Source organism: Columba livia, chromosome 1 (genome assembly GCF_036013475.1).
Source record: "Columba livia isolate bColLiv1 breed racing homer chromosome 1, bColLiv1.pat.W.v2, whole genome shotgun sequence".
Taxonomy (NCBI): domain Eukaryota; kingdom Metazoa; phylum Chordata; class Aves; order Columbiformes; family Columbidae; genus Columba; species Columba livia.
Genome location: NC_088602.1, coordinates 187015099 through 187303456, shown reverse-complemented (window position 1 = coordinate 187303456; position 288358 = coordinate 187015099). Strand labels below are relative to the sequence as shown.

Below are 288358 nucleotides of genomic sequence, written 5' to 3'. Positions count from 1 at the left end.
GGCAGTGAGGAAATTAAAAAAAAAAAAAAAAGAAAACACTTTTAATTATGAGAATGGGAGAAGGAAAAGGGAGAAAAAAGAGATGGAAACATGGAAGAGAATGAAAAAAGAGAGAATGTATTGTCTGAGGTGAGTGTGGAAAGGAATATATTAATATTTAAGGGAGGTGAAGGCCCAAGGTCTTCTCTGCTTTTATCACTTCATCTTTTTTTTTTTGTCTTTTCATGCCTATTTCCTACTGCAATCTGCTGCAAATCCCTCCTTACAGCTCCTTAAATCCTGCTGTAAACACAGAAGAAAGAAAAGTCCTACACACATTTTGGTATGAAAAAGATTGGCGTCATTTTTCCACTTAACAAGAAAGTGCCAGCCAATTAGTAGGTTATAAAGTTCACTATGTCTCTGGCCCTTTTTGGTCTTTGAGGCTACATCTGTACTGGTAAAGCAAAGAGGAGAAGGGCAGGGCCACCAGCAGTGACATGGGAGCGCCCATCTCATGCAGTCACCAGCACGCCCCCAGGAACAGTTTGGGGTTTTGCTGGCTGCAAAAAAAAAAGGGAAGACTCCCTTTTTACAAAGAGTCACATGGAAAAGAGGAGGGGTAATGGGTACAAGTTACTGCTGGGGAAATTCCAATTGGACACAAGAAGGAAATTTTTCACAATGAGAACAATCAGCTGTTGCTACAATCTCCCTAGGGAAGTGGTGGATTCTCCAACATACTGGACACTTTTAAGATTCATCTGGGCCATCTTGTCTAGACTGCACTTTTGCCAAGAAAGGTGGGACCAGATGATCCTTGAGATCCGTTCCAAGCTGGTATTCTATGATTCCATGATTCTGTGATTCAAATGGAAAGATGAATGCATCACACTGTGTCCTAGGAAGGTTTTTATTCACCTAGCAGTAAGCAACCATTTACACTGCTCACATGCAGTAAAAACCTTGTATTTTGTCTCTGCATGGGAGCTAAATGAGAGCTTTAATCCTCTTCTGCTTAAGTGCAATGGTGGTAGTTATTTATAGAACTGCTCTGGCGATGGGTGGGCATTGCAGATGGTTGTCTCACCACAGAGCTAAATTAAGTAATTTGTTTCTGAAGGGGAGGTTTATTTATGGGCCTCAATAAAGTTAATCTTGCTTTTGCCCAGAGCTCAACACACAAGTATTATCCAGCGGGTGCATTTCAGTCACCCTATGATTTTTCTTTCTTTAAATGCCCAGGTTTGTTTCTCTTCACAAGCTTTATGTTTTAATGTACCTCTCATTTCAGACCTCATCACTTTAGGCACATACTGTGGTGTCATTTTCTGTGAGTGTTTCTATTTAGCCAGCTGCTTGGGGGCCCACACTCAGCCATAAATACGGTATGAAGTCAAAAACCTGTTAAAGTCATGGAAACAGCCTCATGGATGGGCTTCTCTCACAAGGTGGCCTGTTGCAGTAAAACACCACCTCCGGCAGTTCCCTCTGCTACCGACCACTTTGCTGGCTCCTGCCCTCACAGTGGCATTGGGATGGCCAAAACACCGAAGTATCCCCTTGTCCCCTGGCCTAGGAATATGTGATGGTGTGCCAGAAGAGACGCATTATGCCAGGCCTCCCTGCAGAGATCAAACCCTGTGCTTTTGTGTTGCTGTTGCTAACAGAGGCTGTGTGCGTTTGGGTGTTGCTGCCCAGCTGAATCACAGCCACTTTTGTGACTTTAATGTTTTTGTATCAAATGTCAGGAAAGTCCATACAACAGCATTTCAGGAAAAGTGAGTATACCATGATGAAACAGCAGGGTCTTGCTGATGGCAGGTGTTTGTACAGTCCTGATGTGACCACAAAAGGTTCACAAACCAAAATAATGTTATTTGCAATCAACTGCTTCTAGAGTAAATATAAAAGTGCATTTTGTAGCTCAACAGAACTACCAGAAGTAATGCTTTCTTCAAGAAAACAAATTTCACTAAGTCATTTCAGACTAATCTGAAGCTGTGAGATGTATCCATACCAGGGAGACACTTTAGCCTGGATCTAGTCTGCTAAACACATAATGCAGTTATTGTCTGAAGCAATTAATTTCTATAGGCAATCTTCCAGTCATATCTACATATATATATTTAGGATTTCTCTGCTTTTTTTCCCCTCTTTTTTCTTTTGGGGTACTATTTGTACCAAATACGCTGAATTCTATGATCTTACCTTACATATTGAACTCTCTATTTCTGTAATACTTTGTGAGGTCTTTTGGTCACTCTAAGAATTAATTATTGGCCCAATTTAATATTTAAAGTTGTGCTAAGGAAAATGGATAGTTTCTTTAACCAATGCTGTGATTCCTGAACCTAGTCCTTATCTCCTGTGGAAATGAATCTAGTATTCTCATGGCACCCAACAGCTTTCACAAGAAAGTGCATTTTGTCTTATTTTTATATTTAATTTGTAAAATTGCAGCATTATATGGAAAAGGAGCTATTTTTTACAAACACTTTTAAAAATTTGTGGTAATTCTGTAACACACTGGGCAAAAGTGGGACTAGACAAATTTCCACCCAGGAATTCTCTGTGTGGTCAGTAAGCTCCTTATGTCCGCACAGAACAGGTAGGACGTAGAATAAGATTTATCGGCCCATTGCAGGAAGAGAAAAGTTAATTTATGAAGGTGCCTGTTTCTTTCCATTGGCTATGAAAGGAACCTTTAGTGCCTTGCTCAGTCTTAAACACCTAAGTTCTAGAAGACTAAACTAAAGCAGCAAACTCTGTTCCTAAGAGTAGAAGGGCTCAGCTCTTCCCTGTACCAAGAGGAACTCCATATGTGTGCTCACAAAGAAACACATGGCTTTTGTATTTTTCTACATTTTAGTTCGATATTTTACCTACCGCCCGATGCACTCCACAAAACAAACTGGAAAATATTTTTTAGTTGTTAGAAATAAATATTCTCAGTCTTTGGACTGTTAAAATGGCAATAGCAGTACTACACATAGTACTTTATATAAGAAATAACTATACCTGTTTTTTTTTCAAATTTTAAAATAACTGAATGGTGCATCGTTATGGAAGACACCTGTGTGATTGCATGTGCTTTGGGTGACATACAGCAAACAATCTCCATTGCATCTGTTGTCTAAGGTTACTCACTACTTCAAGTGAATTCCAGACAATCTTCATACCTTCACTTAGTTTCTAATGAAAGCATGTTATACATTATTTGGTTATAAAATTGTACTATAGTTTAGATATTATAATTCTTTGAATGTTTTGCTGTATTAGTGGCTTGATACTACCATACTACAGTGATGTACTCCTAGAATTTTGTGCTACAATAATAAATTATAATTGCAGATCAGTTTGTCTTAAAAATTCTTTCTATTTGTTCTATAGCAAGGACCATAATTTTTCCAGGCACACAGGAACAGGTAGTTCCTACCAAGTATGCAGGAAGTTCTTTATATGCCAGAAATGCAATGTGGCCAATGAAAACAAAGAGAGGGTTCCTGAATCTACATATTTTATTATATTAAACATGATTTTTTCAGTTCTGAAGATCACATTTGCTCAAGATGCAGACCACCTTGACCTCTTACACAATAGCATAAAGACTTTTTTGGTCAGGGGAAAAATTAATCAATGCTCTGTATCACATATTAATTTTAGTCATACTCATGCTGCCGTATGAAACAGTGACAATCAACGTCACTTATGTTAATGATTGTTTAAGTAGAATCTACTTAACACTGCCAGTGATTTTAGTAATGGTCTAGCTACTGTAGTAAAAATACCCTGAAAAGTGAAATGTTGTCTTGATCATGTGTAATCAGCATATTTTTTTTGTTATAAATTTTAGATACCAATGGAAGTCTACTTGAGCAGAATATTTATATGTTTGAAGATGTTTTTAGGCTTTGTGGATTAATTAGTTACAGGAATACATTGGAAGATGACAAGTAAAGTACTTCAGAAAAAAATTTAAATACTAGCATTGGCAATCAGCCACATATGCATTTCAGCTGCTTTTCTTAATGACTTTCACTACTCAAAACTAACATTAAATACATCTGTAGTCTGCAAAATGAGGTAATCCTAATCCCTGTCTTCTAAAAGTCAGTGTGAGGTTTGTCATTGGTTTTAGTGGCAATAAGCAAGAGTCCAGGGAGAGCAGCATTTGCTTGGAGCTTTGGCCACAGAAGTGAGGTCTGACACTTGGAGATTTGTTGTCCTCAACTTTTGGCAGTAAATTAAATCCATGGGCAGAGTATAATGAAAGGGTGCATCTACCTCACAGGAATTACCCAATCCTTCACCAGTCTGGTCTCTAAGGGTTTTGATGGTCCTGCAAAATTCCAGAGAGGCCATGCTTTGCTCACCGTAAAACGTGTTGTGTTTCAAAAGTCAGAAGTACTGCAGCTCAGACATGGAGTCTTGAGTGGCACCTTGCTCAGGACATTGAGATGCTCTGTCACTATCTGTTCATTACAATTTGTTCTGATCCTCATGAGAAGGATTTTTCTGCTGAAAAGGAAAAGAAGGAAGCCAGGCTGTCAGGTAACAGATGTGATTCCCACATTTTCTGAGTACCAAAATACAGGTAAGTAGATTGTGTCTAAGAGGCGTTAATTAAATTCCTGTGGTAGGTGCCACAGTTTTATCAAGTGCTTTGTTCTCTATTTCTTTATTTATTTGTTCTAGAGTTCCTAGTTAAGCCTCAAACACTTTTCCTACAATCCTCCTGTGTATACTTACATACTAATAGATAATTCCAGAGCAAAATCCTAGTCCTGTGGATTTCACTTGCAAAAATTAAGTCAATTGCCTTTATTGCCAGAGAGGCAAGTTAAAACAGCCTGAGCCCTGAGCTTCTGGTCTGCCTTTAGATATGCTTTTACATCTCAATACATACACTACTTTCTGTCTTCACCAGCATTGAATAATAACTGAAGGTAAGCCAAGTTTTGCTATCCAGATGTGAGACCCAAAGGGGCACCGAGCAATCCAGTATGAACTCAGATCTGCAGATCAGGGCTGCCAGAGCCCCCTGTCAAATGGATGCTTATGGAAAGAAACTCAAGAACGTGGAGGCAAGAGATAAATTGCGGGTTTTTCAATGGTATTTGCACCTTCTTATACTGGATTTGATATCTAATACTTTGTATTCCCACAATAAAAACTTGTTCACACAAGCTTTAGAGGATAAATGAGTTCCCAGAAGTGAAGGACAGTAACCACGCTGGTTATTTAAATGCACTTCTGTTCAATTTTTCTTTAAAGACTAGAAAATATGAAACATTAACAGGCTATTCACATATTCATCAAGTTTCTTACTTATGATAATTGCAATGCCTGAATTTAAAAATGAGGAAAAAGATACTCAGCATGATTTTTTAATATTTTTTTTTTCTTCACAGGCATTACAGAATTACTTTAAAATATGGCTGACTGGTAGAAAGTCTACATCAATAAGTTATTAGATAAAGCATTGTAGCAGTCTTGATTGTTTCCATGTCTGTTATTTACAGCTGTGATATTTGTACCTGTATCACACTCCATCTATAAAAAGCATTGTGAAGTGGAACCATCCTTCTCAATGATAATTAAATCAAAATCATATTAGGTTGTTATGGAAACTCACATACACAGCCCCTCTCCCCCTAAAGATTAATATGCTCTTTATCTATCTTTCCTCTAAAATCAACGTTTATTGTGAACATTAGAAGATTATGTCCCCATAATCCATAGCAAACAATTTTCCTGCAAGCCCCCTCTACTGTCAGATGCACTGTAATCCTTCTTTCACCCTATCAAATATAATCCTACTTCTATATCAGATACCAAAACACAGCTGCTGCTGTTGCTACTGTGAGGACAGAGTTTCCTTCCCCCACTCGTTCCACGTCTAACACAAAGAAACCTCCCTCAGCTGTGGCACAGGTCAACTCTGCAGCCCACGCTGTGTACCTATCAGTTGGAACAGCTCCAAGCAAAACAGAAAAGGTACTAATGTGTTTATTTTCATTATAATGAACTAGAGGTAGATTTCTCTGTTATTACCATCCCAAACTACCTGATTTGTCCTTGTGCAGAGGAGTCCATGTCTTACAGTATTATTTGTGTGTTGGATTTTCTTTTCTTGCTCTAAATTACAATAAAGATTGTATGAATGAAACATATCCTCTACTGTAACTTAGTATGAGGAGTTTGTTGTCATTCACAAACCACTTAAGTTCAGTTCACTGTATTAGCAGGTCATCAAAACTCCCTACATTGCATTACCATCCATTATTCAATTTTCTATCTTGAGTTATTCTTTATTAAAATATGAAGTGAATCACTGCCCAGCAGGCACCTTGCCAGGAAAAAAAGTTATTAAATCAAATGCAGGAGACATAGGTTTGGCTGAAACACAGTATCAGTGGTTGCCTTGTTTCTGCCCTGATTTGTGGCAAGATTTGTCAGAACTCCCGCCTTACCTTCTCCTGTGACTTACAGCCCAAAATATACTCAGCTGCTCAGTAAGGATTTAGAAAGACATCTGCCTTTGTTTTCCTTTTTTTTCTTGAGACCACCTGCAAGAGTCCTGTGCTGCATTAAATTTTTTGTACAGAAATGGCAGCCACCTTCAGTCCTGTCAAAAAGAATCAATTAAAAATTCCAAATCTGACTCAATATGTGGCTCAAGGCATTTCTTATTATTTAACTACCAGGAATTTCAGATGAAGACCACATTCAGTGCTTTGCCTGCCAGATTTCCTGCTGCAAAAGAAAAAGGGCATGGGGTGTTTTTATTTCTCAGGAAAATTTTATTACATTATCCAGGACTTGACATCTTTGAAACAATCTGCTCTGATCAGAACAACCACTTCTGTCCTTATATTGTATCTGTTCCTCTTGACTTTAGACATTGCAGCCTGGAAAGTGCCTCCTGCTTTCCTAGTGGGCCTTGTGAATACTGAAACCATCATTCAGCATTGCTGGCGTGTATCATGTATAAAAGGCGCTCTTAAGAGGGAAAACATGGCCTGGGCAACAGCAGACTGACAGATGCAACCTGACAGCAGTAGGAGGATCTCTTTCTGTCCCTTAAAGTCAAAGGAGGTCCATCAGTGAAAAATCCTTGTTAGGAAAGGGAGCAGAAAGACACCAGAGGGATTTGTGAGACTGAGAGATGCAGCCAGGTTGTGAAACCCTCTGCATCAAGTAGACATGGGAAAACTGCTGTGAAGAGGAGTGAATGCAGCCAAGACTCAGAGGCCATGGAAATTGAAATGATACAGGTTTTGATCACGGCTGGACAGAGGTCTGTTCAGTGATGAATAGCATGAGAAGAGGACTAGGAATTGATTGTTCATACTCTCTTCCAGTATAGCAGCTAGGTGATGTCAAGAAAACTGAAGAGGCAAGCTCAAAACCAATAAAAGGAGATTCTTTTTGTCTCATGTTATGTAGTTAAGCTGTAAATCTCCTTATTTAAGGATGTGGATGTTAAAAGTTTGCATTGATTCATGGGAAGGCTTGATAGGTTTCTGGAGAACAAACCATCTGTGTTAAAAAGAATATAGAGAACAGAGTTTAGACAGTATCTGAGTTGGGTTAGAGATCAGAGAGTGTTTGGGGGACATATTGAAAAGCTTCTTCTGCTCCTATAGACTTTCTTAGGCATCCACTTTTAGCCAGTAACAGGATACTGGATTTATAGGAACTTTTCCAACAAAGCCATTGTCATCTTCTGAATAGGAACATCAATAGACTAATGACATTCAATTAATCTCAAACAACAGACTCCCAAAAGGTTTGTTTTGTTGACATAATGGTCATTTCAGAAAGCAATCAAACTCAATATGGTTGAGTTTAATGAGTTGCACTTCTGAAATACTGACTTCTTCATGAACCATTGAAAAAATCTACATTGTGCTAGTACTAGGAGGCTTATCTTGGTGGCTGTGATTGGCTATGACAGGTTAAAAGTTAATTAGAAAGCTTAACTGGATTTGGTAAATTTCTGAGCTTCATCAGATGTTAATCCTGATGAAACATTGATATGTAAACCAAGTCTAGTGCCAAGTCACAGAGATTAAAGGAAAATTACACCTCACCACTGTATGTGCATTCTCAGCAACCACCTCTATTCTACAATCTAATTTCAGGCTCTTCTCTCAGGTGCTCACGGGTGCTCAGGAGCACTGCAGATTAAACGAGGCTGCCGTCAGTGCTTGTTCCCATCCTCCTCAGGGACCATCACCTGTGACAGGAGAATGAGACACATTTGCATTCCTGACTAGCGTGACACTCTTGTTTAAAGCTGATTCCCATCTCACACTGCACAGGGCCCACCCTGAAGACACAGAAAGGCAACCCAGAGATGCTGCTGTGCTATCACAGTGCTAAACCACTACCAGACAACACCGGGGAACCTGGCCACTGAAGCTACCATGATATTATGGTCCCCATAATTACCTTTGTGACATGTTTTTCGTGGTCAATTCTGCACTTTTCAGTGGCTTTCTCTATCCAAAAGTGCAGTGCAGAGTTGTCATGAATGAGCTATGGGCAGAGTGCCTTGGGTCACAGTGAGGTAGGGAGGGAGGAGAGCCTCCCTTGCCAAAGAAGGCTGGAGGAGAAGCAGTCCCAACACCTTCCTCTGCATCAGGAGATGAAGTTCCCCTGAGGGACCTTGCAGCAGCAGGGAGGTTAGCAGGTGTCCCCATTCACGGCCCCTACAAATCCCACTGGGTCCTTTCTCCACAAACATTAACAGTTCTGTTGCACTTGGCAGTAAGCGTGATCCTCTTTGGTATCATGTGCTGTGACAGAGACTGATGATGCCATCTGTCACAATTGCAGGTACATTTTGTCACTGATCAGGTTTTAGGAAAGAAGCTATAGCAGTATCCTTCCCCACCCCTTTCCCCTCCTCCTGAATCAGAGATTGCACTTGTTTCAAAGGCCATGAAAGAAGAGTCAGCTTTTCTGAAAGCTTGACCTAGATTTTGCTAGCTTTAAAGGTCAAGACAGACCCTTTGATGACGATACGGGAGTGGAGCCATCTGATGTCCATACTGCTGCTGGGCTGCACTGCCTTGAGGCTGTGCAACTCAGGCACTAAATTTTATTTCTTCAAGATCAGCTGGGAATTGCAAAAATCTAGTACATGTTGGAATGAGAAGGACCACATTTTAGAGGAAGGAATACAATTCTTTCACATCAGAGACAAAAGAAGCTCTTTTTAGTCGCAGTTGTTGTCTTGGTAGCTAGAAATAGAAAGTCATCAGGGTTTTTCTTCCTTATTCTTCTGTCATAGGGGAGATTTGTTGAATGACTTGAAATGCTTCTCCTGTATGCTTTGGGACTATGAGCCTCAATTCATCTAATACTGAGCTTGTCTCAGCATGCAATGCTGTGGATGAAATTTAGGTCTACGACATGAATAATTATTGTAAATTGTAAAACACATCCCTCTTGAAGGCAATCTTTCCAATGGCAAAATGGGAGGGATGATGTTATGCAAATTTTTACAAAAAACCTCAATACAACTTGCTTTGTGTTGATGTTGAGCACTGATTCAGGCTGTGGCTCTGCTTCTCTTGTGAGTTCATCTGGCAGATGAAAGATGCAGAAGCATTCCTCTTCACTGAGACATTTAAGCAGATTTAGCTGAAATACAGTTTAAATATAATGGTGGAAGTAAATGCTTGCTTGCATATTTCCTTCCCCCTCCCATCCCCCCCGATGCAAAACTTACAGTTTGCACAGATTGTATAGAGCATGTCTCTAGACAAAGGTGTTCAGACACCACCAAATGCCTCTCCTGCCCTGCAGAAGTCAGATATTCAAGCAGCTACAGCGTGGTGTTGGGGCAGGTCAGCTCATCTCAGCTCCCAGGCATTCAGGCAAGAGTTCCACCATTTCTCTGCAGGGGCAGAGAAAACCTGCACCCACCATCCAACATTTTACCATTTTTCATCACTCTTCCAAAACCCAGTTTTTCCATTTCCTTAGTACATCCACTTGAGTGCAGTCGCACTCTAGATTTGGACTGTGTGCACTGTTGACACAAGAATTCGTACTTCATATGTGCTTTATTCTCAGTCAGTAAAGGATTATTTGCATCTAAATAAGTCCTGAAGACTGTAATACTATTAATATTTCAGAAATGATCTGGTTTAAATTCAGATGCCATAGCATTACAGTTCAAAATGGTCAATGGAGAGCTTTCATACTTTTTTTTTTTTTTCCCAATACTAAAATTAAAGATTTTCAACAATTCACAAAAAAAAATCAGAGGAAGAGAGAGAAGTTTTTTTTTATTTCTATTTTTATTTATAGCCATTATATGTTTTAAAGTTAGGTCTTGAACACAACATTTGAATGTGACCAATAAAGGCTGTAACCTCAGAGTTATTCTGGGATTGAATGTGGAAGTTAAATTCCTTACTTGCGGTTTGGACCTTAAAAGTTTTTCTAATGACTTTTTCTTCAGTTAGTTTTTTTTTAAAAAAACAAACTTTGTCAAGGTATGTGTGGAGGTAAAGCAATACATAGATGCTACAGGGCAGAGAAAGGAGGTTGGGAAATCAAGAACCCAGCAAAGATGCAGGGCCAGAACTGTGGGACACAGAGTTAGCAGGTGTCTGCTGTCTCCTGCTTTATCAGGTCACCAAGCATATCAATCACTAGCTTGCATTTTAGATAGCTCAAGTATGGCCGGTTCAGTAACTTTGATTGATTTTTGCATTTAATTTAAATTGGATTCACCTTTTCTTTTCCTTTCTTTTAGAAAGACTGCTGTAATTACTGCCTCATTTTCCCATCAGAAGTGTCTGCATTTCAGAGTTTGATACGTTGCAGTCTAGAAGCTAATCTGACCAACATCTATGTGATTTCTGATATTATCTATGCACAATAGAATTTAAAAAGTTATTTATATGAAGAAAATTATAGCATTGCTAATCTAGGGAAGTTTTTTATCATAGGATATCTTCATAACGTGTATGCAACGCTATGAAATAGCTACATTTCAATTCCACACAAACATCACTAGATGGCACTAAGAGCCCCAGCAATTTTTGGTCACAGGATGCAGTTATTAAACCAAACGCCTTAGGCTTCATCGTGTCAATGTTTCATTGAGATTTATAAGAATTTTTACTAAAAGCAAACCAGTTTCAAAGACTCGTTTATCATACCATGTCACATTTGCACTTCTGATGGATACTGATTTCTAATTTTCTCAAACATCAATATAGTAAATGAATAATTCATATGTTGAAAGGATATGTATCATCCTTGCATTTACTGAAAGCTTGCTCTAGATTTCAAGTGCAGCCCTCAGATTCTTTGTTTTTATGTTTGTTTTATAATTGTGGTATGTAGTAACATGGTAGTTTGATTAATAGAATAGTTTAACAGAGATGGAATCGAACTTAAAGAGAAGCAAAGAAAAGGCTGAGCACAGATCTAAATGGCATCTACCAAATGTGTCCCCGTATTCAGTGTGCCAAAGGTCCAGGAAGTGGATTCTAATCAGAACCCAGGTCCAGTACTTGTATTTCCAATCCATCCACATGCTGTCACCAAGGGAGATAATATGACCTTGGGAGCTTTTATCTGAATGTCTCCATAGCTGCAGAGTTCAAATAAGCTGAAACTAAGATACAGGCTCCTTTTTATAGTATTTTGATTTTCTGAAGCTAGAAGTTCACTCATTTTTCACTCACCTCTAGCAAACTACTCCCTAGAATTGTTGTGACTTGATCTAAGCAACTCATTTTGATTTTTTGTCCATTAAATAGTAAGAAACACCAGCTATTTTAGGAAAGTTTCACAAAACATCTAGGGGTTAGGGTAAATAAAGGGTGATGGGATACATTTGTCAATACTCAGTTTTAAATTATTTTTTGAAAGATCAACTACGGTGCAGAGAAATGTGTGAGTAGCTAATAGGTGTGCCTGGGGAATATTGTTTTAACAGTCATGGGATTTCAGACCAGGAAAAAGAATTCCCTTAAACCAGATCACATGAGGAATGTTTGTTCCTCCACATGGTGAAAACATGAAGCATTTCTTAAGATCCTGACAAACTCCCTGATGTTCTCGTGGTCTTGGTCCCTCCTTCTCTTTTCCTGTGTACTTTTTTATGCTTCTGGCTTGTTATATGCAAATATTTGAAATTTGCTTGTTGTAGGAAGTGTTGTGCAGTTTCTTGTGCACTGCAGGTGTGTTAGTCAGGTTGTTCTGGCCTTTCTGAATCTACTGTAATTGTTTGGGGACCTTTGTGATTGCTGTCATTGAATGATTACCTGCAATTTCAAGGCACAAAGCTTTGAAGGTTCCTTTTAATCCTCTGCCCCCACTTTCACTCACTATAGATAATAATGTAAAATCATTATTCTGTAACACTCGGAGTTGGTGTTGATGATAACAATAATTATAATAATAATTTCTCCCTCGCAAACTACACAGAACCCTCTTTTGCTAAAAGCTCACTATCCCCACACCTGCCAAACTGAGATGACTAAAATATGACTCAAAGATCAGCAGAACTTCTTGACCATGATGAGAAGAGGGATATAAAATTCATAATAGGACTTCTTCAAAAAGAAGTGACTTTATTTTAAGAGCAGCATCTCTATCATTTTTTTTGAAACTCTTAGCTTTATTCCCAGTGGGTGTAAAATGTGAAAGAGTGCATCATTTGATGATCCAGTGGTGTAACTGAGCTCAACGTCACCTTTCCCTATGGGCAGAATTGGACCCATCCAGTCACTGGTGCTGAACAGCCTCAGAAATCTCAGTTGTAGACTCCTGAGGGGACAAGAAGGGGTTATGAGCAGAAGTGAGATGACAATACACATTAGTAAGGATTTCAACATATACCCTCCAAAAAAGATATTATCTATGAAAAAAACTCTGATTCCAATGTAGAGTTTTTGGTGGAAAAGTTAACTTAATCCAAACCTCCTACCAGGTAACTAGTAGAAGCTATACCAAATTATTTATGTTTATTATATTGAAGTAGTTAGCATTAGTGAAGTGAGAAAGTGACTAGGTGCTGGAAGTCGCTGCTGAATATTATAGACCTACTACAGCAAATCTCACACTAAGCTGTGAATGTGAGAGTGTCCATGAAGCTTTTAGTCTCTCTGAATCATGACAGGTATGTTTTGGAGTGTGGAGTGCAAAGGAGAGAATTCTCAGCACTTTGGATAAATGACACTTCCCTCTAGCCATGGAGGATGAATTAATCAGCCCTTTCTCTGCTGTGTCTTTCCTGCAGAGGGGATTACAGAGAAAGCCTTTAAGCTTAAATTCAGTTCGTGATAAGTAGAGCTACATTATGAACTACACACAGAGCCATGTACATAATTACAAGTATCACATTATTGGTGACAAGCAAAGCATTCATAAAATGAGAATGACCCATTTACACGTAGCTCTCACATGACTGTAACATCTGCAAGAAGAAAAAGAAGAAAGAAAATTTAGACTTCCCACGAGGCAAAGTAATTACAAGGAAAAGTCCTAAAATGTAATTTCACTACTTGCCCTGTACATGCCAAACACCTGCCAGCTCCGCAATGCTGACTCCTGCCGAGCCCAGTCTATTTGGCATTCTGAAGTGTTCAGCACGTTTTAGGAGAGCACCTTGCTTAGCCTGATACTCCATATGAATAGACAAAATCACCGGTGACTGCCATCTCTGAAGGGAAACATTGCCTTCCATTGTATCTAGATCTTATCACCTAAGGTGGGTGTAATTTGAAAAGATGCAAGTGGATGTAATCAGCTTGGAATGTTCATTGCACAATTCTTGAACCCAACTTGTCAGGACCAACCTTTAGTTAAATTACACCACAGAAGCCTTAAGAACTGTCTGAATGAAAAGAAAATGATATGTACAATCATATGAAAATCTGGAATCTTAAGGTTTCTTTTGGAAAAGCTTTTCCTTGTCAGCCTTCCTCTCCCACAATTAAACTTTTGTGCAAACATGCAAAGCAACTTCTATTAGTGAGCTTATATTAATAACCAAAAAGCACCACAGACACAAACCAGACATGAAACAAAAAGATTTTCTCAGATACCATGAGCTACTGTTTCTATTCCTCTTCTTGTTACAATTCTATGTCCTTCTCATAGCTTTTCTCGGAAGTGGAGATTCTACTCGAACCCTCAAAGATGGCAGGTCCTGCTTTTATCAGGAAAAGATTAGCTAATGCTTACCAGTTTTATTAGAAGCCATGAATATTGCACACACAGGCAAAGTCAATCAGCGTAGTCTGAGGACTTTAGTGGCCCAGTCAGAGGTCAGCTAACGAAACTCCAGGAAATTTCTCCTTTTCTGTGGATCCCTACTCCCAGCCTCCATATATGATTCAACTAATCCCTAGGACCCAGGTACTGTTTTTAACTATACTTCATTTTGTTACTGAACGATGTGGGTTGTCTGAATTTAGAGTTGACAAGTTAGTTTTCTGTATTTGGAGTTAATAGGCTAGTTTGCTGTATGAATAAAGTTAAGTGTTGCGGTAGTTGTGAGGCGACTTGGAGGCGGGGAGAGCTTGTGGTCGGTGGGGGTGCCTGCGCCCTGGAGCGGGGGACAGCTTGTGACTACGAGATAACGATCTTGTTACCATGTGAACACTGCCTGACTAAGATTCCCGCCTTAGCTAGCTTAATGTCTGTTAAAGTGATTAGCCAATCAGCATGAAACATGTGTGCCTTAGACTATATAAATGTATGTTTGCCATACAATAAAGCGGACACCTTGCTTGCATCAAGCTGCGTCCCCGTCTCTCAATCGCGGCAAATTGGTGACCTCCGACGTGATCGTCAGCGATGAAACCGCCGAGGATTGAAAAACCGCCTACCTGGTGGCATGTCGCGAGTCCCGCAGAACGTGGAATGAGCTGCTGAAAGGAAGCAGGATAAGCCGGCCGGCCAAACAATCCCTCCGTCTGGAGCGAGAGGTGAGCTGCGGGAAACTAGCAAAATGGGGAATCAGGAGTCTTCCCCTGAGAGAGACGTTTATGAACTAATGAAAGCTTTACTTAAGAAGCATGGGGGAAAAACCCTTTCGGGTCAGGACCTCAAGCTGATCCTTAAATGGGTCCAGGTTAAGATCCCTACAGTTACTGCTTCTTCGATTTTTACCCGGGAACTTTGGGACGATGTGGGGGTGAAATTATGGGATGCAGCTACCTCTGGAGATGAGGAAGCGCAACATATGCTCCCACGCTGGAGAAAAATTTTTGAGACTGTGAAAGCGCAAGAGCAGAGCCAACGAGGTTCAGAAGGGGAGACAAAGCCCTCTGCACCATCATTACCGTCACCACCCCCATTGGCCTGTGCAGCGGGGTATCCCCCGGAGGATGATCCCTTTGATCCCGGACCTGTTGATCCCGAAAAAGAACCCGATCTTTTCCCTCCTGATCCTCATAATGCCTGGGGAGAGATCAAACGCCAAGCATTAAAGGAGGGGGAGCTAGAGATAGCAAGAACTATAGTAGCGCCTGTTATATATCAAGGAAGGGGGGGGGCGGCTCGATGGGAAGCATTGTCCTTTTCAGTGATTAAGGAGTTGCGTCGTACGGTTACTGAGCACGGGTTGTCTTTTCCTTATTTTGCAAGCCTTTTATCTTCTGTATTCGATACATATGTCATGACCCCACATGATTTAAAATCTCTCGCGCGATTGTTATTAACCCCAACACAATATACAATGTGGGAGTCTCAATGGAGAACAGGATTGCAGACAGTTTTGCTGGGTTATGCAGGACATGCTAATGCCGCCTTAGCTGCATTGACTATAGAGCACCTCACAGGAACAGGGCAGTTTTCGGATCCCGCGGCCCAAGCTAGGGACATTCCTCGGGAGGCTTTGGAAGCAGGCAGAGAAGAAGCGAAAAGGGCCTTGTTGAGAGTTCCTGACTCTGGCAGACCCCAAAAAGCATTCACTAGTATCACTCAGGAACCCCGTGAGCCGTATATGCAGTTTATGGATAGATTAAAACAAGCCTTAGAGCGGCAAGTTGATAACGTACAGGCTCGGGAGATTTTACTCCTTAAACTGGCTGTGGAAAACGCTAACGCCGATTGTAAAAAGCTCTTGAAGTCTCTCCCAAATCAAAACCCTACCTTAATTGAAATGGTGGAAGCCTGTAATAGAATTGGCACTATGGATCATAAATATGAGGCCATGGCTGCTGCTTTTGCGGCCATGCACGGCCCGATGGGCGCCGACCCACAGCGAAACTGCTATGGGTGTGGAAAACCGGGACACCTTAAAAAAGATTGCTTTAGTGCCAATGCTGGGAAACGACCCCAAATACCCCGAGTTTGTCCTAAGTGCCAAAAAGGGCGCCACTATGCTAACCAATGTCGATCTAAATACGACTCTCAAGGGCGCCCCATACAGGGAAACCGATCGCAGAGCGCGGGACCGCGGCGCGCACAGACACAAGTTCCGCGACCGGCGCCCCCACAAACGCCGGGGGGGGAAACAGGAGTGTTTCCAGTCTCCGCCCAGCAACAGCAGGGAGCGCCGGCCTGGACCTGGCAACCGCCCACACAGTAACGCTACTTGACTCCTCTGTTCACTTACTGCCTACCAAAGTTGCAGGTCCTTTCCCCCCCCGCCGCCTCCACTGACTGGCAAGTGGCGCTTGCTCCATGACCTCAGAAAAATTAATGACGCTATGGAAGACATGGGGGCCCTGCAGCCTGGGCTTCCATCACCTACCATGATCCCTCGAGATTGGCATTTAACCATCATAGACCTCAAAGATTGTTTTTTCAACATTCCATTGCATCCAGACGATGCCCCTAAATTTGCCTTTTCTGTACCAAGCGTCAACATGCAAGCTCCTTTGCAAAGATATCAGTGGGTTGTGCTACCGCAGGGAATGAAAAATAGCCCTACAATATGCCAATGGTATGTAGCAAAAATACTTAGTCCTGTCAGAACTGTAGTACCTGCTGCATTGTTATATCATTATATGGATGACATTCTAGTGGCAGCACAGCACCATGAAGTCATGGAGGAAGCTGTAGCCCTTGGAGTGGCTGCTGTAAAGTCAGCAGACCTCTGTATTGCACCAGAAAAAATTCAAAAAATGCCACCTTGGAAATACTTAGGATGGCGTATAAGGGCTCAGACTGTTACCCCGCAACCCTTACAGATACAGGCGAATGTAAAGAATTTACATGACGTGCAAAAACTGCTGGGTACAATCAATTGGGTCAGACCATTGTTAGGAATCACTAGTGCGGACCTTCGTCCCCTATTCGAAATGCTTAAAGGAAGCTCGGACTTAAACGCTCCGCGAACTCTTACTCCTGAAGCCATAGCTTCCTTGCATAAAGCTGCGGCAGCGATCGCCTCCAGACAAGCGCATCGATGGGAACCAGAATTGCCTTTTCAATTAATCATCCTTAATCCTGCTAGACAGCCTCATGCACTTATTTTCCAATGGGACTGCCAGAAAACTGACCCTTTACTGATCATTGAATGGATTTTTTTACCTAACCAAGCCACAAAGACGATTTCTACCCAACATGAAATGTTTGCATCTTTAATCATCAGGGCTCGACAGCGATTACTTACCCTGGCGGGCACGGACTTCACCCTTATATGTATGCCGGTAACAAGTGTTTACTTGCAATGGTTACAACAACAATCAGATGCACTAGGCATAGCTCTAACTGGCTATGCAGGCCAACTCACTTCTCATCCGCCTTCTCACAAACTGTTAAGCATTGATTTTCACCTTTTACCTATTCCAAAGCGGAGTGACCAGCCTTTACAAGCCCTCACTGTATTCACGGATGGGTCTGGCAAATCTCACAAGTCTGTTATCCTTTGGGATGACCATCGGGAACGGTGGAGCTCAGATGTAGAGACTGTGCAGGGTTCTCCTCAAATAGTAGAATTGTCTGCAGTTGTTCGAGTGTTTCGAAAATGGTCTATTCCTCTCAATATAATCACTGATTCTGCTTATGTTGCAGGAATTGTTAGCCGAGCAGAAGCTTCTGTGCTACGAGATGTTTCTCATACGGCACTGTTTAATTTGTTACAAGAACTCATCTTTCTGTTAAATTCCCGTCTTCACCCTTATTTTATTATGCATGTTCGATCTCACACTTCTCTACCTGGTTTTATTGCAGAAGGGAACCGACAAGCGGATTTGCTTACGCTACCGGTGCAGGTGTTACCAGATCGATTAGCGCAAGCTAGACTCAGCCACTCCTTTTTTCATCAAAACGCTGCAGGCCTTAAGCGTCAATTTGACCTCACTATACAACAAGCCCATAATATCATTGCGGTGTGTCCTGATTGTCAAAGGCACTCTTTCCCTTCTATAGCAGAAGGAGTCAACCCCAGAGGGCTACAGAGCCTTCAACTCTGGCAAACAGATGTCACTCATTTTGCTGAATTTGGTCGTTTAAAGTTTGTTCATTGCTCTATTGATACATTTTCAGGAATGTTATTTGCTTCCTGTCATATAGGAGAAAAAGCACGTGATGTGCAAAAACATCTAATGCGCGCTTTTGCTACTTTAGGGGTACCCTCTCAAATTAAAACTGACAATGGCCCCGCATATGTATCTAAAACCTTAACTACCTTTTTTGCCTCTTGGGGTATATCACATGTTACAGGTATCCCTCACTCTCCTACGGGACAAGCTTTAATAGAACGTTCCCACCAAACCTTAAAACGTCTGTTATTAAAACAAAAAGGGGGAATAGGAGCCGCTACGCCAGAGGAGCGAATACAGAAAGCCTTGTATGTTTTTAACTTTTTGAATTGTTCCCAATTAGACAGCAATCCTCCAGTAGTTCGCCATTTTAGCACAAACACCCTTTTTGAACCCAAGATTAAGCCGCCAGTATTGATCCGGGACCCCGAAACAGGTAAGATAATGGGACCCTATCCCCTTGTCACGTGGGGAAGAGGCTATGCTTGTGTTTCCACAGAAAGAGGTCCCCGCTGGATCCCAGCTAAAAACGTGAGACCTTTTCGAGAGACATTGCAGCAGCCTCCTGAAGACATTCCTGGTCCTGATCCTGCGACTGACATAGAAGACACTACCGATCAATAATTGAATGAACTCTGTTCCAGAGGTTAACAAATGGGAGCTTAAGTGTCCCCAATGTGAAAAATGTAATCCGTGGATTTGTAGAATTTGTGCTAATTGTGGAAAATCACAGTGGCTAAATCGCCATACAGTAGGACACTGGTGTGATAACTGCCTAACAATTGAGTGGAATACAGTTCAGGTGTTATTGATAACAGGTAGAGAGACAGAATATTCTCCCCGGTATGATTATTATTCTGACGATTGGGGGAAAATTGTAGCACAAAGGTCTGTGGACATTTTATATTCTAAGATTGAATGCGCCAAAGACATTCAAATGAGCATTATTAATAGTAATCCCATGTGTGTTACAATGCTTCCAAAATCAATAACTGCTTCAATGAACAAGATTTTCCTCGTGCAGCAAGGAGCGGACCAAGATCAGAAAGAAATTACGAAAACCCCCAGTACGGAGCTGTTAGTAAGATGTCCTCGAGTTGGTCGTTTGCCGACCTTGGGAGGGTCAGTTAATTAAAACAAAAAGGGGGAGATGTGGGTTGTCTGAATTTAGAGTTGATGAGTTAGTTTTCTGTATTTGGAGTTAATAGGCTAGTTTGTTGTGTGAATAAAGTTAAGTGTTGCGGTAGTTGTGAGGCGACTTGGAGGCGGGGAGCTTGTGGTCGGTGGGGGTGCCTGCGCCCTGGAGCCCTGGAGCGGGGGACAGCTTGTGACTACGAGATAACGATCTTGTTACCATGCGAACACTGCCTGACTAAGATTCCCGCCTTAGCTAGCTTAATGTCTGTTAAAGTGATTAGCCAATCAGCATGAAACATGTGTGCCTTAGACTATATAAATGTATGTTTGCCATACAATAAAGCGGACACCTTGCTTGCATCAAGTTGCGTCCCCGTCTCTCAGTCGCGGCATTATCTCCTGTGGAAATGAATCTAGTATTCTCATGGCACCCAACAGCTTTCACAAGAAAGTGCATTTTGTCTTATTTTTATATTTAATTTGTAAAATTGCAGCATTATATGGAAAAGGAGCTATTTTTTACAAACACTTTTAAAAATTTGTGGTAATTCTGTAACACACTGGGCAAAAGTGGGACTAGACAAATTTCCACCCAGGAATTCTCTGTGTGGTCAGTAAACTCCTTATGTCCGCACAGAACAGATAGGACGTAGAATAAGATTTATCGGCCCATTGCAGGAAGAGAAAAGTTAATTTATGAAGGTGCCTGTTTCTTTCCATTGGCTATGAAAGGAACCTTTAGTGCCTTGCTCAGTCTTAAACACCTAAGTTCTAGAAGACTAAACTAAAGCAGCAAACTCTGTTCCTAAGAGTAGAACGGCTCAGCTCTTCCCTGTACCAAGAGGAACTCCATATGCGTGCTCACAAAGAAACACATGGCTTTTGTATTTTTCTACATTTTAGTTCGATATTTTACCTACCGCCCGATGCACTCCACAAAACAAACTGGAAAATATTTTTTAGTTGTTAGAAATAAATATTCTCAGTCTTTGGACTGTTAATGGTAATAGCAGTACTACACATAGTACTTTATATAAGAAATAACTATACCTGTGTTTTTTTCAAATTTTAAATTAACTGAATGGTGCATCGTTGTGGAAGACACCTGTGTGATTGCATGTGCTTTGGGTGACATACAGCAAACAATCTCCATTGCATCTGTTGTCTAAGGTTACTCACTACTTCAAGTGAATTCCAGACAATCTTCATACCTTCACTTAGTTTCTAATGAAAGCATGTTATACATTATTTGGTTATAAAATTGTACTATAGTTTAGATATTATAATTCTTTGAATGTTTTGCTGTATTAGTGGCTTGATACTACCATACTACAGTGATGTACTCCTAGAATTTTGTGCTACAATAATAAATTATAATTGCAGATCAGTTTGTCTTAAAAATTCTTTCTATTTGTTCTATAGCAAGGACCATAATTTTTCCAGGCACACAGGAACAGGTAGTTCCTACCAAGTATGCAGGAAGTTCTTTATATGCCAGAAATGCAATGTGGCCAATGAAAACAAAGAGAGGGTTCCTGAATCTACATATTTTATTATATTAAACATGATTTTTTCAGTTCTGAAGATCACATTTGCTCAAGATGCAGACCACCTTGACCTCTTACACAATAGCATAAAGACTTTTTTGGTCAGGGGAAAAATTAATCAATGCTCTGTATCACATATTAATTTTAGTCATACTCATGCTGCCGTATGAAACAGTGACAATCAACGTCACTTATGTTAATGATTGTTTAAGTAGAATCTACTTAACACTGCCAGTGATTTTAGTAATGGTCTAGCTACTGTAGTAAAAATACCCTGAAAAGTGAAATGTTGTCTTGATCATGTGTAATCAGCATATTTTTTTTGTTATAAATTTTAGATACCAATGGAAGTCTACTTGAGCAGAATATTTATATGTTTGAAGATGTTTTTAGGCTTTGTGGATTAATTAGTTACAGGAATACATTGGAAGATGACAAGTAAAGTACTTCAGAAAAAAATTTAAATACTAGCATTGGCAATCAGCCACATATGCATTTCAGCTGCTTTTCTTAATGACTTTCACTACTCAAAACTAACATTAAATACATCTGTAGTCTGCAAAATGAGGTAATCCTAATCCCTGTCTTCTAAAAGTCAGTGTGAGGTTTGCCATTGGTTTTAGTGGCAATGAGCAAGAGCCCAGGGAGAGCAGCATTTGCTTGGAGCTTTGGCCACAGAAGTGAGGTCTGACACTTGAAGATTTGTTGTCCTCAACTTTTGGCAGTAAATTAAATCCATGGGCAGAGTATAATGAAAGGGTGCATCTACCTCACAGGAATTACCCAATCCTTCACCAGTCTGGTCTCTAAGGGTTTTGATGGTCCTGCAAAATTCCAGAGAGGCCATGCTTTGCTCACCGTAAAACGTGTTGTGTTTCAAAAGTCAGAAGTACTGCAGCTCAGACATGGAGTCTTGAGTGGCACCTTGCTCAGGACATTGAGATGCTCTGTCACTATCTGTTCATTACAATTTGTTCTGATCCTCATGAGAAGGATTTTTCTGCTGAAAAGGAAAAGAAGGAAGCCAGGCTGTCAGGTAACAGATGTGATTCCCACATTTTCTGAGTACCAAAATACAGGTAAGTAGATTGTGTCTAAGAGGCGTTAATTAAATTCCTGTGGTAGGTGCCACAGTTTTATCAAGTGCTTTGTTCTCTATTTCTTTATTTATTTGTTCTAGAGTTCCTAGTTAAGCCTCAAACACTTTTCCTACAATCCTCCTGTGTATACTTACATACTAATAGATAATTCCAGAGCAAAATCCTAGTCCTGTGGATTTCACTTGCAAAAATTAAGTCAATTGCCTTTATTGCCAGAGAGGCAAGTTAAAACAGCCTGAGCCCTGAGCTTCTGGTCTGCCTTTAGATATGCTTTTACATCTCAATACATACACTACTTTCAGTCTTCACCAGCATTGAATAATAACTGAAGGTAAGCCAAGTTTTGCTATCCAGATGTGAGACCCAAAGGGGCACCGAGCAATCCAGTATGAACTCAGATCTGCAGATCAGGGCTGCCAGAGCCCCCTGTCAAATGGATGCTTGTGGAAAGAAACTCAAGAACGTGGAGGCAAGAGATAAATTGCGGGTTTTTCAATGGTATTTGCACCTTCTTATACTGGATTTGATATCTAATACTTTGTATTCCCACAATAAAAACTTGTTCACACAAGCTTTAGAGGATAAATGAGTTCCCAGAAGTGAAGGACAGTAACCACGCTGGTTATTTAAATGCACTTCTGTTCAATTTTTCTTTAAAGACTAGAAAATATGAAACATTAACAGGCTATTCACATATTCATCAAGTTTCTTACTTATGATAATTGCAATGCCTGAATTTAAAAATGAGGAAAAAGATACTCAGCATGATTTTTTAATTTTTTTTTTTTCTTCACAGGCATTACAGAATTACTTTAAAATATGGCTGACTGGTAGAAAGTCTACATCAATAAGTTATTAGATAAAGCATTGTAGCAGTCTTGATTGTTTCCATGTCTGTTATTTACAGCTGTGATATTTGTACCTGTATCACACTCCATCTATAAAAAGCATTGTGAAGTGGAACCATCCTTCTCAATGATAATTAAATCAAAATCATATTAGGTTGTTATGGAAACTCACATACACAGCCCCTCTCCCCCTAAAGATTAATATGCTCTTTATCTATCTTTCCTCTAAAATCAACGTTTATTGTGAACATTAGAAGATTATGTCCCCATAATCCATAGCAAACAATTTTCCTGCAAGCCCCCTCTACTGTCAGATGCACTGTAATCCTTCTTTCACCCTATCAAATATAATCCTACTTCTATATCAGATACCAAAACACAGCTGCTGCTGTTGCTACTGTGAGGACAGAGTTTCCTTCCCCTACTCGTTCCACGTCTAACACAAAGAAACCTCCCTCAGCTGTGGCACAGGTCAACTCTGCAGCCCACGCTGTGTACCTATCAGTTGGAACAGCTCCAAGCAAAACAGAAAAGGTACTAATGTGTTTATTTTCATTATAATGAACTAGAGGTAGATTTCTCTGTTATTACCATCCCAAACTACCTGATTTGTCCTTGTGCAGAGGAGTCCATGTCTTACAGTATTATTTGTGTGTTGGATTTTCTTTTCTTGCTCTAAATTACAATAAAGATTGTATGAATGAAACATATCCTCTACTGTAACTTAGTATGAGGAGTTTGTTGTCATTCACAAACCACTTAAGTTCAGTTCACTGTATTAGCAGGTCATCAAAACTCCCTACATTGCATTACCATCCATTATTCAATTTTCTATCTTGAGTTATTCTTTATTAAAATATGAAGTGAATCACTGCCCAGCAGGCACCTTGCCAGGAAAAAAAGTTATTAAATCAAATGCAGGAGACATAGGTTTGGCTGAAACACAGTATCAGTGGTTGCCTTGTTTCTGCCCTGATTTGTGGCAAGATTTGTCAGAACTCCCGCCTTACCTTCTCCTGTGACTTACAGCCCAAAATATACTCAGCTGCTCAGTAAGGATTTAGAAAGACATCTGCCTTTGTTTTCCTTTTTTTTCTTGAGACCACCTGCAAGAGTCCTGTGCTGCATTAAATTTTTTGTACAGAAATGGCAGCCACCTTCAGTCCTGTCAAAAAGAATCAATTAAAAATTCCAAATCTGACTCAATATGTGGCTCAAGGCATTTCTTATTATTTAACTACCAGGAATTTCAGATGAAGACCACATTCAGTGCTTTGCCTGCCAGATTTCCTGCTGCAAAAGAAAAAGGGCATGGGGTGTTTTTATTTCTCAGGAAAATTTTATTACATTATCCAGGACTTGACATCTTTGAAACAATCTGCTCTGATCAGAACAACCACTTCTGTCCTTATATTGTATCTGTTCCTCTTGACTTTAGACATTGCAGCCTGGAAAGTGCCTCCTGCTTTCCTAGTGGGCCTTGTGAATACTGAAACCATCATTCAGCATTGCTGGCGTGTATCATGTATAAAAGGCGCTCTTAAGAGGGAAAACATGGCCTGGGCAACAGCAGACTGACAGATGCAACCTGACAGCAGTAGGAGGATCTCTTTCTGTCCCTTAAAGTCAAAGGAGGTCCATCAGTGAAAAATCCTTGTTAGGAAAGGGAGCAGAAAGACACCAGAGGGATTTGTGAGACTGAGAGATGCAGCCAGGTTGTGAAACCCTCTGCATCAAGTAGACATGGGAAAACTGCTGTGAAGAGGAGTGAATGCAGCCAAGACTCAGAGGCCATGGAAATTGAAATGATACAGGTTTTGATCACGGCTGGACAGACGTCTGTTCAGTGATGAATAGCATGAGAAGAGGACTAGGAATTGATTGTTCATACTCTCTTCCAGTATAGCAGCTAGGTGATGTCAAGAAAACTGAAGAGGCAAGCTCAAAACCAATAAAAGGAGATTCTTTTTGTCTCATGTTATGTAGTTAAGCTGTAAATCTCCTTATTTAAGGATGTGGATGTTAAAAGTTTGCATTGATTCATGGGAAGGCTTGATAGGTTTCTGGAGAACAAACCATCTGTGTTAAAAAGAATATAGAGAACAGAGTTTAGACAGTATCTGAGTTGGGTTAGAGATCAGAGAGTGTTTGGGGGACATATTGAAAAGCTTCTTCTGCTCCTATAGACTTTCTTAGGCATGCACTTTTAGCCAGTAACAGGATACTGGATTTATAGGAACTTTTCCAACAAAGCCATTGTCATCTTCTGAATAGGAACATCAATAGACTAATGACATTCAATTAATCTCAAACAACAGACTCCCAAAAGGTTTGTTTTGTTGACATAATGGTCATTTCAGAAAGCAATCAAACTCAATATGGTTGAGTTTAATGAGTTGCACTTCTGAAATACTGACTTCTTCATGAACCATTGAAAAAATCTACATTGTGCTAGTACTAGGAGGCTTATCTTGGTGGCTGTGATTGGCTATGACAGGTTAAAAGTTAATTAGAAAGCTTAACTGGATTTGGTAAATTTCTGAGCTTCATCAGATGTTAATCCTGATGAAACATTGATATGTAAACCAAGTCTAGTGCCAAGTCACAGAGATTAAAGGAAAATTACACCTCACCACTGTATGTGCATTCTCAGCAACCACCTCTATTCTACAATCTAATTTCAGGCTCTTCTCTCAGGTGCTCACGGGTGCTCAGGAGCACTGCAGATTAAACGAGGCTGCCTTCAGTGCTTGTTCCCATCCTCCTCAGGGACCATCACCTGTGACAGGAGAATGAGACACATTTGCATTCCTGACTAGCGTGACACTCTTGTTTAAAGCTGATTCCCATCTCACACTGCACAGGGCCCACCCTGAAGACACAGAAAGGCAACCCAGAGATGCTGCTGTGCTATCACAGTGCTAAACCACTACCAGACAACATCGGGGAACCTGGCCACTGAAGCTACCATGATATTATGGTCCCCATAATTACCTTTGTGACATGTTTTTCGTGGTCAATTCTGCACTTTTCAGTGGCTTTCTCTATCCAAAAGTGCAGTGCAGAGTTGTCATGAATGAGCTATGGGCAGAGTGCCTTGGGTCACAGTGAGGTAGGGAGGGAGGAGAGCCTCCCTTGCCAAAGAAGGCTGGAGGAGAAGCAGTCCCAACACCTTCCTCTGCATCAGGAGATGAAGTTCCCCTGAGGGACCTTGCAGCAGCAGGGAGGTTAGCAGGTGTCCCCATTCACGGCCCCTACAAATCCCACTGGGTCCTTTCTCCACAAACATTAACAGTTCTGTTGCACTTGGCAGTAAGCGTGATCCTCTTTGGTATCATGTGCTGTGACAGAGACTGATGATGCCATCTGTCACAATTGCAGGTACATTTTGTCACTGATCAGGTTTTAGGAAAGAAGCTATAGCAGTATCCTTCCCCACCCCTTTCCCCTCCTCCTGAATCAGAGATTGCACTTGTTTCAAAGGCCATGAAAGAAGAGTCAGCTTTTCTGAAAGCTTGACCTAGATTTTGCTAGCTTTAAAGGTCAAGACAGACCCTTTGATGACGATACGGGAGTGGAGCCATCTGATGTCCATACTGCTGCTGGGCTGCACTGCCTTGAGGCTGTGCAACTCAGGCACTAAATTTTATTTCTTCAAGATCAGCTGGGAATTGCAAAAATCTAGTACATGTTGGAATGAGAAGGACCACATTTTAGAGGAAGGAATACAATTCTTTCACATCAGAGACAAAAGAAGCTCTTTTTAGTCGCAGTTGTTGTCTTGGTAGCTAGAAATAGAAAGTCATCAGGGTTTTTCTTCCTTATTCTTCTGTCATAGGGGAGATTTGTTGAATGACTTGAAATGCTTCTCCTGTATGCTTTGGGACTATGAGCCTCAATTCATCTAATACTGAGCTTGTCTCAGCATGCAATGCTGTGGATGAAATTTAGGTCTACGACATGAATAATTATTGTAAATTGTAAAACACATCCCTCTTGAAGGCAATCTCTCCAATGGCAAAATGGGAGGGATGATGTTATGCAAATTTTTACAAAAAACCTCAATACAACTTGCTTTGTGTTGATGTTGCGCACTGATTCAGGCTGTGGCTCTGCTTCTCTTGTGAGTTCATCTGGCAGATGAAAGATGCAGAAGCATTCCTCTTCACTGAGACATTTAAGCAGATTTAGCTGAAATACAGTTTAAATATAATGGTGGAAGTAAATGCTTGCTTGCATATTTCCTTCCCCCTCCCATCCCCCCCGATGCAAAACTTACAGTTTGCACAGATTGTATAGAGCATGTCTCTAGACAAAGGTGTTCAGACACCACCAAATGCCTCTCCCGCCCTGCAGAAGTCAGATATTCAAGCAGCTACAGCGTGGTGTTGGGGCAGGTCAGCTCATCTCAGCTCCCAGGCATTCAGGCAAGAGTTCCACCATTTCTCTGCAGGGGCAGAGAAAACCTGCACCCACCATCCAACATTTTACCATTTTTCATCACTCTTCCAAAACCCAGTTTTTCCATTTCCTTAGTACATCCACTTGAGTGCAGTCGCACTCTAGATTTGGACTGTGTGCACTGTTGACACAAGAATTCGTACTTCATATGTGCTTTATTCTCAGTCAGTAAAGGATTATTTGCATCTAAATAAGTCCTGAAGACTGTAATACTATTAATATTTCAGAAATGATCTGGTTTAAATTCAGACGCCATAGCATTACAGTTCAAAATGGTCAATGGAGAGCTTTCATACTTTTTTTTTTTTTCCCAATACTAAAATTAAAGATTTTCAACAATTCACAAAAAAAAATCAGAGGAAGAGAGAGAAGTTTTTTTTTATTTCTATTTTTATTTATAGCCATTATATGTTTTAAAGTTAGGTCTTGAACACAACATTTGAATGTGACCAATAAAGGCTGTAACCTCAGAGTTATTCTGGGATTGAATGTGGAAGTTAAATTCCTTACTTGCGGTTTGGACCTTAAAAGTTTTTCTAATGACTTTTTCTTCAGTTAGTTTTTTTTTAAAAAAACAAACTTTGTCAAGGTATGTGTGGAGGTAAAGCAATACATAGATGCTACAGGGCAGAGAAAGGAGGTTGGGAAATCAAGAACCCAGCAAAGATGCAGGGCCAGAACTGTGGGACACAGAGTTAGCAGGTGTCTGCTGTCTCCTGCTTTATCAGGTCACCAAGCATATCAATCACTAGCTTGCATTTTAGATAGCTCAAGTATGGCAGGTTCAGTAACTTTGATTGATTTTTGCATTTAATTTAAATTGGATTCACCTTTTCTTTTCCTTTCTTTTAGAAAGACTGCTGTAATTACTGCCTCATTTTCCCATCAGAAGTGTCTGCATTTCAGAGTTTGATACGTTGCAGTCTAGAAGCTAATCTGACCAACATCTATGTGATTTCTGATATTATCTATGCACAATAGAATTTAAAAAGTTATTTATATGAAGAAAATTATAGCATTGCTAATCTAGGGAAGTTTTTTATCATAGGATATCTTCATAACGTGTATGCAACGCTATGAAATAGCTACATTTCAATTCCACACAAACATCACTAGATGGCACTAAGAGCCCCAGCAATTTTTGGTCACAGGATGCAGTTATTAAACCAAACGCCTTAGGCTTCATCGTGTCAATGTTTCATTGAGATTTATAAGAATTTTTACTAAAAGCAAAGCAGTTTCAAAGACTCGTTTATCATACCATGTCACATTTGCACTTCTGATGGATACTGATTTCTAATTTTCTCAAACATCAATATAGTAAATGAATAATTCATATGTTGAAAGGATATGTATCATCCTTGCATTTACTGAAAGCTTGCTCTAGATTTCAAGTGCAGCCCTCAGATTCTTTGTTTTTCTGTTTGTTTTATAATTGTGGTATGTAGTAACATGGTAGTTTGATTAATAGAATAGTTTAACAGAGATGGAATCGAACTTAAAGAGAAGCAAAGAAAAGGCTGAGCACAGATCTAAATGGCATCTACCAAATGTGTCCCCGTATTCAGTGTGCCAAAGGTCCAGGAAGTGGATTCTAATCAGAACCCAGGTCCAGTACTTGTATTTCCAATCCATCCACATGCTGTCACCAAGGTAGATAATATGACCTTGGGAGCTTTTATCTGAATGTCTCCATAGCTGCAGAGTTCAAATAAGCTGAAACTAAGATACAGGCTCCTTTTTATAGTATTTTGATTTTCCGAAGCTAGAAGTTCACTCATTTTCCACTCACCTCTAGCAAACTACTCCCTAGAATTTTTGTGACTTGATCTAAGCAACTCATTTTGATTTTTTGTCCATTAAATAGTAAGAAACACCAGATACTTTGGGAAAGTTTCACAAAACATGTAGGGGTTAGGGTAAATAAAGGGTGATGGGATACATTTGTCAATACTCAGTTTTAAATTATTTTTTGAAAGATCAACTACAGTGCAGAGAAATGTGTGAGTAGCTAATAGGTGTGCCTGGGGAATATTGTTTTAACAGTCATGGGACTTCAGACGAGGAAAAAGAATTCCCTTAAACCAGATCACATGAGGAATGTTTATTCCTCCACATGGTGAAAACATGAAGCATTTCTTAAGATCCTGACAAACTCCCTGATGTTCTCGTGGTCTTGGTCCCTCCTTCTCTTTTCCTGTGTACTTTTTTATGCTTCTGGCTTGTTATATGCAAATATTTGAAATTTGCTTGTTGTAGGAAGTGTTGTGCAGTTTCTTGTGCACTGCAGGTGTGTTAGTCAGGTTGTTCTGGCCTTTCTGAATCTACTGTAATTGTTTGGGGACCTTTGTGATTGCTGTCATTGAATGATTACCTGCAATTTCAAGGCACAAAGCTTTGAAGGTTCCTTTTAATCCTCTGCCCCCACTTTCACTCACTATAGATAATAATGTAAAATCATTATTCTGTAACAGTAGGAGCTGGTGTTGATGATAACAATAATTATAATAATAATTTCTCCCTCGCAAACTACACAGAACCCTCTTTTGCTAAAAGCTCACTATCCCCACACCTGCCAAACTGAGATGACTAAAATATGACTCAAAGATCAGCAGAACTTCTTGACCATGATGAGAGGAGGGATATAAAATTCATAATAGGACTTCTTCAAAAAGAAGTGACTTTATTTTAAGAGCAGCATCTCTATCATTTTTTTTGAAACTCTTAGCTTTATTCCCAGTGGGTGTAAAATGTGAAAGAGTGCATCATTTGATGATCCAGTGGTGTAACTGAGCTCAACGTCACCTTTCCCTATGGGCAGAATTGGACCCATCCAGTCACTGGTGCTGAACAGCCTCAGAAATCTCAGTTGTAGACTCCTGAGGGGACAAGAAGGGGTTATGAGCAGAAGTGAGATGACAATACACATTAGTAAGGATTTCAACATATACCCTCCAAAAAAGATATTATCTATGAAAAAAACTCTGATTCCAATGTAGAGTTTTTGGTGGAAAAGTTAACTTAATCCAAACCTCCTACCAGGTAACTAGTAGAAGCTATACCAAATTATTTATGTTTATTATATTGAAGTAGTTAGCATTAGTGAAGTGAGAAAGTGACTAGGTGCTGGAAGTCGCTGCTGAATATTATAGACCTACTACAGCAAATCTCACACTAAGCTGTGAATGTGAGAGTGTCCATGAAGCTTTTAGTCTCTCTGAATCATGACAGGTATGTTTTGGAGTGTGGAGTGCAAAGGAGAGAATTCTCAGCACTTTGGATAAATGACACTTCCCTCTAGCCATGGAGGATGAATTAATCAGCCCTTTCTCTGCTGTGTCTTTCCTGCAGAGGGGATTACAGAGAAAGCCTTTAAGCTTAAATTCAGTTCGTGATAAGTAGAGCTACATTATGAACTACACACAGAGCCATGTACATAATTACAAGTATCACATTATTGGTGACAAGCAAAGCATTCATAAAATGAGAATGACCCATTTACACGTAGCTCTCACATGACTGTAACATCTGCAAGAAGAAAAAGAAGAAAGAAAATTTAGACTTCCCACGAGGCAAAGTAATTACAAGGAAAAGTCCTAAAATGTAATTTCAGTACTTGCCCTGTGCATGCCAAACACCTGCCAGCTCCGCAATGCTGACTCCTGCCGAGCCCAGTCAATTTGGCATTCTGAAGTGTTCAGCACGTTTTAGGAGAGCACCTTGCTTAGCCTGATACTCCATATGAATAGACAAAATCACCGGTGACTGCCATCTCTAAAGGGAAACATTGCTTTCCATTGTATCTAGACCTTATCACCTAAGGTGGGTGTAATTTGAAAAGATGCAAGTGGATGTAATCAGCTTGGAATGTTCATTGCACAATTCTTGAACCCAACTTGGCAGGACCAACCTTTAGTTAAATTACACCACAGAAGCCTTAAGAACTGTCTGAATGAAAAGAAAATGATATGTACAATCATATGAAAATCTGGAATCTTAAGGTTTCTTTTGGAAAAGCTTTTCCTTGTCAGCCTTCCTCTCCCACAATTAAACTTTTGTGCAAACATTCAAAGCAACTTCTATTAGTGAGCTTATATTAATAACCAAAAAGCACCACAGACACAAACCAGACATGAAACAAAAAGATTTTCCCAGATACCATGAGCCACTGTTTCTTTTCCTCTTCTTGTTACAATTCTATGTCCTTCTCATAGCTTTTCTCGGAAGTGGAGATTCTACTCTTACCCTCAAAGATGGCAGGTCCTGCTTTTATCAGGAAAAGATTAGCTAATGCTTACCAGTTTTATTAGAAGCCATGAATATTGCACACACAGGCAAAGTCAATCAGCGTAGTCTGAGGACTTTAGTGGCCCAGTCAGAGGTCAGCTAACGAAACTCCAGGAAATTTCTCCTTTTCTGTGGATCCCTACTCCCAGCCTCCATATATGATTCAACTAATCCCTAGGACCCAGGTACTGTTTTTAACTATACTTCATTTTGTTACTGAACGAAACACAATACCATTAACTCCATGCTAAGGACTAGCAGCTACTCTAAATAGTATTTTTCTCTGTACTTTTCTATAACAAAGGTTTGTTCTGTTCATTAAGAAATACTTCTCTGATAGAATTTGGTGGAACTTTTCCCACAAACTTCAGCCAGACCAAGATACTACCCAGTACATTTTGTTTCCCTGAATATTTTGACAACATTTTGGTGAATTCATTGTGTCACTGAAGTGATAAAATTCCATGTGATTTCTTTGGGGGACAGGACATTGGCACATGTTTTTGTCTATTTTGCATATAGTAGGCTTTTTGCCCCAGACTTTCATAGATGAGAGCAGCCAATAAACACAGGCATCTGTTTCTTTATTAATGATGAGTTTTCTTCTTTTTTATCTGCCCATATCTTTGTATTTGGACATTTGTATCAGTTGGAATGCTATTTACAGTCCTGAGAAACAGTAGTTTCTACTTCTGCACCATCCAGTTCTCCCACTCAAAAAGTGAGCAGCATATGTGGCCCTCTCTTGTTTTTACATGACTACACAAGTCTGAACTATTCATAATAAAGAGAAGCATTTAGAAATAATATAATAACATTGTGTATTATTATGTGAGCCAAGCTGTGGGAGCTTCCTTCAGGCTGAATCTATTGCCTCAATGTAAGGGAGCAGTCTGGAGAAATGAGCTCAGTGAATAAGCAGCCATCTAGGCTAACCCTTCAAAAAACCCAAAACCTATCCTTCTGAAATTTATATGCCTCATTCAGGGCACCACTAAAAGCCTCAACCTGTCCTAGTTCCATAGCCTTTTTCTGGAGTCGTGACTGGAAAGGAGATGCTGGTATCTTTGTTATTCTCCTCTGTGAAGGGATTCATATTTCTCCTGAATCCTCAAATTCACAGCTCATGGTTTGGATTCCACCTGAGAGATGCTGCCAGATCCAGTAGCTCATTTCAGGCAAGGCTGCCACAACTTCATGGGCCCAGGCAGCAGTGAGTCTGAGCACGTACACCCAACAGGCACACACACACGCACAGAATACATATGCACATATATGCATATATACATAGATGTATCTACATATGTACATGGCTGACCACACAGACAGAAAACACAGCACTTACGCAAGCACAGCTCAAGAGACCTGATCCTGTTCCCCTCTCTGGCTGATTGGGATGAGAGCCCATTAGAGGAAAATATGTAAATATATATGTGCATATGACCCATAGCTGCCCCTGGATCCCAGTCTCTCTTGCTGTTGGCACTGGGACTCAGGCACCCCCAGGCTGCCACCCCAGTTCAGTTGCTGGTACTCTGACCTGCCCACACACACACACTCCCAGTACACACACCCACTGTGGGGATCAGGCACAAGGCACTGCCAGACACAGCAATCTGTTTACATATTTTATCCCCTTCCCTCTACAATTTTCCACACACCTCCCTCCTTCAGTAACCTTGATGCATCCCTTTGCCCTACCTTTAGTTCCTCCCATAAACATCCCACAAGTCTCGTACATGCCCAAAATGCTCTTCCCAGCACACCATTATGGATCCCATACCCTCAGAGGCAGGAACTCCCCCCTCTCAGTCAGTAAGGGATCCAGGGAGAGCCCCCAGGCAGCAGGGCTGATAGCTCTTAAGTGAGTCTTGCTGTCACCAAGAGAAACCTGGGTCTTCCAACAGCCCTATTGATGCCAGATGAAACATCCACCTAACAACAGGGAGCCCGGGTTTAACTCCTGTGTTGCCATCAGACCTCTACAGGTAAACGGGAGCATCTCTGCTCTCATTAATGCTCAGTGTATGGGTTAAAACACAAAGCAGAGGCCAGGTTTTCTTCCAGGTGCCTGAAACATCAGGTCACTGACTCATTCTCAAAATTCCCACCTGTCACACCCACCACCTTGATGAACGCAGGACTTCTAGCAAAACATGCACTGCTGAATATACACAACAAGTCTGGATGCTCTTCTGAAAGTTGGATGCTTGCAGCTTCCAACACGCTGCAGCAGAAGAGGCAGAACCCAGATTCTTTCCTTTTGAATGCTAATCTTTGAACATCTGCACAAAAAGAAAAGTAGCGCTGCTAGTACACTCTCCAGCCATGTATCTAGCAGAGATCTGTCTAGCCATTATACTATAAATGCATACTGGGCTGGGTGTTTGTCTGAGAAACATCACTTTACAAGTCATTATGCTGGTAAATGTGGAATAGTTGCTGAGCTTTTGCAGATGGCAAAATTTACAAGGAAAACAACTGGGCAATACTTTATGTTGGAAACATTAATACCTATGGACTTTGAGCATTCTGAGTGTTAAATGGCAATTTTTGAAGAGCTGGATTTTGAGTGCCTACTCACAATGGAGATTTGGAACAAAGTGACTGAGACAGCCTACCCTTCTGTACCTGTAAAGCCTATCTGATATTTACATTTATTGCGAGTGTACCTTGCAGTCTGATAGGTTGTCTGGACCTTATCTTCACAGTCTAAATATAGGCACACAAGAACGTACAGAAATACCCTACTCCGAGCTGCCAGGCTTGTGAGCTTTCACAGCCTCATCCAGCACATGTGTGGACACGTCTCCAAAGAGAGCAGATCAAAGCATGTGCAGCTGGTATCTGTTCCAAGAGACAACCACAGCTTCAGGCAGTGAGTCATGCAGTGAGTCACCACCTGAACAGAGACATCACCCGTGTTTCTAGAACTTCAGCATAAGAAAAGTGGATATTTCTTGCTTTAATTTACTACAAGAGAAATCCATGCAACACTTACAACTATAATGTTCCCACCTTGTCTTCTTTGTTTTTGCAATCTCACGTAATAGCCGGCCCTAAATTGTATATTGTTTCCTTAGAAAAAATATAAGAAGAATATTATTTTCTTACCTGGTTAAATTACAAATGTGCTTTTTTTGGTTGTTGAGTTAAGGAGCTCACGAAGAAAATTTTATTTTGAAGAGCAAATCAATGTCTATCACCAAAAGAAACTCTCTGGGAAGAATGAATGATCCTGGAATTTCTACTCCAATAGCCTGATAATAAAAAAATCCCTAACATTAAAAAAATCCCTAACTAATGTGCGCACACTATCAGTTCATAATATTTCTTCTAGCAAAGGTTCCCAGGGCTTTTTTATCATTATTCAATGAAAGCTTCCTCACAGCCTTGTGCGAAAGACAAGCATTCTTTTCCCCACTTTCTGTGTAAATAAATAAGCTCAAGCAAGGTTAAATGACACCAGGTAACACAGGAAAGCTTCAGTCTTAAATTACTGCAGTATCTGCTCTACTGGAAGAAAAGGCTGATATCAGAAAATCCCAATGCTATCTCATAGTAAAAATGTATGAAATGACCTGTCTGTGGGTTCATCATTAACATACAGAACTATCTTTAGTCTTACAGACAGCAAACCTATGTCATTAACCTGAGGCTCATTTATCATGCATTTTTAAGAAACAGAAGGCAGAGAGGATGAACTTTCCTCTTTCCCATTAACCAAGCTGTCCTGAGGAAGATCCAACGGGCAGAGTCACAGCTGTGCCTTAGCACTCCACACTAAGAGACAAGATTATTTCACCTGCAGTTTAACAAGCTACTGGTAATTGATTGGAGGTTCTAACTGCAAAGGAGATGTACAATGTGTCAGCTCAGACTTCAGACTAGGTTAATATGAGAAAAAATGTTCTCCCTGGCATTTGCCAGAGGAGGAGCAAGCACCTTGGCAGTCACCTGCCCTGGCTGACATGTAGTAACTTATTAAGGTTCAGAAACCCACTGGTGTGCCTGAACTATTAGAGACAAAACAACATATCACCCCAATTAAAATGCAGCTCTGGAAGCTGCCCTTCAGGAATAATGGTATGTGCAATGCTGGCCTGATTCTGCCTCATGCAGGAGGGAGAGTGATTATGCAGAGTCATGAGTTCACTTTATAGATGAAGGAATAATATTAATGATGGAGCTCTTGGAAACAGAGAAGCGTGTACAAAGCTTTCCTTGTAGGACAGGAGATAATACTGTCAGTGCTGAATAAAAGCTTGTTATTACTAAAAGGTTTTATTTTTAGTGGGTATTTTTATGTCTTTTTTTCTGCATTAAGATGTACCTACTATAAAGTATTACAGGAACTAACATCACTTTTATTTTGTAATTGTGTTTTTCTTAAGAAAATAAGCACTGGCATTGGGTTGGCAGCAGATGGGTCACCTCTGTGCCAATCTGTTTTGCAACTGCTCTGAGGCAGAAGTGAGCAGGCAGCTGGAGAGAGTGCAGGACTGCTGGGGAAAAAGGGGAGAGGGAAAGAGAGTCACATTGTACATTGTATGGGCAAGAGCATGGCAAGTCAGGCCACCTACTGCTGTGGCTGCTGTCAGGGGGAGGGCGGGAGGTGGCTGCAGGACAAGTGGCTCTGACACATGCTGTAATCACCCCTCTGTCCCTCCATACCCCACAGATCATAGAACAGAATCATAGAATAGTTTGGGTTGGAAGGGTGGTCATCTAGTCCAACCCTCTTGCAACAATCAGGGACATCTGCAACTAGATCAGGTTGCTCAGAGCCCTGTCCAGCCTGGACTGGAATGTCTCCAGGGATGGGGCATCTACCACATCTCTGGGCAACCTGTGCCAGTGTTTTACCACCTTCACTGTAAAAACTCTGTTCCTCATGTCTAACCTGAATCTCCCCTCTTTTAGTTCAAAGCCATTACCCTTGTCCTATTGCAACAGGCTCTGTTAAAAAGCCTGTCCCCGTCTTTCTTATAAGCCCCTTTAAAGTGCTGAAAGGCAGCAATAAGGTCTCCCCAGAGCCTTCTCTTCTCCAGACTGAACAACCCCAACTCTCTCAGCCTGTAATCCTGGGAGAGGTGTTCCATCCCTCTGATTATTTTCGTGACCCTCCTCTGGACCCTCTCCAAAAAGATTCGTGCCTTTCCTGTACTGACAGCTCCAAAACTGGATGCAGGATGCAGGTTGAATGTGCATGATTCTCCATGCACTGATCTTTCTTAGCTGCTGTGACTGTGTTCTCCTGGTTCACAAACATTTCCACGCCAAACCAGTCATCAAGATGACAGAGGGCTTCAGTCCCCCCTGCATTTAGCTTTGATTTCTAGAAAGTGAAAGAAACTTTATTTTAGGGCATGCTATAAACAACTACCTAATAAATCAGATGGCAAACATTGTAGTGAAGGAAAAATAATGGCTCCATTTCATGTCCTTTCTCCTATATAAATCTACAGAAATTGTCCTGTGTAAGCAGGAGGGGATCAGGCAATTTTGTGGAAGCACAACGTGTTGAGGAATTGCAGCCTTACAACTGAAAGCCAATCCTGAAGTTGCCTTGTACTGCGCAGCACCACTCCTTTGCTTTCTATGTGAGCAGGATGGGTGCTGGAGAGGGAAGTGCAAGCAGGCTGCTTCCCAGGGTGATCCTCGGGAAGTTAAACAAACCACAGTGGACAGGGGCTCAAGAAATTCATCACAAGCACTTTGCAAAACATCTTTGTTCAACTTACAATTTTTCTTCTTTTGGGGGATTTGTTACCCCTGGAAGTGACGATTTGTTACCACTGGAAGTGATGATTTGCTCTATGGTAGTGGTTTGTTTTTTGGTTTGGTTTGTTTTTTGTTTTTTTTTTTTTTTTTAAGTAGAGTATTACTGCAAACTTCAATAATCATTAATCCAAAGGTTTCTGACAGCAATCTGCTTAATTCAGTGTTTGGGTTCCGACTGATAAACGTGATATAAAAACCCAAAAAAAGACTAAACCAAACAGTTGGTGGAACTCCATTCTCTGGAGGCAAAAACTAACACTAACTTGTTCCATTCGTCTTTTTCCCTGTTGAATAATACAGTACTGAGAATTTATATCATTAGCACTCACAAGCAAAATGCAAGAAGGTGAACATCCTGTAATGGATTTCAGAAGCATCCATGAACCAAAAGCATGAAGAAGCGGATAAGACAGTGAAGTACACTCTGAATTTAAAGGGACACCTTTAAAATCATCTCTATTCATGGCTAATATTGTGTGGAGAACGCACTAAGAGGAAAACAACCCCAAAAAAAGCAAGCCACAGAAACAAGGAAAGAATAGTTCCATGAAGGCAATTACCTTCCATTTTGAAAACTCTGCTTCTCCCAGGAGTTCCTGCATTGCCACTGAATATAATGGCAGTACAGCTGTGCCTGCTTTTTCTTGCATAAGGAGTTATTTTTAATTCAGACTGAGGGCAGCAAAAACAGTGGCAGCCTAAGAATTTTTCATAATGAAAGGGGAAGATTAGACATCAAATACTACAGCATTTGACTTAAACAAATTCAGAGATTCCCTTGACAATAATCTAGACCTTTTCAATGAGGTTGCACTGCCTAAAATGGGAGAATGTCGTGGTACTCTTTGCAGATTTTTTGGGGGTTTGTCTCTCTGTGAATGATCTGTGATATGAATTTCACCCTGGTAGTTGCAGTGGTGCCAACCATAATTATTCCTTGTCCATATCTGCAGCTAGTTTTTTGTCCAGCACCCACTTGCACACTATGAACTTCAGCAAAGAATACTTTGTGTGTGTAGATCAGGCTGTGTGCAGGCCAGGCTCTTCTGGGTGGTGCATAGATCTTGTCAACAGTTTTCAAAAGGACATTCAGTCAGAGAAAGCAATTGCCAAAAATAGGGAATAACTAGCATGTCAGCCAGACCACTCTGGAAAAGCAGGTTTCCAAAACAAATTTGTCCTGATCTGCAGCATTAGGACATAGCTTTGCCCTAAGCAACATTTGGAGCAGTCAGCCTGTTCCTTCTGGAAAATACACTAGCCAGTGTATTCCCTGAGAAGAGACAAAAAAGGTGATGCCACACTCAGGTCTTACTCCCTTCAAAGCAGCCACATTCACAGGTCTCTGCCTACAAGACACAGATGTTTTGTCTGGGAAGTATCACCATAAAGAACCAAATAGATGAGCTCATATTTTTGCCACCACTAATCTCATGGCAGCTGGCAGAGACTATAATTTCTTTCTATCTTAGAAACAGGCATTTAGAAAGATGTCTTCTTGCCTTTGCACACCCACTGACATAAACACACTGAGAAGGCAATTGCTCAGATGTTCAGGTGTTTCCAGCTGGGCACTCCATGCATGTTCCTCTGCTCTCTGCCCAGGAAGAACTGACTGAGGCATCCAATCTGTATTAACTGGTTAAATGAGTTTGCAACGTATTGCAACAGTGGGTTCGTTTTGCTCTGACTTTTGCCACAACTCCTCCATGATGAAATCGAGCCTGTCTGTCCTAGAGACAGTTTTGTCTGCATACCACCCCATATTGCCCTCCAACTCACGCCCTTTGACGCAATACAGATATTTATTACTGTGAAAATATATTTTCGGAAATTGAATCTCTTAGAGTACAGAGAGCCAAATTTTGCAAAGGGAAGGCAAATGAGAACATTTTAGCAGGTAATAAATGGATGACCAAGCTCATGTTTTTTCTCAGAAGGGATCCTTGGCTTGTGGTTGAATGATTTTGGATACTAATCTGCTAAAAATAATGTGGTGTGCATTCCAGTGACAGGATTGTTATTGTACAGATAATACTTCAGGCTGCATGACAGAATGTGGTTTAGTAGGTCATACCCTTGAGGGATTTTTTTAAAGGGAAATAACTTTTATAAAACCAAGAATGTAAGTAAGATACTAATTCCTCACACTCTTCTGCAGTGAAAACACTCAAAGGCACACTGACATCGATTGGTAATTTTTTACTCCAGGAGCATGATTTTGCATCATGCTTAAGCCTAAATTAGTTCACTGCATCTTCTTACACTTCATATCTTTGTAGGCATTAATAACTGTGTGATTTACTCTGGTGTTCCGTGGGAGATAATGTGTCTCATGCTGCAGGTTTCCATTGCAGTATCTAGACTCTGTAGGAGTATCCTGATGACCACTGACATGCTCTGCTTATAGGTGTGTGAATCAACTGGTTCCACTGCAGAAAAGAGCAGGTTTGTGACAACTGTAAAAGTGCCACACATGAGAGTTACCCAAGACTGAAAATGACAAAAGCATCATTAGCCCTGAAGGCTAAAGCTCACAGATGGAGAGATGCTATCTACAGAGGCCACACAGGAGGGAATGAAATGAGTAGGCAGCTTCTGTATAATTTCAGGCCAGACCAAGCAGCATGGGGTTTGGTCAGAAATCCTTTAAATTTCTGGTGTGAGGCTAGTGAGCCTTCTTTGTCTGACCCACTGTGTTTCCGCTGGCAACCTGTAGTCAAATCTGGCATACAGGACACTTCCATCTGGTCTCTTCCCTGGAGTACATGGGATAGCTATTTGAGTACGAACTACACTTGAAGAGACAAATGCCTCCTTCATAGGCTATGGAAGAGCTGCCACAGTGCTGCTGCCTCTGGCAGGTGGGGCAGGAGACAGACCTTCCCACCATTGCTGCCCACTCCCGCTCCCCCTCACTGCCTGCAGCAGCAGGGGGTGCAGCTGATACTGCTCTTGATGCTAAGAAGGTGAGGAAGAAACAGCTTCCAGAGGTGAGAGTGGCCACTGGGAAAAGAAGAGAAGGATGTCAAAAAACAGCACATCTTTAAAACGCCTGAGTGAACACACCACCTTATCCAACACTCAGTTCAGGGATGCAGGCCAGGGCAAGGTTTGAGATGTCTTGACAAGCAGAAGGTTATCCCTGATGCTCAGACATTTCTCAAGTGTTCTCACAGAGCTGAAATTCAGCCTTTGGTCTGAGGACTTGCTTTCTTCTTTGTCTGAACTCCACTGACCAGAAACCACCCTGGCTGTGGAGCACCACCCTGGCTGTGGAGCACCATCCTGCCTCAGTCATGCATTGCCTGGAGAAATGGATGGAAGACCACCACCCCTAGAGCTGGTGGGATAGGTAGGAGTAAGCTGAGCAGACCAAGCACAGAGCCATATGACATGGATGGGTAAATGATAAGGCAGAAACACTGTGACTGCTGCTGGCAATACTGCAGCTACAGGGGACAGGACCAAGCCAGGAGCATCTCTAAGGCTTCTTCGCAGAAAGCAGGCAGCTGGAAATGGGTCTTCTTGAAAAACCCCTGGGCACAGAAACTTCACTAACCACCGACAGCCATCCAAGGGCACAAGGAAATAAAACTCAAGGGTCAAAGGAGCCCTCATTGGCAGGACTGTTTAATTCACTATTCACATCTGCCAACTGTTTGATTCTTCCTAAGCTTTCCTGTCTTCATCTCCTTAGCAAAGCATTCAGTGCTTGTCAGTGATAATGTGCTTTCCATTAAACCTGTTAGGAAGGCATTTGGCTTTCTCAGGTTTCAGGGTGAAGCTTGGCTCAGTTTTGGTTTATAAGTTTACTGAGGCTTTGAATCCTGACCCTTATTTCTGGGTTTCAAAGTCCAAGACTGCTTCAGAATAACATGAGACAATGACATTTACTGGCAAGAAAAGTTGCTCAGATCCCTAAGCCCTTGTGTTCTTCTCCACACTCCTGGGTTTAGTTTAGCAGATTAGCCAGTGGGTCATAAACTGAGGGACAGAATGGCTCCTGTTTATACACTCCCCCAAAATAAGCAAACCTATCCTTCTCTAGGTAATTCCTATAAGGGTGTTTCATTTGACTTATTGACAGCACAGGGACATGGGAAATATGAAAGACTCACTTTCTGTGTTTCTCAGGATTATGGCTGAAGAACAGTTATGGCTGCAGAGCTGTTTTTTCTAGCATTATGTGTGGTCAATGCATCTGGCTGCTTCACAAATGCTTTTAGAGAACATTCCAGCATTTGTGGAAATAAGTATTGGGTTAGAGTGTTTATTTTCCAAAGAGATCATGTACTGGTATTCTTTCATAATGACTATTTCTATTGTACCAGATGACTGATGGAGCATTAGTCAGCTTATCTGATGGTCTCTGTGTGATAGAGTGACATTTTCTCATGCTATTGCTATTGATCCATTACCATCCCATTAGCTTACAGAATTGACTTATGGAGCACTTTAGACACAGGAAAAACAGTTACTGCACGAAAGTGTCCTCTATTTTTCCTAATACACTAGAGCTAAATTCTCAAGGGTTGGCTTGGCACCACTGATGCACAAGAAATTGTAACCTGTCCGCCGGTTAGCCTTGTAGGTACATGATAAGTCTGTGTCTCCCTGTGGAGTTAGTACTGACCTGAAATGGGATGTCCATTGCTCATAATAATGTCTTTCTGCTGAATAGTAACGGATCAACTTTCTATAGGATTATGAAAAGATAACATGGAATCTAAGTACAGAATACTCAATATTTACAGTTCTCAGCAAGGCACTTTCATTACTGATGTCAAGTGCCGCTGTCCACTGTCAGTTCCTGCTTCAGCAATCACAAGGTTAAAGATGGTCTAGTGAAGAATTTTTTTTACACAGTCTATTTTGGACAAAAAATGTGGGAAGGAAAACAAGAAATGTAGAGCCTCAGAATTTTTCCAAATGTTACTTTTGGTTTCAGCAGACACATAGCTCAGCTTCTTTTTCACTCTCATATCTGGAATCTAAATATACTCTCACTGAAGTCAGAAGAAAAAATGCCCCAGGAGGATGATCAGTCCCCATAGGTCAAGTTTAGACAACAAGAACCTAAATAAATACCAGGTCTTTCATAGGCAGAACTGGCTTTGGGAGGAGGCAAAGCAGGCTGCCCCTGCTGAGAAGGATTTTTGCTTCGCCTCTGCACTCCAAGCTGGTCACGGAAGATGACACTTTAGTGAACAGCTTTGCTGCTGCCATTAAATTGATATTTTTATGACCCAATATGACGATAAAATAATATACTTAATCTCCTTTAACTGGGGAGCAGAAAAATGCATTTGCCGGCTTTGCTGAGGTGATTGAGCCTATCTTGCTGACTGGGGCGGGAGTGAATGAAACAGCTTTGTGCAGCACAGTGTGATGAACTGCCAAAGAGGTCCCTCTGACACGGCCATGAGGAAGGCAGCTCTGTCATGTCTGCCCGAGTCACATGCAGCACATTTGAATCACCCTTTTTCTGCATCTTAGGCAGTCATCTATACCAACACGATTAGCTGCTAGCAGGCCAATTTACATTCATTTCAGACATGAGAAAAATAACCAGTGTATAGTGCACAGCAGTGGATCCAACCCAAAAAAGAAAACCTGTGATGACTGACACCTCTGTTAACAAGTTGAAGGAAACAGATAGACCTTACTTAAACTCCACAATTTCTCTGTCGGCCAGATATGCATATCACAGAGTATATCTTAGGAAAAGATTAGAGTTTAATTCTTAATTTAGACACAAGCTGACAATATAAAATTTACCAGAACCTTACTGAGTGCGGTCTGTATTTCAGGAGTCACTGGTCCTTTATGAGCTTCGGAGTTAAGTCTCAGTGCCAACAAACAGGCTTTATTCTTAACTGTCTCCTAGATCTTGAATCAGTTACTGACAGTTCTGAATGCAACCCTCTTTTACAGTAAAAATGACTGCAGATGGTTCCCAGAAATGGACTCTCAGAGGCATGGGGAATGCACCTCCTCCTGTTTTTACTGTGTAGGTATAGCCCAGATTTGCAAAACTGCTGCAAAAACGAGTCTAAAAAGAGACAGTCTGAAAAAATAGGCCTGGGACAAATCTGAATGAAATGAATAATAATACCATGACTTTGGGGAACAGATAAAGAAAATAAATGAATTTTGTGAAGTTATTATGCTTTGTCCTTAGCTTTAGCAGTGTCTTTCCATAATCTGTTTAATTCCTTGCACTCCTGAAGAAATATCTTTTCCTCTATGGAGAGCATTTATATTTAATGAATAGTTGGCTTGTTCTGTTACTCCAGTTTTTATTTAAAACATAATTCATAGGCAAATTTTGTATTCCCTCTAGATTTTTTGAACTACAAACCATACATTAAATCTATTTTACTTAAACCAACAAATTTTCTCTTTCAAAAGCTAGGAGCTCTTCAGTGCTATAAGAAGTCAACAATATCTAAGCAGACAGATGATAATTACCCTGTTTCTTTATCAAGCCTGTGAATCTAATGCACATTAATTGGAGCTTGATGTGCAACTCTGAGTAAGACCTCATTCTTCAAGGTGATGAACAGCTTGCCTAACACCTGGAGATGGTAAGCACCACTTCAAGGTCCCAACCTCTTGTGAGACCTGGAGGCCTCTGTTATAACCCAAGGCTTCTCCAGCTGCTTAACAGGGTTAGATGCATCCATTATAAACTCTGTCTCAAAGTGATAAATCCCTTTATATTTATCTCTCTAATCTACTCTTTGCTATCCAGACTTAACAGAGAACTCTGAGTGTTGTCAGACTTCTATGACAGCTGAGTTTGTAATCATCTTCCTAATTTCTATTTTAAAATTAAGATATCTAACTGTATTAATGTAATCTAATGTAATCTAATGCAATGTGATAATAAGCATGTATATAGTAACTGTATGTCATATTGCAAAGTGTTAGACCAAAATCTCACACTCTAAATTCTTTATCTAGCTCAGCTCTTTTATGACTTGGCTGAAAGTGGAAGTAGGGTTTATTTTTTATTTTGAACAGTAGTTCTCTGTACTCCTGTATTTGCAGTTGCTATTCTGCATCCTGATGCAATGGCTATCCAGGAACATACAAGAATTATCTGATATACGATTTCATTACTGTAATGGTAGCACCCAGGACTCAGTGACTTGTTTTTCAGTGGTTATTTCCCTCTTTTCTTGTCTTTCTGGCAAATGCACAGAAAACATAGTTGTCTAAAGGTTGTATGCCCAGATAATCAAAACTTTAGCTAACTTTTTAACTCTGGTAGTGTTAATGTAGGCCTCTTGTCTTTAAAATACTACCAGTTGGGTCCATTGCACGGTATCCCTGACCAAGGGCCTTCTGCTGCAGCATTTTAATTTCCTAATTTTCCTAAGGATGCCACTACACATCACCTGCATTTCTCCTTCCACAGGAGTTCAATATCCTAATTGCATACTATTGTATTCTTTAGGTACATCACTCAAGACTGAAGTTCTCAAGATAGGATCCAGGACACTTGGGCTAGTTTTTGCATTATTACAAGAGAAGACCTAAGTTTCACAGCTATTTTAATGGTGAAGTTTTTTGAAGTAGCATTCTGTTTATTTTTATTATTGTATAGTACTCAAACTGGAAGAAGCCAGAAGTTGTAGATTCTTCTATTCAAAAAAGAAACTAAATGAGTTTTGAAGCCTCCTCTCAAAAATTAGGTGCTAGAGAGTACAATCCATTAATTAATTCTATTGTGATTTTCTGGTCATATCAGTGTCGTGCACCACAGTGTCTCTCTTAGAGCCATATCTGCTCTGAACCTTTATGAAAAAAACAAAAAAGAATGAGAAATGGCCTAGTAGAGATCCTTAAAATATTAAGATATTTATGCAATATTAATAAAGATATTTTTCTGTAAATTATCCCCTTCTAAGCTGACTTACCTTTCTATCTCAGTGCTTAAATGTATTGGAGTATTTAAAATAAAAGGTTAACATCTGCTTACATACCATGCAACCATTTAAACTTTATAATGAATAAAAAGGATAATAAATTATAACAAAATGGAACACAAATCTCTAATTGTTATAAAAAGCTGATCTCAACATTAATTTACAAAACTATTACATAATTGTGCTTTCTTTCTAGAGCAATATGATACCTCCAGTGAAGACATTTATTGCTATGACTCTCTTTAAGCAATCTATTAGGTGAAACCTCTAAAGCTCTATGACTAACTGCTCATCCAATTCAGTGGCAGAATGTAAACCTTTCAAAAAAGTGCAATTTAGCAACTTACCTAAGCTAGAATACAGTCTTGCCTTTTTTTTTTTTTTAATTTTTTATTCAAAAGGATGAATTATTAGTTTTAGAGCAAATGACATGCCTAGTATGAGAAGTTGCATTCCGAGGCCCTGCTGAGGCTGAAGAAATCAAGGCTGGGTGTAGTTTCAGTTCCACTTGACAGAGACCTTTGGTGAGGGCGTTCCCCAGGGCTGAGGGTGGCCTGAGTGCAAAGTGCCACTCTGCTAAAGGACAACTGAACAAACACCACCCAGAGGAGTGCTCCGAATCTTCTGAGTGCGGGGACTGTGGGACTTTGATGTTCCAGTCACTTGCCCTTACCCAGTTCAACTCAACGTGTATAACACAGAATATTCACCAGGGACAAAGGCTCTTTGTGTCTCATTTGCACTGTGTTTGTCTGCTGGGTGTGCTTGTGGAGTATTGCTGCATCCCCACTCAGGACAGGTGATGTGGGCAACAGGCAACACCAAGCAACATCTCAGCTTCCAGGGCAGCTCAAAGTGAGCTGAATGACCAGGACTTTAGGTGCAGGTGCAGGATACATGTGGGAAGCTGTAACTAACCATTCAACTAAGGTAACAGGATGAATGAGCCCTGAATAGATGAGGATTACAGGAGGATAAGAAACTGTAAAGATTCCTAAAGGTAATGAAACAACTAAAAATAACTGTGTCATCTTGTTGGGGTTAATATAAAGACAGCAGGTAAAGCAGGATAAGTAACACAGCACAGGAAGAAAGAAAAGGTTTGACTTGCTTTGTTTTACGGGTACCAGAAGGAAATAATGCAGTATTCCTTTCTCTTTGGTTATGAATGAGAGAGGGAATCGAGAAGACAAGTTTCAAGCCTGTTCAACAGAATGAGAAGTCAGGAAAGAAACTCCTGTTTTGTTTTTTATCTGTTCTGGTGGGAGGAAGGGAGCTGGTGAGGGAGGAGAGCAGATTTTATTTGCATGTCGGTTAGAGGAGCGGTGAGCAGGGTGGGAGGACAGTGAAAGCTTTTGTAGGTTTCTGAGATGAAAAGACCTGTGAAAATTTGAAATCAAGTCTCATTTCATTTGACCACTAGTGTGAGTGGCACAAAATAAAACGAAAATCTTCTATTTGATTGGCCAAGAGGCTTTCAGAAAGAAATGTAGTATTTATTACTGTTGCCATGTGTTTATTGTACTTACTGTATTTTTGTATTAGTATTCAATAGGAGTGTATTGCATAACTTGTATTGTGGTTAATGTTTAATAAACTGATTCTAAAGGAAGGAATGGAAATACGATGTTTTAATGAGGGGGAGGAAGAAATCAGTAAAAGGAAATTCCTTTTTTCCTCTCTCTCTTTTTTTTTTTTAAGCAGTGGCTTCTGTATGTGTTCGCTATGAGGAGAGAAATTTCTACTTACACCTCATTTAGTGCAGCCCATTTAGTCTGTGGGTAAGAATACAGGAAACATCCTATTGCAGGACCAGAGAGTCAAACCATCAGTGCCAGTATTGTCTCTTGACAGTGGCAATACACACTGCTATTGGGAGAAAGTAGACAAGACCACTATCTGGAGTCTATTCCCCTGATAGTTCCCCAGCATCCACAAGTCTTGGTTAAAAGATGTCAGAAGGTAAACAAACATCGCTGCCTGTTCCCTTTAAAGAAATTGTCTACTCCCTTTCAAGCCTCTGATAGTATCTCCCTTTTGTCTATTTTAAACCAGCTTCACCAAGCGCTCTCTAGCCCTAGCATTGCAAGATGTAGTGAATTTCACTTCTGCATTGACCTTTTTCCAGCACCTTCATAATTTTTTAAACCTTACTCCCTTTTTCTTTCAGCCTTCTCATTTCCCTATTGAATAGCTTCAGCCTTTTTAATCTTTCATAATAAAACTGCCATGACACTCCCTCAGTTATTTCAGTTGCCTTTCTCTATACCTTGTCTAACTCCACTGTGCTTTTCTTGAGGACCCAGAAATTTTAAGTTACTAGGTTAGAGTTTTACATGGTGGCAAAATGACATTCCATGTCTTATTCTCTACACCCTTCCTGATGATAATCTACATGTTGCTGGCTTTTTTGGGCTGATGATGAACATCAGGGCAATGATTTTGGCAAACTGACCATGATGCTTCCCAGATCACTTTCTGGAACTGAAACCACCAATTCTCAATCCTGCATGTAAGCTTACATTGGACTATTTTCCTCTAGATGTGTTGCTTTTCATTTAGAGAACATGAAACTATTTTGGTGCCTTTTTGTCCACTCAGTTTTGTAAACTTCTCCTGGAGTTCCTCAATGCCTATTAGAACAGCTTACTATCATCCTCAAACTTGAGGATTTTTCTGCATTTCCCTTTCCAGATCACTGGAGAAAAAAGTTCTGAATAAATCTGGTCCCAACACCAGTCCCTACAGGACTCCACTGCCGATGATTCTCCACCTTGGAAAACAGCAGTCTTTTATTTTCCATCCTTTATCCATCCTCCAGTCAATCCTGTGGCACTTGCCGTAGATGGCCAACAATTCTGCAATTTTGTCTTACATCTTCTGAACTCTCGGGTGAATGCCATCTGATCCTGGCAACTTATTAATATTTAAATCTTCTGTTAAGTCTAAATATTTAGGTATGCCTACTTCAATATATCTCATCTGATCTCTCTGCTATAAAGGATGTATATCTCATGGGAGCCCCCCAAAAGCAAAGCAAAGAATCTACTGAGTTTCTCTGCTGTGGCTCTTTTGTTCCCAGTTGCTCCTTATTTCTAGTCCTCAGGCAGTCCCACCATTTTCTACCTAGGGTTTCTGCTTGTCTGGATAAGGCTGCTCGACCTCTAGGAGTAGGAAATATGCAGCACCTTCTGGCGTGCTCTCTCCTCCTCCCTCCTGTAAAGGTTCAAGTTGTGGAAAACATTGGTATTATCACCTTGGCTGGGGTCAAATATAATGTTCATGTTTACCTGCAGTGCTTGAAGAGGACACACATAACAAAAAGGATCCTAGCATAGTAATTAATGATAATTTTTCAAATGTTCACGAAATAATACTATTTCTCTATATCTCTTGCTCAACTTAAACTATAGGCTGTCATTAAGAATGTGTTTGTGCTGCTTTAGATTAAATGTCCATCCAGCCTAGCACCCTGACACCGACAGACAAGTGTAGCAACCAGATGTACTACCCCAGCCTCATGTGCTGGGGCACCCACCCTGCGGCAGAGCTGGGAAGGGTTCCCCGGGGAGATCCAAGAATGGGCTGGCAAGTTCATAGGGTCTGAGTGCCCCAGTTACACATGGGAGCCCTGGGATACAATGTACCTGTGTCACCACACACTAATGCAAGCCTCCCTCTGCGTGCGTGCGGCAGAGAGACACAGCCCATGTGGCGCTGATAGCACAGAGTAGGAATGTTTGAGAGAGAAGTGGTTTTTTGGACCTTACAGAGTTGTTTATTCAAGTGATAACTTTATTTTTATATAGATTGCAGAAGTCTTAGACTCAGTCCAAGTCACACTTGTTATTTTTCCAGCAGGAGGGATCACTGTTGTACTTTTACCTTCATTGTAGTCATGGGTAGGGTAGGGGCTTTCTACTTACAAGCCTTTGACATTTTCTTTTCTTCCTAGCTTTCTGTTTGCGCAGCTGTAATCAGAGCACTAACGAGCTTGAAAAGCTGCCGTTAGGGAGTGACATTCTCGTCACGATTCTACAGAGTTTGTTCTCGGGTTCAGCTACTACAGGGCATGCATTCAAAAATACATGGCAATGCAACTACCACAAAGCATCATTCCAAATAGACAAATTGAAGAATGTTTAAGCTCTGTGAAACCACTGTGTTTAGGAGAAAAGAGCTGACATCAGCAATACAAAATTGCAGGTGCTGAATCTGCATAGCTCAGGTCAAATGCCAAAAAACCTTAGAGCTACCCAGAGATGTTGACATGCTTGCTGAAGTCAATGGAAAGATCCTCACACATTACAGGATGAGCTGGATCAGACTCAGCCATCTCAAAGATGACAGGCAATTAACACACAGTGCAAAAGAATTAATTTGTAGGATAATGTCCTGTACCATTTAGAAAAAAATGCACTATGCTTTGAAATTTGTAATTATTCCTTCTCTTTTTATTCAATTGTGCGGCTGAGTACACAATAGTCACTGTAATTTTATTAGGATGGCTGATTGCTTTATTGCTAACATTGAAGGTCAGTACAAGTCCAGAATTCTGATAAACATGCCCTCTGGAAACATGTTTGAAATCAGCTTCATCCCTCCTAATACAAACATTTAAAAAATAAATAAATAAATAAATAAGATGCCAGTAAAGCAAAGGATTCACAAGCCTGTAAGATGTCCCAGTTAGGGCTCTTCATGCAATCTCAGTTTGTTCTTCCTTGTGCATGAGTGTTATGATATCACTGGGACAAATTTGGAGCCTGTAAGGATAGAGAAAGTGGTCTGCTTCTTTTAAAGACATGAGTAGATGTGCAGAGGGTAAGCCAGGGAAAAGCAGGAAAAGCAAGTGAAGACCTTAAGACTAGATACTTGAGTGCTTTTCTGGGGGATTGAATCCCAGCCCTCCCTTGGTTATGGACTGCTTCTGTGATTCTAGACCTTTTTTTTATGTTTTACCTGCTGTTTTACTGATAAGTCAGCCTCATGCTTTGAATATTTAGGGCCTTGATTTTTTCTTTTTTTTTTTTTTGAGCAGTAGAAATTGGCCTATATTATGTATTGATAATTTTGGCTTTTATTCCTCTGCCTATAGAATGAGAATCGTGATATCACATAATATAATAGTAGCATTGTGAAGATAACCATAATAATGGTTTTTAATTACTCAGCTTATTCTATTAACAGCACTTCTGAAACCTCTGTAAAGAAAATGAAATTTCTTTTTAATCGAAATCACTGGATGAGGTGGGAAACTACTGAAAAGTGGCAGCACAGTTTCATGTTATTAAAGACAATCACAGTGTTTGTGCATCAAAGGAGCAAATTAAAATTGCATAGAGATCCTCAATTCTGTCATTCGTTAGGTTCTAAACATGTGAATTTAAAATATTTTCTCTATTTTTGTGCACCAATTTTGAACCTATTTTTTAACATTTAACTTTCATTCCCAGTGCTCACTTAATCACTTGAACTTCTGGAAAAGCAGACAGTGGTAATAAGATGCCATGTTAGGAAGAGAAGAGTCACTACTTTGGAAAATGTTTTTTTGATACCAATACATACATCTTAGTTATTATAGCCTCTGTCTTTTGTTTGCTGCTCTTCTTTCATTCAGATTATTAATCCTCTCCCTCCCTAATTCCTTTCTAGCTTTCAAAGGCCCTCAATGAATTTACACACAGCAGTATTCTGTTTTGCTGCATTACAAAAGAGTCATTCTTCACTTCTAGAGCTGAGAATATTTGAAGATTTAAAATGCACTCAAGCTCTGGTGAGCACAGTAAATGGTGCTTTCCCAACTCTAATGAACTTCTGTTTCAGATTCTGCCATTTAGCCGTGTTTCTCAACAAATTCAACCGTAATGGGCTCTGAGCATCTAAAATGAAAAAAAATAAGATACTGAAAAACAAGTATGATGATTTAAAGTACTGTATAATCTTAACAGCTAATACCAGCAGCCATGCATGAAGTCACAAGAGAAGCTGAAGGAGCTGCTCCTGTCAGGATCCACAGTGGGAGAGGATGCAGGGTCCTGCTGAACTTCTGTCCCCACAACATGCTGCAAGGGAGAACCCCTGCCTGCACCTGCACAATTATCGACCTGCTGACATGCTTGCATCTATCTTCCCACCTGTTGTGTTGCACCAAAAAACATCTGAAAGGCTTAACTCTGTAGCAGACAGGTAGTAAAATTTTACACAAGCAACCTTTGCTTAGGACTTCCTTTGGGACTGGTAACTCATTAAACCATAACATTGCTTTAAAACAACGGGAGTTCAAATGTTCTTGACAAAGCAGCATTTTTGTATAATATTGCCATTCCCTTCATTCTGAGCAGCTAGCCATAAACAGTGAGTTGTTGGTTACCCTATCTAGAGGCAAAAGTGGTTGGCAGTTCGTTTCTTTGTTAATGTTCTCTTTATTTTCAAACATGTAGTAAGCTCCGTATCTTTGCACTGATGAAAAAGAAAGAAATAAAAATATTATTCATTCATTTTGAGTTTTCTTTTAGTCTACACAGATCCCTAGAAGCCGATTCATTTGTCACTAAATGAGGTCATGTCCCAGAGCCAGGGTCAACCTTTGGTGTCTGTCAGCTTCACTGTTCCACCATACTCTTCCTTTTCTTGAATGACCTCAGCTCCACCTGTCTGTCTTCGATTAATAGCAGACAGATGAAGCCCTTCTGCTTTATGCAGTCAAATCTTTGCATTCCAGTAACTAAAACTGATGACAAGCATCCTGGTTTTGACTGAGAGCTGACAGAGAAGAATCTGGCACATCATATAAATTAGCATAAGCTATCTAAAAAGTTTCAAAATCTGATATGCCAAGTTTGCATTTATCTAACAGTAAATGTAGAAACCACAGCACTAAAAATAAACTTTGCTAGCACAGAGATTTCACTTTTCTCATAGTCATTAGATCACAAAGACACCTCAGCTCCCAAATAACTAATTACCCTTAAGTTGCAGTATCACAGAAGTAATCATTTTTAAAAGCCAGTCAAGTAAATAAAATTAATTTTCCAGAGTAATTAGCCAAGCAGCTATGACTGAGATCAGCGATTCACTTAGAAACAGAATTATGCAGAGCTTGTTTATGCTGATACGAAAAAAAGAAAAAAGAAAAAAATTAGTCCATCCTTGGAAGCCTGGGGCTTTTGTTGACATTCCTGTCAACACAACTTCAACCATAAAGGCTTCCTCTCAGGCAAACAAAAAAAACTATTTCTAAGTAATTACTATCACACTTCAGGTAGTGAATGTTGTAAGTAATTATGCTTGAAAACATCACATCAACCTTGGTGTGAAACAAGAGCAGGCCACAAGCTAAAACTTTCTGTGGTGTCTACAAATGGAGGAATATAAAGAGAACACATAGGCTCATCCAAAGAGCAATGGGGAGGTGGACAATTAAGCAGTGACTCACACAGGGATGCTCTGTGGCTGTGGCTGATATCAATGAACATGCTGGAAGGGCAAGAACAAACCAGAATTGATTGCCTTGTCCTACCCAGCACATTGATGGACGTGAGCGTGTCTAATAAAAGCATATCATCTGCCATCCAGTTTTGTGTCTTTTCTTGGGAAATCAAATTAGACAACAAGCTGTCAAAAATCACTATGGCTCAGAAAGAGTGCTAAGAAAATATGACTACATACAGAAACAGGAATAGATATGGTAATGCCATTTCAAAAGTGCAGTTTAACTCCTCTTCATTTCCTGAATCTGTTGCTTATCTGAATCGAGTCAGGCTCATGGTGACTGAAAGAGGTTGTAATACGGTCTGCTGAAATAAATTCTGAAAAATAAGTCAGGTGGATTTCATCCAGCTCCCAGGAGACACACATCTTCATCACAAAATCATCACTGCTCCTGCCGCTAACCGGCATCTGTGCTGGCAATCTCATAGAAGAGCTGAAAGCACTGCCAGAGGACAGAGAATGAAACCTTTACTGCTCCTCAGGGATTGTCATGGAGCAGAGAGCAGTGAGTGTCTGCGGGTGCTGCCTCAGAGCCTGCAGCTGCCCCCAAGTCCAACTGGTGCCCACTTACCCATCCTTACATGGCTCTCATCACTCCGTTACTTGAGCAGTCTGTCTACCTGTATCATATTTTGTGAAATACCAAAGTGTCCTTTCCCTTTTTCTTTCAAATGGATAAAGAACTGAGGTGAACGTGCTATATGACTTACCTTCATATATAAAAAGCTTATTCTTACTCCCACCACAGTCACTGGGCACACAGCCAGATTCTTGAGGCTTGTTTCAGGAATGGTTGACTCTCACCTGGGATGAGCAGACGACCTTCAACTTCCAGGCCTGTTGATGTGATATGTTTTATAGTTTTTATATTTTGCGTGTGATATTTTTAAAGAAAGAATAAGACAGAATATAAATTGCTTAGTATATTATAGGTATGTAGGCAGGAACCCAATTCTATTGCTTAAATATTATAATACCAAGTATGTAATAGTGTCATTGCTTGTGATCAGTGTTTTGTTCATTCACTTTTTATTATTTTGAGATTTCATTCAAGCCAACTATAGCCAGTTTCATTGGCCATTATATTGGTATTTCTGCTCTTACTAGGAAGATTAAACTGATCACTAATTCAAGTGGTCAAATATGCTGAAGAGAAAATAATAAATTGCTGTCCACAAGTAGAGATGGAGTTATATAGGCCATCTCTAAGAAGGAGACTTTGCTAAGGTTACTCCTCAGCAGCTTAGAGTATTCCTTGTTCAGACTAGGTGTTACTCGGCCTTACATACAATCAAAATGTAAATGCTTCCATATGATGCAGCAATATATGGATAGAGAAGTGTAGTGTCTAACAAATACAAAATAAAAAAAGCTCTGTTTTTTTTACTAGATTTACCATATTTCCCATTATTCCTGTGAGGGGAAAAATAGTACTTCAATGCAAGAATTAGAGAAATAACTCTTAATTTGCCAGTTTTCATCTATTTGTCAGGGTAAAATTCCTGCAGATACTTAGATCAGAACCAACCTTGAGACCTCAAAAGCAAAATGACTCAGATGTTCCCTATTGTAAAAGTATCACTGCAACAGAAATTATACTGACGTTGGGTACAAAGGTGCACAGTGTCGCTATCTTTGTGAAGTTCTCCACCTTTTACATGTTTGCTTTACTTTGACCACCATGTTTCAAAAATAGTCTGCTTCGAAAAGGAGTGTTTTACATACAATCTTGAATAAAAGTTTGTGAATTAAATGCACTTATTCAGTGAGTTGACACACTTTTGTTTCCACAGAAAAAAAATGTTATGCATTCAAGTAACTATGAAAAATGTCTCAAGTCTAGTCCTGGAGCTAACAAATCATGTGGCTAATTTATAATATTTATTTTTATCCACATCCTCATCTTTATGAGTATCACTTTTGTGTTCTCAAAAAGAGGTTTCGTTTTCACAGGTGCTTGTGAAGTATAGTTGCCAGCAGTTAAAGTCAAGGATACAGTATTATTAATAAATGTTCTAACCTGTTAACACCATATTAATATTACTTTCTTCAATAAACAATTAAAAAACTTAATTAACTATCTTTCTTTTCTCAAGTACTTAGCTTGGAAATCTTAAAGCTAAAGTACCATTTGAACTAATTCATTTTTTAATCTGTAGTTTAAAGTGAAAATTTTGGTAGTTATCTCACATAAGGTCTCCGTTTACATCACAAAAATCATCTGAGCTGACAGCTACAGTTCAGCCCAGATTTAGGATCAGAACAGCCTACAAGCTTTACATCGTGGCTAAAGCACTTTGGCAAAACAAAGTGGAAAAACCTGTGCCTGTACAGACTTTCATACCTCAAGTCACTGCAGTTAGGGTCAAATCAATATTGCATCACATTTTGCTTTTTGAGCTAACAGGGAAAATAATATGGTATTTACCAATGTTGCAACAGCGGTGTCTTGCAACAGAAAGTGTTATCTCTGAGTATAGGTGTGGTTGTGAGCACCCCTACTGAACTCACAGATCTGTGGCAGTAAAAAGGGAGAAGAAAGAAGTAGTAAGCATATTAATTTGTGATAAGAACCTCTGCTATTGCTCAGCTTATTCAAAACTAGCCCCTCTACACAATGGAAATGACTACAGTGCAAATACACTGTACCATACATACACGTGTGCAGCCTGCTTAGACTCAGGAAGCTCTGTGGGCAAGTTTGGCAGCTTTCTTGTATATGAATAAAAATTACTTTTAGTTTCTAGCAGCTACTGCATTACTAGCTGTCTGCCTTCTTTCAGCAAAGAACTCTAATTTTTTTGTTTGGTTTATTGAGTTGATACCTGATTTACAGGTTTACATTTTGTTCCTTGCAGTGTGCTGCGTGACAGAACTGCTCTCAAAGCACTGGGGTGATAGGCCAGCACCGTGTCTTTATGGGAAGTACAGTTCCACTTCTGAGAAAGTTTCCTAAACACTTGCCATTTAAGTATGTAGGGCAGTTATCCACAGCAGCATCTCTTCATGCACCATACCTTTTTCACTCCGATCACGTGGCAGATGTCTGTCTTGGCCAGCCAGTTTGAGGGGGAGGTCACACTATACTACCACAGGCTTCCATTAAATAATAATTCATGCATAGCCATTAATTCTGAATCAATTAATTGTGAAGTTTTACATAGGCTTTACCAAGGTACGAGGCTGAGATGAGAATACTTCTTGTTTTCTTCCTTAGCTGTGAGCAGCCTGGCCCTCTGATTTTGAACTATCTTGCAGCCTTGGGGAAAGGATATATATTGCCTGAAACCAGTGATGCTACAGGCATGTGTTGGGCAGCATCTCATTCTGCTACTGAGTCCAACAAAGCCAGAAAAAGACCATCATATTTTCAACTTTGCCTCCCCTACCCCTCTAATCTTATTTTAGGCTATCACAGCTCATACATATTTGCGTGTGCATGGAGACTGATGTATCCCAGATGCATCAGAGCTATTGTGCACATGCAGATTGAACTTTGACGCATGTGCTGCAAAATCAGTGTTCAGAATGTCTTACCTCAATGCACGTGCAAATCAGTTGTGCAGTGGGCCCCATATGCTATAAACCTCTCATGCTGTGCCTGTGCGCTACAGCACAAGCAAGCACTTGAGAAGTTGCTGCATGTCCTGGATTTGTGGACGTGCACACTCTTAGGAATCCTTGACAAGTGGCAAAAAAGTGGTAGTTCGGAATGTGATTCATAAAAGCACCAGCCTACCACTAAAATGGGTAAAGTAAGAGTGTGCACACCTAGCAGAGCAGTTCTGCAGACTACTTTTCCACTGTGGTCGTGATGCCAGTTCAGTCATAATGCCAGACTGCAATAAGACTTTGGTATAATGACCATTTACATTACAAATGAAATTATTTAGGTTCTTAGATCATTTCAGAGAACTTGGAAACTATTTAGACAGTGTATAAGCTAAACTGTGAATAGAAAGTCTGTGGGAATATATTGGACTGGAAACCCCTGTCGAAATGGTGAGCATAGATGCAATTAGTCTTACACTGGTATCTCTGACGTCTCTGGGTAGGGTTCTCCACTTTGTGCCAAATTGATCTGTACTTAACTTTACATGTATAAAATGCCTTTTCAGCTGTTTTTTTCTGACTGTATGAGTACTCAGTGGAAAAAAAGACTCAAGAAAATGAACTAATTGTCTCTCTCTTGCATACAATATTACTTTTTTGTCTCCTGGAGGAGTGTTAGGTTATAAGACTGAAAAATCGTATCCAAGAGCAAGAATAGTTACCAATGGAGCTCCCAAGCACTGCAATGCACGGAGAAATGAGAACCATCAAAGTTAGCCAAGACAAATAGTAGTAGGAGTCCAAAGATACATACATTTCAGATTGAGTCAAAACCACCCAGAGGTTTTGTATAACTAAAATTTTGTGATTTCAATTAAAAATAGCCCATAAAATACAAAACATTGCAATGGAATAGATGAAAGTGTATCCATAGAGAGAGTGAATACACTCACTTTGAGGTCGATGAGAGTAAAATTGGGGGCCCAGTATTCTGGAAAGAAAATCAAGGAATAAAAGAGACTTGAGTGTAGGTTAGCCAAAGAATGCTGTAATAGACAGAAAGAAGAGCCTGAGCTTTGAGATAGGCTCAGACACCAGCCTTTCATCTGCTGCCCAGTCGCTCTGTGTTTTCCATCTATGGCACAGTAGCTGCTATCCCATAGTATGGCTGGATGTTTGACTAAGCAGGAATTAAATTTAAATCACTATATAACATATAATTTGGTCTTAGATACAACTCTGCCAGCAACTCCTGCTCGCATTTGTTAAAATTTCATTTCATGTACCTCACACAATCACATCCATACAAGGTGTTGGCCAATAAAACAATGGGAAGTTTGCCATGACTTCAGAGGAGTCAAGATTTTCCCCATATTCATAACATGGCAGTATATTTGGCACGATGGAAAAAACAAAGATATTTTAAAACTCATTTGTTATATGCAACACATATTTGTCCTTATATAAGGCACACCCTTTTGCTTAGTTTACTTTCAAAACCACATACTTGTTAATTTTAGTCAAGTAATGGTAAGTTACCACTGTCTTACAGTCTTATAAGTGGGCAGATTAAGACTATCTGCTTGAAATCCTGCTCCACTGAAAACATTAAGAAAATTTTCACAGATGTTGCGTAGTGCCAGGATTTCACTCTCCCTCAGAGGCAGTATCTGAACATACTGTACTGGCTGTGACGTTGACTGGAAGACAGTTAGACTTTTTCTACCTTCAGCAAATGTTTACACTCTACAAATGCAGAAAGAGCCATTATACTTTTCTTTAGGAATCCGGAACCGGTATTTTCCTTACCGGATACGTCAATCTAACAGTCCCTTTAGCTCTGTATTTGACAATGGCTAGTACTACATAGTTGTGGAAAAAAGGTTAGGAAAAGTCATGAATACAACATAGCAGGGTTTTTTCATGGTATGTCCTATCCTAATACCCTGTTTATTTGCAAAAACGAAACTTCCAGAGGTCTTGATTTCAGCCAGACAATTGTGTTTAATATTAATCAAATAGAATTTTAGAAAATAGAATTCTAATGGAATCATATAAATGTTGGTTAGAAGGGACTTATGGAAGTTGACTGATCCACCTCCTCCTCAAAGCAAGACTGCAGGAAACATTAAATCAGGTCAGCTAGATTTTATCTAGTCAGGACTGGCAAACCTGCAAGAACAAAGATTCCAGAATCTCTCTGGGTGACCAGTGTCTCTGCTGAGCCATTCTCCTAGAGATAAATTTATTTCTACTGTCCAGATAGAACCTCCCAATTGGCATTTTGTGGCTGTCACTCTTTATAAAGCTATCTGTCACTACTGTGAAAAGTTCAGATTGATTGTGTTTGTAACTGTCCTTCAAGCAGTTGTAGGCTGCTATCAGATCACCCCTGAGATTCCTCTTCTCCAGAGTGAACAAGCTTAAATCCCATGAGCTTGCAGGATAAACAAAGCCTAACCATCTATCAGATAAGCTATGGCTTATCAGTCAAGTGTCTCAAGCCCTTGACAGTGTTGTGGGTCCTATCCAGCTCTTGACATCCTTCTTCAGTTGGTGATCCTTAACCTGCACATAGCATCCCAGAGATAGCCTCACCAGTGCTGAATAACAGGGATAAGATCTCCCACTGATCTACTGACCAGTGTCCTCCTCATAGAGCCCAGCATGCAATTTCTCTTATTCACTGTGAGATCACAGTTACAAAAGCATGGAATAATTTAGGTCAGAAAGGTCTGCTCTAGATCACCTGGTCTAACCTAATGCACAAAGCATTTGAAGTTATACAGCTTTAAAGTTATATTAAGATGCTCAGGGCTTTCCCCAACTAAGCTTAGAGTATTTTCAAGGATAGAGATTCCACAGTCTCTGTTGGCAATCTTTCCCACTGTGCTTAATCTCTGCCACTGTGGGCTTTGTGTCTGTCTATCTGGTTGAAATCTTCCTTGCTGCAGGTTTTGAATGTGGACACTTGTCTACTTGCTGTGCAATTCTGAGGAGACACTGTTTTATCTTTAAAACCTTCCTCCATCATTAGGCAGTTTAAAACAGCTTGGCTTTCTCTCCAGACTGTACAAACTCTCTCGGGCTTTGTACATCAAATGCTCCTACTCCCTCACCATGTTAGTTAGTCATATTTGACTTGGCATCCACTGTGACCCCCACCACCAGGCCTTTTCATCATTGCTGCTACTCATCCAGTTAATTCTCAGTGCATGGGGTGATCCTGCTCCAGGTGCAGAACTTTCACACCTCCCCTCTTACAACTTTATGAGGTTTCTGTTGGTCCACTCATCAAGTTTTCAAAAGTCTTCCTGGACTAAAGATCTACTATTTGGCAGGCTAAGCATTACCTCAGTTTAGCTGATTGTTACTAGTTTTCACTACATTTCATAATTCTAATAGTATATTTTTCTATATTTGACATAGACATCAAGAAAGGGATATTTTAGTGTGGGAATGTCAAGCAACCATGAATAACATGAACAGCAGGTCATCTTTTTGGAAAAAATCTGATATGGCTTTTAAGTCACTACCATGTCTACAGCTGTTTTCTACTGTCCTTTTCCTGTAGATCCCCAAGTCAACAGCAGAATCAGTACATGGGTCATGGTGCCATGTTAGGCTAAGTATGAGACAGAGGCAACACCATCACATGGAAGTGGATAAGAAACAGTGACATACTCTCTCTATGAGCTGAGCTGTAAGGGCTTAAGTCCCTTGATTGTAAGACTAGAATGTAAAAAGTGAGATGTGAAAAGATCAGCAGGGAAGGTGTTGTTTTGATTGGCTGAAGACAGAACTGGATGATCATCTAAGGCACAGCAAATATTTTATGTTAACTAAGACTCCTAACAAAATATGCTGGACTGTACAACAGTAAACCTAATGATATTGATATGTTTTGTGGTTCTGAGCAAACCAGTGACATTTCCATGTGAATATTTTGCCTCTAAAATGGAATATTGTGTATTGGTATTTCAAGGATATATTGGAAGAACTAATCAGTTGTCAAATACCGTGAAGAAAAGCATTAGTAATACAGTGGTATGTAACCACATCACCATGGGAACTACTCCTTTGTCTTATGTTCAGGTGTGATCTTTATCGTCTATAAGCCTATGTGCAGCCAGCCTGCCAGAGCCCCATTAATGTCTGTGTAATTTTATACAACAGCTTGTGAAAATAGATATGAACTCTCTTGCAGTATTAGGCTCTGATTAGGAGTACAGGCTCATTAGAGCAGAGTGAAGAAATACAGATTTTTATTTTCCCGTAGAAGATTTTAATATTTCAAAATTTGGAATAAAACCAGGAGTGTTGAGTCTTTTCATGGCATGATGCCTCAGCTCTGGGGCAGCCTGTCGGCCTCAGCCCCTGCATGTCTGGGGAATTGGGATTGCCAAGAAGCCACAAACTGGAGGGTCCCTCCTTTCCAGCTCTCAGCACACTGCCAGCCCCCAAGCAAAGGAGTCTGTAAGCCCAAGATTCCCTAGAACCAGCCAGAAGGGCTGTTGAGAAGACAGACAGGCAAACTGGCAGGCTCAGTTGTCCTGGAAACCTGCCTGGATTCCACTGGAAATTGGTCAAAAATGGAAATTCTCTTGTGGAACAGTTTGATTTAAATGAATGGCATATCCTGATGAGAAAATGTTTCATCAGAAGTTTTCTAGTCAGATTGTTCTCTGCTGGAAGTAGATAAAGCTGTTTTATAGATTTTGATTTTTCATTCCCACATGGTTTAGTAGGATCAGATTAATGAGCAAAGCACTCTGAACATTCAGTGGCATTTGGTTCTGAGGCTTTACTCCAGGAACCCCTCCCTCTGGCTGAAATCTAAGATCCAGCTCCATCATTCAGGCCTCAGTTAGAGAAATTATATCAACTGAAGCATGCTGCTACCAACAGATAATCAATTGCTGCATTTCTTACATGCCCATAAGTGCTCTTAACTTCAGAACAGCCCTTACACAATTAATTGAACTAGAAGTCTGCCTCTGATTAAAGATACACATTAATACCAGATTAGTCTTAAATACATGAAGGCAAGATATCCTATGGAAATCCTGGTATATGTTTCTGTAAGCAGTTTCTTTTCACTTAGACATCTTGTAATAGTCCTACAAGAAATAAAGTCTAATTCTGCAAAAGCAGCTTCAAAAAGTGTAGTATTTTCTAGTGGTATGTAAATAACAAACACTCTGTGACTATAAATGTGTTTGTGGTTAGGTGGACAGATATCGCCTAATTGCTGTGAAATCAACGAAAATTCTATTAATGAAGGAGAAATGTTATTCCAAATACCATGAAGACCAGATGTCTTTCCTCAGGTAATCATCAGAGGCTCTATCATGCTAAAGAAGAATAAAATTATTTAGGTGGAGTCCTAATCAAGGTAACAGGCCACATAGATAAGAGAAATGAGGTGGATGTCATATACCTTGACAGTAGTGAGGTTGTGGACTCTGCCTTTCGTAAGACTTTCAGGAGCAATCTTGGCATAGAGGTTTTTGAGAAAATTTCTGTGGCATGGGTGCAACACTGATAGAAAAAAAAAAACTTGCCCTCAGCTGTATAATGCCAAAATTCCTTTGTCCTATGCTATCCTCAGTGGTCTGTCCTGGTTCTGGTAAAGAATACTGCTCCCATTAACACTCCAGATAATGGACTATCTGATTGTTAAATAGGCAGATGCAACTAGTCTGCAAAAGCCCGTGAGGAGTTTAGAGAATGGGATTAACTTCAAGAAGATCTTGACACACAGCAGAAATAGTATAAAAAGGTTTGCAATTTCGAGTTTGAAAAATCAGCTGTATAAATGTAGGACTGGAAACTCTCAGCTGGGTAGCGTTTCCACAGATGAGGATGTAGGGGTCACACACAGCCACAGCCAAACATAAGTCAACAACATTGCTGTGGCAAAAATGGAATAATGTAAAAGCAGAGTGTGCCATAGATCATGTTGTGTTGGTAACACCTAAATAGAAGACTTTTGCTGAGGTTTGGCCATCAAGTTTCAAAGAAATTATAATCCAGAGAAGACGAATGAGAGTCTGGAAAACATGAACTTTGAGCAAGATTTAGAGAAAGTGTGACTGTTTTATTTAAAGAAGGCTGAGAGAAAATGGGGGGGGGGGGGGGGGGGGGCATGGAGGGGAAACGTTTAAAAAAGTCTTCAAACATCAAGAAGACTAATAGCAAAGGCAAAGGAAATACATACTTCTCTGTCATCACTGTAGATGAACGCAAAAAATGAGCTTGCATTACGACAGTGAATATTTAGGTTAGACATTAGGATCATAAGCATAGGTAGGTAATGGTATCATCACTTATGGAAACTAGGTTCTTCATCACCAGATGAAGGTAGCATACATATAAAGCAACAGTTGTAAGGAAAGCTTCATGATTCTGAGGGGAAGAAGACAGATGGATTTGGTGACTGCTATAGGTCCCTTTCAACTTCTTCCTAATATTCTATGGAAACTACGTGTGACTATCTGATCAACTAGTAACAGTTTTGGTGTATTCTAAAAGAAAAGGATTTAGGGATAATTTAAACCAGTGTACTGGGAGAAGCATCTTCAGTGAATTTTTGACAGAAATACAGTACTTCAAGGGGGAAAGTACATCAAAAGGATGCTTTGTAACACAAATCTGTTACAGTAACACTTCTGTCTAGTGTAAATCAAGTGATTTTAGCTTCCATATGTCCTGTCTAGAAACTATCTCTATGTATTACATAGATTTTCCTTTTGACAAGCAATTTTGTTAAAATTAAAAGGGAAAAAAAGGACAAACAAAAAATTGATGTCTTATGTTTGGGGAGTATTGCTAGAAAGGGCTTTATTTAAGAAGTGCAAGCCTTTTTGTACACTTACACAGGCAGGCACATATACAATCTCACATCCTCACATCCTCTCACATCCTGCGACCTCACTTAGGCGTTCCTGCTCCAGCAGGGGGATTGGACTAGATGATCTTTTGAGGTCCCTTCCAATCCCAAACATACTGTGATACTGTGATACTGTGATCCTGCATAACTTGTGACATTTCCTTCAGAGACATAGGCTCAAAAGACATGGCATGGCCTGCTGTGCAGACCTGATGGAGGAAGAAGTTCATGTTTGTTTGAAGAAGCTGGCTCTTCTCAGGAAGGTGGAGCCCTCTGCATTTTTAGGAGGGGAAATGGGAGATTTTGCTGTCTGGATAATCCACAAGCTAGCATTTGAGACTTGAACATAAGCCTAACAAACTGGGTGAACAGACCAAGCAAAAGCAGAGTAGGAAACACCCCAGAACCAAAAGGTGCCTTTCTTGAATTACTTACCAGCTGCATCTTCCTGTTCCTCATGAGCTCTTTCTTTCCTATGCTGCTTGTACAGTACATGTTGCTATGAAACAGTAAGCATTCTCCCATTGTCATCATTTGAAGCAAAATTTAAGCTACCTGTAGTTGTATCATATGGAAATACGTATCTTAAAAAATTCACTGAAAGGCATATTGTTCTTTTGTCAGAAAATCTCTGGCGTCAGGCTGGTACAGTATTGAATGCGGCAGCATGAGAAACAGGTAAAAGTGCCAATGTATAAGGAGTGAGTGTCCTGCTGCAAACACAAGGTGTCAGTTCTGACAAGGTATCTTGCTTAAAGTGACTGTTTTGAAATTGGCTGCTTCTCATATCATACTACTTTGACTATTGAGGTAAGCCTCCTTCAAAGATATCTGAGCTTCTGTGGCCATGTCAGCTCTGTGGCAGGAGGAAGTAATCAGTGAGAAATATTTTTTTCCTCCTGAAGTACCGAGGTCAGAAAACACCATGCTTGTGACCAGATGAACAGAAATTCCCTGCTGCATTTGTTTTATCGCTCAGCAAGAGCGAACCTCTGCCCCGGCTGGACTGTGAAGAGCTTTTCAGACAGGAGCTGGTCAGCTGCAGGCAGAGCAGGAGCCTGCCTGCATTTCACCACGAATGTTGTTGTGCTCTCAGCAATAGCAGTGAGATCCATAGAGGCTTAATACTGATGAGAAGATGGAAAGTGAACAGTATCAGAGGGCATACGGTTAAACAAGGAGCCAACATCTTCCAAGTCATTCCAGAGGTTCTCACAGTTCTGGTTCTTTGCTCCACAGCTGCAAAGTAGTGCTATATAACCTCAGTGTCCAAACTGCCACAGCTCAGTATTTTAGTCCCAGAGTACTGAATCTCCTGGTCCTTGAAGAGATTGTTTTTACAATGTGATCTTATGGCTGGTGAGCCATAAGTTCTGCTGCATCACCAGGTGTCTACTCCTGGAGTTTTTACAGTTGCCAGGGATCCTTTCATTAGAGCTGAGCTGCTTGTCCTAGATGGACAACGATGCAGCCTAGTGTGGCCGGTAGATAAATCCCTTTGGCCTAAAAACAGCTGCATTTGGATCTGCTTCACAAAAAGTGTGTTTGCTGTCCAAGTTCTATTTTTCACTTTCAAAGTTAGTCAGATGCCCCTGTTACCAGTTCTGTAACACTGTGATTGGAGCTAGAATCCCCTCTTCTGGGATGTGCCTATCAATGTACAGCTACGGATGCAATTTCTTGTGTGGTCTGGCCAAGTACAACAGTAGGGATGGGGTGATCACCAGTGTCTCTGCACTTTTTATCTTACTCATCACTTGAGGCTTAGAAGGATGGAATCCAGTCATTCTATGCTGGTGACAACTGTGTGAGCTGGCAGAATATGTAATTATATAGGCTGCTTTCTATCTCTGGATACATACAATTTAATGGTTTTTATCATAGCAGCACTCAAGGGCCCAACTGAGTATGGGCTCTACTCTCCAGATATTTGCTGAGCTTCCCTGGTTTTTGCCCCATCACCCTGAGAGTTTCCTCATAAGATGGGATTCTTTCATTTTCACTAGAAAAACACAGGCATGACAGCTACTGACACTGGTTTATATGCTGGTAAGACAGGAAGAGTTGTTATCTTGATTAAACATTAAGCTGTGGGTGGACATGGAGAGACTGTCCATCAATTCCTTTCTCATCCTTTGAGTTGTGTTGTGAAAAAGAGAGCACATTGCTCATGCAGTTACACAGGTGGGAGGAAAGAAATTATTATGAAGGCTGAAGGCTTGTGGTTTCTAGCAAGAGGAGGAAAGCTCCTGCTCCATCTGCAGATCTGCACTTACACAATAGACTAAGTGCCTTGGTTGCAGCTGAGGGACTAGGAGCTTGGTCCGGCAAAGCAGTGGCACCAGCTGAGTATGACCCCACAGGTTTTTCCCCTTGAAAACTAGCAGAGAAGGAAAAGAAAGGGCTTGAGGAGGAGTGGACAGATACTGCAGATCACCAGCCAGCATCATGCAGCTGGCATCAGTAACAGGGGTTTGTTTTTTATTATTATAGGACCCTATCTTAGGGTCAACAACTGCAAGAAAGAAAAAGGATCCACCCAGCAAAGGGATGCAAAAGCAGCTCCACCAAATGGGTGGCCAGTGTGGTGAGGAAAGCTTCAAACTAGGAATGACAAGGGAGGGAGATGATGACCTATAATCAGGTAAGGAAGTGGTGGACCAGTTTGTCAAGGAAGTGGTGGAAGGTGATGTGTAATCAACAGAACAAGGTAAAAGAGGTTGACTTAAGCACATCATAAAAAAATACATTCAGTATGACATGGGGAAAGCTCTCATACCTTTTCTGGAAAATCAGCACAACTGGTTGCCCATCTGAAGTGCCTGTACGTAATGCATGCAGCACAGAAAACCAACAGGAGGAATTAGAGGTCTGAGTGTGGTTACAGGACTATGATATCTCATTGAGACCCCAGTGATGTCATGGCACAACTCATACAACAGGAGTGGTGCAATGGGTGGATACAGATGATTTGCCCTTTTTGTGAGAGAGCAGCAGGGATGCATGGAGCTCTGCCTTGGAAAAGGTGTGAGCTGATGGGTCAGGAAAAATATCTTGCTGAAATGAACCATTAATAAACTTGGAAGCAAGCTTTATATGCTTCCTATGAGGAAAAGTTGTAGTTGGAGGAGCTTCATTGTGTGAAAGAGCTTCCATGCCGAGGCAAGATGTTCAGAGTGGTGCTTGTGGCCTTTCACAGTGTGACTCAGGAACAATAAACACCATATGCAGCGTCTGTCTCAGGGCATCCACAGTTTCCAGCCGGTGACGCATGTTCTTGATCTGAATGGGTACAATCTTGGTCAGAAGTGTCCCTCAGATGCTCCTCAACTAGAACTGGAGCGCTGACTTTTAGGACTTATAAAGGTCTTTGGGAGGCTGCTTAGATTCAATAATGTCATATACGGGAACCATAAGGTCTCCACATCCAGAAACAGGAGGTTTTGCAAAAGATCGCCATTTTGCATGCAGGCTTCATGTGGGTCTCCAGCTCATTACACATTGCTTATGAGACCTTAAGCCAGCAATATCTCACTGCATCTGCACTAATACCTGTGTACCAGATGTTAAGACAAATATTTATGAGTCCAAGATGGCAAAAGAAAATTACTAGCTTCCACTTCTTTTGTCTAAATGACAGAACATCCTGTTCTCGTTGACACCAAATTGTCTGATTTCACAAAAAAAAAAATAAAAAAATTCACAATTAATTAATAGGATATCATACATAAGGAATAGCCCTTGTAACATTTAAGGTACTTTAACAAACAAGTTAAGAAAGCTTATGTCCTGCATATATAATTATATATCTTGCATATGTAATTTACAGAAGACTTTGGTCTCTACTGTTGTCAGTCTATAAGACTTAAACAACACTAGATGCACTCACAGGGCAGAAAATGAAACAAGAAATCCCGCGGTTGAAATGTGACATTATTTTAGCAATTGCAATTATACTGACTCCAGTGGAATTTTTCTCACTTACAAATTCCCTTTTATAATCACATGCACTTAACATGAACTAAAAATACACATAAATAAAGGGAAAAAAAATCTGAAAGTTTGGGAATGCTTGGACCTGGAGTTTATTTTGACATTACAGAAAAACGAGATATCTGTGAAATATTGATCAGAATCAGTGAATCAGTGACAATAAAGGTTTGGAACTGTTCCAATCCATCCTGTGGACTCAGTTTTTCAAATTACTTTTATTTCTGTCCTTTCTATCTATTTTGGCTGCTTGAAAATTAACTTCTGATAGCAACACAGAAGTCACAAAAAGGAGAAGCTATCTATTTTAAATACCTACCACATCACAGGGCAAATGCTAAATAATAAGATATCCATATAATTTATATAAAGCTTGATAACACCAGCCAGAAAACTAACAAAATGTCATTTTAAGGAACATGTTTTTCATATATATTCTTGTGTGTTTTGAAGAGGCAGGAGAGAGGAGTGGGCTTCATGTCATGCTTAATACATTTTAGTTTCTCTTTATAGTCAAGCGACTCACAACTTGGTGAAAATCACATTTTCCAATTGCTTCAAGGCAAACTGCCTGCAGCATTCTCCAAGTAACTTTCTTCTCTTTTCTTCATTTTTTTTTTCCCTTCTGTATAATACTGAAGAGATGGCCTAGGATTTGCATCTTATTTAACACAGGACTGTAATACTGGACCTACCAAATGCAAAGATAAGTATTTTATATGATTGTCATCCTGTGTTGAGAAAAGTAACTTTTATGCCACAGATATTCCAAGTTTTGGAGACCTGGGTCTTTGCCAGCAGTCTGAGGCCATGGAAAGATCTGCTAAGGCAGGAGTATTAATGTATATCATACAAACATGAAGTTCAGGCTTGCAGGAAAAAAAGTACTTTTAAAAGCCACCAGGATACCAGAACTGAGAATCAAGACTGATGACTGATTAGCAGAACATCTATTACCAGAGGCAATAATCAATAGCCTAAAGATAAAACACCCAAAAGGGTTAGCTTCTGTATTTTACTGTGTTTACATTTATCCCTGTTAGCCCCAGGATGCTAAATAAGGCATGCCTCACATCCAGCATTCTGGTAATTACACAAAGGGAATGTTTTCATTTTCAATAAAAAAATAAACATCATGCAGTGTTATAGTTTCACTTAGTAAAAATTAGTAATCATGAGAGAGACAAGAAAGAAAGTTCCGTTCAAATGAGAGACACCAGCAAAGCAACTTGTCAAAGATGCAAGTAAGGCCAACGTGGTCATCTCTGCTCAGGCCCAATGTATCTGAATTTGAAGACACTTTGGTTTCTGATGTTTGCAAGATAAGTAGTTATATGTTTTTCTTAGAGTTTAACAGTGTAATGATAAAAACAAGCTATCTTGTTGTTTTATTGTTTTAAATAGATATGAGCATTTTGGATTTTAAAAGTGTAAGTTCAGAACACATTATGTTGTGATGAAGCATTTAGAACGTATGTGGCTATGAAACACATTCTGTTTCATACTGAATTTCCTAATTTACAAAAACGGTCAGTTCATCACAGACAATAATACAAAGAAATATAAACTCCTGTAGGTATAGATATTATTTGGACTTCTTATGGAAGACCCCTACTTAACAGCCACAGCCATTTCATTATAAGGCACATGACCAACAAAAACAAAGAAACAAACAAACACAAAAAAAACCCACAAAAAAACCCCAAAGAAAATTATAAGGCAAATTAGAAAAAAAGGGAAAAAAGAACTCAGAGACTGTGTGAGACACAGTGGGGCTGGCACACCACCTCTTCTTTGGGCTCCGGCCAGCTGCCACATGTCCTGGGAACTGTGACTCTCCACCCTGCGTGTGCTGTGGCAGCGTCTCAGCCAAGTAAATAATCAAAGGGGTTTAATCACAGCCATACTCATACCTTATTTATTTATTTGACTTTGATACAGATGTATTCTGAGGTGCTGGTTATTGTGCAGATAATATTATTTCTTCTTTTAATAATTTGATACTGCTGCTTATGTAATCTTTTTAAAATGTTTGATTCTATTGCAAACATTTGCTTATCAAAGGAGCCAGCCTCCTTAGCATACTGACCTTATTAGTCTATTATGTAGGCAGTGTCACCTAATAAGTAATCAAGGGAACATGGTGAAATTTCATATATTAAGCAATTAAATAACTGTGAAACTAAGATATATCTATATCATCATTTAGAATTAAAAGCTACAAAGACTTTCTTTTCTTGAGCAATGCTCCCACTGGGTATTTCTTTGCTCATTGTGAGATTACAGCATGTCTGAAACTTCAACGTCTTGTGAGAATTTGCTAAAAAAATTACTCGATTGATGTACAAATAACTATCCCATACCACAGAACAGTCGGTAGCAAAGTATTTTAATTTAAATCCATTAAAAGAAAGATCTGTAGACCAGATGTGGCTAAAATAAGACATGGAAACTTCCTTTTGTCTATCTGACTGATGATATGCAATATGTCCTATATTTTAGCTGTGGCTTTGCTCTCTGCTAAGAGAAGTGCCACACTGATGTTATAAAGAAGTTATCTTTGTGGTTTGGCAATAGTGGAATTGACTGAATCTGTCCGTGTGCTGCCCCAGGGCCCTCCATGCCCACCCAGCAACAGCCCAGCTGAGGGAGTCAGGCCAACAGAAATCTTCTTCCACATGATACAACAGTGCCCTTCCAGTTTATCTCCCTATCTATGCCAGGTCATGGTGGGGTTAGAGGAACACCAGCGGGAAACAAAAATTTAAAAAGGAAAGGAAAAAGAAACAGCAGATGCAGCACAGCTAAGGATAATGAAGAGAAAGGAAGTACCTTTTCTTCTAATGGTTCATCAGGTCTTCCCTACTGATCAAAATGTGGGGTGTTTGTTTGTTTTTAAATTAGAGAATGTATTTTCTGTTCAGTAACAGAAGATAACTTCTGGCGTGTTTGTGAAAAAATAATTCAAAATAGAGAACAAGCGTAAGTATTTCCGTCGGTCTCCCAGTCCCTCCCGTCCCAGGGCACCGCACTGACTTTTGGGCACACCAACCACCCTCAGCCATTCCCTTGTGGATGAGGGACTGCAGATGTTCATGCGTAAGTGATTTTTTTAATTCCAGCCTTCACCGAACAGCTGTGGTCCAACACAGCTCTTCCCGTGTGAGGCGCCAGCGCTGGGCCAGCCAGGGCTGATCCGTACCGGCCTCTTCCCGGCCTCGAGAGCACGCCCGGGGAGGCTCCGCTGCCCCCGGACCGAGCCACCAGCTCTGGCCGCCCGGACTACGGCGGGACCACACTCCGCGCCTGTCGCCCACCGCGTGTGACCGGGGCAGGCGCTCCGGCCGCTGCAGGCGGGGGCGAGGGGGCGAGGGGGCGAGGCTGCGGGGCGGTGCCGCCGCGGGCCCGGTCCGCCACCGGCAGGGGGCGGGCGCGCCGCCTCCGCGCCTCCCGCTGCCTCCGCTCGGCTTCCTGCTCCGTCGCCGGCGGGCGGGCCGGGGCTGCGTGCGCGGCGCGGCCGCTGAGGGGACGCGGGGACGTTGCGCGACGTGCCGGTGGCCGCACAGCCCAGGTAGGGGCTCGTCTTCTCCGCGGGGCTTTGCGGGGCGGCGGGCAGCCCCTGCCCTTCCCGCCGGGGATCCTGCCACCGGCTCTGCCTCCCGGGCGCGCATCGCTCTGCCCGGCGCGGGGCAGCACGCTGGCGCCGGCCGCCCGCCCGCCCCCACCGCCGGCTTCCTTGGAGCCGCCCGGCCCTGTCCTGTCCTCTTTGGGGTACCTGCGGCTCTCGGGCCCCGGCCCGCCCGGGAACTGCCGCTGGGGTGCGTGAGGCGGGCAGGAGCCCCGCGTGTGGGGCAGAGCTGAGCTGGGCGCACCCCTGTCCCCCGGGGCTCCTCGGAGTGGCGAGGGGGCAGCGGGTCTCTCCTCCCCTCGCCCCCGTTCCCCTGGGCGGCGGTCTCCTCTCTCCGCCCTTCCTCACCGTCGGCCCGGCCGGCACGGGGAGGGGGCCGAGGGCCGGCCCGGCGGTTGCGGGGCGGTGCGGCCGGAGCTGCGGGTCTGCGAGCGGCCGGTGCGCTGGGCGCGGCGGAGGCCGGGCCAGGGGAGGCACCGCGGGGTGGCGGCGCTCGGCGGAGCCCCGGGCCGGTGAAGTAAGTGAAGTGTGAGCGGTGTAGGCAGCTCTTGCTGCTGAAACAAGAGCTTAGCGCAGCGAAACCGAGACGGTGCTGCTGCCCAGTGTTTGTGGTCTGTTCTTCGCTGCTCAGTAGCAGATCCCGGCCGTTGGCAGATGCGGTTTAAGGCTCAAGTGCTGTTTAACACACTAAATACACCGTTACAGAGAACAGTCGTGAACCGATACGGAAAGAGAATGTGCTTTGCATTCAGGTTTGCAGCGAGATACTTGTCGAAGCAGCCTGTGTTCCTTTGGTTTCTAGCCTCTGAGTTGCTGAAGCAGGAAAAAATACAGTAATTCTAGACTTTTTTGGGGGGTGGGTAAGTGCTGCCGTGTCTTAAGTTACATTTTTTGCCAGAGCTGCTCTGAGGGGCTGTGTAACTCGCCCGATTATATTTCCTTTTTCTCACATTTAAAAGTGGTTAAATTATACCATAGTAACTCCAGACTTTTGTAGAGATCTCTACCTATACCAGGTATTCTTTGTAATAATGTGTGGACAGGCTTAGAGCCTGTGGTGGTTCTTTGCTGGTGAACCTAGCTGACAGGTCCTCTTCTCTTAACAAAGTATTTATTTAATACTAATAGGAGGAGTATTATTTTGGAAAAGAAACAAACAAATCTCAACCAAACAAAACCCAAATAGAAGTGGACGGTTAATGACTGTTCACAACAGTCTTTTTTTTTTTTTTTTAAAGCTTTCGAAACTAATCAAGGTATGAATGTCCTCACTAGCACATATCCCCCGCAGGGATTCTTTTAAGTATGAAGAAATCTCTTTCATCTGTTGGTTTGCCTAGTTGTCTGTGTGGCAAAACAAGTTCTGTAACTTGCTTTAAGCCTGCAGGTAGGCTCTTCACAAGCTGATAGCTGGTTTGTTGCAGGCCATTGCTTCCTTCTCCTTCCCAGCAGTCCTGACCATTTCACCCAGTTAGAGTGCAGAGTGCATAGTTACAAGTCAGCTCACAGTACCCACAAGTTACTGCCTAGTTTCTTCAGGTGCAGTGCGAGTGCTTCAGGGCGTATGTGCTCTACATTTAATGAGAATTCTCAGTGCTTTAAGAAGAGAGTGATAATACAGACAGGTTTTGAGAATTTAATGGAACTCTGGCAAGCTAATACTTAAAAAGTGCACTCCTGAATGTGTAGTTTCCAGTTTTGTTTGGAATATTAACAAGCTATATGGGGAAGGGATTTTCTTTCTGTAAGATCACAAAATTAATTGGTACTATGTAAGCTGCAAAAATACCAGTTTGCTTATAGGTTGTTTTGTAGCCTAAAGATGAGGTCTACATAAGATGAATCTGCAGCAGACACAGAGAACTTGTTCCTTAAGATTTAAATTGTTCGAAGAGAAGTTCTTATTCATATAGAACTTAGGTTCTGTTTTTTTAAACCTGAAGTCCCAGCGAAGTCAGAGAGTTAACATATTAGTATAAATCTTACCGCTTATATCAGGAATCAGTATCTCTATGAGCCGTAATATAAGTGATAGATATGTTCAGTTTTGAGCTTTTCACTAAAATATACTGGGAAAGTTTAGAATTTAAGGCATAATTATTGTTAACCTGCATGTTTTTTGTGCCAGCGCCTAGCTATGCCATCCTGTGACAACCATTTTGCTGTCAACAGCACTGGAATTATTGTAATTGGTTCACAGTTTAGAAGGATCCCTCTGGGAGTTCTCACATTGATCTGGAACTAAGACTGTCCATAAATTCTCAAGATTACTTTGGCAAAAATGTTATCTGCAACCGTGTCAGAAATCTTAGTCTTACAATGAGGCTTCATGAGACTTCTGAGCAAATCTAACAGCCTGATGCTGCTGTGCTTTACATCCCGGCCCTCATAAAAAGTCTGCTAGTCTGGCAGAAATTTTATCAGCTCTCTTTTGCTGGGTTAGCTTTCCTTAGCGAGTGAAGTTGTGTGGCTGGGGCTGGAGAAATGGTCAGTGGGGCTGGAGCAACATGGCAGGTGAGCTCAGCTATCTCATAAATATTCATGCTTCTGAGTGTTGTCTAGACCTGAGGCGCAGTGATGTGGGAACACCAAAAAGCAGTGATGAGGAAATAACTTGAAACTGGCGTTGCTGCTAGAAACCTCATTTTTTAGCACCAGAATTTTCAACTCTGATGGATGTTAAAGCATCTGTGACCTGGCTTCCTGCTTCATCATCTAACATGTTGTGTTTGACCATGAATCCAAGCATAGCATCCTCATGCTTTTCTTAATGGTATATGCATCCTTTAGAGGGCTTTAGGATTTTTTTTTCTTAAAATATTTTTTTTAATATAATTTGCATTTCCGATTCTGCCCTCTAATTTTTTTTTTGCATCTGCCTGCATCTTGACATTAGCCACAAATTTTAAAAAGCTTATTCCTATTCAGTAGTCCAAGTCATTGATGGCAAGATTGAATTTTATTTTACCAAGACTATCTGAAGTGTGGTCACACTTAAGTTTTCATGGGGAGTTGTCAATACTTACTCTTTTGGAATTGTTCTTCAACTATTTTTGCTCCCTGTATACAGTACCATATACCTGTGATACAAAAATTGTTTACATTTGTTTGCAAACAAAACTGCAACTTGGCTTTTCTCAGCTTTTACTGGAGCTCAGTGCCAAGAGGATATGGAAGAGACTCTGTGGGAGAAGGGAGAAGTCTCTGATGACTATCAGGACAGAGGGAGCTGCCATAGTAAATTCTGTTCTGCATTTAATCTGCACTGCTGTTGAGTCAGTTTTAATGGCAGAAAGTTGCAGAGTGTGTTTATGTGTACAAAAGCATGGTAGCTCTCATGAGAGTCCAGTTAAAATCTTAATTAACTTTAAAATAGATGACACTTAGCAGTCTTTCCTCTCTTCGTATGACTTGCATTCTTCTTGTGACTGGTTGACCCCTTCTCCCACTCTCTCTCTGGTGTTCTTTTATCTGAGGAGAAAGTAGCCATCTTCTAGTAGAAAAGAGGTTTTTTTTCCTCTGTTTTGGTATCATCAGTTAGTTGAGTCATCATTTCACAAACATTTAAGCTGGTATAAGCTTGTACTACCACTGCCAGAAAGCTGCTGACCTGCTCCCAGGCACTTATTTCTGCTTTTGGATCTGCCCAGATGTTCTTGTGAGCACCAGGTGAGGTGGTTGAGGGAGCTGCCATCACTTTTTGTTTGTTTGCTGGTCAGCTGAACATCACTGACCACTGACGCCTGGATGGTTTTGGAACTGCATTTGAGTTGATTCAGGCAGAAGTTTAGGACAGAAATTTCTGTAATAGTTAGTGAATTTCTTTTACAACAGCATGATCCAGAGAGGTGTAACATCAGGAGCTGTTACAGCATACAGCGACTGCATGTCAGTGCCTTTCTGTCAGCTGTGTATGGGGTCTCAGTGGTAGGCTCACAGTGGTAAGCACCCTTTTGTCATTGAGGGATATCATTCCTCAAAGTATTTTACATGCACTTAATGTGGAAAAATTCTCCATAGCTGATTACATACAGTACCTTGCTATCCCACATAACTTTTGATTTTTACCACTTATGATGAGCCTTAGATTTTAGAATTTCAAAGGAAAAAAGATAGCTGTGGTGGGTTTTAGTGTGCTGTGTACCAATTGTTAACTAAAATTTAAGTATGCAGAGTATATACATATACACATAAAAATATAATTCATTGCTTCTGGAATTATTTTTTTGCTGTGAAATTTATTCTTCTCGGATATGGCTTATGTGTTTGGTACTGGTTGCTGGAAGATTGTGCCCAGCCAGGAGGTATGTTATGAATCTTTATTCTAATCCCTTCATGCTCAGAAACCAGTCTAGAGATTGCAGTTTTTGTTGCTGTCTCTTTGCTGTAACAAGGAAGAAGTGAGTCACTCTAGAGCTGTTAAGGATCATGTGACTGACGTGTCTGAGCATCTTCCACCTTATCACACAAACGATGGCCTGTCCAGTGCTAGTATGGACCTGTAGCAATGTCTGGCCTGTACCCCAGGAGCACTGCGATGCTGGGTGCACCAGGCAGCATGGAGGTTATGAGCCGCTGGCAGCGTATCTGCAATGCGATCCCACTCTGCAGTGTCCTGTCAGCACACCGTGGCCCTTCTGCGGGCTGGGTCTGATGTGCTGCTGCTCCCCAGAGCTGATGGGCAACACTTTCTGTGCTGGGCGTTCCACTCAGTCAGCGGCACACTCTTTTTATCCTGCAAAGGGCCAGGGTCCTGCCGAAGTGCTGCCTCGTGTGGGAGATGAGGGAAGGATAAAGGGCTCTGGTGGAGCAGGGGTTTCTGTATCCCTTAGAACTAGAGGAGGGAGGTATGCCAGCGGTGCTCTGAGCAGTGGTGGTCATCATGGAGGACTTTCCCCAGAGGTACATCCTGGCTTCCTGCTGAGATCAGCTTACTACTGAGCTACTCCTCTCCAATACGCAGCCTCAGATCATGCTGAACTCTTGTTAAAGAAGCTTAAATGCTTGGTAGTGTCGAGTTTTTCTGGCAGCAGCGTTGTGATGATGTCCCCTGCTGCTGTGGGTATCCTTGATCCTCTCTGCTTTGCAAAGTGCGTAGGAGTTCTGTGCCTGGCTATGTCTGTGGTCTCGACGTGCAGCTCTGTGATGAGGTTGATGTGGTGGTCTGTGCAGTAAGTGAATATCACTTCTAAGAAGATAATCTCATTCTGACATCTTAAAGCTACTGTCTAGAATCTGGTTGTGATTGGGGAGAAGAATAGTGTGAGGGAGCAGATTAGTTTTCCTGCAGTGAACTTGGACCTATAGAGACAGTATTTGTAATGCTTCTTGCCTACTCTGCTTGCTTGATAACTTTAGATAAAATGGATCCCAGTGTGCAGTGAGATGCTGTAACCATAGCCTCAAATAAATTTCTGCAGTGGTCCTGTGTGATTATATGAAGTCATAGTAATTGTATGTACATTCTTCAGACCCATAAATTTTTGTATGGTATTTCTATTGCTGTATAGGGCAGGATAAGATGTATAGTGCTGATACATTCTGACAACAGGCTTGGTGGTTTTTTTATTGATACAAATACATGAAAGCTGTTGTGCATTTGGAACTGGATTCTGGCAACATCTTGTCACGAGTGAGACCTGGTGATCTTGCAGATAAATGCATTGCAAAGCTTTATTTACTCCTTCCTGTCGTGGAAAGACTTAACAGACTCTCTTATGAAATCAAGGTCGTAATTTGTTTCTTAAAAAAAATTATGGAAAACAAATTGGTGGTTTTGAACATTTGAACAGGTAGTAATTGCCACAGTGCTTCAATTACCAAATAGTTTGTTCATCATTTGTCAGAAGAAAATGTTAAAGTTCTCTCTCTTAAATCTCTACTGTGAGATTTATGAACTTCTTTGTGATTAAGTTGGAAAGCAAGTGAGAGTATGAGGATCAGCAATGCATCCTTGAGGATTTTATCTAGGTGAATTTCTCTAGGTGATTTTATCCAACTCCATGAAATACCAGGACTAAGATTCTCTTTAATAGGTACATCAGCAGCAGTGGTACAGTTAACTTCATGACATACGAATAGTATGGATTTTAGGGACTGTAAATTAAATTCAATTTTTAAATATATGGACTAGTAAACTTTGTGTAATATTTGGGAAGAGTATCCAAAGTATGGGTTGGCTGATTATGAAGTTTAGTAGTGAGGGATTTTTTTATTCTTGTTTTAATTGCAAAAGGAATGTGGATTGAGTTTCATTCTCACTGGGAAGAATGCTTTAGTGCTTTTATCTTGGGCTTCCCAGGATTCAGGAGAATTTTCCTGTTTGTGAGACAGACTAGTCTGTGTGTTGCCTAAGGTGAAAGTACTGGATGGATGCCACTAGCAAGAGCCTGCATGGTCAGTAACTCGACACATCATTTGGGAAACGTTTGTTTTGCGCATCAAGTATCAAAACACCCTGGCAGAGTAATGCTGCTTCTCATTCCTCTCTTAGAAGTGAAACCACATAGCAGTATTGGCAACACAGGACATGCAACAGTAGCTGAATTACCTATTTTTAATTTTGAAATGAGTTTTGGTTTCACTTGCAGTTCGTAGAAGTAAAATAACACTTCAGTGTTGTCAGAATACCAAGGTGAATCTTACATGTATATGGAAGAGTACAATTTGGGTGGTATCGTTTTTGTAAGAGGTTAATAATTACGCTTCATGGTAGTATTTGTTTCAAAGGAGAAAAAAATATATATCAGCAAATTTGTAAGTTGTTCTGTGTGGACAAACCTTTTGCATGTGTAGAGTACTGCCATAACCGCAAGGAATTCATATAGATATAGGAGTGCCCATAGGGAACAACTACTTGCGTCATAGCCTGTCTTATCAGAAGACCTAAATGGTGTACGATTATACAATAAAACTGAACTACAGTATTTATCTTTATAAAAATGTAATTCTTTAGTATGTCTGCCATTCAGCAGTTTCAAATTAAATGGATTTTGTAAATGTAGTGGAAAGACTGTATGTAGTCTAGCAAGGAATAAACAGTTGTCTGGGTAAGGAAATGTATATTGTGTTTGAATAAAATAATTATATTAGAAGGCTAGATTCCTTCTCTGGTTTAGAACTGGAATGATTTTGGCTGTCTCGGCTGTTTGGCCCATAACATGTAATTCAGCTTGGCACAACCACTGGTTTAAAACCAGAGGTTGCATAAGAATAACTAATGCTGTCCCTGACATATCTGATTCACTGTGTAATTTTGAGGAGAAAACCACCACTCTGAACTGCTTGAAAACAACAGACTGAAATATCTCTTAACAGAGGCTGGATTAAACAAAATGTTGTTTCACTGATTGTATTTTATCAGTTATGAAAAGGTCAAATGACTTTTTAAAGTTGTTCTCTGACAGGAAAAAGAATGCATCTGCTAATCATTGAGGAAGATGGTTTGTGCTGCAAAAATCAAACACTGTCCTAATCTACTTGTGGCTCGGAAATAAAAATAAAAGCTCAAGCCTTTTTTTCCCCCCCCCCCCCGTTGGTACTAAGTAGTTTTGAGTGCTTATCTAATTCTAATACAGTGTGCTTGGTAATGCTGTGGATAGCATTGGTATATACTTGGTAATGTTGTGCATATTAACAGATAGTAAATACAGTTAAAACCACATGTAATGTTCGTTGACCATTTTGAAGTTATACAAACTTTTAAATCCTGTTTGGGGAGGAAAAAAATTCCCACTGTGAATTTAGTTCAAAGCATCTTAGGCTGATGCTGATTTAGTATTACATATCTGGGTATAGAGTTGCATATAATAGTTTAGAAATACGGGGTTAATATTGAAGGAGGCACTAACTCACACCTCGTAAACTACCTAGGTTAAAAAAACTGGTCTCTTGTATTTTTCCAGAGTTTTAAGATGATTTACAGCCACCTTTTGTGTTTCCTTTATCCTTGTAGCTGAAAAATTACCTACAAATAGATAGGTAGCAACCAGCAGATATTGAGAACAGTCCATCTTAGCATCTTTAAAAATAATTTTTAAATATGCCTTGGAGGTAAGAGACAAAGAGTGTCCATTCCTTATTGCTCTCTTTGCTTTCACAGTTCCTCGCAAAGCAAACCTGATTCTTTTAGCCCTTAGTTGTTTTATTTAGGTCATATAGTTGTTATCTAGATGCTTCCATTTGTAGATTATGATTTAAGATAGACTTAGGGAAAAACTACATATGGGTCTCAGTTAAAAGTCTTGATAGCACATAGAGCAGAGTGTTGTTTGTTTAGACAGAGCACAATAATTGCTTTTTGTTTCACACGTGCAGTCCCCTTGGTGCAGTTCACAAGGAGCAGTCACACTTCTGCAGCAGTATCACATTGTTGACACTGATACTAGAGAGCTGCTATAATCTCTTGGATTCTTTTCTTCATTACTGCTGCCTGTTTTGCCACGCTTGATGTCTGTTTTGACGTGTATTACTTTCTGGTTTATTAAATATTGTTGCTGATTTTTTGGACCTTTTTCTAATCAACTCAGGTCAGAATTCAAAATTGCCTTGACCTTTTAAAGTCTTGCCTCTCGTCTCTGCTTGTTTTTGTGTGCCCATTTCGTAAGTATAATCTCCTCACGCAATCAAATTGCTAATGGAAATACTGTTATCTTGGGAGTGATGTAGACTAATCTACACATTCTGTTATTATTCATAAAAACATTTATGATTGTATTTGAAAAACCCTTCTAAACAGAAGTATTAATACATTGCAAGTGACCAAAGCTTTCAGGCACGGTGTGTGGGGCAGAGGCTGTGCCCATGTCATGTGTCCCACAGCACCATCTCTGGGCAAGAGCGTTGAGCAAAGCTGATGAAGAATTGACCGAATTGAATTGCATTCAGTTCAGAACTGAACTGTTTGTGTGTTACTTTATCCACTACCTCACCTCAATACAGTTTCCTCTTGCACCTTGATTCTAGCAAGAAAACTTGGTCAATGACCTTCATATCTAATATATGAACATGGAAAGAACTCAGTCTTGGCATGCTGGAAACTTTATATCATTAATAAAATGTGGTTATTATTTGCTTGGCAGGATTATAGGCTCATAGTTTGTCTAAACTATAAGCTCCCTGTGTGAAGTACTTGGCAGGGTTCCATTAAGAGACACAGGCCACTTTTAAAAGTAAGTGTCTTCTGCTCTGCTGATTGAAGCTAGTTCTAGTATGTATCAGAATACATGTAGTAGCTATGTGGACATACGTACTAAATTTGTCAGCTCTATGCTGTGTCTGTCATCCCCACAGAAGTTAATCAACAAGTGGAGCAGCAAACCAGAAATCCACCGAAGACTGAAAGTGAGCGGTAAAGAAGTGGATAAAAGCCCTTTTCTCCCTTTTAAAAATTATTTTCATTGTAAACTGCTGGTTTTTTTTCTTCTACTTTTCTTGTGTTGCCCCATGTATAGCATTTTGGGCTATCATGGGAGTTGCTACGTGGAGAGGCTTTAGTACTGGAAATCGCAACATCTGGAAATTGCCCCTGCCTTGGGACAAAATACAGTGCACAAGGATGGGTGGAGCAGAAAAAAGCAACCAGTAACCGCAGCTCCCAGCTGTCTTTCCACAAATCTACACCCTAGTAGTTTGCATCCAGAATAAATAACTCTTTTCTGCATGGATAGATGTGCAACTCCACGAGGGAACTGAACAATGGCATGCTGGCATTCAAAAAGGATTTTTAACCTGCAACTCCTTCCCCTTCCCTCATGAGCTGTCTAGCTTTTCCTTCCTATCCTTGAGGGGCTGCATGACCCATGCACTGGGCTGTGCTGAAAGAGCAACCTCTCAGCTCTCTAGTACAGCAGCACCAGCTCTCTGCCTGTCTCCTGGTTTTCCATTACTTTTGTCAGTGAGGCCATCAGTTTCTGCCAGCTCAGAGGAAACTTTTTGCCTCAGTTTAACAAAAAAAGCATTCCTTTCTTTGTTTTCTGCTACTCAGTATTTCACAGCTCTATGTACTGGATTTGTACGATCTCGCTGGACCAGCGTGGCTGGTTGGCTGAGCTAGGCTGCAGGTTCACATCAGCCAGGCCTTACAAGAACAATATCAGCCAGCTGTTGACAGGAGGACTGACAATACCAACCTGTAGACCACCACCTCCTGGTGTTCCTGTGCTCGTTATTCAGGGTGTGAATACAGCTTGCTGTGCTTGTGAGGTCACTGGTCTGATCATCTTGTCATTGCTTGTTCTCCAGAGTGCTGGCTGGTGTGAGTTGGTGATGATGGGCAGCGGGGTTCAGAAAGCTCTCTGACATGTGTGGTTGTTGCTGAGAGAAGACGTGTCCAGACCTTTAGCACTGAGTGAGATAACAGGACCAGCAGGGCACGTTCCTTCACCCTTATGACAAGTTGCACAAGATTGCTTTGATGACATAGGAATATCAGAAGTTTAATAGAAGAGCTGAAATTAATGGTGATATTAATCTAGTGAATGAATGCATGTGCCATGTGCAGATATTTGACTAAGCTGATTGTAGCTAGAATTTGGTCTGACTTAAAACACCTTTACTGCTGTCCATGATAGATATAAACCTGCAATTTGACATGTCTCTCCTTCTGTTAGACTGTCCTGGGGGGTAATAACTTCCTTTTTTCTTGACATAGAGGAAAACCGGCACCTGAAGGCACTTGGTTTGTGTTCTTCTGTGGATAGCTTCTTGTTTAAAGGCACTTGATGCTGCATGTGAAGGATTTGTTTTGTTGCTTTCCGTTGTCCAAAATTTAGACCTTGACCGATAAACCTGTTAAGTTCTGCACCAAAAAAACCATTTGCAGAAAAAGAAACTCCATGTTTCACAATTGTACAATATAATGCTTCCCAAAACCAGCTGTTTTACTTTGAGACTTGTTGATCACTTCTGTTGTCTGTTCCATGATGCTCTCCTTGGCCTTTTTGTCTGTATAGGGTTCTGCTCTGCCCATCAGGGGCTGCCTGTAGATCATGCTATAGGCTGTACTTCCTGCCTCAGTCTCAGACTAGTAAGTGCTAAATGTCAGCTGTGTTGTGCTACCTGACAGATTAATTATGTTAATGTAGTAATAATATTACTGGATGTTGGTAAGGCAAGAAGATACTTGGGTTGTAATTCTGCTGTCTCTGATTCATGGCATGTTAGATCAAAGAGGAGAGAAACAGTGTATGTTTTCTTTAGCCTATTCCTAAAGTAATCAAAATAATGTTGTTGATATTGTTTTTGTACATCTGAGTCTGTGCAAGCTCAGTTGTGAACCTGTGCTTGTTCGTTGTTTTTAAATGATCCTAAACTAAGGACTATTGGAAATCCCAGATCCATTTTTATATCACTTTTGTAATTCTAATAATGAGGTCTAAGACTAAAGATGTGGAGTAACGGTCTATAAGCATTCATAAGGGCTCATGGGCTGTCATATTTGATTTACTGTTCTGTCTTTAATTAAAAAAAATAAGATAATACTGTACAGGAAAAGGACTTGGCATTTATAAATAAAAGTCTCTTGCACCTGGAAAATGCTGTACAATATTCATCTGTACTGTAGCATTTCTATATTTATTCTCTAGATCAAAGCCCACCATTTTTTGGTATGCTGTAATTCAGAAAAAGAATCTCTATGTAACTTTTAAAATTCCTTTCAAGTTGAGGTGTAACATAATTATTTTTCCTAAATCAAATAAACATTTCAGTTTTGTTTTGTTTTTTAGTATGTCGTATCTGTTGAATATTTGTTGATTGCAACAAATAATGATTACTGAGATGGGTGGATGCGAGTGTTCACATAAAGGCATCCTGCAGTCAGGGTTGGCTGGTGTGATTGTTTCACTTAGTTTCTGTTTTTTTGTTTGGTTCATATTCTTGCTGTCATGCTTTGACTTCCTTATGTGTTTTTGTTTATAGTCAAATAAAAAGAGGAAACTTTTTTCCAGCACTGACTTGAAACAAACTTGTGGTTGTTCAAACTACAGATGGTGTTTATTTTAATGTTGATGTATTTCTGGGGGTGGGGAAAAGAGAGAAAGGAGCTTAGAATAATTCTGTTCACAGACTTTTAAATGAAAGGGGTTTGTCTGCCATGGCAGATTGGTTTTGCTTTTTTATAAGACAGATAAATAGTAGTCTTTCACTGATAGAATATCTTCTATGGATTTTATATATGGATATGCCATATGTGGATATAAATCTAATGGGTATATTATGTCCATAATATGCTATGAGATTTCTCTTGTACAGTCTTAGCATTCGGAAACATTTGTCTGCTTTTCAGGTTTTACTGGTGATATTTATGCTCACATTCTTATGGAGTAGAACTAAGTATATCTGTACTTGTCTATTTTCCTGTTTATTTCTCTGTTGACTATTTTCTTGGACACTTCAGGCAGCATCGTGTGATGACTGTATCTTTGGCAAGGAGAATCTGGGCACAAATTGCTGAACTTACAGATACCGATTTAAGGCAAAAGATTATTTGTGTAATATCAAATTTTATTGCCTAACATACACTGTGAGAACTACATGGGGGTTTTGGTGATCTTCTCCAAATGATTTGCATATCCTGACTTCTGATAATGATAGTGTTACAAATAATTTCTGAAGATGATGTTGTTGATTTTGAGAATCACGTCATAGGACTACAGAGTGTTAGTGACGCTGTAGCTTTTGTGATGGGGGTGTGGGATGGTCACTTCAGTTAGAATGGTATTTATTATGTTTTCAAATTCAACCTTAGTGTAGATGATCCAGTAAGATCCCTGAATGCCAGTAGACTTTATTTTGCCATATTAAGTGTAAGTAGTTATGTGGCAAAACACGAATTCACTGATAAAAATAGAGGAAATGTGGTAGTATACTGCCTGAAGTGGTTTGTTTCCAAGTAAATTCTAATTTCAGTTAATTAATTTTTTTTACATGCTTAATCTGTTTAAAAGTTTTAAAATGAATTACTATATTCCTAATGGATGTTTAGTACTTCATTAATAGACATTATAATGTTTGCCAAACCTGATTTGTTCGGATGCCATGAGTAGTGCAGGGGTGCCAAGGGACTATATGTGGTCATCTTTGCTCATCAGGAGTGGGGGACAACTGGAGACAGATGTTCATGCTCAGGGCAGCCTGGGCCCACCATGGCCGACCATGACCATGGTGCAGAGCCACCAGCAGTCACAGCTCTGCAGGCAGAGAACGAGAGACTTGGTACCCTCAGGGACAAGGGGTTGCTGAGGAGGCGGTGTTGTCTTTGAGCAGAACCCATGTAGGTTGTGGCACATTTTGACTATGTGGTGAAAGCTCTGGTTTAGAAGAAACCGTTGTGTGCTTACGTGGTCTTTGCTCATAGGTGGTGGTTTTCAGTTTACTCTGAAATAGTCGCAGTTCTAGGGTTGGTGCTTCTGTCACTATTGACCATCACTTGAATCTCCCGGATGCTGCTATGAGTGACAAATGTGCTCTTACATTTCTCTAACACATAGATTAAATTATTAGAATAACCTTATTTTGGTTCCACTGAATGCAGTTTATACAGTATCCTAAAGGCCAAAATGCTTAAATATTTTCTGTCTGAAGCATTGTTTGCTATGTTGTGTTATTAAATAACAACCTGCATCCAAAGGTTGCTAGGACTTTGAAGCAATGCCGATGGAGTTGTTGACTTTTAGCATGTAGCCTTAGGAAATCAAAGTCTGCTTAGATACAACACTCATAAATACTTAGGTCACAGGTTGAAGGGTTGAAAGGTGAACAGAATTTGTAGTGGATTTGATGAAATTAAATTCACAGTTTTTCAGAACATTTGCTTCGTGGAGTAACAAATGAAAGCAATCCATCAAAAATCCATCTTAAGTCTTCCCTTTACTTAGGTATTCAGGACAATCATAATTAATGTTATTTATGGGGGGTTTTACTGTTAACTTGTAACAAAAGTGCTTATTTGGCTGTAATTACATTTTTGTGCTTTTTTTTTTTCCCCTAGGTGGCTGTTTTTAATGCAGTGTTGTCAATAGCTGACTGAAGAACAAACATGAGAATAGCAGGTAAGTAGGCTCAGTAAAATCAGACTATTTTAACTTGTGAAACTGGTGCTATGGACAGCATTAACAAGCTGTGACAGTAAAGGTTTAAAATAAACTTAACTGACATTGCAGGCTTTGCTGTTCCACTTAGTCAATATTTAATGAAACTCATATTGGAATTTGGGATGGTCTAAGAGCAAGCGTCTGGTTAAAACGCTTCAGCCGAGCTGCAGGGACTGTTAAGGTGACTTGACATCCTTTGGCTGCTAATTCTGTAAGATGATGAAGTAATAAGGAAATGGCCAATTGATGTCTTAAGTGATTTCTTCCCTAACTCATACCCTAACTGGAAGTGCTGTGTGCTGTTGTAATATAGTGTCTGAAACTTCCTGGTTACTGGGAGTTTGAAAGCTATAAAATCTTTTTCATAGAGGTAAGTTACTGTAGTACAGGGTTTGAGAATCTTGATTTTACTTGATAGAAGGTGTAGTGGTTGTAAAAATAGATATTTGGCAATATAACAGTACAAAAAATATTATTTTAGACATTTCCTTGCAGTAGAATGGCCTGCGTGGCAATTGAACAGTTCTGAGTTTCTGATGCATTGCACTTTTATCAATAGTTGTAGTGTTATGTTGCAGAAGGAGCAACTCTTGGCTTTTCTAGGAGAGAATGATACCGTCTTTTCCAAGAGAGCTGCACGTTAGCCTTCTTAATGCATGAAATTAGTCCTGACTTTTGTCACTACTTCTGAAGTTGTTAACCTCAATATATATAACTGGGAGCAACCTGTTAAAGTAAATCTGATAAAGAACTGTAAAATGCTGTGATTTTTATAGGATGGTGAAATCACCTGGAAATCACCCGAACCTCATTTTTTCTTTCATCTAACTAGTTTTGTTGCTAAAACCCACAGACAAGATGCAGCAGTTCCTATAGAATGTTTAACTTGTAGCGAAGAGGCTGTTTTTGGTTCAAGTGCTAAAAGAATTTTCTAGATTTGTCTCTCCCTTAAGGGGGAACACTCGCAGTTCAGCTGAAGGGCTCATGATGCATGAGGGGGTGGTCAGTGCTCAGACCGCGTTCTCATTCATCTTGCCCACCATCTACTGAAACAACATGTGCTCCAAGTGCCACTTGCTAGATGACACATTCCAAAATCTGGTACCATCTTCCCTTTTTAAGCAATGTTGCTTTGAGAACCTTTTTTCTACTTCTTAATGAATGTTCAGATAATCTGTTTTCTCTAGTGCTTACATGTGGTTCACTTCCCCTCGAGTGGTCTAATCTTTGGAGTTCCAGCATGGTATTTTTCAATTAGGTTTGCATCTGTGTTTTCTAACACAGTATATATGTGCTCACACACATGAAAAGGGAAAATGGGAGAGGAAGACCAAGCCACAAGCAAACAAACAAGTTGTGTCTCTTTCTGCATCTTTCTTGATTTTTTCTTCTCCCCTTTTTTTAGCCTTTTGGAAGGATTGATTAATGTCTCTCATCCTTCTGAAGGCTGAGTAATCTGTCTATTCTGAGATTTTCTGAACAGCGCGGTCTGAGATCTGCAGTACATAAGTTTGTATTTTTTCCGAGGGATTTATTTGGCTGGTGATCTAAGAAACGGAAGAATGCTGTAGGGTTGCTTCTTCCAAACAGTTTGACCTACTGGCATGAGACAGGAAGGCAGGATGTGGATCAGATGCCTCCTCACCCAACTTGTGCTCTCAGTTGGTCTTTTACAATAAGCTAAGAGTAGAGTATTCTGTAAAAATCTACTGAAAATTATGCTAAGAAATGGGGGAGTTCATGACAGTACCACCTATACCTGAATTTTCATCTCAGAGGTAAATTGCTGTGGTTGTGTGCTTCCAGCTCTGCTCCCAGGAGGTAACTTGACTGCTCAGTGCTGGGGAACGTTAGGCTTGTAAAACTTCCAACCTGCATGAGGCTTCGACATATTAATACAGGGAGTGAAGCGTTACTGCTCTTTATTACTTTTTAAATAAGCTTTTTTGAACCTTCAGACTTGCTTTTTGATGGTCAACAATTTAAATTTGTTGAAAATGAGGTGAGGAGGCTTTAATTTTTTGGGGTGGGTGGGTCTTTTAATGTTGTACTCAGACCTGACTGCCCAAAGCAGCCACGCTACAATATATGAACAGATCCCTAGTCACTCAGTCTTGGCCATACATTAAAATAGAGGTAGCTCAATTTGAAGGGGGGAAAAAAAAGAGTATTTGTGAACAGTGGGGAAACAAGTGCACATGGATAAGAACAGGGAAGTGGAATGGGGGGAGGTGGGAGTTTCCCTTTGGGACAGCAGCCAATCAGATCAGCTTAGTTCATCTTGTTAAGCTGGATTTCCATGGTAAATTCTGTGGTTTCTCGTAAGCTGCTGAGCTGAGTTGGTGTGCTGTGGTGTCACACAAGCATGAAGCTGGAGCAAGCTGAGAGCAGGGTATATTATATTTGGTATAGCAACCTGATGGACCGGCTCAGCTGCATCCTACATCATAATGTCTGTTTCTTGCAGATGATTTCTGCTTAGGGAGCCCACAAATTATCATCTTGCTTATGAGTTCTCCTTAATGTAATCTGATACACATTTCTCTTGTAGTTAATTTTGATAAAATTAATGTTACCATTTGCAGATGCTTTTTTTGAAACCTTTTTCTACTTCTGAATAGGTGCTGCAAAGTTGGTAGTAGTTGTAGCGATATTTTTGTTGACGTTCTATGTCATATCTCAAGTGTTTGAAATAAAAATGGATGCGAACTTAGGACACATATTTGGTAAGTGATGATTTTGTTTCCTCCAGACAACTATTAATATTAGCTTGAGCCATGATCAGGAATATCATATTCATTTTGCTTTAAGCTTGACTTGGGCTCTTGCACTTGAGAATTCTGTGGCTTTTTTAATGTGTGTACCAGTATTTTTAAATATATATTATACATACATAATATATAATGTGTGTATTAAGTTATGTTTCTGTATGAAATATTTAACCTATTGTCTTGATCAGTTTGATTGTTTTGCCTGCCAGGTATGCATAGTTTTATCTGCTTTTTCTGTTTAGTGGTACTTACAGTCTTAGTCTGGAATTGTAGACTAGGTGACTTGAATGATGTTTCTGGAAATCTGCACTCTGCCTTTCTGCTGCTTAAGCAGTTCAGAATTTGTTTTGGGTGGGCTTTTTTGCTTGCACAGGTACACTACTGTGTACAATTGAACGTGCAGTAATCAAAACATCTTGGATGTGCCCAGGTTCTACACAGAAGAAAACTGACAACTGAGGTGAATTAAAATCCAGAGTGTATGTTTTGAACCAACTTGGTCTTTAAAGGAGCTTTTCATTTAAAAACAAAAGCAAAAACAACCAACAAAACAAAACCCAAACAAAAACCAAAACAAACTCCCCAGCAATTTTAGGTATATGAGTAAGGTTCGTGTTATTTAACTCCATATTACTACAGTGTGAGCCAATATCCAAACCAGTCACCACAGGCCTCTTTAATAATCATTAAAGAGACAAGGGTGTCATTAAGTATTACAGATGTATTGTTGGGTATGTGTATAATGAGGTCATGTGTGTCTCTTCCCATCCCAAGAAAGGGAGTCAGGTGTGTCTGACCCAACCATTCATGAGTTGCAGGTTCCCAGCATTAGGTGAGACCAAGCCCATCCTGGAGAAGCCATAAGAAGGGAATTAATTTCACTTTAGTGCCCACACCTCCACATATCCCTGGTAGTTTTGTATCTCTGTGGATTTTTGTGTTACTTGGAGAGTCATAAATTAAGGCAGTGGTTCTAAATTGGGTCCCTGATCACTCTCATTTTTCTGTTGTGTAAAGGTTAATGTTTTATATTGGAACGTAATGTTCAGATGTATTAGATACTTCATTTCAACCAGCCCATTTTTATAGGGGTAGAGAAGGGTTTTTGATTTATAAGATATTTTATAACAGATTACACTTCAATAGTAACATGTTGTAAAACTTCCTTTTGCATTTTAGCCAGATCAGCCCTGGATGCAGCTGCACGCTGTGAGTGTTCATATGCATGTGTTACTGCTGTGACTTCCCTTTGCTAATAACAGAAAGAATGTTGAATTTTCATAGTTAAGAAAGTCTTAATTACACTTTAAATGCAATCAGAAACTATTTTTCCTCTCCTCTTGATTTTCCTAAACTTCTGGTAGAGTCTGGTTTTTGCCAGTATTTCATTTGTAGATTTGTCTTGGGGCTTTTGATGACAATGCTAGAGCAAGCAGGGGGGGAACCTAGATTATATTATGCTCCTATGAAACTGCTGATGAGATTCCATTTGTCTCTGTTCTTTTCCTTGAATTCCTTCAGAAAACTAACTGATGTTTCTGTTAGTTTGCCTGTGGTGTTGTCTCTAAAATCCTGGTTTATTTCCTTTTGAAAGCTACAAAACCTCCGAGATACAAATGTGGGATCTCTAAAGCTTGTCCTGAAAAGCATTTTGCGTTTAAGATGGCAAGTGGAGCAGCGAATGTAGTTGGACCTAAAATTTGTGTAGAAGATAATGTGTAAGTATTTCTGCCTGTTGTCTCTAATTATCTCTTTATTAGATGCTGTCTTGAATCAATTCACACACAGTATCAGTAATTTAAGTGATTCTTTGTAGGTTTTGGTTTGCCAGTGGTTTGAAAACATGAAAAAAATATATTGCATTATAACTTAATCTCTAATGAAGCATGCTTAGTACTCTGCAGTATGTGCAGAAATGTATCTATTTTAATACATGCAAGACAGTTTACACTTTATTTCAGGTTTAGAGACTTAAAGATTAGTCAGACTTTGTCAAGTCAGACACAGACTTGCCTCCAAGTAACTTGTTCTTGTGCTTCTAATAGTATTAATAATTCAGTGAACAATTGCATTTTTAAGTAATTACTCTTGATACTTGTAAGTCAATGTTATAAGCTAAAATAGTACTGTGAAGTGTCTTTTGCAAGTCATCCTTTAAGCTATTTCCATAGTACCAATGTCAAAATGTATTTTCCACTTTTCTTTAAAGGATGACTTCAAAAGGGGAAAATAATATTTTAATGATCAGTAGTTATTTAATTGTGCTAATTGTAACTTAACTTAGTAAAATTAAAATAATTATGAAATGAGAAAATTAACTGCTTGAAACAGAGTTTAAATCCTGTATTTCTAATAACCGTATTTTTAATACAGTATTATCAATAATACGGTGCCTGGTGTATTTAACTGAATACCTTTCTGTAATCTCTATAATGAGAACATTAATATTAATTTTTAAATTCTTTGTTTCTATGCTCTTAGATTGTTCCTTCTCACTGTCACTCAGTGTGCAGCTTCCTTTAACGTACTCTATCCACATTTTTACCTGTCACCTGTTGGGAAAGACATACTGTTGGCATTGTTGGAAGGATATTTTTTTAATATCAGTCACACTTAGAAGCCTCTGCCTTCAATTTGCATGTAAACTACTCCAGTTGAGCTGTTTCTCAGCCCACACACTGTTAGTACAGAGTGGTTCAGGTAGCATGTACAGCAGTTAGTGCCAACGAGTTCTAAAGTAAATGGCAACTTCACTGTGAACGTGACCTCATCTAATATCGCAAAGAGATAATTAATTTGTAAGATAATAAAAAGTGTTGGTTTACATTTTCCATCACTTTATTCTCTAAACTTAATCTCTAAGGTCAGTCTGTAAGATCTTATATGATCTTAGTGCTGAAAAATACAGCTTTCTCTTTAAGTCCAGCAATTAAGATGTAGCAAAACTGAAATGGGAGCTTTTTTCCCTGACAACTAAACACGTGCAGCTTCTTCACTTTGTGTTGTCAGTAGAAACACAAGCACCATTCACATTTCAAGCCGTTCTCCTGCGAGGCTGACTTATAGCTCAAGCTTGCGTGGGAGTGTGTTTGCTGCGAGCATCACGCTGTAGTTGGGGAGCACGTGCAAAGCGAGTGTGAGCTCACCGTGTGCACGTACTAATTATGAGCTGCTAACAAAGGTTCTGCTTTCCATTCTTATCATTGATACACTTTGTGACCCCGGACTGTCTTATCTAATCTCTCTGCTTGGTCTTTTTGTTGGTGTTACAGAATGTGCCACCTCGTCATTCCGGTTAACTAGGAAGAAATTGTTCCTGCTAAAAAATATAATAAATTTTTTTAAAAAATCCTCTACTGGGTATTTCACTGCAGAAAGTGATGTAAAGAAAGTAGTTGCGGGCAAGAAATCTTTTCATAGTAGTGCACACCTTAGTGCACACCTATTGGAGTCTTAAGTACAGTTTCCCATGGCAAAAACCTTTCAGAATTCCTTTTGAGGAGGACTTGTATTGTCTGTTTGAAAGTCTGCCATAAAATTTGATTAATTTTATATGATCTCCTGCTTTGCTCATGAGACATTTTGATTTCTCTTTCAAAAACTCCCAAAACTTGATTATAAATTGCTGGAAGAATTCTAAAACTGATGAACGGCTGCCCTCATGTGAGAAGACTGGCACATTACAGCCTGTGGTGTCTGTGACAGTGCATAAGTTGTCTCAAGTGTGTAAAGTGGCATCTCAGAGCTCTGAAATAACTTATTTCTTCTTCAGTAGCTTTTTTTCTAGTGATGTTCTGTGAAGTCACTCCTGCAAAATATTTTTTTCTGATTACTTTGTGTTCTTCTTCGTACTTCCAGGACAAGGAAGCAAGGACACGTTTTCATAATGCATCACAATGATATTTCCAATGTAGGTTTTTTGCTTTGTATTAAACATAAGGATATCACTTGGTTTAGGAGAGCACTAAAGGTGCTGATATAATTCAGAATGCATTCAATTTCTCAATTTTTCTTTTTAATTATATAGATGTTGTGTGAAATAGTAATTCTTCTGTATAAAAGTTCAGTTATAGCCTTGTTCTCCCATATTGGAAGGACATAATCCAAATTAGAAAAAACATACTGTAGTCATCATCAAAATATTAAATATTGTAGTTGCTACTTCATGGTTTTTTTTTCGAAGAAGGAACAATATTGCTCTTCTTCTTTACCAGCAACTTCTCCATGCAATTTTACTTGTTCTGTTAAGAAGGCAGTTGCGTGTTTGTGCTGCATAACCTTATAGGAGAATTTCGCACTATGTTCCTTTAATAACTAGTACTTCTTGTGTTCATATTATCAGGATTTTTTGTTATCTGAAATTCGTTGTAACTTTCATTATGTATGGGTGGATTTTCAGTGTCTAGTTACCCCAGGATTAGGTATTTTTGACTGACACTTTTCTACAGACAATTTTGTTGTTAAATGAAGCTCTTATTGGTAAATTAAATGTCCACTGCATCTTATATGAGCAAAGGCATGCATTCACATCTTCTCTGGGTTTTTTAACTTATGTTTTCAGATTTAATTTGCCATGTCTCTGCTTAGAACAGATACTTGGACATGACTTGAAAATCATGTGGTCAGAGAAGAAATGATCCTCCAGTGGCTAAAATGCTTCCGGAGTTCCCTGCTGACCAGAACTGGATTCTTTATTTCAGCAGAAAATCGCAGATTTTCTGTTTCATAAATTATTGAATTAGAGTTTTCATTCGAATCAGAATATCTGGCAGATTGTATAATTTAGAGGACTAATAGAAGAATATGGACTCTTTCATCTCTGATTACTAGTTCTTTAAAACTGAAGTCACTGTACCATTTACCAGTAGTTTTTGCAACCTCTCTGAACTAATACTGAGTCTGTTGCTGATATTTGGCATTCCTCTAAAATTTGGCTTCCTCCTGGGTGCAAAAGATGGCATCAGAGAAGATTTTTGTCTTATTTCCATGATAGACCATTTCTTTTTTTCTAATCTGTCACTAATGAGTTTGCACGAGAAAACTGATGTTGCAAGTGTGTGTGTGAGGATCTGGTCCTCCCAAAACATTGCTTAGAACGGGTGTTCCAATACAACCCAAAAATCGTATGCTCACAGAAGAAATGCAAAGAAGTTTTGAACATAACAGCATCATACACATCTGCAGCCCCTTCCTAGAGCAAGCTAGGGGGGTTAGAGAAATCTTGATTCGGATGGAATTAAAGCACCTGTTAGAATGTGTTTGTAATTAATGAGATATGTGCACTCATATGCTTATGCTGAGGTGCTTTCTTCAATCTCAGCTGAAGACTTCTTTATCTTGATTTATGCAATTGTTTCAACCTTTACTCCCATTTCTCCTTGTGCATGTTAACTCTTTTACTTCTCGTTTCAAACCGTTAATGCTGGGATATTTGGGGCCTGAAGGCAAGACACAGTGCTGTTGAAGAGGGGTGGGGAGGTCTGGAAGCTTCTCCTCACCGGAGGGGTTCACCTCCACGGCCAGGGTAGCACAGCAGCCAGCTCACAGTCCTGACACAGCTCTTCACAGCTCTGAAGGGCTTTCACTTCACAGCGCTTCTCTTCTTCCCGCTCTGAGTTTGGCCAGGTGATTGTTGCAGTAGATTGTGATGGTTTGGTTGGGATGTGTAGCTGTATCCCAAGATTACATTCAACTTTTCTTTAAAGTCCCATCAGTGTATTAACTATTGTTCTTAGATCTGCATTTCCTGTTCTAAATACAAGTAGCTAACTGCTTTGTCTTTCTTGCTTCTTAGTGTGATGCTGCAATATTCATTTTAAATGCTTCTGTTTAATTAACTTTTAAACTCATTAAGACATTTTTGTTCATCATGTGCTTACAAAAAAAGCTTAAAATGTTGGTTGCATGATGGTACTGAGCTCCTCAAATTATTTTTTGTTTCAGGCTCTTTAACTGCAAGGAATTTCCTTAAACATATTAATAGCACCTTGTTTGTGACGATTTTGGTATACACGCACACTTTGAAACCAAGATGACTAAAGTGATAAAACAATCAAATGAAATTGATAGAGCTGGGTTTATTTGATCTATTATTGTTCTCAATTTGATGATGTCATAAGAGCATGCAGATCAGTTCGAGGAGGTTTTGCTTCATTTAAGTACTCAGGAATATGTGATCTTTCAACCATGTATCTCTTACAATTTGATCCTATTTAAAAAACAGAAATATTTCACATCAGAAAATCATCCCATTAAAAATAAAACTGGTTTTTTTTTTTTCAGTTTAATGAGTGGAGTTAAAAATAACGTTGGCAGAGGAATAAATGTGGCCTTGGTCAATGGTAAGTGACATTTTAAGTGAGCAGATTGTCTTCATTTCCAAATTGTTTCTGAAATTTAAGATGAAATACAAAGTGATGGAGAAAGGCAAGCAGGAGGAGAAAAGGAAGTATTCAGCATGTCAATACTGATAGAACATCAGAGAATGGCACTTACACCCTATTGTTAACAGAAAAACTCCATGCATTTTATTTTTCTAAAAATGTGTAGTAAAAATATTAAGGTGTAGTACTGTAGTGACTATCTGTGTGATACATCACATAAGTTTTAGTGCACATATAAAATGGAAAAAGGCGTGAGATGTGTGCTAGGTCTTTTGGCTTTGTGTGTTGCCACCACTAATAAAACTCTGTAGACTAAATTCTTCTGTTACTCTCTTTCACTGAAAACTTACTTAACACTTCTGTTACTATGTGGAAAGACTGGCTCATTATTTCCTAGCTTGAAAGCAGTGTATTTGATTAGTCTGTATCTATAGATCATCCCTAAATGCATCATGTTATGTAACTGTGTTCGGGATTCTTAACTGTCATTAACACCAAACAGATTTACCTGTGTGTCACCCTGAAAGCTGAACTGAGTGTCAGTACTGGCATTTGTCCTCAGTGTGTAGGACACAGTTCCTTGTAGCACAGAGATAGCACTTTGTCATTTTGCTGCAATATGAATTAATGTTGGTTTTGGATTGTACTCAGGTTTAAGTCATCTAAAGTATGACTCTAACAATACTTGCCTAATCCTATTTTGCCCTCCTGAATTGTTTCAATCTGTTCAAAACCAAAATACCTAGCTTTCTATTATATAGCTGCCAGACTTTCTCCCTGCACTCCAAACTTTGAATGAATGTATGAATTAAAAATAAAATTCTGCCTTTCGTGAAGTACTGACTTTGTAGAAAGCATAGTTAAAAAAAGGTGCTGACAAGATTATTATATTGTCCATTTTCTTCTGTTTGATCTGGATGATTAAATGGACTAAGAATTTCCAATCTATAGCAAAATACATAGTGTAATTTTAGTCTTTCTTACTTTCCATGTGGCCCTAATGGCAACCTATAGCTATACTATCTATTTGTGCAAAAACAACTTTAAAAAAAAAAAGCAAATACATTAAGTGATTTCCCTTTATTGGTTTTAGAGTCTGTGGGCTCTTTGTTTTGTTAAGCAAAAATAAGTTTGCATCTTCTCTCTTTGTTTTCCTCTTACCTTTTCCTGCATCTTTTCACAAACTGCTGTGCTGTTTTAGAAGCAATCTTCATAAAGGATTAGAGTTACTATAGTAATTGATTCATGCGGTGTCTTTTGCAGCACTTTCTGTGAAAGGGTCGTTAAGAGAAGTTCAGCATGTTGTCTGTAATATGACTTCTGTTATATTTGATTAAGCCAAATATTTATTTTTCTGCAGGTAAAACAGGAGAAACATTAGACACTAAATTCTTTGACATGTGGGGAGGAGGTAGGTGCAATTACCTTAGCTAGTTAGAGGAAAACTACTACCTTTTTGTTTGGTTTTTTCCCTTCTCCAGACTCCATGAGCTGTGGTGGTTTAAGGTGCTTTGTTTCTGCCTTCATAATTGTGAGGAGAGTGCAACTTGAAAGAAACACAAATAGTTGAGGTGGGAGGGAATGGGATAGTTCATCAAACACACTTGTTCTCTTGAGTAGTTCCAACTAGTGATTACGTTTTTACACAATATGGATAAAACTCTGTAAAATGAAAGAGTTCTTGCAGATCTGTTTTATCTTTCACCAACTTAGCATCATTTTATAAACTTTTATGTAAATTTACACATACTCTTAAAAAGGAATGGTGTTGCAGGAAAACATTACAGGTGTTTAAAAATGGAATGGTTGCTTGTTATTAAACAGGTTTGTGTTTTCTTTTTTCTTTTTTTAAAATTTTTTTCCAGATGTGGCACCATTTATTGAATTTCTGAAGTCCATCCCAGACGGAACGATAGTGTTCATGGGAACATACGATGATGGTGCAACCAAGTATGTCATTGACTTACACAGTAAATATTGCTTAAACTTTTAAATGCTGTTTTTTTTACTGGAAAAACGCATTCTTTATTGCACACTCACTTCTGATAAAGTTCTTTTGTTCCAAGATGATGGATTTGAAACGGTGCTTTCAGTTTATTGGTTTTATAATGCTGCTGTGATTCAAGACAACAAAGATCAAATTAAAGCTAAACAGGTGCAATGGGTTCTGCATGTAATTACACAGAGGACTGTTAGGTGTAGACTTTTGTGATCCTAACAGCAGAGAAACAATAAATTAGGTATTAAATTAGACCCTTTAGCAGAAGTATCCCAAGTGTTGTTTGAAAATCTGAAAAGGCTAAAGATTAATACTTGACTCGTTAGCACTTGCTATATCAGTACACATTGCTGGATTTTTTTGCCCATCTGAGAAAAGATCTTATTGCAACAAGAAGACAGTGAGGGCTTATGGTCAGTTCAACCAGCTGACCAACTGTATTTTCCCAAGGATATCTGTCTTTTTGGAGATGTACTGACTGGTTTTCCTATTGCTGATAGTTCATTCTATCTTACGCTAGTAAATTCAGATATGTCCAGACACAGGAACATGACTGTGAGAACCTACCCTGGTGGAAATGGGTCTGTTCCACCCAGCACTTTTCTTGGATCAACTCCAAGCCAGAGTTTGGTGGTTACAGGGGTGCAGAGACCATTCCCAATAGGCCTTGCCCGTATCCTTCCCTTTGAAGTCTGAGGTTACTCATGTGTGTCCTGTAATTGTAGGCCTCGGTGTTTGCAGCCATTCCACCCTAAAGCTGTCCAATTTATTAATGTAGGAATAGCCTAAGAGGTTTTAGTTCTCTTTAAGCATTATCTTCCAACCTTCCCAGCATTACTGTACAATTTGTATTGTAATCTACTCCTCACTTAAGTCATCCTGTCCAAAGGGTTGCTTTTAAAAGTGAAAATTAAGATATTTTTTTTTCCTTTTCCTCTGTTGTTTTAATAATATTTGACTTTTTTCTTATGTGTTCTTATTCTCTTTTGGTTCAATTTGTTTTCCACTGCTTGTGTGTATTTTTTGATGTAGGAGTGACTTTCCTGTGACCAACTCATGACTTTATAGTGTGCTATATTTGCAGTAAATAGTTAAGTGTCCATATATTCACTGCTTTTAGGAGAAGAAAGCAATTTAATGTTTCTTGGTTTGTTACTTTTCTTCTCTCTGCTGTTTTTAATTTCCTCTTTGATATTTTAGACAAGTACAATTAGTTTGTTTCAATAATCATGTCACAGCTGATATTTTTGAAAGTTTGTATGTAGATACCAGCTGAACAAGAAGGTGAATTAGACCCATTCATGCTGACAGCCAGAAATTGCTGTTTATTAGTGATATTACATTATTAGTGAAAACCTTACTACTGGTGGTTGATGATAATTATAAATTGCAGTTCTTGAAAACAATTACAATTGTGAAGAATCAATATGTTTAAAAGATTAAATATTATACATATACATATATATATACACACATATAAAAGCTGCCCTAGTGCTTCCAGAGACTTGGAGCTCGAGTTCTGAAATAACCTGCAAAGTACTTAATAGTTTTCATAATTTTAACTAAAGTGAGTCATACAACTATATCAGGCAAATACAATAATTGAAGAAATGAAGAGCTGTTATTTGGAGGTTTTGGAATGGTAACTTGTCATCCTACAGAACTGTTTTCCCTTCCATACTAAAATTATTCTACTTGGACCTACAGGTACTGAACCGTGCTGTGAGGCAGCATTCTCAATGAATTTACCCAAGCAGACAAAAAGTTCTTTCACATTTTTAGGTTATTCTTCTAACGTAAAATAGGTTTTACTTTATCTAGACTTTGGCTTGAACCTGCAAACAATGTTAACTTTAAAGGTTGACTTTTTTAGTTGCTTAGAGAATTCATAATGTGACTTGAGATGTGTGTATAAATTCTCACAGGAGAGGGTTCTTGGCTTTTGTTGGTGTACGAACAGGTTCATGTGCTGGTTCCGTGAGATGATAGTATTAAAGAGCAGAGCTCATTAGACCCAGTGATTTCAGAACTAGCCTTGTCTGATTTTGAAAGACACATCTTGCCCAGTGTTCACTGACTTAAACTATATATAATCAAATTAAAGCTTAATGGTCTGTTGAAACAATGAAAGCTCTAAGGATGTGTCTTTTATTCACATACTGAACTTTTCTGTTTTATTTAAGGCTTAATGAAGAAGCACGGAAACTGATTGCTGACCTGGGGAGCACATCTATTACGAACCTTGGCTTTAGAGACAACTGGGTCTTCTGCGGTGGAAAAGGAATTAAGACTAAAAGTCCATTTGAACAGGTCTGTGATTCTGTAACTTACTGGAATTTGACAGCTTATGTTAATAAAGGCATAGCATGTTTTGTAAATACCATGTATTTGTTCAAGATGGGTATCTATTGCAGTAGTGACACACTGTTGTTTTCCAGTTTATTCTTTGACCAGCCTCCTTTTAATTGTACCAAAAAGATTATTTTGTGATTCACAAATAAGAAAAAAATCTTGTGGGGTATATCTTAGTATCCCAATAACTAGATTATTTATCTTTTTAGTGAATCTAGTTAAACTGAAGGCTTAAAAACTTACTGCCTAACGCTTGTGTTTTAGTTGCACTAACAATGCAAGACCTCTGACAGATAAGTGGTAGTTAAGGTGGTGGTGTTCCCAGCTGTTTGCTTTGCTCTTCTGGCAGAAATTATTGCTGCTATAGCTAGATCTGTGAATTTGAATATGTTCCCATACTTTAGCTGTTAAAATTCAACATGTGTTATTATTACCTTTAATTACCAGTAGAGGTAGCTTTGTACTAGGGGAGCAAGGAAAGTGTGTGTGTGTGTGTGTGTGTGTGTGTGTGTGTTCTCTTTTGCCAGCTTTGCAAGGGAGTGGAAACCAGTGCAGGAGCAGTGGCAAACTCTTGGAGGCAGTGATGTCTTACCTGACTGCAGAAAAAAACTTGATCATTCACTGTTAAATACAGTTCTTAAAATTCTCACTATTCATTTTCAGTGCCTTGTAAATTTAGTATCCATCTTTATGTTTTCACAGTGGTTCATGTTTTAATGCAGTTGGTCTTTTTCTTGCTTGTCTCTCTTCCTAAATAAACACCCACGATAAATTTTAAAAATGTTTTCCCAGTATGGCTTAACTTCTTAGCATACACTTGGCTGAGCAAGTACAGTAAGTGATGTCTTCTCTTTGTGACCTGAAAATAGGTACATAAAATGTCTTTTAAAGCTGTGAGTTAAAGCAACAGGATAAAAATTACTTTACATTAACAGTAGATTGATGTTTTCTGTTTATAGCACATAAAGAACAACAAGGACACAAACAAGTATGAAGGCTGGCCAGAAGTTGTTGAGATGGAAGGCTGTATCCCTCAGAAGCAAGACTAAATTCCAACAAAAGCAAAGGAGAAAGAACATGGAAGAAAATGCACTTTCTGCTATTATTAGAGAGAGGGCTATGAAGGAGACTGTACTGTAAATAATATTTTTAAAGCATGCAACCATCTTGTCGGTGTGTGCATGAGCACTGACATTTTGAATATTGGGATTATTTATTGCTAACACACATAGAAATCCTTTTTGTAAATATGTCCAAAATATGAGAAACATCAAATCATTTCTATGCAGATTTCTTTAAAAGCACAGTATTTAGTTTGCCTGTGGTAAATAATATCTTGTCAACTGGCTAATAAATTGCATATGTGGATAATAAACAGATCCTGACAAATGTTTTACTGTTCTCTTAACAGTGTAAAGTTGCTGTGAGTATGTAACCATTGTGGAATATTGTAGATTTTAGTGATAAGTTAATAAAGAGCTTTATTTTTTTTTTTTTTTTTATCCTCTGCCTTTTTAATGGCAGCATCACTTTTTATTAAAGCTATTTGGTTATTCTAATACCAGCTGCTCCAAAAATTTATTTTGTTATCCCCCATCAAAACTGAATAATCAACAAAGGAAGAACACATGATAGTGTGACACAGATATGCCATGAGAAGCACAATATAAATTATTTTTGTTAGGGGAAGAATGAAAGTAAATATATAGTGTGCTTGATATTTAAAAGCGGCGTGGAAGGATTTGTACTTAACTTGAAAAAAATGTTTACTTTGTAGAAGAGACTCGGCATGTTAAGCAGCAGTACTGTGACTGACTTGTTGAGCTTTTATTGCAATTTTTGTACTGCTGCTTAGCCATTGATTGTGCCTGTGGCTGTTCAGCTATAGGGGCCAGACACACAGTGAATGTGCTTAATGGAATAGCTTCCTCTTTTAGTTCTAACAGCAGGAATACGTTTCTCACCCCAGAGAGCCTGTTGGAAAGCAGGCTGCCTTCTGGGGAGAGTTGTTCCAGGACACAACTGTGCACCTTTACAACCTGCGTTACATCCAGTGTGAGCTGAGGCAATTTGTTCTTGCAGGGAGATGTTAGAGGAAGTGTTGTGTCTTGGGTTATGCAACGTGTGACATCTAAACTTCACTGACAATGTTTCCTTCATCGTTTTTTCTTACTGGAAGACAATGGACCAAGTTGAAGTGGCCTTATATTTTAGCTTGTATCAGAGCTGTCAGAACACATTGCTTTCTTTGGAAACTTCTGTTTCTTTTAAGTAGGGCCAGCTTGAACTTCTGCTGAAACTAAGTTAGTATGAAGGAACTGATGGTGGTTGTATTCACAAAATAGGGGCTGACACAGAGCTGGGTATAATCTCTTGGAGCTTTTTGTCAGGAGCTCTGGTATAATCTTCAAAAACTTCCAGCTCCTACTGCTGAGCAAAAGCCACAAAGGATTTTTTCAGGAACCCACAGTGTGAGGTGGACACAGTGACGCTCTAAATGCCATTATTGTTGTCTTCTGAGGCAAATTTAACTGTGCACTAAAACTTTCAAGCAATATTGGGAATTACTTTGTAAGTCAGATAACCTGTGATACCAGAGTAAGACTGGATTCTGAGTTGTTCTGTATGTTTAATTAGCTTGTTAAATAATGTGGTTTTTCCTCAAGTTTAATGTAGAACAGCAATAAATGCACCTTATACAGTGAAACTGCTCTTGTCAAATCTTTCACGTTTTCTTACGTAGGCAAGCATGTAAATATAATTAATACTTTTTAATCAAAGTAGCCCCCTCTGTTTCTATCAATTGGAAAAAAAACCCTTCTGTTTCATAACATTAGACTATTGTGGAAAACTAACTGTAAGTCCTGGAATGTTTTGCAGAAATACCGTTCTGTTGGTGTATATGCCAGTATTGGTTATGCTGCTGTTGGGATAACACCAGAATAATGGTGAAGCTACTTGGCAAGAGCTTAAGAGAAAAAAAAATTGTCTACATTAATAGTTTCTCTGGACTACGCCTGTCTTCATTCTTTTGGTTTTGAATGCCAATTTCATTTTTCATCAAATTAAAAAGTTCAAATTTCCTCTACAAAACTAAATGGAGAGGAAATAAGACTGAAGGCAGACCTTTTTTAGCCCTTCTGTCTTTCCAGTTATTTTTTCCAGCAATCTGAATTAAGTAAATACATTGCCACTCTTTTAACCCCTTAAAGTTGTATTTGCCACAAACCACTTAAATAATGGATTTTAAAGCAGTAAAGTAGTAGGATTACTTTTGTAACTACTTAAATTTGATTCTTGTTATTTTAATGGAAATCTTCATCGTGTTCTCTAACCTGTATACTCACAGCTTTATCGTATCATATTTAATAAGACTCTTCAAATATATAAAACTTGTACTGGAGTGGCCACCCAAGTGGGGTCTCCTTGCTCTTGTCCGTCATGCTGGTCTGTTGACTTGCCACAATCTAGTCATGGTTAGTTACAGTACCTCCTGTTGAGGTAAACTTTGTGATGCTTACTCTTGAGAAGTGAGACTTTTTGGTATTCTGTGTGCATTTCCTTTGAGTTACCAAGCACAAAGATGACTTTTCTGGCCTCCTTGATCTCTCCCACAGCTGGGGGTAGAAAGTTGTTGGTTGTGAAGATGAAGACGTGGTGTACAGGTGGCTTTGTGCAGAAGTACCTGTGAGTGACAAAGCTCTAGGATGTATATTGTCCTACATGAGATGATGGGAACATTAGTGGCATCTTACACACTTGTTGAGAACAGAGCAGTGAGGGAAGGAAAGAGAAAGATTGTGAGGTATATCTACCTCAAAAATGCAGCTGTGAGAAGACAGGAGGAGGACACAAGGAGGTTGCAACTTCATTTACCCTGAGGAGCCACCAGCTTGGGTCCAAGCCACCTGAAGTCTTCATTGTAAACTGCAGCTCCCCGTTGCTGTGCTGGTGTTGCCTGATGTGGAGAACAGGCACCTTAAGAAAGAAGCCAAAGGGGAGCTCTGCCTGGACGTGCCCTCTGTATCTTTCCTAGTGTCTCTCCCAGTCAAACTTAGAGGCTTTTACAGCTTTAGTGTCCTGAGTGCACATTCGGAAAAAGCTTCTCTTTGTTTGGCACGTTTCGCTTTCCAGATGTCTGTCTTAGTTCCCTCAAACATTGACATGACTGCTAAATGCTTGATGGGCATTTAATGTCCCCCAAACTGTTTGCATTTTCTGCAGCCTGACTGCTTTTCAAGAATGAGCGTACTAATAAAATAGAGGCTGGTGGATAACTCCAGGAGGTTGAATAAAATAATATTGCCATCATAAGTGTTGACTGACCCATCCCATGTAAGGGTGGGAAGTTCTGTAGTTCCTCGCTAAACTGACTTGGGTCACGGCTAAGGTAGATGCCAAGCAAGGGACATTTATTGATGAAATCCTCTTCAGTTTTACATCTGTAAGGCCATACCCTAGCCTCAATACAAGGCACCTGGCTAAGAAAATTGAAAAAGAAACCTGGAAGGCTGGATGGGAACTTTGAGGTTCAAAGCAGGAAGGCGCAAGAACGGCTCTCAGCCTGTTCGGTGGTACCACAAGGTGTCAGTGGCTTCTGGTGCTGTACTAGAGGTAGGAGGGACACTGGTTCTGGCCATCTGGGCATTGTGCCAAAAGGATGCTAACACTTGGGCTTGGCCACCTCCTGCTGCTGCCTTCCTGGAGGTGAAAAAATGAAGAATGTTTTGTTACATTTCTTATTACCTTAAAATGACTTTTGATTCTTCCCCACTGCTCTTGTGATTGTCCCTTTCAGCCTTACGAACAAGATAAAATTCATCCTTCATAGACTCAGGTGGTGTTCCTCAGATGTCCCTTCCTATTCTGAACTATCCATCTAGACAGTCTGTCTCATGTACCATCTAAATCATCTTTGCTGAAAAGTAATTACTACTTCTCTGCAAGTTAAAAATTGGTGACTCCTATTCAATGTCTTTTACAGTCTTTCTGGCCCTATCTATTCCTTTCTAGAACTTGCAACCCAGTTCCTTTAATCTTGCATTTATCCTTTTAAAATTGTTCTGATCCATAAATCTGTAATCACTCATTCTCTCAAAAAGGTCTGTTCCTTTCTGAGGGTGTTGTCCATAGCAGGATATAATATAACCTCACTGACATGAAAAAGGCACACCCAGCTGAGGAGGAATTGTATCTCCTATTTGAGCTTGATGAATGGCGGTGGGAGTGCTGTCTTCTGTGGAACGTAGCCTGCAAATGTTTTTTCCAGTCCCCTCTGACTAATTATGTTCCTCGGCCTTGAATATTTCAGTACTGTTTTTATCAGTACAGCCTCATGTTCCCAGGTTTTGGCAGCTGAATCATCTTTCCCGTCGGAAAACTTGGTGGATGTCTTGATCTGTGGCTTCTATATCTAAAGCCTCAGAGATGTCTCAAAAGCACCTAACACACAATGTACCTGGCATTAAGTTTTGTTGTATATTAGTAAATAAAGTTAACATTGCCTGTTTGTTAACCTTAGAAGTATGTAGAAATGAAAAGTTTCTTTCAGGGCTTTATATATAGAGAGGGTTAGGGATTGATATAGAGCACTCTAATAGTCCAACAACATTATGTATTGTATAAAATGCACTGAAGTCACTGTATCCTCTATGGGAAATTTCTGATCCCTGGAGGCAGCCCAAAGCAGCTGGTTAGTTCTGTTCCTCTTGCTGACCTTGCACTGCAATGCAGGAGTTATAGACTCTTTTCTTAGCATTGCAGTTATGGGGCAGTCAGCCAATGGAAAAAACACAACAAAACGAAACACAGCACAACAACACTGAACCCGACTAACATATCAAGGTTATTTAAATGGTCAAAATTGTTTTATCCCAAATACAGTCTCAGCAGAGAGTATGATACTGTTCTGTCTTGCCTTAGTGCTGTTTAGTTTTGAGAGACCCAAAGCAAGGAGGGCTTTTTAAAGTGGTTACCTGCAGTGGTAGTGCCAGAAAATCATTGCTCCCTGCCCTGCAGCATCAGCCTTTCTTGCTGTACATGGCTTGCTTGTTTTCCTGAGATGTCTCCTATGTTAGCACATTGTGCGGGATCATTAAACTTCCACAGGAGGTGGTTGTTAGCATTGGATAATTCCAAAGTTTGGTTCTATGTAAACCTCTTGCACAGGCTTATTTCACTAGCTGTTTCATTTGCAGAACATCTGTCGAATACTTTCCATTTGTGCTGTGTGGGTTTTGGTATTGTTCATTTGTTTTATGTTAAAAACCCGAAGTTTTCAATGTACATGAAGTGTAAAACCATAGTTGGACAATGTTCTGACGTTAGCAGCACAGTCAGCCCAAGGAGTTGACTACACCTGGTCACCTCGCTCAGTTCTTACTGCCACATCCTTGCTGCACTTTGCTGCTCCAAACTGAGCCAAAACTATTGTTTCCGGAGTGTTTCTGTGAACCATGTCTCTAAACCGATGGAGGGTCTGAGGTCAGGGCACCTCAGCAACCTGGTAGGTAAATCCAGCCTGCCTGAGGCTGCAGGCCAAAGCTCCAAAATCAGCAAATGTAAAACTTAACTCAGTTCTCTAAATGTCACATAACTTCCGCTTTTGCTCCAATTGGTGTAATCAGCAATGACCAGCCAGAACAGTTTTTTAAAAACCCAAATAGCACATCTTAAACTGGAATTGAATATTTTCTTGCTGTTGTGTTCCTCTGCACGTTGATTCTCTTAATGATACGTAGATCATCTAAAGACTCAGTACGCTTAATGTCAAAATATTAATTAGCACATACTGAGACACAATAGAGTATCAGATTAAGTTCGTAGATTATGGGGCAGATTGGTCCATGCAAGAGAAAGGGACATTGTTGTCAGCTGGTTTTGTGCTACTGACATGAGGCACAATGTACCTGTCAACACAGAGGGTAAATCATCATCCACATAAATAATACTGCAACCTGGTTTTAACCCCTAGTATAGTGTCAAGATTTTCTCTAGAAAAATTCTTATTAAATTTGTTTCACTCTCTTTCACAATCAAATACAGATTTTCAGGAATTTGGGTAAAATTATAATAGAAGTCTTACTCAATCAGAAGTTTAAGCATTTTAATTAAGGCATCCTGATACATGCTTAAATTGATATTAAAAATAATAATGTAAAAATGTTGGTAAGCTGATAATTCTTGCAGAAAAACGTTCAGCTCACTTAATGTTATATTGTATAATCATGAACACGGTGGGGCTGAGAGGAAAATAAAATGGCCAGACCCTGAGATCAGCTTTGATCTTTTAGCCTGTGATAAGCTGTGCTTGTGCTTGCAGGCTCAGGTTCAGCAAAAGGTTTCACAAGGTCTGTGGCACTGCCCTGTAATAAATCTGCATCTTCCTCCAGTTCAGTTAGTGCATCTAAACACCATGTGTGCATCTGCTTTCACTCTCCCAAAGGCTTTATTAGTTACATCTCTTTGCTGTGCAAATTAAGTGATAGGTCCCCTCCAAGGAAGACACGTTCATTTACTGTCAGCCCTGGCATCCAAATTCCAGCCTCTGACAGAGGGATCAGCAGTCAGTGTTATCTGCTGGCTGGGAAATGAATTGCAGACCCTTGTTCCTGTCTGCCACCACAGCCCCAGCCCTGCAGAGCTGACACAGTGGCCAGAGACAATTAATTCTCATTTAATTCTCTGCGGAATAAACCATTAGTTATTTAACAGAAATACCTGTGAAATTACACAGCTGTTGATTCAGTGTAACAGCAGACTCTGGGACAGGCAAGGGTATTTTAGCATTAATTGTCTGCAGCATTTATTTAGTGTGGTATTCACAGACACCATTCTCTTCAGGATGAATTTATCATTTGTGTGTGGGGAAAAAAAAATGAAGTATATTTGACTTCCAGAAATACAAACCACAGGAGGTTTAGGAAATGCAATTTTAGCCAACTGTTTTTACCTGCCCTTGAAAACCTGTACTGGGTTCTGGAGCAGGACTTGCCCAGTAGTCACAACTCGGATAGTTGCTGTACAGTCCTAAATGGCAAACCATGGTTTATAAGCTACACAGGCTGAGAAACAAATGCAGTGACCTCATAGCTAAAGCATTATGTTGGTAATAAGGAGACCTGCCTATTCTTTCTTTCTTTTTTTTCAGACCTAAGTCTGCCACTGTTTTTACAAGTGACTTTGAGCAAAGTTGTTCCTCAGTTACCCATTTATAGTCTGAATACTCCCACTACTGCCCTCCTTAGTGATGCTCATTGGACTTACAGGTGTGAAGCCTGAAGCCTCGTTTCTCAGTTATGTAGTGTTAGCTATTGTCTGCCTGTGCCGATTCATTGACAGTGAAAATTGTGTGTGTAGAATGCTAAAAATTGCTATTGCAAACCCTTGTCTGAAGTGAAAGATGTAAAGTTATGGTACCACATTAATTGTTGCTGTCACTGCTGGATCTGGACACTCCAGGTAACTCTGCAAGACAGATGGGAATACGGTCAGGAAATAATTCAAAATTAGCATTTCTGGCAGGTTATCTAGAACAAATAATAACATTTATTCCACTCTGATGTTCCCTGATATTCCACCCTGTGTGAAAGCTACAATACATTAGAGGACTTAGACAAACAGTGCCTTGTTTGGCATGATGTCTGCCACAGTGGGAGGATCCTTGTACATGTTTTTAACAAACTTCAGTCAGTAGAGTGAGTTGCTCCCTGTTCAGCACTTTACATGACCTAGCCTTGTCAGTTTTGATCTATGAGGAACTGCCCTCAAGTCAAATTTGCGATCTTGTGAGACCTCATCCTTCAATGAAATCCAGCATCTCAGCTCTGTCAGAAACCTCAGCTAACATGTGTTTCCTTTTAACAGCATTTCCTCAGAATGACCAGTGCTAATTGTCGCTGGTTGCTTCGCATGTACCTTTCACATACTTGTCATTCACTGAAAAGTGCTGCCCAGCACAGAGACGTTTTGACAGCGATGGAAACAATCTCCATTTGTCACACATCCTTTGGCAAGGGATCTCCAATGGGCAAGGACAAGACCATGTTCTTCACTTACCAACGCACACACAGCCTGGGAAGTTGATGACCAGCTGTGTTCTGCAGTAACTCCTCTGCCTAAGTCAGCACTTCAGTCAACAACACAACTTTGCTCTTAAAATACACAGCGCACAAGCATTTCTGTTTTCAAAATAGGGTACATAATTTTCACATTCAAAATAAGTTACAATTATCCTTTCTTCAAAAAGTGAACTTGTGGCATTTTTCATAGGTTTGCTACTTTTCACGAACAGCTGTTCCATGCATAAAAGGGCAGTGTGAGCAGACAGGACTGAGATAAAACCTTTCCCCCACTCAAACTGTGAATTTCTTTCCATTTTTTTTTCCTTAATCGCCCTTGCTCAGATAAGCACACACATAGCTACTTTCAACCAGAAAGGATATATTATTGCAAAGCTACACAAGGCGATGATTTCAAAGCCAACAACCTTGATGTTCCAGTCCCAGCGCTGGGGAAAAAAAATTCTACCATATTAAAGTGAGTGATTGAAATACATTCTGGTGCCACATGCCCACAAAAGTAGCTGAACCACATATGCCATGTGTAGGCTCCTCTTTGAAAGCTAGGGAGACATGCTGTCTTACAGATGGTTCTCCCGCTCCCTCTCACTCGAGAGCTTTTCCAGAGTGTGGAAGGGCTAAAGGCAGTTTTGTGGAATAATTACTGTAATGAATGTCAACTAATTCTTTAGCCATGATGCTACAACAAAACAATATTCATATCCTGATCCCATCCAGAACTGCTTTTACAGGTGCTGCCTATCCAGAAAAAGTTTTATGGATGTAACTTATAGATACATTACAATGGAGCTTAACCTAAACAGCAGTTTCAGCTGTGAAAGACAGAGGGGCTCATGCCACAGCTTCCACGACACCCTCAGCTCCATTTCTGCTCCCCCCTCCCAGCCCCCAATGCTGGTGCAGCGGGGGAGCGACCGCAGCCCCTCAGACCACACACGCTTGCTCTCATCAGTGCTCTGACCTCGGGACAGAGCGGGTGACACTGTCTCCCATGGAATAGCTCTCTTTGGCATCTCAGGGGCAAGATGAGTTCTACCACTGCCATTGAAGCTTCAAACCCCTGGTACCTTGCTTGTTCAGCGCTGTAGCTCTCATAAACCTTGTGTGTTGCCACTTCTCTTTGTTGCCTTTTGCCACTCTTCGAAAAAACATACTTTCCCCACCCCTATAAACCAGAAAAAAATTTTAACAACATTTACGAACAAAAAGATTTTTTTGGAACTAGATGACCTCTCAAATGTACTGTAGCCTCACCTCCTGGCTACCCAAGCAGGCAGGAGACACCCCGACTGCACTGGCTGCACCATGACTGCCCATGTCTCAGTGCAATGCTGACGGGAGTGCCCTTCCCCTTCAAACCCACAGAAACAACCTACTGAGATTTTGCTCCTGGGTAGATCCCTGAAGCTCACCTTAGGCCCAGGACTCTGGGACCATTTTTCCCGCATTTTCTACGCTGCCAGAAGTTAAAATGTACTGAGAAATGCATTGGTGATTTTCCGTACTTTACAGATCAGGTGTAGAAGAACCTTTGGGTCCAATAAACTCTAAGGTAGTTTTGAGACACAGATTGGGGTTGCTTCAAGAGAAGATCTTGGTCTCCACACTGAACTCCCAGTGGCTGATTCCTGCTGGAGCCCTGTGCAACAAAACTGTGGTGACCACAACACTGAATTAATTGGAGGCACCACCAGAAGCAGCCTCACTTCAGGCACCAAGGTGCTCACCTCTGCCAGCAGCTTGACCGAGGGCAGATTCAGAGAGAGGTGGTCTCTATAACACCATCACATCATCAGTGACCAGGAGCATGTCCCATCCATGCTGCCAATAGGTGTTGTGGCAGGGCCTGTGGAGCCTGTGGGTTTATTTCCACTGCTAGAAGATGGGAACAACCTGGGGCTCACAACCCTCTCTTCAGGGTGTTCCATCAGGATGTGTCCTCCCTATCCAAGTTTTCATCAAGAGGGTATTGAATCCTCCTGTGACAGTGACTGGCATGCTGAGCACCCTTCCCACAGACAGCACATTTTATCGCCTCAGGATAATTATCTGGCCAATGGAGAAAAACTGGCCAAATGTGGAGGGAAGGTCCAAAACCAACCAGAGATAAAGGACTTCTTGGTTGCTGAACTGATGTTCAGGCAGTGAAGTACCACAACACAGATGATTTTATTAGCATTTTCCTGACCTACACATCCAATAAAGTGTGACAGAGAATCTAGTCACCACTTTTCATTGGAAAATAATTGACAACTAGGAAATTAATTTCTCAAAGTAACTTTGAAAGCCTCAGTCAAACTGTCTAAGATCATTTCTTTCTAAAAACTGAGTGTTAGTGTGGAACAAGTGAAGGGATTGCAACTTTGGCAAGTCCCCTTGATGTCAGTGGGATTCTGTGCCTACCACTGCAGCCAGGATCTCACTCTTTGATAAATGGATTTAAAAGAATAATTAAAAAAAAAGTATACAGAATATTGATTAACTTTTCATTTAGAAAATCATAGTGTGTATTAACTGCAAGAGTTATAAACCACCCTGATGGTAATAAAAAGGACATTTATGTAATTCTCTAATTTCCCCCTGCACATGCAAATAAAAATCAATTAAAAGCTACTACAATAATAATGAATACCTAACTAACAAATGTCAAAGGCTGTAATCTTATCACATTAGTTTTGGAGACCTTTTACATAACTTGCATAATTTAAATATTTACAAAATATAAACTTTCTTGTCTTATCAAAAATAGGTCTTTGCACATTTAAACAACAGAAATCCTTTCACATGATGCTTTTTAAGCTAGGCATTAAATCATTGCATAAAAATAAACAACCTTTCACAGATGTAAACTAAAATTGAGCCAACATATGGAGGGGGAGAAAATGTTATCAATAACAGTTTAAATATTTTAGTGGTGTGAGCCAATCCATAAACTACATTGTGCATTGAATTTAAGCAGGTTGCAAGCTAATGAAAAGTTCTAGCTGCTGCTTCTATGAGAGAAAGCAATGTTTTAAAAAATCTTTCACTTTATGGCAGATTTCTTTGGGCTGAATCTCATATGGTTAATCATGAAAATGATGGTGAACCACCAGCTAGATGGTTGAACATGACAGGTTATTACATGCAGTCCAACAGCGGGGTGACGACAAGCTGACTTGCAAATTGTGTGTTCAGATGCTGAGGAAATGCCTGCAAATGATTTTATTTCCTTCAAATACCAAACTGTATTTCTGTCCCTCCTCAGACCTGTCCTTTGTGCGTTTGAAAGACAACCTATAAAAAATCCCAAGGCATTTGGTACATTGTTCATGTTCACCAAACAGTGCTCCAGCCCCTCTACTCTGGACACAGCTCACTCCATGCCGATGGAGCCTCCTCTTCCTCCCATGCAGTGCCCAGCTCTCTGCAGTCATGCTTGGTTCTCAGTACCAGACACTTTTCTGCATACTATACAGAAGACAGCTTTCCAAAGGGTTGCAAAGCAAATTCTTCATGATCAACAGCAGAAAATTTCCCCATCTTTGTTTGGTTTGGTTTTTTTTTTTCCCCTAAAGTTTGTAGAAACGAACAACCTAGTGGATTCATCTAGTCCCAGCTTTAGAAATACAGACATAAGGAATATATCTAACGTGTCTTACACGCCCTCTTAACTTTTCAGCCTATGGCTAACAAGATCTTGAGTTTTCTCCATTGTACCTACCAAACACATGGATCTTCACAATGTTGTGGCTATTACAGACTTGGAAAGTTTAGTGTCCGTCCCTGCTCACAGAGTTATTTGTCCAAATGTGTCATCAGGAGTCCTTTTTTGCTGTTTTAGCTGTCCCTGCATGCAGGCTGCTGTTCACTCAGTTGCTCTTTCATACGCCAAATGTTTGAACTACCCGTTTTTCAGCAATACATATTCCCCTGAGGCTGATCCCCCTGCAATCCCACACAATAAGAGCAATTGCGGCCTGGGCTGCTGTTGCATGTACCAAACAGCACGGGATGGTTTGGCCTTGTTTTCTGTAATTCATCTTATTTGCAGGTGTGTACATCGGTCATGGTCTCACACCTCCGGCAGCGCACGTAGCAGCACCAGACAAACTTACACTCACACCTTTCCACATGCCGGACAACGTGGGTGTTGTACCCACGCCCACAGCAGAGGAGGTTGCAGCCATCGGGTCCCTCTGAGGTGCGGTTACATTCCCTTCCCTGAGTCCCAGGGATGCCCAGTTTTTGGTCTTCCACACAGTAATTTGGTGATTTGTTCACATACAGCAGGTCCTCTTTCCCAATTGGTATTTTTCGCTGGCTTTTCTCTTTCCTGCGTAGCTTTTTTTTCAGTCTGTCTGATATCTGTATGCTGTTTTCATACTTATCCTTTAAAAAACGGCCAATCTTGTCAAAGGACGACATTGTTTTCCAACAGGTTTTCACAGCACAGGACCCAGAAACACCGTGACAACGGCAGTCCACTGACATCAGCTTCGCTACAGCCTGAAAGCAAAGGGAGAATGACATTTGGATGTGGTCTTTCATTCATTGGGAATACTGCCTGGCATCTTGAAATATTTAATATTACAGCTGTCATCATGATTTCAGTGATGGGGAAGCCAGAATACAGGAGGATACATGTTATGAATCAGGTTTCCAGCTGCAGATCCCCACTATGGGATGCCTGATCTTTAGAAGTGCTCTGCATTTGCACTTTGGAACGGCAATATCAAATCACAATAATGAAAGCTTATATTCCTGGTTGGGTTTTCATTCCTCAGGATCCTAAATACCTGAATTGACACATCCTGCGTCACTCCTTTGCTGGAACGCAAACAGCCCTCACGGGAAACAGCAGGAGCGGAAGCAGTGACAGGGCAGGTAACAGCGCTGTTCCTACATTGGAAGGTATTTACTGAGCAGGTCTATGCTGTCTTTTAAGCCTGCCTTGCAGCTCCCATCAAGATCATTAAACATTGACAACACAGTTTGTAACTATGGCCACAGCAATGGCTGGAGGTGACAGTGTCTGTGCGAGCAGCGTGGCTCAGCATCTGAAGCAGTGCAGTGCATTTGCCTCAGGGCAGACCTGTTTTGGAAGAACAGGGTGATGCCCACATCTCTGGCCTGCAGGTAAAGCCATCAAAGGAGCCACTGCAGTTCAGCAGAGGTATCCATCTTCAACTCAGGTGTTCTGGAGTAAATCTCAGGTGTTTCCCACTTAGAGGATCAAACCTTATTCTTGTAATTTTGGCATATTGGTACTATCATGGGTTTCTAGTGTTTCCAGTTGCATAGTGGCCGTATTTAACACAATTTGGTGATTTTATTCACATTGATTTTATGATTTTAAATGCTTTAGCAAAATTTCCACATTTATTATCAACATTAAAATACCTTTAGGTGGGTTACTTTTCCACACCCACACAGATGCAAGCACTTGGCTGACCAGAAACTGTCTGACCAATAATGGGAATCGGCAGCCTGTGACAAACTTTTGCAACACTCAGGATTTATGTGAGACCAAGTCTCAAAAAACTGGAATCTGTAAACAAGCAGTAACTTTCTTTATCTAGGACAGCAACTCAAACCATCAGCAGAGCAGGCAATCAATGTAATACTTCATTCTGGAATATCTAATAGTCACAGTAAAAATTTCACACAATTAGCCTTGTGACACATCTCACATTATATTATAGTTTTGAAAACTGTACAGAAAAAGCATCACATGCACAGATATGGCAAAAGGACAAAGCATCATAATTTTTGTTTTGTTCTGTTTTACCTTTCTATTAACGCATCCTCTGGAGCCATCCTGTAGACTCACACAAGCCACTGTTAAATGGTGTGGAGAGCCCATGTTACCGTCTTGCATCTTACTAAACTTTTGTCCCATATTTAATTTCCACAATAAAGGTAATTGGGAAATGTAACAGAAGGAGTGATTTCTAAATAAACTCAAAGTAAATTTCTCTTGGTGCTTCTCATGCAGCAAGGCCAATACGGATTCAAATTATTCAGCCATGGAGGAACCACTATTTCCCACAAAGTGGGGAAGAAAAACATCCACCCCCCAGCTTCATGATGTTTACTAAATTTCACCATAAACCTTCACTTACTCCATGATGCTTATAAATATGATCTGCTGCCAACCTACGTCTTTCTCAAACTCTCTTAGAGAAAAACAAAACAAAACAAAAACCAGAAGACAAATCTATGTAACACCCTCCTCTGCTTTTCCCTGAGAAAGTAGCTTCATTTGTGCCTGTTCCTAAGCCCCAATTCTGCAGTGAGACCAGAGTTCTGAAATTCTACCGAGCCCTACCGACCCTATGCATGACCAGAAATAAACTCAAGTCCCAGACCGCTCAATTGTAGCTCAGGCAGCACAAATGTCATCCTCAAGGTTTCAGAGCTAGTCAAGGCATGGAGCAGATAAAATGAGATGTTTCTACCCCATGTGTTAAAATGGGACTTTTCATCATTGCAAATGCACTCACTAAAGTTTGAGATGAGTCGAACATGGTTAAATCCATTGAGTTCAGTGGGAGTTGAGGCCTCCTGGCACGTTCCACCCCAAAGATATTGACACAAGTCTGAGTTGGTATTTGCATATAACTCTACAAACATTATTAAAAATACACCACTGAAGTGTTTACTTGGAGTCACATCTTTGGTGAATGAACAGGACCTGTTTGTTGGTAGAGGTCAGTGTGGAAGCCAACAAGCAAGGCATTCAAAGAACCATTAGCAAGAAAGAGCAGGTGTGTGCCCTGACCTAGAACAGCCATTAGCCCTCAAACTCAGCCTGGTGAAGGGATGCACCAATATAGGAGATATTTCTGGGTGCTATGGATTGTGTTTGGGATTGCAGTTTTTTTCCCCAATGCGGAAGAAATAAGAATATTTTAACAAACAGATTATCACCCCAGAGTACACACAGATTCTTTCAGTGGCAAATCGACTGGCAGTAATTCCTGTAGATACTTATCTTCTCTCCTTCACAGCCTAGTTTATGTTTGATAGACAGATGTGACCTTTTGTTTGTATCTCCAGAATCTATCAAAAGGAAATCACCGAGTAGTCAGAATATGCATTATTAAGACATAACAGTGATTGAGGGAGATGAGAATTTGAGATTCATGGACAGAAAGTCTTTGTCAGGATACAGATACCCTAAGAAAATGTCACGGTAAACAGAAACAAGGTTTTGAAAGATAAATTTTACACACAGTTTACAAACAGAAGAGATTAAATAGCATTATCCAATTTCTAATGACTAGTTATCTGTATCAAGGCAAGTAACTAGAATCTCAAAGTAGTCTGCGATCACATTGTGCTGTAAGATTTATGAGGTTACAGATGCAATCCTTGCTTTCACTGCAGTATGACAGGGTACTAATTAGGGAAGAATTAACAGAGGAAAATATGCAATTTGTCTTGGGGAAAGAAGCATGTTTGCAAGTCTGCTAGAACCAGGCATAGTAAAACCTGCATGAGGCAGAAGGATTCAGAAGTTCTCTGGGGAAGCACTGGACATATCTGCTAGGTGCTAAGGGTGAGCTATTTCCATGTGGGTGAGTAGCCCAGCAGGTGACACTCCGATTCTTTCTCTGAGGATAAATTAATGACAACTAAAGGGAGACAGAGTTTCTGAACAGAGAAAACTGTGTTGGAGTCTCAAGCTGATAACAAAATATAAAAATGCAGCATATATTAGCAGCATATGGAAGATCAGATCAATGGAAGAACTACAAATGTGGTTGAGTGTGGAAGCACTGAGAACATCCACAGCAGTTACAAACATTTGTGGTTTTATTCTGTGTTGCTTGGGATTCTCACATGAAGCTCTGATACAATCTGTGTACACAATTTATGGTGTCATCACAGTCTTGCATGACCTCAGGCTATTTCTTCCCAGCTGCTAAGATGGACAAATTTTCTGGTTGGACTCCAAGATATTTCAGGTTGCCTGTACTGCCAGCACTGGGAGCTGACATCTTGCTTTGGCTTGTCACAAAATGTGCCGCTGGATTTCAGGCTGCCATGTGAATTCCAACGAACTCCCAAAGCCAAACATCTGGCAAAATAGAGACTTAGAATCTTCTCTTGCTGTTTTCTTGCAAGCAAACCTAAGATGGTGCCTATAGAGCCAACAAAGCTTTCTGGTGGGATGTGGCTGCAACATGCGCCTGTGTCTCAGCAGCGCACAGTTACTGGGATACACAGAATTACTGGGAGCATGACTTCCAGACTGACTCCACAACCAGTGCTCAGGTTCACACCTTTACATTCATGTGGTGAATCCTCCCAGTTATTCATAAAGTTCGGTGGCAGGTTTCTCCCTAAAGAGCAAAATTTCATAGAGAACCTTAGAGGAGTATTATTAGTCACAGAAACATGGTGGAAAGATGTTTCCTTCTGTGGAGACTGAGGCAGACTTTCAGTTTTCTTAGGCTGGTCATGAAGCAGAAATTACTGTTTGCTTGTGAGAAATGATCTGTGTGGAACTGAGCTGTGTCCACAAGTGTTGGGTTCAGCCACAAGCCAACCTGAGCAGTTCCTCTTGCCTCTATTGCCACTCTCTGACCTCAGCCCTGCTGGTACTAGCACAGTAAGAGTGCAGGGTCAAGTGATGAACTGGATACAGTGCTGAACACTGAGCTGTGTTAAAAATTACCCCCCAAAAAATGTAATTTTAAAACTGATTTCCTCTCACTGATTCAATGAAATGAACAGAGGGACTGCAGTGAAGTGGAAAAGTGTGGGTAGAACAGGCAGATGGGCAAAAAGCAGAGATTTGTCTGCAGCAAAGGAGAGTGTCAGTGGAATTGCAGTTTATAGACCCCTTAATGCCAATTAATGCTTAATAACTCCAAGCTAAGCTCTGTGCTTGCAGGCACTGTTCTCAGCTGTGAGACAGGGGCTGCCAGTACTTGTTTTGCAATGGGAACTGATGCCTGCAATCAACAGCCTAATTTAAGCCATCAGTAGAATAACAGTAGAATAATATCTTGTGTAAGAATAAGGAATGAAATCTGGATCTTCTGAGGTTCAGGTTAGTAACCTAAACAGTGAACAACTCAGTCAAAGGATCTTTACTGTTTTGAAATTGATATATCTTGGATTTAACTATGAGATGTAGAAATATAAAAAATGGCATTTTGTATGTAAATGGAAAAGGAACAAGAGAATTCTGCACATACCAGTTCCATTAGTAACTCCAAACGAACACAGAAGTATTCTTCCTGGAAGACTGCTTTGCAAGGCACAGAACCAGGAACATGATATTATTTATTACAAAAGGTCATAAGGTATCAAAATGTATTGCAAAACATTTTTCTTGTAAGTCCCAAAACATGAAAGTCAATATTTTCCAACATCTCCTAGTTAAAGATTTTGAAACTAGAAAAACCCAGAGTTCTGCTAAACTTTACTTCAGTTAATGTCACTGCTAGAAATCTCGGCAATAAACATGCTCTTTCACTCTGGACAGCGGACAAAATATTTGCTTTATCCTACAGTTTGCCATTAAGTTAAAAAATATTTATGCATGGAAGCTGACTAAATATTCTGCATATTTTCTTCCAAGATAACGGGCAACAAATATACCATTGATACAAAATCAGTGAAATAAGGATCTCTCAGCCTTTCAGGATTCCAGTGGATTAAAACCAAACCAAAACAACAAGACAGTAAAGCATCTTGCAAAAGGAATGAGCACATGTATCGTGTGCACCAAATGTGCCTGTGACAGTGTATTTTGAGGGCCTTGTTGGAGAGCTCAGTATCGTCAAAAGCCTGAAATCCCAAAAGGTCTTCAAGACCTCATGGATACCATTGGGCCAGATTCTACCGCATTCCCAGAGACTGATAGCCTAGTCTAAAACTCTGCTTTCATTAAATTATGTGTAGTAAGAAGTACTACTCATCATGAATAGTAATAGAAGATACTGCAGTGGCATGACATTAAGTATGTGGACTCAGAATCAACTATTAATACATTTTCATGAATATAATATTTTTTCAAACAGTGAGCTAAAGCTACAAGTGGTTGAAGAAAGTCTTCACTTTCCATGAATGGTATTTTTGACAGGATCCAAATTATCTCTGGTTGAATGCACTCTTCCCTTTTGCCAGTCAGGCCTGTCCCCATGCCATTGGCAGCACAATTCTCTGTGTGGCTGCTATAGGTGAGATCTGAGAACTAATCCAAATTTAAAGAAATCAACTCCAAAAGAGCAATGTCTCTTCTAGGCTGTGTGTGTGTGTGTCTGTGTTGTGTGTGTGCCTTTTTTCAAGCTGAATGGTTCCTTGGTACAGTTCACAGAGGAAGACCCCAGACAGTTGTGCTGGCACACAGTCAGCAACAAGTGATGAGCACAAGGATGGTGCTGGAAGACCGTAAGTGATTACTGTCACTAAAGTCAAAAGGACAGCAAAATACTGCTGCTGCTAACATAAAGCTAGAGGCAGAAAAGAGAACAGGGTGTCAAAGAGAAGACCTGTGTTGCTGCCACCTGAAGACAGAAATCACGACTCTCTCTTTGAAGTTCCTCTGGGGCCTTGCAATTTTCCTCCCTACACTTCTATTCTCATCCTAATCCAAGGAAATGGCACTGTCTAATGGAAAACATGAGTATTAAAATTAAAAAAAAAAAAAATCGTATACATACTGTACATTAAAAAATCATGAAATCAAGAGAGAGAATTTTCTGGAGATTGTTATCTCCTCCCTTAACTATCTCTCCCTGCAAACATGATAAATGACACTTTCCCTAAGAAAATAACCACTTAATCTCCTATTGCTCTTATTAACATCCCTACTGTACAATACCAACCCCATTTTCTTGGAGATGATTTAGCTGCCTGGCACCTAATTAAACTCACTGTAACTGTTTTCAGCATCTGCTTAGTTTTAAAGTTTGCTTCTCTCACTCCAGTCCTGAAAAGGGTCTATGTCCATGAAAGGTTTTCTGTCTTTCCAGCTATATAACTTAATTAAATACAATATATTACCTTGTAAACTGTAAAAATAGGTTTAATTCAAAATAGGTGGCAATGGTATCACTATGGCTCTTATCATAAAATGGCTTACTATGGCTATTCCTGATAGGGAAGTTGTTTTCAGTAAAACCCACTGATGCTGCTTCTGGCTACAGGAAATTACCACATTACATTGGAGTCCAACAAGTGTGATCAATATGTGCAGACAAAACCAGAGATTCTCCATCTCTTTTCTTCAGTTACAGCTGTGTCACTGAGCGGAGCAGATTTAAAGACTTACAGGACCAGAGAGAGCCATTAAACACCTACGAAGTTAAAAACTCCAAGGTAAAGGAGAGAAACTAATTTTAAAGCAAGAACCAGAATCCAAGTCTCCATCATTCCAGATGTGAGCCCCAAGTGCTAGAGTACAGACTCACGTCTCCCTGTGTTGGCCATTTGTACTCCTATTTATCAACCCCAGCAGAACAGGACCGGAGGACCCAACATCACAAACCCACACACAATTTCCTCTGCAACCATGGGTTTGAAATCCCCTGGGCTGAAGAAGAGCTATGCAAAGCCATGCTCATCTCACTCATCTGGTGATTGCCCTAACTAGTGGGTAACTTTAAAACAGTAGTACCATTTCCACCACATCTTTTAAAAAAGAAGTTAATATTCAATTTCCTCTCTGAGCAGTTTTGGATTTCTGCTCTCAGATGTTGACCCCAGGCTGTGGATGGGTAATGATGCCTCATGTCCTGTCTGCCTGCTCATTCAGTATTAGAGAGAATTAAAAATGCAGGTCATTATAATAGAATATAACAGATAACAAGTGAAACAACTGCTAATGTATTATTCTGATAACAAGACTATTTCAAGTTTTCTACAGAATATCAAATATCTATCAGATATCAAATATCTGTTAGAGATTACTCTGGTTAACTCTCCAGATCTAATTCTTATTTTGTGGATTTTATTTTGATTCTGGAGTTTAGTTATTAGGTTACAAACAGCTCTGATTCTGAGTTTGTACATGTTTGCTTTGGTGGTGTCAGTGCAGTTCTTGCCATTGGCCCCACCTGTACCTGCAGACAAGGACAGGCCTTGTTTGGTTGATGTCATTTTGTCAATGAAGGCGAACAAGCAATTGCTCCCATTTCCTAATAGTGATACGTACCTGTCTCCCAGCCTCGTTGTTGTGGAGGTTCATCGCCACCAGCCCACTCCCACTCTTGCCTGTTATGTTCTTAGTGGGCACATCCAGGAACTTCCTGCTGAAGGCCATTCCATAGTGGATATCATCAGAGCAGCCTCCCCAGTGCCAGCCCTCGCTGGCCGAGCCCCCGTGCTGCAGGTTCGTGTCGCAGGAGCACTCAGTCACGTTTCCTGCACTGCACGATCGCGTCACCGAATGCACGAGGCCCGCTGATGTCACTGCGTATATGAACGCGGTCTCCTTCGTGCCTACAAAAGCACGGCACAAATATGTTACTTCATAACTCCTTCTGATCACCTTCCCAGCAGAGCTGTAGGAAGCGATTTTACAAGCCAAGACTATTATTAAAAGGGAACAGTTAGAAGTGTAAAGTCATCACAACTTGGTCTGTAGTGTTAAATTGTTCAAAGGAGTGGATATTCACATCCAAAAAATACTTCAGGGCCTTTTCATATGACCATGCTATTAATGGTGCTGTTTCTGGCTGCTTGTACCTTGTGATTTTTGGTAAGTCCTTCCTAAATCTGGTTGGAAACTTTATTTGCCACAGAAACTTTCAGGCCAATTAAGTTTTAATAATAAAAAAAATCAAACCCCAAACAGACCACACCTCAAACCCCTTAATGTCCACTCTGCTTTTCACTATTCATATTGATTTGAGGAAGAAGAAAAGGTTAGTTCAGATCTTGGAGGAGGAACCTGAAGCTGTCACGATTCTGGGTTACTTTGGTATAGGGCCAGAACTTACCTCACACTAAATTTAGCAAACATTGAGGTTGTTCTAATTCACAAAGGTTGCAAACAGCTACAAGAATCTTAACACAAGCAGAAATCAGGATGGCGCAAGGATATTTAGGTCATGTGCTTTTCCCTTTTCCATCGGAAAGTCAGCGGTATAAAAGGGCTTTAACTGTTGTACTGTATCTCTTAAGAGTCATGGAGGGACCTGCCCAGCCCTCTTAAGCCAGTCCCATTCTCTGAGACTTCTGGCATAATGTGGCACAGACCTTTAAACCATGTTAAGCAAGTTATACTCTCTAAGCAAACTGAAAATCAATGCCTGGCCATTAACTGATCCTAAAATTTCACTGTGCTAATTTTTACTGTTGGAAAAACAAGTTGTTATTTCCAGTCTCCCAAGTTTATGCTCATGGGCAGGAAAATTCCTGTTTGTTCCTCCTGTTGGTATTAGTCTGTGGTGCTGGTACCATCATAAAATGCTTCCACAGGACATACTAGTCAAGCTTCATGGGTTAGCAGTGCCACTCATTTATGGGTCTCCAGGAACAGTCCTTCCCATTGAACAGGAGTAACATATGATAAATATGGTTACATATAGTAGGGTAAACTGCCTCCTGTTTTTCCTGGTTTTTGTTTGTTAGTTTATTTTCCTTTTCTTTTTTCCTTTTCTGGTTGGAATAGGCGTCATTTTTTTGTTTGTTTTTGATTTTATGTTTTCATGGTTAATGTTTGGGGTTTTTTTCACTGTTGTATTGTAGTATAAAAGTGAAGGTTGCACAAACACAAAATGAAGTACCACAATATGTAAGTTCACCCCAACGGTTATGCCAAAATCATTGAGCAGAGTGCTCAAAAAACCTTGTAGGTTCAAGACCTTTGGTATGGCTATTTGATACAAATAAAATGTCTCTATTTCAGTAAAAATTTCAGCAATTCCATTATTAGTTCACATAAAGCAGTTTCGGTCTTGCCGTGTTCAGTAATACCGCCTAATTGAGCGTATATGATACATTTTAAAGTACTTCACATCGCATATGGTGCTGTAAGCAGATTTTTACTTGCAAACGAGTGACCTTTTCGAAATGCTATGTGTCATTACCCCACTCATTTAGTAATTATGACATAAGGGGATAAACCCAGCATCAGTATAAAAATAACAACGTTTCAACACAGTTGAGTACATCTAGTTAAAGGCACTGTCATCCACGGACGTATTAAGCAAAAAATTGCAATAAGCAACAATAATTTTGGAAGCACAATGTCAGGTTTTGTCTGCTCGGTGTACTTCGCGTACCTGTGTCAGCCTCCCGGGGCGGATGCAGTAACCTCCCGCCACGACGGCGCTCCTCTGCCCGGCCCAGCCGGCGGGACGGCCGGTCCCTCCGCCCGCCCCGCCGGAGCCCCGGCCCCGCCGCCCGCCCCGCGGGACCCCTTCGGAGCCGGGGAGCCCCGCGCCCCACCCTGCCCCGGCGGGAGCACCTGCGGGCCGGCGGCCCTGCCGGGGCGGGCACTCACCGCTGCTCAGCTGGTGCCCGAAGGTGGCGGCGGGGGCGGCGGGTCCGCGGCGGGCTGCGGGCGGTGGGCGGCAGTCCCAGCGCTCGTGTCGGAACTGGCTGCGGCACTCCTGGAGCCCCAGCCGCGCTCCCTCCTGGATGGCGGGCACCAGCTCCGGCTTCTGCTTGCACAGGTCCTGTTGCCGGCGGCTCAGCGGTGGGCTGGCGCAGCCCGGCTTCTCCGGCCCGCCGGCGGCGGCGATGCCCAGCCACCTGCAGAAGCAGCGCTCTGGTCAGCGCCGGGCCCCGGCGGACACGAGGGGACGGGCGCCGCGCAGCCCTCCCTCCCACGCCCGGCTACTCACATCCAGGTGCCGCAAGCGGCGGGGCGGCAGAAGGCGAGCAGCAGCACTGCCCGCAGCAGGCGCGGTCCGAGGGGGGCCCCGCGCCCCATGGCCGCCGCATCGAGCCCCGCCGCACCGCCTTTGCCCGCCGCCCGGCTCCCCAGCCAGCAGGAACCAAGGCGGACGGCTGTCAGTGGTGCCCCCTACTCGGCTCTCTCCTTCTCGGGGGGCAGGGGGCAGCTGGCAGGGGCAGTCCAGGCCGTCGGAGAGCCCTCCCGATGAGGACGGACTGGCAGGGAGGGCGGCAGGAGGGGAAGCATCGGGAGCGCTCGATTCCCTTCAAGGTGAGAAAGTTGGGTTTGATGTTTTCCCCGGCTCTGCCTCTCCCGGCCGCGCATTGGCCGCCCGGGCGCCGGGGCGGGCCGGGGCGGGGCGCGGCGAGGGCGTGGAGGCTCCGCACCGCTCCGCACCGCTCCGCGCAGCTCCGCGCAGCTCCGTGTGCCGGGACCGGGACCGGGACCGGGACGGGTGCAGCTGCTCGCTAGACCCGCGGCGATGCTGCCCCTTTCCTCTGCGGTGAGAAGCGCTGAGAGCGGCCGCGAGAGATGTTAGCGGGGGTCCGGGAGGTGCGGAGTCTGCAAGAGGAGGAACCTGTAGGTCTGCAGTGATTTCATCGGCAGAAGAAGGCACAAAATACTGATGATACTGTTGATAAATCCCCATACATTTCATCCAAATTTCCTAATGCTTTAGCAGTATTTACCAACTGGCTCCAAAGTCAGCATCAGTATTCATCAGGAGTGTATTTGTCCACTCCTTTTAACTTCAGTGAGATACACTTATCAACTTCTACCTTAATAGTTGTCGGTTACTCATTTTACATATTAAACGACAATGAGTCAGCAAGCACCTGATGGTGAGCTGGTGCTGGCACTCTGGACTTCCAAGTCCTCCGTGGTCACAATACATTGCTGCTTTCTTTTGTGTAAGTGAAACACCTGCACTAAAAATAATCTGGATAAAATGGCAGCTCTGTAAAGACTTTCATTTGACACAGTTGTAAATTAGGGAAATAGCTCTATAAAATTATGTCTCCTTTCTACTTGTGCTCATTTGCCTGCTCTTAAAGGGTCTCCGAAGCATCACCAGTTCTGGGCAGATGCCATATGGCCCAATGAGCTATTTAAACCTTTTGATACAGCTTGTGTTCTCTGTTCTGAATTTTAGTTTGGAGAACATCTGCTTGTGGTTGCAGAGGAACTTAGTCTGGAGTGAGGGAAATGGATGGAGGATGACATTGGGACACAGGGAACCGGCTGTGAAACAGGCCTGAACCAGCCAAAACTGTGTGGGCTGTGTTAGAGTATTATCTAATTAGTCCAGGACACATGGTTTGTTTTATCCTTATTGCTGCTTCCTGACTCCACCTACTAAAGTTAATTCAAAGCTATGAACTAGCAGCCATGTATTTCTTATGTGCTTCTTAATCTACTGTATGCATTTATCACCCACTCTGAAATTACTTCTTCCTGCCAGTTCTTTTAACTAGCTGCTTCTCTCTTTTTTTTTTTTTTTAATTGTTTTTATTTTTTTATTGATATGGAGCTTTTGGTCCTAAGTTTTTAAATGTGATTTTTTTCTCTAGAAGCTCCAGAAAATTATGTTCTAATAACAATTAACATAACTTTTAAATTAGAAAAATATTGATTTCAAAAATCCCAGTCCTATTTGTATCATATTTTGTATATTTCATCATAAATAAATTATTTCTTTGTTGCATTCCTGTATTCTTGCATGGGATCTTTTCTACATTTTTTTTGCTACAATAACCACTAAGTAGTTAGGAAAAGGCTTTGATCATCTACACTCCTGTAAAGTGAAACAGTTGCAATTTGGAGGGCTGATGGTAAAAAATATAAACTTTAAGAGACTTCTTGGGATCATCCAGTTCAAAATATAAATTGTAAGGACTACTTGAGATCATCCAGTTCAATCTCTAGCAGTGACTGTAAGCAAACCACATTTTCCTGTGGCCATCTGATTGCAGAGAAGTTTGGTTTGCTATGTGTTTGTGTCCTCGTCCCGCATATGCCACTGTCCCCATCTGCTTCCCTTACAACCACTCCCCCATTGCCCACAGTCCCTGAATCTCCTGTCTGGCTGTTGCAGCCTGGTTCCCCACAAATCCCTCAGCCTCTTCCCTTCTTCTGCCTCTCAGCTTCCCATCTGCCTTTTACACCATCTCTCTTTTTCATTCCCTCAAGCAATAGTCTCCCCTCTGTACAAAAGCAGCACATACAGGAGTTTTTCCACACAGGAGTATCTCTAGTCTAGACCTTTGTGCATGCATACGAGTCGGTTGGCTACTAGGAAGGGAAAGCAAGTTGCTTTGCAAGCTCTGTGCTTTGCAAACCTGTGAAGGGACACAATATTTTGAAATACCTTGCTGATTTACCAAAATGTATTGAATTTTACCAAAAGTTTCTAAATTTTGTAGTTCTAATTCACTGGTGCTTCAGAGCCCTCTCTGCCCGGAGACCATTCATCCCATGACAGACAGCTACATGAGTGTGATGCAGACACAGTGAACTAGATTCCAAGCCAAGCCAAGTGCCAAGCCTGCATCATCTAAATTTACTATAAATCAGGGAAGATAAATTAGAATTACTGCTTATCTTGCCTTTCCTGACCAAGGTGGGGCTATCTGTGGCTATTCATACTAAAACCCCCACATTTTTCTATTTTAAAAAAGAAGACAATAAACTTTTGTTAAAAGAAGAAAGAAGGAAATGTGTCTAAGCTGAGTGGTATTTCCTGACTGGACATTTAGTAATTTACTGTTTAATGATGATTAATGTGATCTTGACAGAGTAAATTACAGATACGTATTTTATTGATTCACACTAAGATAAAGAAAAAATATCCTGTTGTGCAGAATCTGTGTGAATAAACAGATCACTTGACAGATAATATGCTACAGAGATAGACCATCTATCTCCTTAAAAAGTTAGTGAATAGTGCTCTCGCTATAATCAAGATCTGACATCTTATTTACTAGATAGAAGTACATGCAAAGTTAACCTCTCCCAAACAAGTCACCACTTTTCAAATTATTTTCCTTCTCCTGGAACTTTTGATGCCCAGCAGAGACATGAAAGAATCAACACCCCACAGCAGACTTCATTGTCCTACCTGTTCATATGGGCCCTACTGACAATGTGGTCGTTACGCCCTTATCTTAAAACACGAGCAGGGATAAACCCACCATCCAAACAGAAAAATCTCCCTTGTTCCCTGAGTCAGGTTATCCCTTCAGCTTTGAAATTTATCATGTTTGGTGACCAAGTGCAAGTTCTGCACTTCTAATGCAACAAATGTACTTTCAATCCACCCCAGTGCCTGGCTGCACGATGGTGTCTGTCAGTCCCAGGAACTGGGAACATGCTGAGTCTTTGCACTGAAGCAACTGGAACTGTGTCAGTGTTAGGTTTTGTCATCAAGGTTTATATGTTTTGGCTGTGACAATCTTTTCTGAGGAAGCACCTAGGCTGTTTTCAGTCTTTGCACTGAAGCAACTGGAACTGTGTCAGTGTTAGGTTTTGTCATCAAGGTTTATATGTTTTGGCTGTGACAATCTTTTCTGAGGAAGCACCTAGGCTGTTTTTAGAGATCACATGCCAGCAGAACCTTGAAGTAAATCTAAAGGTCACAACTGCTCCTCAGCCAGCAGCTGCAAATTGCCCTGGGCTCACTTATAGGTGACACAGTCAGTGCGGGGCAATACCCTGATAGCACAGCGGTATCACAGTTCTCTGTGCACAGCTCTACACGCTGCCAGGGTTATTTGGAACTGATAGCATGGCACTGCTCCATCTGCAAAACTAGGCTTGTGCCTTGGGACGCTTGACCCAGCCCAGCCATCCTGTGCCTCTTTTCTCTGTCTCCACTCCCTTCCTCCTTGGCCCACAGGTAGCAATGCTGGTGTTAGCCACCTTGCTTGGGCAGCGGTGAAGGGCTGGTGGGGAGCCCTGCTCATATCCCCCTCCTCAGCAAAACAGTGGTGCCTGAGCAGAGCTGTAGCACCATGGGGTCTGTGAGACCACTGTATCCTCAGTGGGAGAGGGTGTGAGGACACAGGTGCAGGGACACCTCTGACTTCAGGGAAGGGATCCTCTTGCTCCACTTATAGGGGACCCTGCAGCATCTCTGCATGAGATGGTGTCTCAGCAGATGAATCCTAAGCCCTCAATAAGGTCAGACTGGTAGGGGAAATTAGAGAGGAAAAGAGAGATGCCCCTTCTCCCATACATAGTCCCCCTAAAGTCCCAACCCACCTTATGTCCAGAGGTGTAATATTATTGCTGTTCTCGGTGTTATTTTTCATTTCAGTATGTATAACCTGAAAGTACACACATCCACTGCTAATTTAGACCTGGCAGGCTGAGTTCACACATGATGAAGACAGCAATTAAAGTACATCCAGTAATGACACGGTGGCAAAGACATCACAAACAGACCTCACAAATGTGTAATGATTCCAAAGCTTCCCCTTAATATTATCTTTAATAGAATAGCTGCACAACACAGAACCACACTCTTTCGTTAACACTCCGCATGTGCATGAATACATAAAAAATGGAGAGGTAGGACCTGGAAGGCACAATCTCTTCCGTCCTTACTGAAAATTCAGAGGAAAGTCAGTGTAGTTTCCAAGTAAGTTTCCTGGATTTCATAACTCCAGTAAGAGTTGCTGAAGCAAATGATCTCCTGCCAATCTACATCTATTGATGGTGTGCTGCCAGAAAGCCAGAACCGAGGAAGATGGGACTCAGCCTGACTTTGTAGTCTGCTGCTCCCTGTAGTCACAAATTCAGACAGTATCTTTTATTTACCAGACCTGTGGCTGAAAATCCAGTGACAGTACCCTGGATTTACCAGTACTCACAGGAGAACTTGAGATCTGCTTATATTTTGGGGGTATCTTGGAAGCAGATCCAATTTTCTTCTGAAGCACTGCTGGCAAATTCTGTTCTCTGACATGGACAGTCTAAATGTAGGTATTTTCTGGAGTTACTCCAGGGGGATGTTCCAGGGGCATACCAATATTAAGGAAAATGTGTCAAGGAAGTGCTGAGAAGGCTTCAAAGCCTAACCACGAGGGGTATGAATGATGTGGAAAAAAACTTTTTCCCAACTTTTAAATTCTGGTTTCACCTACATCCTTCTTACTACTAAAAATCAAAATTAGTAATAAAATTGTATTTTATAACAGTTCACCTTTATGCCATCAATGAATTTCCTTGGCTGTTTTGAAGAGGATGAAAAACACTCTGGTAGATATGAGGTTATGAAAAATGAAATCTTTCACTGACATAAAATTTTCTTAATGTTTTCCTTCGTACTTAAAGCAGCAGTATTTAAACTTTCTATTTGTTTGGTTTGCATATAAAGTGTATAAGAATAGAGGAGAATGGTGCTACTGGGTGGTGTTGCAGAACTTCTAGGAGGTCATTCTGGAATTTGGTGGAAAAAGCTCAAGTGCCCAGAAGAGCTCGAGTAATTTTAGTGGAGAGAGGAAGTCTGGAAGTCTTCCTTATTTAGCTTTTAAATCAGACCCTCCTGAGGGTGTCACACCGCTGCTTTGTTGCTGTTACGTGGAAGCTTTATACAGAAGTTCCTGAGATAAGCAGGATAAGGTGCACTCACTGAGTGCACAGAAGCAGCGTGCTCACAAGGAGGTCGCTGTATTTTAGGTATGCAACAGGCAGAGGAAGGAGGGGGAGCTGCTTCCCTGGGAGCTGTGCTGTCTGCAACTCAGTTCATGTTCCTACCCCAACTGCTAGTTTGTGTTAACACTTTCCACACAACTCTTTTACAGTAATAATTTTGTTATATTTTGTAATAGTGACATGATTCACATATACAGAACTATTGTCATCCTGTGATGAGAGAACTCAGATTCAGAAAGATATTCAACTTGCTGGAGTCAGATAGCACATCATCATCAAACCCACAAATAGGACCTCAGTTTTTAATTGCTAATTCAATTTCTAACAAGTTATTTATCCCTTGAGTGAGGATAATAGTATTGTAGAAACAAGAATCTACTCTGTAACTGTAATAACACAAAGCAGGTGCTCAATTTATTATTTTCTCATTCATCGAGGTATGGATGTGTAGCTCATCCGCAAAGCTTTTGGTCTAGCCATCAGACTACTTTCATCACACATATGAATTTGCCTACAAGCCCGGTTTTAAAAGGAAGAAGCTCAGGAAGAAATGGGAGGGAATGGTATAATGTTGACAGCCACAGTAGCTGCTTGGAGTAAACTGCCACCTACAATGTGGTACAGATGGGAAAGAATAAACAGCCTACTTTTTCAAGTTAACAGTCTTTCAGGTTATATGACAACATCTAAAAAATCCCAAGCGTGAGATTAAAATAATTCATTACCCGCCCTTTTTCCCAATTTCAATGATTTTATCTTTAGTGCATTAATTTCATCTTTTCTGCCTTGGTGTTTTTCCTTTAGACCCTCAATATTCCTAGTTTCATGTCTTTCCTTGTTTCCACTAAGCACTTTTTGACTGATAAAAACAAAATAAAAATATATTACAGTTATATTCTGGGTAATCCAAGGCCCATGTAAAATTATATCTCTTAATCGATAATGAGCACAGTGGATGTTAAAAATGAGGATTCAGGAAACTCCCTAGTAAGAAGCTGATCTGTCCCTTCATAAAGGTTCATTTTAATGTCAAACGGTCACAGATTGCCTTGAAATAGCAGGTTTATAACACTTTCAAAATTTTTTATTTGGTTGACTGATAAACATCAAATTCTTTTACGAATCTTACTAAATCTTGCTAAATCAGTGTTACATGTTACCTGTTTCCTGAGCCACCTTCTTATTTCTTCTCCTTAGTGATCCTCTCTTCTCTTTCCACTATTTTTTTTCTGGCTGGGTCTGGTAATGGAGCATTTGAACCCACTTAAACCTTTTAGCACCATTGTCACAGAGAGTCTTTCAGCTTTGGAAATCTTATCCTTGTTATATCCCTGCAGCTGTGATATTTATACACTGTTGCATGAGGCACGGTGGTTGTGGTTTAAAATGTGTGTAGCCGCAGGCAAGATGCCAAAGTCTACAGGGTTTAGGCTGTACCCAACAAATTGAACCCTCTGCTCAACTGGCGAGTTATCAAAGTAGCTGGGGTTTGACATCTCAGAAACCTTGTAATAGCATAGACCTAAATCATGTGAAATTTAAGGTCAGTGTGGATAAAAGGGAATAGTTTAGGTTGCTTGGGGATTTTTTTTTTTTTTGTGGTTTTACGCCGTTCCCATGGGTTGTTTCTTATTGTTTGAAAACTTATTTGACTCTTGTCTTTTGAGCTGTTTAAGCGGTAGCAAAAGTGCGGTCAGTGTGGAGCTCAAGCACATCCAGTTTCCCCTACTCACGTGAGCAGAGGAGAGTGTCCCTTAGCACGGCTTGGGCAGCAGCAAATATGCCTTGGGAGTCATCCTGGAGAGCAGGGCAAGGCATCTCCACTCTGACCCCATTCAGGTGCTGGTACAGCCCGTTAGTCTTTGCTACAAGAGGCAAGCAGGAGGTGTGTGTGATCCGATGCTGCCATGGAGGGTCCAGGTGATGTCAGGACCCATAAACACCAGCAGCTCTGAAGGAAAAATTTCAGTTCCTTCAAAGTGTGGTGTCTGATACCAACCCCAGCAGTGGAGTTGGGCAGTTTGTCACTCCCTGGTCTTTCCTCGCCCACCCTGCACAGACGGGGCTGCTGCCCAGAGGGCTGGAACCTCCTGCCGGTTGCAGCTTCTGGGGTGTATGAAAGATTCCCCAGATGAAGTGTAAAGGAACTCACAAACACAGCTGTAAAATTAAGTCCTGCAGTGCTCTAAATATCTGACTTTAATAGTGTGAACAGTATTAAGCTTCGTTCTTGAATCAACAGTTTATTTACAGCCTCAACACCACGTTAATGACTTCTGTCTAGAAATTAGACATATTTTTATAGTTTCAGCGTTCTCACAGCAAATGCTTCAACATCTGTTATTCCTCAGAAAATTCAATTATCTCATGATTTAGAATTTTCCTGCCCTTTAGCTAGTGAAGAACAACATATAAGACCATCAAATCCTTTAATTTCTTATTTGTGTAAATATTAATCTATTTTATTTCCTAAGTATCCTCAACAGTTGTGATATAATTCAGTCCATCTCATCACTCTGCCCCAGCTGTGTTTGCTCCTTTCCTGTGTGAAAGCCTAACAGGTTCTTCATCATAGTTGCTGATTTTTTTAATATCTAGGGCTATTTCTACAGAAGTGATGAAGGCATATGCTTGGATAACAGAATTTGTGTGTAAGCTATATATTCATAATTGTTTCCAGTGTCAGACATCCCATTATCTGTGGTTTAATGGAGCATACACCCTCTTCAGACACACCCTGGGGGGTGTTATCTGTGAGGGTCCCAAGAGAATCCTTTAGTTCACAGACAAACATCATGGTGATACACAACAGGCCTGGTCCAACTCCCAGAAAAAGAAGGGAAAATGAGCCTGTTTTCTGGCAATGACTATCTTCACCTCACCTTGTGTTTTCCAAGGCTTGTTACACTTCTTTAGTATGTATTGGAGCAAAGGGGAGGACAGCGATAAGGGCTTGCTTTCTATTTTTAATGTTAGAAAACTAACTTGGTTAGCACACAAGTTCAGTATCTCTGAGCACTGCTTGTCTATCTAACCCTCAGGCTATGCAGGACATCATAGTCTGCTGGACAATAATATGTTAATAGGTGATTCAATAGGAAAGGTTTGCAGACTGCCTTGGTGATACTTGGCCTGTGTTTTGAAATGCAACTTAATGGATGTGTGATTAAAAGCTTTCATGACTGTAGAGGAAGACTGAGTGTGTGATACAGAGGCAAAAATATATGAAAAGGAATGCAAGATATTTTCTTTTATTGTAGCTGTCACTAATTTTATATTATCACAGTTTTGAAGCACTGATGTGTTAGTTTTATTTTTACATTTGAGATTGAAAATGCCATTGTTAGCAATGCCAACGATAGCATCTCCGTGAATGATCCCCTTCTGCTAAATGTGGAAATTGAGAGGTAAAAATACACTGATAAAGTCAAAACAAAAATATAAACTGAATTTGAAGGGCAGAGAGTAAGCAATTTTCGTTTATCTTTACCAATAAAGTTGACTAGTATTGTTACAGAAACTGGCAATGGCAAAAACTAATGCAGCATAGTTAGAGGGGAAGCGTAAATATGAAATTATACGTATTCAAAATGGAGAGGTATCTTTTCTCAGATAATGTTATAAAAATCCCCAGAGCTTGCAAATATTTCATACGGTCTCTATTTTATATCTGTGGCTACTTTTGGCAAATAAATGACACTATCTGCACAGTATAAATAAAGCAGAAGAAATAAATGTCTGCTGAACCAAACTATATCAGACCATATTTATGTCATACAAACTTAACAGTAAGTGCCTACTGGATCAGATCCCTGCAGCAATACTGAAGGACAAAGTTTCATTGTATTATTCGTGACTATAGAGGAGCTGTATACTAACTTTAAATTTACCTGCCTTACAAAAATAAGCAAACTGGTTTAAAAAAATAATCAGATGTAAAACTACTCCCTAGCTGCAGAATCTGTGAGTTTCAGAAAGTGGCCAGGAGCTATGGAAATGACTTTTTTATAGAAGTAAGCTTTAAGACACTTAAAGCTGTGTGCTGAGGTGAGGTGTTACAGGGTAGACTGCTTTACAGTAGACTCCTGAGACCACTTATGCACGTGTGAGTGTGAGAGTCGATGCAATTTACTCACCAAAATCCAGAATCTGCTATGTTACAGGAATACAGCTCCACCTATTCAAATCAGGGGGCTCCATCTCACCGACACAAAACTTTCCTTCCTTTAGTATGCTGTCACTGTATTAGGATCAATTGAAAAGGAGGACATGGCTGTGTAAATACACCGTGTAATTTCACCTATACGGGCACAGGGGATGGAAGTTGAAAGGCTAAGTAAAACATATTTCAATGAAAATAGAGATTTGACAAAATTCACGTGCTGGTGAACAAAACAAGTGAGATGAAGGAAGAAATGGCTCTTGTAAGAAGACATGGAAAACTGAAATGCATCCCCACTCAACTTCAGTTTTCATCTTTTTGGAGCTCTTGCTTTTATCAGATTTTAGTCACACAGTGGATCTCAGTTGTGAACACAAGGAGTCTTAGCTCAGGAGAGGTTCACTGAGACCGAAGTGTGCTGAGATATTGAGGTTGTTGTAAGCTGCTGTACAGCTCTCCCTGACCTTCTGAGGAAACAGACTGTGCAACTTGCCCTTCTGGTTGCTGGCATGATAGCCTGTAATCCTTACGATGGCTGCGGCACAGAGGCAAGCTGGCTTGCTCGCAAGTCCTTCAGTGCTTGTCCACCAAAATAAAGCTGATGGAGACCACAACTTCACCAGCCAAGATCTGAGCAATAGTCAGCAAGGGAAGGTGGTGGGTGGAGACTGGAAAAATGAGCTCTATCAGCTGCACACAGGCAGGAGTGAGAGAAGATAGAAAGCGTGAGACCCCAGGAGAAGTAAGGAAAAATTATGGAAATGGAAAAGGCTGACAGATTTTACAAAGGAATATTCAACAAGAGGCAGGAAAAGGCAAAGGCTGGGAAATGCTTTTGTAATAGGACAGGAATTATTTGTTTGTAGGACTCATCAAGATAAGCCAGGAGAGTCTGTGAATTGCTTGCATGCATTCATGTTCATGAAGAGCAGTGTATGCATCCAAGTAAAGCACGAGCAAATCTGAAGAACTTCAGGTTTCAGAGGTCTGAAATTTTCTGACCATCTGGAATCCCTTTTCGAGGATCTCTTCAAAGAAAAATGTGAGCAGTTTGAGTGAGGCGTTTAGACATGAGGAAAAGGACCCACGTAGCTAGTCCAAATGTTGGAATTATGTGCAAGACATCAATACCAAAAAACATTATCTGCATTCTTGACTAGATGACCATAAAATGTTTATAGACCCAGGAAGCAAGTCCATTAATAATAGCTGAATATTTGGCCGTGACGGGGCCAGTGTCCAGATGCTTTCATAGCAGGTGTGTCTAAAGATGTCAACAATAACCTGGAAAGATACTGGGCACTTCTGCTGAATGTCTTCTTTGCCTTCAAATGTAATAAAATATAACACATGAACAAAATAGGGGCAGACTGTAGATTTCTGTCTATTGAGCATAACTTGCACTGCCATTAATATTGTTGTGAGATGGGAAAAACCCTGCAGATATTCAATTAGAAACAACAACAAAAAAATGAGACTAGGTCCCTCAGTATTGCTTGTTGAAATATTTTAAGACACAAATAGGGAAAAACCTACCAGTGTTGTGTCATAACATTTTAACCAGAGCCCTTGTAAATCAAGCCTTGACTTTTCCTTCATTTTATGTTGAAGTGAGCCGTTACTTGGACATTAGCCATACTTTTCACTTCAGCAACTTGTCTGTGGCTGAATTACTGTCAAAACCTTAAATGTGCCAAACGACTTTTCTTCCCGTCAGTTTTCCTCACTCAGATCTTCTACAGTCTGTGTAGAAAGCCTTTGTGCAGCACAGGCAGCGACAACTTTGAACCTGGCAACCAAAAGTGTGATGTTTTCACTTACACACATCCCACAAAATGTGAGGCCAAGATGACGGTCTCAGAAACCCAAAGGAGTTATGGTGGAGAGAGCAAGGCTAGGTCTTATGTTCACGTGTGGAAGAAACTGAAACAAAGCCCTCAGCAGTGAGCACCTCTGCAGGGCAAGAAAAGGCTTACTAGATGTGCAAGTGCTGCCTTGGCTGGTGTATGGTCGTCACTCACTTTGCTTGGGGTGTGCTAACTGTACTGACTCTCTCCCAGTAACTGCAGGACTGTACTCCATAGTGTTGTGATGATAATTCTGTTGTTCGAGTGTTGGTACCTCACAGGCAGGTCAGTGCACCTGAATTGACCTTCCCACAGTCATGACACAGTTTTTTCTGGAGGGTATCAGTCCAAACTAGAAAAAAATTGTGGACTTGGGAGACAAATAATGACTAAATGGTTGAGATTCAGTCCCTCAGACCCCAGGAAAAAAAGCTGATTGCCCAGATTGGAGCAGCACTGAAGATGGTGCGTCCAATGCAAAGTGCAGAAACTGCCTCACACAAACTGCAGTGTTGTTGAGACAGCCTCCAGTCCAGACTGGTCCCTGTGGAGCCACACATCACTCATTAAAATGACTTACATCTCTACTGAATTTTAATTAAGGAAAGTGTGAGGAGCAGGTGTTAACTTGTTTTATAGACTCATTATAGTCTCAAGGGACTGCCTAGACACAGATATATTACCGAACATTTAGAAGTTCCTGATTTCAACCCTTTTTGTCTCATTTATGGACTTGTATTTGTAGTAATTATTTATTCATATTAATTTAAGGATGTTGCTTTGAAGTCAGGCATTCAAACCCCAGGAGCTGCAGGACAAGTCCATCAACAGACCTTCAGTAGGGGAAGATGCTCTTTCTGTCTGCAGCTGACTTGTGGAGAGATTGTCAGCTCCACCCTGCCTCCAGCTCATCATTTGCCTTTCCCCTCTGTGTCTTCAGGGATGCTACCATTCACCTACTGGTGTAGCTGCTACCTGACAGCTGTCCAACTCAAATAATCTGAAGTTGCTCAGCTTAGTTTGCATGCTTTAGTTCACAGAGATCCCTTCTAGCCTGTATTGTTTTGAGCGAGCTGGGTTAGAGAGCAATTCCATGAACCACAAAGTACAGTGCAATAATGTTGGGGTTGTGTTTGTGTATGTGAGGCATGGAGAGATAGAGCCGTAAATTCTTCATGGAGCCAAAATAGGGTATTTGACCAAGGTGTCTGGCTCAGGTTTTCAACACCTATTAGGTGCTTTTACTGCATTGTAATGTCAGCAGCCTATAAATTACTCAGGCTCGCCATACACTTCTAGGACAGGCATAAGGGCAAGAAGATGGAACCATCAGATACAAACCAGGTACCTATCTCTAATCTGGTTTCTAAACCTGAAAAAGAATCTCTGTTATTTTCTGGAGTTCAGAGCTTGTCAGCTTGGCTTTTCTCACCCACCTACCCACCCTCCTTGTAAGGCAGTAGATGGAGATTTGTTCTTCATTCCTCCAAATGAAGGGATTTGAACCTGCATATCCCATACTACCATCAAATGTTCTGCTCACCAGGCTACCTGCAGGGATGATTTCCCTCTGATCCAGCACACTGTTAAACAACCACGCAGCTCCAGGAGTAGATGTTGAGAATGTACCACTCTAGGTCACGCTGGGGAGCATGCCCTGGTGGTGGTGGTGGACTTATGACCAAGTTCCTGGTCCAAATGAGCAGAGTGGGTATGTGAAGACATCTTTTACCCATACAATAAATCCCACACTGACTCATCTGTTGAGCTGTTGATTTCTCAAAACTTCAGGCACATATCAGACGATTCTGAGAGTTACTTTAGGTTCCCTGTACATTAAGCAATACTGTAGAAGTAATAGACACCTTTAGAGAATAATTCAGATCTTGATCTTTCTACAATGAGCACAAAGCCTAGTGTGACCACACTCATAATTAAAATGCCTCAGTTAAATATCTAGAGTTCTGGTGTCTGAAAATAGATAGACTCTTGAATCTGTCATTCTTGACTTCCAGGGTGAACTTGACTCAACAGGCAGGTTTTGTTTATGACTGCAGGTTCTGTTGTATGCATTTCATAGCTGAAGGTGTGCTATTTGGGTAGCTCCATCAGGGCTTCAGCACTGAACTGTTCTGGGGACTGAGGAGCCATGCAGACAGCCAGCATTACCAGGTTACTAAACCCTGATTCCTTGTTGCTACACAGAGGTGACGCGATGTGGAATTTAAAGACCTGTAATGGGTGGAGCCATAAGACCATCAGCAGTAAATCCGCTTGTATGTATGTATTTTATAATAACTGAGGGGGAGACAATGCACAGAAGATGTTGAAAAACGATTTCACAGTAGCTAGTAGATACCATCTGCTGTAAAGAGAGCTCAACAAAGGCCCTGAGACAAAAAAACCTCAGTCCACACAAATCATGTTCCAACTGTAATCACTCCAGCAAAAACTTCAGCAAAAGACAACATCACATTATTATATATGAAGATATGACTCTGATTCTTTATTTTAAAGGAACCCAGTTGTGGGCTAGGTCATGCTGGATGCTGCACTGTCTAATGACTTGCAAATTCAGATTTTCAAGTTTTAAAGTATTTTCTGTCCTATTAGGATAAAAAGGGATAAGCAGGTTTCTTCAAATATGTTGGAGGCATTAAGACTATTATAACTAAAGTCACTGATGATTAACCGTAGATATACAGAATCTTTGGAGCTGTCATGTGGAAGAAAAAGGAAAAAAATTGTGCAGAAATAATAAAACTTTTCTGATCTATAAGATAATTTGAATACCATCTGGGGAGGCTGCACAGTCAACAGGCAGAGCAGAAATATTACTTTAAGCTTCTTAATCCCAGAGAATCATAATGGAAATAGGGAAGTTAATAATGACAAGTACAAAAGAAAAGATAAAGGACGTTTTCAGAACATGGCAATTGAGAAACTCTGCCAAATACAGATCAAGTCTTCAAACCCTGGCAATAACCCACAGAATTTACTGACTGTAAAGGGTTCCTGACAACTTTGATTTCACCCGCTTGATCTGTATTGAGCAATTCATAACTGCCCTGACTTCACCAAAATGCGTCTGAGGCATTTTGACTCCTCACTCAAGGATCTTAGTTCTGGAGTCTGTCTTCACTTCGAATCTCCCTGGCATCCTGAGAGCAGCACCGGGGCAGGCGGTGCTGGCAGACGCTGAGTCAGGCACTGGCTGTTTCAACCGTGTTGCCTCTCACTGCTCAAGACACATAAAAAAATCACAATATTGAAAACACCATCTGTCATGGTAAGTTTGTCCCCATAATGAGGTATACGAGGGAAATTCCCACTGCAGTGACTGCGCAAGCACAGCTCATCCCACTCTGTTAGGCTGCAGCATGCAGAGAAGGTCCTTCCCTTTATTTAAGGCAAGCAAGGAGTGGGAAGAAAGTTTGTTGAAAGTTGAGAAAAGACCCCATTATCTGAGATTAATCTGAAAGGGACTCTTCATTAGAACAGTTCAATTCTAGAGAAAACCAAGGAGATGCTGAGTAGACGTTGTGTTTCACAAAGACCTCAGTTCAGTTTGCATTTAAACATATGCTTTACCTTCAGTTCAGGGCTATGTAACATGGTGTACATTACCAAGGCTGTTGAACATCTTTAAGGGGTTGCAGGAAGGGCTGCCCACAGCTGCTGGGGAGCTGGCCAAACAGCCAGATGAATGAACCCTGAAAAAGAGAAGTCCATCACAGTAGAAACTGGTGCTGCAGGAGTCCCTGTGGTGACCCTACAGGACCATTTGGCCTATTAAAGTAAAAGACAAATAGTTTTCTAGGACACTTGGATCTAGGCAGTGGCCTAGGCTGACATAGGTAACACTGTTTTTACTACCACTAAACCTCATGCTGTAAGGCTAAAATGCAGAGCATCTTTTTACTACGTAGTCAGGGCCTTGCCATTCAATGGATAGTGTGAAGGTACCAGTAAATACTGCAAGATACATACCAGCAGCAATACATAGGTATGCCTGCATTATACACTGGCTGTTCTTGTGTTCTGAAGATTTACAGAGGTAAAGATGGCAGTGAAGTTTGAAAGATGGCATTTGGCTCTGTCAAGGCAAGTTCCATGAAAAGCTACATTCTAGTGCACACAATGTACTTTCCACAACTGAACTCTTTTAAAGTCATCAGAGAAAATCACTGCCCCAGAGAAGAGGTGTGCTCTACCCCTGCTGCAATCAGTGGATCTTTTGCTGTTGGAACTGACAAAAACTTGAAGGTAATTACATTGATATTTTGAAGATTTAGCCTGAATCTGTGACAATCATCTCTCAGACTTCCAAAAGTTGCTTCTAAGATGAAACAGAAACTTCTCAGATCATCTGAAGGAAAGGCTGATGTGGAATAGAGCAGGTACAGATAGTCATAACAGAGATGTAAAACAAGCCAGATGCAAGACTAGCAGGCAAACAAAAAGGTTAGACAATATTTTTCATGTGAGTCTACAGAGGCTTGTTTAGTAGTTTGACTCAATGCCAAATAGCTTGCTGCACCTCTAAAAAATTGCTTTCCTCTAAAAAAGTAATCTGAAAGATCCCTGGACTGCAGTCAACTTAATATCACACATATCTCCTTCTTCAAAGCATTCTATTTGGCTCAGCACAGCAACAGAAGCATAACTTTTAGTGGTTATTTAAACTTTGAGGTAATTGGATGCCCCACTACCCCACCCACTAAGCAAATAAATTGACTTTGATGTCCTTTTAATATGTCACAAAAGAGAAAAGTAAAGGCTTTATATTTAGTGGTGTGAAAGAGATTATTCTAAAGATTAACATTTTCAAATGACTACTAAGAATAAAAATGGTATTCGTAGTTCATTCTTTCAGCTCCTTGTCAAATAAGGCTATTTGAAATACAGCATCTCCGATGACAGAGCTGACTTGTCAAGGCATTTCCTTTCAAACAGGGAAATCTTTTTTGCTATAGCCATTTATTCCAAAGATAGTTACTGAGAGGCACTTGATCATAGTGGCATCTACCCTGCAAGGTTAAAACCAAATCACCATGCAACATCTATGGAGTTACGTGAGAGATAAGGAGTTATAACTCACTGGACACTGGTACATCATACTGCAGTTTCAGCTAAAGTGTGAAGGGATACAAAAGTAGCTGAGATTACTGCTTCGTATGTCAGGGTATTTATTTTTTGCAATCCAGTTTCAGTTTCTCCACCCATAGATTAAAGCGTACCTTGGTTCCACTCTAAACTCCACATGCTCCTGGGCAGAGGTTGAGCAGGAAACACAACTTCTCAGTGCTCTTGTTACCCAGCCTGATTATTTCAATCCTCCCACCAATTCCAGTGCAGTTCATGTCTGTATTAGGAGGTGGAACTCACCTTGATAATTAGGTCCTTTGCTGTTTTAATGGTAAGTCATGGGACTAAAGAAAATATCCTACATTATGAATCAGTCTTAACATAGTAGGAACACTTTGATGTTTATGCAGGAAAAGTGTCACAGCAGATGTAATAATTCTAGAGTAAGCCACTGATAGCAACATATGTGCTCTCAATGGAATTCAAACATAATTCTTTTATTGTCTTAATCTGTACATTTTAATGTGTATGAGGGAGCAATACTTTCATGCCAATCTTAACTCTCTTCTTTCACATACCTATAGATGCTAGATATATTTTAAAGTTAAATAAGGAAAAATGTACTTTGGTACCTATTCTAGTCAGCGTTCCCTTTGCTTATTCCTAAGATTGCATGGTTCATATATACTGTTGAAAAAACATATTTGGTTAAATTGTTTAAGTAAAGATCATTTTGCAAATTATACCAATGACTTTGTAGACACATATATATGTACATAGACATGTAAAAAATAGAAAACACACAGAAAAAATTCCACTTGCTACATTTGAAAAAATACTAAGATTTGGAAAACATTAAGACATCTGGGTGCACAGCACATGTAAACCATTTGTGGTGAAACCAGAAGTGATGAATTGCACATTTGCTAGTATCATCTACAGGAGAACAAAGTCAGCTCTTTCCTTTTCATCATTATGCTGATGCTTCAGCAATAGCCTTTGATTAAAAAACAACCAACCAAACAAAACAAAACCAAAAATAACCCACACCCAAACAAACAAACAAAGACAACCAAAAAACCCAAACATCAACAAACGCAAACAACCCAAATATAAAACCCCAGTTCATGCCTTAAAAACATTTGTGTATAGAACAATAACAGCAACAGCATGTGGATATAAATGAGCTACAAAAATTGTAACAGAAGCAGAATTGTAATACACCTATCATTGATCATCTTAATACCAAAGACATCTGGCTGCATTTTATATTTATTGATATTAATGACATGGTATTAAATCCTTCAACTTAAAGTTGTGCAGCCCTGGAGTTCCAGACCCAAAATTATATATTATATCATTTGCATACAATTCTATTCCTTAGATAATCATATTGCTAAAAAAAAAAAAATTGCTGACATCTTCAGTATTTATGCACAGTTCCTGACCCATCTTTTGTGTAAAGCTCCATGCCAGGGAAAACCTTACAGAGAAAGTCAGGGACATTTATGGTAAGCACAGCAGCATATTATAGAGAAACAGATATCTACACTGTCTCACTAAATGTAATGTCACTGCCTAAATTAGGAGCTTTGTCAATATTGTGGAAGGTCTCCTGAATTAGATATGCCATGTCCTCTTTTTGAGGATCCTTCGATCATCAAGGGAAGCCAAAGTCCATATTGCATGATGATTTCAAATTATATCCCCACATATCTTATCTGAAGGACTAGGAATTCACAAAACTTCAGGGATACAGACTGTGTTGAGTTTAATCAGCTTTGGCAGACCCTAAATATGGTGACATTAATTTCTAGTCCTTCTACACAAGGCAGACTCTCTGTCTGCTACTAAGACCAAAAGGATGGTGATCAGTTTCATGCTATAATTTGTTGGGGTTTTTTTGTTTTGTTTTGTTTTGTTTTGTTTTTGTTTTTGTTTTGTTTTGTTTTGGTTTGGTTTGGTTTTTTTGTTTGTTTGTTTTTTGTTTTTTGTTTTTTGTTTTTTTTTTTCCTGACATTGCTTGCAGCATCCTTTCCGAAAGGCAGTAGAAGTTAGTGGAAGCTTATTTATAAAAATGTGAAGGGGAAGCATGTCACAGAGCTTGGCATGTCCTCGTACTTACCTGATTCTGACTCCCTTCTCTAGTGCATGGTGGGAGAGACTGGTGTCTTGATTGCCTGTCCATGGTTGGATTCATAAAAATCCATAACTGCATAATTTGTAAGGAGAATAGTATTATGGGATGCCATTAACCCATCATGCAGCCACTAAGCCTGGACCACATGTGGTTTCCCATCAAGGCACCACAACTGCAAATGAGTGTGCTGCCAATGCTGTGGCAGCAGATCAGCAGACAGTTCTCCCCTGTGGTGGTAAAGCCACTCCCTGGGTTTCACCCAGAGCAGATCTGCAAACATTGGGGGTGTAGCTGGGCTACAGCATGAACCTGGAGTTCAGAGAAGGTCTTGTCCCTGCCAAGCATGAGCTGCAGGCAGCATATTCTGCTCCCATCACATCACACAATGCTCCTAACAGATTAAAAACCAGATCCCCAGGTTCTTATGTATGCTTGAAAAGGGGATTTTTTTCTTCTGTTTGTGGTACTGACTTCAAACATTAGCAAGTATTTTATAAAAAATCATAACAGAAATGGAACTTCCATGCGGGAAGAATACTTGACTTACAGACCAAGGTAGACACTGAGCACATATCTAAGCAGTCTTGCCGCATGTGGCCACTCTCCTAAACTGGGACCATAAATATGGTTATGTTAACATGTTCGCTATATTTACATGTTACATCAAGAATGTTATAATCAGTCTCAAGTCTAATTAATCTGTCTCTATATTAGCTTTAGAACATGCAAAAAATAGAATAGACATCTGTTCCATCTAAGATACAAAGAAGGGAAGTGTTTTCACTAAAAACACTGGAGTTCAAAACAACATCATCAGTAGAATGCTGATAGATATTTGCAATTTGTATAAACCAAGTGTCTAAATAGAAAAGGTTTGATAGTGAAGGGGAACCTATCCACATAAAACTCTTTAAAATGGAATGTAGCCAGCTTCTAAATACATTCAAATATTACAGTGTCTCTATAAATAGAAAAACTAGATACTGCTGAAAAGCTAAAGCAGTCCTTTCCAAATCTTCCAAGTGTATATATTTCTCTGGTTTTACTATCATTAATATACAGCTGCTTGAGCTACAGCTGTTCCAGCTTTTGGCAACAGTTCAAGCAACTTTGCCTCTTCTCTCCTTTGCATCCCTCCATCTTCCATTTTGACACCACAGAATTGCCAGGGCATATCTTGATTTCATGAAGTTGTCAGAAAAATGCCACCTGTCCCAAACTCTCTTGGTGTGCATGCAGCCAACCAAGAAAGCATGTCATAAATGCACCATGGTCCTTGGATTGTCATTCAGGTAGTGGCACATCTCTAGTCCCAGCCCTGTATTGAAGAGAGGCTACGTGCTGACCAATTCCCTCTTTCTTTCACAGAGCCTGCTGAGAAGGATTTCAGAATAAACTTGATTTATTGGACCTCGGACATGATATGGGGACTGAGAATTTGTTCCATAGTCTTGCAGTTGTGATGGTTTGCTTTGACTGACGAAATATTTCCCCAATGTATGGTGCCTTGGTAACGTCATTGTTATGTGCGGACTTTCTTCAGAGGGATTGGATTTCACCACCTGCAAAATAAATGACAGATGTGAGTGCTTTCTGCCTGCACTTAGAAGGATGCACAGCTGTGTGTACAGAAATGCAGAGACAGTTCTACACAAAGCAGGTCCTGATACTCTCACCTTGAGCTGCAAGTTGCTCAAAAACAGTATTTTAGTGGGCAAATTCATTATGTTAGATACTAATTAAAGTGCAAGATCTTATTTACTTAAGCCTTGAAATCTAAATGTAGAGGCCCATTGTACTCAGTTGATTCTATAACGCCTTTGTATATGAGACTTGACTCTTCATTAGGGATAGTTTATCTGAACAACAAAATTTGTACCTAACAGCTGGTCTGTGTATTTACCATGGGAAAAAATAACGTCAGGATGGCCCTAACTTGCAGGAAGGTTTAAATACTGCTCTGATCTCATGCACTTGAGGAGCATATGCTGTGTCTCAGCCATGATCCCTGTGAGAATGTCTTACCCTCAGGCCTTGGTGCAAATCTGGCCCAGCTCCATGTTGAGATGATAACACTCATGTGTCATGTTCCTCCAAGAAGGGAGTTATGGTGCAATTTAATTTCCCTCTCCCTGGGACATTACAGTAAAATAACCGAAATGTACTTCAGTAACTTAGTATAGAAGAATGCTCCTCTTTAGCCCTCCCCAATATGTGTACAGATCTGGATTATCATGTTCAATTTGTACGGAATAAACAAATGCCCATGGGACTGACAAGAAAGAATGTGAAAACTATGGTTGTCAGGAGTCTCCTGTGAGACGCTGAAGGTCTTGTCTCAGTGAACACACAGTTGCTGACGAATAATGAAGCAACTTCAGTAGAGACAAAAACCTCAGAACCTTGTATAGAGGCAGGACAGAGGACTCTGACCCAGGCACTCTCAAATACAGAGAATGAAGAAAAAGGGCCAGGTGGTTAACTTATTTTTAAAATAGTAAATATATTCTTTGATAGCTCTGATACCCATAAATTTTCCCACTATAACCATCACAGCAGATACCTGAAAAAGCAGACTTCATTTATTGATGCACAAGCAAATTAGCTTTTCAAAAATACAATGTATATTTACTGTCACTGAGTAATTGGAAATAATGTTCACATGTAGTGAAGCTCATAATAAATGAAACAACTCATACAAAATTAAATGCAAGTGAAAGATTAACGTGCAAAGGCTTGAAAGTCTGGGCAAAGAAACTATGAGGGAGCTGGCTGAACTGAAAAAAAAAGACAAGGAATTATCCATGTAAAAAATTAAAATATCCTCTGATTAATTTCATACAGCTAAGCCAACTGCTATTATTTGTTTTCATGCAATTACTGCAGGTTCATTTTTCTAAATTAAAGCCTTAGATCTTACAACTATTTAAAAATGATGCCACCTTGAACCAATCACCCAAACTGCATTCCTGTTAGGCATAATCTCCCAGGAATGCAATCTAATATTCATGCAGCATCCAGCCACTGATTAAGATACCAAAATCACAAGGTTGCTGGTTTCTATGTTGTGATCATGATTCCATTGCCATTAAATTATGAAATAAATCTGAATTAAAAAATAGATTCCATTAAGGTCTTTACAAATGTGGGCCAATCTATTTCTCCATAAGCAGATGTGAAGAATGAGGTAATTAAAAAAATCAGGTTTGCATATGCGCATAGAACTAGAAGTATATTTGGGCAGAAAGTGCCAGATTTTTGATCCCAGATTGGTAAAATCCCTTTGTGAGTCCACATCCCTTGGCAATCTGAGGTAAGATTGTAGGATCTACAGAGTTGCAGATTTCTGTGCTATCAGGGTGACCCAAGGCCCTATGAAGTGGGTTGGTGGGAACTCAAATAATATATCAGAACAATCAAGGGAAATGTCTTTCTGTTTGGCCAGCTAGTGAGAATTAAATGGGAATGGTGGAATGCATTTCAGATCTTCTTTTCTGACTGCACAGAATGGTCAGCCCTCCATTCCCATACAGCCATGCTTTAGCTCAGAGGCATTTACAGAGGGGTTTAGTCTTCTGGGAATTTAGAACGTCACTTTTTAAGAGAAAGAAAGTGAAAATACAAAGAGGTAGATTTAATCCATCTCATCTGGTTTCATAAAACACGTACAGTTCTGGGATTTTACACAATGTTCTTGGCTCCATCCTCGAAGGCAAAATGCCATTTTCCTAGTGCAAGCTGCTCCAGCACCTGATGAAACTCTACTTGCCTGGATGCAGAAATAAACTGATGACAAAACTGTTAAAACTAACGAGGTATCAAAAGCATTCAAGGACTTTCTTTTTACTTTCCTCAAGGATAGAGTCTAGTTTTTGGAGGCTGATGGCTTCTCCCGGGTACATCTATGCCTCTTTTAGGCACATTGACCTCTCAAGACTCATTAACAACAGCTCCAAGAGCTCAAATTCTCCCCTTATCCTCCCCAGAAGTGCATACTCTCTGTTGAAATTCCTCTGACAGAGAAGCAAGACCAAATCTGCACATGAGCTCATACAAAATGATGGAGGAGTGCATGAAAAATGCTGACGATCGATCACGCCCTGCTGTTTTCCACCCAGTTCCACACAAAGCATCTGAAATATTTCACTTTGAAGTTCTCTTTTTCGCTCAAAAGCTCTGTGGAAATGGTGAACAACAGCAATGACCCATGAAGACACTAACATCTGGGTTCTAGACAAAAAAGGGTCAATACAGCCTTCTGGGTGAAACAGAGGGAAGAATTTTCTCCATGCATAAATACCTGCCCTGTGATTTACTCCCTCTTTCCCAGCTCCATTTGGACTGAGCTATGTTCGTGCCTCTTTCATACTGAGCAGAGCAGATTAAAGGATCGGTTAACTAACCACACCTGCCGAGTTTGGTCCCAAGGCAGGACAGAGGCCAAGGCAATGGGCTGAAAACATGTGAGCTGCTGAGGAGCCTGAGGTGGAAACCAGCTGTGAGGTTGACGCGAAGCACGTGAGGCCAGATGGGTTTGATAACACTCCCAAAGCTGTGCTCAGTCCCAGTAAGCCTCACACTGGCAGAGGCACGAAACCAGTGGCAACTGTTTTTTTTCCCCACTCTCTTTCTGCCTGTGATATTTAAGGAGAAAAATCAAAGCCTTGTAGTTATTAATATTTTTATTCTGCTTTATGTAAAGGCGACTGCTGTGGTGAAGAGAACTAAATATAACCCACTAGCTACAAGAAAATAGTTAGGATTTCTATGTTAGTCCTTGGCCAGCAGACACTGCAAGGACACTCCGGAGCCTATGATTGAATTTTACTATCGCCACCACCAAATTTCATTTTGTTTGGTTTAAGCTACTCCTAGGTTTTATTTGCTACAGTATATTTTGTTTTCCAGTGTATATTGTGGGTGCCTGATGAAGGAAACTTTATTTTAAGATCTTTTATTTTTGGGGGTCTTTAGGGGAAGTATATCACAGCTGTCCTGACATTTCTTCACAGCAAAAATTAGTGTTTCCACTTTAATTCCTGGCATCATGGTCCACCTTTGTACCTGTGAAGATCTATGGAGCTTCTGTGCTATCCCTGCACACATCCACGTCCCATAACAGTTTTGGCCAAGAGTGAGGCTTACAGAAAAATAGTCATGACTTGGCAAAATAAGCAAAGGGATTTTATTCTTCTCTTGAGAGATTCAGAAAACATTTGATGGTCTCTCTTATTTGAAGTAATTTGTTTTGACAGAAAACAAATTCCTAAATTCATGCTGGGAAAATGCTGGCATTTCACTTGTGTGGGTGATAATCTATTTTAATATTTGTGCACTTTTGATAACTATACTTAAAAAAAGTTCTAGGATTTTGCCCATAAGAATTAACTTTTTGAGTTCTGTCTTCTAAGTGATAGATCAAATTGCTTGCATCATTATTCTAGTCAGCAAGCAAACTCCTGAGATTTCTACCAACTAGTAGCTTCTTACTGGCTTAAAGATCCCAGCTGACTGTAAAACACTATAAATTATTAACTCTTGGTTTCAAAGAGATATCTTTTGTTGAATCTTTTTTTTTCTTCCAGTTTTAACTTTTCGATAACAATTTCTTCTCATACTGTATTTCATTCTGTGAAAGAACATGCACCTGTCATCTCTCTTTTGATCACGTAGAGGAAATGTAATCTTCCTGTAAGATACGACAGTTCAAGTTTTATGGTCTGAAACAGATTTTAATGGAATAAATTGTGGTAGTTTCCTACTCTTGTGTTAAGCAGACAATCCAGATTCAGTTAATAAGTATTAATATCCTTGTAGCATCACAGGGTATTTCTTACTGTGCCAAATATAACTTTATCTATAGAGGTACCAGAAGGCTTCTCTGTCCTTGTATTCATTGAGGAATTCAGGCATGGGCTTACTGAGGATATCTGAGTGCATTATTCCATTTTTCACTGAAGAAATATTGTTTACTGAGAATCAAGAGCAAAGCACCTGGACAGGTATGAGCCTCCTTTATTCCTCAAAGCCTTTTCTGGTTTCCAAAGGGAGTCATGTAATATTCGTGGGTCTTCTTTAGGGCAATGAATGACATGTTTGGATTCTCAGCAAATGATCCCCCGTAATAGGAACCTGGGAACTCAGCTTCTATACCAACAAGCTGGTGTCATGAGTATGGGGAAGGACTTGGGAGCTACAGAAATAGTCTGGTGGCTTTGGCGACACTTCTTTAAGTATCATATAAAAAATTACTGTCATCAACCTGCTTGCTTCACTGCTCAAAAATTATACTCTCTGTTTTCATTTAGGGTCACTTTCACTAAACCTGGGGTGCACTTCCTCCTTTGCTGTACATAAAGCACAAGAAATACAAACCTAAGACAGATCCCTTCTTTGCTGATGCAGAAGAGCACTCGCTATAAAAAGACGTTCCACATACTCGAAATACATCTTAAAGAAAACCAGAAAAACTTTAAATATCTTGTTTTTCAAACTCTTTGCTTTCACTGGTTTGGCAGCCTCTGGGCTGATTTTGTGCCTAGGTATAATAATGTGTTTGCTTATTTATTTTTTATTTAAACCATTGACTGCTGTCATTTGTAGTATATTGTGAAGAGGCCTTGACAAAACTTTGAATGAACAGAAGAACATATTCTCAGTTGCCGTACTCCTATATTTTACCATGTCACAGTTTCACCAGTCCAGTAGCTATAAAACAGAAGACAGAATTTCTATAGATTTCAGACCAAATAAATAAATAAATAAATAAATAAATAAAAACCACAGCAGTTAGATTGGTCTTTCAATCTTAAGCTCCATTTAAATGTATCTCTGGTTTGATGGGAGTCTGATGACCTGCACAGTTAGGAAGGCTTTTGGTAAAACCCTGTGAGACTGAGGTATGGCAAACAGATAAACTGCCTGTGCAGAAGCAGTAGGGATACGTAATGCAAAGCAAATAATATAAGAACCTGGAAGCTGTGCAACATCCTTCTATACATGCTACTTTTGCAGAAGAACATGCTTATTTTTATTTCAAGGAACCACCACTGCAGCAGTTCTGCCCATCCTTGGGCAGCATCTCACTATGAACGGTGAGGGACAAGTGCCACAGTACAAACTGTTTTTATTTAGGCCTACCTTTGAGTCACAGATGCGAACCTCATTGTGTACCCTTTTGTTTCGAAGCACCTGTCAGTTAAATTCTATCTTATATACCTGGGAATGATACAAGCATAAACTATTACCTCATGGAAATGGCAGCCGCACTTCCCTTGCAGGAATTCTTTGTAACGCCCCATGGTGATGATAAAGGTGTCAACAACTTCATAGCCAAAATTTTTTGCTGTATCCAGAATAACCAAGTTTTCATTCCACAGGTTTTGCACTTCTTCCTGCGTTGCAAATAAAATATTGCAATGTCTTGTCAGAAGGACTGTTTAAAGGTTATTGTGTTCTGCCAAGGAAATCACTAGCAAAACTGTATTTTGAATTCACATTATAGTCCAGATGTGAATTACTATAAATTTACTCTTCAAAACAGCTGCTCCTCCAAGACTGTTGCAGACTTTTGCAGAAATTATCAATACTTTTCAGTATTTGGGCAGCTTCCTTCACAGGAATATTTCAATGTTGTTTAAAATATAATTACTGGGTAGCTGTTTTTAATATGTACTTAGCTAATATAAGGTGTAGTTGGGAAAAAAAAATAAATCCTCTTATACAGTTCTGAAACAAATGGTGAAATTGTTCCTGTGAAGAAAAATTCAGCTTCAAATCGAAGTAATTGAGACTTGCTTAAAAACAAGTATAAGGCCCTGAGTATCTTAGAAATGGTTATGCTGAAGGACAGACTATTATTTCTCAAGATACTGCAGGAACTCCAGGAATAGAAAAAAGCCATACATTTGGCAAGCTGGTGGATTTGACACTGAAGATAGAAGGGCTTTGAGAGTAGCTGGGTTAATCCAGAAGTCTAGAGCACCCAAATGCCATGGGTAATTTGGCACGTTATTCCAATATTGAAAGGGAAAAGAAAATCAGTTATGCACTGTAGTTGATTTCTAGAGATTTGTAAATCTACTGGATGAGAAACAGAAAAAGGTAGTCCTGGGAAGACTTTAATACTCTTTCTATCCTTGCCTCACCTACCTTTGATCAAAGTTCTGCTTCTTCCTCCTAGGACTGAACTCTGCTGAAATCTATGGCAGGAATTACGACAATGTTCATGGCAACAATTTCTCTACTGTATCGTAATTTGGTCATCCGGATAAATTAAGGAAATGGTTGGAATCAGTAAGAAGACATACAGTAGAGACAAGGCAAGTAGTACTAACTTAGAAATAATGGGTAAAATCTGACAGGACGGCCTCTGTAGCAAAAAGCCGAGAGTAGCAGTAAGTCACACGCTGAATACAGCAGTGTGCTACGGTTGCAATAAGGCATGGGTGCCAATCCCTAGTGTGATAGGAGTGCTGTATGTAAACTGTGAAAGCTAATAATTTTCTCTTTTCAACACCAGTGAATAGCTGGAGCATTACGCGCAGTGTTGGTAGGCATCACTGTCTCCGTTCTGCCCTCTGGCGCTTCCAAGCCCCAACTTATCCACACATTTATATGTGTTCAATAGAAAACCACCATCCAAATTGTAAATAAAAATATGTAATTGAATGAGTTACACAGCACATTGAAATGAGCCCATCTGTTACTCTGAGAGTCTTGGATATGATTTAAGTTGATTGTAACATCCAATTAACATACAAATAATAGGCTAGATTCACCGGTACATTCCAGCTGCTCTGTGATGTTCTGGTTCTATAGACTGGTTAAGACAGATTTATAGACAGCAGTGCAATGCAGCCACACCAGTGAACCTAAGCCAGCAGTAACCACAGAGGAAGTCTAGTGAGGGCTCAATCTGCCTATTCCCAGCTCAATTTCTCAGTTTTAGCAGCCCAATCAATATCAGGGCTTCTTCTGGTTCTTGGGACAGCTGACTGACCATGGAGTCTTGAATGGCCCTCTGATTGCAGGGAAACTGATTTGAATCTGTATTAGCAAACTGTATGAGCGAATATAAACACTCTTTCTTTTTTCCACTTAAGGCTTGCTCATCAGAGGTTCTAACATATTTTGACCAGACAGCAAAATTATTGCTGAAAGGACAAGTCTTCCATGAAAATGCACTCTAAATATACTGTAGCTTACCTGTGATAGAGAATGTATTCCATCCACTGGGAGGTGAAAGCCCATTCCTATGGATTTGATAATTACCAGGATATTTGACAGATTTTCCCTGTTTGGCAAATTTAAAAAAAAAGAAAAAAAGGACATGCATTTTACTTAACAGACACATCAAAAGATGCTGCATTTTTATTTTTCCAAAGTCACTTAACTGCACACCTATGAGAAAACAAATGAAATATTGTTTCTCATAATTTATCATATCAAGACTTGGAATAACACCAAGTACATGACATTACCTGTTCAACACCTTTTGGATAATTTGCAGGTGATTGGAATTAAGCCACTGAACACCACCTACAATTAATACAGTCTGGTCTGTGTTCTCCAGAGGACGTGATCTGAAACCCAGAAAGGAGAAACAACACGTGTTGCCTTAAAACAGATGGCAAACATTTTAACTGCATTGCGCTGCATTTCAGTGAACTGTATCTGGCATCCTGATCAGAGGCCTCATGTCATTTTCTGCTATTTTTCAACCACACAGTACAGTCTGCACACATTACATTTAATTGTTTACCGACTTTAATCATAAAATGTGTTAAACACATTTGTGAATACAACAAGAATACAAATGACCCAGCAATAGAGTTTGTACGGTACCTCTGTAGCAGCTGTTCTAGTGCTTTCTCAAAAGTTGGTCTCTGGTTTGCATTCATCCAAAACTGGGGGTAGTAGGAGTAACTGATGAATGTTTTTCCCTCGTTGATATTGTGATAACATTTAACATCGTGAGTCTTTTGCCATTCCTGAAGAGTCTTATTCACTCTTTCTATTAGGTAGTACATCATCCCTCTGTTAGTTGAGTCACCTATAAAAAGAATCTTTGGATGGAAAAAAAGATATGACCAACTTAGAAGTTGTACACTCCAAAAAACAAAAGCTATGAAAATAATACAGCTAGTCTGGACACTTTTAAACTATTTTCATAATGTTCAAGAAAACTCTTTGTGAGCTGCCAGCTCTCGAGCCCTGACATCTCAATACTAACATTTTCCTTTAGCAAAATCAATGCAATCAAAACCAAAAAGCTATATTGTTTTGAAGATAAAAAGTACAAGTTATAGATGGCTATAGATGCACAGTTAGTCCTGCATTTTTCATCTTTGTTGATAATTTATTTTGCTTAAGTTTATACTGACTTCCAATTGCTAGAACAGAGCATTGCATGATTGCTTGCAGCTTCCTGCCTTTCTTCCTCCAGTTTTTAATGTGGTTTGTTCCTACAGAGCGCATCTCAGTTAATGTCTGCCTTCCATAAATGTTGTATTTACACCAAAGTAAGACACACTCACACACATCAATGGATGCAGCTGCTGCTTTATTTGTAAAGAGACGGTCTTTCTACCATTTCAGAGAGGGGAAAAAAAAGGGGTTATTTTGCTAGCAGATGATTTGAATAGATCCCTGGCATGTGTGATGTGACCACCAGGAAGCATTATAGCCTGAAGGGAGTTAGAAGTGCCATCAGGATAGCAGAAATACTTCAAGTATCAGCAGTTTTCACTGGGCTGCTCTGAACTTGCAAACGAATGAAGAAGTGAAATCTGGGCTTGCTTCTTGTCATTCTGTAGACTCCCTTGGCAAACCAAACATCTCTGTATGTGGGGACCACATAATTTAATGTGTGGGGTTTTTTTATGTAATTGCCCTATTTTTAGTGGGTATGACTAGCATTTCCTTCTGCTGAAGAGAACATGTAAGCAATGACAAGGGTCCAAAAGAGAAGAGAACCCAGGTTCATTGTGGTTTGCCAGGGAAACTATGTACATAATCAGTTATTACCACAGTCACCTCAGACAGAAATCCACATAGAGGAGCATAAATGTAAAACTGGGTGTCAGAAACTCCACAGAGCCATAACACAAGAACAGCCCTGTTCTCTACACAGCAATGTGTATCTTCTCCTATCTCCTCTGGCACTCAGGGTAGTTGGCATCCTGCAAGTTGGGTTTTTGTTTTTCAGTTTGGTTTGGAGTTTGATGCTTTACCACTTCCACCTTGAATATTTGGTTATGCAAATAAAATTCAGACTGCAAAGATTACGTGTTTAAGAATACATTTCCAAAGCTTCTCTTAGAGATTTTACACGGTGAAAGCATTTTGGACTTCTCTCATCCAATATACCTCTATTTATCTATTCTCTTCAGGAATGTCACAGTTTTAGTGACTGATTCCTGTTCCCACCGTGAACCCATTGTGAGTAAAAATAAACCACAACAGTGTACCAATGATGGCTGCCATAGAAAAGAAGCAGTTTCAGACAAACATTTCCTGATCTAGTGCAAGGGCCAAGAATGGGCATGAGAATGATTTGAACATCCCAGGCCTTTCCTGTTGTGGGCTGCAGAGAAGGCCTTGGTAGGTTATGTATGGTAGCAAACGAATTAAACCAAGCACCACCTGTACTGCACCTCTCAAAGCTGCTTCATAGAGTAAATCCTTAAACAGCTGTTGTTCATGCCTGGACTATGCAAGTGCTTCTCTCATTTGTAAGGGAATTTCCAAGTCCTTTTACATTGTGTCAGAAGAAATCTCTTTAAACTAAGCATAACACGACTCACAGAAGTCAAGAATCCTTGGAAGGACTGGTTGGTATTCTCTCTTTCCCTCTCTAACAGACACAAACATGTACACCTTTAGTTACAATTAGGAAGACAGTCCACACTTACAATATGTCCTAATTCTAAAGTAGGTTAACTTGAGGTTTTAAAACCCAATTCTTTTAACTTGCAAAATCTCTTAATCTCTCCAGTCTGTCTATACCCATGTCTCTTTAATCTGTTTCATAAGTCCATCACTGCGGTATCTAGATGTGTATCTATTTAAAAAGCAGTTCTCAGATATTAGCAGCCAGGATATAATTAACTTGCAATGTGGGTGAGAACATTTCTGTTAAAACAGAGAACAACATTAGCAGAATAACAAATAGGCTGTACTGGGTTACACACATGGAGCAGTTGGCAGAACATGCTGGATTGTTTCTGTTTGACTTCTAATCACATATGATAACATTTTTTTATCTCTGCACACTGGGACTTCAAATTGCAAAGGCATATTCAGCTATTAATTACATTGATTTGGCAGATGTGACATGTCTTGTGCAGACCTGGTTAAACACATTTTGTTGTGGTATGTAGACCATCATGAATCATCTTTCAAAGCATCCACCTTTTGCAAGTCAGCTTCATTTACAGCAAATGCTTAAAGACCCAAGGGCTAAAGTAAGTGGTGTATAGCCTCATGAGAAAACTTATATCATTAAACTAAGCCAAGAGAGAGCTTAAATGAATTGGAATAATTTTTCAATGTAATTGAACATGTGGTACCTATGGCCATATTTATTTCTATAGAGTTGCATGAACTTACTTTAGCCGTGAGTGCTATGTAGTATTTATTATAATATGGTTTGAACCAGGGACTCTGGGGATGATTCTGTATTCAGCTCTATGAGAACAATGAATAAAACGATGGCTCAGGTGTGTAGAATATGCCATATCTTGTTTTCTTTACAGTCTGGCACAAGGCAGACACTGTTCAGGTCAATGGGGGATTTGTCTGCAGGATGACTAAAGGATCAGACATACAGAAGGCTGTAATTTTGCCAGACAAAGAACAACACTTTCACGCAGACAGATGTTCTCAGTGTCTTCTGTTGCAACTGTTTTGCGTGAAAAATTCCATTATAGCTTGCAGGCTTTAAAAGATTGTGTAAGCATAGTGGAATTCACTTCTTAACTAGACCTATCATTATAAATTAACCACACTTAGGAAATTTAAACACCTGTAAGTCCAAAACACTACTTAACTCTAAAATATTATTAAGAAATTATAAGTTAAAATACCTGTTTTAACAGCTGAATTTTAAGTACTTCAGCAAATATTGCCTTTTCATATTTCCTGTTCTTAATTACACATGACTCAATGGTACTTTATTATAAGACTAAACTCTGAGTAGTATTTCTTAATGATAAACAAAATACATATGCCCCCACTATTGAGGCCAGCTTTCTATATGCTGTTAATTGGATAAATAATTACCTGTTAGAATCCCTTTTCCTTCACCCATTTTTAAAAGTTCTTGTACAAAAATCAAAGCATCATATCTTAACAGAATTGTATAAATCTTACAGCAAAAAATCATTAACCACAGTTACAGAGGATTTTGTTGAGCCAATATAATACAGATATATTTTTATTATGATCGCCTATTTCTTTTATTCAATTAGGGTGTACATATGGGGTTCCCCAAGAACAACACAAATGCATCTCATTAGCTTTAGAGTTTAAAATAGAGGAGAAAAAGGACTGCAAATATTAAAAGTGGATTGAAAGAAAATCAGTCAGAATCACGTTAGCCTCAACTCTTCAAAATTTTGCTCTTTACTGTGTCTGAAATACAAACATATGACTGACTAGTGTTGCTAACACATCATAAAGCAAAATAAGGCCTTATAAGCTGTTTTTGCGGAGGCATATCCTTTCTCTCATCTCCACCAATCTGAGTGTTATTGTTTCACTACAGGTGGTCTTAAGTTTTCATGAAACAGAAAACAACTTAGCTGAAACACAGTTTTATATGCACACCAATTAAAATGGCAATTAATGATGATGTGAAATCAATCAGAAGTCACAGCCAGGGAAAATGAATTTCTGTTATAGAGGAAGGAGATGACCGTTTTAGAGATGAGCTCTGAAAAAAATAAATCCATTTTAATAAAAGATGTGAAAGTAGCCTGGAGTTAGAAAGTATTTTTTAAGTTTTATTTGTGATGTAGATAGGAAAGAAATGCTCTGTTTGGATGACCATAAACATATTTCAGAAACATTGACAAATGCATAAAAGAAATTAATGAGCAAGAGACTTAGCTGAATGCTGTATTTTACTGTCGTTTTATAAAACGTGGGAAAATCAGAATGATTGCACTTAAATAGTTGATCTTACATGTGCTGCGCTTACACCAAAAAGAGCATTCACTGTACATCTTATTTCATCAGTTGTTGCAGTACACTCAGACCAGGGACACAGCACAACAATGATTAACTCATTGCATGCTTCCCTTCGCATTCATTAGAAATAGAAAGACAAGCAGGCTTGTTTTTTTTCTTTCTTTCTTTCTTTTCTTTCTTCCTTCCTTCCTTCCTTCTTTTTTTTTTATTCTTTGTTTTGTTTTGTTTATAAAACTAATAGGAAAGTATACGAAAAGTGCCTGCAGCTATCATAGTTGAAATTTAGCAGCAGCATGTCAAATAACATCTACTGTTTAAAAGAAAAGACATAATCACAGACACTTCTGTTGTTTATAATGTCTTATCATGACATTTTAACCATAAGAAGTAAAGCCAGAAGGTCAGAATCCTGAAACCCCCTTTATTTTTTTAGGCCAAAAATCAACGACTTCAGTCTAGTGAATCACAAATGCCGCTAGTTGCTTTACCTTTGATTCCTGATCAAATGTTGCATGACTCTGACCTTTTTATGAAGGGTGTTCAGAAGACAAATTTGGTCATAGAGGGCTGTCAGTGTTTTGATGGAAGGTGTGACATCATTTGACGTAGGGATGCTACAGCCGTGCACATCTCTGCTTTCCTGAGGAAGGACTGGTAATTATGCAGGCTGTATGGAGGTTTTATTGCCTTAGTTCAGGATAAACTTTTAGCAAGAATTCAGGTGCAGTGTGTGTGAAGAATTCAGCTCCTGCAAGTAAGAAAATGGTGCTGGGGTAGGGATAGTTCCGGGTGACTTTCAGTTCTGATGGAACAATTTTGCCTCTGATGCTGCAAAATATACGTCAAGTTACATCACTCTTTCATAAAGGATTTTTAACTTCAGGGACCAAAGTTACACAAGCTGAAGCTGCTCAGTTTGGCGGCACACTACATACTCCGGAATGCAGGGGCACAGAGGTTAGTTGGGCACATTTTGAGAACTGAACATGAGTGAGCTCTTGTTCTTATCAAACTTCAGCAAATGACAGTGTAAATCAAACAGTATTCTAGATCATCTCAGTGTCCTCACTTGAGTTGGTTATTTTTGCCCTTATGGTTTGCACTTAGGGTCTTTTTACATTCTGTGTACATTTCCGATGTTGAAACTTTCATCTTATTTTGCTACAGAAACTATGACGTCATTAGTTTGGGTGGAAGTCAGTGATCTCTGTAGTGCTTAAAGTCGAGGTATATCATGGTTTTAAATGAATGTAATAAAATAGGAAACATGAATATTTATAGATGGTTACCAAAATCTCTTGTATAATAAAAATGTATTTGTTCACAAAAATTATATATTACTGTCAATTCAATAGCTCCCTTATAAAAGATCCAGATCTCTTAAACATATATAGTAGCGCATTGTAAAACTGATGTCAAAAGTCTCTTTCAGTTACAACCTGAAAAAAAAAAAATATTTTTCTATTACATTGCTCAGACTGTGTGAAGTAATTCTAAAGTTTGCCATAATCACAGACAGAATTGGGACCTTATCACTCAAGCCGAGGACCATTTTTACTCATCTGACTTAGGTATGAAGAAAGACTCTCTCAGTTATTAAGTTCTACTGACACAAGGGAGTTGCTCCAGGCTCTAAATTTATTTATTTGGTGAAAGAAGCAAAAATACTATTGCAAAATACCACACAAAGTTAAAACCACTGCAAAGTGATGACAAAAATAACATGAAAGAGAAAGATAGAGGAGAAGGATGCCAAAAGGGGAACATGCATTACAATGATGATTTAAAAGAATAAACCAGTTAAAAGGATATCTATGCAGTGATCCAGCAGATTTCTACAGAGCAGTGAAGGTTATCAGACAATGATGTAAGACTTTTGCAAAAGATGCAGAATAGGAAACAAGTGCAATTAGTTTAACTGAGGTTTTTCTTGCATGATGTTAATGTAGTTCACACAGGATCTGACACTCATCTGACATTAGATCAGCGACCTCAAAGAGTCAGAACATAGTGGAATTTGAATTAAGAAATCAAGCTCACAAACATTCATTTCATATACTTGGTTTTAATGGACCCTTAAGAGACACTGTCCCGTTTTTGTCACTGTTGAATGTAAGTGGTCAAATTCAGGAGGTGGGAATGTCAGCATAATCCTCCCAGCAATACCCTGGCAATCTGCTTCCATAGCAGCATATTGTTCCCCTGCGGCCCTCCAATTGTCTGACCAAAGGGTGTTTGCTTATTGAAGCAGCCCAATGTCTATGCAAATTAAAGACCAAAGCAAAGCTTTGGTCTTTTTATTGTGGTCAATCCGGAAGTACTTGTTTTGTACATGAGGACCAAATCAAGCTTCTCCTCCATCATATAAACCTAAAGGGTTTTTTTAGAAAAATATTTCAGGAGAAGCCCACAGCTCTATAGTAATGGAGAAAACCACAGGCAGAAATAAAGCCAAATGCCCATGAAGAAACTTGTGCAGGACAAGAAACGATCAGAAAATATAGAGGAAATGTTAACCAAAAGACTATTATTTTTGTATTTGGCTATATACAAATGCTCTTGGATTTTATCAAAATGCCACTTTTTGTTACTATTTTCTTAACCTAGACAACATGCTATAAAAATCTTTATAACAATTATTTACTTACTTTCTGGATATTTGTATCCTCAGTAAGGTACCTGAGCCTCAGACCAGAGCGCTCTCAACAGTTTTACAGTCATAGCATGCTTATTAAGGAGACCTTGTGTTTCCAAGCAATCACTTTAGAAGCTTCACTACAAGAAAAGAATGTGCAAGAAGACTTGGTAAGATTAGTGTGCACAAGCAATGCCATGCAGTAGGTATGCAGCAGAAGAAACCCAACTTGCACGTCAAGTGTGAGATGAACTGAGACAACAATGCAAATCCATCCTCCATTTATAGTCCTTATATACTCACTGCAGGTCTAAATAGCAACCATGTACACCAAAGGTCTTGAAACTCCACTGGTGTGATGTAAGCTCCATGTGAAACGGCAGCAGACAAATGTGACTGCATATGAGGCTAAATTATAGATAGTGGCTGGTTTTCATTGCTGCGGATTTTCCATCCAAATCTTTTTCTAATTCTGATTAAAAGGGATTTTTTCTTACACATCAATCATAAGATTGTTTTTAAGGCTTCAGGACACTAAATATCCAGGTGAATAAAAACAAATAAAATGTAAAATCTATTACATACCCTTCTGCCCTCCACACAGCGCTGGAGCTCAGGCTTGGCCAGCACAGAGTGTCGGCAGCCGTGGGGCTGCCAAGTTATTTCTCTCCAGTCACAGGTCCTGTTGTCAGAGCAGCTGAGACAAGGAACGATCCACTGTCCTGTAAAACAGTAACAGGATGTCAGCATCTCCTCTGTATTTTTCTGACTAGCCTTATTATACAGTGAGATATTTTTGAGTGGTTTTTTTATGTGAGTTTTCTCTAAATTAAATGCCCCTCAACCCTTTGAGGAGACTGTTTCCTTTCTTTGTGTTATTGCCCTTTTGATTTAGCAAGATTGGGAGTTTTTTCTTTCCATGAAAGAGCTGCAAATGCTTGAATTTGACAGTTGTGTGGGGGTTCATTTTTCAGTTCACATAACTTTTCTTGTAGCAGCTTGTCCTTTCTCAACAGAAGGCATACGAGAAAGGGAAAGGGGATGAGGAGGCTGGATAGGAATAGAAAATACATTCAGAAATGTATGAAGACAAGATTAATTCTCACCTAACACTAAAAATCTAAAAGCTGGGTGGTTGATTGAAGCTAAATTATGAGAGCTTCTGGACAGAAACATGAATATGAGATTATACAGATAATGTACAGGTGAGAGAGGATGACTTTACCTCAGAAATACTGATTACTTTAAATTGTGAGAGTTCAGAAAACACCCCAGACTACATGTACACATTTCGGAGGGTTAAAATAAGGTGAGGTGAATAACATATGTGATTTATTGGAATCTGATGCCTATTTTCAAAAATGGTTTTATATATTAGGAGCATACAAGGAATTACAAAAATTCCTTGGGTTTTAGGCATCTCTTACCTAAGGTTGAATGGTTTTGTCATTTTGGTTCTCTGAAGATATTAATTTCCAAAATCCTACATGAAGGTAAAGGTATTTAGGTTCTGAAGGAAGACTGAAAACTTTTGAGTTGCCTTTATATTCAGATCAACACAAGAAATACTTTTCTCACCCGAACAAGTGCATCCTCTTGACAATATCTCCCAGTGTCAACGCACCTCTGCCAGCCAAACCCACTTTGGCCTCTGATTAAAGGCGTTGCACAAGGAAAAGTGCAGAGGCCTCCAGGTCCTTATGTCAATGGTATCAGACCTTGCTAGCACAGCCGGGTTTCTCATTGCAGCCCAGCAAACAGCTCCAAAAGCAAATGTTTGGAGAGCTGATCCTGGAGTTCATGACTGCCACTATTACGGGGCAGCAGCTTAGCAGCCAGTTGGGTGGTTTTGCTGTGTGTGATAGATTGCTGCTACAAAAGAAGCCACAGCAAAAATCCAAGGCTGCTGCCTGTGGACATTTATCAGGCCAGGGACTGAGTGGGAGGCTGAGTGAAGCAACCCTGTGGGATCCCAGCACCTTGGGAGAGTCAGCTGCTGCTTCAGGAGCAAGGGAATTTCCAGGGAGGCAGCCTGTCCTTGCACTGAACAAAAGACCCAAGCAAATGTTTTGGTAAGTAGCAAGACAAATAATTTTAGCAGATAAAAATGTCCTTCTAAATGAAACCATCAAGAATTGTTTGTTTGGGAGCCTGCACTGGTACATCTAAGGGCAGAATATATCCCACAGTGTTACCACCACACAGTTCCAGCTTCTGTGTAGCCTGCACAGTTGCACCTACTTCTCCCTCATGCAGAACATGCCCATCCCACCCTCAGCTACACTTGTAGATGAGGTGGAGCAAGTAGCAGCAGACGGGACCTAAATAAAAGCCTGGACATTGACTTTATCATGCTGTGGATCAGTAAGCATAACCCAGCTCCCTTGGTTCCCACAGGTGCCTCCAGAAGGCTGCCATTGGGCAAGCAATGGGGTTCAGCACGATGTAAGGAGAGGAAGGAGGGATGCTCAGTTCCATCATGCTAGGGTACAGGTGGGGAGATGAAGCTGCTCAGTGCTTCTTGTCCAGATGAGTCCCAAACTTGCATCACCTGTGTCCTAATCACCTAGCTATTTGTCCTTAAGGATAAGTCTCATCAGCTGAGGTTTTGCAAAAGATGCAGCTCAAAATTAATTAGGATGGGAAAGTAGCATGATTGCAACTTGATTATTTATTTGGAGATATCCAAATGTTGGTCCCTGGGTGAGATTCTATGTAGACTTTTCATCTAGGCATTACAGTGAATCTTTATCAAAGTGCAAGGTCGCTGATGACACAGGAATAGATGCCATGCAAACACCTTTATTTTATTGCTTTATGAATTTTTTGTAACAGGGTATGGACAGAATGGTTGGTTAGTTTGAAGTCTGGATTGAGACTATGTTCAAAAAACAAATGAGTTTTTTCCTCATGTAATTTTTCTTTCAAACTAAATATCTAAACATTCTGTCAATGTCTATAACAGCCAAGCCTGGCAGTATTCAAGAAACATTTGGACAATGCTCTCCAACATGTGGTGTGAATTTTGGGGTTGTCCTATGCAGGGACAGGAGTTAGAGCTGATAATCCTTGTGGGTCCCTTTCAACTCAGGACTTTCTACAATTCTATGATCTGAGATCCTTCATTTTACGGTATTTTCTTCTTAACATCCTGTACGTTTATGAGCTGATCTGGTTTTAGGTACTAAAACAGAACTGTATAAAATGACTATCCAGGGGCTGAAACATCTGAACAATAAAAGTTTAAATTTTGGCAACTGAAAGTGACAAGTGTCTCTTTCAAATAGTGTTTGATTTATATTCAATAGCTCTCTAGGTATATTAAGAAAAAAAAATAGGTCCATTTTTGGCATATGCTAAAGGTTAGTGGAAAATGTAAAACAATGAGAGAACAAGGACATATGGACATAAACTCATCTTTATAGGAAGCACTGACATTTAATGCTAATAGAATAGTTGCAGTTTTTATATTTATATGGATTTTTAAAATTATGTATGTAAATTTACGCAATTAATGTAATTATTATTAACTTTTCCTACTGTAACTTCACAACAATTAGTCAATGCATTTTTACTGAGAGCAAGAAAGAGAGAGCTGCTGTTACTTTAAGTTTATCCCCAAATTAAAAACTGGTAAAGACAAAGTTTTATGAAAGCCTGTAGGTAAGAGGTTTTCCACAGGAAGAGTGAAAGTAAACTGGATTTTTGGCTCATTAAAGCAGTTTTTCAGTTGCGTACATCCATCTTTTGCTTAAGATAAGAGATTAAACAATGCCACTGCTCCCATAAACTGTTTTCCTAAAATGGTATGTAAAGAAATATACTTAAAAAAAAACAAACATTAGGACTGTTTACCTTGTATTTTAAAAACATTAGCCTAAAGTTAAAAGTTTTTAACCAATAATGGCTATACACTTAATTTGATAGTTTTTTTTCTTCTGGGCAGGGCTTTCAGCCTCTTTTATCTTTATTCCAACTTTCCCATCTTCGTAGCCACAGATACACATATTTTGCTTTCAAGAACAAAATCAATGTATTTCTATAGTGCCAAACAATTATCCATATAAAAAGAAAAAAAAAAAGCTAAGCTGACAACTCAAAATATAAATATTTAACCTAAATTGATGCTAAATATAGCTTGTTGAATTATAACTAGTTTACTTTTACATTTGGTGTCTATTTGGCTTCCTATGTCTTTAAAAACATGTTTTATCCACGAATCTGTGACAGACTTTTTTTTTTTTTTTTCTTTTAGTTGCATCTGTGAACATAAAAAAAATATTTTTAAAGAACATGATTTTGATGCTACAGAAAAAATTGCCTCAGGCCTACAAACTTATGTCCAAACGGAAATTTACTCTTTGTAATCAAAGGAGACACTCATTTAATTAAATATCAGTTTAAGTCTCTGCTGGACTGAAATCCAGGTAGTCGTTAAATGCGAAGACAGAGCTCCTACAGAATTGTGTTAAACTGGATACAGTCATAGAAAATGTGGACAGCTGGATACAACTAAAACACACGTGTCATAGCAGTGAGGCAAAACATTAGAAATGAGGCTGTGATCTCTTAGGCAGCAGCTTTTCTAATTGTTTGCACACGAAATTTCCACAGACTGCAGTAGCCCAATTCATTTGCAGGAGTTTAGCGCAATGCTGGGTTTGCTTGGTCTCTGTCAATTTATTTCTCTCTCTGAGGAGCCAAACACATGGTTACTGGTTGTCGACTTCTGTGTTATTAATAATGCAGTGATACTGAACAGAGAGGTAATTTTCCTATGATAGCCCGGTTCAAATGCCATTGAATCAAAATGTATTTTCTGAAGTAAAAAAGTATTTTTGTAGCTACAGATACCATAAGTTCATGCCATGATCCAAACAAGATGGAAAGAGACAAACTTCCCCTGTTGAATATTTCAATTTGTTGTGTTTCTTTTTTTTTTTAAAAAAAAAAAAAAGCAAACCAGCACACAAAAACCCAAAACAAACCGAAAACAGAGAGAGAAAAAGTGAAAGAAATGGTGTAAATTAAGGGCAGAGCTTCCTCCAAAGCAGAGTGCTGTGGTGACGAAGACGGGAGGCAGCCAGTTCTGCCTTTGGTTAGACCCTGAACTACCACCTCTGCCCTGCATCGAAGGACTAGAAATGAGGCACAAAATCTTGTTTGTACTGAACTGCAAAGCAGACTTCTAAGTTTTATCTTTAATGTCAGAATTAAGGTTCCATCTCTATGTCTGCCTATGTCTGTACATAACACAAGCTTTTGCCAGCATAGGTACATTTTTCTGTGATAGTACCTCGGTATCCCTATACAACTAAGCTGTTCACTGGCGTAAGAACAATGTATGACACTGCCTTACTTCTGCAGAAGTTTTGGATTTTCTTCTGAGAGGAAACAAGACATTGCTTGCCTTCTCTGAAAATTCAATTTATTTAAGTAAAAGAGATGTTGCTGTTTTGGCTGTGAATTTACAATTGCTCCCATGCGTGTTAGGAAAATGTTAACTGCCAGGCATCGGATATCCTTCAGTTGTTACAAATTTGGAACAATTTTCCACAAAAAGCAATCCTTTCCAGTTCCACTTGGAAGTTGTGACGTACATTAAAACTATAAAACCACTCATTGCCAGATATTGCAAACCCCAGTTCTAGGCTTAGGAGACACCGCTTGGCAATCTTTGCTTTATAAGCAGAATTTTTCTTCTCTGTTTAATATACTTGTCCTTTGAGACTACAACTCCTGAAGTTTGTTTCCATCTAAAATGTGTATAGTATTTGCAAGAAGGCTGTTAAAAGACACTTTCTATTCAGCTTCACTTACCTAGATACAATATTCAAAAGAAACATGTTATATATCAGGAGAAACAGATAGTCTGCCCCAGAAAGACTCTTCTGTCGGTTTGATTTGGGCATCCTAGTCAAGAACTTTATGTCCTGATATAGTAGCATAGGATGAGTTGTGCTTCTTTATGATTCACAACTTGCTGTGTGATTAAAATATTCTGCCAGGTACAACAGTGTATAGCCTGTATGTTCCCTTCATATAACACAAAATGAATACATGTATGCCTGTCTGGTTCACACAAAGTGATGCATTGAGGCAGTTCCCACATTCCTTCTACTCTGTATTGATTATTTCACGAGTTTTTGCAAATTTACTGCTGTGAGAAGCTGCTCCTATTTATGGTAAGATAAAAAATACAATTGTGTTAGGAGACCATACAGGAGTGTTATTTTTCATTTGTCTATTAAAGAATTGAACACAATTACTTATTGTCTAATCCAGCAACAAATTCAGCTATGAATAAGATTGCATGCCTGAGTTGTCTTGTGGATTACTCAGATTATTAAAGTACACTTGCACAAATCTTCATGTATCTGTGACCTAGATGTTTGTCTGCTGTTCTGTGGTGATCTGGGTTCTCCTGCAACCAAAGAGATGTCTTGATTGTATTGGTTATTGTATAATGTTTGATTTGTCCATCTTCTTTTTTATGGTCTCAAAATGTGAAAAAAACACATGCTTTACTGTTGGAAAGTGTCAACTGGTCTTGTGTTTCCAATATAGGAGCGGAAATATAAAATTCAAATGGCTCAAAATGTTGTGTTCATTTTCTAATGCTAATTTTTGTTTGGAGGAGATGATACCTCCCATGTAGAATAAAGAATTTTTATTTTAAATTGTTTTGATGGAAATATTGCAATGTATTTTAAAGGCTACATGACAATAGCACAAGCAGTGGTAGATCACTGATTAGAATCTTATTAACCAAAAATTGCCTCATAAATGAATTAACCTGTTTTTAAAAATCTGTAACTGTTACAAGTGATCAGTTAAATTTATTGTGTGTAGGTTATTGCATGTCCATAGAAAAGAGGAAGCGTTGTTTCTAGTTTTACTTTGATGAGGTGCATGAGTTCATTTTCAGAAGAAAGATGAAGTACGAACCTTTTGTGTCTCCAGCGTCACAGGTCTTGAACACCGTCTGTGAAATTGCTGAGAGGTATTCATGAGACAGAGGCTGCAAGCCACAGGACTCCTCTGGACGAATTCGAGAACCACAGTCCTGAATTAAAATGAAATCTGTGAAAATGACAGCACCACACCCATCCGTATGACTTTGAAATCCTTTTCAAGGTCATTTAAAGAGGAAAAAAGTTATTTAGGGTTTGTTGGTTCTGCAATTCATTCAGCCTTTGCTCTTCAAGACATATTTTTAACATGAAATTCAGAATCCCTTTTCCATTCAGACAATGGTTTTGTAATAAATCATCCCAATCTGCAGTAAATGTATAAGGTGCTACATTTCCTAAAGTTACAAAAAAAATTTTTAAGTCAAACATATATAACATTCATATAATGTTGTGTTGTCTCTACTTATTGTACCATCTCTACCTATTTGCCCTTAGCAGTTTTCTATGCATATCTGCAGTCATATGGAATACATTTCTGTGATGAAATGCCCCAAATTCACTTCAGGAGATACAGGTGCTTAAAGAAAAGAGGAAAAAAAAATGTCAAGGGAAAAAGGTCTGAGCTAGTAGAGCAATTACAAATACTTATTAGGGGTTCTGACAGAAAGGTTTTAATATAACTATAAATATAATCTTCTTGTGGTTCTTCATGTGAAATGTAATCCATAGTGAACCTCAGACACGACCATAAGGTTAACATTAATAATGGACATATTTCTTTCTAAGAACATTTACCTTTAACTACTTTTCTTCATAGAAAAGAATCTGACCTTTCTTTATCATGTTCTAGTTAAAGAAGAGACTGCTGATGCAATGACATACACTGTAAAAACACTTCATGAGGGGCTGTTTCTCACATTTTGATCATTTCTGCTAAACCTTATAGAGATTAGTAGAAATGCATATGAGAATCAATTAATACAAGATGTCTAAAAATCTAGCAGTAACAACCTAGAATAGCAATCACTCAATTTGAAATCAACTTTCTTAAAATTTGCCAGTAAAAAGTGTTATCGGCTTTTAGAAAACTTGAACATTATTCAATGTAGAAGGCCAGAGGTGCTGCCAGCTCCCAAGAGCTTCAGATGAAATATCCAGATAAATAGTGATTCCTTATGATAAGTTTTAGCACATGTGGGTTTCTACATTTTAAGTAATGGGTAGTATCACCTTTGTGCCTTGCTGTTATAATGTTCAGGCATCCACAGACATGATATAAATGACATCACTGCATTTGTGACGTTGGGCAATTCTTTTGATATTTTTTGATATTTACAGTATATAGAGCTGCCCAAGTTGCTTACTTTAGTTTTCCTTTATCATTTCTGCAGAGAAATAGCATTCCTAGTACACCTTTTTAATCTATTTTAGATGTGCACTTCAGGATAAAATGAATCACATCACAGCCTTTCTCCCTCAACTTGTGAAAAAAGAACAATTAGAACAATTCTGAGGCACATATCTACATTAGTTCAGATGAATCTCCCTTTGAATTACTTTGTAAAAATACTCATCCTCCACATCACATTGCCCAAACTGGTGCTGTTGTCGGTTGTTTCCTAAGAAGACAGGAGCGTTCTGGGGTTAGTGTTAGCTTAAGAAATAGTGTCTACTATCTCATACTTTATTGTCTGACCCTCACTTCTGCATTGTGATAAGCTCAGCAGAATGGAATGAGGGTTATTTTCACCAAAACCAAAAAACTGTAAAACTGGGACTTAAAAGAATGAAAAAGATTGTTTTATTACAAAGAAGAAAATATTATGAAAATTTAACCATGGGAAGCATTACTTAATGTGCTTTTATTTTTAAATACTGTATGAAAAATGCAGCTGAGGTCATTTTTAGCTAAATGGAATATTAGTCACGCAAATGTTCAATAATTCAAAATTTGTCTTTTTAAAGAATTGCTTATGCTTATTATACTAATTAGTTACAAACAAGCTACACAAATAGAAACATATTTCTACTGGAGGATGTTTGTTTTAAGGAGTATCCTTGAAATCAAAAAGAAAAAGAAAATGTATTTTCTCCCAAAAGAAAAAAATATTTAATTAGTCTTTTCTTCACAGAAATATGCTAATTTCTATTTTTCTTTTCAAAAATTATATTAAAATTAATTTGGCAACTATCATGTAATAGCATCCACTGTTTCCTTGAAATTATATTACATCTGGGATGCTATACTTAAATTGGACCACTGAGCAAATTACAAGTATGTCCTAATATGGTCAAGGTGAAGCTTGACAGTTAGTAGGATATGTGCCACTGATATAGACGGAGTTATTAATCCATCCTGGAATTTAGTAAATACTGGTGGGTCTCGATTTTGCAATCAAAACCCAAAGTTAAATATCTGTCTCACAATTATTCTGATTGCATGAAATTATGTGGTGAAAAACCAAAACAAAACCAAAAAACAACAAATAAACAAACAAAAGATCTTTCCAATGACTTCAAAGGGTTAAGGTCATTTTTGTGCATAAAAAGGCAGAGAAATAGCAGATATGTGTGGGTTCTGTTGCACAGTTGTTCTGTTCTCTGCTTAATGCTCCATAATGAGGGAAAGCTGTTATAACAAAATGAATGGCACAGTATCGTCTAGTGTTAAACTGTGATGTTGTCTTGGAGTCTCTGGGTCTGGACACACTGGATAGAGCTATTTGACAGTGTTACTTCAACTAATATTAACACCAGAAAGATTCTACTTTGCAGTAAAATGATTTGCACAGGACTTCACAAGAAAGCCTGAAATTCCTGAATGTGCTGCCATTGCTCTCAACATAGTGCCATAAAATAGCTTAACAGGGATTTTCTTGTTCATATCTCTACCCAGGGTATGTGTTTAAACAAACAAAAAATTGATTTTAGTTGCATTCCTTGGACAATATCAATGACAACAGTTTCATGTGGCTGGTTTATTATTATTCACAATCAGTATGCAGATCAAACTATGTAGCTGATTCCCTTTAACTTGGTTGTGTTTACAAAGTATGGAAACTACTATTTTAAAGGACACTGCTTGTGTTTAATATGTAATTAACATCTAAAAGTAGAGGGTCATCAGATATTGTGAATCACTAGACAAGCCTTATCTGTTTCATCCTTTTGTGGGAGACCAATCCTTTATCATCATTGACATATTTAATATAAAGTGCAGAATGAATCTGCAGCAGCCATAGATCTACTGCAGTTCCACCAGTGTTAGGCACATTAAGGACTTTTATAACTATTTGCAGATTTTTTAAAGTATTCTACAGGTGATGCAGTGACATGACATCCTTCTTGCCTTGCTCAAAGATGAAACATCTTATGATCTTAAGTACGTTTACACAAGATCACTCATGGCAAAGATGAGAGCCGGGCATGTAAACTTAAATGATAGCTCTTGCTCTGTGTCTGATCTCCCTGCAAACCTTCTTTTTTAGAAGGCAGACTTTAAAAGACCCTTGAAATATCTGGACTAAAATCAAAATAAAATTTCCCCTACATTAGGTCCTTCAGTTCACAGTTAGAACTGACTATAAGACTGGTTTGGCATTTTACTAGTAAACTTTCTTTTATCTTTACAGAAGACTCTCTGGACGCTAACAAATAAGAGGAATAAAGCTTTCTTCTGAACATCTAGATAGCTTTCAGTCAACGTCAGTTGATACTTAGAGAGTAAACATTTCTGGAATCCATCTGCTCTGTGAAATGAGAATTTTTTCTGCTCAGAGCACACTACAGTGAACTTGTCTCTTTACAAAGGAAATAAGTTTTAGCCTTTAAGAGATCACTCAGATTTTTGCGTCTGCTACTTTACAATTTTCTCAAATTGTTAACTGGGAGCTAGTAATGAATATTTATTTCATTTATTTGTTGACTAGGTGCCTGGTACAAAAAGAATTTTGTTTGTTTAGCTCAGCTTTCAATAACTGCACTGTATTGCCTCTCAGTTGTGTACTTATGCACATGCATATGCAGATATATATTTTCACTCATGTGTACATAAATATTAAAAAAATACCAGTTTTAAAATCATACAGATGTGTGTGTGAGAGAGATAATCAAAGCATTATAAAGATGATCCACAGTCATGCAGCTAATATCATGGAATGAATGTCATATCGATAATACCATTGTGGTTGCAATTATGATTTAGACTAAGAGACCTAACTTAACTATTCATGGATTTTTATCTTGCTGTTGTACCTTTTTACCACCTCCACTCTAATGAAAGGATGATTTCTTTGAAATTGCAGTAATCACCTACAGATTAACCCCATGAGCTTCCCCCAAACTGGAAGCAGTTAAAAGGAAAGAAAGTAAGAAGCCCACGACTTTCCTGGGAAAAGTCCTAACAAATAGGAACAAATTGTCCATCTCTGTTCATTCAAACAGTCACTGCTCCAGCAGTGACAGAGCACCACGTAACAGAAATAAAATTACTTTCAGTATCTATAGTTGCTGCCATCTGTCAGCTCAAAAAGACATTTTAAAATAGGAAGGCAGGATTTTCAGAATTTTTCTGGAATAACACAATGCTGTCCACTCAAAGTTGTTTCTAAAACTATCATTTTTAGTGGAAGCAGATATATGTTAATGAATTGAATGGTCTGGAAACTTCCACCCAGGATGCCTGCATCTGGGCTCTACTCTCAGCTTTCTCAGTAAGATTCGTTCTTGCATTTGTATTAAAACCCCAAGTGATCAATGAGAATGGTGGGCTCCATACTTCAAAACAAACAGGTAATTTCTGCTTAGGTGCTCATGTCTGAGACTGTACCCATTCCAAATCACTGAAGATTACCCCTATTAGACTAATAAAGGATCAGCATATATGAATGTTTTAAACTAAACAAAAATAAATGTAACTAAGCTCACAGGAATTCATTTCAGCATTGCATACAACCAGCGTGTAGCCAAAATCCCGCATCCTTTTAACATTCTAAGCCCACACATGTCTGTGAACTAGTAGATGATAAAAACCTCATTCAATAGTTCTTAGTGAAGAAGGGAGGGGACCTCTCCACCCATCAGGCTCTGACTCTGCAGTCCTTCATCCAGAGCTGCCGATCAGCCTGGCAGGTCACCCAGCTACCTCCCCTGAGACCCCACAGCTCTGCATCACCTCCTGATGATGCCAAGGCTAACTTATTGCTTTTGAACATTTACATTTTAGAAAAAAGCTTCCTGTACACGAGGTAGTTTTGGACACTTTTTGGAACACTTTTTTTTTAAATCTTTGTAGGCTTGCTGACTTTATTTGATCTGGTTTTACTGAAGCTTACTTGGGTTTCTCATTAAATTCTTTCATCTCTCTTCAGTCCATCTTTCTCTATTTTATACATAAGTAAAACTGGATAAAGAGTGATTAAAAATGATGCTATAGAAGGAACTCTAATAAAATTAGTCAAAGAGTGAGATCATGAAATAATGAAATTGTATCTTATTGCTAGGGAATAAATTGTGAGCAGATGGATTAGTTCCATTCTATCAACTTTATTAATATGGCAGTAACAAATGAAGGAACAGTTGGCATATTGACTTCTATTCAGCCATCTCTCTCTGGCTGGCTGCATTATTCAGTGACAGATGAATCCCTAAAGATTTAGAGGTTATGGGTGGCTCAGTTCAACAGTCAAAATTAACTAGATAGAACTGAAACTCCTGGGTCCATAAAATAGGTCTAGAAAGCTCTCACAAGGAGAGAAGCAGTCTCCTGAGACATTTCAGTTCACTACTGCTTTTGCCTGGGAAACAATGACTATTATTAATCAAGCACTGTCTAAGACATAGATGAAGACATTGCCTACATCAAAAGACACACCAAACCTTTAAACAGAGTATAGGATTAATGGAGTGAACTGATGGAGCAGCGTGTCCGTGTGCTGCAGCTATGTTTTAAAGGAAAGAAACTGCCACCACTGTGTTTTGTAAGGAACCTAATATGTTCCATCTGCAAAAATGGGATAGTATTTCCTCAATGACCCCAAAGACACTGTCACAAAAGAGACACGTTAAATGATGATAAGAGGCTCAGTTCCACGGGGATCTGATAGAGGCCATAAAAGCTCTTTAGAAAAGGGTCTGGACACTCACAGAGTTGGAAGATGCAGTGCACAGACATCAGCAGGAGACGGGGAATGATATGGAAAGCTGAGATACTGGCCATATTGTCAAGGCATGGTGGAAACATCAGAGAACACTTTGAAATGTGGACAAGGTGCAGTCATCAGTCTGAATTGCTTTCAAGTACTTACTTAGTGCTATTCATGTTGTTGCTATTATTTTGTCTTAAGAATATAAGCATACCGTGTGTTGCAGGATTTTCCTCTCTCAAGCAGAAACTTCTGCACAGGAATATTTTGGGGGAATAATGACACATGCTTTAACCAGTTAGAGAAGGATGTCATATCTACACAATATCTTTATTATCTGCTAAAGAGTTTTTTGAAAATCCCAGTAGGTTCCTATCTACAAAGATAACTGCCTCAAAGCACATATAGATTATACGGACAAATAAATTTCATCTTGACACTAGAGCAGATGCAAAGTGGCTTCCTCCACACTAATGCTAACCTCAGAGAAAGCTAGGAAACTGTTTTGAGAACTGAGCAGTACTTAGAAAGAGAAAATGTTGCAAGTTGCATACCACTATTTTAATATTTCTTTTGTGTGTGGGGAATATAAAAGAATTCTTTCAATCTATTAAGGATTTTGATTCAATTCCTTTTTACATCATGTTTAATACTGCTTACAATATCAGTTAGACTCTGCATCTGCCTTTCTGCTCCCAAATAGTCAATAGTTCAAAGTTTTGCATCTGGGCTAAAAAACATGACTCTTGATCTAGCAGAGATTTGCAAATTATGATTCTGAACAGCTCAGAGATGCAGCAGAATTAGTCAAAGCAGATGGCTGAATGTGAAAATCAACTCCATTAAGAATAAAATATTATAAACATAAGTGCTGGAAAATATTTTTAGCTGTACTTAAAGATAATTACAGATTTTTTCAATATTTGAAGCTAACATCTGCATGGATTTCACAAGTCTTTTCTTAGCAAGTATGTTTTCCTAATGCAACTAACAATAGTTTTCCCAAGCAAGAACAGTGATAATTTCCAGCTCGTGTACTTTATAATCTAAAAACACAATGCAAGAAAAAAAAAAAAAAAAGAGAAGAATGAAAAGAATGTAGTGTTTTTTCCTCTCTCAAAATGAAGATAAAACAGGAACAAGAAATAGCAGATAAAGAGAGGCAATTTGCTATTTTAGGTTCTGGCGGTTTTGTAGTTTAAAAAGTGAGATGGTAAGGTTGACATGGAGGCTCTAAGAGAAGCATTAGTTTTGGATTCCCACTTAGTCCTCCACTTTCCCCTCACCTCTTTTTGTAGTGCAAGCTCTCGATGTGAATTGACTTTTGCCCAGTCCACTACCTGAAAATGGGCAATACCTTGAGAAAACCACGTGCTTTCACAGTGCAAGAAGTAAATATTTTACGTGATAACAAAAGGAATTATTAGGTGTTTATGGTTCTTTCTCAATAAAGTGCCAATATGGCCCCGACTGTTTTCCCTCTTAGTTTGGTAAAAAATGTACTGTATTAGCTGAGAAATCCCACAATCTTGTGGCTATTTTTACCCTCCCATGCTCAGGATATATGGCACTCACATTTCACATTGCAGAGAGATCTATACTCCACACCTTCCTATGTGCAAGAGATAGCTGAGCTTTAGCCTTGTCCCTTTGATTTTAGACTAAGACCTTTCTATCACAGCTCCGACAAACACAGTAGGACTTCCCAGACTGAACAGCCACTACTGCATTCAGAAAGTATGAAAAGGCATGAGAGAAAGAATGACTTGAAAAGCATTACTGTTCATTCATGATTTCTGAAACTGAAATACTCTGACAATGAATGTAATGCATTGAGAAAACACATGTTAGCCAAGGACTTGGTCCAGTGAGCTGTACATCTGCTAAAGCTATTGTTAAAGCTGCTTTTCACAGCAAGCAAAACTTGCAGATTTGAACTCAGTGTTTCAGGATGTACTGTACCACAAGTAATAGTATTTCACTTTTAGCACAAAATCAAGAACATCTATTAACTTTATTTAGGGCTCGGAGTTAAGATTCCAAGGAAAGATTTAGGGTGTCTGGGTCCAATTTATGACTCTATTTTTTATTTTCTGCATCAGTTTGGGCAGATGACTGGAAGCTCCATCCACTACTACCCACACCTGTAATGTATCATCTCAAAACCTTTACTCTGTTGTCACCATGCTCCTAAGTGCCTAAGTTTCTTCTAGTGGATGTAGGCAAAACTACCCATAGCTCAGTGGAGCTATGTTAGTCAGCCCCTTAAGCCTTAACAGAGTTCAAAAATGCCTTTGCCAACAGTGCTTGATTTGATAAGTGTTCTCAGGACATGTCACTGGGAACATGCAGTGTACAAAGCCTAAACTGTTTTCCCCTTTCATATAACAGGTAGAAGATTTCCCTGTGATATAACAAAGAGTTCAATGTCCCTCTTTTAATTGATTTGCAACAAAGATTTCAGTCCAAGCTCCCAATTTCTGGGCACTTCTGCCTCAGTCTCTCCTAGGGAAGCTGTTTGCATTTGCTTTGTACACATAATTAAATACCAGCTTCTAAAGAGCCTTGAACCTGCTCCACTCACAGGCTAGATGTGTGTAAAGAACACAGGGTGAAACTGGATGGACGGAGCACCACCAGCCTCCCTGTTAACTCTTACGTGAGAAGGGCCAGCTGAAGTAGCTACTTAATTCCTTGAGAGAGCACATGGCAATTCAAAGTGGAGGACAGAACCTCCTGTAACCCAAGACTGGACGTGTAACTCCCAGAGAAAGGTACACTTCTGATACATTCCTTCCCATACCATTTTCCGCTGGGCAATACATCTGACTCCCTAATCACTGTGAGTCTCTGGTGGATCTTATTTTTATTAGCTGAACTCTGCTCTATGAAAATTTAAAAAGGGTTATACCCAGATACTTTTTGTTTTGTTTTGTTTTGTTGTTGTTGTTGTTTATGTTTTAGTGAGTGTTTTTGTTTGTTTGCTTGGGGTTTTGTTTGTTTGTTTATTTTGGTGTTGTTTTGGTTTTGGGGTGTGTGTGTTTGTGTTGCTGTTTGTTTGTTTGTTTTTTCCCAGTCACTTATTCTACTAAAAAATATTAAACTTCTCTACAAGCTTTACCTCACTACCACTCCCTGTGCAATTGCAGAAGGAGATTGGATATTGTGTGTTTCACTGGACACCAGGATGCTTAAATCTCTCTCTCTCTTCTCAACTGATTCCCCTGCATTCTTCTAGACGTTCCATGGACATGAGACAAGGAACGCAATATTGGGATTTTTTTCCAGCAAAATGTTCATGATGAAAAACAAGCTGGTGACCGCTAAAAGGATGCAAAATAACAAAGTTCTGCCAGTCTGGTTCAATAGGAACACTGCTTCTTTTTTTCTTCTAATTGAAAAAAAAAAAAAAAAATAAAAATCAATATGTCTTCTTGGTCTAAATAAAGCTTAAACTGGCCCAAAGGATTTTTCAGTCCTTTATTAAAGAGCCATGGATAGACTGACAGGAAGATTTCAAGAGCTTTGTTACCTTGGAAAAGTAGATAATAAAAGATAAAGAAAGAGTAAATATAGGGACTAAATATAGTCACTTTAAAAAAAGCCAGGAGAGTTTCTTTATTTATGTTATGCTGCTGCAGGGTGAATTAAAGTGTTTTTTATTTAAGGAATTAGTGCACACAATGTTTTATACAGAAATTGTTCTCTGTGGTTCTCATAGAAGGTTTTGGAATAGACTACAGAGCCATGCATGGTCTGGGGAACACTGAGGAAGCCACTAAAACACCAAGTGGAAAACTTCTAAAACTGTTTTCCCAGACAATGCCAAAAAACCCAGCAAGTTCCTGCCTTTCATGTAAAGACAGAATCTACATATGTGTGGAGGTTTCACTCTAATGGGAAGCACGCCTGTATCTGGTGGACAACAGGAGGTATTTCCCTTTGCATATTTACAGTCTGCACTGACGCACATGTTTGAAGAGCCCGAGCATGCAGGCAGCTTCACATATCCATGCGCTTTGATGTTGGCTGTCTTCACTGGTGAACTGGGGAGCACACAGGGCCAGATCCCGAGAGCAGCTGTGTTGAACACCCCAGTCATTCAAGCCAGCTCCCAGGAGCTGAACGCCCCCCCCCCCTTCAAAAAGCAGCACCTCTGGAGAAAGGGCCTGTGCTTGCCCTGCAGTGAGACTGGTACAAACAGTTTGTCTGCTCAGTGACCACTCTGCAATGAGAAATATCATCCAGGTCAGAGAGACACAGGGGTGTGCCGTAGGGCCAGACCTGAGCCTGGGGATGTCCATTCTGTGGAAGACCAACTCAGGGAATACTGCTCCTCACCTGAAAGGTGCAAAGGAGAAAAGGGGCATGTGAATCAGGAGTGCACTGGTTGCAATGCGCCATCCTGAGCTGGAATGATCCCTGACACCTTGTGCTCTCCCAGCAGCTTGGTGGGAGGCAGGTCACAGCTGTGGTCAGCCCCACAAGCAACAACCTGACCATATCTTCAATGATGGGCCCATCTCTGGTAAAAGATCAATCTCTGAGGCTTTTCTGATCAAATATCAGACTATTAAGACATTAGGCTGTTTGTTTAAGTGAGTCAAGGGACAGGCTCAAAGATCTTGAGAGGGTATATTTTTAGAAAGAGCACTTACACAAATCTTTTTAACTGAAACCAGCAAACATTTTATGAAAAATCTATTACTTGATGTAAAGTTTAGAATCTCGTTGTATACACAAAGAAATGTGAGGGCTAAAACTAAGAATGTGTAAACAACACTAGAGAAAGTCTCTGTGCAAATGTCCAGGACAGATGGACAGTGCACAGATAGGTCTCCATTCCACACTATCCATAACTCACATTGAAGCTACTTACATTTAGAAGGTGCTGTATAAGTCTATGGTAGTACAGAAGGGAAGACTATGACTTTTACTCTGTGTGTATGAAAGAGTGAGAGAATGTGAAGACTTAAGAAGTAGTGGGTTGTTGGTTGTTTTTTTTTCCTCTTTTCTTTCTCTTCAGTTAAAAGCTTCAGTAAAAATACAATGCTTAAATCAGTCAACATCATTCAAGATTAAAGTTTATTGGATAATGCACACAATGAAGACTGTATCAAAATAGAAAAGATAAGTGTATTTATAGACAGTATGTATATTATTTATATTTCCCTTTTACCACACTGTGTCTAACCGTGAAAAGAATGAAGTAATGAAGGACTGATTTGCCTTTGAAAATTGATACATATTTCATTCAAAAGAACTTGCTGTCTAATAACTATGTCCAGCACTAAATTTTACATATCCCCAGATACTCATTTAATATACACAGCTGGGAGACAGGGGTAAGACAGGCAAGTCTGTTTTCCTAGAACACCTACAAATCTGCTCATGTAGTAATTTATTTTCTAAACTATAATAGGGTCAAAATTGACTCTAATGAATTTGCAGCACACTTGCTGCTATAATCACAGAAGTGAATTTCATGGATTTTTATTAATCATGATCTTTTTTCAAAAGATACTGATTAAAGGTTTGCCTTCTGGTGCACAGCAGACTGAAAATGCAGCCTCCTTACAGCCTGATGACTTACTGAACAGCAGACTGCATGCAGGTAGCTTTAACACATGGACAGAAACAGATTGCATGCAGTTAGTGCCAAATGAGCAGATTGAAGTTAGAATTCATCCTGCTTTCTCCAACAGCCTGCTTGCGGTAATTTACTGCTGCATGTTCTTCTCATTCAGCTAAAATAATCAAGCAGCCACTAGTTGAACAAGGCTCCCTTCACAAAAACCAAGTAATTACTGCTGAAAACTGAATAATTTGCTTAGTGACGATGTTTATTCTGCTGCACAAGGCATGACAAGGGATGCTGAACTGAAGCCTTGCTTTTGTCAGTACTGAGATCACATGGGCACAGAGAGGGAACACAGTGGAAATAGAAAAAAAAAACCCTTAAAAATCTAAATTTAGGCTCCTTCAAAAATGTATCAAGGCAGTTAATTACAGCTTATTAATCACCTAAGTTCCCCCGCTTACATGAATAGTTTTATACAGCAACTTACTCTCCCTAATAGACAGACTGGAATATTTCCGTGATTCACTTTAAGTCTGGGGAGCAATGAGGAGGCAGATAATGCAGCTAGTGCAGCACTACAAACATCACTGAATCAAACTGAGTCAGGTTGTTCTCACAAAAATGTTAGAAACATGTTAACGACTGTTTTTCTTGCAAGGACAGAGGCTACACTTGGATCTGGGCAATGCTCCAGGCCAAGGCAGTGACCCAACCTACACTAACCAAGATTCAGCACTTCAAATAAATAACTCTATATAGACCTAAAGGCTCCTTCACCTTTTGTATGTATTTTAAGTCCGCCTATGAGGCATTTTCTGTTTAACTTCCTTGCGTCCACTAATAAAATGAATTGCCGTAAATTCATGTTTCTGGAGACGTGGAACAAATTTTTACTTCAGCAAAGTAGGTATGGATACATTCACATTATAAACCCACATTGTAATTCACAATGTTTTCCTGACCAACAGGATTATTTGATCACAGGCAATGCCTCCCGAGCAGCTCTGAAGCCATGGCTTGATTATTATATTATTGTTTAAATGTTTTTGCCTAGACAGATGAACAGTCTAGCTGATGGACTGCTCTTGGCCTGCCCATGCTGCTAGTTGTTAAACATCTATTTTTTTATATTCATACTCTTCCTTGGTAAGATACTGGGTATCTTGCAGGAAGAATTTTGCTCAGTGTTTGCTCATCAGTACCTCAGCAAAACCCCTAAAAATCCTGAACCAAACACACAGTATAGATCCCCTCCAGCATGAGACCTCTTCTGTGTGGCAAAGGGTGGCCAGAACTTACCATGAACACTGGGACCCTGATCTTGAGGCAGACTTGGCTGTTGGGGAAAACTAAAACATTTCCAGTTTGAAGCAGATGTGGAGGATATACTACAGCCAAAAGGACTGAAATAATGGAAGGAGTCTATTCCATCAAGTAGTAGACCGCAGTATACTATGATATAGCATACATTAGATACCATTATATACAGTATACTATAATCTATATTAGATACATGATAGTAATTTAACAAAGGTAAAATTACACATTAGTGCAAGGATGCTGTCATCTTGCTTTTACTTCTCATTAATTCTCTCCTTCCATATGTTTTTTATTATTCGATAACAGTAGAAATTGTATAAAGTTTACAGTCTTTTTTCATGGAAATACACAGATGTGAAGTAATCTTGCTGTGCTGATTCTACCATACTGATTTTTACCCTTCAGCTGCTAATACCCTTTCCCTCGTAAAAATGGCAGTTCTGCATGACTGAACCAAGGGAGGATACTTCTAGCAAAGTATTTCCGCTTGATAACTTCTTATTTCTTTTCATATTACTAACATGAGGAAGAGAGTGAGAAATCTTGAGAGAAGATCAGAAAAAAGAAAGGGAAAAGAGAAGGACATGGGTTAAATAATCAGTAAACGAGTGTCTTAGAGTACATGTCTATCTAGATGTGCCATGTTATGACAATTGGATATAATTGCTTAAATGATCATTTGCAATTGTTAAAGAGCATTTGGAAATACTTCGATATGCCTCGATTTTTCAGTATTAAAACTACCTTCTATTGTGTTGAAAGCATTACATAGGAGGAAACAACTCAAAATTGACTGCTAGTCTTAAAGTACTGCATTACTGTTTTCACACAGAGGTTTAAAAAGAAAATATGTAGCAGATAAACTCTAGCTTACAATTTGGCACTCCAAATTGTTCATGCAAAACCTGGTTTTAAGAGACCACCACACAGAGATTATGGTGATTAAATAACCTTTTTCTAGGCTGTTGAACTTCAGCAACTAGCATACTGGGGAATGAAAAGGTGTGCAGGTCCAACAAATTACCTCAATGCAGCTATGGAAACCCAGACACATAGAGGCTCCAAATGGCCCTCACATTGCCAAGTTCAATGGCTTGGGGATGACTCTGCTTTCTCCTGATAAAACAGTATAAATCCTTTTGCTCTACCAGAGTGCAAAAGTGAAGTTTCATGTAATTGAGACTTGGATGTGTTGTAAGGCATTTCTTGTAAAGCAAAAAGCTGTTCCAACAATCTTATGCTTTTCTGACCTTCCAGTAACTGACTAAAGTGGTGAAGTTAGTTCTGAGTTAAAGCCAAACAAAAGAGGTGCCATCACTACTTATGAGTGCTGGTGGTCCACTGGCAGTGTGCTGTTCATAACCAGCTTTTACAAGAAATTGAACATTTCCTAATATATTTTTCCTCTCTTCTGATTGACCTCACTGGCAGCTGTTGAGTGTAATTATCTCAAATGTCCACAAGGCTAATGAGTACCTCTCCATGGCAAATACAACAAGTTCCAAAAGTAATCTCCATCCTTTCACGATGCTTAATAGTGAATGCCTCAAATGCCAGGAACTAATGCAAGGTGCAAGTTCCCTGAATGCTCATTTTTTTACCCCACCAGACACAGCTCACATACATAAGGTTTTTTACAACAGAGCAACTCTTCAGATCTGCTCATCCTTCTTTTCTGAAGGACAAGCTCTTTATCCAAAGTCTTCCTCACACAGACGGTAATGGTATAAAAAAATACAGGGTCAAATCATTCTATTCTGTTAGAAAAATTACAAAAGGAGTGAAAGCATGCTGATCATAACTTCGTAGTAATTTTATGTGGAATAATGTGCTGCTTGCAACTTCCACATGCGCAGAGTTTAAGGGGTTGTCTGACCATATGCTTTTGCTCTGTATCTGTCCCCTAAGAGCAGAGATCTGTTTGCACAGTGTAGCCTTCTGGAACATCATGATACTCTCACAAATATTTCTGGCTTATAAAGCAATAAATGGGTACCCTGAGGCTGTGGTGTGTTCACCTGTGTTTTATATCCTGCAATTGTAACACTCTTCATATTTTGTAGATTATACTATTTACTTCAGATGTCAAATGATAGAATTTCAAAATGAAAAGGCACTTCTAATCATTAATATAAACTAACATATATACCTTTAAATCTTTCACAGCATAATGACTTGGCATAGTCAAAGAGCACATCTGATTTGTTTTATAATTCCCGAAAATGTGCATCTGCTTCCACGCAGTTTGCAGAATCAGAGAGTCACAAATTATTCTATTTGAAAAGGACCTCAGATCTCTAATCTAACCTCTTTCTCCACACAGACTCAGATATGAGATCAGACCAGGTTGTTCAGGTTGTTTTATCTAATCTGGTCTTGAAAACTTCCAAGGATGGAGCCTGCACACCCTCCTCTTCAGTCTGCATCACTTGACTGTCCTCAAAGTGAGAAATGTTCCCTTACAAGTTCCCAGCCAGAAACTGCCCTGTTTCAATTCATGACCATCAGCTTTTTTCTCCTGCTGTGCACCTCTTTCATCAAGTGCCTGGCTCCCTCTTCTTGATGACCTCCTCTTAGATATTGGAAGGCTGTTATTAACTCCCTGAAACTTTCTGCACTGTAGTTTAAAAAAAAAGGCAAGCGCTGCAGGCCAGGTGTTCCCTAAAAGCTTTTTATGCTTTAGCTTGGCTTGCACACAACTATCTGAGACTTGATGGTGCCAAGAATCAAGTCAGAAAAAGGTATTCCTCCAATTTTGTCAGCAGAGGCTCATAAGTAAATATTCTGGGAATTTATATGCCAGCCTAAGCCCAGCAGAAAACACAGCTAATAGATCTCTCTAATCTCTAAGAGCCTAATGAGTAATGCTGAGATGTAGGAGATGCAAGATCAAATACTTTGTGTACTGACTGATGGAAGGTCAGTCAGTGGTTTAAGTAAAAATTCTCCAGTGGTATAAGTAGCAACTAGCTCTAAATTAGGAGTTCTTCTGGCATGGGGATTGTGCTCCAATTTAGGCAACTGTTTCATAGATTAAAATATATATATATATATATATATATATATATATATATATTTTTACCATCAGCTGTAAAAAGAATTTCTAATTAACCAGCTACACTACATTTGTTGTAATTAATTTTTGTGAATGATTGCAAGTTTGACAAGTCCTCTGTTTGATGTTACTAGTATTTTAACTCCTACTTAGAAAATATGTGGCTTTGACTGAAAAAGGGCTGTTATTTAGCACTTACTTGCAGTTTACATTTAAGTCTAATTATCAGTTGCAGTTCTGGTCTATGAAGACAATATATTTTTAGCAATACAGAACACAAAATATATTTTCATTTATATCAGCTTCTGTCTGATTCATTAGGGGAATGGTCATGGTGGCTTCATTTGCAGAACAACCTTTACAAAAATGTCATGACAGATTTCTGAGTTGTGTAATATGACACCAAATGCAATTCATGAGAGACTATCAATAACATGAACCATTACAGAAACACAAATTAAGAAAAACCTATTGCGAACATATCTGCAGCTACAGCAAAGGGCTTAGCAGTCAGTCTCTGCAACGAATGTGTCCTAAACAGTAAGAGTATATAAAGTCTCTCTCATCTTAAAACACGATCCAGCAATTTTGTCAACAGCCTGTGCATGGAAAGCTCCATGTGGCAGCTGTGCAAGTATTGGAGGTCCAGCCTCTTTGGCCGCCTTTTTACTCCCAGAACTGCTTGCTCCAGACAATAATCTCTTTCTTGTAAGTAGTAACAAAATAACAATATTTCTGTGATTTAATAGGCGAGATGCTCTTAGCAGGGCAGACAGATGAGATATGCCAAAAATTCCCAGTTCTATGGCAGGAGGTGGAGCAAGCATGCAGGGTAACACCCTATTCTCTCTACGCACATGCATACATCCTTCCTGCTTTAGGTTCATGTGTTTAAGGTTGGGCACTAATATCAGTACTTTGCTGGGTTAAGTACAAAATACTCAGCTTTGCAAAGGAACAACCAAAATAAACAAAACAAAACAAACAAACAACCACCACTAGTATAAACTTTCAAATAAAATTACTATGGAAAAAGTAGTTTTGCTGTTCAATTTCCTTCATCACCAGTCTTCTTTCCCATTCTTTCCTTTTCTTTCACTTCTTTTTCCAAAACAAACCTTTGTGTAAAAATCACATTACTTCGTAATGACTTGACCTTGTATTGGTAAGAGTTTCAGGAATTTTTAGTGAGTAAATAGTCAGATCTGACACAGGTTAAATTGTTTAGGAGCATATGCTTCCATTCTGCTGAAATATATGTATACAGAATATCCAGCACCCCACCAGAGTTCTGACAGCAGGTTTGAACTACAAGTATCTTGTTTTCTAGTGGATGCAACCAACATCCTGCTAAAGGAGCTTGCATCACATTCCCTACCTCCTGTGAACACGACACTTAGGTAATTTTGCATGCATGACTTGTCGTGCATCTTATCAGGATTGCTCAGCATGTATGTTACACAAGATAGGTTTCATCTGATAAAATATTAATAGCTGAAACAAACACTACATCTTTATAGCTAAGTCATTCAGACAACTAAAATAGATACTCAAAACAGATAAGCTGAATTATGCCTTAAAACTGTCGATTTTCCCCAACTGATTATAAAGGCACCCAAAGGAACAAGCTGAGCTCTGGAGCTCTGCATTGATGAAAACAGAAGTCAGGTACAGACTGAGAAAACTATTCCCGTCACTGAAGACTTTCCCTTCCATCCCACCACCATATTTTCATTTTTGTGGAGAGTGGGGATCAGCAAAATATTTGGTACAGAGGGTCAACATATGCCGTCAATTACCAGAGAACCCTTTAGAAATGCACATGATGACTCTTCAGGTATCATATCAGCTCTCTGGCAACTTATCGTCAGATTAATTTCTTTTAAGCCTGCTACAAAGCACAGAGGGAATCCACACTACGGTTCTCATCTTTCCTACTGTCAAAACAGGAGGCAGCAGAAGATGCTGTTAATATTTTTTCTACAGCAAACCAAATACAAAACTTAATGGGACATAATATTCAGCAATTTCTTTCACAATCTGTAGCAGAAGGAGTCAAAGAACACACGAGCTTCAAATGGGCTTTAAAAACAGTTAATAGTGGGCAATAAGCCACAATAATGAAAAACAGCTTTGAGACTAAACTGAAAACTGTAGTATTTTCAATAGCTTCCTTTCAAAAGGAACAACAAAATGCATTCTGAAGAGATAATACTCTTTCACATTTCATTTTTCAGTGGATTTACATATTTTTATGGGTTCCTGTCTAAAGCTGATAATTATTCATTTAATTTATTGTAGAACAGAAAAGAAATAATCAAATTCCTGTTGAGTGTGGTATACCTTTATTCCATGACTGTTTTTCATCTGCTCTTTCCTGAAAACAGCCACAAAGCACAAAATTATTGAAGTAGAACAAAACAACTACAATGCTCCATTTTATTTTTCTGAAACATTGTTTGTTCTAGCAGATGTCTCTGTCTTTATTAATGGACCTTTCAGACAGAGCCTGGTCTATAATGTCTCACCTTAATTTGGCCTGTCAGGGCTTCAGACTCTGTTGAACCTACAGAACAGGGAATAAAGTGTTTCTTTCCCCATCTAAACCATGGTAGAAATAATTATTTAAGAGGGTGTGGGTGATGTATTGACTCTGCTTTTCTGGGTCTGTGCCTGGAAGGTGTGTCTGAAAATGTCCCTTGGCTAATGACATCACCATTTCACCTATCTGGACTAAACAACAAAGTTTCTGTTGTTTGGCTTTCCATAGCTTTTGCCAGAAGGATCTTCCCGCACAGAAGGACCCAGCTGACATTTTTATACGTCTATGGTTATTTTTTAAGTCTTATCTAGGCTTAAAGTATGATACACAACAATTTTAGTCATTAAAATAAACATTTTTGGTGGCTACACCAAACATAGTCTTAATAATTGAGACTGTTTGATTTTTTACTTATTGCAAATAAGGAAGTCTTGAGCCTTCCTTCACTGGATTAAAGCATCAGTACAGCAGAGTGGAGTGGGTGTAGGTAAAATCTGTAACACAGTGTTACAAGGATAAAAAAGGCAGCCTAACACGCTCCTTCTTAATGTCTGTGTGACAACAGCCCAAACTTTATTTTCAGAAAGAACCAGATAGATTCTGTTTCTAATAAACTAACAAATATATTGATATGTTCAGCTCTTATGGTACCTGTGTGTTAATACATGTTTCCAAGATTATGAATGTAGCATCATTAAAACTGAAAAAAGTCATAATTCCAGTGTTTGCACGTGATCACAGGTCTTTTTGTAGTTGCCTTTTTACTGTTTCATTTCTGTCCTATTTCTGTTATTTTGTTTCTAAAGAATAGAGCTTTACATACTCTGGCTTTTTTTTTTTTTTTTCAGAACTCTAGAGCTTAGTTTAACATATGTGACACAGCTGATGTTAATAGACATAAATGTCCCCTAAAGTAGTTTTCCATATTTATTTTGGAACAGATGTTTTACCTCTTCTTGTGTCCTTGGACACTGGCCATTCATACAATAGGAACTGTGTGGCTGAAACGTGTTTTGTTCAGTAAATGTATCTTCCTTTCAGTCAGAATTACCACCAATATCAGACAAAAGGTTTTATCTGAACAGGAAAAATATTAATGATTTGCTTTCATTGTGCGTAATTGACCAGAAATGCAGAAAAAGTGTTAAATGCTTCCTATGATGATGGTGTAAAAATAAAAGTCACATTAGAACTTTACCTCTTCTCATACTTGTACACAGCAACTATCTCCTGATAGAAAAGAGCATTTCAAACAAAACAGTTCTGTTTAGCTTCTCAATTTGGTGTTATGAGTCCTGTATAGAAAAAGATTTCTAGAACATTTATTGATTAAGCTGAATTTCTGGAAAAATATTAGAACAGCAACATATAGTTTGAGATCATTTTGCTAGAGAGTGAAATATGTTGTCTGAAAATGCCTTTGTTTTCTACTACATCAGAATTCATTAATTTAAACTAGGTAGACATAATAGCTTGCTTTGAACAATGGGTTAAAGTAGGTGCTTTTTTGTTTTTATACTTGTATGTAGTTGGTCATACCACAGTTCTGTTGAAATCCAACTACCTCATAATCCTCCAGCAATCATAAATGAAGCCTTCATTCTTGAGCACAGCTTCATTTTGAGTTAAAATCTGTATCGTGAGTTTGTCTTTAATTCAGTGACTTCCTTTTTCAAATTCTGCCTTAATTTCCCTAATGTCTATATGCATGGTTACACAGCTCCATAACAGAATGTTTACTGGATCAAAAACAAGGGAAAAGTCTCATTGTCCTAATGATGGCATCTATCCCAAACTGTATAAGCTACAAATAATTGCTTCCTAAATTGCTCAGTTGCCAAGGCACATCCTGGTTTAAAACTCTCTTGACCTTTATCTTTACAGAGCAAAGCATTTGTAAACAAGATTCCTGGCAATAAGAGGTCTCTAAATTATACTTCTCTCTTGTTTCAGTGCTTTAAAACTGAATGGAAGGAGGAGGAGTTCTTAAGCTCAGATATGTGAAATATAGATAGAGCAAATTGTTAGCAATCCTATTTTATTTCATTTCCAGTATGGGCTAAATTAAATGCAGAGCAGCACAGCTTCTTGCAAAAAGAGTCTGAGCTGTGAGAATCACAGACACGCAAAACAGGAAAGAAACCCATGAGCAAATAAACCCATGAGGTCATCTAGTTCATCCTCCATACTGAGGCACGATCAATTTTATCAGCAGTTTTACTAATCTTGCTTAAAATCTTCCAGTGAAGGGCATTCCACAACATAGCTAAAAAAGGCTGGGAGAAGCCACATAATCTATTACTCATGAAATGCTAAGAAACAGCAATGGCTGAAAAGAACGAGCAATAATTTTCTTTGCCAAATATCTGCTTTCCATTTACTTTTTCTTCTTTATAGAACATCCCTTTGTTTCATAGATGGATCTATAACTAATGGTTATTAGAAAGGAATCAATTCACGAAGTAAAAAGCTATTCTCTACAGATCTGCAACTATAAAGTTAATTAAAAACAGTGCAATAGAGAAGAGACACTGGCCTGAATGAGTTTCCCTTCAAGCGCAAGAAGGATTCAGAAAAAAGTGAATTCTGAATTTCTAACCGAAAAGGATGTTTAATCAAAAGACCTGATAACAGAAAACTCCAGATTATTTATGTTCACTTTAATTAAAAATGTTAAAAAATATTCATTCATATAAGGTACTGATTACTAATCCCAGTTACTTTTACATGAATATGACCAAATGTCTAACTCTTCTGAGTGGAGTTTTTGACTAAACGTAATATGAAAGCATATATTGTGTCCTCTGGACCTTAATGAACTCTCTACCTCAAAACGTCAGAATACTAGTCGAGAAGCAAGATGAGTTGTTTATTTGAATGTGACGGAAACAAACAGTGGTTAACAAAACCGCAAATAAGAATGTTAAAAAATAAAATGTATGAGAACAGAAAAGCAATATTAGTGAAATGCTTCCCCTTCTCTGCTGAACTAACCCTTGATGAGAGTATTAGGACATATCTTGCTTCACATTTAGTTTCACATTAAGGTAAACTTGGCACAGCTTCTAAGTTGGTGAGTGGGGAGCTGCAGTCTGGCTCAGCAGGTGATGCCCCTGCCTTACAGTGCCAAAGATCCAGAGGCTGAAACTTCACTGCAGGCATGTGTAGGAGACATACACAGCAAGTCCAGCCTCCAACTAGAACTAGGGTCCATGCTAATTGGTTATATCCGCTTGTACGTCTGACTGCCAGCTGGCAGTCACAAAGTATATTATTTGTGGTATTTAGCAAAGTGGAAGTGCTACAGTCAGCTCATACCTTCAAAGATAGGTGAAATTCTGCTAGACGCAGTGGAAGTACTCCCTGCTCTGCTCTGTGTGGCACACATACAAAAGAGGTGGGAGATGCTGTGTTCACAGGAATAACAGAAAAACTAATATGCTTCAGGATGGATTCTGGCTTGAAAAGTGCCCAGCGTCCTTCACTGAACTGTGAAGTCATCCATGTAGCTAAGATATTCTCAACAGTCTTTGCATTCAATCAAGCATCGTGGACTCTGGACCTGCGGACTCACAGAATAATTTAGGTTTGGACAGACTTTAGGAGGCCCAAAGCAGGCAGAGGTGATAGGTCACTTTTTGAGGGCTCCTAACTAATTTAAATTCCAGATACCACAGTCTAGCAAACCTAGTTAATTCTATTTTGAAATTGTCTACAAACATTAATACAAGAAGTGACTGCACCTCTGCTGAGGAGCCAGAATGAAACAGCTGACCAGCAGCAAGTGAAAGTGATATAGCAGAGAGCTTGTGCATCCCACCATTTGCTTAACATGCCTCTAGTCAACGGTGTCCCAGTGAAAGGTTTGAGCCTCTTCAGGAATGAACAAGCTGCAGAACCTTCTCAGCAATCCAGTTTTGTCTCACTATTCCTTCATGAAGCCTCCATCTGTGACTGATGTCCTTCACTGACAGTTTAGTCCAAAAGATAATTACAAATTTTAACATCTGTTTGACACTGCAAATATTTTATCTTGGATAAAATCCCAAATAAGTGGAATTTTCCTTCACTGGGAAGTTAGGTTTACATGATATTTAAGGTAACAGAGAATCATCTTTTTGTACACCAATCCATCATCCAGCTATATAAGAGATAAAATTGCAGACACTGTTGCCTTAGCACAACTATACTGATTTGGGACTGTGGAGAACTTAATTCGATAAATCAATAACAGAAAGTTTCTCTGATAACTGACTAGTCAGTTACGTATTTTGATCCAGGATGATCTCTGGAATATGATTCAGAAGGAACGACTAAGGCCATCTGTAGCAGTCAATAGAATTACCTAAGGTGGTGTCACACTTCTCATGAAGGGCAGCAGCCAGTCAGGAGGAGGACACAGCAGTACCCATCATACATTCAGGCCATCTGAACCTCATCTCACCAATGAAACATTAGGTAAACTATAGGCCAGGAAGCCAGTTCTTCTCTCCTATCAGATAAAAGAGATTTACGAGGAAAAACACCTCTATTTTTGTTTATAGAGAGAAGAACCTGGAGCAGATTGGGAAAAACTGGAGAAGGTCATTCAGAATAAGGAAGATAGGAAACCACTGGGCCAGAGGAAGAACAGACAGAATCTGGGAGCTACTATTTTTATTTTGGGGTAAGACTGGAAGAAGCAGAAGAAATTTTGGGTTGAAGGTTCACTTCAGGGAAAATCCCACCAAATTTCTCAACTTCTAGTCTGCTGAAGCAGCCTTCAAAAAAAGTCTTTTTGGACATCTGATAGCCAAGGCAGCAGCAGAAAAACTGGAAGCCTGAACATATGATGAATCAGTATTTCTGAATTCAATTATCACTAATTTCAAAAGGAATTATTCATGTTTGATTGTAGAACTTGCCAAGGTGATAATAAAAGTTTTTTACGCCTTCCACTGAACCTCTGTTTTGCTTTAGTGTGTGTTTGTTTTAATAGAATACGTAGTTACATACAATAATTGGAACATGAAATTGGGTCAAGTATTTCTGAAAAGTCGAGTACCAAAAACCACCTATCAAACAACAACAACAGAAAAGATCCTGCATCAGACCTTGGGTTAACACTGCAAACATTCAAAGCAGGAAATATCTGTTAAGTTTCTTTATATTTCTAAAGACAACCAGAGGTATAAAAAAAAAAAGGCCATTACACTTGTTGAGTTCCATTTTCCTGGTGTACTCATTTCAAATGGGAATTCTGAGGTTCCTGGCCAATCGTATTAGTAAGGGGAGTACCTCAGTCTTTCAGACAGTGAATGAATGGTTCAGTCCTTCGTGACTTTTTCTTATTTAAGGTCAGGTGTGTCACAATGTTCTCAGTCCTGTATTGGAAACTGACTTGAATGCCTGAACTGCTTATGTAATGTGTTAAAAGTTTGTCATACTCAAGCACTAGATTCAAAGTCTAACAAATATATTTTACCTGGTCTTCAATATAATACCTTTACCCAAGCTAGTTACAAACAAATGTTAGAGACAGAAATATCCAGTTCCCAGAGGTCTGCAGTTAAAAGTCTCCTGTTAAGAAAATGGGATATTATGTCATAAAATCATCACATAATCAGAGCAATAACTATGAGTTACGATTTTGGCTCTGATCCATTAAAGTTTCCAGATGCTTTGCAAATCGCACAAGCCTACGGTCTGTACTCAGTTACAATAGCCTCAGTTACTTTGGTGGGGTTACGCCAGACTGGCACAGCAACAGCTGAATGCAAGCTCAGTCCTCATTTGCAACAATAAAATTTAAAAAAACAAAACAAAACAAAGCAAAACAAACTGTTAGGAAAAAATATGCACGTCATTACTGATTACAGTAAAATGTTTCATAATGTCATCATAAAACATGCAATACATCTGAAAAGAAATACATTAATGTAAGTAAAATAAGGACAATAAACTGTGCCAAGCCCCGCCTGTGTTGCCATCCTCCTAACACTTTCCCTTCTTTGACATGCAAGAATGTCATGCAGTTTAGTGTCATCTTCTCTGCTGGAAGTTTCAAGGCCCCATGTCTCACAGTCTGAATTTGCCTTAATGTAATTTGGAATATGCACGAATCATCACACATATTTCCAAAAGACTTCTGGATGTTTATTATTGGTTTTGAAAACACACCCTAGTCATGCATCCAAATCTCATTGAAATGTGTGGCCAAAGCTGAGTGCAGAATTGAAATCAGTACATGCAAAAGTGGATTTTTCAAAGGGACTGAAGAGGGATGGAGTTCTGTGAGACAAGCACCATTTTATCCCTTGGCACAAACTTTTTCCAAAATAAAAAATGAGGTATTTTATCCTGCCTACTAGAAGTTAAGAACTGGTAATAGCAATACATAATGCAAGTTTCTTGCACTGTGAGAAACTGTGAGTTTCTTGCACAGTGCTTTGCTTGTTGTTTAGCTGATGCCTTCAATGTGGACGTCTTTTACACTTTCCTCTTCTAGTTCTGCTTGGGACATACCCAATTTATTTGCCTTGCAAGTTTGAAAGTTTTCTTTATACCTGCTTTCCTCTTACAATTGGGGAACTGGAAGCCTTGTGAGAGTGAAAGCGGTGTGTGAACTTTTCCAGTGACTGAGCTGACAAATGTACTTGCTCCCTCAGGGGAGGTGGATGACTGGGAGCATCAGCTCACTGAGAGCAAATTGCCACCTCATTCCCTCAACCCATATACATCCTCCTAACAAGATGCAGCAGAATTCTTAGAGGAAATGAGAAAAGTGAGAAAGTTGAAAGGAAAAAGGAGAAAAAGAGAACAAAATTTAAGTTCTATAAGGGCAGGAGAAACAAATTCCCATAATCTTGTACTGTTATTAATTTTATTTTGTTAATTTTGCTCTAAACATGAGCTTTAATTTCTCCAACCTCTGTAGCACTCAAAATATTACAGTGGAAGGGTGAATGTGCAAACGAATAGGGAGCAGCAGTGGCAGAGGTTATCACAGACAAGAAGCTTTGAATACCAGAAATAAAGTACTGAAATACCAGTGTAAATGCACCTGCCAGGGACTGAGATCTACTCCTGTGGGATGCTCTTCATGTGGCTGTTCTGTTCAGTGAAATTGCTGCTTGTAGAGACAACTGTAGTACTTTCCTTTGGTCACTGTAGCCCATCTAGAGTATTTTGATCTCAAGGTTATGGAAACACAAATAAATTCTTCAGTCATATGTTCCTGCCATTTGTTTACTGTTGTAGAATATGCATACTGCAGAGATATATCTCTTACAGCCATAGGCAGGGACTCTGCCCATGACTGGCTCTGCCTGTGCCTTCCATTTAGATTTCAAGTTTTCAGCCACAATATTTGAATTTTAGCTTAAAAAAGCCCCTCCTCTAAATCATTCCATGCTCTTTAAAGAATGGAAATGTCCCAAGATTTTAATGCTAAGATTAAAGAGAGTCTTGCATCATCTATCCGCACTTTTTTTTTGATGTTTTCCTAAGATCAACTACACGTACAAAATTCTTGGTGCACATTTTTTTCTCAAATTATATTGTGGGATTTCCAGATCCTCATGAAGACCTCAGATTAGCCTCTGTTCTCATTGCACAATCAGCCGGAGGAATCCACATGTTGTGTTTACTCCTAGGTTAGGCTTGTCAACTCACACAGTGCACAGAATACAAAGGTTTGTCAGAGGGAGAACTTAGTGTATTTAATTGTAAACAAAAAGGAACAGTAAAAGGAGTGGTTGTTTTGATAACAAAAATTAATATCTTGCAGATTTCTGGCAGAAGAAAGCTCTGTGCTGACCAATGAACTTAGGAAAGCAAAACCATAAAATCATATTTACCAAAATACATAATGTGCACTGTGTAATATTTTAAGGCATTTTACTATTGAAAATAAAAAATGGTTCAATTATCACTTGATCATGTAAAGCTTTCATTGACTATATATATATATTTTTTTTTTCCTTGAGTAAAACGGCTACAGAATACTTGAAAGCATTTGATTTAATACTGCTGGTAAAATATTTTATGAAGAAATTTTAAAGGAATATGCAGGGTAACTATAGCTAGCCGAGTACTTTGTTACTCTGTTCACGAATGAGCGGAAAAGATATTCACAACCTGAGGTCTGAATAGTCTCCCAACTATGATGCTTACAAGATAAAAGCTCAGTCACTCCAGCACAAAACATACAAATGCAATTTTCTCTGTCTTTTAATTATTTGTCCTCTGTCCTGGTAGAAATGGAGGACACATACATGCACTATAAATCCACTGCAAGTACGTTCTGTAACTACCTGTATTCTTTTTCTGCTCCCGTATCACTATCTGTCATGATAAAATCCAAGCCAAAAAGAACATCAATGACAAATAGATCTTCTCACTCTTGTCTTTCTCATATATGTGCTTGACCTCCATTTCCATTCCCACTCTCATCTGTTCTTCCTCTTTGACACAAAACTTTTGCTCAGACTTTATGATGTTACCAGCCAGTGAAGACTAGCACTTTTTTCATTGTGGAAAGGACATCAATGGTGGACCTAAAAGATATTTTCCTCAAACATTTGCCCAAACAAAGCAAGCAAATGTTACTGGTGGACAGATAGACTGAAAAAAAAGACAGAAAGACAAGAAGAAACAATAAGAGGATATTTTGTTTCTTTGTTATTTCTGGTTATTCTAGTAGATTATTACGTTCCATCAATTTGCAAAGACTTCAGGAAATCCCAGTGTAAAACTAGGTAAGAGAGGATTAAGATTGCATACATATAAGCGCAACTCCTTAATATTTATCAACAGCTCTGTGTAATCAATGAAACTGCTTTGCCAAATTTCTAATGTAATAATTATCACAGAATTGAAACAGAGCATTTATTTTTTCCTATCGAAAGAAGAGGGTCATTTTTCATAAATATCAAAGCATGTCACTCTAAAAAAAAAACAAACACCACACAACAAACAAAAAAACTAGAAGGCAAAAGTCATGAACATTGATAGCCAGTACAAATATGTTTCTTTTTTAGGAATAAATAAGTACTGATTGTCCTGGTTTAGTACTGGATAAACGTAAACATGGATACAATTATACACATACCAGACTTAAGAAATTCTACTTAAGATTTTGGGCCTGTAAAGTTGGAGACATATGGTATTACTCAGAACAAGTTATCTCACTATCAGTGGAAATGTCCACAGTGTGTGAAGTTAAACGTACCTCTTTGCAGAAAAAAAGCAGTATATCTTCACGTTTTCCCTCTGAAACTGCATCAAGCCGTGGGGATTAGAGCTCTCCTCCAGTATTTTCTGTCTTTTTTTTGCTATCACCATATTGTTCAGTTCCTGCATTCTATTAGTGTTCCCTTTTTGCCTTGAATTTACTTGGCAACTTCTAGAGATTTTTGGTAACATCACAACTAGTTTCCATCACATCCACCCTCTCTCACAATAAAATTCTGAAGTGTCAAATGTCTGTGTCAAAAAAAGTCACAGCAGCAACCACTAAACACAAATTGTGCAACTTTTCCAACTTTTCTGTCAAGCATTTTGTGTCTTAATAATGCTTTTGATAATGCTGTTATGGCAAACTACGTAATAATTTTACTTAGGAATGTTTTTATTTTAATTAAAATAAGATAAATCCTCAAGAAATTTCTTTTTCAATCCTTTTTTTCTTTCTTTTTTTTTTTTTCATCTGTAGCTTAGTACCATTAAAAACACGAGGCTTTTGGACTATGAAAGGTATAGTACAATGGAGACAGATATCAGAAGGAATATCAGTAGGGTTTTTGAGTTCTGACAACATATTTTATAGACGACATTCATATAGCAACAACATGTCATGGGAATTACCTTAAACTGTCAAGTGACCAGCCAGAAACATTGACCGTTTGATAGAGGTACTGACACTCATGCCACTTGCGTGCATTAAGGTGTAAAAATGATATTCAGCATACTAAGCACTTGCACAGAACTGACCAGTATGCACAATCCCAGTCCCTTTGGGATCAGCAGCTTGGAGGCATGATACCAAATTTCTGCTGTGATGGGAAGTGCAGAAGGAGGCAATTGATCCCTGTTCCTCTTCTCTACAGATCCTTTTCACACAGCAGTTCCTAGTTGGTACCTTGATTTTTTCTAATGTGATTTCTTTACTAAAGAAGCCATAGCTGGGAACTTCCCTGCTGAAGCATTTTTCTTCCTTGGAGGAACTCAGGCTAAGAGACCTGAGTGACTGAAAGCAGCCCTAAACCCTTCTCTCACCAGAGCATGGTGTGGTCAGGGAAGGGCTGGTGCCTTTCTATACCACTGAGGTCAATAAAAAGAGAGCTAAGGAGCAGGGCCCACTTTGAGATACCAGGATAACCACTTCTTTAAAATTTTAACCCCTTTTTTCGATTCTTCTAAAGTTGTTTGAGTTGTTTTGTTTTGCTGTTGTACTTGCCATCCACGCTGAAAACATAGTCACATGTGGAATGTAGGAAGGAAGAAGAAAATAATGGGACAAAAATGAATAGGAAAGAAATCCCTAAAACATAGATGGGATGGTTCTATAGGAAAGCACAGGCACTATTTGTATGCCAGCATACGACTGGTAAGAACTGAGGGATGTTGCAGCTGTCTCCTAGTATTTTATAAATCAAGGCATCCCATAGGACATAGGAGTGATAGGAATAAATAAAACAGATAATTCTAATGAAAAATAATCCAGTTTCTCACACCTGGAACAGGGATACAACAAAGGATGTGATTAATTCTGATAAACTCTCAAAGTAAAAATACTAGCCAGAACACTGGCCACAGTTTAAGTGAATTACACAGATTCACAGACCCTTTAAACCTAATGACCTAGAGAAGACAATGGATCTTCAACGGGTACTTCAGTTTGTGTAAGTGGAAAAGGCTCTGTTCTGCAGAATCTTTGAGTCATTTTTTTCCCCTTTTTCAGAGGTTTAGGCAGAGGGGGCAATATTCATTTAAAGGCAAAGGAATAACAGAATGACAGGGTGAGACATCAGCCCACCTGTACCACACATTATCCAAATTCTCTACTGAAGCCCTGAGGATTTCTGTGTACGATGGCTCATTGTCATGGCTGTTTCACTTTTCATGCCATGCTCAGACATTAAGCCATTCACAACTGGTCCTTCTTAAATAAACTCCAGAAGCCTTTGATCTGCTTTCTACAAGGCTTCCCAGCAGATACTGGCATCTATTTTATTTTTCAGACAACACTGGTGGAATGAGATTTATGAATAACTTCTGTCCTCTGAAGTAGTCTGGTTGCAAGCAGCTGAGCACATGTCTCTCAATGGAAGACTCAGGATCAGCAACAGAAATTTGTTTCCTTTTTAAAACTTCTGGGAAAATATGTTTTTCAAGGTGAAAACCACTGCCAGTGTGGTCAACACACAGAGGCTGACAGTTTCAGACTGAAGATTCAGACTGTGGTTGACACTAATGTTGAATACTTCTAACCAGATTATTGTGCAAGGCAGCTTCAGTGTAATGCTTACAGTGGAATTTTAAAATTGATGCATTTTATTGCAAAATACAGTCATCAGCTTCAGAGCAGAAAGTGTATGAGTTTCCAGTATCAGCCACAAAAAAAAACATTACTAAGAACACTGAAAAAACTAAGTCCTGAGTTCTAAAACGAATTGCCCCAGTACTGAATACCATTCTATTTTTTTCCCCATTAGCATATTGCTGTCTCTCCTACAGAGTTGTGCATGTAAATGAAAGGAGTCTGTGATGCACAGAGATTACAGTTGGAAAATATGCCTGATTCAACACAATAAAATGAGAAACAGAACTAGATTTAATCATTATTATATCAACAAAAATCACACAAAGAAATGTTCCAAAATTATTACAAAGTAGACCAAAGTAATGCTTTATAAAAAGATCTCATACTACAAAACCTAGGGATCTAGACATAGCACTAGTGAAATGGTTTTGTCTTCTTTGAAACACATTGAAATGTGCCCCCAACCAATGTTTTTCATCAGCACGTTGACTGTGTCTTTAGCAAAAGGGTTAAGATTCATTTCAAGGGTGATAATATATGCAAAAGCAGGTAAATGACTTTCAGACTCCCTTTAAAGGTCAATCTCTTATTATTCCAGTCAGACCCCTGGGACACCCTTACTGAGGTGGTTATGTGTTCCATTCTGTTTTCTTCAAGGAATCCCACCTTTTGTCTACAAATTTAGTTTTAACCAGTTACTATCTTTCTTGCAACATCCTGTGACTAATTTATACAGATAATTATAAATGTTTACATTTATTTCAGTTTGACTAATGAGAAACAGATTCACAAGATAAGCTTTTTGTTGACAATGGTTAAACTCACAAGCACCTGTAATGAATGGAGGGAGGTTCTTACACTAAAGGGAACAAGTCTGGCCTTGATTCTGACCTAACTGTGACTACTCTGATGTGACCAATTCAAATTAAATTCTTCCTTGTTTATATCTACATGCTGTAACTCTGAGCAAAATCAGGAACACTTATCACGACACATCGGGCATTCCATGCCCTTTTGAGATATGTTACATTATGTTCTGTAAGCACCTAACTTAACAACATATATCACACAGGTAGCACATTTTATTTGTGCAGCCAAACAAAATAGGTTAAAAGTACTAAATGACCTGAATTCCGGATGGCTCACTTGCTCCATAAGATAGCAGTATCTGCTGAGATGACTGTGGTACTGTAGTTCTTTCTCCTTACCAAATACATGCAGTAGGAAGTTTTCCTCTGCTCTTTTGTCATCTTCTTTGCTGCTCTCTTATTTCATGACCTCTGAGTTAATCCTTCTATTCTTCCTATTAGCAAGTTCAAGCAGGCAAACTTCAAACAGACTAGCGATGGGTCACAAGGTTTAATGGGTATGTAGATAATCATCTAAATTACATTTCTGGAGCTGATGGGCCAGACAGGCTTAGAGAGTAACTTTACCAGCTTTCACTGTTAATCAGCAAGGATTGTGTGTCTCAGTACATATCTGCCTCTGCCTGCCTCCCCGAGGGGCTGGGTCATACTGACTGATTAGCAAAGGCAGCTGCATCAGCTTTCTTCTCCCACAAAGTGTGTTATGGAGGCCTGAATGACTTGAAAGGCAAATGTGACCACAGCTCAAACACCAAGTGCTCTCTTCTCATCACTGTGGAATTGCTGGCCTTCCTCTTGCAGATTATGATACTCAGCACAGCAGTTGTTGCCAATTTTCATGATCTGTTAACACTTAGGAAGCCTCATGCTGAAGGCTCTTCTTTCATATCTATTGTGGTATCATCAAGGGGAAAATTCAACACACTATTTCACATTTTCTGATGAATTTGAAAGCAGTGTATGAGGTGAACTGAAAAGCATACAGTAATTGAACTGTCAATAGTGAATGCCCTGGATTTCAGCTTTGAAACATAAACTGTAGAGGCATCGGTAAAGAACATAACAGTTCTCTGTAGGATACAGACAATTCTACAGCTGCAGAAATAGTAATGAGTACGTATTGTGAACCTGATTTTCTCAGTGAAGATACTTACAAAATAAAGTATATCAAATATGAGTCTCCTTTTTTCTTATGTTGGTGGTTGTTTTTTATAACTACCTTGATTCCAAAAGGAGAAAGAGAAGAGGAAAGAAGCCTATTGGCTTCCTGATTTTAGCACAACATTGTCCTTCTGCTGTTAGGCTTATCTTGCATAGTAAATACCTCTCCATTAATCAATGTATTGCTCTTTTTCAAGTTATTAAACAAACACAAAACCAGATCAATTTGACTATAATTAGCCATGCAATAAGCTTTCACTGTCTTACTTAGGAGAAACATAGGAAAATACCAGAACCCTTTAAAACAGTAAAAACTGTTTCATGTATTCATAACTTTATATAGAAAAGAATCAGACAAACCAGCTAATGAGTTAAATAATTTTCTATTTCAGATCTCAATTAAGAACATTCTACAAGAAGAAACTACTGAGGAACTAAAGAAAATAATCAAGAACATGGATTGTCTTAATTGCATCTTGAACTTTGACAAAGGAACTTGGCTTCTGACTTTCCACAAGTTTTCATAGATGAAACTATGAAACATCTATGGCCCTATAACTTAGGTGCAACTACTTCTGACTGACATTAGAATGATGAATTAGGCTAAATACTTCTATAATTTTCTGGTCCATGAAGCATGCCACTTCTCAAGCTTCTAAACGAAGGTGACCAAACTTTCCACTTTATCTGGGATAGGCCCAGAACGCAAGGACTGCCCCACATTGTGATAAAACCTTCAGGTCTCGGTTTTGTTTCAAGTATTCACTGACACATGGGTTTATCCCATTTCCCAGCATTCATGTGGCAGACTGTTACCCACTCTTCGTGCCACAGCATCATTGGCTCTTTGAATGAGAACAAAAATGGTCAAACCTTATGCCACATCATGAAACCCGCAGCAGGATTTCAGTCACGTCACATTCTCTTTACCAAAACAACGCACAGGGAGAATTATCTGAATTTCAAATATGCATTGTGAGCATATAGACAGAAGAGGTGATACCCTTTACACAGCACAACAATAAATCACGTCAGTCTCCACTGTTCTATTGTACCAAATGACTGACTTGCAGAACTAACCTTTTTGCTTTTATTGTACCACTAACCTTTTTGCTTTTATTGTACCAACTCAGAATTCTAAGATTATTATTAAAAGACGAGAAAAATTACTGTGGAGAGTTATGGAGTCATTACTATGACTTATTAGTCTTCCTCTTATATCATCTTCCTAACAACCCATACCCTCTACTTCACATTACAGCTTTCTAATGGCAAAATCTCACCAATAAATTCCACTAGCATCAAAGGCTGAGATAATCAAAGCAGAGCTATTATTTCTGGAGATGTGATAGCAGGCATACTTTCTTTTCTGCAGACTCATTTTTTGACCCCACATGCTAATAAAATAACTCTAGTTAGATCAGATCCAAAGTACATTGAAGTCAATGAGAGTCTTTTCCCTGTTCAAAGGTCTTGGATTAGGGATATTTTTCTCTTCTTTTACTATTATACACATCACAAAACTGGCACACATAGTGCATCTCAAGAGCACCCAGCTCAGGGCCACAGGCTGGGCGCTGCCTCTGCCTGCCTAAGGCCAAGCTCCAGCAGTGCCCTGAAGCCGGCAGGGGCAGCCTGATTCCAGTGGTGTTACTGGGCCAGTGTTATATTGAAATAATAATAATTTTTAAAAAAGAGCAAAAAAAGAGCATAAACAGAAATCTGCTCTAAATATGTGGGGTAATTGCCCGATAATGCAAACAAAACCCCATAGCTAAAAAGAATTATATAAACCCAGCATTTTTTTATTAAATTTTTCCAGAGAACAGTGTTCTCCGAGGAGCTAAACTGCCTATCCTGTATTTGCTGTTGTCTGTCTCCTTTCACAGCCACCCACAATGGTTCACTGCTGTTATTTAAAAATACACTTCAATCCTGTGGTTAAAGGCAAGGAGTCAGAAAAACCTGGGTCTAGTCCATTCTGTACTAGCAGTTTTTGATGGGTTCAGAGATAGCACTGTATCTCCAGAATCTGCATCCATAGCATTGTATCTGTCTCAGCTCCCCCCATCTTGCAGCACCCTAAGAGCAGGTACTGCAAGGCATCTCTCAGTTTGAAATGTCCAATGATACACCCCACCAGGATGGGATCCTGTTCACCAGTCGCCATAATATGGGTCGGGATTTGACTCCCTAGCATTTTTAGTCATGCAATTATGAGTTCTGCTTGGCTAGTTCCCTGGCAGATCTTCATCTTCTGTATCTTTAAGGTGTCACGCACACCCATGACATGACAAAAGTAATTGCATGAAGGGGGAGCACACCCTGAACACACAAAATAATTAAACAGCTCTGTCAGGGCATTGAGGTTTATCTTTTTGTTCCTCACATAATGATATACTAATTACATTTTTCTACAGCAGCATAATAGCAAAATAACCCTTCAAGTCAAGAGTCACGTGATGTGAGTGTCTGAAATGGTGGGATGTTCCTAGTAAGACTCTACTCCACTGCAAACATAGAGAAGAGGGAAAGGAGGGAGAGAAGACACTAAATTTTCCATTGCTGAGGTAGGAGATGCTACAAACTACCCTATCTTGTGTTAATAAATTCAGTGGTGATGAAGAATGTTATCATTCCTGATTCAAGAATTTCTTAACTACAAGATGTTGCCCAAGGAAAAGAAGCATAGGAAAAATGGAGGCTGAAAGCTGCCTAAAAAATTGTTTCTCTTAAAAGGCTAATTACTGCAGCAACCTAATACTTCCCCTGCCTAATGAACATAAACAAAATTAATTCATTGGTGTCATCTCAGTCATTATTGGTTTAAAATTGTTGAATTACTGAATCAGCATTCACATGGCTCATCCCAAAGCACTCGTGGCAAGTTATCCATCAGTGATCTGTGTAATACACCATTTACCGTGTACAATGCATCATAATAATGACAAATGTAGCTGCTGAATGGAAACATCCGCTCCCTTCAGCCTCTGCCTGATACTGCTGGAGACATTTCCTGGACAGTATCTGGTATTAATCTTGTATCACATGTTAAACAGGAAACTTAGCTATATAGAGTAAGCACAACTAATATAAAATTAGGAGTGCAAGCAAGATGCAGTAAACTGGAAGACTATATGCTTTTATCCAGGCAGCTGGACGCAACATGGACTTGAGCCTCAAATTTTGGGCACTGTAATGTGGCATCCCCAAAATGCTGGAAAGTATGTTGATGGTCCCAGTCAAGCACAGCCTGCTGGAGACACAGGCTGAAACTGTAAAGCAAGTTTTCATCCCATACTTAGAGAAAGAGATGACTAAGTAGAAGCACAGCCAAACATCATTCTTTTGCTGATTCTTCCCACCTTATGCCCTAGTTGTGCTCATTTTCTCTCTGTGGCCTGTTAAGGGCCTGGCAGATGTCTGACAGTAAACAGTGATTGTGGGAACCTGTCATTACCAGATGATAGTGCAGACTGTGTACGAAGTCAGCTGTGTAGGTGAAAGAAATGAGTGTTTGGTTTCTATAGACAACCCAGGGTGTTACACTAACTCCCCCAAAGGACAGATCTACGCTCTGTTGAGCTTTTGAGACCTTTCCTTAAAGCAACAGATACTAGCCGCTGCCTAAGACACCAGCCTAACAGCTCCATCTCTGATCTTTAGATCCAAAAGGAGGTCAGCACAGAACAGCATAAATGTAGAGAAGATCCATCAAAATGGTTAATTATTTCTCTGATTTATCTACAAAGCAATGCTTTAAATAATCACAAAAATCTTTCCTATAATTAAGAAAGCATGGCAAACCTTCTTTCCTGAGTGGTATAGATGTGAATGAAGCCAGAATATGCTAACTTAATGAAACAATTTGTTCTGAGATACACACAGAAATTAACAATCTACTTGCAAATTAGCTCAGTGTATTTGTTATATACACCTCTATCTTCTATGTCTTCATAAATTCACATTTTAGAAGCACCAAGTTGTGTTATAAATTTAGGTGTTGTTTCACTTTATACTTACAGTGAATGGTGATCTTACACGCCTTGATATTTAGAACCTTTCAAAAACGTCAAGTGCTTAGATTTCTCCGAGCTGTTTTTTGACTATGAATATTTAGGAAAATTACTAACAATTTTAGCAGCTTATGCAAGTGAATTTGCTCACAAACATTGCCTGGCATATATAATTGAAGAGAACTTAGCCATAAGTTTCTGTCAGGACAGGTGCTCCAACAATCTAATTTGGAATTGCTCCCCTGAAATTAATTGAATCATGTTGACATTCAGCAGTTGAAGATACAGGTTCTCACCTTTCTTTTTACAGCAGTTTCTCTCTTCTAGCTCTCTAAGCATATTGTGGCTTTCATCTGAAATGCCTCCAATTTAACAATGTATTCTGTTTGCTACATATTTTCTCCTCAAGGTTCTGTGAACACTGATTCGTCTTTCCTGGTGAGTGGGTTGCAGGCATATAAACCAGAAAATAATGTACGCCTTATTTAATAGATAGATAGCAATGAAAATGTACTTCCAGTGTTTTGTGCGTTTCATCCCTAAATCCCTTCTACAATTTCTGAACATGAAGCTCCTGCTTATGTAAAGCCGGGTCTCTGTTGTTTTCTGCACAGCTATAGCTATTAATGTTCACTTGCAAGAGTTTAAACCCCATCTCAGTAAGAATTTATTTCATGAAGAAAGCAAAAACTGCCTTAAGCAGCAGTCACTACCACTCACCTGTGCCCAGCTGCTCATTCCTGCCCCTTCGCCTAACCCCTTCCCTCGTGTAAACACAGAGCAACTGGGAACCTTAACCTAGAAAGTAGCCCATTAGGAAAAAAAAGTGTTCTCTCATCTGGTTCATGAGTAGCTGCAGGCAGGGAAAGGGATGCTGAAGTTGGCATTACTCCTGGAAAAAATGACTGTCATACTATGCTCTCAACAGTGTTTCTGAAGAAAATTTGAAGTATAGGCTTGAGCATTTCAAATCTAGTAATGAGTAAGCTTTTTGCTTGTCCCAGCCACTTTCTCCTCAAAAACAGCTAGCATTCAGGACTGCAAAGTAACTGAGATCTACACTACTATAAATTGCAAATTTCAATCTCTTTTAATCAAATAACCCTCTTTGAATCAAAACATCTGCTTTTGAAGAAAACATATGCTGTTCTTTATACAGCAAAAGAAAAAAAAAATAGACTCAAACTATTTTTTTAAGTTTGGGGCATTTCTTGCTGTTTTCTGAAAAATTCAAAACCACTGAAAAAACTCTCACCAGTTCTAGATCTGAGAAGACTGAAGAATGCAATGCATGACTGCTCCCATAATGAATATTCTTTGATTCTCTGAAAGGGACATAAACTCACTTTGCAAATAAGATACAAACTGGTTGCTGATACAATTAAGCTGTGTATTCAGTTCCAGAGATGCACTTTTGGTCCATTTTCCAGCAAGACACTCAGACCCAGAACTGCCAAGGAGCTTAGCTGCTGCTACAACAACCACTACAAAACTGCATCTGCACATGGCATCTGCAATGTCCTATGGACAGAAGAGATGGGTGGTTTGCAGTGGGGGTCAAACTGAATCTAGTGCAGCTAATGGGAAATACTGAAGAAACTAATGTGCTTCAGGCCTGTTCTACTGTAGGACAAGTTCTGTGTTTCTGTCCTAAGCTTGTTTGGTTGCTTTGGTTTTGTTTGTTTGTTTTTATTTTTATTTTATGGACTTAATTTAATTTCTTCAAGGTTCTTCGAAATCTTCGCATGAAAGCACTAGGCAGACTTAACTGTTGTTTCTATAATTGACAGTTTTTACTTCTACTGTCTGGTATGAAGGGCATTGTAACTGTAATAGCACATAGTTTAAAATGAAGTAAAAACATTTCATTTTCCTTGGGAAATTTATAACTTGAATTGAAAAATTATAAATATTCTCATATCTTACATTAAAGAAATGAAATACTTTGATTTTGTTTTAAAAGGCTTCTTCCTTTCTAAAGAGTTTTCTCATCTCTACCCTTCAGAGACAATAGTAAAGTTAAATATAGTTATTATATTAGGCCTAGGTCCTAATTGCTTTTTTCATCAGTGGAAGTTCAGTAGACAGAAAGATAAATCAACGTCTTGTTGCTGGCATCTTTTTGCCAGCTGCATTGCAGCCATTTGGGGTTACAGAGTCAGCAACACTATACCAGTATTTCATTATCAGCTCTATTGGACTGCTTATGCTACCTGGACTATAGGAAATGAATATGATTAAAGGGCTTATAAAAATACAGGGGATAAAAGTAGTTAAGAATAAGGTGTTCTGTAAAAATCAGGAAAGTTTTCAAAGCTGTTCTCCTTTAAGTTCGTTCTCTCAGACCTGAGAAAGCTGTAGGACAGCCAGAGCATCAATCCACTGTGCTGCACTGATTCTGGAAAGTACTTTTCGTATTTTGTGCAAATGCACAGACAAAGAGAACGATACACATTATGGCTATAAAATATAATATTAGCTATCTATTACTCACAATGAAATTGCAGAGCCAAATAAATAACTGTATTACTAAAATACAAAAACCAAACCAAACCAAAACCAACCAACCAACCAACCAAAAAAAAAAAAAAAAAAAAAAGAAAAAAAAAGAGAGAGAGAGACCAAAAAATCATGTGGTGGCAGAGCAATATAGATACAAAAGTTCACAGTGTCAAAGAAGGTTCCCTAAACACCAGGTACTTTCCACTACTGCAACTAGGCAAAGATTAACAATCAAAGAGAGAGGTAGCATCCACACATTTCAAGTAAGGCATAGATAAATCTGTTTGCATGTTAAAGATAATGGGCAGTGCAAGAATGAGTAGAATATTTTGTTCTTTATGACATTGTGTACATAGTCTGGGATCTTTCACTGGAGGGTAATGCTGATATCCCTATCTTAAGAGCTCACTGTTTTTTGCTGCTTGCTTTGTATTCTGCCTATCTTGGTATCACAGCTTCACAGGGGATAATAAGATGGCACCACTCCTCTCAAGGACACTTAATTTTAATATTGTCAATAATTTCATACAACTAAGTTAAAACACAAACCAATAACCTCTTTGCAGTCCAAGCAACACTGTCAGAATGCAGAAGACATGGTGAGAGGCAACCAAAGTTGCTGAAGGTGCTATGGTGATGCCACAATTTATCCCTCACTAATTTGCTTTTAGAACTGCTATCAAAAAGTAGAGAAGACAATAATTTTTCCCCTTTGAGGGGCTGTAAGGCTTGGAACCACACACTTGTTAACTCAGTAGCCTTGAAATTAATCCAGGATTATTCAGCTGCATAAGAATTGTTAGAAGACTGGAAACAACATCCCACACTGTCATTTTGTTGTAACCTTCCTTATAGTATCATCTTGCAGTGAAACCTGAATATCCTAATGGGATTAAACATAAAAGAAGGTCAGGAAAAAAAAAGTTGCTGGATTAGAATTTTAGCTGAAGCTTTCTGTGAGAAAGACCACACCACTGTCAGTGACCTTTCTCACCCCATGCGTGATCCCAGTTGTGCCTAGGCAAGTGTCCAAAGGAGACTCCATCAGTTCATGCTGCATTTATCCTTTTGCTCCTAAAACAGGTGTCTTGTTACTAAGAGAACAAGCATTCATGTCATTGATCAGGGTATATTAACCCCCCTGCAAGAACACATAATGTTCCCTGGTATGAAAAGCAAAATGTAATGATTCTATTTATAGACCTAAATTTTGTATTGATTAAAAAAATGCTCTAAGCAAAAGGCATATAAATTATGTTTAGCCAATACGGAAAAAAGGAAAAAAATGCAGGCTTTTGAGCGTTTTAGAGTGCCATTTCTATCTTCAGCTCCAGCCTTTGTTTGTTTTTTAAATGCACTCTCTGATAAATTTGCCTTTAACATATCTAAAAAAAAATATTCTTTTAAAATATCATACTGTATCTTCACAGCTCTCATTAGATACTACAAGAATGCTTTTCATCTCACTTTACTCTGAACTCTTGAAGTCCTCCCTAATTCTGAACAATTATATTAATTAGTTATTCACAGATGAACAGAAAACTGAGCTCAATCAAAAGAAACTTCTAAAACATTTTTTATTTTTATCATTCTAGATCTCTTCACCTTCACAGCACTTCAAAGATTCATACACAGTCTCAGAAATGATATCATAAAACATTAACAACAGCGTAAACCCTAGTGTGGGAGGATGAGTATGAGGTCGAATTTCTGTTCCTACATTCAGACACATGCCTTAAATTGGGTGATAAGAGGAACTTTCCTTACATCTTCCCAGTCAGTGTGTTCTTCTAGTAGTGTAACACCAGCTCAACCTATTGCTACTCTCCTTTTCATACTAATTCACACCTAATGTGTCAAGCTAATTGTTGAACACCTGAACTGAAATCTTACGTATTTTACGTTTTTAATCTTACTTGTATTACTATAGCAACTGTAAGATCTAGTGCTGAGCTAGTACAAAGAGCTAGATGGTCCTTGACCTTTTGAGCTTCTAAGATAAGTGTAAGAGAAGATACAACAAATAGGTAAAGGGCCAGACAGCACCATAATCAGGTATTCAGATCAACAGGCAGCAGGCTATGACTGCTATGAGCATTTTCTCTGACAGTTCTGATTTTCAGATTGAGGTAATTATCGTCAACATACAATTTGCTATCAACATTTACAATCTCTTTGGCTCCTGTTGTAAGTTTCAGTACTTATTTCTCCACAATAAAAAAAAAATCCCTGTTGATCTGTCCCATCATGTGAACTGTTCTGCCTTTTCCCACCCTGGTCTCCCATACTCTTCTGAAGTATATAGAAAGAAACCAGAGAAGGAAAACAAGTTTCACAAAAAGCATATATTGATATATAAAGATCTTCATAAAGAAGATAAAGAGAGGATTCCACATTTTACATGGATGACTGGATGACAGTTTGAACACTACGGTTTTGAAAATCTTGCTTCATGGTTGCAGAATTAATAGTGATGAAACATATTCCTCTGGAATGCTCCAATATTTGGAATGAGTTTACTAAATCTTTTAATCTGCCTAAAATGCCTAAAATCCCACAGGCAAAAGCACTGCCCTTCATTATGATTTACCATGTCACTTCCCTTTTGAATTGACTGGCTTATCTTTGCCCACTGTATCAAGTCTCAACTTTTAGTCCTCAAACTCTGGAATTCAAACAGCTCTGCTCCAGCCTGTATCCCAGGTTTTCTATCTTATGAAGAACACCTTTATCACTGTAGTTTCACTAATTGAAAGTTTCATTGTTCCTTTCTTTCATTATCTTCCTTTCAATTTCATGTATAATGCAGCCCAAGACCCTCCTCGACCTGTTGCTTCCTAAACCCTGTTGGACAGACTTTTTTGCATTCAAGACAACCACATTTTATTTATTCAGAGTCATCAGTGGGTTTTTTTCATTGCGTTTTTTCTTCTTCTAGAATAAACACTTTTCTTTCACAAATTATGTAGCATCATTTGTATTGAACAGTGATAAACACACTGTCATAATAGATATCTTTCCTGGTAAAACAAATTCCATGGTTCCATTGTCATAGATAGTTATGACCACTGCAGTGTGCCTGCTGCACAATACTGAGGGACTGTTTTCTCACAGGCAAACAACAGCTCTCTGATGAGTGATGTTTTGGCTAACTAAAGTAAGGATTAATTAACCTGGAGCTCTCAAATACATGTTAATTGTAACAGGCACTTATGCTGGACTTTCTATATCAAAAAAAGTTGTGTAAATGCTCCATTTCATACAATTATAGCATTTAGAACTCAGATTCTAATCTCACCAAAACTGACTCTACACCCACTTTGGCCCATATACCCTAATATGTACCACTGGATGAATAGAAACCAGTTAAATTCACTATTAATTTCTATAACAAAAGAAATTAGAGATAATACCTGCACAAATCCACACATCACATAGTCATCAAACAAAGGCAGACTAGGGCGGTCCTCTCGATAAATTGTGATTTTGTAGCTGCTCACAACCTGAGGACTGGGCTGAGAATCATCTGTTACGAGAACAATGACTTTGTTCAATCCAAGGCCAAGGGGGTAGTTAGCAATTCTGCAAGGCGAAACAGGAAAGAAAAGGAATAAACACTAAAGAAACAAAGATTTACACTACTTCATCTATGGAAGATAGAGTTGCTCCTTGAGCCTTCTATTGGTAATGTTTCCTTTCTCTTACAAGATACATATGATTTAAAATAAAAAACAGTGTAAAACAAGAATTGTAACAATTTACAATGCTTTTTGGAACACAAAATACAGTGAAAATAAGTGAAAACAGCTTCAGTGACAACAATTCTGACATGAAATCTCTGAATGAAGCCAGCAGGGACAACAATTTCTGGCATGTCCGAGTTCATGGTGAAGTCAACAGGGAGACAAACAAGATCAGAGGTGTCAGCTAGCTGTTGAAATTGTCCACTAGACAAATATGATGGAGTCTCAAATGAACTTCTCAGAGTGAGAGATGAGAGCAAAGCTGGACTGTGCTTCTTCTCCCTTGGCAGGGAAAAGAGAAATGCTGACAGACATAGAACCTGCACATCCGGAGATTTTATTTTTCTATGTAGAGGACATATTGCTATTCTGCTTTCCTTTTACAAGGAAGAAATCTCCTAAGTTTTTCATATATATCTGTGTTCACTGCTAAGGCAGTTTAACATTGAAACACTAATAGGTTGGGTGGAATAATTTTACGGGAGCTTCTTTTGAAATTATTGTCTTGGTTTAACCTGAGCTAGCAATACAACCATGATAGGTGCTCACTCACCCCCTCTCCCTCCGCCCCCAATGGGGGAGGAAATCAAAAAGGAAGGGAGGAACATGGATTGAGATAAACACAATTTAATAAAATAACAAAATACTGATACACTACTAGTATATACATATATAAGATAAAAGATACGCAATGCAATTCCTCGTGAACTCCATCCACACCAAGCAGCCAGTGCCAGGAAGCAGCTGGTCCCAAACAGGTGATCCCATTAGAGAGAAAACAGGAAAAAGTCAGAAAGTCACAGAGTCCTCTGCAAAATGGCAGCATAGCAAAAGGCCGAACTACAGAAAGTCCCAAACAGAACTCCCCCGAACAGGTCTCCAAGAATGAAGAGAACACAAGAGAGAGACCAAAAGATCCTGACTCTCCTTAAATAATTAGCATGATGCTAATGGGATGGAATACTCTTATTGGTCAGTCTGTATGTCAGTCAACCTCTTCCCCATCCATGCCCCCATTCCTTGATGCCTCACACCTGTGGGCAGAGTGCTCAGAATATCCTTGGCTCTCAGACCAGAGCAATCAAAAATATTAACTCTGTACTGGGGTGTTATCTGTTGTTCTCAAACTAAGTCCAAATAACGACCGTGCTACCTATGAAAAAGCAAGGTTTCTAACTGCATGAAGAAAATAAACTCATTTTCAGTCAAACCAGTACAATGATAAATCAAGACTAATTTTTAATTGAAAATACAGGAAGCAAATTAGGCATTAGATTAGTAAAAGACTGCCTAGTTATTAGCAGACATTCTAGGTCAAAATGTCTGCTTCATAGTCAGTCAAAAGACGGTGTGTGTCATGGGCACTTCATGTCATGAAGCAAAGCTACCTCTGTAATGATTAAGGATTGTTTCTGCCAAGCAAATAATTGTCCCTGCTCTCCCTTTTATCCACTCACTAATGGTTACATGTAAATAGGCCAGTTCTCTGTTTCTGAGGTACCTGACCCAGGAAACACCTTTTGTCCTTCCTAACATCCAAAACAAAGTCATGCCTAAAATGCCTACCGGGATTGTCCCTGACACATGCTGCTGTCTGTGAGAGAGCTGGTTGGGAAAGCCAAAACTGTGCCAGGAATCAGCAATTACACATCATGGATGATTGTGGATCAGTCTCAGACCTGATGTTTAGTGATGACATTTTTCTCTCCCCTGTCATCCAGCTCTATACTTCTCTAAAAGATCAGATAAGCTGAGGGTCTTGCTGACAACAAGATGACTGGCTTAGTGGATGAGGGAAAGGCTGTGGATGTTGTTTACCTGAGCTTTAGTAAAGCCTTTGACACTTTCTCACAGCATTTTCCTGGAGAAACTGGTTGCTCATGGCTTGGACATGCATAGTCTTTGCTGCGTAAAAAACTGGCTGGATGGCCGGGCCCAAAGAGTTGTGGTGAACAGAGTCAAATCTAGTTGAACAGAGTCAAATCCAGTTGGTGGCCAGTCATGAGTGGTGTGCCCCAGGGCTCTGTATTGTGGCCAGTTCTAATATCTTTATCAATGATCTGGATGAGGGGATCGAGTGCACCCTCAGTAAGTTTGCAGATGACACCAAGATGGGTGGGAGTGTTGATGTGCTTGAGGGTAGGAAGGCTCTACAGAGGGATCTGGACAGCCTGGACCAATAGGCCACGCCAATTATATGAGGTGCAAGGCCAAGTTCTGGGTCCTGCACTTGTGTCACAACAACCCCAGGCAGTGCTACAGGCTTGGGGAAGAGTGGCTGGAAAGCTGCCTGGTGGAAAAGGACCTGAAGGTGTTGGTCAAGCCAGCTGAATAAGAGCCAGCAGTGTGCCTAGGTGGCCAAGAATACAAACAGCATCCTGGCTTGTGTCAGGAGTAGTGTGTCCAGCAGAAACAAGGAAGTGATCGGCCTCCTGTACTCAGCACTGCTTAGGCTGCACCTTAAATCCTGTGTTCAGTTTTGGGCCCCTCACTACAAGAAAGACATTGAGGTGCTGGAAAGAGTTCAGAGAAGAGCAACAAAGCTGGTCATGAGGGGTCTGGAGTAGAAGCCTTATGAGGAGTGGCTGATGAATCTGGGGTGGATTAGTCTGAAGAAAATGAGATTGAGGGGAGACCTTATCACTATGTACGGCTGTCTGAAGTGAGGTGGGTATCCATCTCTTTTCCCAAGTAACAAGTGATAGGACAAGAGAAAACAGCCTCAAGTTGTGCCACAGGAGGTTTAGATTGGATAACAGGAAAAAATTCTTCACTGAAAGGGTTGCCAAGCATTGGAACAAGCTGCCCAGGAAGTGGTTGAGTCAACATCCAAAACATACAGATGTGGCACTTAGGTACATGGTTTAGTGAGGGACTTGGCAGTGTTAGATTAACAGTTGGGTTCAATCTTCAGGTCATTTTGCAACCTAAATGACTGCATGGCAATCCCTTATAGTGTAATTCTGATTAAAACAGGTCATTCTGAATGAGTAAACTTGAATTTATTTCTTCTTTTGATCCCAGTTGCCCTTCTCTGACCCATGTGAGCAGACTGCTGTCCGGGGGACCAAGTCCAGTGGTGCAGTAGCTTAGGCCATCATGCAAAATCAAGGCCTGGATGTGAAAGCTCAAATTCTTTGCTGTCTACCGTGTGCAGTGTAATAATGGTCTGTTCCCACCCAGCTTTGGTGGTGTCTGTGACTGGAGAAGCTGACAGAGAAGTTAACAACTGCACTCCATAAAGCTAGGGTTGATTATGACTTGAGAACATATTACCATTGCCTTTAGGACATTGACAAAGAAATACAAATTTCAGAGTGTTGAACTCTCTCCAACTTTCCTGTGACTAATTTATAGTCATTCAGTGCTTTTGGAAACACAAAACAATTCTGTAATATTCTGACATACTTCCAATGTTAAGGACACTTTAATTTTTTTACACTCATATTTTGTCACTCATACCTTGGTCCTTTCTTGTCATCAAGGTGTACTTGACACTGACAATTAGATGGTTCTGCTCCTATCTTCACTGTCACCATGTCGAATGGCACTTCTGCATAGTATTCCTTGATCTTTGGATTAAATTGAGGATTCAAGTCCAGCTGTGGACTGGTGAAGATCTGCCTGATATGAGATAGGGTATCTTTATCTGTTCCAAGAAGGCATCAAAGAAAAAACTGTGAAATGTATGAACATTTTTAAATAACATGTAACTTCTGGCAGATTGATAATGTGTACAGTGGCAAGATTTTTAATGCTTGGTCACTCTGAGACTGATAATCCTGCTGCAAGGTTTTAATGAAGTTTGTATTGTCACTTGAGAGAAATTTTTAGACTCTGAAGGGATTTTAATAATTCAATGCTCAATTACTCTAGTCAGAGTCACGAAACTCAAAGTCTGAGTAAGCCTTTGAAAATGCAAGGATTAGGTCTGGGAGATCCTGTCTCCAGTTGGTTAACTGAAACTTAAAGAAGAGTTAGGCCAAAATTCACAACCTACTTAGGTACCAGCCTGTGTACAGGGTTTATGTACATGTGCAATTTCCAATAAAAATCAAAATAAGTTAGACATACTGTTCATAAGAACAAGTCACATGGAGATATCTAGACCCATGGGGTCATTTGCAGTACAGCTTCAAGGATGTTATATTAACATTCCTAAATCAACAAATTCCAGCTCCTTCCCTGTGTATGAAATCTCCACAATCAAATCCTATTTGCTCAAATATATCATTTATTTTGTAGTGTTTGCCAAATGACTCATAAGAATAATTATTTGCTGGCAACCCCCTTATGACAAATATTTTAATCCATCCTATTGAATTCAGATTTCCAGTACAATTACACATTGAAAACTTGCTTTCCACACATATTCTCTAGTATGTGCTTAAAACTGTGTACTTCAGAACACACTCCAACCAGGAAACTCTTTTACTATAATATCTGAAAAATCTTGTGGCTTAAAGCATGGCTTAAAAGGGTCATAAAGGATGCAAACAGTTCTATGTGGGCCTTTTCTACCTTGAAATATCTGCCTTGAGAAGCAAAACAGGGCAATTTCAGCACTCTTTTGCACAGGTTAAAACATAAAGGAAATTCTTCTGGTGGAAGAGCAGAATTTGGTATAGATTTGTAGGGAAATAGAGGCTTATAAGTTGACACACAGAAGGTATTTTTAAAAATCCTACAGATTAGTATAAACAGTTCTCCAGATTCTATATGTCTTACCTAGAAAGGTTATCTCACTACTAGCTTAAAAATGAAGAGGAATTTTCAAAATAAAATTTATTGAGGTATTGTCAAAATAAAATAGCATGCAATCAGAATAGTGACTCCAGTCAGCCAGCCAAGGAGAATTTCTGGCCTCTGACAGAGGCACCATGAGATCAGTAACAGAGGGGAAATGTGCACACCACAGAGCAATTGTTTCGTGTTTGTAAAGTGACCCATCAGACAATGTGTCAATGAGGAAGGTAGCAGAAAGCATTGTTCCCACGGAAGACAAATATACTTTGAATATTTACATATCTTTACATATACTTTAAATATTCCTACAAGCAGATATTTTAAAAAAACTCTTCATCTCTTAAGTAGCTCTTTAAAACTCCACTGTTGAGCTGAAGACTGGCCTTATACAAGGCTGATTAAACTCCACACAAGTTTAAAGGTTATTCCACAAGAACAAATGTATGCTAAAGTTCTTGGAAATAAGGGGTAAAAGTCTATTGACGTGCAGCAAGGGATCAAAGAGTGCTGCAATACTCTCATTAATATGTACACATAGCAACATTTAACTTTGTGCTTGAGGCTTTTTAACATAAAGCCCAGTTATTGAGTGATTCATAAACATTCTTGCTACCTAAAAGTCCTTTCTTTTTACATAGCAGCCCACAGGCACTACATTCATTGAAAGGTTATGCAGAAAAAAAACAAGAAATTTGTTCAAGTAATCTCTTTTCTTCACACTTAGTGGTCTAGACAGACCTTGACTTACCATAACTGCATTGCCTTTCTTTAGTCTTACTGGAATAGCGCAATGCTGAAAGATAAACAGAAACAATTAACAATTTTCTGCTCTAAACCTGATTTACAGTCATATAGGGGAAGGAACTCCCATTGTGTTAATTAGAAAAGATACAGTGTACTTTTATTCTTTTCAGTGTCAGATCTTTGCTTTAGGCTCATGACCACTGCTTGTGGGCTCAGCAAAATAACTTATAAAGATAAGGAAGAAATTGGTCTTTTATATATATTAAACCAAGACCTTCCAGCTGCAATGCAAAACAATGTCATCTAAATAATATAAAATATCAGAAGTAGTACAAATCCAGGAAACATACCGTATATAAAAGATCTTACTCTGAATCCTTACCTTCATGAATCTTCCTGAAGTCAGAAGGGACATTCTGCTTAGGCCTCATGCTTTCCTGAGAAGAATCCCTGTCAATTCAAAAGTAGACATATTTCTAGATGAATGGAAGGAACAGAAACCAAGGAACTTTTTTCAAAAATTTCTATATGGTGAAGCATGGTACATAATATTTTAATATTCTCCACGGAAAGATGAACTTTCTGGATTCATATTCCCAGCATTAGCAATATTACCTGAACTTACATGACAGAAAACACATATTCTATAATAAATAGCAGTATATAACACACACAAAAAAAAGAACAAACCAGAAATACTTTTCAAAAAAAGGTTGAATGGTTGGTAAAAGGAAGAGCAGACATAGCCAAGAAAAAAATAATCCAAACCATATCTCTTAACTGGTGGTATGTTGTTTTTTTAACATACATCAGAGGTTAAAGTTAGACTTTGTTAAAAAGTATTTAAATATAAATGAAAGCCTGTATCACAGTGATTATCTGTTCTGAGGTTAGCACGAATTTATATAAAGGAACATGTACGTGTTGTGATTTGTTTGCTAATTCAAAACAAATCACATGCACAACATCTAGAACATGTATATAAATCCTTAGTGAAAAAAGACAATTGCAAAAATTCATTTACATGGAAGTGGTGCCCAGTTTGCTAACTCCGCAGATTTTTTCTTTCATATAGCATTCTGGGAGCACAGAAGAAGAAATGCATCAAGTGTCTCTCTAGACCATGTACTGGATCTCTGGCTGATAAGAACTTTTCAGAGATCCATTAGCATTTCTTGAAGCTTTCACACATTTTTCTTACAGGGTTTTCTGTAGAAGTCCTCATAAAGCATATTCTTCCCAAATACAGCTACCCATTTAGTTCAGGTTTTAAAAGACACAAAGGCACTGTCTGTGCCAAGTAAGAGAGGAGACAACATTGCTCTGTGCAATCAGCCATCACTAATGTTTCAACAGGAGCTGCTGAAAACCATGTTGAAGTCAACCACAGTAAAATGCAAACTGTCCAGTAACAAAACAGATTTCTGCATTATCTCACCAAAATAAGGAAAGAAGCACCCGTAGATCTGTGTGTGTCTGCATGTGCACGAACATGTAGTTTGAGTTTTCAGGGTCTAGACACTGCCCTAGTTTCATGCACATTTGTGACCTCCTTCAAAGGAGGCACTTAACAAACTATTAGAAAGTTTGTTTTCCCACTTAAAAGTAATTTTGTACCCCTCTTTCTGCTTGCCAAGGAGGTAATGGTTAACATCTGTCAAATACATTTTTTCTCTCTGCTCTTTTTTGCATTGCCCAATCCCAAACCCTATTGTAAGGTGAAAACAAGATGTTTTAACTCTATAAAATACTGGACTTTTGTTTAGTCAGAGAACACCACAGGAGTGTGGCAGCCACCCCCACTGCAAGGCCATGGCACCCAAAGGAACTGCATGACCTGCATGTGTCAGCTCTGTAAAGAGATTGCAATTATCATCAGAGAACATTAAGAGACATATAATAAATCTCTCTAATTACAGAAGGGTATCAAAATGTAATATTTAGAAATGATATTACAGAAATACTCAGATTACTGTGTTTATCTCTGCTGAAGACCAGGCTTTGTGATCAACACCATTAAGTATTCTGTTGTCCAAGCTCTGTGCAGCGGGCAGGACTGAGGAACAACACAAAGTTCTTCCTCAAGCAGGGAGCAGCTGAGGTCCTGGGCTCAGCAGAGTCCTTTCCTCCACACTCTGCTACTGAAGAAGGGACCCTTGTCTATATGAGCAGCCTCTTATTTACCTTACTCATTATATTGTAGTAGCTATCAAGCGCAGATGAGGGCATTGCCTACACACTTTGCAATTAGCTCTAATGAATCTAATGGCTGTACGTTGGATACCCGAGGTGAGTGCATGTTTGTGAATGCACCTTTTGAGAGATCCCCACCGTGTATGTCACAGACTGTTGATAGTGAACCTGCTCCTTAGGAATCTCTCTGATTCAGCAAACAAGGATTGACAGCAGCAATAGCAATGTAGCTCTGATGCTCCGAGCAATCAGAAACAGAAGCAATGAAGGATGTGTAGAAATAGATAATATCCCTCCTAACATTAAAATATAAAAAGGAAAAAAACTAATCAGTTTTGGGGCCTGCCATGGATGTGTTAGTTGTGGATGGTGTTAGTTGTGGATGGTCACAGAGTAAAAACTGAGATAATATTTCAGTATTCAGTAGATTTATGAATTCTTTTTCTTTAGATTATGTTTCATAGGTCTCTCTTGAAAATGAGGAGCCACCAGTTGTAATTTTGTAAGATATGATCACTAGCAAACTTTTTCTGTTTGATTAACTGACAGTGCGATCTCTCTGTTGTAGAGTGTTTGCTTGGCTTCAGTCACAGTTTCCATGAGAGCATTTAGTTCACTGAATGAAGTATCTTGTTCTGGTCTTCAAAACAGAAATACAAAATTGAAGACCCAAGAGTGGGATTGGTTTCCTGGCACTTCAGCCCAACTGTCTGTCTCCTGCCCTTCCTCAGTCTCTCATTCCTTCCATTGCAGATCAGTAGCCTTATCCAGACTTCTTGCTGTTGTCTTCTTCCACCTCATAATCCAAACCACGTTTATTTCTCAAACTACCCCGGTGATGAGCATGACTAAGTTAAACCCAATAAACTATTTTCAGTCCAAATTCAGTTTGAGGGTTGCTGCTTCTATTTTGACCTAACAAAGAGCATGCACTTGGGAAACCAGTAACACTTTTACAAATATATTAATTGATTTCATTAAAGTATTTGCAACTTTATTGGCCTGTTTAGGCTTTTGTCCTATGCAAATACAGAAGGGTTAGCTTTTCTTACTAATCTGATTCTCCTATGCTACCCTGCTGTCTGACACAGCCATACTTGCCATGGTACTTCGCAGCCCCTATTCTAAAAGACAGTAATGATGTATGTCTCAGTCATATCACAAGTTCAAACTGTATAGAGTTGAAAAGCCGTGTACAAACAACACAAGAAAATTTATTTCAGTGCACGTTAGGTAGCACCACTCCATCACTTTCAAAGAACTTTGTCATATGTTATACCAATACATCTGAGATGGTCATTCTCACCCAGGCTGCAACCATTTCATTATAGTTTGAGATGAGTTTCTATCTAGAGTTCTTCTTGTTTCTTCTGTGGAAGGAATTCAGAGAATTCACTAATACCACTGCAGCTTTCAGTAGTAGTCACATAGATGAAATGGGTTACAAAAAGTAGACCAGGAAATGTCTTTACATCCTGTCTCCATTCCATGGATTAATGATCAGTGAACAGCATAAATATACAACAACATCTAAGTCAAAAGTCATTACTTTTCCATAAGTATCCATCCTTGTCCAGTTGGACAGTCAGCTATGCAAATCACTGCATTTTGTAAATGGAAATACCAATTTTTCAAAGTCAGAGAAATAAAACCTGTTAAATAAATCAACTGAACAACCTGGCCTTAACTGAAGAAACTCAGGAAAAGTGTTCTGATATACAAAGTCATCACAACTGAGAATCTCAAAAAAGATTAATCAAAGCTCAAAGAGAATGCATACCTGAGTTATCTGGGGAGTAAGCTCTACTAAGCTCTTCTTTGCAATTAAGTGTAATTACATGCATATCTGACACATGCATCACCATCATATGCATGTAGCTATAGGAGTGGAAGATTATGATTTAGCAATGTCAAAACACGTTTTTTTAATACAGTAAATGAACAAAATAGTATTAGCTCAGCCATTGCAGAAACGTACAGTGCAAGGGAGGTTGGCCTATGCCCTGGAGAAGGGTCTTGATACTTCTCCATATTTATACACATACAATAATGTTCAGCCTGAAGAAGAAAAAAGAGGCCAAGGGGCTTGTTCAAAGTGAGTGAGTGGCACAGCTTAGATTAGAACAGAAAGCTGCTAAAGGTTGGTATGCTTTGATATGCAAACCTAAATATTTTGGCAAAAGGGCAAGAGCTTATACATGAATGCAAGCAGCTGCAACTTTGAGTTACTTTTCATAGAGTAGCTGGCAGTAACAACAATAATACTTAGCACATTCACAGAACTGTGTGTTTTAAAAACATTAATAAACAGTTATCTAGTATTGTGTTTAAGTATAAGCTCCACTTCATAGCTAAGCAAAAAAACATACAGATGACTCTTGACTTGTTGAAAGACACACCAAATTCAATGAGGAACAAAACTAAAACTCAAGAAATCTTACAGATGCCTTATATATATATAGTCACTATGACACTGTCCAAGCAACATGGTCAAGATAATGCCATTTGCACGTTTTACTTGAGACTCAGTGGAATGGAATACACACAGTTTCTAATGTGCCTTCATTCCCAAGCCCTTGTTTGCAAATAATACATGCTTGTAGTCAGTGAAGAAGTATGGCATAAATGTATATGAAATGTCATTAGCCAGGAGAGATTGAACACATTTTTAAACATTTTTAAAATTTTACACTGAACATAGAGTATACCACAACTTTTCTCCTTCCCGAAATTCCTTCCTTACTCCCTCTTTTCTTTCCTCCCTTTCTTCCTTCTGTTTTCCTTTCTTTATCCCTGTCTTCCTCCCTTCTTATTAAACTTAAAATTTTTTGCCAGAAGCTCAATGGATCCAAACTTGCCATTACAATATTTTTCCAGCTTTTCAAAAACAGTTAAAATAAGGATCTTAGCGTATGGTGCTCTTTGACTGCTCTCTTGTTGGACAGGAAATTTAGAGCCACTCAAAATTATTAGTCCCTCTTGGAAAAATCTTCACCTGAAATTTTCATATTTTCTTTACAGTTTTGCTTCTAATTAGTGAATAAATTGAAATATGGCCTTAACCCTGGTAAGCACTCCTATTTTTGAGTTTACGGTTGATCAGAAACAACCTACCTAATTCACTTCATATTTCTTAGAAAAAAAAATCCTGTAGGTTTAATTAAGTTTTTAACCCAACATTCTTTGGATTAGAAAGTGAAGCAAATGGGCAAAACTGCCCTATGTAGAAATGTAGCTGCAACTGATGGCAGCACAGCTGACAGTGCACCATGATGGGATGATGGATCCTCATCACAACTGCCGTAAACACACCTACATCTACTGAAGGATCAAGTTTTATGGTGCTCACTGGAACTACTGCAGTTAGTATCATTTGAGAAACTACTCCTGAAGATATCACATAATAGCTGTCTTACCATTCTGAAAGATTTGTATGTGTCTCTTTAGTCATGAACTGGAATTGTTCAAGTAAGCTGGAGAGCAACCAGTGCATAGTCAGGACTGAACCAAGCCGCCTCATGGGGTCAACCATGTGATAAAGGTCACGCAGTAAAGTTTGAATCTTGGGTGCAGTAGAAGGGAAAAGCTGAGAAAAGAGACATTGATTAGATGCTACATGTTATAATAATTGTAAAATGCAAAAAAAAGTGAGAAAATATCAGAATACAGTGTATATGGCATACAGCTGGATTTATATTAATGCTCTTTCCCACAAGTATAGAAAATTACTAACTTGCCCAGCCTTGGAAATCACAATTACTAGTGCTGACATGCAGGTTCAACTCCTTTGCCTCTGATTCAACTTTCAGATCTATTTAACTCAGTCCCTCTTCAGAAAGCCTCATCCATTTCCAACCTTGATACTCATCCAGGAGGTCTAGAAGAAATCCTGATATAGTGCAGACTTTCTGAACAACAGATCCAGATGCAGATCTTTTATTTCTCTAATAGTCATCACTTCCCTCATTAGATGCCACGCCTATTAACAGACACTGATTGTTATTCCTCCATCTCTATTCTTCTTCAAAAATTGAATCACTTGAAGTGTGAAGAAGAAGATGTATTACATTCACCACCTGCTTTTTTACCACTTTTTCATCTATGACTATTCTCTGGTCATGATCTCAGGGTTGTGCTGTCCCCAGTTCTCCAATTCACACTTGCTTTGTTTCATTATCATTCCATTTTCTTACCAACTCGTTAGTAATTTACAAAGTTTTCCTCCTTTTCCTTTCATTCTGTTTTCTGGTCTCTGTTTCTGCCTTAGCTATTCTTTTCAGCGAATCCTCAACTCAAATTCTATGTTTTATTTCTTTATCACTTCTAATTTAAATTCCAAAAGTCCTCCAAAATAAAATCAGCATAAGCTCTCCCTGCTTCCCTGTCCATCCAGCCTAATGCACATGCCAGAGATAGCAAAGAACAGTGATGAAAGCAAAATGTTAAGAGGTTTACATAAAATATGTATCCAATATAACAAACCCCTGTTTATTTTACCAGTTCAAATTGTCCAAGACTCTTCAGCTCCTGTATGAAAGTAATCATTGAATTTATGTCTTCTAAAGGCAAACATTCCTCATCTTCTCTGTGGTACGTTCCATCCTGTGAAGGAAAGGGCAGCATATTCTGGTGAAATCCCATGGAAGGCAATGTGTTTTCACTATACCCCAATCCCTCTGGTGATCAAAGGAACAAGTTACAGTAGTGCTCAACTTCCTTCACCTCATCCAAAGTTATGTCAAGCCAGCTCCTTGATAGCTCTCCCCATTTCTCAGTCTAGAATAAAGTAGACTGCACTAGCTTTGTGTAGAAAAGTACCCATAAAAACTACCATGGGAAGAGACTGCATAAAGTACAGACAATTAAGTGGACAGTTTTAAATGTGGTCTGGTCACCTATGGGAGACAGACTTTGGTAATCATATTGTACGTCTGCCTATGTCTATGTCTGTGGCTTCCCACTTTATCCTGTCACAAATGTAGAACTCATGAACCTTTTTTAGTCACACCTGCCTGAGAGGCAGAAGCCACAGGGATAAATTAGTCCCTGTAATTCTTGCAAGCAGGGAGTTCCTCAGAAATGCCCCCTAAAAGTGTCCAGACTGAGAGAAATGCTGCTGAAGGAGAGTCCAGCTTGTCAGAAACAGATTTCACTAGTGATACAAGGTTAATACAGACCCTATAAATGTAAAAAAAAAATTGTAATTGGATCTTGCATTCAGAATAAGACACAAAGTTGTAGGAAACAAAATTTAATTCTGATGCTCATGAATCTATTTGCTTGACTTAATGAATTCTAGGTTTATGAAAACATGCACACCGATATATTAAAAAAGACCATTTAAAAAATGGTGGGAAAATTACTTCGTAAATGTTTTAATTTTATCTTTAAAGCCCTGTACTTTGGGAAATTACATAATTTGAGAGTGGAATTTTTGTTAAAGAAAATTCTGTTATTCAATATAATCACAGTTTTACTCATTACTTCCCCAAAATTCAGAAACACACAGTTTTGATTCAATAAATACTTCATTCTATAAATTGGTACCAACAATTTCATAAGGACATACAATTCAGAATTAATTTTTTTCAAATAATGAGAAAAAGTGGAACTAACAACCTTGCTCACAGTTGATCCACGTATTTTTTGTAAAATTTCTAAGAAAGTGGATGTTGAGGATTCATTAGATAATAGAAATTTAAAAGTATCTTCAAAAAGAAACTCTTTAAAGGTTTGGTCCTGAATATTTGATTCATCCTCATTTTGAAAGTCAAAGTTTCCATGCACCTGTTGGAAAACAAAGCAAGAATTCATAGTCTGAATATCAAGTCCAACCTTCCCATAGCCACATATACCAAACTGGAACTATTTATACAAAAAAGTCATAATAACACTAACAAAACAGTCAGTATTATGAGACAGCAAATGCGGTACCACATTTTCTATCAGAAATACACATCACATTGTTTGCTGCCCTCCAGTGGAGAGAGTAAAACATTGCAGTCTCATTTGAGTGTGTTTTGTGTGTGTGTATTGAAATTTGATTAAAAAAATAAGATATCAGCTTATATGTTAACACAACTCTCTTAGGTATTTAGAAGCTACTACAGATGAAGGTATAAGTTTTACAATATATAAAGACAGTGAATAAACTCATGTTTACAAAATATGAATAAATTAGTATTTTAGCATAAACATGAATACCACTTCAAGCTGTCGGTGTGTGCATAATACAGTTTCCAAAGGATACTATTGAAGTCAAATGTCACATTAAGTATCAACTGTTATTTTTTAGAGTAATCTGTATTTTCACTATTAAACACTACTTATTTACTGTACATTTATGGGTTATAGCTGATAGTTGAGACTACTATACAGGCAGCTAGAAATTATGCCTTATGTTTAGTTAAACAAATCTCGGGATAATATTTTTACAGCTTTGTGTACAATCATTAAATTGTAATGACATATCACATTTCTTATACTATCTAAGCAAGTCTTGCCAGACTAAGTAAGGATACTGCCTTCAGGGATTTTTAAAATTATGCAAACTTTCTTTCTTATGTCCATTTTTGTTTTGTGTTGATAAGAACTTTGTTTTGTGAAGGATGGAGAGATTGACTGCATTGGTGTTGCCAGAAACTTTAAAAGTTTTCTCCTGTATCTTCCCAGGATATATTTACTATTTTTGTTTGCTTTTGTGTTCCATAAATATGGACAAACAATATATGCCTAGATATATACATATTCATATGTATATAGAGGGGTAAAGAGAAGCAGCTGGTAAGCAGTACAATTTTTGTCTCTGACCAGGCTGTTCTGAGGCAGGAGTGGTACAAAACTGGCACAGGGAGTTTATGCCCCAGGTTGTGTTTCTCCTGTTTTGAGGGCTTTGAGGACGATTCAGGAAGAAGGCAGCACAGGGGAGATCAAAGCAGGTCATGAACTGAAGAAGTACAATACAGTTCACGGGAAGCTTTAACTTGTATTAAAAGACTGTTGTGTATTTTAACTTCCTCTCTTCCTCCTTGTTCTGGCACAGTTCATACCTAACTCTGCTTGCATACAATGTTTCCTATGGATTTTGTTTTGCTGGTACTCAGTCGGGGTAATAATCCCATAATAATAAAACTGAAAGCTTTGCACACTTAAACAGTGTGGTGAACTTTGGAGGAACTCTGACCCTTAAAAACTGGTTTGTCCCACAGCAACTCTCCACTTTTAGGCAAAATAAATATTAATTTACTTGGACATTCTTCAGAGCTTTGAAAGCCACCATCAAAGAGGCTTCCCTGCTGTGTTTTTCCTCTAAGTCTTTTTGAGTCAAGCAATAATTTGTGTAATTTTCTCACCTTAAGAACTAGTGGGTATATGGAGGTGCCAAATCCAATGTCAAAGGTTAGCATTTGAAAACATTGGCTGCATCTGAAATACAGTATAACAGGAATCGGATTCAGTGAGGTTAGGTACTGTTGTAAAATGTGTGCTACAATGACAGAACACACACAAAGGTCCAGAGAAAGCATGCGATACAGACTAAAAACAATTTCTAAGAAGAATCAGGAGCCTTAAACATAGATGGAGCCATATTGTGAACTGATTAAAACAGTGATGTATTAAAGTGTATTTATATAGTTTACTTTTAAACCAGTGAGGGAGATGAACTACACTAGAGGAGGAAATGCTTTTTGTTGAGAATGAGGTCCTGCAAAAGCTTTGAAGACATTTGGAAGGCAATAGGTGGTGAAACTCTCCAGGTTCATTGAACTCAAAGAGTTGTGCTGCAGCTACAGGGATTTCTGAAGGCAGGGGCTGGGACCTCTGAGCAAGTCTCAGATTACATACACAAGAAATACCTACCTCATTGGTAAAAAAAGGTCACTGTTTGGATCACTGTCAAAATAGCTCCATCCCTATTATACTCCTCACCACTCTTTCCACTCACAATGTAATCTTTATTTCCAACTTGCATATGTTAAATAATGAGCTTTATATTACTGCTACTAAAACACCTGAGCTCTCAAATAGCTTTATAAAACACATAAAAGTAATAAACAGTAACTTATTTACTATTTAACATAAAAATGTCAGGGATGTGACATAACATATATATAATACATATTAATTTAAATTAGAAAAATATTACATAATAAACATTGATTTATGTGTAACAACTCTAACACTCTGAGTGATTACAATGATTTAACACCCACTGAAATGTGACTGTTGCTGCCTAGGTGCATTTCATAGGGTACCTTTCATTAGGAATTCTACAGTGCCTGTTGTTCAGATTGCCAACTCCAGCCACCTCTGAACTGTCTGGGCTACTCTAACATTAAATTGACACATGACAGAGGGCTCATTGAAGCTTTTTATATGTTAGGACTAGCCCAGTTGTGACTGATTTGTTTTCATTTGTGCTGCCTGAAACACTTCATCAAGACACAGCATCTGGTCATAAGTATTCATCATAACCTTTTCACAAACCAGAAACACCGGATGTTGAAGAGTCTTACTCCCTAAGCACAGCACATCCTCACTTTGTAAGTAAGTATGAAATACAGGGGATTTTGTTATTTTAGGAGTCATGGATCCTCTACTGTTTTTGTTCTGTTCTAAGAAGCTATCTTGCCAATGGCACAGCAGTGACCACTGTGTCCTGGTTTTGTTAAAAACAAGAACAGTTTCTCTTTTAGTGAATTTTCCTTTCAGCTAAATTCTTCTCAGTAACTGCACTTTTCTGAGTTTGGCTGCATGTTTTTGCAGATAGTGCAATGGTATGCAAGGTCACTGATAAAAACATGCATCCTATAAGTGAGGGGGCATATTTGCAAGGAGGGGTAAACAGAACAGGTGACTAAAATTGATCAGCTAAATATTCTATCCCATCCACGTCATACAACCTGTAAAAGTGGGAGATCACGAGGGTCTCACTCTTTTTGACTGTGGCCGGCATGTGAAGAGGACCCTGCCTGTCGTCCCTGTGGTCCGAGGCCTGGTTCCAGACCCTGCATCCCTCAATCCAGTTCCAGGTTGCTGCGGAGTCCAGCCCAGGACTTCCGGGTGCCCACCCCGCAGCTCCTGGAGCAGTGCAGAGCCGGGAAATTCAAGATTGGTTTTGTATATTTTGTATTATTTTCTCTATTTTATTAGTAGCATTGGTAAAGGATTTTTAACTTTTTTCTAAGTTGCAAGTCTCCTCTCTTTTCCTCCTATTGTTTTTCCTTGGTGGGGAGGGGATGTGGTTAACAGAGAGCATCTGCCATGGTTTATTGTTGCCCTGCATTAAATGTTGACAACACTGCAAGTCACTTACCGATTGAAAGAATTTGGTCCTGAGGCAGATGATTCACTGAAGATCTCAGTTATAAGTAGAAGTTTGCTTATGGCTTCCTTCATGTTGTTGAAGGCTTGTTGGGGAGAACCACTTTTGAAGAATAATTCAAAAAACCTTTGCAGCTGTGGAAGAGATTACACATGATTTTTAACTTTTAAGGTAAATCAGTGCTTAAGATCATAAATTAAAAGTCTGTTTAAAACACAAACTGCCTTAGAATATAAACTTCAGTTCTTATTACTTTGCACAGTAAAGATGCATGAAAAGAACCATGCAGCATACTAGTAGAGAAGAACAGTTTTTTTAGAAATAAGTATACCAGAAACAAATTCTGTATAAATGGTTTATAAAATATTACTCACAGTCTAAGCTTACTTTGATAAAAGCTTTTGCTGTCAACTGGTTCTAGGCAATAGAAACCACAAACACTTACTTCTTCAGCAGTAGGTAATCACACACTCAAAGTAAAAGACTTTTTTCTTGTTAACATCTACACCACAGGCTTGACCTTGCCTACAAATCCTTACCCCATGTTAACAAGCTTTAAATAGACTATAGAAAAGAGATGTCGAAAAACTGATCAGCCCCCACAGCTTGTGTTTTGACTGGACTCTGGTATATCCTGAGAAATTTAGTTTCATGAATTCTCCCAGTGGCATATTCTCTGGCCTGCATGACACTGTCCTCTTGGTTTCTTTCATCACTCATCAGAATTCACCTGTTGCATCACTTAAGATTCAGCAAAATGGAAGTGGAGCAACATGGAGCCCCAGTGAAGAGTGAGACATAGGGAGGTTTTGTTTCATTAGAGTCCCTTGTGCTAAGAAAGGGGCTGCCTTTGAACCCCATTATCACAGTGCACAGAACCCAATTAATGTCTGAACTGCATAAAGCTATTAGATAATTAAGTAGCACTATATTACCAGATACATTTATACAGTATAAAAGTACTTTCTTTAGAGATGGACTATAGTATACACAGAACATGTTTTGTATCGAGGTTCAGAAAAGAAACAAATTCTGATTATTTCTAGGAATTTCTCTACTAAATTGACTTGGAAATGTAGTTATATATTTTCTATTATCACCTATCCTACAAGACCCACTTGAGTATCATGACTGAAGCACGCACACTTCTGTAGACAACCCCACTGGGGACTGATGTGGCTGCATCTCTCTAGCTGCCTTTGACTACAGTCATGATCAAGTGTTCATTGCAGATGAGTTAACAAAGCTCGGCATTTAGCAGAAGTTTGTAACAAGGCTTAATGCAATGTTTTGAGTCTAAAGTATGACCACAGAATCACAGAATGGTTTAGTTTGGCAGGGACCTCTGGAGGTCTTCTTGTCCAAAGCCCTGCCCAAAAAGGACTACCTAGAGTCAGTTACACAAGACTGTGTCCAGACAGTTCTTGAATGACTCAAAGGATGGAGACTCCACAACCTTTCTGGGAGACCTGTGCCAGTGCTCAGTCACCGTCAGAGCAGAAAAAATGCTGTTCCCTGATGTTCAGAGATAACCTCCTGTCTTTCAGTTTGTGCCCATTGCCTCTTGTCCTGATACTGGGCACCACTGAAGAGACTCACTCTGCCTTCTTTACAGTCTCCATTCAGATATGCATACACATTGAAGAGATCCCCCTGAGACTTCTCTTTTCCAGGCTAAATGTTTCCAGCTCTTTCAGCCTTTCCTCATATGTGTGATGTTTCAATTCCTTAATCATTTTAGTGGGCCTTCGTTGGACTCTATACAGTATCTCCACATATTTCTTGTACTGGGGAGCCCAGAACTGGATACACACACACCACTCCTTGCCAGTGGTGAGTAGAGAAGAAAGTTCACCTCCCTCGACTTGCTAGCAACACTTCTCCTCATGCAGCCCAGTGTATTATTTACCTTCTTTGCCACAAGGGCACATTGCTGCCTCATATTCAACTCACTGTCTATCAGGATCCCCAAGTCATTTACTGCAAGGGTGCCTTCCACCTGGTCAGCACCCAGCAGGTACTGGCACATGGAGTTGTTCCTTCCTAGATGAAGGACTTTGCACTTCCCTTTGTTGAACTGCACGAGGTTCCTGTCAGCCCATTTCTCCAGCCTGTTGAGGTCCCTTTGAGTGGCAGCACAACGCTCTGGTGTATCAGCCAGTCCTCCCAGCTTTGCATCGTGAGAGTGTACACTCTATCCCATCAGTCAGACATTTAATGAAGATCTTGAACAGGGATGGACCCAGTAGGGACCCCTGGGGTACATCACTAGTTACTGGTGATGCATTATGACACATTCACTGTGCTGACACCAGATCTCTTTAAAACATGCTTCTGTGCACTCTAGTCCACAGAATTTTCTAGGCAGTGTTAAAGCCCCCCCCTTGTGAGTGTGAACACTTCCAAGCACACTGGTCTGCATTGGCATGGTTGAATGGCTTTCTTTTTCTCCAGGCAGCATATTGCAGTCAAATGTAACAAGCATTTTCCACATTCCTTTAAAATATACTGTATCATTGCCTACAGCCAGCCATGGGAAATACTCAGACATGCAGCTAATGCTGATCTTCCTTTGGTTTTTGCTCAATTCCAGTAACTCCATTCTGTTTTGCTGGTAAATAACTGGCGGGTAGGAAGATGTTTTGCCTGTTTTCTGTTCTTGTCACCTCCGGTTTTGTTCTAACAAGTCATTTCCCTCCCTAGCTTTACTGACTAAAATAAATGTGTCCCATGCACAGATCTGGGCTGAAGGTTTGTGATGTCTGGGACTCTTTCTGCTTTTTCTGATAAAGTTATTTGAAATGACAGTAGGAAAAAAATATGACAACAGTATATATGACTGAAGTTATAAAATTAAACTCTGACTGCCGGGAAATTGAAAAGCAAAGGTTGCACATATAGCCTCAACTCTGCCCTTTGGATTTTTGCATCATCTTGAAATCTTGCATTACATCAAACTGTATTTTTATGCTGTAGAAAGTTTTCCATGTGTACTACAATTCCCAGAGTCTCTAGGGCAAAAGAGGCCCAGAATTGCTATTTAGAAAGAGAGTATACAAATCCTCAGATCACGCTCCATTTCATTGCCACAACAGGCTGAGAGGACGCCTGTGGTTCCCAGAGTCTAAGAACATCAGAACTGTGTTTCTCTCACAGAATAGTACAAAGAGTATAACCAAGAAGCTTCACATTTTTCAAATCAGTTCTGATTTAGATTAATCTCTGAGTGAAATTGTTCCATTTCAGTTCCTCATTCAGGTCAAAACCAGTTAATTAAAATGTTCATGTGAAATACAAAATTTTAACTGAAGACTCATCTCAGCAAGGTGGCACTACATGGTGGTTTTTCAGCTGTCTCTGACAACTATTTCCACCATTTCTGCAAATCCCATACATCACTCACATAGTTGCCACACTGGTTTGCAGCTTTTCTCTAATTTCCTAAATCTGCAGTGGGCATTGAGGTGCTAAGTGAGAAGCTGTGTGATTTTGCTGTACAGCAAACAGAAGGAGCTGCAGAATTTTAGAGAGATGGATATTATTGGAAGGAAGGGATGGAAGAAGCCCCATTAGCTCATTTGCTCCTCACTGTAAATCAATTTCTAAGCACTTCAAAATGAAGGATAAACAATGCATATATTTCAAGTAAAAACTAGAAATGCATTCAGAGCATGCTGTTGGCTACACCAGCTAAATGTTTCCAGCACAACAGGCATTAAAATAAAACCGGCTGCTTCACAGAACTAGCTGCATTTTAGTCACAGAATCACAGAATGTTAGGGATTGGAAGGGACCTCAAATCATCTAGTTCAATCCCCCGGCTGGAGCAAGAGACCTCTTTAGCCAGATCAGACAAGAAAAGTTGCTCAACAGCCCCTCATTAGGGGATATCAGGTTTTAGGGTGAGGTTTATTCTTAGCCAATGACTGAAAATAAACATTTAGTCAGTCTGGTTCAGGACCAATAGAGACAAGATATTAATATGTCAGGTAAAATTCCAATTCATGAAAAAAAATCCCATTTAAACTGGTTCAGGTTTGGTTTGGCTCCTATGGATTCTACAGGATTCTCAGCAACTGACAGGGAAAAATACAGTATATGGATTAGGAGAGATGAACTGTGAAAACCTGCAGCAACCTCAGGGTTCTTCTGTGTGTGCCCGTTAAAGATCCATAAATATCTGTGTTCAGCTGCAAGATATTGAAGTCATGGAGTTGAAGGTTATTTCTGATGCTTGTTCTCCTGCCTTCAGAGGAAATAAACTACCTGTCCAGCAAGATTTAGTCTCATTATCGATTAAGCCTGATTAAAAGCAGCATTAAATGGTAAAACAGAGAACAGAATGGGAAAAACTTGTGGCAATCACAAGAATTCAGTCTGGGAGAAAGCTGACCTCTGGCTGGCAAATTTTTAAGCAAAGGAATAGGGATTAAATTTTAGTAGGCTGCAAAACTTTAATGCAGACATGCACATATATTTTTTACAATGACACCATTGTATGCAGAAATGGAAGACTTCTCAGAATCTTGAAGATGTTCATTCACATGCTGGATGCATACAGTTGGAGGTATATTTGTGTAATGCCTTTCAGAAAGCATGTAAATGCAGACAGATTACATGGACCAGGCATATCTTTTCTCTAAAGGCAGAATGAACTAGAAATATTCTTAAGATTAATTTTAACTCATTGACCTTTTACTCACTGGTAACTACTTCTGCTTTAGGATAAGCCGCCGGGGAAAAAAAGATTTGGCTAATACAATATTAATTTTACAATGCTTTTCCTCTACGCACTCTGACATCCACTTTTTAAAATCTGCAGTCATTAAAATAAGCTTTATGATTTCAGTGACATGGATTCCTTTGGTTCCTCAAAACCACACTGAACCATCAGTTAAAGGCCTGACACACTGAAAAAATTCAATTTAATTGACAAAGGAATTCCGATTTGAAGGCTTCATGCAGACTCGTGGGCATTGAAGGAGAGTGGAAGAGTGTGTGCCATCCGCAGGGGCTGGATGTTACGGCGACTGAAGTAATTCCCTTGAAAGCATTTTCCTCTGGCAATTTTTCTGCAAATGAATTTCTTAGGAGAGAAGCTGGGGCATCCTGGGGCAGCCAGCTCAACTGTCAGCTGAGGATTTTTCTGTGAAAGGGTATAAGTTGACTTAGACAGCCACCTCCCTGCTCCTTCTACCTCCATCTCTTGTTTTAAGGGGCTTGTTCAGATCATGTTGAGCAGCAGACACAGCCAGACACTGTGTGCACTGCACATCATAAGCCAACACTCTACAGAAGACTGAAATTAATTTTACTCTAATAAAAACAAACTGTAGTGACCCTTCTAGGGTTGTCTTTGAGCTCAGTCCTTGCACAGTGTTGCCTTGTGATGAGTCAAGAAAGATTTTCCCTAACTAACCTTAGGAATGGCAACAAACACAATTTTGAAATACCTGCCTTCACTGACTGCATTGATCAGCTTGCTGTTAATTGTCATAGGTCTTCAGAGGCACAGCTCAAGTGAAGACAATTCACTCAGGTGTCAAAATCCATAGACAAATCCCACCCTACAAGTCTACATGGCTCATATCTATGTATGAGCTAAATGTACAGGTTCCTTTCATACCTCATTGCAGAACACAAGTGCTTCAAGAGAATGATCTATGCCATCCTAAGGCAGACACCTCAACTCAGTGACATTAATTGCAATCCAAAGCTGCTCTTTTCCTCCAGTGACTGTACAGGGAATCTAAATGAGACACTGAAGACAGGTAGGAGATACACCACAGGAGTACTCACACAGCCCACCCACGGACAAGAAAACCCATGCACCTGGAATATACAAAACCATCTGGGAGCACGTTTGCCCCAGACTTTTCATGATAAAGAAGAGGGTGACCATCAGCGAGGTTAAACAGTAACAGTATTTTTGAAGTGTCTAGTATCATGGTTTACCTGTTCTGTTTTTGATATTGATTGCGAGTATATTACTATTACTGGTTGCCAGTTAATTACATATCATCAGTTAACTACTTCTATCTTGGTTTTGTTTAAACAATGTGAAATTGTCATTTTTTTCTGCAACACCTTCAGAGGTGTAGCTGAGCTCTGAACTTACTCAATGGACAAGGAGATAGAAGGTGGAAGGCCACTGGGCCTACTGAGTAATTCAGTGTAATTTTGAGGTTTACATTTTGGGATTTGATGCATCACACCTTAAAGAATTTGTATTAATAGATTTTAAAGAGGACCTTGCTGGTTTCAAGAAATGACCTTTTTTGAAATAATGAAGGGTGTCCTGTCCAGATAGTTCTGCTGTGCATCAGAGCTGCTGCAGTCTGTCTGATCAGCTGGATCTGCAGGTCCTCAAAAGATAAGGTAATCATATCTCTTTGAAATTAGTTGAGGATGTTTTCACTTGAATAAATTCAATCAGTCTCTGATAACTTTTTCAGTGTAAGCTCTGTTCTTTCAGTTAATTTTTGTACTTTCATTCTTACTGGATCTATATTTGGTGAAATTTCTTCACTAAAAGTCCAAATACTTTTGGATATAAGTAGTCATTCATAGTTAAAAGCAAGAATCTGTTTGACACTATATATATATATATATATATGCAGGTATCTAAATTTCTGCAAAAATACGGACTGATTCTACACAGAAAGTCAGAAAAGCATATTTTACAATGAAGCTATTTCCTATACTGCCTGCTAGCGCAGGCTATCACAGTATATAGAAAAAATTGTAAGATGTTTAATGGGAAAAAAATGTACCCATAATAAAAAAAATGGTTCCATAACAAATCACAAAGGAAACAGCGCAGTAATTTATCATAAGTTTATAGTGTTAGCCTTAGGTAGGTCTGTTTATTCCATCCCTAATTTATTGTTACGTTGTGCCATTTCTCTGCAGCTCTAACATGCGACTTGTTGAAAGAAGAAGCAACAATATTCAGCTATTTTATACAGTAAATTTCTCACTTTTAAAAATACATTTTTTATATATTGTACGTGTTGTATTTTTTTTTCTTTACATAAGATTTTTATATCTCAGGACAAAAATACTCCTGTCCCTTACCATTTCTATAACTTACTTACATGGAGGATACTCTTTGTTTTAATTCAGACTTAAGTGGAAAATCTCCACTCCTGTGGTTGTTCCTGAATGTCTTATTTAAGCCTTTGCTAGTGAAAAAAAGGAGAAAAGACAACCTGAGAAAACTTTCCTCTAAGGATCCTTGCTCCTGAGACTAAGTCTGAAGACAAAAAGGCAGTCATCAGCTTCAGCAACCATTGAATTAGGTCCTTTGACTGAGACTGAACTAACAATGGTTCATTGACTTCTGAGTGGAAAAGTAAAGGTGATTTACTAACAGCATTTCCCAGCTTCCTGTGAGAAGGAAACTTGGATCGGCTTGACTAATGGAAGCTGGAAAGCAAAAAAGAAAAACAAGAAGAAGAATCAGGACAACAGGAGGTAGGTCTAGGCAAACTGGGAGCCACAGAGGGACAAGTTTACAGACCTGGCTGGACCGAAGAGCCAGAGCGAGGGCATCTGTGGACCAGGAGAAAAGCAGAGAGCTATAGGCCTGCATGACAGTGTAGAGACTCACTTGTGACATATCCTCCTGTTAAAAAGAAGCATCAGACTAGAGCTCTTACCAGAGGAACTGCGGTATTTGTACTGAGCAGAGCAGAAAAGAACTCTAGGAAGAATTTTAACTCTGTGCACTACATGACAGATTGGCACAGACTTGGGGAAGGTAAAAAAGGAAAAACTGCTCATTCTTTCTTTTAAGACAAGAATTAGGGATATGAAATTGAGTAATCAGATAGAAGTCTTAAAGCAAACAAATATTCTTCCTCAGGCAACATATAATTATTCTGTAGTATCTCGTTACTAATGGAGGTTGGGAAGATCAAAAGCACTAACGGATTTAAAAATTTATCAGAGGATTGCATGGCATAAAAGTCCACTAGACCTTATTAACCATAAATATATATATTCCACTTCCAGTTTTGTGTTTCTAACCTTGCAAATTACCAGAAATAACTATAGTATGGCTAGGGACGAGTGCCACTCTATGCTTGTCCTCTTCCACAGTTTCATGATGCTTTCTTGCCTGAAACAGAATATCAGACCGAGCATGTCTTTGATCTCCCCCAGTCCAGACAGATTTTCATTCTTGTATCAGTGAAAAGAGAAATGATAGGGCGCTAGAAGCTAGAGATGGCATTGATGTTATGCTCAGTCTCCCAGAAAGGGAAGCATTAGAGCATTTGATTCTCTACACAGGCTACTTGCAAGAACAGTGAAATGCAAAAGCTAAGTTCTTACAGCATCTAATGGACAAATGTAATTTTATTTCCAAATAAACCTGCAATCTAATTGATTAAGAGTTGATGGTAATTTTATTTGCATTTGCTCCTGCTAAGTAAGAAGGCAAGAATATGTAATTCAAAAATAAAACAAAGGAGAAAAGATCCTAGGCGTTTCTGCTGTTTCCAAGTATTTCGCTCTTTATCTGCATGCGTGTTTGCATTCTAGTTCACATTGTCTCTGGATTGTACTTGACGTAATATAAAAAATGGCCACTTGAGGGCAATACGGCAACCTTATTTTCACAGCGTTCTGCTCTTAGCCAGACCTCCACGTCATACTAAAAGATGTATTTCCTGGGGAGGTGAGGGTCCAGTTTTATTTGCATATATGTTAAGTATAAAAAAATCTTTCTCTTTAGTCAAGTGTTCAAATGCATAACACAGAGAGAAAATTTCAATGATGTAGTGACTTATACCACACAGAGTTTATCAGCAAAGTGCTTTAATAAATTGTGTTTACTTCACTGCACAACAGGAAAATCACTTAAGGGCATAGTTTCAGCTGAGAGTATCAAAGGTTAGGCAAGTATACCAGTCCAGGAATTCCAATTCAGGAGACACCTAACTGTTTATTTTGGATGAGTGAAGGGACAGTGAGCCGGAGCGGGGGGCGTGCAAAGCTGCCAATAGCATGGAAGGACTTGGCACCACTAAAGTCTATGAAAGTACATCCCTTCATTAAGAACTGGGACCAGGCTGGAAAAGGTTAATGGCAGGGCAAAGGAAGCACTTCACAGTGTGTTAAACCTTGAAATAATCAATCATAAACGACTGTTTCTCACACCAGCTTCAATAAAATTATTCAGAGATCAGCCTTCTGCTCGATACACATGCATAATCTTGATTAACTCAAAGGTAATTATTGCATACATTGACAGAGATCCATCCCTTAATCGGTACCATAGGCAAAATAGAAAGCTTCTATTTCATTATTAATTTTTCAAAGCACAGATGGTCTAAATAAGGGGTTTCCAAATTTCCTCAAGGAAATAGGGCTGTTACACAAGTCTCATATCAAAACATTTGTGTGGCAGAAAGCCACTCTCTCCCCTGATTTTCCTGCATCTTCCCAACCAGAGCCCAACTGTAAAGTAACACTTTTGCCACTCCTTGAGTACACACAAAAATCTCATGCCAGCACAGGATTTAGCTTCCTTTGCTTTCTGGACTGAGATATCAAAATGTGCATAATCCAGAGAAAACCTGGCAGCTGGTGAACAAAACACACTTGAACTCTTCCTGAACTGCCATTTGGTCAATGCTTATTCAAGGAGTCATTCTGAAGCCTTGCCACTATAATTACGATAAGTATATCTGAGTTGTAAAAATAATTTGTAATAGTTTACTATCAAAGAAACAGTGAGGAATGCAGTATTATTTAACTTATTAAACTTCTGGCTTTTCTTTACACAGTTTCTCTTAATCATTTGGTGTCTTCTGATACCCCATGTCCAGTCCTCTTAAAAATCTCTACTTCATATAAACCATAAAGGGTTGTTGTACATAGAGAATCAAGTTTTAAACTTAATATACTGGGATTGTGATAGTAATGCTGTAACCAAGTTAACCACAATTGTGGATCAATTTCTCATCAGTAATAGTTTAATTATACTGGCATGAGAAAATTTGCTGACCAGAGACCTATATACACTGAGGGGGTCTCTAAATTATTGCGCAACGTTACCAAAAGCAGCACATCTATGATAGCAGCAGATTTAAATTATTCTCATCTGTTCATAAAAACAAACAAACAAACACCCACAACAAAACAAAACAAAACAAAATAGTCAACTGTTCTTGGGGAAAAACACATCAAACACTACCAAATTTTTCCAGACCAAAGTCTCCTGTATAGGCATGTTCAGTCCCCAGTGACATTGATAGGTATTCTGTCAATCAGCAGAATATCAGGTCTTAGAGATCCTTTCTGTCATTATTGACTATTGACAGGTTGGAACTTCACAACACAACAAACAATTTTCCTTCCTACACAATAGAGTTGGCAGAAACTGGAGGCTTAGGAGTTTTCTGGACCAGGTTCCTTGGCTGGTACAGATATCCATAGCTCCACTGATAACACAGGGAGAGGAGAACACTCTGCTGGCATGGCACATCCCACTGGCAACAAGTGACAGCTCGGCAATGTTTATGAGAAACTTGATGTAATCTCATCCTGAAGGATGTCAACAACTGAATTAAAATCTTCTCCCAAGTATTGTTTCCTGACTGATGATATCCTGTCTGATGCCTTTGTACCAAGCACAGAAGCCTCTCTGTGATTCTCGCACTAGTCCTCTCTGCTCACTCCACGAATTCCCAGTGTCTCACTTCTCCTGGAGACCCTCTGATTCCTCCCAGGTTCTTTATAGGGCACACTGTTTATGCTGAGAGACAGTCTTATACAACCCACTTCCCACCATTTTGTTAATTTGCATTTCAGTCTTTACATCACTATAAATGTGCTTTCTGTGGTGCCTTTTTTTTGTTTATTTCTTGCCATTTTGACAATTCTGCCTAAAGCCATGGAAGATAGAACACCACAACAGCGGTAACCAGAGTGGAACTACTGTAGAAGTGCTGCTGCTTCTATCTATCATTTTTAGTGCTTCTTCAGCTGCCAAAGTACTCTGTAAATGGCAGCGGGCACCCCATTCAGCAGATTTTCCTCAGTGGAAATTATTTTACAGAACCATATCACAATTACTTATAACTACTAGCCTTTAAAGTAGTCCATACTTCAGCTGCAACACTGATGCTGCTGGACATTGTGCTATTATAATAAGCATAAAACAAAACCGAACCCCAGGGTTTGAAAGTGGGTGGTCATTAGTCTTCCTAAATGTAAACAGAGGAAAATAGATGGTAAAATAATGTATCTCTTTGGGCTTCCCTAGCTTCTGAGTGGGGAAAGAAAGAGAAATAGGTTCAACTCAGCTAATTCTGGCAATCTAGAATTTGGTATGTTCTCTAAGAGTATCATAGCCCATGGAAGGTAGCAGGTACTTCTAGCAGGAAACTCCTCTCATTCCAAAATCAGTGTCTAAATTGAGTGGGGTGATTTGTTCTCTAGAGGTGTCTGTTTCTCCAATAACTAGAATTAGATAATAAGCTTAGACTAGGCACTTAACTTTGAGAGAGCTAAAATTGTAGAACGTACCAAATGGCTGCCATCATCAAGAGTCCTGACAGTGGCACCACAACACTGAGACTGATCCAAAGCCAAGACCTGCTCCTACCTCAAAAGGGCTACATGGGCAAAGTGCACCATCCTCAGATGGTTGTGCAGGAGCTGATCTGTGTGACCTCAAGAAATCACTGCTACTTTGCGACTTCATTCCTCCAGAGGGAAAGAAACAGCCATGGAACTGTAGCTCCCTCACAAAGACCTGCCATGTTATAAGCACAGTTACTTGCTGAAATAACAAAGGAATGGGAAGGCATGTTTGGAAATCCATAGGTCTGTTGAGCAAACTAGACATGGAGAGAGAAGGGTGTCTCCAGGCACTTGGAGATGTCCAGAGTTAATCTAATTAAGGTACATATGAAACATCCTTTTTCATAAAACCTGACCCTGACCCTGACCCTCCTCCATTCCGTTTTACTGCACCTAAAAAAAGAAATATAAACAAAACTTTTTAAATATTTACTTTCCTTTTTATGGCACTGTCAATATCCGGGCAAAAGAGATTTCTGCATGACAGCACCCCCACTGCTGTGCTTCAGAGGAAACCTTGCAACTGCTGTCAAATGTCACCAACAAAAATGGGCTCTGAAGCAGCAAATCCCAGGGCCTTTCATAACCCCACCACACATGGCAGCTCTTCCCTCCTTCATGAATCAAATCCCACTCATGCTGAGAAATGAAAGCTGTACACTAGGAGAATATTCACATGTCATCTGGAGACTGCAAATAAAGAGGAGGTAAAAGAGAAGAGAGCTATTATCTGCTTTTTCTGTCTCTGTTCTTTGCCTGAAAGATGGAAAAATTAGTAAATGAAATGTTTTACCTTTACAGTAAAGTGCTTCTTCTTGGGTGGATGCCAGACGGTGGCGGTTGAATGAATGAATGCCCGCAGAGGTGTTAAGGATGTCACAAACACATATGCTTTGATGATGACAGAAAAGTCTTGAGCTTTAAGGACGTCCTGGTGTTCTGGTGAAACTGATACTTGACTTCTGGAAAGTAATAAGAATATACAGCATTAATGAAGTGCTTCTGCAAATGAGGAAATTAAGCTATAAAAAAAATAATGAAATAGTAATAGTGGAAACAGGAAATTGGCTTTTTTTTCCCCTCAAGTTAAACAACACAGTAGATGAAACCAAGCAGGCTGGAACAAAGCTGTATGTCAAGTCTTTTTATTGCTTTCACTATTTTAAAATTTGAATTTCCATACATAGAATGTAACTGTTAGGAGGGAGTTACATTTGAGAGTACATATGGGTAAATGCACTGTGGACACGTTGTAGTTGTTGCAAACCCAGGACATCCAGAGTAAAGGCAAAAACATTAAAGAAATCCAAGCAGTTTAAGTAACAAAGGTGCATAGCTGAAGTGCCCAAATTTAACACTGATTTGTGGTGAATTCAGGAAAAAAAAAAAAAAGCCAAACCAAAACAACAACAAAAAAAAACGAACTATGGAAAGACTGCACTATTGTTAGCACTTCCTTCAATGTAATACAGGAACAAAATCATGTGGCACTTCATGCTTTCTCTAATGAAAGCCATGAACTATGACTCCAAATATTATGAGTGACTATGACACCTATAAATAACCCAGAACAAATCAACTAAACATAAAATAATTATGCAAGGTACCTTTGTCTAGGAAGTGGCATGGCTCTCTAGATACTGGCCTACAGCTCCCATAGTCCACACAAAAAGAATCAGACATTGAAACAGAACAGGAAAAAAAAAATCTGCTATATAAAAGCTTATTACCTGGGGAAATCTGAGCTATACTTGGGCTAATCACAAAAATGTGATTGCTATTCTGCTTGATAAAATCTCTGAGTTTCAACCTGCCCTCTAATAAATGCAATGACAAGATGACTATACAAACTATGGGTCTCTAAGACAGATTACTGGTAAAAAGACACAGGGCTGTCCTACCATTTCTATGTAATCTTTGGCAATATGCAGCCTTTACAGACCTCAGTTTTGCTTCCTGTTAAGAGAGTCTAAAGAGACCTTTTTCTCCTCTCTGCAGAACAGTAGGGCCTCAGATCATAATATTTGTGAGATAATGTAACATAGGAAACAGCACTTGGAGAGCCAGTTCTCACATATTTCTTAGTTTTTCACTTCAGGGAGGGTCTCTGTGTAAAGAACTACGTATGTGTGCCTGTAGTAGGGACAATGCAGGGATGGGAGCAGCTGCTACAAGACCTAAACATTCAGGGGTGTCTCTGGGTCTGTATTTATCTGCCTAGATGTTTCAATACCCTCGACATAAAGACTTAGCTGTTCACACACAAAAACATTGAAGCTTGGCTAGTACAGAAATAAACATTGTGCAAGAATAAGAGATGCAAGACATCCAAGTGCTCCACTTGCTGCATTCTTGCTACATTCTGTGTCCCTGACTCCCAACCAAAACCATAACGAAGCACTTGCAGTTTCTGAGGGTGGGGTTTCATTTTTGTCTTACAGCTGTGCGCTCCTGCTCTGCTCCCACCAGGACTGCAGATGATGGGCCGTACGTGTCTTCTCAGCGCTTTCACTGCCCTGGGACATGTTGCCTGTAACGCTGGCCCTTGACAGCCCAGGCTGACCGGAGCACTCTGGGGTGACGACTGGGAGCTGCAGGCCTGAAAAAGTGCCGAGAGGATGATAAAGTCAGCAAAGCATTGGAAGCAGCAGTGGACCCCTGCTGTTAAAGATAATAGGTGTAAAACACAATGGGCAGAGAGAAACTACCAGCATCAGGTGAAAATGTAAAATAACAAATGCTGAGACCATAATCCTTTTTGGGTCTGCTGGCAGAGAGCTTTACACCCACCAAGCACCTCCTGCCAGCTGCAAGCTCAGAGGCTCAACTGCAACTCCTGCTTTAAGAGTGTATGAGTACTGCATAGAAGAAACCATCCCCTTCCCCCTTCTAAATATAAATCCTGTATTTCTAAATGTACGATACCAAAAACTTTGTTTCTCAAATAGCCCTAATTACAGCTAAAAGGGATAAGAAATTTATCTCACTAAGGACCAAGGGACTATGCCACTGTAATCACACAGGCAGCTCAGTAAATAAAAACATATCCTTTTTCCTAGGTTTGCCGTTTAAGGCTACATTTTATAATTACTGAAATCTATAGGAGGCTTAGCTCTGCCACCAAATGCAGAGGGAACAGGACTGATGTACCAGAGTCCTCAAGATTACTGAGGCATGTGACTATTAATACTAATCAAAATATTGTGATGTGAGATCAGTCAATGGGTGGTATGTATTTTCTGCTTTTACTATGCTGCTAAAAAGGCTCAGAGCCCTCACATTATGTCATTATTTCATGTAGGGTGGTTTTCATTAACTCTAAGACAGCTCAGATTTCAAGTTCTTAAGTAACAGTCAGGGAAATGTCAAGTTGTTCACATTATTCCCAAACCTTGTTACTCATCTTTTTAATGACATATTGCACCGTGCTGTTATGAATTTATTTGTATAGCTTCTCTTTTAATGCATGCATTCTCCACTTCGGTGCATGAAATGAAAAATAAAACTGAAGTTGTGTTTCTGGTGATGAGCTGTGAGCAGCCATTCATGGAAAAGTACTACTCATTTTCATACAGATCCTGTTAAAATTACATTGTGATTGTCTGTGTTTATCGACTGTTCATCACATCAGCTCAGTTCAGCCTTCCAAGCTCAACTGGGATCTGAAATTAATTTTCTCCTTCACTTTCCATGCACCATTGAGCAGGATTTAAGGCTTTACTAACCAAAACCAGGCACTTATTAATATAGCACCTCATGTTCAGATTATACTCTCATTGGCATCTTTGAGTTGTGTTATGCATTATAACTGATTTGGACCTTGTAAGTGACTACCTGTTTGGTAGACTACTCTCTCCCTCTTTGGCTCTGCAGTGATAACAGGAACAAACCAGTAAACTCCCACTAAGTCATTTGTTTAGCAGACTTGTTTCTGAATACGCACAGGGAGCAGACCTGCTAAATGAAGTCCTATTTTTTCCATATTCACCCTTTAAAGACACAACACCATTTCACTACGGCAATTTCCACCCTGTAAAGAGACAATGGCACTCCACCATGGCAATTTGTTACAGTCCCACTGCAACTACAGGTTGTCCTGCCTTAATGGCTCCACCATACAGCTGAAAGGAGCTTCCAGACCAAGCTCCCTATGACACATACAACCTTTTACATTAGGTCATAGCTACCTGACAACATTAACAGACCCATGCAAAGGACAAGAATGGCATATCTTCTCAGCTGATCGGCTGAAAGACAAAATATGTCAAAGGTGCACATTTTTCAGCAATTGCTTTAGTTAAAATGACCCTAATGTTGAGAAAAGAAAATGCACAAACATATTTTTTTTTAATTTAAAAGAAAGCTAATATTTCACTGAAAATAAGAACAGGGCAGCAGAGAAGGGCTGTTCAGCTTGTTACTCGGGAGAATGTAGAACGCATCTTTTTCTTTTTAAAACATGGTTTTAATTGTGTTGCTACAGCAACAAGTAACCAATATGGTATTAATTCACAAGGCAGGGGTTGAAAATAATGAGATGAGGTTTATATCTATGTTTACTCCTCTAAAATGAGAATTTTAGCTAGCTTAAGGAAATGGAAAAGATTGCTTTGACATTAATTCATTTGCCACTACCCAGTGGACCATTTACTAGAGTTGGATATGACAAAACAAAACAAAACAAAACAAAACCAAAACAAAAAGATAGGGACAGATGAAATTTCAGGTGCCCTGAAATTCTCAGGTTACTGGGTAGAATCTCCTTAGTATTGCCCTAAGTCATTGCAAAATGCCTCAACATAAAAAAAAGGAAACCTACAATCTCCTTAAGAGAGAGGTTTAAACAAATACAGGGTGTTGGCAATTAGTATTGAGAACAAAAAAGGAGCAATGCTCATAAATTATTCCTCATGCTAGAGAGCATCCTGTTTGTATGGTGCATTGCACGCTTCTATTGGATCACCAGGTGGCTGGAAGAAGGAGAAAGGAGAGTGAGACTGTCACAATGTGCTTTCTCCTTCAATATGACACACAGCCTGTAGACCACCAGGCAGAGTTAATGAGGGAGTGAAGGTCCCTCACTTTGGTAAATCTACTCCTACTAATCAATTAATACAGTTATCATCATAATAAAGAGATGTCAGTAGCACTGAACTGCAGCACACTCAGCTGCATCAGTTCTCATGGCAACTCTTCACCTGTTCTTGCACTCAAAAGCAGAAACACTGTTTATTAGGGCTGTAAAATTGTTAGTCAACATTATCATCAATGAAAATTAGCCTGCAGTGCCTTTACTGTTTGCAGTAATTGCCATGTTTTTCCATCTTGAAATCACTCTACAAGCTGTTGTTAATTAAGAGTCCTTTTGAAGTATGCAGATAACATCAACATTTTATAATAGAAGAGATGAGGCAGGCTCAGCAGTTGATATGTCAGGCAGTTTGGAAACCAAGTTAGAAAGAGTCCCAGCATCATAGTGTCATGTCCAGATTACATCCCCACCTTCAAAAATCCAGATCTTAATATCAGTAATTTTTGTAGTAGACTCTAAAGATTAAAAACAAACAAGCAAACAAAATAAACAAACACCTCCCACCCCACAAAAAAACAACAACAACAACAAAAAAAAAAAAACACCACAAAACAAGCAAACAAAAAACCAACAAACTACTAGAAAATAATATTTTCCCTTTTAAAGTGGCTCTCCAGTAACTGAAAGGCTACACAAACTGCCGATTTTCCTGAGGAGCAGCTGCAGGCTGTTTGTGATGATCTGGTGCACAGCAAAGAGCCTAAGGCTGGATATCTGTTTTCGCTTAAAAATATGTTTCACTTCATCAAAATTCTGGTTTGAAGAAGGTTTTTTATGCTGATATCTCTGAAATGGCACCATTGAAAACACTGACAAACAGCACCACTTTACCTCTCTCTAGGGTGTTCTCCAAGATGCCATTTTGATGGGTGAGGAAGCCACTACAAGTTCTCTGTTGAATTCACACATTAGCCCTCTAACCACAGCAACGGGTAAAACACAAATCTGAGACACAGGGACATCTGGGGGACACATGTGAAAGGGAGGTATAACATCCACCAAAGCAAGTCAGCACCTCCAGATCAAAAAAATTGAGCACCTCTTTGTCACATGAACTGGTGGTAGATATTGTTCTGTCAACTGCAATCTCTCAAAGTACCACAGAGTCAAAGAGATCAGTTGACTGCGACAACTGATATCTAATGAAGCAGCTACACTGACATCTAATGCATCCTTTCAAGTATTTTACACAGCAATGACTTCTTGCTTCCTCTCCCCCCACCTCTGGCTCCCAAGTTATTTACTTGTCTTTGGCTTAGAGTTCTGAAGTGTAACATGAGATTCAACCCACACGCAATAAAGAATAGCTGATTTAAGAGTTACGGCGTGTGAGTGAGCAAAAGGTTTACCGATAGCTAGAAGTACATTTGGACAAATTAAGACTTCCTGGAGCTGAGCCAGGTCGGTGTTGGCTGTGGCCACGTGCACTGGTGGTAAATGGAACGGTGAGGTTAACAGGAACATCTGGTGACCTGCAAAGATAATGAATTCAGCAGAAGACTACTGGCTGAACTGAGTAACACTCAATTGAAAGAAAAGGAAACTGAGGATGAGTGATAATGTGTCCTCTTCTTTATCCTTCCTTTTATATTATCCTTTGTTGTTACAAGAAGGGTTATGATATGCTTCCATGCTTCCTTTTTGTTCTTTTTTTTTTTTTTTTACTTCATTCAAGATCAAATAAGCTATATTTTACACACTTAAAACATGGAGCAAGGAACAATTAAGACTATTGTCTATTGACTGTCATTTCTCAAGTGCCAATCAAGTGTCAGATCCATAAGAAACAATTCAAGAGCAATCAGGTCACCTTGAAAGTTTCTGGTTGTTTAATTAAGCACAGGCTAGAGATGTAACGAAATGTAATTAAGGTGGTGTGCTTTGTCCTGAGCCCTGCTCACTGTCCATGTCTTTCTTAAAGGACATTGTAAGTTCAGCACATTTGTACTTGCAGAGTCTTCATCCAATTGCTTTTCTTTTTAGCAGGAAAAATATCACTTCAGAACATTAAAGTATATTACTCCTGAAAGTATACAGGAGACTCTTCATCTGCATAAAGCCTTCTGAACATTTTTCCTAGATTTTCACAGTGGTAGTCTGTTTCTAGCAGGACTCTGAATCCTCTCACACAGGAAAAAAGAATTATAGTCACCTCCCATCATTTTTCGGCAGTTGCTGCAGCACAATATTCGTCAGGGACTGATAATAGGTCCTCTGCCTGCCTCACAGGTTTGCTCTCTGATAAGGCATCTCAGTGGGTCAGAGAAATTTTGTATTGCATCCTGTGCTGGGGTCATCCACCTGCCTGACTGGTGTGGGATGCTGGAGCACAACGAGCTTATTTCTGATATAGACGGGGCAAAATGCATTGCTACAACCTGGTGCTTGTCTGGTATTTACAACTGGGTAATTTTCCCATGTTGGAAAGGTGTGTTCAACAGCTGCAAAGATTGCTTCACATCAGGAGATGCTTCAATAGCTTTCACAAAGTCTTAGGCAGACTTCTGAGCACCTCCAGGACTAGCAGATTTTGGTAAAAATAAAGCCAATCTGGTACCTTTTGCTCAGTCATGTATAGTAACCTGCTCTAAGCTGCATAACCATGAAAGTAATGAGCACTGAAAACACATTTTTTCCATTTTTCAGTGTTGATTTTGGAGGATGGATGATTTCAGTTGAACTGCTGCTGCTACATGCCCTGAGGTCATTGCAGGCTTGTCACAGAAAGGAGACCGATTCCATTTAATTACCTTCTGTTATACATTTGACCTATCCAATGAAAAGACTGTGAAACAAAGATTAGTACTCTCGTATGGGTTACACATCATGCTTTGAGGTTGATAAAGAAAGAGAGAGAACCTTTAACACTCAGTTTTAAAATCTATGCATTTAGAAAAGTGTCAAACACAAAGCAGATGCTGAGTATATGAAAGAAGCCAGGAAGACTATGGGCAATCCTGGCCCCCAGTGAAGTCCTGGCAAAATTTCCATTGATTTCACAGGAATATGATTTATTTCTTGATGCTTGCAGTCCTGTGATGATTTTGACATGTATTATAAGCTTCGTTTGCAATGTGCATGTTGTTGCACGTTTTACACCCCACCCATTACTGACTGTTGAACTAGCTGTCCTTAAAAGGTTTCTTTGCTCAAACACTGCAGTGATCCCTCCCTCTGTAATAGAGTTAACCTCAAAGCAACCCACTCTGAACATTTGGAATGGAGAAACTTCAACTTATTAGTCATTTCTGGAAATTTAAACTAACTATCTAACACATGTTCAGTATAGAAAAGAGTTCATAGTAAAGCAGATCTAAAGGGAAAGGAATTTAAACTATGGGTTGCAATGCACTGAAATTCATGCTTAAAGGCTCCTGTGAGGTTTCAGAATTATAAAGATGATAGTGCACCATTTCGAAATCTATGTGTTGTTTATTTTCCCCTTTAAAAACATCAGCAAATACAGCCTCAGTTTAGATTAATAATTTACTATGTTTTTTGCTTCTCTGTTTTGTCAGATGCATGTTAAACAGTATTTATTAAACATGTTTGCTTCTTCATTCCTAAAGCATCCTCACAGTTAAAAGATAGGGTTAGGGGTTTTTTCAATATTTTCCAAAAGGGCTGCTTCTTCCACGTGTACTCTTCATACCGGAACTTAAATTTACAGATAAGTTATAAAAATCTAGAGAAAGCAACTTGGTGAAAATGCTGGCTGATTATTACATGATCAGAGCCACAGCTACAATTCTGTAAGAGTAAAAGAGTAGAACATAGAAGAGTAAAGGCCAAGGAATCAAATTAATTTAGCTGTTTTGCTTCTTTTCAGTCTCCTCATATTTGTTGTTACAGAAGTATGTTTTTGTTCTAGCTGAGTTCTGACCCTGTTGTGAAACAAAGAAAATCTTGCCCCATGTAGTTTATAATCAATATAACTCAAAAGAATCAGATGCTGATTTTATTGGCCATTCTTGAGGCTGTTTCCAACTTCAGAAGCAGAAAAGTAGCAGGCAGAAAACTGATCACAAGTGATGTGTAGACATTTGTAAGTACCAGCTGGCAAAAGAAAAGCATCTCCCTATAAAAAGCATGTTCATGTAGCAGAGATGTTGAATTATTACAACAGAAAATAAATTTAATCTGTAATTTCTCTCTTACATAGGTGGTTCTGTGGGGTTTTTCTTCCTCCCCCCATCACCGTTCCCACTGACTCCCAAGTAACCCAGGGACACTGGGGACAGGCAGGCCTGATTTGCTAAGCAAGAGATGAGGAAAGCTGGAGTGAGGTTAGCACCAGACAGTAAACATATCACCTAGTGAGAGCACAGTCACACAGCTGGACTATCTTGGCTCTCCCTCCCACACAATTTCATTAGGACTGTGTCTATCCCAAGACCTTCTGTGTGATTAATGCTGTTGTCCAGCCCTGCAGCTGACCTGGGGAGCACAAAAGGCTGGTAGATACTCATAAAGTCTCTGCACTAGTGGCACTAATAAAAAGAAACACAGAAGGAAGGTGTACAGCAAAATGCTACTTTAAAAAGAATCAGTGATCTGGATGGCTAGAGAAAACAGCTATGCACGGCCCAGGGTGAGCCTTGGAAGCGATGAAGCAAGAGAAATGCTTGTGTGTGAAGACAGACTAGTCTGGGTTGTTCAGGGATCAGGAAAACCAGGGAGGCGACACTATAAGCATTCCTATTATTTTATCAGACAAAATCTGTCAAAGAAAGTATTTGTTTTGCATACATTAGGGTGCCTTTCCTGTGTGCTAAACTGAGGATGGACAATTCTGCTCACATTGTGGACCTTAGTCCTCTCCACCTAGCAGCAGAGAGTCATTCCAGGAGGAAGCCAAGCCCTATTCTCAGCCCACCTGTGGTGAGATACAAAGTACGAGCACCTGAAATATCTTCACCAGTCATACTCCAACCTCAGAGAGCTTTTAGATTTTGGATGTTTGCGGGAAGATTTCATTCATAGATCCCTGCAACAGCTGCAGCTTTTGCTGACCTGACCAATAAATGCCAAGAGCCTTCCTTGGTCATTCAATAGACATGTCAGGACCTCTTCATGGCCCAAGTTCCATATAGTGAGCAAACATCAGACACCCAAGTAAAAAATGGGCCAAATGCCCTGCAAAAGCAAGAGTGAAACCAATATTTTCGGACTGATCAGCAAGCACTTAGCAGTGTCTTGCGTGCTGGATTTTAAGATCCATTACCATTCCTAAGCCTCATCACTGCCACTCGCTGCCACATGTGCCCATCCTCCAGCAACTGCTTTCACCTCTTTGCTTCTCTTATTCAATCCTATTTATCCACACACATCACACGTATTTTGACATATTTTGCTCCTCTAAATTCTTCCCCCAGTCTGTCTTTCCTAACTTTTTTTTTCTCTCCCCAGCTTCTTTCCTGTCTCGTAAAAAGGAGTCATCACTGGTTCGTGCCTAAGTTTTCCCCCTATATAGATAGAGCCAACGTGAGTTTTCAGTGTGACAAAAAGATTTTCCAATAAAGAGACAAAGCAAAGAAACAAGCAATGACCTGATATTTTCTACAACTCATTTTCTTTCCCATATTGATACAAAAAGGATGAGAAGGATCATGCTCTCTTAAATACAAAACCTAACAGCTTAAGAGCTGCACAACAACAAATAGAATCACTTTTTTTTTAATAACCTTTACCCTCGTACCCACTGCTTATCAATATCTACACTGTCATACCCATAGTAAATTCAGTAATCCCATCCTCTCAGCCTTGCTGCCTAATATTTCTTTCTACAACTTAGTGTGTCTTTAATTAGATAATTCTTAGAGCAGCAACTTTGTGTTTTCACTTTTACAGGAAATTGCTTGGCTCCTTGTGGGGCTGACTAAACAACAAATGCAGTCATAGCAAACCAGTCGATCCTCTTGAATTGCAGAAAACCTCTGTTGACTCAAACATACAAGAGTGAAAGTACACGACTGATTTGAAACGAAACAAACTCTTCTGTGGAGGAAATACTGATGAAAACTATTCTGTCCCCAAATAATTTTAAAATTGAGGGTCAAACAAATCCTAATAATTGGCAACATTGTTGTTTTTGAGAAGAAAGGTCTGTCAGAGGAGGCAAGCTAGAGAAAGAAGCGGAAAGAGCTGGCTTTATCAGATGAATGGAAGAGGAGGAGAGGATCTGAAATCTTGACTCTACATAGAAGTTTGCTTTAAATTTTTAAGATGGCCTTTTTGTTCTCTTAACCTGAAATAAAATTATTTACCTTTCTGATTTTAATGTTACCTTATGTGGGTGTATTTCACTTGTAGAAAATTAGCTGTCAGAGACAAGTGATATTGAATGGGATCCTTTCTGGACTGAGACACTTTGAGGTCTGGTCTATACAAAGATGATCCTCTGTGTGCCACTGTCTAAGTTCTCATTCCTGTCAGTGGACATCAGTGTAGTCTGTACAATCAGTGTGGAGAAATTCAGCCAACTGTAAATTACACTTAAAGTAAATGTTCTTTTGGGCTTGCTCACTCTAAACTGTACTTCTGTTAATTTTGGGAGCTTAGATATAAAGTGTTAAATTCAGGTATCCACACACAGACATCTGTTGTCATTTAGGACATCATAGGACACCCCTTTGACCCTACAGCTGCTGGACCACAAAGACATAGGTTCTGTGCTAAATCTGCCCTTCCTACTGGGAGTCCTGGACTCTCCATGGCATCTCAAGTGGCAAAGACCCTTCTGTTGAAACCGTTACCTCAGCCCCTAGGCCACATGCTGATGTGGAGACACCTAGATTTAAGAGATGGATTTGTTTGTTTGTTTATTTGTTTTAAACTACTGCAAAATCTGTTTTACTGGTAACTGGAAGGTGAGAGATGGACCTTTTCCTATCTGACAGTGCTTCATCAGTCTGCTAGAATAATCCTCCGTTACTGTGTGAGTAGGACTTTCAGACACCTGCTGCTGGGTGCACATATGACCTTGATTTCAATTGGATTTCAGCATTAGTCAGAAAGGCTAGGAAAGCACTAATAATGTAAGTATGCACTAAGATGTTTACAAATGGCCCTTCCATAAAGGACAGAAAACACTGGAATGCTTAGCAGACCACATTCACAGAGTGGCTTGTACCACAGCTTGTGGACACCAGTGAAAATGTGCATATTTTAAGAGGAAAGCCCTGTGTGTAGTGAGTGCCTCTTGTGTTTGCGGTTTTGCAGTAGCAAAATAATAAAACTACTGCAATTGGCCTTTCTCCAAGTAGGAGGGCAAGCCAATATTTTTTGAAGGCAGTCTGTTACAACATGAGTAGGTACTACCAATTCCTGAAGTCCTTGAAATTTTTAGAAATCTGCTCAGATTTGTCTGAAACTGGTACTATATCAGAACACTTTCTAATTCACTTTCCAGTGCAAGGGAACCAAGGCACTAGGCATCACTAAAGACATACTTAAACCTCAGCCAAAACAGAATATATCACTTACCTGGTGTAATATGACTTCACAATAAGGGACTCTCATTGAACCTGGACTAATGTTCCTTATACTGCATGTTCCTTAGGATCAGTTTTGTTCAATTTAAACTGACCCCCAACATACAGTTCTTTAAGGGAAACACTTTGCATAGGTTTTAAAATTGATCAGTCTTTGAAGGTAAAATATACTCTGCTTAGCTTAGGAAACACCTAACCTCAACTTTAGTCAATCATCCAAGTGTCAGGTATTTAATCTAAGTGACTTGTCCAGGCTCCATTTACAGTCAGTGGTGAGACTTAATTGAGTAGTGAGTACCTGCAGAGAATAATTCAACACACTTATTTTAAACACATAGTTTAGGATAAAATAAAGCGATGTTTGAAGGTGTCCCTCTCTCCCCATGGGCTTAATGGGAAGCCTAGAACACTGGTGCAGAAGATACCTGACATTTAAATGGTTAAATGAGATGTAATTAATCCTTCTTTTATGTGCTAAGATAGCACACACATAAAAGGTGAAAAGGAAGAGGAGAAGGAGAGCAGAGGAGGAGAGGGAAAATCAAACTGATCAGTCTTGTCTATTTGTCTGAAATCAAGGCTAAATACTAATGGAATACATGTGGGGTTGGTTGTTACTGGATTACACGCAAAAAAAAAAAAAAAAGGACAAGGCTTCTTATAAGCAAAGTTTATACAGTGAAGATAGATCATAAACCCAAAATAGCATTAACACTGATTATTTAGTGGTGTAACTGAGATCAGAATGTGTCCCCCTGCAGCTCTAAAAGACCTAATACCATGCACAAAAGTTTTTTCTCGCTTCTATTCAAAGCTGAATTTCACCCATTGTAAATAAGAATTCTCTGGCAACAGGCCCGTAACCTTTAAACTTTACTGGTCGATGATCTTATTACACAAAGGCTTTTTATCAGTAAACTGTGTCTGGATGGGAACCAAACTCCGACTCCTACTCCTTCTCCATGCCACAACATTTTTGTAAAGCTGAACAAACATATTACACTGAACCCAGGGCTTTGAAGTGTAAACATCAATACACTATATTAACACAAAACAGTCCAAAAATAAGACACTTATAGCCAAATTATTTCTGCAGTATGCAATGGCTAAACAATGCAATATCTTTACCTGAAAAGATACTGCATAACTAAAGTGTGTTTAAGTGTTGTCCAAAATGCATTATCATTCTTGTTTCAATTTTTCATCCCTAGGCATTCATGACTAAAAATAAAAAATAATTGCAAACCTGACAGTCTAATTTTAGAGACTGTGACAACTATTAAAAGACCATCATCGCATATGCAGATTTGAAGAAATTATATTACCTGAAAACACTTTTGTTATCTGGCATAATCCCTCTTTTCCACAAAGGAAATGCTGGATTTCTGGAAGTAGGTTTACCTGTGCATGAAAAGATAAGCTTTAATTATTTCATTCAGAGAAGTGTTCTTTTTCCTGGAGCCTTCAATGAGTTTGTGTTTCATTTATCAGAGACACCTTGTTTGCAAATCTCTTGCCAGTGTCAAAGGGGAATTACAACTTCACCATCCCTGCAATGTGGAATAATGACATTAAAGTGGGGGCTCTTCCTCCGTAGCCATCACTACACAAAATGTTAGACTTCTGGCTTTCCTCCTGGCTGTTGAGTTTTCACCCCTTCCCTACCCCCCTTTTCTGTTTCCGCAGCTTCTCTGCTCTCTTCCAGTTATCAATCACTGTCTGTCACAGCATGGAAATGGCCTGTGCCTCTTGAATCACTGTGCTGGAGAACAGTGGTAAGCTAACATAGCTAAACCACATCCAGGCTCTGCAACAAAGAACTGTGTTGCACCGAGGTATGGACATGCCAACAGTGAGTAATGTCAGTCCAATATTTAAAGTTATCCAGAGATATGGTCCATCTGGTTTAAGTCCCCGCTGTGCTGCAGACTTCCTGAGGGAACTTGGACAATTCCTTTGATCACCTTATGTCTCGGTCATTCATGTGTGAAACTTCTGGACATTGCAGAGTGCTGCAAGGACTATTATATTGCTCGGTATTAGGGGCTCAGTTAGGATCATATGGATAGAATGAGCAAAAAGCAGTTTGCAGGAGCCTGGGGTGTTTTATGATCTGAGACCTGAATCCAGAGCATGTATATTTTTAGCACGCTGGAACTGCTATATAAATCTCACTGGATACACTTAGATAAGGCATCCTGCCCCCAGGAACCCCAGTGTACATGCTCCTAGCTCTGACTTCTGTGGACACACAGCGGTTTTTTGCATCTTCGTGAACTTCAAACCTGAATGCCTTTCAAAAGCAGCTCTAACTCTCTCTGTCCCTCAGGTCAGAGTTTATAATTTCGGATCTTGCCATTATTATCTATGAAATTGTACTTTAAATATAAGCCAAGCTTTATCCATAGTTTGGTCACACCTTTCCAAACAAAGCCCTCAGTCTAAGTCCCATATTTTCACCAACAAATCAGGTGCTTATTTAGACATTTGCACATCAAAGTAACCTAAACTGTGCCCACAACAGGCTTAAGTGTAGACCAAAAAAAACAAACCAACAAACACCAAAACCAAAACCAACCAGCCAAACACACAAAAAAAACAATGCTGAAAATACCAAGAAATGTTGACACTACTGATGCTTTGGACTGTGAATAAGCAGATTGTAGTGCCAGGGTAAGGAACTCCCATGAAGGGCCTGAAGGAGAACACTGGTCCAGCTTGCACATAATCAATTGTAGGAACACTGTCACTGTTTGGTGAGGTGCCTAAGTTATGTTTACAAGGGAGCAATTACATTAGATTAAACTCCATAGCACTATAAGATATGAAGCCTAAATTAGTCCAGCTTTATCTTCTGCCTATGCTACTCCTCTGAAATATTGTATCCATTTGTTAATTATTTCTCCGCATTTCTGATTCTCTTTTCTAATGAGGTGAAGTGCTTAAATTTCCCTTTACTTCTGTAGACACTTTTGCTGCCTGATTTGTTGGTTGAGGGTGGCCAAGAATGCAAACTTTCAAGCCAAAGAAAAGGAAAACTTGACACTCAGTTGTAACAAATTTCAGTATTTACATGAAAATACTTAGATCCAAAATAATATATGATGTCCAAATGAGAAATTGCTTTTGGTCACTGAGTGTGATGTAAAGAAGAATAAAATTTTGGTATATGACAAGTATTTCTCAGTAGATAGGAAACTTGAAAAAAACAAAAATTGTATTGCCTTTAAACCATGCTGCTGCAGCATAAAATGAGCATCAGATACTCTTCTTTTTATGACTGGGTGCTGAAAACTTGGGCTAGCCCTGTCCTCTCATTCCTACAAAGGAAAACAGAATAATCTTGTACCTTTTGGAATAACTGCAGACGATGAAAGTCATCCATTTGAATGCAGCCAGTACCATCATTTTTTCTGGAAGATAAGCAGATCAAAAGATCCCAAGGGCCCACACCACCTATCAGGAAGAAAAAAAAATATTGAGAAATAAAACATCATGCAATTCCTATTTGAACAAAGAAATACTTAGCACCATATCCTGAGGAAAAGCAAACTTCGGAGCACCAAGTACATAAACAGCTACAGGTAGCAGAAGGGAAAAAGACATATTCACTACAACAGTTTAAGCTTTGGAAATATACTCAGGTATTTCACAGTAATCAGCTCCTGTTATACCTACCTTCTGATATCCAGTCCCTGGGTGTCTGATCTGTTTATCATTCAGGAACTAAAAAGTTCAATAACATGGTGCTGTTGCAATTTGCTCTTATTTTTCTGAACTCCTCAGCATGCACACCTATACATCCATTATGTGCAGTTTGATCTTCTGAGGTCTTTCATTATTGGGAAGTAAATTTTATTGGAAGTAATATTGGTCATGCTATTGCAAGTAGCAGGAATTTCTAGCCTGAATTTTGGTGTAGCAGCTTCCTAAAAATTAGACACCAGATTGCCAACATCTAGAACTGGTGCATAAGTGGGAATTAAGTTGCACTGAGCAATCAGCCAGCTTCTGAGCTAGCTCTGAATCTGCCTTTCTGGGGCAAAGCTGACCTGTGAGACAATGGGATTCTCTTGTCAGGAAACAAGCAACACCGGAGTCAGAGATGGCTGCTTCAAGAAGAGACAAAACTAAATTGCACCAATTAAAACACCATTACAAATTAGAAGATACAAATATATCTTGGAGTTTGCACACATCACAGCATGTGATGTGGTATAGAAATGCCAGTGTAGCTTCAAACAAGCTTGATCAGCTCCCTGAAGTGGTTATTTTCTTCCATATACAGCCTTCATCTGGACCAGTTCGAGATTATGACATCTCTTGAAAGTTTAACAGAATCACTACATCTGTTGAGAACACCAAGAATATGTTCAGTAAACTATTCCAGTGACAGGATGACAATTAAAGAAGTTCCAAACAGGAAAGGGCACCCAGAACAGATCTACAGCATCCAAGGCAGGGTACAGCGTTAGGTCAAAGCTCTCTGCAGGACAGCTGCTTCAGTGACTGGTTGCTTCATTCTTTTCCCAACGTTTGGAAGATTACATACATTTTATGTCATTTTGTGCTATCCATCTGTGAAACCTTCCTAATTTTATTAGATAACCCTCTAAACTGGGTCACACTGATGGCTCAAAGAGATATTTATTTTGGGTGGTTTCCCTATTCAAAATATATTTTTTTCCCTATGCCAATTGCAATCACAAAGCAGAGTTCAGATTTTGCTTAAGGAGATGTAGCACTCAATTTATGTTAAGTACAGTAATGAACTGATTGTGCAGAATGAGTTCAGGAGTATGAAAGTAACAACCACCTTTTTGTTTATAAGCAGTGAGACAAAGCCGAAGAGATGAATTTTCAATAAGTTACACTGCACCCATTACTGTAAAGAATCCTTCAATTTCACAATATGAGAACGAGTATTATGTATGGTACAAGGATAATTAAGGCATGTGAAATTTAGGCAAGACAGATTCGCTACACACTCCCTTGTGAAAGAAACAAACAAAAACTGCAGGTTGATAAAAATGGCATATATAGAAAATATATGAAACATTAAAGAAACATGCAAGAAAATACTTCATTTTAGTGCAAAAGATTGAGAGTGTTAACAACCTACTTGATGGCCTCACCAGCTATGTAATTATCAGATAAGCAAGAGGTTATGCCTTTTACTAGTAAACACCTTTGAATAAATCATTATAACTATGTATAAAGCACAATGCTTAGCAGTGTGCGAATTGAAAGGGAGCTCGAGGGAACTCCATTTCTCAGCAGCAGCTCATTTCCTTCCCTTGTTTATAGTTATACGTCCTGGCTAGGGATGAATTTGATCCTGACTCCAAAGTATATGCTGCACTGTGTATCATTTGCCTTTAGGACACAGCAGGGTGATCGATATGAATGTACTGAAGAGAAGGAAAAAGGACACTTGAACATAGCATGTTTTCAAGCCAGTGCCCAGGAAGTAGAACAGTTAACTGCTAGGAACAATTTTTCAGGAGGTGTTGAATGCCTGCCATTACTTGTGTTTCCTATTTAGAGTAATTAGACATCTCGCCAGTTATTTCAGCACAGAACAATCAGAACTGAAACATATCTATTTATAGAAAACAGGAGACTTCCTATTAGAAAACCGCATACACCTAGTGCTGTCCCTTAGCTGACAGAGCAGTCTGACTTCTATTTAAATGTATAAACACATTCCTCATCAACTACACCTGAAAACATGTTCTTGGAAAACATAAATGAGAGAGGCATGTGTACAAACAGTTTTTTAGTTTCGGAACAGACTCCTCTGTGAATAGATATAGCCTAGAAACTGCCTGTGTCATTCCTCCTCCAGCTTAACTTTTTCTGGAGACAAACATCCATGATCATGAGACCATGAGTCTGTCTCCCTTCTGCATATTTCATAATTATAAAACTATATCTCAGTGAAAAAGTGGTAGTGTTATTAATATTCCAGTAACATCATGTGGGCCAGGCAAAGGATCACAAGCTGTCAGGCACTGTATTTTAACACAGAAGATCTCTTTCATAGAAATAGTATCTCAAGTAAAGCAAGATAGAATATGTGAGCTAAAACAGTCCACAATAAAAGAGAAAAGAAGAACAAAAGTGACAGTAGTAATACAATTCATCTGTATGGAAAAACTCATGCTTCAAAATGTATTTAGACATATTTAATCAAGAAACATTAATAACGTCTATATAATTCCATCTTCAAGGTACATACTCTTTTGCTGGTTTCCTGCATACTTCATATCAGATCAGTCTTTTACAAGACATTTGCCGTGGAAGTCTAAAATGGATACTTCATATCTGAAAATTTAAACTTGCAATATACATGAAGTTTTTTACACACAAAGGGTCTTGTCTACAGTTTCTAAAATCTTCTTTGCTTAACTCAGCAAAGCAGAGGAGCTCAGTGTGCAGGAGCAGTAGACTGGTTAACCAATACAAAGTCCTACCTCAGGGAGATGGTCTCTACTGCTTTGTACATTTTGCATTTGCATTTTCCAGCAGTAACTTCTTAAAAAGAGCATATAAAATTGTCTGTTCATCCTCTTTCTAAGAATCTTTTCAAACCAAGGTTTTTTAGTTCAGCCTGTTAATTAAGGCCTTGCCTACACAAGGAATGTTCATTTGCAGAATTATATTGTATTATGCAGGCAAAGTTACCTTAATATGGATATGGATTATGCTGGCAGCGTGATGCTTCTATTTATTTTAGGTCAGCTTTTCCCTGCCTCACCTCCAGTCTTTGTAGCCCCATCTTGCAGTCCCATCTTAAAAAGTGTTTGTGTACCTGAGATGTGTATCTCGTGTTTACATAAGAATATCAACCCAAGTTGCTAATCCAAGAGGCAGTAGTACAGCATTCTTTGATTCCAACCTGCTGTGACCACCTTTAATTACCCTCATTCTGAACAAGTCAAAGTATATGATATACAATTTAAAGTGCAATAAATATTAACTAAAAATTGATATAATGTATAAATTAAAATTTTCAACAAGATACCACTGTTTTTATTGGCTTTGACCCTGACTTGTTCCTTGGAATAATTAAAATGGTTAATGTGGAAAAAATAATCTAAAAGATAATCTGGGGAGAAAAGAACAAACATGTTTTTAGCAGCAGTGGAAATACCAGTGCAGAGACCAATAAAAACATTTAACTTTTTCTAGAAAAATATTCTGCGTGGGGGGATGGGGAGGTGGGGTGTATTCTGATACTATAGATTAAAGTGAAGAGAAACAAAATGAGAACTGTGGGATTTAGCTGGGTTTTGGGCTTACAGCATATACATTTTTTAGATGAACACCAAGAATTTCTGGAGCTCTCAAATGAAGTCATCTTATTCCTACCTTTGAAATCATCGCATTCTTCCCATGAGCTATGGCATTGGAGGGTGGATTTTGCGGGAAAACTGTTAGATGTCTATATACATAAGAAATATTATTTGATGTAACCAAATAATTATTTGATATAACCAAATGAGTAAGTTTCATCTCAGTATCATAGATTGAAATTTCAGTTTTTTAGTGTTAAGGTCCTCCTTCTGAATCTTGAAATGAAAGCACTTTGAAAATCAAATATAATTTTCATCTTTTATGCTTATATTTCTGTACTCCATTCATTCTGGGAAATGAAAAGGCTGATCAGCTTTATTTTTATTTATTTGCAATTTTGCACTCGCTCCCACCATCACCCTAAAAAGAATCAATTTGTAAACATTAGGGGCTAAGAAGATGACAAGAAACAGCCAACATTTGTTTGTCAAGAACACATCACACAAAACTAATGTAATTTCTTCTGACAGAGTAACTAATTTAGTGAACAAAGGAAATAGAAGCGATGAAACAGTTCGACTTTAGTAAAGTCTTTAGACACTGTTTCCACATAAGGTACCTATTTGGTAGAGTCCACAGCTATTTGAAAAAATGAAATGTACACTATCAAAGTGGATTTTTTTTTTTTAGTAGAACCTCAAAGCATCCCCCACTGTACATTCAGTTCTGTTCAAATTTCTCATTAACAAATTGAAAGATGGAACAGTAAGTGCATTTATAAATAGCAAATGACACCAAGTTAAGGGAAACTATAAGTACTTTGGCAGACATTATTAGAATTCAAAATTTTGACATATGGTCCAAATTCAACCTGAGGAAATTCAAAACAAGTTCAAAGTGCCATAATTTGGAAGGAGAAATGAGATGGACAGATACTATTGGCCAGAGAGCACTACTGCAGAAAAGGACCAGATTCATAAACTGTGTATGAATTAACAATATAATATGTAAAAAATTCCCCATATAACTTTTGAGTTGTTGGCAAAGACTTATTGGGACTGAAAGAGCTGACTTCCCCTCCTTTAGGGTTGCAGTTTGAATTTATCCCACATCACAGAGAATTCTAAATAATGGGGACTATTCCATTACAATCATAACCCTGCAGACATTAAGAGTTGTAACAAAACCTGCTTACGAGTGTTATATTCAAGGAATAGGAGGTAATACTGCTGCTGCGGTTGGTGTTGGTCATACCCCAGCAGTAACACCGTTTCTCAGGTTTGGAAAACATGGTTTCAGTAGAAGGTCATAAGGGGGTGGTGGGTTTTGGAAGACCTTGTACTGAGTCTGACTGGGTTGGAGCTAACAATCTTCCTAGCAGCCCACACAGTGCTGTCTTTAAGATTTTTGATCAAATCAAAACATTTTAGCTACTGCTGAGTGGTGCCTGCACAGTGCCAGCGCCTTCTCTGTGTCTCACTCTGACACCCAGCAAGTGGGCTGGGGGTGCACAAGAATCTGGGTGGAGGCACAGCCGGGACAGCTGACCCCAACTGACCAAAGCAATATCCCATACCATATGACATCATGCTCAGCACGTAAGCTGGGGGAAGAAAAAAGAAGGAGGAATGTTTGGAGTGACGGCATTTGTATTCCCAAGTAACCATTACACATTATGGGGCCCTGCTGTTCTGGAGATGGCTGAAACCCTGCCTGCCCAGGGGAAGTACTGAATGAATTCTTTGTTTTGCTTTACTTGTGTGCATGGCTTCTGCTTCACCTATTAAACTGTCTTTAACCCAGCCCACAAGTTTCTCACTTCTACTGTTCTGATTCTCTCCCCTATCCCAGCGGGGAGGGGTGAGCGAGCAGCTGGGTAGCGCTTAGCTGCTAGCTGGGGTTAAACCACAACACCAAAAACCAAATATTTACCCATCCAAAATGAATTGTCCTTTGTATAATAGTCACTGGAGGCAGGATACAAAGTAAACATTTTAATTTTCCGCAAAGATTATATGAAGAAAAGTTTCTAACCGCAAGGATGAAGTACTGGAATACGTTACTTTAAGGAGGCTACAGAATCCCTGCCAAGGGAGATCCTGAGATTTGCATATAATGCTTTTTTAAAAGAAATTCCCCTCAGCTATACTTAAAGCATATTTTCAGAAGGCACCTTTGAGCAGCATAGATGCGAATAGAAGATTTTCAGGAAATGGTATTGTTGAGGTACTGATGCGTTAAAATGTATTCAAATACACTTTTGGCATGTTGTGATCTGATCTGTAAAAACATGAAATTTGATTAATGTAGGTTTTAGCTTCATGAATGATGAGTCTACATGGAAAAAAAAGTCAAACTTCTCTGCTCCTGCAGGGCAATGAAGTGAGCACAGATTGAACTGAGTTTAGTGAGGATACACATATTTATGGAAGCAGCCACTTGTGTATAAATCGAACTTTAAAAAAGACCAAGGAATATACTTTACAAAGCAGGCTTCATCCCTGAAATGTAGTCAATTTATAGGAGACAATGGTTTGCCAGTCACGAGTTTAGAGTGGAAGAACTACCAAGTGTCTGAAAGACAGAACTACTGCCTCACTGCCTGGCTTTGGACTCTGGGCTTGATTTTATGTCCCTCAGCATCTCAGAGGGCAGCAGCGTCAGGCAGGCTGTGTGATAGGGTTTGGGGATGTGGGAATTCTACACCCCTGAAGATCTGAACTTCACTGATAACGTTCCAGGGAAAAATATCCTTTGAAGACTATTTCTGGCTATGGCAGCTTGGCTGTCTCACTTGTGCAAAGATCAGAATGCCGCTTGTTGGACTGAATGCTTTCTCTTTGTTAAAGATACTGCCTTTTATAAGTTTTTGATATCACTTTTCATTTGTAGGGCATGTCTCATACCTAGGTGTGCAGGAATTTTCCCCTTAAAGAAGTAGTTATTGGAGGTATTTTAATTTTTCTTTTGGCATGGCTCTTTATAGTCATGAGCTATCACCAATTTGAACTCACTATACCAACAGTGAAGAAATGATCACTCTGGTTAGTAAAGATAGCATAGGAAAAGACAATGAAGTTCCTGATATTTTCTGACTTATTCTGGAAAGCGGCTGTTCACCTGTCCATGTGCAAACCTCTTGCTGTTTCACACAGTGTGCTCCATACTACCTGCTGAGATTGACTGTACTCTGCCATAATGCATGGTCCAGTCCAGTAACCACCTGCTGAACTTGACAAATTAGACTGAAATCTTTTGACACATTAATTGCAGTGTAATATTATAAGTGTAAAAAACCCCCCACCTTATGTATGAGGCTGCAATTGTTGGACGCAGCCAATTCATTCACAAAATACTTCATAGAGTTTCTGTACAGCTGCCAGGGGAAGGCTGCAGGAATCCTGGGGACAGTCACTATTCACTCCCTTTGAGGATGATCATGGTTTTATTTTGGCTCAACTACCCAACAATTAAGAAGAGGATCTGAAGCGCCAAGGGAAGCATTCTTTGTGGAGAGGAGAGGCTGGTGTGAACCAAGCGGAAACAGTCTAATTGCCAGGGCAGCTCATCTGTCCCTGAGCAGTTTAGCACAAATCGTTTCCCAGTCTGCAAGAATTAATGCAGCCACATCTGTGTTCAGCATTTAGAGGGTAAAACAGTCATTTGGAGTTCTGTCTCAGTGCCTCACCCACAAAATCAGAGTAATGTTTGACTATTCTGGATTTCTTTTGCAAGTACTGCAGAGACATGTTAGGTCTAACTACAAATGGGGAGGCCTAGTGCTCCCACTTTCGTCTGAGAAAAAAAAAAAAAAAGAATTATTTTATTACCATTTCCTTACATCAGGAAGGGCCAAGCTGCAATGCTGATTTTCCTGTTAATTCAGAGCAGAATTTTAAAAGTACAAAAATAAATGTGTGTAAGAAGCCAAGAGCTACCAGTTCCTTCCAGAAGAACTCTTTTCAGATTTGGCCAGATGTTTTCCTTTTTCTGCCTGATCTCAGACTCTAAAACTGCCCTGGACCTACTTACCAAGTCAACCAGCTACCACCTTCCCACTGGAATAATTGCTAGTACAAGGCAGATAACTTTCTCTAAAAGAAGCAAAGGATACCTATTGCAGGCACAAATACCAGAATGAACAAGAGACAGGACAAACCCTTCTCCATTTATATCACATTCAGGCATTAACAATCCCTTCTTCACTCAACAAATTACCCTACAAGCACAAGAGAATTTGCAGACCTACAGCAGATAATTTAAAGTGGTGGTTTTACTTTGTAGATAACTGGTTGCCTGTAAGACAACAAAAGTTAGTACACAAAAAATTGCTGTACTATTAAACTATATCCACATGTTTTTTTTCTGTGCAACAAAAGAATGGCCAGAATACTGGAAAGAAAAGTGACAGAAATACATTCAAAAATTATATTAGTCTGACTTTAGGAGAAGAGTACTGCAGTATGTAAGACAGGTGCATGAGACGGGTCCTAGTTTATCGGGGAGAGACTTTCTGAGTCTAGCAATTGTTCTTCCCTGAGCTGTAATACAGACCATAACTCTAACAACCTATAGTTTTTATTGTGGCATAATCTGTCAACTGAAAGTATGAAAATATGCTGTCAAAATACTTTCTAAGCTACAGCAGAGTTCAAAAGCAAACACGTATTGGATCTCACTGAGATGGAGCTAATGTTCCCCATAGCAGCCCTCATGGTGTTGTGCTTTGCATGGGTAGCTGGCAAGGTGCTGGTAAGACACCAGTGTCTTGGCCACTGCTGATCAGTGCCACAACAGCATCAGGGCTGTCTCTCCAACATTGTCCCCTCACCAACAGGCTGGGGGAGTGGGAAAGATCTTGGGAGTGTACACAGCCTGGATGGCTGACCCAAACTGACCAAAGGGATATTTCATACTATATGACGTCTGCTCAGCAACAAAAGCTAAAAGAAAGGAGGACTGTGGGGATATTAATAGTTACATTTGCCCTCTGGAGCAACTGCTATGCATATTGGAGCCCTGCTTGCCAGGAGGTGGAGGGACATCACCTGCTGATGGGAAGTAGAGAACAAATATTTTGTTTTCTTTTGCTTCTGTGCATGGCCTTTATGTTTGCTTTATTAAACTGCCTTTATCTTGATCTACAAATTTTTTCAATCTCAATTTCTCCTTTCTTACCTGTCTTACTGAGGAGGGTAGCAATAGAGTGGCTTGGTGTGCACCTGGCATCCAGCCAAAGTCAACCCGCCACAAAACAAAAGGAAAATATGTAGTCCAGACCCAATGGCAAATACATCAGGGCAATTCAAACACTTAAGCCTGTTTTTCAACTTCCATGCTTACACACTATGCTTTGCATGAACATTCAGATTACTCTGGTATGCTCTCCACACGTGGGTACTTTCTGCACAACAAGCCTCAGTGAAACTAAAAGCATCTAGTAATCCAATATGGTATGCTCTACTTGTATGCAAGCTAACAAGGCTTACACCCCTAGCTGCTCCCAAATGTTGGAATTCTTACTCTATATATATTTTATACAACAGGTAGACTACCACAGTCAAAGCTGCTAGATATGTTTCTCACTTGCACAAGAAAGCATTATGGGACTGATACCTAACCTTCCCCACAACAAGAGTACTTGGTACCTCTAATCCACCTGTGTGGGTGCTTCCTTACCTGCAGTGAAGGTGGAGAAAGAAACTCTCTGACAGATAAGCCAGTATAAGAGACAATAGAGACAGGCTACTAGAGATGGACCAGGATGAAGAACCAGGTGAAAACTGAAAAGAGAGGATGTGCACATAGGGAGGAGGTGGGTCATGCAGTTGAGATATGCAATGATCAGATTGGAATGAAGAAGCTCATGGGTAGGGCAACTCTAGCTAAGGAAGTTATTGTCTATATGCTCCATCTGTCACAGGCATCAGAAAATTTGCAGTGATGTCCCTGACTTGGTAGCAGGGTTTGGGGCTGAGCATAAGAGGTGGCACTGGACCATTCATTGACCAAAGGAAATAAATCAAAACATTACCAAATTTTCGTACTTGCATTCCACTGAGGGAGGAAGACTACACTGCTTCATGCGATTAGGAGGGTGTTCAGCTCTCCAAGCCTCAGAGGAGAGGAAAGAATAGCTCCACCTTGCTCTGTGCCAAGGAAAAAGACTCTGCTTGACACAGTTTCAGTTGGACAACCCTCACTGCTACATGATCCAAGTTATTCGAACAGAAACTCTTGGGACTATATCCAGGAAAGAACTTCATATCCCTGTTCTGTGCACCCCGAGGCAAAGTCATGTGGAAAAGTAGAATGCGGTCATGAAGTAGAAGGATTTATCATGAGCAAATGAGTCAAATTAAAGTTGAAAAGAGTGCACGTCACAGCTCTGAGTACCTAACTGTGCTGTTTGTGCACATACATACCCATTCTAGTCATATACTCACAAGGTCTTCAAGTTCTCTGCTTAATTTGTTTTATTTAAACTTCTGATAACATAAAGAAAACTAGCAGTTTAAAAATGTGAGATAGTTACCTCTGTCACTCACAGAGCAGAGTGGCAAAAGGAAAACAAATACATGCAGCAATGAAGAACACATTGGGGACAGGAAAACCTGCTCTTGGCTGAGTGCAGACTTGTAAGATGGAAAACCAACAGAGTCAATAGATGCATAATCACCAGGATTCAAAAGTTCTCTTACAGAAGCTGTTACTAATGCTTCGATTACTTTTGCAGAGAAGGAAAAAAAAAAAAAAAGAGATTAGTTTGGCCTGAAGCTCTGTTACTCTACTGGGAGAAACTCAGAGGAACACAGGTTACAACTTTCAGACCCATGTCTATGTTGCTGAATAAGCAGAGTTTAGGATTGCTGTGTTTGCGGGTTCTGTGATAAAAAGCTGATCTGCAGATGCACCCAACAGTGTCCAGAGAAACTGCAGCAGGTGGAGGAACCCAAACAGTGCCCTGCTCCAGCTGCTCTCAGGGACATCATAGGAGTAGGATCTGTCCACACAACACTCTTCTCTCTTATGCACGTGTACATGTGCACACACATACTCAAAGGAGCACAGAGGCACAAAGTTGGGTGAGGGAATTCCAGTAACCCTGTCAGAGAGACACGAGCCACTGTCTGGGGGAAACTCAGCCCCAGTGTCCATGAAGATGAGTGAACAGGAGCCCCAAAACACCTTCTAGACCTGGACAGGGTGAGGAGCACATTACCTAGGGGTTTGGGACCCAACATGGGGTGCAGGGGAAGAGCACTTCTCAATTTTTTATTACAGGTTGTTTAGTGGAGGAAATCAGAAGTGGGAAAATAAGGTATCAAGATGTGTTAAAAGAGTAACAAGCATGGGAAAACAGAGGAATAAAGCAATCAAAAAGGCTTGTCATGTCTAAGCAGTGGGCTGTTTGCTAGTCCTGGCCAGCCATGCCCTGCACCTGCTCAGGGCAGTCTGTCCTTTCCTCTCATTAAGCTCCATTTCTATCACTTTTCCTGGCAGCAAGGCTCTCTCACGTGTGTGTGTGTGTCTGGGGCTCTAAGTGCAGCCCTGGGTGTGGGACCAGGGCTTGGAGGCCAATGTGTCCACGGTGGCAGCAGCTGCTGCGGATGCATGAGAGCATGTGTGAACACTGGCAAGTGGATGATGCTGCAGGTGCTGATCACATTTGTGTGGGCACTGTGTCTGTGTGTGTTGATCTCTGCGGCTGCTGTGTGTGGGTGTATGTGTGGTTTGCAGGTGTGTGTGGGAGGTACCAGTGTGTGTGTGGCAAACAGGTGTGTGCCTGTGCCCGCTGGGAGCACACACTCAGCCCTGCTGCTGGCTGGACCCGGGAGCATGGAGCTGTGGTGGCCTCGCCTCCGTCAGGCTGATAGATTTGGCAATCCCTAATTTGGATGCATGTGTCCATAGGAGCTACAACAAAACCAAGAGGTATTGAAGCATCTTCCCCACTAGACTATAATCCAGCCTGCTGATCCTGCTGCTCTTACAAGGAAGAATCTGGGTGTTAAAAGAGGCACATGCAGCAAACGGAAAGAGCCAGAGGCTGGGAAAAAAAAAAAAAGATTCAATGTGAAAGTAGCACCTGAGGAGGAGGAACTGTGGCCAAGGAAACCAAACTGTCAGTCTGAGTACACTTTCCATGCTTCCCTTCAGCCCAACCTTTCTACCGCTCCTTTGCAACAGACTGAAAACATAACGAGGCTGAGCTGAGAAACCCTCTGAATGACAGCACTAATGAGAATTCATCACTGAGTTTAAAGCGCAGAAACTGCACTAGAGTTGAGAAAACAGCCTCTTCTGTGGATATAGAGGAGCCCCAGGATAAGCAGCTGAGGTGTAAGATGGGTATATTTGTCTTGATGTCCTATCTCATTCTAGTTACAGTGAATTAGGATTACAATTACAGTGTTTAAAGTACAGTGTTTGATCACCATTGCAAGAAACAAAGACATTTCAAAGTCGGAATGGCAGCCCTTTATCACTGCATTTACAGTCCTTGGGCATCCTATGCCAACACTATTTAATATGTCAGATTCCTTAATACCCAAGAGGCAGGAAACAATCAGAATACTGAAAAAGAGAAGCTTGGGAACAGAGGCAATGGCTAAACTAAACAGTGTCAGGACATGGCCTCAACCGCTGGCCTTCAAGCATCCTCTGTGTTTGTTTTCTTCTCCCTGGGTGGCCATGCAATGCCCCAGGAGACAGCTCAAGCCAGTGACAGTTCCTAGATCTCTGTGAAGAGCAGGCCACCCTCAGTCAGGGGAAAAGAGTTCAGATACATGGACATGAGCCATACGGCATCACTTGTCCTCAGGACCAGGGAACTGACCAATTTTGTTTATGAGTTAGACAAAACCACAGAAGACGGTGATGCAATAGTCATGTAAGGGAGATTTCCAGCTGTACCCACATATACTGTGTTATCCACAGAACCCTACACTGCCTTTCAACAAAACCCACCTGGAATGCCATAGGGTAGGGAAAGTTGGAGATACAGACTATCATGTTGAGCATCCTTAGAACATGGGCTCTAAAGCGGAAGTTAAAATCATCTCTCCAAACATTTTAAAGAAATATAGGATCAGACCTCTCAGTTTTGAAGGTCAACAGAAACCTCCACATTGTTTGATCTGCAAAATATATGTACTGTAACATCTGGGATGCAAATCAGACGTGTTGTGGTGCTGGGTAGAGAGGAAAAACCCTGCTGCTCTCTCCTACCTCACACATCATCCTGTCATAAAGAGGGCAGCCTGAATGGTCTACAGTTACTTCCTGTGCCAGTACTTTTGTGAGTACTTTTTTCTTTCTATTCTTAGAGCTTTCTCCAAGGGTCCTCTAACCTTTTTTTATTTTCTAAATCTGTAGCACTTCATTCCAAGTGAAAATGCGGTTAACATGTGCCAAACTCTATGTATTTGAAGTCCGTGTCTTCAGCCCTACCCAGAAAATTACCTCAATTATTTTTTGTTGAAGACTGACTTCTGGAAAGGTCCCAGTGATACTCAGCCTCACTGTGGCTGTGAAAACCAGAGTGAGGGCTCTTCTTTTTTTTGAGACAGATTTGCTGAAGCCAGATGACCAAAAAAATCAATTGATTAAATGCCTCATTCCTATTTAGACAAATACTTTACTTCTTGATCTGGTCCAAAATAGCTAAGTCTTGTTCTTACTTTATCAGGTTGTTTAACAAAGTGCTTCAATATGTTGACAGGCTTTGTATTTAATCTGTTGGGGAAGAAAAATTTAAAAAAAAAAAAAAAGAAAAAAAGAAGAAAAGAAAAAAAAGTAGCAAACAGTGGTTTTCTTCCAAATAAAGAAAAAACGGTTTTGTCTTTTACCACTTTATGCTAAAAGTCCTTTTGCAAAAAATTGATCAATAGAGCTGTATTCTGTCAGATCTAAAATAACTGTGGTTCTGCCAGATTCTTCTTGCACTTACATAATCCAGAAAAAAACATAGTATATTCTGTGTTCATACACACTTATAGTAGCTGCTATTAATTAAAAATGAAACCCATTTTTTATAGCTAAATATTTATTTTGGAAAGCATTACCACAAATGTCAGAAACAAAGTCATTACAACAATGAGCTTGTTATAGAAACATTTTATGGCTTGAATCATTTGTTTCAAACTTTCCAAAATGCATACCACTCAGCTCTTCTGTCCTTCCCTTGTTCAAGGTCTGAATATATTTTACTTACATGAGGCACCCTTGAGGGAATATGTTTAGACTATATTTTTTTATTCTTGCTACCAGTTAAGGTTGCTCATCTTCACTTCAAATCCCTTCTTACTTCTTAGTCCAAATCCATTCCATATTTTGTCTTTCTGTTGTTAAAAACGAACTTTGTTTTTTAAGGAAACATGGCTGCCAGAAATGGCAGAAATTTTATATATACATTATTTCTAGTCAAAGAGAAGGTACCACTTCTGTACATTTTTTTTTTAGGGATCTGAAAGGTCTTGTGACCAACTTGAAACTGAGGGATAGTTTTGATTTCTGAGTACATCAGAGAATGTTCCTTTCTCTTCAACACCCATGCTAACTACAGTTACCTCCAAATGGACAACCTCAGCAGGTGAACAAAAGAATATTCAATATTACATTGAAAAATCAACATTGAGGGATTTTAACAAGCATCGGAAGGGTAGAAAAATCAGTGTCCTCATGAAGACAAGGTTCCCATTTGATGTAAAATAAGCCAGTGCAACAACAATACAGTGTGTGAAATTTTCAGAGACATGTTCTAACCCATGGGTGGCTCCTGCACTTTTGATGTCTGGGGCATTTTTGGGATGCAACAGTCAGAGGAGCTGTCAGCTGAAAGTGGATGCAGCTGGAGAAAGCTGGAATCTGAACCTAGGAATGGAGTGGGCTGGCTGCAAATTACAATGAAGGCTCACGGCTCACACAGTGGATTAGCTTTTTGCTGTCTGAACCAAAGTCACAGTAGCTAAAAAAAAAAAAAAAAAAAGAAAGAAAGAAAAAAGGTTTGGTTTCAGTGGTATGTAGCGCCTCTATATAAAATGGGAACACAATGATGAAAGACAGCACACTTCTCATCACAGCTGACCAGGGCGCAGAGCCAGGGAGTGCATCAGAAAGGGTGCAGAGCTTCCAGCAGCCAGAACAGCGGGCAGCACCAATGCAGCAGCGCCTTTGTTTTGACAGAGCGCTCTGGAGGGGCTGCCACTGGCTTCTGGCCAGGCTCACTGCCATTCTCCCAGCACCTGTATTAATAGACAATCATCTGACATTTAAGAACAGACACATATATTTATAAACCAGAGTCTCTGCTTGAACCCTATCAGAGCCAGGACTCATTTCTTACAGTGAAGCATTTTAAAGATATTTGAATAAACGATTACCTGCTGTTGCCTTTTTAACCCCTAGGCTACATTTACAAAATATTGCCTCAAACCCTTGTATAGGATTTCCATGTTTCTAGCATATTATAAAGCTTGCATACTTACACCTTAATCCCTTGTATTTATTTAATTTCGGTGGACGTGTACACTGTTGCTTTCCTTTGGCCAACGTGTATCTGCCTGGACACTGGTGTTTTTCACATTCTATTAACATGACATAATTTATTCCAGCAAAGTTTTAATTTTAGCTCACTGTGTAATCAGCATGTAACGTTTTCATTATTGTGAGTTCTAAGTCAGCCCAATAAATACCACTCTCCACTGGACTGCATGTTCTGTTTATATGACTAAAAAGAACATTGGAAGAAAGGTATGTTTGGTAACTTTACGACTGAATGCTACATTTTGGTTTTAACTTGACAAAGTTCAATGTGCTTATGCTTTTGTTATGAACAAATAAAGAATTTATTTCCTCGAGGAAAAGAGTCCATTTGAAACAGGGTTTTTAGTACGATTCTACAGAGGGTTTATTTTAGTGGTATAAAGAAACAGTCTGTGTGATCTTCTGCTAGAAAACCATGAATGTGTTCTGCCAATAATTAAGAAAGAGAATACATATTGTTCAGAAAACTATATGATGCATTTAGATTATCTAACAAGAAACCACAGCATCCCATTAGAGAGCAGCATTTATTTTGGTTTGTCAGAAACTGATGTGTTTTGTACTGAAAACAACGATGTCTGCAGCATGAGACCAGGCATCCACTTTCAACTTTATGGCAAATACCCAGGCCTAATTTCTAGAAGAAAAATTAAAATGTGATCAAGACAGTGTATGTTTCTGGTATACATTTTCTTCCAAAAACTACATGAACTTTCATTTTAAGGAAGCAGAACAAATTTAATGAACATTAAGTGTGCTTGTAAATCAGTATGCTCCAAGGATCGCATTTCCACCTATTTTTCTTGTTTAGGAAGTTCCTTACTCAACCACATACGAAAGGAATGCCTCTGAAATGTATGTTTTACTTGTCAAAATTTTGCACAGTCCTCACATGACATACATTTTGCATTAGGAAACCAACCAGTTTTGCATACTGTCAGCTATATATTTGTACCGACAGCCAAAATGATTTTTTGGAAGAGAATTTTTATCTGCTAGATTTGAAGATACACATGTATTTGTATGGTAATCCACAAAATACTTCTGTAGCTCTCCTCACCATTGTTATTTTGCACAATATTTTAAATTACTTACTTATGATAGAATGATCTTGTGCTTTTGCTGGCATGCTAGGATCTCTAGTCCTGCTTATTTAACCTTACCTCCACAGGGTTGTTTACACTTTCAGAACCTGATTTCAATTTACTTTAATTTTCTCAGAGACTTTTGTATTTATAAAAGCTGAGCATCTAGTGACCTCTCTATTCCTGACATTTCCTTTACTCTCCACTATGAAAAAGAACAAAAACCCCAGTGTCCCATTTCTGTTCCAAAAAAACTAAACTGCTTCCTTCAGTGGGTTGGTCTTTGTAATTGAAAATGGCAACCAGATGTTTACAGAACACACCAGCAATTTTCCTTGAGGCCTTTAGTCTTTGTAATTGTTTGCTAAAGTTAGTTGGGCTTCATGGAAACTTGTCTGAGGCTGTAACAAACAGCAAGTAGGGTTTCCTCCCAACTTTACTTACTCTGAACAATTAAAAATGAAATAAAATTAAAGTTAGAACTAATGCTACCTACTTCTGATAATGTATTTCAAACTCCATAGAAAACGACTCAGTAAGGGAGAACATTTAGATCTTCTCTTAGCACTGATTTTTACATGCCATCCCATGAAAAACATCCCTTTTTCAGATTATGTTGCTTTATATCTCCTCAAACTTCAGCTGGTTATACACCACTGACATTGTGCTCCCTTCCGTTTTCCCTGCTCCTGTCAGGAGTATTTTCTCATAGGTTTGTATTTTTTTATTTTTTTAGATTATTTTGCATTTTAGGAAGATGCTGTAAACTACATATTGTTCAGTTAAAGCCCTGAGTCAACACGGCTCATTTGTACCTGAAATCTCTTCACCTGTTTAAGAAATCACTATGTTTTCCCTTTTTAGTTTCTATCTAGTTTCTATCTGCCTTATTTTCTCAAGGATAGTCGTAGACTTCAAGAAATCTGTAAGTCCATCCTGTTACCCCACAAGGGGACACAATACACCGAATAAAATCTCTTTACCTAATATTCCAAGACCTCTGAGATTGAATGCTCCACAGCTCCATGCGATATATTTTATTACTTCATTAGGCTTACCCCCAAAACAACTTTCCTAATATCTAATCAAGCTTTGTTGTTGTTGTTGTGGTACTTCATGTCATATTTACCATGGGAATGAAGAACAAATTGTTTTTTTTTTCCTTGGCAACAGACTTTTAAAATATTTTACATTAACAAATACCTCTGTTCCCCCAGTCATACCAGTCTTCACCCTCACTGATGAAAGAGCATCACTGTGTCCTCCTGTCTCTATCACCTCCTCTGGTTCTGACTACTGTTGCTGACATAGTATGCCTTGGAAAATGAAAAGCAAATGTCTGACCATCACCAGACATGGCCCTGGGGGCCTCTGAAACCTGTGGTTGGACTTTATTCTCCAGGCTAATTAGCAGCCCTGAGGAAACTCTTACTGGCTGCACTTATGAAGTAACACTTCTGCAAGTTCCTACCTTACTGGTGGCCAGATGTCAGCAATTAAGCTGATTCTTTTGCTGATTTAGCCTCTGGTCAAAAGTATGGATAGTGAGGAATACTAGAGGTGATACAATGCACTAAAGGAATAACATAAAGATATACAGCAAGGAGCATGCATTTCATCCTAGTTCTGACAGTGACTCATATGGTTTTTATCCTAGTTTCTCCATTTCTAACTCTGGTGTGGCAACATTTCTCTGCCTCCTAGTCCTACTCTGAACAGACACAGACATTTTCGTCCCATGGAAAATGTAGATTTCGTTTAAAGAGCAATTTTCCCAAAGGATACCCAATAAGATAAAATGAAAAATTGATGAAGACTGACTTGGAAAATTGCTTTTTGGGAAAATCAAAGTGGAATTTTCTTTTATTTGTCCCCAGCTGCTTCTTCAGTCACAGACCATCCAGTTAGAGACAGAAACCTGCAACTGGCTTCACTCCACGTCTGCTGAACACCTGTGCTTACTCCTGAGGCTGATGCCTCCTGACATTCCCCAAGCAGCAGCTTTTACAGCGAGAAACCACTCGGTATAGGGAAGGAACAAGGCCCTCTGTAGAGAGCCAAAGAGCAGCAGAGGCCACATCTGCTGGAACAATACAACAGTTGTCAAATCAGCATTTTACAGAAAAATGAGAGAAGTCTGAATATATTCAGGTCGCTTTAACAATGAGGGGTTATTCACTTCCTGTTGTAATATGTAAGTAATGCCATGAGATGCCACCTTGAATGTCAGACAGATCTCTTGACCCAGCACACAAAGAGAAGGGCCAAGATTTGCTCCCATGGGTCTGTTGCCTCACTCATCCCTTCCTGTTATTGGAGCAGCTCCACCCAAGTACCGCTCCCACATCTGCGAAAAGCCAGACCATCCTCACAGTTTGTTGCTGCAACCAGGGCTTAATTTACACAGCCAAGTGCTTAAACACAGCATGCTCTGAAAATGGCCGAAAACAGAACAAAATTCAGTGCATATTGACATGATCAGCAAAGAGGAAATAACTTCAGATCTAATGTTCTTATATATATATATAAATATACGTATGTCTGTCTTGTATATATGGTATGGAACAACAAACCACAAAAAACTCCCAAATCAATATATGTACTCTAACGATCTTTCAATGGCATGGTTAAAATTTCATCTTCAGTGGATGCCACTCAAACTGCAAACAGAAGCCATAGTAATGTTTAAATGCTTAAATATAGTACTATAAAAGTAGGAAATGCTTGTGCATAATCGATACTATGAAAATTGTTTATGATTCTTTTTTTAAAGTCACCCATTGCAATTGCACAAACTTCCACCAGATTATTAAAATTAGCATTCTAAGGCAGCAGGGAGCATATCATGTTATGCTGTACTGCGTTTGCCAGCAGCCTGAATAGATGTGCTTTTTTCCATGGCCAAACTGACTGGCTGTCATTAAAGTTATGCAGAATGTTTCCTATTCCAAAAGTGAGCGGTAACAACTGAATTCTGCATGTTATTGCAGAATGAATTAAAACTGACTGGTCAGATTTGTAGCATACAACTGTACATGTTTTTCAGAGTCTGCAGTTTTCTGAGATTTGTGTAACTATTAGCAAAGGTGAAGAATTGAGAAATGCCTGTTAAGGGAGGGTCATCATTGACTAATGAGGCAGGCACACTGAACAAAGGACAGAAAAACTGATGACTCCAAAAATAAAGATATAAGTAGTTTATTTCTCTTAGAAGATTTCATCTGGGGAAAATATGGAATTCAGGAAAGGTTTGGGCAGCAGACAGCAAATAGGGAAAGCCATTTTTCGAGGGCAGAAATGCATTTTAGTGCAACAAATTTCCAAGATAACACTTTCCTGTTAAAATGTTGGCAGGGCATCACAGAGCTAGAGGAACCCACATGTCTTGTTAATCTTTGCTATGGCCCCAGAGGTGGGAGCTTCTTGGACTGGAAGGACAGGAAAGAGGGCAGAAGAACCTGGAAAATATTTGGAAAGTTCTTCTCTGGTGCTTTTCACTCTGGGAGGACCTAAGGGTGTCTTGAAGCCAGGCAGCTCATCCCACTCACCTGTGGTAGAGCAGTGCAGTGCTGAGCCGCGCTGAGGGAAGGTCGGTCTACAGAGGAACAACACACCAAGTAACCAAGTACACCTTCTGCCTAGCTGGCAAACAAAACAAGTGTGCAATTTATAGATGTGCTGGCCAATACAACCTGACGTCTTTCTCCTCAGCTGTGATCCAACTTCGTCTGAACTGAATCCACAATGGACTTACCACAGGTACTGGAGATACTGACCATGCTTAAACAGATCTACGTCAGCAGCAGCTGCTTGCCCAAGGTGGCAATCCCAGCTCCCCACAAAACCTGACCATGCCATCATATTCTACTAACACAGTACCACCTCTCCATCTCCATCCCAGCAGCCAACTATGAGATGTGTTAAACCTTACCGCAAAACTGTCTCCTTTAGGGCTGCCGCAAATGCAAGACTCAAAGGGCTCAGAGCAGGCACAGATATCATCAGTTCTCTGTCTTTTCCCCCCATGTGGGTTTAATTGCTAAGGAATGGTGAAAGCACAGCTACCTTTTGTTCAAGTAAAGCTGCTTGAGAATTTACTGACAAAGCTATTTATCAGTGAAAAAGTAGGGGTTTAAATAATTTATGTTTTACTGCAGAACACATCTGTATGGATTTTTCATAGGAAACCCATAAACCACAGTCTCTTTGCCATGTAAAAAGAAATGTATCCTTTCTCTTTTTAGCCAACTATCTTCCAGTTACCCAATCTCAAAATGTTTTAGTTGGTCTGTAAGAAGTGAAAGGTTTCCACTGAAGAAAACTATTCTGCTGATGTTTCTCTTTGACGTCAATGAACTCAACACGGTGCTACAGCCCAGGTGTGGAGCATCTCTCTGGAAGATCGGTGTGCAGAGCTGTCACATTTGGGTGTCAAATGTGAGCAGAACTGGTCCCAAAATTAATAGCGGGCCAGCACAAAAAAAGTTAGGAATGTTTTGTGGTGAATTTTTTTCCATATATGACTCCAGCTAGAGTCCTGGCTCTCAGCCATTCTAAACAAAAAATCCTTTCAAAATTAGAGTGAACTTTGAAAGATACATGAGTAAGACAGACTGCACAAAAATAAAAGCACCAGATAGAGCTGCTAAATCATATTAAGTAAGAAGGAATGACTCTTTTTATAGATTTTTCACAACACTCGTGATCTATGTTTCTCAGTCCATTATATCTTTTTAATAGAGGCTTCAAGGAGCATATTTTTTTAATAATTTATAACACTCCTATCAGGAAAATATTATGACAAACCATAGCTCAAAATACCCTTCTCCAAAATAAGGACTACTGTCCCATCCAGAACAGTGAACTCCATCAGCTACTGAAAAAGAAAAACAACTTTTAGCATAACTTGTTTAGTTCTAATAAAGATCATTGGTTTGGTATGCATACATGCTCTTTTACTTACTTCTTGGTTTCAAAACATAACCTTAAAGCTAGGTGCTTACATAACCCAGGGAATAGTTAAAGGCAGACTTATGTTGCCATGAAGTGACATTAGTAGAGTCTTACTCTTTACCTTAAATTGGAAAGCATTCGACTTTTTTACATACACCCACATATGCTGGAAGCTGTAGGATGTTCCTGGAAAATTTCTAAAAACTTTTCATTTCTTTTTTTCATTCCTGGGAAAATACTACAGGAAGTACTGGTACTAGCCTGTAAAATATGAATACCCACAGTTAAGTTTATTTCTGCAGAGGCAGTGTTTGGAGGGTAAAAACCTGTATTGGAGAACTTCAACCTGAGCTGATCACTGTAGCAAAACCTTGTACAGTAATTTTTTTCTGTCATAACTGAATTTTGCATACCCACTTCCTTGGCGATTTGAAACAAAAGTATTTCACAGAGATGGTGCACATGGTCCCCAGAGATGCCATCTTTTCTCTGCAGCACATCTGACGTTAGCAAAGTCTCCAGACACAGCATGTCTTGTTACTCTGAGATGGAAAGTACTCAAGGCAAGAAGTGGCTGAAAGGTGCCTACAAAACCAGACTAAAATAATGGAGTGGGGTGAAGACAGTTTACCACTTCTTGGTACAGCCTGCCAAGAAAAGTGCATGTACCTAATTTTCAAGAAAGTTTCTTAAAGAAACTTGAAATTAGTGGTGGAATTTTGAACAGCCTCCAGCATGCTAAGTTACTATGTTTTTCATCTATGAAACTACTCTGATTGGTTAAAGCACAAAGCAAACTTGGGCTCTCTCATAAAGCCAGGAATCTATTACAAGCCTGAATGATGTAAGCAGCACTCCCTTTAGCATGAGAAGTGACCAACCATACAGTTTTTCTACTGACAGAATGGTGGCCTGTGTATTTTTTAAGTCTTCCTTTTCCAAAATTAAGTTCCAACAGAAGATCAAAATGAGATAATTATTTCAGTTTGTACCTTTAAGGTGTCCACTTAAACATGTTCAGCATGTATTTAACTGTTGCCTAAAGCTCCTCTATCAGGCACAGTATAACTGCAACACAAAGCTAGTCTCTTGTGCAAGAGATCAAGCTGTTTCTTCAGTAGCCTGCTTTATCTGTGGATAAAATTTCAACAGGAACTAAGAACCAACAGTAATCTACCCCAGCTCTGCAGCAAATGCAAAATGTACTTCTTTTGCATCATCTTCTTTAACAAGCTCACAGAACAATCAAAACATTACTGGAGGAAGGAGCACACGGCTTTTCTTTAAGAGAGAAAATGAGAAAAAAAATCAAATGTAGCAGATTTCTGTTTAGGTACTAAACGCTCTACTGAAATCACTCAGTTATATGGAGGAAGTTGGTATGAGAAGTCATCAGGAAATACACTGATGTGATTTGGTTGTCAAGACTATAATGAATCACTCTGCTGCATTTTTTTTACAGAGGGATATATTTAATGGAAGAATCATCTAATTGTGGAAAATTAACTGCACAACTGAGAAGGGCTAAAGTTTGGCTTCAAGAGTTTACAAGTTTTACCTCTGTGGAAGAATTCTGGATCAATAGCCAATATTTAGTAACTACTGAATTAATTAAAGCCAATTATTCTTACTGTAATAAGGGCCCTCATGCCTGGAATCTTCCACCAGTCTCCTGTCTTCAAGGACAGTGACTGTATATCCATGTTTTGTGAGGATGCGCTGGCAGAGCTGACCGTCGGTCTCTCGGTGCACAGGAGGTGCATACAGCACTGCTCTTCTTGTACGGCTTCCAAAGTACTGGAGAATGGAGCCATCGATCTGCAGCAAACACAACAAAAAGACCATGGTTGTACAATAGGACACTCCTCAGCAGTATAACATGTAGTTGTTATTTTTCATTAAAAAAAAAAATATATATACTAGTAACTTACTGTGACAATCAGGAAATATTTCTGGTATAATTAAGAACTATTTTTATGTCAGGGACTTCTGACCACATATTCCATTTTGTCAGCCTCTCTGTTTTTTCTGCCTTCATTTTGGATGGATATTGCAAGGGTTTGAAAGCTCAGGGTAGCAATGGAGGATCTTTAAATCATGGTCTTCCCTTCATGGAAACATCTTCAGCTAAAATCTGGCCTGCTCTGGTGAGCGGGTAACAGTACTTGCCAGGTGACTTTAACTGTGGCCTGAGGCTGACCTGTGGGTCATGTAGCAGAGAAGGCTTGATGGGATCCATGTTTACTGTTCTAAGGAACATGGGTCTTACACAGATGGTAAGTGCAGGGGTCTGAGTTCTGCTGTGCAGAACATAAGAAGAGTACTGAGGTAAAAGCACGTAGAGGAATCCGAAACAGTACTGTAGATTGCTGTGGCTCTAGAAAATTAAATGTAATCTTGTCAATACCTTATTACCTTATTAGTCCAACACAATCCAGCTCAGGAGGACTGACAGAGACAACTGTATATGGGAACAAGTAGAAAGGTATATGATGTCTGCAATGAATCCCAAGGAACTTTTGGGTTGTCTACCATTCACTGTCTTCCCACATAGTGCCTAGGGGCAATGGCATCTAGAGGAAACCTCTCCTCTGTATAAAGCCTGGGATATGAGCTTCTTGCAAGGAGAAATGAGAGAGAGACACTCCAAACACACAGAGATGGCATGAGCTGGACATTAAGTACTGCAGAGGGAATTACAGGGTCACTGTAATCAGGGAGGGTATTTCACATCTTACATAAGGCATAAAAATAGGATGCTCCTTGTGGGAAACGGCTCACTAATATCTGAAGTAGTCTAGCTGTTCTTTTGCAATAAAAACACCATTAATAAACAAGATTTTCTTTTGGTGAAAAGTATTTGTCTTTAGGATTGAAACATACCAGCATTTAGGGGATTCAGTTCAGGGCATTAAATTAGCTCTTGTTAAGTTCATTTATTTCAACCTAGCAGTAGTCAGCAGTAGGTCCTTTAAAAACTAAGGTATTCCATAACTTCTAATTTTAGTAAGCTTATCACTGGACATAGGAAGTGCTACACAAACAAGGCACCACAATTTTTTGCACAGTAGACCACACTGAAAAGAGACAGATGCTTTGATATAAACAAATGTCATTCAAGATGTGTCTAGTTGTTTATAGGCCTGGGATCCACTGATAAAATCACTCTTCTCGGCAGTCTGTTCCGCAGTTACAGGATGCAGATTTACATTACGCTTGGCTGAAGTGTAAGCTCCTCCGTGGCAGTGAGGAGCACAAACTATTTCAGAGCCCTGAGCCTCTAATGCCACATCTGCTTTTGCTCCAGAGTAGACATCCCCTGTGGAAAGGGTCAGCATCATCGATGAAGTGACCCTGAAAAATATCTCAATACAACACTGTCAGAGTCTTCCATGTGTATTTGCTGAATGTGCAACTCAAAACAACTTTAGACACTGGGCTATTTGAGTAAAGACCGATCACATGCTGGCCGGAAGAAGCACAAATAGCACAGGGTGAAGTCACAGGAACTGCATTAGGTAATCTGTCAAATGTCCTCACGGCGTCCCAGCGTTTTAGAACACGTTAATTGGGCAGCAGGCACAGCGTTGGAGCATCTGAGATCGCCCTTCCCCACCACAGTACCCGCCATTCTTTACTCTTTAGCTTTTGCTCCTCCCACCTTTCGCCTTATCTCCTCTCTTTCCTGCTCTCCTGCAGCGCCAGCAACCGCTGGCAAGCCTTCGTCTCCATTTCCTCCCTCCCTCCCTGTTCCTAAATCCAGCCCTTTCCCCAGCTCTTCCCCTCTACTCCCTCTCCCTCCCCCCCCAGGCACTCCAGCAGAACACTTCCCACTTTCCATTTCACTTGCGTAGCGGAAGGGACTCAGAGGATAGAGACACCTCTCGCTTTATGTTGCGAGCAAATCCAATTTTCCATCCCACGTGTGCTGCAAGGGCCGGTGTTGCGGGGTGAGCTAAGGACACATGAGGAGTGCAGAGGGGCTGCAGCCCAGGACAGGTCCCTGCCCAGTTTTAGCTGGCGATTCCCGCTTGTCCCGCTCCCGTCCCTCCTGGTGAGGCTAGGGTGCTGTCTGCCATGGACTTGGTGGCACTTTGTGTGCACCTCTCCTCACTGACAGGTAACACACTTTTATCATGCTGCCAAAATACACCTTTCTTCGCAAAAGCAAAGTCTTCAGCAGTGCCACTCCTTAAGCATTTTCCTGCAAACAAACTTCAAGAGCTTCTATCTCAGGCACCCAGAAACAACTTCATTTCTCCCTACGGGCAATACTCCAAGGTCAGCTCCAGGAGGGCGCACCCCAGCCTGGCCACCTCCTCGCAGCCCACGCCTGGTGCAACAGCCCCTGGTGGCCCAGGCTGCCAGTGAGGTTTGAGCTGTGCCCCCGCTGCTCCCCCCGCCTGGCCGGCAGGGCACAGTGGGACAGGAACCACCGGGCAGGGCCCTGGGGACCCCAAAGGCTGGGGTCAGCCTGGCTGCAGTGGGATCTCCCAGGGGAAGGGAGCTCTCCCTCCATCCTCCATGTGAGTGCTGATGCAGGCACATCTTCCCCAGTTCCCCAGGGATTAGCGGAAATGTTTACAACACTTTAGTTTGGCAATAGCAAATATTCAAGAGAACATTGATACTAGCACAAAAAAAAAAAAAAAAAAAAAGGAAAAAAAAGGAAGTTCAAGCAATGGCAGTCACCCAGGTCACTTCCACAAAACACAAAGGCGAACGGCCCGAGCAGCTCCCCAGGGCCTGCAGCACAGCCAGCTCCCACCGGCCACCTTCCATGGGCACACACAAGGCTCGCCATGGCCCTCACACACGGAGCACAGCACCAGTCACCCCAGAGGCCTTTCCTTGGGACACACAGTCCAGAGACATGTGAAAAGCCCTCAGGCTGCCGGTGTCCAAAGCCTCCTGATGTGGGGCTGGTTCCCCAGGGACACGCTCGCCTGCACCCCCAGCCTCCCCTCCCGCCACCCAGGTGCTGGGCATGATACACTTTCATCCACTAGCTTCCCAAAAATCCATGATGGGATCTTTGGGACATTGAGACAATTCAGGGTCCTAAATTTAGCAGCTTAACCTGAGGTCTCATCTAATACTATTAAATAGCATGATGTAGCTCTGCACCTTTTACGGTGCATGCTTGAGATCCATGTGTACCATTGCCAACTTTATTTCCTCTGCCCTTTCCTTTCAGAGCTATTTGCAGTCCAGGTTACAAGATACAACGTGTCCTCTCTGTTTTCTTGCCAAGCCAGTGCAGTGTAGGGTGGTTTTGTTTTGTTTTGTTTTGTTTTGAGCTAACCATTGGCTACACAGAATTAAAAAAAATTCTGGCCAACTGCACGTTTGTAGCAAGTGATTCCATAATTCTTTCCAAACCTCTCTATAAAACGCTTTACATCACTGGCCATACTGATCTAGTTACTACTGGATATATTTCAGATTTTCCAATATTATAGCAATAGCAGTCATGTTTAGACACTTAAAGAGTCTGCTGTTTTTTATAAAATGTTTCTCAATCACAAAAATGCAGTCTGGGCAGAGAGCTGGTATAAAAGCAGCAGAGTGCAATAAATGAAAATAAGCTGTTTGCATATTTTGACATTTTATGGTTCTGATTTTTTGGCATTCCTATAACTTTAATGTGCAGTAGGCTTACACAAAAAAAAAAAAAAAAAGAAAGGATCCATAACATTTGGTACATTTGAAAATAATTGTTAAATGGCCAAATGTTTTCATGTTCTAACCATTTTTTAGCTCTTCCCCTATTTGAAGTCTCAGGCTATTTGTTAGCAGGTCAGTTTATTACAGATTCAATACACCTTATGTGAAACAGGTTGGTAAAGAACATCTGTGGCCCATGTCTTACCTAGAGACTAGTGTGGCTGTCTCCACTGAAATTAATGAGGCTTTACAGCAAGGCTGAGATTTCCCGTATGATTTAGGATGAGACCTGTGTCAACTTTGACATGATATACCTGGTCATACAGCTTGCAAACCATTGCAGTTAGCTGAGTCACTGACCTCATTTTAGTGCAATAGGCTTTTACACACATTATCCACAGCCTTAAGAATTGCTATAAACAGACCACAATGGGCTCTAAAGTAAATAAAAATGCATAAGAATGAATTTTGTAATTTTGCTTTCAGTTTATAGAATAACACAAAAACACAAAATAAAGTCAGCTCCATAACATTTATTATGGATTTTTTTTTAAATTATCAAATCATACGCATATTCCTCTGAGGTCTTAACAAATGAGATAAACAGCTCAGTTTATGTAATATGAAAGCTCAAGAATTACATAACCATCCTTGTCTGACTGAAAATAGACGTCTGTTATCTGAGTTGCAATTCTTAGTTCTCTCTGCCTGCAAGTTCCACACAGCTGTGAAGTTCTGTTAAAGAGAAAATGTTTTGACATTTTCCTTGAAGCCGGTTTATCCAATTCTAGGTTATGAATGTCTAAAGATAAAATTGATTGTATTAGTCTCTGAAGCCTTCCTCTATCATACAGAATTTCTGGGTTGATCCAAAAATCCACAATTTGGTCAGTAACTGAATCTTATGATACATAATTACTGTAATTGTTTTGGCCAAGAAGAAAATAGCAAAGATATTTCAAGTTGAGGAGAGAAAAACAGTTCCTTGGCATTTTTTCAGATTCCAGGAAGATTGCATAATTCCATAAATTTTGATGCATTGTCTCTGCCTGGCAGGGAAGCAAATATACAGTTTGAACTGTTGCCATAGAATTTCATTGACCGTCACTTCAACTACAGAAACAAAATTCTTTTTCCTAAAAGAATGGCCCAACTCATGTCTGCCTGAGCTTCTCTCAGGAAAGAAATCAAAAACTGTGACTCATCTTTTCAGCGCCCCAGTTCTGGTGGCTTTAGTCCCCGGCTGATTACAGGCAGCCACTCTTGTACACTGAGTTAGCCAAGACTCTCAGGGTCTTGTCCAGTAGGCTCAAACAACTAGACTGCAGCTTACTTTAACCCCACTGCTTTCTGCAGGAACTGGGCTGCTGCAAAAGAGATACATGAGCCACCATGCAAACCAAAAGGCCTTTGCTTGAAGAGGCGTGCCACAGAAATACCCTGAAAGAGAAGCAGCCTTACATAAACAACGCTGGCCCTACCAGCGATCCTCATAGATGGAGAACTGCCTAAATTCCCATTCAGCCACCAAGGACAGTGTGGGTTTGCCTGCACTGCTAAATACCACCTAGCACAACAATGTTACAAACAATCCATGAGTGGGGTTCCTAGAAACTACTCCACCAATATTAAACAGCATTAATGAGAAGAGCGATTATAAAATCTTAGCATGTGGTTCTAATGCCCTGAGTGATTCGTTTACAAGACTGTGCAGACCTTTATTAATTCCAAATGAGACTTTTAAATTCTTTTTTTAGACCTTTATTAATTCCAAATGAGACTTTTAAATTATTTTTCATGTTTGCATAAAAGTTCATAGAAATAGTAGGTTGTTCATACTACTGTTGTATTTGAAGTGCACATAGCTCCCGTATCAAGAAGTAACAGAGCAGTTAATTTCCTGTTTCACTTTCTGGAGGATATTTAAATGTGTTGGCTTTATGTTCTGTTAGATTTCCTAATCAGAAAGGGCTGGGTTGCAGAATGAAATGGTTGGAATGTAATTCTGCTTCTAATTGTTTGCTGAATCAATACAGAACAAGAAACTAGATTATTGGCACTACTTTGATTCTTGGTTTTTGATGACTTCGTAAATCCAGGAGCAAAACTGGAATTATTTGCATAGTCATCACTGGCTTTCAGAACTAGAAGTACAGAGATATTTTATCAAAATGCCTTTGCTTTATGATTGCATGTAGTTCATATTACCAACTGCCTTGTCTTGAAAACAGATGATTAGCCAATCCTTCGATTTTGTCAGAATAGCTGTTTTTGAGGAAAACGCTCCAAAGAAGCGCATGAACAAGATTCTGCCTCCATTTCCCATCTGCCGCTGATGCATCATGCCGCTGATTCCCATCCTCCTCAAAGGTCCCTTCCTGCAGAGTCTCCGCCCTGCCCCTCTTTCCTGCCCACTACAATAGCCTTGCCCTTTACCACCAACATTTCTCTAGATATCTGTGCAGTAAAAATAGCTGTTTCCTCAGTGCCTTTTGCATTCTATACTACACTGAAAAGGGGAAAAAATGTCCTGCTTTGATAGGGTGCAATGTGAATGTGGTATCATATCAAGGAAACCAGTTGCTGATACCATGCCATCTGTCGATTGCTCTCTATTAACACAGGTTTCATACTAGCAAAGTCGTTTGCTCTTTTATGAGGAGAAGAGACTTCTCATCCCCCTACCATATTCTATGAAGTAAATATCCTTTTAAAGACTAAATTTACTTTAAAAGTGTATCAAACCTTATTAAGCATAATGTAATCTTTTCTATGCAAAGCTCTCACCACACTCCATTTTTGCATAATAGCAAAAATCACTCCTCATTCTATCATCTAGCTTCATTTCTCGTTTTTCACACATTTACATTTCAAAGTTCCCACTGACTTTGTCTTCTTTTCTTTCAATTTCCATTCCCATCTCTTCCCCTGCACAAATCCAGAGCCCTCTGTGCACAGTCTCTCCTGTGCCCTCTGAGGACAGTGTTACTTTGCAGCCATAGCTCCCTGCTCTGCCTCCCACCTTGGCCCAGCCAGTGCCTCTTTTCCCCATCTCATCTTCCACAACACTCCTCTCCTGCTCCCTTCCTGCCCTGCTTCTTCTGACTGAAGCAAGTGTATTCCATCCAAAAAATCAATAGAAAAACAAGACACACATGTCTTTAGAGGATGAAGATCAACAGATTTGTTTTAAATGTCTACATTCAGTCACGACTTTTGCATCAGAGGCAGTTATTTCCATTGACCATGAAGTCCAGCCTTCTGGGTCTGACAAGATACGGTAGAGCACTCAAGTAAAGAGAGGATCATTCCACTCTGGATGTTCTAAAGTTCTAGTAACAATTTCTCAGCTTTTCAAGAATGAAATTCTGCCAATTTTCAAATACAGGTAACTGGGCATATAACCTTTCCTTTCCCTTTTCCCTTTTCCCTTTCCCTTCCCTCTTTTCCCTTTTCCCTTCCCTTTTCCCTTTCCCTTCCCTTCCCTTCCCTTCCCTTCCCTTCCCTTCCCTTCCCTTCCCTTCCCTTCCCTTCCCTTCCCTTCCCTTCCCTTCCCCTTCCCCTTCCCCTTCCCCTTCCTCTTTTTCCACTTTCCCTTTCCCCTTCCCCTTCCCCTTCCCCTTCCCCTTCCCCTTCCCCCTACATAGTATCTCTGAGATATAGCCACATTAAGCTGCCATTATCTTGCTTCTTTCATGCTGTCTGCTGCTGGTAAACAATATGTTATTGGTTCACAATAAAGCCATAAAAATCCTTTTCTCATTCTTCCTGTTTGCTCACCTCATTATAGCTCCTCTTTTATAGCTATCTTTTACACCAAACATAACTGACAGGTTGAGAGCCTTGAAAGTGGGGACAGCATTTTCACCATACCTACTAGCTTTCATTTCTTAAGATGCCAGCCACATCCACTCATGAAATTGTCATATAATCAGTTGCATATCTTGTTTGTTTTCTTTTTTTTCAGGTGGCCTTAAATGGTCAGGGGATGTAGCAAGACTCTGTTGAGTATCCATGAAATAATATCCTTCAAGATCCATCTTAAAATTTTAAATCTCGTCTTCTTATCCATTGGCCATGGTTTGAGAGCTAGGATGCTGAAGCAGTGCCTGGTACATGAGCAATACTGTCTCACTTCTTCCCCACAACAGCAAAGGTGCTATGTCTACCTGGGCAAAATGCCCTGCTGTGCAGAGACACCTCACTTGGCTCTGGCCAAATTAATTCGGAGAGTGGAAATACAGTGTAAGCAGTTAATCAGCTCTTCTCAGAACTGGCTGAGAATCAGAGCTGAATTACTTAATATGAGTGTAATGGTTTTACATCTGGCTGGTACCGAAGGTATTTCTGGCACAATATTATGGTAGGCAAACCTCCACTCAGGGCTCGTATGGACTTTTTTTTGTTGATACCTATTTCAGTTTTGATGCTACAGCACCAGCTGTTCTCCTTACTGTATATATTTGCAAATATTTTGTCATGCAAGAGGTAAGAGTGCCTGGCTGAACCTGAAGATAGCCTGCTGCTGGATGCGATATCTCCCTCTAATGCCTTTAATATTGGAGAATCAGAAATAAGCCTTCTATTTTTCATACTACAGATATTAACATTTAATTTTACACTATAAAAAGTTGACCTCTGCTCATGTGAAAATAAGTCTACAGGACCAGCTCTCCAGCAGCTTTTAAAACTCCTGTAATGTGTGATACCTGAGAGAGAAGCACTATCAGCTCTGTCAGGTTTTCCAGGCTATGGATGAAATCTGCATTTTTGTAATTTATAAAAGACAGGCACCATGTGCCTGACAGTAGTGGTTCCATCCCACGGCATCACGCATAACACATTTATGGATCAAATTGGCGATTTCCAGCCCCGTGCTTTTTCCACATTTGTCTGGAACTTTCCAAAATGAGACCAGTTTTTAGATCAGAAATGCAGTGACAAAGCTGCACTTTTCCTCCAGTCTCTCCCTCCACTTCCCCTCATGGCTCATAAGAAGTGCCAGTTTGTTGGGGTTTTCTTTCTATATTTGAGACACTTAGTGCTAATGGAGAAGTTATCAGACTTTGCAAGGGGATTTTAGTCATGTAACAATCATAACCACATTCTCTTAGGAGGCTCAACACAATATGGATTATTTCTCTGAAGGAAACAAGAATGAAACCTGCCTCTACCCAGTCAGAAGAGATTCTGTAGTGTGACAGATGCTATGGCTCAAAACCCACAAACATTGGGTGTTATCTGAAGAATATTATCTCCAGCAGTGTCTTCTTTGCCTTAACATTTATTCATGAACTTTGACTTCATAAGACATGTTGCAGTGTTTACTTTTAGTCACTGTTTAACTGCACAATCATTTTTTTAATAAATTTGCTTGCTGGACTATTTATAGAATAAAAATACATGTGTGACTAGTTAATTAAGGATGTGAATGTTTTGAAATATATTTTAAAGCATTTGTCCAGATATATACATGGAGATTTAAACCAGAGCTTTAATGAAAACTTGTTGCCAACCTAGCTACTGGGGGTGGGCACGTGACTGTAAAATAAAACAGTGTAAAGTTTCAACCATGACATCTGCCTTAGATGTTACTGGGTACCCAATAAAATCAAGCAAGATAACAGTCCAGCTATCTGAATAAGCAGTGGGTGAAAACACACAGTTCAAGAACACACTTTCAAAGCAAAGTGGTAGAGATTTTTCGAGATGTTTGTTTTTTCTGTTCCCTGAGATTATTATTCAGCCCACACAGCCAGCAGAGTATTCTCTGGAAACACAGAGCAACTTACATCCCAACATGTGCAAGACATTTTGTTCATCATGCTCTAGAGGAAACTTTCAAGACAAATAGGGAGCCAGCTATGGGTGGTCTTCAGAACTTGAAGAGGAATGTGTTAGAGTAGCCCAGCCCTGGAAAGCATACCTATAAGGGCTAACATATGCATTTACATCTGTACTATAGGCTCAGCATGTGCCTGTGATAGTCACATCCAACCACGCACAGTGGAAGGCAGTAAGCACAGCACGTTGTAAAAACATGAGCTTCCTTCTCATTTCAAACAGCCAGCACACCAAGTCCAACATCAATGTGCATTTTTCTCAGGTAAAATGGGAAAGAAGAAATTACAGAGAGCATGCAGGCAAAACTTTGCCATTATTTCACCAGTTTTACAGAATTTAGGTAGTCCGAGGTAAGATATGAAATGTTTCTTGCCATTACAATTTCAATGAGTGAAAAGGAATGAACTCTAAGTGCCAAAGGTTGTAACACAACATGACCAACACTCATCAGTTGTGCTTATTTGCCTGTAAGTAGTAATTCTTCATGTCACACTGTTGAAAAAATCCAAATCTGGGTACCTCGTGTACTAAAGGGTCATTAAAATATACAATTATTACAAATGCATCATAGAGTAGATTTCTGCAACTTATAAGAAAAATCTTTCTGACCTTCACAAGAAAGAAATCATCCATTTTTTAAGATTTGAGTTTAAAGAGTTCATGCCAAAATTATTTCACATACGTATTTTCAATTGCTGCAGAAGATGCACTTTACAGCTACTGTCCTAAAATCAATATTGCTGACCTTTCAGATCGTGAACCATATCTAACCAAAAAAGCAACATTCTAATTTTTTTTTTAATGTGAACTGCTTTATGTAGATGCTGTCCATAATCTGTGAAGTCACAGATAAATGTTTATAGTCCTGATACAGTTGTATACAAAATGCCAGCATAATTCTCATTTCACTGTGAGCTATCTGCTGCTCTATTAGCAGCCCTCTACATAAGTGAAGAAAACTTGAAACATTTGTGCTAGTGCTGATCACAGATTCCAGGGTAAAAATAACTGCCTCAGTCTGGACCATTTAACAAACCACATTTTCCAACTAAAATAACAGTGTGTGCATTTGTTCAGTTTTAAAACACATTCTAGGAACCCTATACAAAGTAAACATGAGGTCAGGTAACCTAAGGACAAAATAAAATTTGTGGGACAAAGATTCCAAAGTAAATAGTGCAATTTGAAAACCTGAAAAGCACTTTTTTATTTCTCAAATGCAGTTAAATTCAGCTTCTCAGCAGAACCCCAGTAAAGTTCAAAACAGACCAGCAGATAAGTTTAACACAGGCAGCTGCACCCCAGTGCTAATTAACAGCCTCCGTCACTTTCATGAAACCCCACTGGCTCCTGATTTATGAGCCTGTACCATAAAGCCTCTGAACCGATTCCTAAAGCCAAAATAAAATATGGTCTGTGCAGCACACTGAAATCTCCCTGGAGTCACAAAGCAGTGCCATGATTCAGTTGAAGATTTCAGGATTCCTGTGTTAATAACACCACAGTGAGGAGCTGGTAATGGAGATGTGCTTGCGCATATGCCGCTGTCATTAGATCACCCATTTGTTTGTATACAGATCTCAGACTTCCAAGCTCAGGCTAATTTTAGCTGGACTCAGATGATCCTGCCAGACTCGCTACCCCTCATTTTGCTAATTATTGCTCAGCACTCTGCTCCAGCTGACTTACCTTTTTCACTGTCTGTGAGTTACTGCCAGGGGGGAAGCAGAGAACGTTGCTTGAGGAGACCTCCTTGTATCTTCCTTGCCGTGTTTTAGTCAGTTTGTTGGGTGCAATCCCATTAACGACTGACGAAAGGATGCTGCTGGTCATGAGAGGGGTCAGGGTCTGGCAGAACAGACAGACAGCCACCACTAAGGCCAGAAGGAAGGGACGAGGGCGACAAAGCCTGCGGCACCTGGGGACTTGCCCACAAACCATGGCCTCTTCGCCGTCCTCACTTCACCCTTTGCCACATTGCAGATGCAGTCCAAGTAGCCACGTCTTGCCAGGGTAAAAAAAGTCAAAAGCACGCTTTACCCAAAACTAGCGAGAGCTTTCCCCATTTCTGTTGCTGAGCGCCTTCCTGGTGCCTGGCAAGGAGTCACAGGTTCCAGAGGAGCAGAGGCTTGGGAGGTACCGGCCCATGGGGGTGCAGGAACAACCTGTGAAGGAAGAAGAAGTGAGCGGGGCACAGGGCAGCGTGCCGTGGGCGCTCTGAGCCGATCTGCAGCGAGCTCCTCCACACCTCGCTAACGGGAGAACAGACCTGCCAGCAGACAGGTGAGGAGCAGAAATCTTCACCCCCTTCACAGAAAGCACTGCTCAGCCACACAACAGGGTCCAAGAAAGCGAGAGGTTAAAGCTTAACCCGTCCTGTCCACAGCTGAAAAGAATAAGAGAGTGTACCAACTTCATGAACAACCATTTGCTGTTTTTTTTCTCTCTTGTATTCTCGATTCCCACTTTGTTTTTACAGTTTCCTTCATTCCAGTCCTTTTAAATTGCCTCCTTCCTGTCAGCATGCTCAGCTTTCTCTCTAAAAGTGATCATCTATCTGAAAACTGACACACTATGAAGACTTTCGTTTGCATTTGTTTTGTCCAGATTGCGAGTTCAAAGTTAGGTTTACTTACTCGGTTCTTATCCTGTTAGAAGTTTTCCATTCTCCTCTAATGGGCTGCTGATTAAAACCACTTGGAACAACCCTGGCTCATGATCCCAGCTCGTCTCACTCACTCAGAAGGCAGGCACACGCACATACACACACCATCTGAAGCCAGTTGGACCACGGATTTCATATAAATAAAGGCTGGACTGCTCAGAGGGTGGGGCTAAACCAGCTCCGCCGGAGCAGGCTCGGGGTTTGGAGACACAGCCTGAAGTCTGGATGGGGAGCAAGAGGTGTCCTTGCTCACACCGCGTGCCTCGAAGCCACCATCAGTGCAATTTTTAGCAAACTGCTGTTACAGCAAGCAGTCTAATTGAGACAATATTAATATCTTGGCAGGCAGTAGAAATCTGAGCAGCACCTGCAATATTTTAAT

At 39.6% G+C, this 288358-nt stretch overlaps 3 protein-coding genes across 5 annotated transcripts; 1 reads left to right on the top strand and 2 right to left on the bottom strand.

Annotated features, from left to right (window-relative positions):
- The first annotated feature begins 70947 nt into the window (after positions 1-70947).
- FAM3C (FAM3 metabolism regulating signaling molecule C) lies at positions 70948-101420 on the top strand. Its single transcript, XM_065048838.1, has 10 exons — positions 70948-71058; positions 85106-85166; positions 87830-87934; positions 89159-89188; positions 89574-89697; positions 94262-94320; positions 95723-95773; positions 96228-96312; positions 98545-98671; positions 99673-101420. Exons 2-10 carry the CDS (start codon positions 85154-85156, stop codon positions 99760-99762), a joined length of 684 nt encoding a protein of 227 aa, XP_064904910.1. The 5' UTR covers positions 70948-71058; positions 85106-85153; the 3' UTR covers positions 99763-101420.
- Positions 101421-106492: 5072 nt separating this feature from the next.
- WNT16 (Wnt family member 16) lies at positions 106493-123155 on the bottom strand. Its single transcript, XM_065048837.1, has 4 exons — positions 122586-123155; positions 122243-122493; positions 119948-120234; positions 106493-112281 (listed from the first exon to the last, which is right to left on the bottom strand). The coding sequence occupies exons 1-4, from the start codon at positions 122672-122674 to the stop codon at positions 111817-111819; spliced, it is 1092 nt and encodes a 363-aa protein (XP_064904909.1). The 5' UTR covers positions 122675-123155; the 3' UTR covers positions 106493-111816.
- Positions 123156-139857: 16702 nt separating this feature from the next.
- Positions 139858-288110, bottom strand: CPED1 (cadherin like and PC-esterase domain containing 1). Of its 3 annotated transcripts, none has more exons than XM_065048827.1 (24): positions 287948-288088; positions 287581-287697; positions 287001-287476; positions 275432-275618; positions 252266-252372; positions 250242-250317; positions 238771-238930; positions 237125-237293; positions 224728-224870; positions 222764-222836; positions 221031-221198; positions 219909-220013; positions 218828-218997; positions 213601-213668; positions 213223-213267; positions 211191-211377; positions 207399-207567; positions 165307-165424; positions 158944-159080; positions 151377-151597; positions 151013-151114; positions 150738-150825; positions 148778-148924; positions 139858-143092 (listed from the first exon to the last, which is right to left on the bottom strand). In XM_065048827.1, the coding sequence occupies exons 3-24, from the start codon at positions 287250-287252 to the stop codon at positions 142865-142867; spliced, it is 3120 nt and encodes a 1039-aa protein (XP_064904899.1). In that variant the 5' UTR covers positions 287253-287476; positions 287581-287697; positions 287948-288088; the 3' UTR covers positions 139858-142864. The 3 variants fall into 3 exon arrangements, 2 of the variants coding, with proteins under 2 accessions (XP_064904899.1, XP_005507785.2); XR_010469575.1 differs by lacking the exon at positions 287581-287697 and adding an exon at positions 158372-158498 and having other exon boundaries at positions 141279-143092; positions 287948-288110; XM_005507728.3 differs by lacking the exon at positions 287581-287697 and having other exon boundaries at positions 287948-288110.
- Positions 288111-288358: the final 248 nt, after the last annotated feature.

Excerpts from the sequence above, each read along its gene's own strand:
- CPED1 (XM_005507728.3), bottom strand. The coding sequence starts at position 287,252 with ATGGTTTGTGGGCAAGTCCCCAGGTGCCGCAGGCTTTGTCGCCCTCGT. Across the intron at positions 237,294-238,770 it reads CAGAGCAGGAGCGCACAGCT|AAGTCAAGTATCAGTTTCAC; the intron begins GTAAGACAAAAA and ends ATTACTTTCCAG. Across the intron at positions 222,837-224,727 it reads GGACCAAATTCTTTCAATCG|ATGCAGCCAATGTTTTCAAA; the intron begins GTAAGTGACTTG and ends ACTGTATTTCAG.
- FAM3C (XM_065048838.1), top strand. Across the intron at positions 94,321-95,722 it reads AAATGTGGCCTTGGTCAATG|GTAAAACAGGAGAAACATTA; the intron begins GTAAGTGACATT and ends ATTTTTCTGCAG. Across the intron at positions 98,672-99,672 it reads CTAAAAGTCCATTTGAACAG|CACATAAAGAACAACAAGGA; the intron begins GTCTGTGATTCT and ends TTCTGTTTATAG.
- WNT16 (XM_065048837.1), bottom strand. The coding sequence starts at position 122,674 with ATGGGGCGCGGGGCCCCCCTCGGACCGCGCCTGCTGCGGGCAGTGCTG. Across the intron at positions 122,494-122,585 it reads GCCGCTTGCGGCACCTGGAT|GTGGCTGGGCATCGCCGCCG; the intron begins GTGAGTAGCCGG and ends CTGCTTCTGCAG. Across the intron at positions 120,235-122,242 it reads CGGGCACCAGCTGAGCAGCG|GCACGAAGGAGACCGCGTTC; the intron begins GTGAGTGCCCGC and ends GTGCTTTTGTAG.